Source organism: Ovis aries, chromosome 13 (assembly GCF_016772045.2).
Source record: "Ovis aries strain OAR_USU_Benz2616 breed Rambouillet chromosome 13, ARS-UI_Ramb_v3.0, whole genome shotgun sequence".
Taxonomy (NCBI): domain Eukaryota; kingdom Metazoa; phylum Chordata; class Mammalia; order Artiodactyla; family Bovidae; genus Ovis; species Ovis aries.
The window spans coordinates 42,710,329-42,989,952 of record NC_056066.1 but is presented as its reverse complement, the minus strand read 5'-3'; the positions used below and the strand labels follow the sequence as shown (position 1 = coordinate 42,989,952).

The following is a 279,624-nucleotide window of genomic DNA, read 5'->3' as shown; positions in this document are numbered from 1 at the left end:
GGAATGGAGAAACAGAAGAATGCTACCTTAACTAGGGAATGGAACATACTAACATTCACAGTGTAGGGGTTTCAGAAGCAGAAGAGAGGAGGAAAAGGGCAGAAAATGTATCTGATGAAAATATGGCTAAAATTTTCTTAACCTAGGACTTCCCTGGTGGTCCAGTGGTGAGGACTCTGTGCTTTCACTGCACGGGGCACAGGTTCTGAACCTGGTCGGGAAACTACTTACCAAAGGTGATTAAAATCATGAGATGTGAGATATTCCTGGATTACCTGGATCACTCTGGTATATTCACAGAGTCCTTATACATGGGACCTGGGAGGGCTGTAGTCGAAGAGAAGGTGGGAAGATAGGAGCATTAGATAAGAGAATCAAAGACACTATGGGCTGTCTCTGAAGATGTTGGAAGAGTGTCCAAGACAGAAAATGAAGCATTCTCTTGTATAGTGACATAGTCACGTATGACTCTTTGCACCCGATGGACTATAACACACAAGGATTCCCTGTCCTTCACTATCTCCTGGGGTTTGCTCTAACTCATGTCCATTGAGTCAATGATGCCATCAAACCAGCTCATCCTCTGTTGCACCCTTCTTCTCCTGCCCTCAGTCTTTCTTGCATCAGGGTCTTTTCCAATGAGTCAGCTCTTTGCATTAGGGTGAAAAATATTGGAGCTTCAGCTTCAGCATCAGTCCTTCCAATGAATATTCAAGGTTGTTTTCCTGTAGGATTGACTGCTTTGTTCTCCTTGCCGTTGAGGGACTGAATCTTCTCCAATACCACCATTCAAAAACATCAAATCTTCGGCCTTCTTTATGGTTCAATTCTCACATCCATACTTGACTACTGAAAAAACCATATTTTTTACTAAATGAAACTTGGTGGGCAAAGTGATGTCTCTGCTTAATACGCTGTCTAGGTGTGTCTTGGATTTTTTTTTTTTTTCCAAGGACCAAGTGTCTTAATTTCCTGGCTGCAGTCATGGTTCACAGCGATTTTGGAGCCCAAGAAAATAAGTCTGTCACTGTTTCCATTTTTTTCCCATCTATTTGTCACAAAGTGATGGGACTGGATGGGCTTCCAGGTGGGCCTACTGGTAAAGAACCTGCCAATGCAGGAGACATAAGTGACATGGGTTCTACACCTGGGTCAGGAAGACTCCCTGAAGGAAGGCATGGCAACCCACACCAGTATTCTTGCTCAGAGAATCCCATGGACAGTGGAGCCTGGCCAGCTACAGTCCATAGGGTCGCAAAGAGTCGGACATGACTGAAGCGACTTAGCATGCACTCACGCATGATATGACTGATTGCAATGATCTTATTTTCTTGAATGCTGAAATTTAAGCCAGGTTTTTCGCTCTCCTCTACCACCTTCATCAAGAGGCTCTTTAGTTCCTCTTCACTTTCTGCCCAAAATGTGGAGTAATCTGCATAACTGAAGTTATTGATATTTCTCCCATCAATCTTGATTCCAGCCTGTGATTCATCCAACCCTGCACTTAGCTTGATGTACTCCACATATAAGTCAAATATGCAGGGTGGCAATATACAGCCTTGACATATTCCTTTCCCGATCTTAAACCAGTTCATTGTTCCATGTCTGGTTCTAATTTTTGCTTCTTGACCTGCATACAGGTTTCTCAGGAGGCAGGTAAGGTTTTCTGTTATTCTTATCTCTTTAAGAATTTTCTACAGTTTGTTCTGATCCACACAGTCAAAGACTTTAAAGTAGTCATGGAAGCAGAAGTAGATGTTTTTATGGAATTCCCTTGCTTTTCTATGATCCAAGAGATATTGTCAATTAGATCATTGCTTCCTCCACTTTTTCTAAATCCAACCTATAAACATTCTCAGTTCACATATTGCTAAAGTCTAGCTTGAAGGATTTTGAGCATTACTTTGCTAGCATGTGAAATGAGTGCAACTTGCAACAGTTTGAACATACTTTGGCATTGCCCTTTTTTGTGATTGGAATAAAATCTGACTTTTCCCAGTCCTGTGGTCACTGCTTTGCTTTCCAAATTTGCTGGCATATTGAATGCAGCACTTTAACAGCATCATCTTTTAGGATATGAAATACCTCAGCTAGAATTCCATCATATCCACTAACTTTGTTCATAGTAATGCTTCCTTGGGCTGGCTAGACTTCACACTCCAGGATTCTGGCTAGAGCTAAGTGACCACACCATCGTGGTTATCCAGGTCATTAAGACTTTTTCTGTACAGTTCTTCTGTGTATTCTTGCACCTCTTTTTAATCTCCTCTGCTTTTACTAGGTCCTTACCATTTTTTCCTTTACTGTCCTCATCTTTAATGAAAAGTTTCCTTGGGATCTCTAATTTTCTTGAAGAGACATCTAGTCTTTCCCATTCTATTGTTTTAGTCTATTGCTTTGCATTGTTCACTTAAGAAGGCTTTCTTATCTCTCCTTGCTATTCCTTGGAAATCTGCACTCAGTTGGGTATATCTTTCCCTTACTCATTTCCTTTCCCATTTCCTCTTTCCTCAGCTATTTGCAAGGTCTCCTCAGACAGCCATTTTGCCTTCTTGCATTTCTTTTTCTTCGGGATGGTTTTTTCACCACCTCCTGTACAGTGTTACAAATGTCATCCATAGTTTCAGGCACTCTATCAATTTAATCCCTTGAGTCTATTAATCATTTCTATTATACCATAATAAGGGATTTTATTTAGGTCATATGTGAATGGTCTAGTGATTTTCCTACTAGAGGGAAGGAATACAGGCCCACCCATCAACAGAAAATTGGATAGAAGATTTACTGAGCGTGACCCTGCCTACCAGAGTAAGACTCAGTTTTCCCCACAGTCAGTCCCTCCCATCAGGAAGCTTGAAAATCCATCACATGGCAGACAGAGGAGCAAGAATTTCAATCCTATGGCCCTCAGAATGAAAACCACAATCACAGAAAACTAACCAAAATGATCACATGGGATCACAGTCTTCTGTAACTCATGAAACTATGAGTCATGCCATACAGGGCCACCCAAGATGGGCGAGTCATGGTGGAGAGTTCCAGCAAAATGTGGGTCACTAGAGAAGGCAATGGAAAACCACTTTAGCATTCTTGCTGTGAGAACCCCATGAACAGAATGAAAAGGCCCAAAAGATATGACACTGAAGAATGAACTCCCCAGGCCAGTTAGGTGCCCAGTGTGCTACTAAGGAAGAGGGAGAAATGGCACCAGAAAGAATCAAGAGGCTGTGCCAAAGCAGAATTAATGCCCAGGTGTAGAGGTATCTGTTGGTGAAAGTAAAGTCTGATGCTGTAAAGAATAATATTGCATAGGAACCTGGAGCATTAGGTCTCTAGTCCAGATAAACTGGGTGTGGACAAACAGGAGATTGCAAGAGGAAACACGGACATTGTAGGAATCAGTGAACTAAAATGGACAGAAATGGGCAAATTTAATTCAGATGACCATTATATCTACTTCTGTGGGCAAGAATCCCTTAGAATAAAAGAAGAAGCCCTCATAGTAAAAAAAGATTCCAAAATGCAGTACTTGGGTACAATCTCAAAAATGACAGAATGATCTTGGTTCACTTCCAAGGGAAATCATTCAACATCACAGTAATGGAATTCTATGCCCCAACCACAAATGCTGAAGAAGCTAAAGTTGAAAGGTTCTGTGAAGACCTTCAAGACCTTCTAACCAAAAAAAGATGTCCTTTTCATCATAGGGAGCTGGAATCCAAAAGTAGGAAGTCAAGAGATACCTGGAGTAACAGGCAAGGTTGGCCTTGGAGCACAAACAACCCAGGGCCAAGGCTAACTGAGTTCTGTCACGAGAACACTCTAGTCATAGCACACAACCTCTTCCAACAACACAAGACCTGTTCTCTAGGGGCTGCAAAAGGTGACAAAATAGGTTGCCCCCTACAAGTTCCAGAAAAGAGTGCAGGCCTGCTGGCCTCTGATTTTAGCCCATTGATTTTGAATTTCTGACCTCCACAAATGTAAACTAACAAATTGGTGTGTCAATCCACAAAATTTTTGGCCATTTGTTGGAGCAGCAGAATTAACTAATACAGATGTGATTCAAGTCAACCCACCTCCGTCTGCTGCATCATAGGTTTTCGTCTCTCTGCTAGATCATTGCTCTGACCTCAGAGACAGTTGGTCATCTCCCCCAACTGGGAGCCTTTTCCACTTTCTTCAGCAACTGCTCAATTCTGTGGTCCTCAATACAGCAAAAGTCTTTGAAAACTGTGTATACTCTATCATTGGTCTCTTCATGCCATTTCTTAAACCCACTCTACTCAGGGTTTTCCTTTACCACTCTTATCAAATCTGCACTTGACCTTGCCAGGGTTAACTGCCAAATCCAGTAGTCATTTTTCAGTCTTCTCTTACTTGTCCCTTTGGAAGCATTGGACTCTTCTTTCCTCCACTCATTTACTTCACATGCCTTCTAAGAACAGTCCTTCCCACCTCACTAGCCTAGCCTTTTCAGCCTCTTTTGATGGTTCTTTCACTTTAAAAAAAATACCTAGCTTCCTTTTTTAAAATTAATTTATATAGTTTAATTGGAAACTACTTACTTTACAATATTGTAAAGGTTTTTGCCATACATTGACATGCATCAGCTATGGGTATACATATGTCCCCCTGTCCTGAACCCCCTCCCACCACCCTCCCCATCCCATCCCTCTGGGTTATCCCAATGCACCAGCTTTGAGTGCCCTGTTTCATTCATCAAGCTTGGACTCATCATATATTTCACATAGGGTAATATTCATGTTTCAGTGCTATTCTCTCTAATCCTCTCACCCTCGCCTTCTCCCACAAAGTCCAAAAGTCTGTTCTTTATATCTGTGTCTCTTTTCCTGTCTTGCATATAGAGTCACCATTAGCATCTTTCTAAATTTCATATAGATGCGTTAATATATTGTATTGGTGTTGTTCTTTCTGACTTACTTCACTCTGTATAATAGGCTTCAGTTTCATCCACCTCATTAGAACTGACTCAAATGCATTCTTTTTAATAGCTGAGTAAAGAATCAATGCTTTTGAACTGTGGTGTTGAAGAAGACTCTTGAGAGTCCCTTGGACTGCAAGGAGATCCAATCAGTCCATCCTAAAGGAGATCAGTCCTGGGTGTTCATTGGAAGGACTGATGCTGAAGCAGAAACTCCAATACATTGGCCACCTCATGCGAAGAGTTGACTCATCGGAAAAAACCCTGATGCTGGGAGGGATTGGGGGCAGCAGGAGAAGGGGACAACAGAGGATGAGATGGCTGGATGGCATCCCGGACTCAATGGGCATGAGTTTGGGTGAACTCTGGGAGTTGGTGATGGACGGGGGGCCTGGCGTGCTGTGATTCATGGGGTCATAAACAAATGGAGACATTTTAGTATGTTGAGATACGTTCCTTCTATGCCCATTTTTTGAAGAGTTTTAATCATAAATGGGTGCTGAATTTTGTCAAAGGCTTTTTCTGCATCTACTGAGATGATCATATGCTTTTTATCTTTCAATTTGTTAATATGGTGTATCACATTGATTGACTCGCATATATGTAAGAATGCTTACATCCCTGGAATGAACCAAACTTGATCATGGTGTATGAGCTTTTTAATTTGTTGTTGAATTCTGCTTGCTAAAATTTGGTTGAGGATTTTTGCATCTATGATCAGCAGTGATATTGGCCTGTAGTTTTCTTTTTGTGTGTTGTGTTTGGTTTGGGGATCAGGGTGATGGTGGCCTCATAGAATCAGTTTGGAAGTGTTCCTTCCTCTGCAATTTTTTGAAAGAGTTTTAGAATGATAGGCATTAGCTCTTCTCTAAATATTTGATAGAATTCTCCTTTGAAGACATCAGGTCCTGGGCTTTTATTATTTTGGAGATATTTGATCACAGCTTTGATTTCAGTGCTTGTAATTGTGTTGTTCATAATTTCTGTTTCTTCCTGGTTCAGTCTGGGAAGATTGAACTTCTCTAAGAATCTGTCCATTTCTTCCAGGTTATCTGTTTTATTGCCATATAGTTGTTCATAATAGTCTCTTATAATCCTCTATATTTCTGCACTCTCTGTTGTAACCTTTCCTTTTTCATTTCTAATTTTGTTGATTTGATTTTTCTCTCTTTTTTTCTTGATGAGTCTGGCTAAAGGTTTGTCAATTTTGTTTATCTTCTCGAAGAAACAGCTTTTAGTTTTATTAATCTTTACTATTGACTCTTTTATCTCTTTTTCATTTATTTCTGGTCTGATCTTTATAACTTCTTTCCTTCTACTAATTATTTGGTGAGGGGGGTGGTTCTTCTTTTTCCAGTTGTTCTAGGTGTAAAGTTATGCTGTCTATTCTATGTTTTTCTTGCTTCTTGAGGTAGGAATGTACTTGTTCTAAGCTTCCCTCTTAGAACTGCTTTTGCTGCATCCCATAGGTTTTGAGTTGTCATGTTTTCATTGTCATTTATTTCTTGAAATCTTTTTATTTCCCTTCTGATTTATTCAGTAATCTGTTGGTTATTTAGAAATGTATTATTTAATTTCCATGTGTTTGTGTTTCTTATAGTTTTTACTTGTAATTGATCTCTAATCTCATAGTGTTGTGGTCCAAAAAGATACTTGATACAATTTCAATTTTCTTAAACTTACTGAGACGTGATTTGTGACCCAAGATGTGGTCTATCCTGGAAAATGTTTCATGTGCACTTGAGAAGAAAGTGTATTCTTCTGCATTTGGATGGAATGTCCTGAAGATATCAATGAGGTCCATCTCATCTAATGTATCATTTAAGACTCGTGCTTCCTTATTAATTTTCTGCTTTGATGATCTGTCCATTGGTGTGATTGCAGTGTTAAAGTCTCCTACTATTATTGTGTTACTGTCAATTTCTCCTTTTATGTCTGTTACTGTTTGTCTTATGTACTGAGGTGCTCCTATGCTGGGTGCATAGATATTTACAGTTGTTAGGTCTGCCTCTTGGATCGATCCCTTGATCATTATGTAGTGAAATAATGATATTCTTGAAATATTCTTTAAAGTCCATTTTGTCTAATGTGACGATTGCTACTCCAGCTTTCATTTGCTTTCCATTTGCATGGAATATATTTCTCCATCCTCTCACTTTCAGTCTATATGTGTCTTGAGATCTGAAGTGGGTTTCTTGTAGACAGCATATATATGGGTCTTGTTTTTGTATCCCTTCAGCCAATCTGTATCTTTTGGTGGAGTATTTAATCCATTTACACATAAAGTAATTATTGACATATATGTTCCTATTGCCATTTTCTTAATTGTTAGGGTTTGATTTTGTAGATCTTTTTCTTCTCTTGTATTTCTTGACTATATAAGTCCCTTTAACATTTGTTGTAAAGCTGGTTTGGTGGTACTGAATTCTCTTAACTTTTGCTTGTCTAAAAAGCTTTTGATTTCTCCATCAATTTTGAATGAGATCCTTTCCACGTAGAGTAATCTTGGTTGTAGATTTTTCCCTTTCAGCACTTTTCTTTTTTCACTTTACAATATTGTATTGGTTTTGCCATACATCAACATGAATCTGCCACAGGTGTACACATATTCCCAATCCTGAACCCCTCTCCCACCTCCCTCCCCATACCATCCCTCTGGGTCATCCCAGCGCACCAGCCCCAAGCATCCTGTATCCTGCATCAAACCTAGACTGGTGATTCATTTCTTATATGATATTATACCTTTCAGTACTTTAAAAATGTTCTGCCATTCCCTTCTGGCCTTCAGAGTTTCTGCTGCAAGATCAGCTGTTAAACGTATGGGGTTTCCCTTGTACGTTACTTGTTGCTTTTCCCTTGCTGCTTTTAATATACTTTCTTTGTGTTTGATCTTTGTTAGTTTGATTAGTATGTGTCTTGATGTGTTTCTCCTTGGGTTTATCCTGTGTATGGAACTCTTTGTGCCTCTTGGACTATTTCCTTTCCCATGCTGGGGAAATTTTCAACTATAATCTCTTCAAAAAGTTTCTCATAACCTTTCTTTCTCTCTTCTTCTCGGACCCCTATAATTTGTATGTTGGTGCTTTTTATATTGTCCCAGAGGTTTCTGAGACTATCCTCAGTTCTTTTCATTCTTTTTACTTAATTCTGCTCTTCAAGAGTTATTTCCACCATTTTATCTTCCAGCTCACTGATTAGTTCTTCTGCTTCATATATTCTGCTATTGATTCCTTCTAGAGTATTTTTAATTTCAGTAATTGTGTTGTTTGTCTCCATATGTTTATTCTTTAATTCTTCTAGGTCTTTATTAATTGATTTGAGCATTTTCTCTATTCTGTTTTCAAGGGTTTTTATCATCTTTACTATCATTATTCTGAATTCCTTATTAGGTAGTTTGCCTATTTCCTCTTCATTTATTTGGACTTCTGTGAAAGTTTGTTCCTTCATTTTTGCAGTGTTTATCTGCATTTTTATTCTTTTTTTCTTTAAACTTATTGTGCTTGAGGTTTCATTTTGCCAGGCTTCAAGGTTGAACTCTTTCTTCCTTTTGGTTTCTGCCCACCCCACCCTCCACCGAGGTTGGTGCAGTGATTTGTGTAAGCTTCATATAGGGTGAGATTTATGCTGGTTTTGTTGTTGTTGTTGTTGTTTGTTTGTTTGTTTTTCCTCTGATGGGCAAGGCTGAGTGAGGTGGTAATCCTGTCTGCTGATGACTAGGTTTTTATTTTTGTTTTGTTTGTTGTTTGGATGAGGTGTCCTGCACAGAGTGCTACTGGTGGTTGGGTGATGCCAGGTCTTGTATTCAAGGGGTTTCCTTTGTGGGAGTTCTCACTATTTGATACTCCCTAGGGTTAGTTCTCTGGTAGTCTAGGGTCTTGGATCAGTACTTCCATGCCAAAGGCTCAGGGCTTGATCTCTTGTCAGGAACAAAGATTCCACAAGTGGTTTGTTAGGGCATTAAGTGAGATTAAACACATACCCCAAAATGAGAAACCAAAGATGAACTTCAGACAAATGGGAGTTACAAAATCAGGCAAATAATAATCAAAATGATGGACTATACACATATACATATACATCCATAAGCAAAAGCAAGAGAGTCCAACAAAAATGAAGTATGCTCGATTGACCCAGTGAACAAAGGAAACCAAAAATTATATCTACCAGTTAAAAACAAAACTAACAAAAGCACAAACTGGAAAACTAAACTAAAGCAAGGTGCCAAGTGGGGAATAAAGCAATGAAAACAAAACTAGCAAATATGTTGAGAGGAAAGGAAAGAAAGAAAAGAAAGAATGAATAGATATGCAAAGTTAAATAGATATAGATGAAGAAGATTTATATACATTAAAGATTAACTGCAAGGGGAAAAGAACAGTAGGAAAAGCAAATAAAGGAAAGTTTTAAAAAATTAAAAGAAAAAATAAAAAAGGGAAGAGGAAAGAAAAAAAAAGGAAAACTCAAAAGAACTGCAAAAACCCAATGTAGAGGCAGAGGTTTATAAGAACAATAAAAAGTGAGATTTAAAAAAAAATCAAAATCTTAATTAGATTTCATAGTGCCAATAAAATCAACAACTACAACAGGAATGGAGGGGAGGGGGGAAGAAAGATCCAAAAGAAACCACAGAACAAGCCAAAACATAAGAATAATAATTTTTTTTTTGAGTCACTGCTATCAGGATCCTTTCCTTCACTTCAAGTCACAGTCCACCTCACCTCCCTAGGATGCCAGCCAACACCGTGCTGGTCTCTAGACCTGCTGTGAGGGCAGTTCAGATTCTAATTGGTCCTACTCTTGTGTGTTCTTGCCTCCAATTCCACAGCTATCAGAGCTAGTGTGTTTTCTTTTGTGGGAGCTCTCAATGTCCTTTTATATATTCCATAGACACAGAGTGTGTATAGTTGATTGTGTGGACTTAACCTGCAGCTTATACAGCTGGTGAGAAGGTTTGGGGTTTTTCCTTAGCCACACTGCCCCTGGATTTCAATTGTGATTTTATTTCCACCTCCACATGTGGGTCATCCACTGGCATTTGCTCCTGAGGCTTCCCTGGAGGAATTGGGTTTGTCCCAGGGAAGGCCAGGTATGGATGCAGTGAAGCTGCTTGGTTCACAGGGGTTCTGGCAGCACCACGTACTCAGAAGAGTTAGCAGTTAGGGCATCAGAAAACAGAGTGCTCTAGAAGGGTATGGCAATCAGTATTGGCCAATACACTCCAGTATTCTTGCCTGGAGAACCCCCTGATAGAAAAGCCAGGCAGGCCACAGTCCACAGGGTCACAGAGAGTTGGACACGACCAAAGGGACCCCATATGCATAGACACAAGACTTTTTTTTGCCTGTGACAGCTCTGCCCCAGTGAAGGTTGAGCATGAAGGTGACAGCGCTGCTTGGGTTGTGGGGACCATGGTGGCGTCAAGTGTGCAGGGATACGGACTGCCTCAGCCACTGGAGTATTGGCCCTATCACAGTCCTTTTTCAAGCCTCTGGTACCTGACGATCAGAAGGCCTCTTTCCCTACTCTTTGTTCATAGCTCCGCCCATTCAGGCACTGAGAGGGCTCCCTTGCTAGGGTCCTTCTCTGTTGTTCTATGCATCAGACACATAGAAGCCCCTCTCCCAGTGGCCCCCCTTCCTGCCCTGGGCTGGGGTCCTACTCTGTAGATCAGCAATCAGGCACTTAAAGAGGCACTCTGAGTGGGGTCCTCCTTGATAGTTCCCTGCCTCAGGTGCTTGATGGATCAGCCTCTCTTTTGTTCAGCTGCGCATGCTGGTGTATGGGGAGAGAGGCTATGGTGATGGCTCCAGCCCCTATGCGTGACTCAGCAGTATCTCCTTGATACCATGTCTGCCTGGCTTCCCACCACAGTCGCCTCCCTCACAGCTCATCGGTCTCTCCACAGCAGCCCTTGCCCTGGGATTGCTCCACAATCCCTAAGCTCCAGCTCCCAGCCACTGTGCCTTCTAGGGGACTTGCCTCCCTGTCTGGGGTGTGTATGGCTGTGGCAAGAACTGTCTGATTCTCATTCTATTCAGGCTGCCACAGATCAACTGTTTCACACTCAGCCTTAAATGTTTCTCCTCTGACTCAGACATTTGTCCCGCTGTGGGGATTGGACCCCTGCTTCAGTTCCCCATGTGCTCAGGGCAGGTCCAGTCCTACTAACACTCCAGTTTTTCCCTCTAGTTCCTTTGTCCTACAGAGTTTTGTGTGGTTCCATATATTCTTTTCCGCTGATCCGGTCCTCCTGTCCGCTCTCAGCTGGTGTTCTGTGTGCACTTCCGTGTCTGAAGGTGTATTCCTGATGCATCCGAGGAAAGAGATGTACTCCACGTCCACCTACTCATCTGCCATCTTGTTCCTCTACAGAGTGACTTTTCAAAAAACATCAGCTCATGTAACTACTATGCTCAAAACCCAAAATGTAATTCTCCATTTCCCTCAGAGTAAAGTCCTGTCAAAAATCTACATGACACAGACCTCCGGGCCCCACCAGCTCTCTGGCCTTCTCTTCAAATCCTCTCTCCCCACCTCACGAAACTCCACCCACCATCAGCTGACTTGCTGGCCCTTAAATGTTACATGAATACTCGTACTTCCTTGACTAGTATTTTCTGTTCCAGAGAAATGCAGGGAGCACAATCTCTATGTTTCAAGGCTCTTTCTTGTACAAATGAGAAGTTGTGTGGGATGAAGTGTAGTTGGCTCCTCTGGCCAACAGCTGTACAGAAGTGGGAGAGATGGTGTAGAAATATCTCCTACAGGCACTTGCCCATTTCTAACAGCTAAATACTCCTGATTTTGTTCACAGTTTCAGCCTCCACTGGACAATCAACTCAAGAATTTCTCATTTTAATTAATATCTATTGATAAAACAATTTCTAGGCACACAATTAAGAAATTAAGTGAATAAGATTTGCTGCCTTAGAGTAAGCAAAATATAATGCTGGATTTGTAAATGGTATTTTTATCTTACCAAGATAATTACACTGTTTAAAAATAAGTATACAACCTGTAGATTGAAGATTCCTTCTCTTTGTAAATAAAAAATCACACACATTTGCAGAGAAAAATGCACGGAAGTATTATTAAAATGGTTAACCACAGCTTATTTTTATTTTCAATCCTTTGCCTTCTTTTTCCTAATTTTGTGTAATTTGTATGTATTACTTTAATTATCAGAAAAATAGAAGCATTCTTACTTTGAAGTCTTTATTGTTTCGTAAAGTGTTAAATGTTTTAAAAGGAAAAGCAAGCTTTCAAAATTTCAGACACTTCATTTAAGCACCTTCACATAGTACAAAAATCTTCACTGCCCTAGAAGCAAGACATTCTCAAAGAACCACGGTGAGAGCTGAGAGTCAATATTCTTCAGAGAATGGATATTCTGGGTGACCAACACCACTGAAAGAGAAGAAGGAGGATTCATTTATTAAATCAGCCATGTTGCCATAGAGAACATTGTTCTGTGAATGTGGTCAGGAAGGGCTAAAACTCTAAATCTACAAACACGTCCCTCCTTCTCCCCCGACAAGCACACCTGCAGGTGCCTGCTCCATGTGCACACGGCACCTGCACGTCCAGTCCCAACATTCACGTGTAACATTCACTCCACAGTGACAGGTAGGTTGACTCAGGTTACAATTTATACAACAGCACAAGACATAGGACTAACTGTGGGCATCATTTCAGACACAGGTGGAACTTCTGTCCCTAGATGAGGAGAAGAATCACAGTGAACAAATTAGCTACTCTTTTTCACACATCCATGGATAAGCAGATACTGAGAACCCCCCAAAATTCAGGGTGTCTCCATTAAGGAATTTGTCATCTGATGAAGAGATACCACGTACACCTCAATAATCACACAGCACAAAGTGGGATCATTATTTTCTTACTTTCAATTCAGTTCAGTCACTCAGTCTTGTCCAACTCTTTATGACCCCATGAATTGCAGCACTCAAGGCCTCCCTGTCCATCACCAACTCCCTGCATATTTAACTTATATGCATAGAACATCATGAGAAACGCTAGGCTGGAAGAGGCACAAGCTGGAATCAAGATTGCCGGGAGAAATATCAATAACCTCAAATATGCAGATGACACCACCCTTATGGCAGAGAGTGAAGAAGAGCTAAAAAGCTTCTTGATGAAAGTGAAAGAGGAGAGTGAAAAAGTTGGCTTAAAGCTCAACATTCAGAAAACGAAGATCATGGCATCTGGTCCCATCACTTCATGGGCAATAGACAGGGAAACAGTGGAAACAGTGTCAAACTTTATTTTGGGGGGCTCCAAAATCACTGTAGATGGTGATTGCAGCCATGAAATTAAAAACGCTTACTCTTGGAAGGAAAGTTATGACCAACCTAGATAGCATATTCAAAAGCAGAGACATTACTTTGCCAACAAAGGTCCGTCTAGACAAGGCTATGGTTTTTCCAGTAGTCATGTATGGATGTCAGAGTTGGACTGTGAAGAAAGGTGAGCACCAAAGAATTGATGCTTTTAAACTGTGGTGTTGGAGAAGACTCTTGAGAGTCCCTTGGACTGCAAGGAGATCCAACCAGTCCATTCTAAAGGAGATCAGTCCTGGGAGTCTCTTACTTTATAATATATTAAAACATTCAGCAATTTGTATTACTGCTGTTTTCCTTTTTTCCATGTTTGTACTTTTCATTCTAATGTGTTCTTTTAAATCCAATTTATTATAAAGTGCATTTTTAGCAATTCCATCTTCCAGGAGCTGTGCTATTTAGTTGAGCCCACAAAGATAAGCATTCACAGCCCAGTGAAGGAGAACATAGAATTAAAAAGCCTTAGGGAACTTAAAAGCCTTTGAGTACAGAAGAGGAGCTTTCCATGTTTTTTCCATGTTTCATATCTTTTCTTAGAATCATGACATAGCTTTGCAACAACAGGGGCAGTTTTGAGATCTTTCACTGAAATTAAATCTTCATTTTGCCATTATTTGTATTCTCATTTCTCAAAACTCCCTTCCAAATTTCTATTTTGTCTCTTCAATCCTGATCTCCTTCTTCAGTAATTAGGCAGCTGGAGTTGCATGTTAGTGACTAAGTCAAAATCCAGGTGATAGGGGCTTCCAAAGGGATGTACCCCTGATGGACAGAAACTACAGTGGGGTAAGTGTTAACTCAGAAAACCAAACACCCAGCCGATCTTCCCTGGGCGTGTCCTGCTAAGGACACAGAAGTCATTCAGTGGAGGGTCAGTTAATGACCTACTTGTAATTCAGTTTTTTGAAATTATAAGGATGATGAAATGGGAGTTGGAATATGGAAAACGGCCAATGAAGAGATCAATTTGAAATAAATGGATAATGTCTTGGAGAAGAAATGCCCATTAGGGAGAAAACCCACCAGCCACTTAGGGGAGGGAGTCGAAGTAGGTCCCCCGTGACTTCTGAGCACTGGTGCACATTGGCCTGCCTGGATCCCTCCAGAAAAACATTAACTTGACATTTTATGACTGTACGTAGGCAAACACCAACGCAGGCTTCCCAGGTTGTTCAGTAGTAAAGGACCCCACTGCCCATGCAGGAGACATGGGTTCAACCCCTGGGGTGGGAAGATCCTGGAATGCCTGGGAAATCCCATGGACAAAAGAGCCTGGTAGGCTATAGTCCATGGGGTTGCAAAAGAGTCAGACAGGACTTCGCAGCTGAACAACAACAAAACATGTGTGTAATGCATGATGGAGTCATTCTTATATAGCTGTTATTAATATAGCTATTATTAATATAATAATTTTCCCCTGATACAAAAAGAATTAAAGAAGAAACACATTCACAGGTCCCTGAAAGAATAGTGGGCTGCAGGCACTGTGCCCTTTGTGTATCCTGGGTCCCTCCACCCTCCACCCTGAGAAGAGGCACACTAGTAGTGAAATCACCATGATGTCAAATCTGGGGATTCTACTGATGGACTGTCCTGGGCACAAGTCACATTTCTGTTGGTCAGAGATGGATCCATGGAGGAAACTTCTCATCTGAGTTCTGCAGGAAGCCCCTGGTTTATGCCTACACTGGAAATCAGGACTCTCTTCCCAGAATTAAGCTTTTGAAAAGCTTAGTTCTCCTGCTGACCTGCCTGCTACAGAAAACAGTGTATGTGTGAAATATCTGCAAGTCACTTACAATAGTATCTCATTGTATCTTATATTTCTGTTGATGCCATCGATTGCTTTCATGTCTTCTGGACTCAGCTCAAAGTCAAACACCTAGAAGGAAGGAACAATCGCATTAACCTCTCCCCTAAGGAGACAGCCTCCCCTCTGGAGACTGGAGGATTTTCCAGCTGGATAGAGACACGAGAAGGGGACAGGGAAGCCGTGTTTGTCCTCAGCTTTCAGGAGAACAACCTGGGACCCTCTCCTGAGTTCTCATCTTTCCTTCCCACACCTTCTCCTTCTCTGTCCACTTCACAAACATTATAGTGCATCAGTCCTTTATCTTTCTAAGTGAATCACTTGTGACAGAAAACGAACTAAAATCTTTTTCCAAACACATTGCCTTTGGACACTCCTGACTCAATACGAAATCAGATTGATTATACACTTTGCAGCCAGAGATGGAGAAGCTCTATACAGTCAGCAAAAACAAGACCAGGAGCTGACAGCAACTCAGATCATGAACTCTATTGCCAAATTCAGACTTAAATTGAAGAAAGTAGGAAAAACCACTAGACCATTCAGGTATGACCTAAATCAAATCCCTTATGGTTATACATTGGAAGTGAGAAATAGATTTAAGGAACTATATCTGATAAGCAGTGCTTGATGAACTATGGACGGAGGTTCATGACATTGTACAGGAGACAGGGATCAAGAATATCTCCATGGAAAAGAAATGCAAAAAGCAAAATGGCTGTCTGAGGAGCCCTAAAAATAGCTGTGAAAAGAAGAGAGGTGAAAAGCAAAGGAGAAAAGGAGAGATATAAGCATCTGAATGCAGAGTTCCAAAGAATAGTAAGAAGAGATAAAAAAGCCTTCCTCAGTGATCACTGCAAAGAAATAGAGGGAAATAACAGAATGAGAAAGACTAGAGCTCCCTTCAAGAAAATTAGAGATACCAAGGGAACATTTCATGTAAAGATGGGCTCGATAAAGGACAGAAATAGTATGGACCTAACAGAAGCAGAAGATATTAAGAAGAGGTGGCAAGAATACAAAAACTGTACAAAAAAGATCTTCACGACCCAGATAATCATGATGGTGTGATCACACACCTAGAGCCAGACATCCTAGAATGTGAAGTCAAGTGGGCCTTAGAAAGCACGACTATGAACAAAGCTAGTGGAGGTGATGGAACTCCAGTTGAGCTATTTCAAATTCTGAAAGATGATGCTGTGAAAGTGCTGCACTCAATATGCCAGCAAATTTGGAAAACTCAGCAGGGGCCGCAGGACTGGAAAAGGTCAGTTTTCATTCCAAACCCAAAGAAAGGCAATGCCAAAGAATGCTCAAACTACTGCACAATTGCACTCATCTCACATGCTAGTAAAGTAGTGCTCAAAATTCTCCAAGTCAGGAACCGTGAACTTCCTGATGTTCAAGCTGGCTTTAGAAAAAGAAACAGAGATCAAATTGCCAACACCCACTGGATCATGGAAAAAGCAAGAGAGTTCCAGAAAATTATCTATTTCTGCTTTATTGACTATGCCAAAGCCTTTGACTGTGTGGATCACAATAAACTATGGAAAATTCTGAAAGAGGTGGGAATACCAGACCACCTGACCTGCTTCTGGAGAAATCTGTATGCAGGTCAGGAAGCAACAGTTAGAACTGGACATGGATCAACAGACTGGTTCCAAATAGGAAAAGGAGTACATCAAGGCTGTATATTGTCACCCTGCTTATTTAACTTATATGCAGAGTACATCATAAGAAACTCTAGGCTGGAAGAGGCACAAGTTGAAATCAAGATTGCCGGGAGAAATATCAATAGCCTCAGATATGCAGATGACACCACCCTTATGGCAGAAAGTGAAGAGGAACTAAAAAGCCTCTTGATGAAAGTGAAAGAAGAGAGTGAAAAAGTTGGCTTAAAGCTCAACATTAAGAAAACGAAGATCATGCCATCTGGTCCCATCACTTTATGGGAAATAGATGGGGAAACAGTGGAAACAGTGTCAGACTTTATTTTTCTGGGCTCCCAAATCACTGCAGATGGTGATTGCAGCCATGAAATTAAAAGACACTTACCCCTTGGAAGGAAAGATATGACCAACCTAGATAGCATATTCAAAAGCAGGGATATTACTTTGCCAACAAAGGCCCATCTAGTCAAGGCTATGGTTTTTCCAGTAGTCGTGTATGGATGTCAGAGTTAGACTGTGAAGAAAGGTGAGCACCAAAGAATTGATGCTTTTGAACTGTGGTGTTGGAGAAGACTCTTGAGAGTCCCTTGGACTGCAAGGAGATCCAACCAGCCCATTCTAAAGGAGATCAGGACTGATGCTGAAGCTGAAACTCCAGTACTTTGGCCACCTCATGCGAAGTGTTGACTCACTGGAAAAGACCCTGATGCTGGGAGGGATTGGGGGCAAGAGGAGAAGGGGACAACAGAGGATGAGATGGCTGGACGGCATCACCAACTCAATGGACATGGGTTTGGGTGAACTCTGGGAGTTGGTGATGGACAGGGAGTCCTGGTGTGCTGTGATTCATGGGGTCCCAAAGAGTTGGACATGACTGAGCGACTGAACTAAACTGAACTGAACTGAAAAGTGTATGTATCTATTTTCGTATTATCTTAGATAATCAGTTTCAGCTAGATTACAGAACCAATTTAAATGGAAAAATGGAAACAATTGATCAGGGGACAATTTCCCTTCCCCTTGACTTGGCCTGACCTGTAACCTGTGGCACTGAACAGTGATATTTCCCAGAAGTGCTGAGCCAGATCTGATCTCAGACAGGAAGAGGATTTTTTTCCTAATCACTGACGGGATCACAGCACTGTGCTGAGATGAAGACCAATCAGTTGACAACAGTCTAGCCAAACATATATGAAAAACTATGCAGAGAAGCGTGCATGCTCCTCAAACAAGAGCCACATCCACCTGCTAAAGCAGAACTGCAGAGCTGCTCTGCACTGAACTGTAAATGCATGTGTGAACCCAGCTAAGAGGACAACAGCTTAGCTGAGTGCAGGCTGACTGTCAAACCACAGAATCAAGAGAAGCATAACTGTTCTCTACATTAAATTCTGAAATTGGGGAGTTTTCTGTGCAGCTACACTAAGGGGAAAATGTAGGTCTCCCACACAGAAGTCTAAAAAGAAACAACCTAGCTAAGTGGACAAAGTCTTGAAGAGGAGCTTCTTGAAGGCAGAAACTCATGGAGATTAAATGTATGAACATGCAACCTTGTTAGTATTCAGGGAAATACTCTGTTTTCCCCTCCACCATGTTAAATTACAAGGAGAAGCTTGTGACCTGGAGCAGGGCCCTCAACCAACCACACAAGCCCCCTGACCTCAAGACTCCAGCTTCATAAATGGGAGAAAGAAATTTCATTTTTTCTCAGCCACTCAATCCGTGGTATTTTGTTGGAGCAGTCCAAACAGCCTAAAAAATTCACAGTTTCATCAACTAAGAACAAAGATAATAAGATGCCATTTGCACAAGGCGACAGAATAAATTGCAGAAGTAACACTGGAAATAAATCTCTGTTATCTGTCCAACCTTGGCTCAGATGGCAAAGAATCTGCCTGCAATGCAGGAGACTCCAGTTCAATTCCTGGGTTAGGAACATCCCCTGGAGAAGGAATAAGTTACCAACTCCAGTGTTCTTGGGCTTCCCTGGTGACTCAGACAGTGAAGAATCTGCCCGCAATGTGGGAGACCTGAGTTCAGTCCCTGGGTTGGGAAGATCCCTTGGAGGAGGGCATGGAGACCCACTCTAGTATTCTTGCCTAAAAACCCCCATGGACAGACCAGCCTGGCAGGCTACAGTCCATGGGGTCACAAAGAGCAGACAAGACTGAGCAGCTGATCACACACATCTGTCCAACATTAACCCTCTCCAGCCATGCCACCTTTCCTGTTGCCACATCAGGAGGAGAAAACTACCAGGAACACACACAAGGTATTCATGCATAGGGGAGAACAGGTGTCTTTGTCTTGACTCAAGGAAAGTCTTGAGAGACGGATAAAGAATGACTCTCGTGAAGGATATTCCTTAGAAGCCCTCTACCCACAACCCCACTCATCATCACCTGTATGTTTTCTTTGATCTGCTTCTTGTTGAAACTCTTGATCAGAACCACAACCCCACGTTGTATCTGGTAGAGGAGGGCAACCAGAGCTGGGGTCTGCTTGTTCTTTTTGGCAATGGCACAAAGAACCGGGTCCTCCAAGAGAACGGGGTGGTTCTGGTTCACCCTGGAAGGAAATTCAGAAATGCTGAGGAACTGAGACTAAATTCTCAGTGTCTAAGGAGGCTTCTCAAACAGACCAAGTAGGTCCACTCTAGACCAGTGCTTCTCAAAGTGTGCTCCAGGGACCAGCATCATCAGTATGACCTGGAATCTTGTTAGAAATACAAATTCCATGACTTAGTTGAAGACAAACTGAATCAGAACCTCAACTGAGTCACCTCCCATTCTGTGTTTACAAAGTTCTGCATGTAATTCAGATTCATGATTGAGTTGAGACCAAGACTGCCAAACTCGTGGAATTTTTTCTTTACTTCTCAGTTATTGTTCAGTACTGCATGATTTAAACCATTTCATCAAAAACTGAATTTTAGGTAAACACCGTGTTGTCTTCCTTAGGGTTCATTACCATCCTTTTATTCTTTGGGATCCCAGAGCACTATAGGCAACAAGAACAATATCATGGGACTTGCAGAAATCCAATAGTTTACCCTGATTGAGATAAGGGTGACATTCCACCTGTAGAATGCCAACAGAGAAGAGTGTCAGATTATATGGGAAAGTAATATTAATAAAACAGAGAATTAAAAGTTTAAAAAATGCTAAAGGAAAAACTACAACTTAAATGTAAACTTGAAATATCAACATCAAGATAAAAATAGAGAAAAGTGTACTTAAAAGTTAATTTTATGATAGACTTGGATGAGAGAACCATTCCAAGCTTGAGTAATCACAAGGTGAGCTCTACATATGAGTAAATGTTTCTGAGTAAATATTTTATTGATTGTTAATATCACCATGAGCCGTTAAATTCAGCCTTTCACCTGGATGACTTTCATAGTTTTCAGCACATTTTTGGTACTGAAGACCCAGAAAAGCTGAAACACTAAGACTAAGGATTCAGCCATCCAAACTCCACACAAATTTTAAACCAATATTGTCTGATTTAACTTTCTTTACACTCTATGCCATGTTTCGTGGTCCTCCTTCCCGTCCATAAGCTCCCTCCCAGGCACTTTCAACATCCATTTCTGTACACCCTTTAGGCTCAGGTGAACACCACCTTCCTCTAAGTTCTGGGTGACTAGTCTAACCCTTCTTCACCTCCCTTACCTTTCCTCAGTCTCCACCACAATTTAGCAGGACCCCCCACCGACCCCCCGCCGCCAGCTTTTCCACCCAGACTTTATCAAACAGAGATACCACTGTGGGTTCTATTCATGGTATTCCATCCACACAGAGGCTCTGCCCTCTAGAATATTCTGCCCACAAAGGTCGGATGAACAGGAGGGGAGGACAGACAGACATCAAGCTCCATGGCAAGAGGGAGGTTGTAAAGAGCAGGAGGGAGAGGAGCCGAGCTGCTCGCCTGGTTGCAGACGGGCTTGTACTTGAGCCCCGGCTTGTTCAGGATCTTCTCCAGCTGCTTGTGGTTGAAGCTGGACACCCCGATGGACTTGGTCAGCCCTGCATCCTTACACTTCTCCAGGGCCTAGGGAAGAAGGGGGGGTGCGCAGTCATTTAGAATGGGCAATAGAGCAAAAATAAATGCTGAAAAATTTTCTATCAACAAGGTCACCCATCAAGAATCAATTGCTTATCAAGAGGAAAAAAGAACTTGTGACACAAAAGCAACAATTACCACTTCCTCCTTAGAAAAATCCCTGAGAAGACATATCACACGGAAGGAAAGAGATGCCCGTCTTCCCTGTCCCATATTCTCCTCCTTCGTTCCTCTCTGTGAGCATTCCAGCAATGGTTTCCTCCCCCAAACCCCAGCATCACAACCCTTAGATTCATGAACTGCTGAGTCTGATGGTCCACAGCCCATTCTCACAGGTGGAAGAAATGAAGGAGGTCCCCCCTCTCCTGGCTCCTCCCCTGATTTGCTCCTCCCTAGACTCACCTCCCATGTACGACAGAGATCCACTGAGTCTAATATCATTTTTCCATTTTCATCTTTTGGAAGTAATTCCTCCCCTGGCTGGAATAGAGGTAGTCATTTTAGAGATGTCACAAAGTAATATCTCTACATTTAGCCTGGCTGCTTGGCACCAGGTAGTAAACCTCCATGAGGTAGTTGTTACAATATTCTGGATACTAGTATTTGCATATATGGAGTTGTAAGCAATGTCTTTAGGAGGGAGGCATATTCTAGTCTCTTACACTTAATATATATATTATATATTATATATATATATGTTGTAATAAATATGTTTTTCTAGGTCCTAAAAGGAAATTCCCACAACTTTTGCAGATTTTGTCTGTTCCTTGTACTTGGCTCTTTTGAAATGCTTCTCTTGAGCTGGAAAAGGCAGTAAGTTATGTGACATAATTTCCAGAATAAAAATATCAATCTTGATGTGACTAGATAATCAGACTTCCTTTTCCATCTGAGCATCAGATGCCCTAGGCAGGCATGTGAACCAGCAAGGCTCTGGTTAGGTTGATATGGAATATGGAAGATCCAGACATGCTCTCAAACGTTCGTGACCATGAGCCTTGAGCTGCCCCAAGACCATATTTGCCACCAGTAGAAAATGTCACCAATGTTCAGTAAAAATAAAGCAAATCATGAGTAATGCCATGGTGTGTGTGTTTGCTAAGTTGCTTCAGTCATTTCTGACTCTTTGTGTCCCCATGGACTGTAGCCCACCAGGCTCCTCTGTCTATGGGATTCTCCAGGCAAGAATACTGGAGTGGGTTGCCAGACTCTCCTCCAGGGAATCTTCCCATCCAGAGATCAAACCCACATCTCCTGCAGCTCCTCCATTGCAGGCAGATTCTTTACTGATGAGCCACAGGGAAAGCCTCCAGTGCCATGATAAGAGATAGAAAAAATAGACATTTCTGAAGAGTATAGCAAATTCTTAAATCTATCCATGGCTTGGACTTCCCATCTACATAGTCCTCTAAGCTATTTTGCATAGAATGGCTTGAGTAGATTTCTGTAACTTAAAATCAAGAGTTCTATATAACACAGTTTTTTGTTGTTGTAGTTTCATTGTGGGGTTTGTTTGTTTGTTTTTTCCCTCAGGTTTGTGGGATCTTAATTCCCCAAACATAGATTGAACACCTTCCCTCAACTCAACTTGCCTCAGCAGTGAAAGCATGGAGTCATAACTACTGGACTGCCAGGAAACTCCCATCTACATAATAATACAGCATAATAATACAGTTCTTAAAGTCTAAGTGCAGTCTACAAACTTCATCATGGAGACAAGCAACAGTGTAGGCAAAGTTTCCCAAGTCCCTATGATGTCTGCTAGTTTTAGCACCCAGATGGGGCACCCACCAAATCTGCTCAACTCAAAAGGATGAAAAGGGATAAGAACTCATCACATTCGATGTAAGATAGTGTCATTGTTCATCATGGCTGCACCAAACTCTTGTTTCATGAAATCCCTAGAGTCTCAGGAGTCATATTCAAGACTATGTGCAGAACCTACCTATTTCTATTTCCTCAAATTTTTGAGGTAGACATTGAGAGATTCTTTAACTCCTTTCTCTGGGAGGCCTGTAACAGATTCAAAGAAAATCAGTAAAAAGATGATAGCAAATGATTATTAGGGGGATTCTACTCTAGTGAAACCCTTGCTATAACCTACTAAGACAAATCTTTAATTCAACAATCCATGCAAATTGATACACATTCTGCAAAAAAGAAGTACTATAGCAGTGATTACACAAATTTCCAACCTTCATGGCCACTGGGAAATGAATGCGATAAAGATCAACATAGTCCAGTTGGAGATCTTTCAGTGACTTTTCCAAGGCTGGTCGGCCCAAATCTGGTCAAAGGAAAGTGCACCAAAGCTGCAGAGATTAAAGAATGGAAGCTGTGTTAATAATACTTTAGGAAAATTGTGGGGGTGGGGGGAGGCAGTGGCAGTTGCTTAAAACATGGATTTTGGAGTATTACTTCACTGACCAAAGATTGAATCTGGGCTCATGGCAATAAAGCACTGAGTCTTAACCATTGGACCACCAGGGAATTCTAATACTTTAGGAATGTAACAATAAACATGGGTCACCAAGCAACTCTTTATCAAACAATGATCTTATTATACAATAGTCACCTGGGCACAATCAGTTGCCCACATGTGCACACACACGACACGCACATAGCACTTTTGAAGTATCGAAAATGTCTTCTCTCTTTGCAGTGCCATCTGCAATCTTGCTTCGAATGGCTTGGCCAACCTGCTCTTCATTTTGGTACACACAAGCACAGTCAATATGGTGGAACCCAACCTATAGCAAATTTGGTTGCCTCCAGAGCTTCGCTCTTAGTAACCTACATGAGCAACAAAGGTAATGCATATTCACATGGGTTAAAAGATTGTTAAAGCACAAGCTTTGATCTTCCCAAGATTCAACTTTTCTTTGGGTAGTTCTGTATGTGTGTGATGAACCCATGACAGTTTCCTGAATGTCCCTGGTCAGCAATTAAATGGACACCCAGGAACTCATCAACCTCAGGCAATCAGTGGTTGATCAGAGGACCCGAAGGCTACCTCCAGGTTCAATGATTAGCTGTTAGAACCCATGGATAGGATTTATATTTTGAGATGTCTGAAGCAAAATTGACAAAGGTACGAGATGTATGGTAAAAGCATCAAGAAACAAGGTGAAAACTTCTAAGACTTCTGGCTACCAGTGAAGCCACACAGAATACACCAAAAATATATATATATATATGTATATATATATATAGTCAAGGTATACAAAGTGATATTTTCATAAAAGTGCATGCATGCTAAGGTGCTTCAGTCATGTCCAACTCTTTGCCACCCTATGGCAACCAAAGCCCACCAGGCTCCTCTGTTCAAGGGATTCTCCAGGCAAAAATCCAGGAGTGGATGGCCATGCCCTCCTCCAGCGTTCTTCCCAACCCAGGGATTGAACCCTTAACCTCTTATGTCTCCTGCACTGGCAGCGAGGTTCTTTACAACCAGCACCAGGTGGCACTAGAGGTAAAATACTGTCAGTACTGCTTATAATTACCCACTGTTATTGATGATCGCAGTCAAGCTACCAGGAGATCCATCACCTCACATAGCTATCTTGTGAGGGGGGTTGTGAGAACACTAAAGATCTGCTTTCAAATCTGCAAATCTCAAGATAGAATCCATTGTTATCAACTGGAGTCACCGTCCTGAACATCAGGGGTCAAGACTTATTCATCTCAAACTGAAGGTCTGTCCCTTTGACCAACATCTTTCCCTTTTCTCCCAGCCTTGTCCTCAACTTCTGGTCACCATTTCTCTACTCTCTTCTTCTGTGAGTTCCACTTTTTTAGATTTCACCCATATAGAGATCATGAAGTATTTGTCTTTCTATTTCTGGCTTCTCTCATTTCACTTAATGTTCTCCAGGTTGATCTGTTTGGTTGCAAATGGCAGGATTAACTTTGTTTTTAGTGCTGCATAATACTCCATTTCTTTTTATCGGATTCAGAATCTTTCCTGTTTCAAGGAACTAGATAACTGGTCTAACTTCCCTCTGTTGGGCCCTGGTTTTTCTTAAATACTCAGTTATTTGGGAATGTACCAAGAAATGAACCAGTAAGCTTCAGTATAGCCTGGTCCCTTCCCTCCCCTCATCCCACTTTGCACCACAAGGAAACAAGCCCTGTCTTCTGTCTTGTAAAGGTCTCTGAATATTTCCTTCTGTTTTATAGACAAAGAAGTGAGACACAAGTTAAGGACCAGTCAGCACCTTGTCCAGAGAAGGCGATGGTACCCAACTCCAGTACTCTTGCCTGGAAAATCCCATGGATGGAGGAGCCTGGTAGGCTGCAGTCCATGGGGTCGCTAAGAGTCAGATACAACTGAGTGACTTCACTTTCGCTTTTCACTTTCATGCATTAGAGAAGGAAATGGCAACCCACTCCAGTGTTCTTGCCTGGAGAATCCCAGGGATGGGGGAGCCTGGTGGATTGCCGTCTACGGGGTCACCCAGAGTTGGACACGACTGAAGTGACCTAGCAGTAGCAGTAGCAGCCCCTTGTCACAGCTACCTACTCTAAAGACCAGAGGGACAGAAAACTGTCTGGCTTCCAGTCTAGAAACTTGTCCACTAGCCCCTCATTTCCAAGCAATGAAAACTATACTTTAATAAAGAGACACAACAAAACCCAAAAATACTTTACAAAGCCTGGCCTGTAAGACTGTAGCTTATCCCCTCAAATGACAGTACAATTCCCATTAGAAGAAGTAGTCAAGCAGAAATGGAAGTAGAGTGAAAAACACAACTGCAGCTGCAGTGTGTCTGGCCTGGGACCAAGCAGACACTCGTAGTAGAAAAGCAATTCCCTCCCATTAGTTTTCAGCCATTGCATCTTCAGGACCTTGTACCTCAAATATTTCTCTAGGTCGTGTCTTTTTGGAAGGAGGAAGGAGTTCTGAAACTACTAAAATATACAGAGAAACCTGGCCATTGCAATCCCCCTCAGAGAGAAGCAGCTGACAGTCAATGTTCTGGACAGCAGAGTCTCACTGCTTCTGCTAAGCTGGGAAAGAGATGGAAACTGGAGGGGAACCCAGAGAAATCTGCAGGTGAGCACAGCCTCAGACCCTGATGCAGAGTGAAGATTGGATGCTCTCTCCCCTTTCACAAGGCATGGTTCTAGCCTGGTTAGTGGAACCACGTGACCCTCCCAGAGTCACACAGGAGCTTAGTGCTTGACAATGCAAGTCCTTTCCAATTATGTTACATCTACTACTATTTATATCTCAACCTCAAACCACCTCTGTTACTCTTTAGGTACAGTGATGCCAAATCCCAGGACAGGAATGAAATGGCTATCATTTAGCTTCACTCTCTGGCCTTTGGGATCCATTGCCTGTTTCTAACCTGAATAAGCAGACTGATCTTTTCTTCTGCTTTTACAGGTTATAAATAACAGGACATTAACACCCCAGCTGACTGTCCAGTGTTAGCAGATACATTGGAGGAGGATAAGGATTAAACCAGTGCCCAGAGAGTAAGAAGAGAATTGAATCCAGTACAATTGTTTTTTTTTAATCAGAAAAAACTTAAATTATATAATGATAATATCTGCCAAACAATTATTGACCAAACATTACACAGACACCTCCACATATCAGTCAATTCACTTTTTTAATTATGAAGCCAACTTTTGATCAAACATCAACTGAAACAACTACTTCATAGTACAGAAAGACACACTAGTCACACAATTAAAATATCAGAGAAATGCAAATCAAAACCACAATGAGGTACCATTTCACACCAGTCAGAATGGCTGCGATCCAAAAGTCTACAAGTAATAAATGCTGGAGAGGGTGTGGAGAAAGGGGAACCCTCTTACACTGTTGGTGGAAATGCAAACTAGTACAGCCACTATGGAGAACAGTGTGGAGATTCCTTTAAAAACTGGAAATAGAACTGCCTTATGACCCAGCAATCCCACTTCTGGGCATACACACCAAGGAAACCAGAATTGAAAGAGACACGTGTACCCCAATGTTCATCACAGCACTGTTTATAATAGTCAGGACATGGAAGCAACCTAGATGTCCATCAGCAGATGAAAGGACAAGAAAGCTGTGGTACATATACACAATGGAGTATTACTCAGCCATTAAAAAGAATACATTTGAATCAGTTTTAATGAGGTGAATGAAACTGGGGCCTATTACACAGAGTGAACTAAGCCAGAAAGAAAAACACCAATTCAGTATACTAATGCATATATATGGAATTTAGAAAGATGGTAACAATAACCCTGTATGCGAGACAGCAAAAGAGACACAGATGTATAGAACAGTCTTTTGGACTCTGTGGGAGAGGGAGAGAGTGGGATGATTTGGGAGAATGGCATTGAAACATGTATAATATCATATAAGAAACGAATCGTCAGTCTAGGTTCAAAGCAGGGTACAGGATGCTTGGGGCTGGTGCACCAGGATGACCCGGAGGGATGGTGTCGGGGGTTGGGGGGGGGAGAGTGGGAGGGAGGTTTGGGATTGGGAACACATGTACGCCCATGGCGAATTCATGTTGATGTGTGGCAAAACCAATACAATATTGTAAAGTAAAAAAATAATAATAACAATTAAAAAAGAAATAAATAAAAAAATTTTAAGTGTTAATTATTAAGCATTTTCCAAAATGTAATCTCTTAATAAAGAATCAAAATGTGAAACAAACCAAATTTGCCTTTTTAAGTTTTCTATCAGCAATATTATTTTGTTTTACACACCTATGGTGGTGGAGGTATAATCAGTAAGTCATGTCTGACTCTTTTAAAACTCCATGGACTGTACCCAGCCAGGCTCCACAGTTCATGGAATTTCCTGGTTAGAATACTGGAGTGGGTTGCCATTTCCAACAACACAGTATCTTCCTGATCCAGATATCCAACCCAAGTCTCTTGTGTCACTTACATTGGCAGGAGAATTCATACCACTGGGCCACCTGAGAAACCCTTACAGACCTGACTAGGGTGAAATTCTGAAAAGGATACCAAAACCAGACATTTGGGCAAAGTGTTTATTGGCATTAATCATTAACAATTTGTGGATACCATGTGCAGGTTCAAACAGACCCTTGACTGTTTATACCTTGTACTAAGTTACATAACTTTTTAGAGTACTCTTATTATGTAATCATTACATATTTTACATAGTTTATTATTGTGCTAAGCATTATTCATTAAAAAAAAACTATAAACATCTGAAATTGCAACAAATTTGGGAAGAGTAAGGGAAATCATGATGCACTGGTACAAGGGGATGTTGTGAAGGAAAATTCAATTGAACACATAGAGTGATGTCAGCAAAATAGTGAGCTAGGAGGAGTGACATCTCCCTTGGAAAGGAAAGTATGGAAAGAGAAAGCACCTGAAAAACTTCATAGGAGTTCTGGGAAATAGTCAAACAAACACCTACAGCAACAAAGTGAACACGCAACTAGGGAAGATCCAGAAGACTGCAAGGATATTTCTGTGTGTTTTTCTTTTCACAATCATCTCTCCCCTGACTTGAACAGAGCCACCTTGATCTGTAAAATGTGGCGGCTTAGCACCCTGCTACTTCCCTCAAAGCAGACTCATCGCAGAAATCCTTACCTGCAATATTTTCCCCTACTTGGCACTTGCCTGGAACTGGTGTCCATTTCACTTATTTCTGAGCTTGAACTGAAGAGCAGCTGGAGTGGCTCATTACAGCTACAGGGGAACTAGATATATATGGGGCCAGGGCCAGGGAGTAAGGGTGGAGCCACACACAAGACCATGTAAAACTCTGATAGAACGAGGGTATGGATTTGGGGGATAGTAAGGAATTGTTATGGGCAGAAAGTGAAAAAGAACTAAAGAGCCTCTTGAGGAAAGTGAAAGAAAGTGAAAATGTTGGCTTAAAGCTCAACATTCAGAAAACTAAGATCATGGCATCCAGTCCCACAACTTCATGGCAAATAGATGGGGACACAGTGGCTGATTTTATTTTGGGGGGGGGCTCCAAAATCACTGCAGATAGTGACTGCAGCCATGAAATTAAAAGACGCTTACTACTTGGACTCCTTGAAAAGAAAGTTATGACCAACCCAGACAGCATATTAAAAAGTAGAGACATTACTTTGTCAACAAAGGTCCATCTAGTCAGGGCTATGGTTTTTCTGGTAGTCATGTATGGATGTGAGAGTTGGACTATGAAAAAGCTGAGTGCCAAAGAATTTATGTTTTTGAACTGTGGTGTTTGAGAAGACTTTAGAGTCCCTTGGACTGCAAGGAGATCCAACCAGTCCATCCTAAAGGAGATCAGTACTGGGTGTTCATTGGAAGGACTGATGTAGAAGCTGAAACTCCAGTGCTTTGGCAACCTGATGTGAAGGGCTGGCTCACTGGAAAAGACCATGATGGTAGGAAAGACTGGGAGCAGGAGGAGAAGGGAACGGCAGAGGATGAGATGGTTGGGTGGCATCACCAACTCAATGGACATGAGTTTGGGTAAACTCCAGGAGCTGGTGATGGACAAGATGGCCTGGAGTGCTGCGTTTCATGGGGTCACAAAGAGTCAGACACGACTGAGCAACTGAACTGAACCGAAGGCATTCAAAAACAATCATAAATTCCCCAGAATCAGAAAGGCTCTCATGGGCCAGGTAAGTTGTTGACTCAGAAATGAACTGAGTTTCCCTTAGTTTCCTGTTGGGCTGATCCCATGACCAGGCACATGCCATGCCAGCTAGTGAAGGACAATCAGGATGTGGTATGAATCTGCAAACAGTGGGTATCCTGTTCTTGTCCAAGTACCCAGTCATGAACACACAGAGGGAGAGAGAGAAAAGGCATACAATAAAGAAAGCTGAAACAACAAAGCTTAAAAAAAAAAAAAGGTGAAAAAAATACGAGCCATGAAACAGTTTTGTTATTGTTTATTCGCTAAGTCAGACTATTGCAATGCCATGGAAGGTAACCACACAGGTTGCTCTGTCCATGGGATTCTGCAGCTAAGAATACTGGAGTGGGCTGCCATTTCCTTTTCCAGTGGATTTTCCTGGATCTGAGATCAAACCCGTATCTCCAGCACTGTCAGGCAGATTCTTTACCACTGCCTTACCAGAAAAGCCTGATCCATGTAAGGAAGAAACAAAATCAGCACCGACTCTTCCTAGACAATCACAGGAGCCACACTTAGTGCACAGTGAATGTCAAACACTGTCCTGGGGAGGAGCTCCAGTTGGGCAAGAGGATGTTGAGCTCAGCTCCCCCAGAGGCGCACTAGGGGGTCCCACCTCCTGAAAACACACGACACAAGCAGGAAGACTCCTCCATACCAAGGCTGGATAGAAACATCCCCATGGAGCTGGGTGGGAAGGGAAGAGAAGCCGTTAGATCAGGACTGAGCCCACAGGAGTGCCCCAGACGAGGAGGAGGAACAGGGGTTCAGAGGTTCTCCCTGGAGAGACCCTGGAGACACCACACACTGGGCACTGCAGCCCTGGGATGACCCCGGGAGGTCACAGCCCCGCAGCTGCTGTGAACCCAGGGGGACCCACAGGAGGCCCGGGAACATGACTACTCTCCTGAGACATGCACCAGTTCCTGCTCCTGAAACAGGCTGAGGGAGTCACCAGACACTGCCCAGGACTCAGCCCGTTTACTGGGCAGTCTGTGTGCCCCCTAGCCCACAGATGCCCCCTCAGTGCCTCTGGATCCAGTTCACTCCCCCCGGGGTGAGGGCCACCCATGCTGGGCAGAGTGGGCAGTGAGGGTATAGAGCCGGCTATCTGGATGGGCCAGGGTGGCCATTGGCTATGACGGGGGATTGGGGAGCAGGGTTCTGGAAATATCCTTCTTCATTTTCCTCACAGTAAGTCCTTTGTGAATTGAATCGCCAGTCTATGTCTGACGCAGGATGCAGCATGCTTGGGGCTGGTGCATGGGGATGACCCAGAAAGATGTTATGGGGAGGGAGGTGGGAGGGGGGTTCATGTTTGGGAATGCATGTAAGAATTAAAGATTTTAAAATTTAAAAAATAAAAAATAAATTTTAAAAAAAAAAAAAAAAGCCTATGTGACAAGGACCCTCTGCCCCACCAGCTCTCTGACCTGTCTTCATCTCCTGTCTCCCTACTTCACTAACTTCCACCCACATCAGTCCACTTTCTGGCTCTTAAATGTTCCATGAACACTCTTCCTTCCTGGAATAAGCATTCTCTGTGCCAGAGAAATGCAGGGAGCCACTGTCTCTGTGTTTCAAGGCTGTGTTTTACAAATGAAAAGTTGTGTGAAATGAAGTGTAGTTGATGCTTCTGTCTAACAGAAGTATAGAAATGGGGGAGATTGTGCAGAATTATCTCAACAAGCACTTACCCATTTCTAACAGTTAAATTCTTCTGATTTCATTCACAGTCTCATTCTCCATGAGACTAATGACTCAAGACATTTCTCATTTCACTTATTGACACTTGTTGATATGACAATGTCTTTCTAAAGAATGTCAATAAAGTTTTGCTTGATGACCAGAATAAACTCAATATATGTAAGGATTCATCAAAATGCTGAGCATGGGCAGACAAATAAGAAATTACATAAATGACTAAGATGTGCTGCTTGCTATACAGGAAACAAAATATAATACTGGATTTTTTAAATCATATTTTTAGCTTACCAAGACACTTAGGCTGTTTTAAATGAAGTTGCAATCTGTACACTGAAGTTTATATGTCTTTGTAAACAAACAAACTCACATATGTGTCTAGGAAAATTACAAGCTAAATGCACCAAAGGTAAGTATTATTGAATAGGTAAACACAGCTGATCTTTATTTCCTATCCTGTCCCTTCTCTATCTAAATATTCTGTCATACCTATGTATTATTTCAATGATCAGGAAACAAGAGTATTTTTACTTTTAAGTCTATGCTGTTTCATAAACTGCTTATTTTTAAAAGGAAAGGCATGGTTTCAGAAGTTCCGACACTTTACTTAAACTTCTCCATCAAGAAATCAAAAGCTTTAAAGAAAAGCAAAAGCTGAGAGAATTCAGCACCACCAAACCAGCTCTCCAACAAATGCTAAAGGATGTTCTCTAGGCAGGAAACACAGAAAGGGTGTATAAACTTGAATTCAAAACAACGAAGTGAATGGCAATGGGATCATACTTATCAATAATTACCTCAAATGTAAATGGGTTGAATGCCCCAACCGAAAGACAAAGACTGGCTGAATGCATACAAAAACAAGACTCCTATATGTGTTGTCTACAAGAGACCAGCCTCAATACAAGGGACACATACAGGCTAAAAGTGAAGGGCTGGAAAAAGATATTCCATGCAAACAGAGACCAAAAGAAAATAGAGACCAAAAGAGAGCAATACTCATATCAGATAAAATAGGCTTTAAAATAAAGGGTGTGAAAACAGACAAAGAAGGACACTACATAATGATCAAATGATTAATCCAAGAAGAAGATATAACAATTATGAATATATATCCACCCAACATAGGAGCACCGCAATATGTAAGGCAAATGCTAACAAACATGAAAGGGGAAATTAACAATAACACAATAATAGTGGGCTACTTTAATACACCACTCACACCTATTAAACAGAAAATTAACAAGGAAACACAAACTTTAAATGATACAATAGACCAGTTAGGCCTAATTGATATCTATGGGACATTTCACCCCAAAACAATGAATGTCAACTTTTTCCCAAGTGCACATGGAACCTTCTCCAGGATAGATCGCATCCTGAGCCATAAATCTAGCCTTGGTGAATTCAAAAACCTTGAAATCATTCCAAGCATCTTTTCAGACAACAATGCACTAAGATTAGATCTCAATTACAGGAGAAAAACTATTAAAACTTCCAACATATGGAGGCTGAACAACACACTGCTGAATAACCAACAAATCACAGAAGAAATAAAAAAATAATCAAAATATGCATAGAAACAAATGAAAACGAAAACACAACAACCCAAAACCTATGGGAAACTGTAAAAGCAGTGCTAAGGGGAAGGTTCTTTCTGGAGTTATTTCTCCACTGATCTCCAGTAGCATATTGGGCACCTAATGACCTGGAGAGTTCCTCTTTTGGTATCCTATCATTTTGCCTTTTCATACTGTTCATGGGGTTCTCAAGGCAAGAATACTGAAGTGGCATGCCATTCCCTTCTCCTGTGGACCACATTCTGTCAGACCTCCCCACCATGACCCGCCCATCTTGGGTTACCCCACGGGCATGGCTTAGCTTCATTTAGTTAGACAAGGCTGTGGTCCTAGTGTGATTAGATTGACTAGTTTTCTGTGAGTATGGTTTCAGTGTGTCTGCCCTCTGATGCCCTCTTGCAACGGCTACCATCCTACCTGGGTTTCTGTTACCTTGGGCGTGGGCTATCACTTCAAGGCTGCTCCAGCAAAGTGCAGCCGCTGCTCCTTAACTTGGACGAGATCAGTGGAGAAATAATTCCAGAAAGAATGAAGGGATGGAGCCAAATCAAAAACAATACACAGTTGTGGATGTGAATGGTGATAGAAGCAAGGTCCGATGCTGTAAAGAGCAACATTGCATAGGAACCTGGAACGTCAGGTCCATGAATCAAGGCAAATTGGAAGTGGTCAAACAAGAGATGGCAAGAGTGAACATTGACATTCTAAGAATGAGCGAACTAAAAAGGAATGGAATAGGTGAATTTAACTCAGATGACCATTATATCTACTACTGCGGGCAGGAATCTCTCAGAAGAAATGGAGTAGCCATCATGGTCAACAAAACAGTCTGAAATGCAGTACTTGGATGCAATCTCAAAAACGACAGAATGATCTGTTTGTTTCCAAGGCAAACCATTCAATATCACAGTAATCCAAGTCTATGCCCCAACCAGTAATACTGAAGGAGCTGAAGTTGAACAGTTCTATGAAGACCTACAAGATCTTTTAGAACTAACACCCAAAAAGGTGTCCTTTTCATTATAGGGGACTGGAATGCAAAAGTAGGAAGGCAAGAAACACCTGAAGTAACACGCAAATTTGGCCTTGGAATGTGGAATGAAGCAGGGCAAAGACTAGTAGAGTTTTGCCAAGAAAATGCACTGGTCATAGCAAACACACACTTCCAACAACACAAGAGAAGACTCTACACATGGACATCACCAGATCCTCAACACTGAAATCAGATTGATTATATTCTTTGCAGCCAAAGATGGAGAAGCTCTAAACAGTCAACAAAAACAAGACCAGGAGCTGACTGTGTCTCAGATCATGAACTCCTTATTGCCAAATTCAGACTTAAATTGAAGAAAGTAGGGAAAACCGCTAGACTATCCAGGTATGACCTAAATCAAATTCCTTATGATTATACGGTGGAAGTGAGAAATAGATTTAAGGGCCCAGATCTGATAGATAGAGTGCCTGATGAACTATGGAATGAGGTTCATGACATTGTACAGGAGACAGGGATCAAGATCATCCCCTTGGGAAAGAAATGCAAAAAAGCAAAATGGCTGTCTGGGGAGGCCTTACAAATAGCTGTGAAAAGAAGAGAAGCAAAAAGCAAAGGAGAAAAGGAAAGATAAAAGCATCTGGATGCAGAGTTTCAAAGAATAGCAAGAAGAGATAAGAAAGCCTTCTTCAGTGATCAATGCAAAGAAATAGAGGAAAACAACAGAATGGGAAAGACTAGAGATCTCTTCAAGAAAATTAGGGATACCAAGGGAACATTTCATGTAAAGATGGGCTCAATAAAGGACAGCCATGGTATGGACCTAACAGAAGCATAAGATATTAAGAAGAGGTGACAAGAATACATGGAAGAACTGTACAAAAAAAGATCTTCACTACCCGGATTATCACGATGGTGTGATCACTCATCTAGAGCCAGACATCCTGGAATGTGAAGTCAAATCGGCCTTAGAAAGCACGACTATGAACAAAGCTAGTAGAGGTGATGGAACTCCAGTAGAGCTATTTTAAATTCTGAAAGATGATGCTGTGAAAGTGCTGCAATCAATATGCCAGCAAATTTGGAAAACTCAGCAGTGGCCACAGGACTGGAAAAGGTCAGTTTTCATTCCAATCCCAAAGAAAGGCAATGCCAAAGAATGCTCAAACTACTGCACAATTGCACTCATCTCACATGCTAGTAAAGTAGTGCTCAAAATTCTCCAAGCCAGGCTTCAGCAATATCTGAACCGTGCACTTCCTGATGTTCAAGCTGGTTTTAGAAAAGGAACCAGAGATCAAATTGCCAACACCCACTGGATCATGGAAAAAGCAAGAGAGTTCCAGAAAATTATCTATTTCTGCTTTATTGACTATGCCAAAGCCTTTGACTGTGTGGATCACAATAAACTGTGGAAAATTCTGAAAGAGGTGGGAATACCAGACCACCTGACCTGCCTCTTGAGAAATCTGTATGCAGGTCAGGAAGCAACAGTTAGAACTGGACATGGATCAACAGACTGGTTCCAAATAGGATAAGGAGTACGTCAAGGCTGCTTGTATATTGTCACCCTGCTTATTTAACTTCTATGCAGAGTACATCATGAGAAACGCTGGGCTGGAAGAAGCACAAGCTGGAATCAAGATTGCCAGGAGAAATATCAATAACCTCAGATATGCAGATGACACCACCCTTATGGCAGAAAGTTAAGAGGAACTCAAAAGCCTCTTGATGAGAGTGAAAAAAGAGAGTGAAAAAGTTGGCTTAAAGCTCAACATTGAGAAAACGAAGATCATGGCATCCGGTCCCATCACTTCATGGCAAATACATGGGGAAACAGTGGAAGCAGTGTCAGAATTTACTTGGGGGGGGGCTCCAAAATCACTGCACATGGTGATTGCTGCCATGAAATTAAAAGACGCTTACAGAACTATGTTGAATAGTAGCGGTGAAAGTGGACACCCTTGTCTTGTTCCTGACTTTAGGGGAAATGCTTTCAATTTTCACCATTGAGGATAATGTTTGCTGTGGGTTTGTCATAGATAGCTTTTATTATGTTGAGGTATGTTCCTTCTATTCCTGCTTTCTGGAGAGTTTTTATCATAAATGGATGTTGAATTTTGTCAAAGGCCTTCTCTGCATCTATTGAGATAATCATATGGTTTTTATTTTTCAATTTGTTAATGTGGTGAATTACATTGATTGATTTGCAGATATTGAAGAATCCTTGCATCCCTGGGATAAAGCCCACTTGGTCATGGTGTATGATCTTTTTAATGTGTTGTTGGATTCTGATTGCTAGAATTTTGTTGAGGATTTTTGCATCTATGTTCATCAGAGATATTGGCCTGTAGTTTTCTTTTTTTGTGACATCTTTGTCAGGTTTTGGTATTAGGGTGATGGTGGCCTCATAGAATGAATTTGGAAGTTTACCTTCCTCTGCAATTTTCTGGAAGAGTTTGAGGAGGATAGGTGTTAGCTCTTCTCTAAATTTTGGTAGAATTCAGCTGTGAAGCCATCTGGACCTGGGCTTTTGTTTGCTGGAAGATTTCTGATTACAGTATCAATTTCCGTGCTTGTGATGGGTCTGTTAAGATTTTCTATTTCTTCCTGGTTCAGTTTTGGAAAATTGTACTTTTCTAAGAATTTGTCCATTTCTTCCACGTTGTCCATTTTATTGGCATACAACTGCTGATAGTAGTCTCTTATGATCCTTTGTATTTCTGTGTTGTCTGTTGTGATCTCTCCATTTTCATTTCTAATTTTATTGATTTGATTTTTCTCTCTTTGCTTCTTGATGAGTCTGGCTAATGGTTTGTCAATTTTATTTATCCTTTCAAAGAACCAGCTTTTGGCTTTGTTGATTTTTGCTATGGTCTCTTTTGTTTCTTTTGCATTTATTTCTGCCCTAATTTTTAAGATTTCTTTCCTTCTACTAACTCTGGGGTTCTCCAACTCTTCCTTTTCTAGTTGCTTTAGTTGTAGAGTTAGGTTGTTTATTTGACTTTTTCTTGTTTCTTGAGGTATGCCTGTATTGCTATGAACTTTCCTCTTAGAACTGCTTTTATAGTGTCCCACAGGTTTTGGGTTGTTGTGTTTTCATTTTCATTCGTTTCTATGCATATTTTGATTTCTTTTTGATTTCTTCTGTGATTTGTTGGTTATTCAGAAGTGTGTTGTTCAACCTCCATATGTTGGAATTTTTAATAGTTTTTCTCCTGTAATTGAGATCTAATCTTAATGCATTATGGTCAGAAAAGATGCTTGGAATGATTTCGATTTTTTGAATTTATCAAGTTTAGATTTATGGCCCAGGATGTGATCTATCCTGGAGAAGGTTCCATGAGCACTTGAAAAAAGGTGAAATTCATTGTTTTGGGGTGAAATGTCCTATAGATATCAATTAGGTCTAACTGATCTAATGTATCATTTAAAGTTTGCGTTTGTTTGTTAATTTTCTGTTTAGTTGATCTGTCCATAGGTGTGAGTGGGGTATTAAAGTCTCCCACTATTATTGTGTTATTGTTGATTTCCCCTTTCATACTTGTTAGCATTTGTCTTACATATTGTGGTGCTCCTATATTGGGTGCATATATATTTATAATTGTTATGTCTTCTTCTTGGATTGTTCCTTTGATCATTATGTAGTGGCCTTCTTTGTCTCTTTTCACAGCCTTTGTTTTAAAGTCTATTTTATCGGATATGAGTATTGCCACTCCCGCTTTCTTTTGGTCTCTATTCGCGTGGTATATCTTTTTCCAGCCCTTCACTTTCAGTCTGTATGTGTCCCTTGTTTTGAGGTGGGTCTCTTGTAAGCAGCATATAGAGGGGTCTTGTTTTTGTATCCATTCTGCCAGTCTTTGTCTTTTGGTTGGGGCGTTCAACCCATTTACGTTTAAGGTAATTATTGATAAGTATGATCCCGTTGCCATTTACTTTATTGTTTTGGGTTCGGGTTTTTACACCCTTTTCGTGTTTCCTGTCTAGAGGATATCCTTTAGAATTTGTTGGAGAGCTGGTTTGGTGGTGCTGAATTCTCTCAGCTTTTGCTTGTCTGTAAAGCTTTTGATTTCTCCTTCATATTTGAATGAGATCCTTGCTGGGTACAGTAATCTGGGCTGTAGGTTATTGTCTTTCATCACTTTAAGTATGTCTTGCCATTCTCTCCTGGCCTGAAGAGTTTCTATTGACAGATCAGCTGTTATCCTTATGGGAATCCCCTTGTGTGTTATTTGTTGTTTTTCCCTTTCTGCTTTTAATATTTGTTCTTTGTGTTTGATCTTTGTTAATTTGATTAATATGTGTCTTGGGGTGTTTCGCCTTGGAAGTTTTGGCCACAGCAATCAGAGCAGAAAAAGAAATAAAAGGAATCCAAATTGGAAAAGAAGAAGTAAAACTCTCACTGTTTGCAGATGACATGATCCTCTACATGGAAAACCCTAAAGACTCCACCAGAAAATTACTAGAGCTCATCAATGAATATAGTAAAGTTGCAGGATATAAAATCAACACACAGAAATCCCTTGCATTCCTATACACAAATAATGAGAAAGTAGAAAAAGAAATTAAGGAAACAATTCCATTCACCATTGCAACGAAAAGAATAAAATACTTGGGAATATATCTACCTAAAGAAACTAAAGACCTTTATATAGAAAACTATAAAACACTGATGAAAGAAATCAAAGAGGACACTAATAGATGGAGAAATATACCATGTTCATGGATCGGAAGAATCAATATAGTGAAAATGAGTATACTACCCAAAGCAATTTACAAATTCAATGCAATCCCTATCAAGCTACCAGCCACATTTTCACAGAACTAGAACAAATAATTTCAAGATTTGTATGGAAATACAAAAAACTTCGAATAGCCAAAGCAATCTTGAGAAAGAAGAATGGAACTGGAGGAATCAACTTGCCTGACTTCAGGCTCTACTACAAAGCCACAGTCATCAAGACAGTATGGTACTGGCACAAAGACAGACATATAGATCAATGGAACAAAATAGAAAGCCCAGAGATAAATCCACACACATATGGACAGCATATCTTTGACAAAGGAGGCAAGAATATACAATGGAGTAAAGACAACCTCTTTAACAAGTGGTGCTGGGAAAACTGGTCAACCACTTGTAAAAGAATGAAACTAGATCACTTTCTTACACCGCACACAAAAATAAACTCAAAATGGATTAAAGATCTAAATGTAAGATCAGAAACTATAAAACTCCTAGAGGAGAACATAGGCAAAACACTCTCAGACATAAATCACAGCAGGATCCTCTATGATCCACCTCCCAGAATTCTGGAAATAAAAGCAAAAATAAATGAATGGACCTAGTTAAACTTAAAAGCTTCTGCACAACAAAGGAAAATATAAGCAAGGTGAAAAGACAGCCTTCGGAATGGGAGAAAATAATAGCAAATGAAGCAACTGACAAACAACTCATCTCAAAAATATACAAGCAACTTATGCAGCTCAATTCCAGAAAAATAAATGACCCAATCAAAAAATGGGCCAAAGAACTAAATAGACATTTCTCCAAAGAAGACATACGGATGGCTAACAAACGCATGAAAAGATGCTCAACATCACTCATTATTAGAGAAATGCAAATCAAAACCACAATGAGGTACCACTTCACACCAGTCAGAATGGCTGCGATCCAAAAATCTGCAAGCAATAAATGCTGGAGAGGGTGTGGAGAAAAGGGAACCCTCCTACACTGTTGGTGGGAATGCAAACTAGTACAGCCACTATGGAGAACAGCGTGGAGATTCCTTAAAAGATTGCAAATAGAACTACCTTATGACCCAGCAATCCCACTGCTGGGCATACACACCGAGGAAACCAGAATTGAAAGAGACACATGTACCCCAATGTTCATCGCAGCACTGTTTATAATAGCCAGGACATGGAAACAACCTAGATGTCCATCAGCAGATGAATGGATAAGAAAGCTGTGGTACATATACACAATGGAGTATTACTCAGCCATTAAAAAGAATTCATTTGAATCAGTTCTGATGAGATGGATGAAACTGGAGCCAATTATACAGAGTGAAGTAAGCCAGAAAGAAAAACACCAATACAGTATACTAACACATATATATGGAATTTAGGAAGATGGCAATGACGACCCTGTATGCAAGACAGGGAAAGAGACACAGATGTGTACAACGGACTTTTGGACTCAGAGGGAGAGGGAGAGGGTGGGATGATTTGGGAGAATGACATTCTAACATGTATACTATCATGTGAATTGAATCGCCAGTCTATGTCTGATGGAGGATGCAGCATGCTTGGGGCTGGTGCATGGGGATGACCCAGAAAGATGTTATGGGGAGGGAGGTGGGAGGGGGGTTCATGTTTGGGAATGCATGTAAGAATTAAAGATTTTAAAATTTAAAAAATAAAAAACTAAAAAAAAAAATAAATAAAAATAAAAAATAAAAGATGCTTACTCCTTGTAAGAAAAGTTATGACCAACCTAGATAACATATTCAAAAGCAGAGACATTACTTTGCCTACCAAGGTCCGTCTAGTCAAGGCTATGGTTTTTCCTGTGGTCATGTATGGATGTGAGAGTTGGACTGTGAAGAAGGCTGAGCACCGAAGAATTGATGCTTTTGAACTGTGGTGTTGGAGAAGACTCTTGAGAGTCCCTTGGACTGCAAGGAGATCCAACCAGTCCATTCTAAAGGAGATCAGCCCTGGGATTTCTTTGGAAGGACTGATGCCAAAGCTGAAACTCCAGTACTTTGGCCACCTCATGCGGCGAATTGACTCATTGGAAAAGACTCTGATGCTGGGAGGTATTGGGGGCAGAAGGAAAAGGGGACAACAGAGGATGAGGTGGCTGGATGGCATCACCAACTTCATGGACATGAGTTTGAGTGAACTCCAGGAGTTGGTGATGGACAGCGAGGCCTGGTGTGCTGCGATTCATGGGGTCGCAAAGAGTTGGACACGACTGAGTGACTGAACTGAACTGAACTGAAGGCATTCAAAAACAATCATAAATTTCCCAAAATCAGAAAGCCACTCATGGGCCAGGTAATTTGTTGACTCAGAAATGAACTGAGTTTCCCTTTGTTTCCTGTTGGGCTGATCCCAGGACCAGGCACCTGCCACGTCAGCTAGTGAAGGACAATCAAGATGTGGTATGAACCTGCAAACAGTGGGTGTCCTGTTCTTGTCCAAGTATCCAGTCATGAACACACAGAGGGAGAGAGAGAAAAGGCATACAATAAAGAAAGCTGAAACAGCAAAGCTGAAAAAAAGAGACAAAGAGGAAAAAAGAGAGGAAACATGAGCCATGAAACTTTTTTTGTTAATGTTTAGGCGCTAAGTCAAGACCTCTCATTGTGACACCATGGACCCCACAGGTTTCTCTGTCCATGGTATTCTCCAGGCAAGAATACTGGAGTGGGCCGCCATTTCCTTTTCCAGTGGATCTTCCTGGGTCAGGGATGCAACCTGTATCTCCTGCACTGTCAGGCAGATTCTTTACCACTGCCCTACCAGAAAAGCCTGATCCATGTAAGGAAGAAAAGAAATCGGCATCGACTCTTCCTGAACAATCACAGGAGCCACACTTAGTGCACAGTGAGTATCACACACTGTCCTGGGGAGGAGCTCCAGGTGGGCAAGAGGACGCTGAGCTCACCTCCCCCAGAGGCACATTAGGCGGTCCCACCTCCTGAAAACACACGACACAAGCAGGAAGACTCCTCCATACCAAGGCTGGATAGAACCATCCCCATGGAGCTGGATGAGAAAGGAAGAGAAGCCGTCAGATCAGGACTAGGCCACAGAAGTGCCCCCAGACGAGGAGAAACAGGGGCTCGGAGGTCCTCCCTGGAGAGACCCGGGCACACCACATACTGGGCACCGCAGCCCTGAGATGACCCCGGGAGGTCACAGCCCCGCAGCTGCTGTGAACCCATGGGGACCCACAGGAGGCCGGGGAACCTGACTCCTCTCCTGAGACATGCACCTGCTCCTGCTCCTGGAACAGGCTGAGGAGGCAGCCAGATGTTGTCCAGGACTTGGCCAGTTTACTGGGCAGCCTGTGTGCTCCCCGGCCCACAGACACCACTTCAGTGCCTCTGGATCCAGTTTACTCCCCCCAGGGAGAGGGCCACCCATGCTGGGCAGAGTGGGCAGTGTAGGCAGCTGGCAGAGTCGGCTCAGACAGGCAGCACGTCTGGACAGGCCAGGGTGGCCATCAGCTATCAGAGAGGGGCCCAAGGAGCAGTGTTCTGGAAGTATCCTTCTCCATTTCCCTCACAGTAAAGTCCTTTAAAAGCCTATGTGACAAGGACCCCCTGCCCCACCGGCTCTCTGACTTGTCTTCAGCTCCTGTCTCCCCACCTCACTAAACTCCACCCACATCAGCCAACTTGCTGGCCCTAAAATGTTCCATGAACACTCTTCCTTCCTGGAATAAGCATTTTCTGTTCCAGAGAAATGCAGGAATCACTGTCTCTATCTTCAAGGCTATTTTGTAGAAATGAAAAGTTGTATGGGATCAAGGGTAGTTGGCGTCTCTGCCGAATAGTTGTACAGAAATGCAAGATGTTATGTAGAACTATCTCAACAGACACACCCATTTCTAACAGCTGAATTCTCCTGATATCATTCACAGTCTCATTCTCCATGAGACTAACGACTCAAGAATTTACCTCACTTATTGACATTTGTTGATGAAACAATGTCTTTCTAAAGAATGTTCAATAAAGTTTTGCTGAATGACCAGTGAACGAACTCAAAATATGTAAGGATTCATCAAAATGCTAAGCAGGGGCAGAGTAATGAGTAAAATGAGTAAATGAGTAAAATGTGCTGCTTTACAGGAAGCAAAATACAACACCTGATTTTTTTTAATCATTCTTTTAGCTTACCAAGATATGTATGCTAAGTTTCAAAAGAAGTATACAACCTATCAATTAAAGTTTATTTGTCTTTGTAAGTAAACAAATGCACATATTTATCTAGGAAAATCACAAAGTAAATGTACCAAAGGCAAGTATTTTTAATGGGTAAACACAACTGATCTTTATTTTCTATCTGGTCCCTTCTATTTTCCAAATTTTCTATAATTTGGAGGTATTATTTTAATGATCAGAAACAAGAGTTCTTACTTGAAGTCTTTATTGTTTCATGAACTTTTTATTTTTTAAAAGAGAAAGGCAAGCTTTCCAAAGTTCAGACATGCTGGGGTCCAGTACCGGTGGATCCAGGGAATTCGAAGTGGGGACTGAGTCAGCATCTAGAAAAGAACTATTTAATTAGAGATATAAAGAGAGATTAGGAAAGAATCGTGTAGTAGGAAAATTAGTGGAGAAAAGAGGCTGAATACCTTGGTTTACGCAGAGAACCAATAAAACTCCGAGACAAGAGTTTACACCACCTACGTAGGCCACAGGCGTCTTCCCAGTCTCCCAAAGGAGTGGAGGCACAAAGTGCCTCCCCGTTCAGATCTTAGAAGCCCAGGCAAAATTAGTAGGCTTGGCGAGCCTTCACGCTCCAGATGGGAATTCAGCCAGAAAAGAAGAGAACAAGAAAAGACCACACGCGGGAAACCAGTCTTTCCAGGAATTGGTCCATTTCTTTATTTTCCAGGTTCACTTTTATACTTTTAGTTGTACACAGAGATAAATGTAAGAAACAGAGTCACCCAGGGTCAGCTGCTCCGACCCTTATCTAAAGACAGTGTTCTCAGCATATCTTTGTTCTTACAAGGGTCTTACGTTTGTTTACAATATCTTCTGGAGATCGATTAACATTTTATGGCCCCACCTTTCTTTCTATTGATAAAGGTTAGTCGATCAGAAAACTTGTTTTCCCTTAAGATTACTTAGTCTTAAGACACTGATAAAGTTACATTCTTACATAGCAAGGACACAATGATTTATAACAAAGAAAGAGGAGTACAGTGATCTATAACAAAGAGAAAATTCATTAACTCAAAAGTCTAGTATTGCTAACATCAAAACTACTATATTTCTTTTTCTACATTCCAATTACATTGATTAACATACTCCCAGGTGCCTAAGGATATGGAGGCCTGGCAGCAATCATTAACTCAGTAATGAAACACTTCACCAACATGATTTTTATCTTTAGAAAAACCCTATGCTAACTAAGACTTTCAAAACACTCCAGACCCTCTGTGCTGTTTATGGTTGAGAGATTGTAAACAATCATGTACATAGTAGCAAGAGTGTGGATAATCCTGTCACACAAGCTAGTCTGCCAGCAGAGAGGTTTGACCTGAGACACTCCTTTTATATGCAGGAGATTATTATCTGGAGCTCTAAGTTAATTGTCCAGAGAAAGGTGGTCGGGGATAGCCCCTGTTAATGTCAGAAGACTGTAGTATAACAGACAGATTTTGGTTTCAGGGGTAGATGCTCGAGAATCTCCAGGGGGACCCCTGAGGCTTGATCACGCCTTTGCGTATTGTCAGGCCAACTTCCTCATGACCTTTGCCATGGACGGGATTCCTCACGCTGGCTCCCAGCACAGACACTTCATTTAAGTACCTCCACCAAGTACAAAAATCTTCACCACCCTAGATGCAAGAAATTCTCAAAGAATCTCAGTGAGAGTTGAGAGTCAATATTCTTCAGAGAATGGATACTCAGGGTGACCAACACCACTGAAAGAGAAGGAGGAGGATTCATTTATTAAATCAGTCATGTTGTCATAGAGCATTACTCTATGATGCGGTCAGGATGGGCTAAAACTCCAAATCTACACACACGTCCCTCCTTCTCCCCCAACAAGCACACATGCAGGTGCCTGCTCCATGTGCACACGGCACCTGCACATCCAGTCCCAACATCCACATGTGACATTCACTCCACAGTGACAGGTAGTTTGACTCATTACAATTTATAAGAGACCACAAGATCAGGCAGTAACTGTAACAGTCATTTCAGACGCAGGTGAAACTTCTGCCCCTAGATGATGAAAAGGTGCACAGTGAACAAATTAGTTGCCCTTTTTCATACACCCATGGTGTATGGGTAAGCAAATGACCACTCCAAAAACACAGAGTGCCTGGAACTTGTCATCTACTGAAGAGCTGCCACAAGCACCTGAATAATCGCACAGCTCAAAGTCAGAATATTCCTTTTTTAATTTATAGTGTATTAAAACAATTGTATTAGTATTACTTCTGTTTTCCTTTTTTTGGCCTTTTTACTTTTCTTTCTGAATTTGTCCTTTTCAGTTCATTAAAAAGTGCACTCTGAGCAATTCCAAGTGCCAGGAGCTGTGCTGTTGACCCAAGCCCACAAAGAGGAGTAAGTCTAGGCATTCACAGCCTATGAAGAAGAACATAGAATTATACTTAAGAGCCCCTAAGTACAGAAAAATAACCTTCCACATTTTTTCTTTTATCATGGCTTTTCTCAGAAGCATGATACAGCTTTACAAGCAATAGGGAGAGTTTTGAGATCCTTCATTGGAAACAAAGGCTTCATTTTACCAATAATTTGTATTCCCTTCTCTCTAAACTCCCTTCCAGCTTCTCCCTGTTTGATCAGTCATCTGTCTCTTCAGTCTTGACATCCTCCTGCAGTAATTAGGCAGCTGGAATCCCATGTTAGTGACTAAGTCAAAGTACGGGAAGTAGGGACCCCACAGTGGATGGATCACTGAAGAACAGATACAACACAGGCGTGAGTCTTTACTCAAGAAAGCAGAAGACCCAGATGATCTTACCTGGGTTTGTCCTGCTAAGGACACAGCAGTCACTCACTGGAGGGTCAGTTAAGCTCATGATCTACTGGTAATTCAGCTTTGTGAGATAACAAGGGTGAAGATGTGGGAGTTGTAACAGGGAAAAAAAGGCCAATGGGGAGATCAATTTGAAAGAAATGGATGATGGTTTGGAGAAAAAATGCCCATTAGGGAGAAAATCCACCAGACACTTAGGGGACACAGTGGAAGCAGGCCCCCTGTGACTTCGTAGCACAGATGTACGTTGGATTTCATGGGCCCATCTTCACAAAAAATATCAACAATACATTTTGTAATTTTGTTAGGTGTAATACGAATGCCTTCTTCCCAGGTGGCTCAGTGTTAAGGATCCACCTGCCAAGCAGGAGACCTGGGTTTGATCCCTAGGATCACAAGATCCACTGGAGAAGGAAATGGCAATCCACTCCAGTATTATTGCCAAGGAAATCCCAAGAACAGAGGAGCCTATTGGGCTATAGCGCATGGGATGGCAGAGAGTCATACAGGACTTAGAGATTAAACAAAAACAACAAAACAAGAATGTAATGCATGATGGAGTCATTATTATATAGTTATTATTAATATAATTATTTTCCTGATGTAAAAAGAATTAAAGATGAAACATGTTCACAAGTCCTTGAATGAACACTGGGCTGCAGACACTGTGCCCTCTGTTTCCTGAGTCTCTCAGCCCTGAGAGGAGGTACACCAGGCACAGGGATCAAGGGCACAAAGTAGTGAATTCACTATGTTTGAACTCGGGATTTTATTGATACTCTGTTCTGGGCTCGAATCACATTTTGGTTGGTCCGAGATGAAGCCCTAGGGGAAAGCTCTGGTGTGAGGTCTGCAGGAAGCCCCTGGTTTACTCCTATGCTGGAAATCAGGACTGTCTTCCAAGAATTAAGCTTTAAAAAGCTTAGTTCCCCTACTGAACTGCCTGCTACAGAAAATAACATATGTGTGAAACATGCAAGTCACTTACGGTAAAAATTCATAGTATCTCCTATTTCTGTTGAGGCCATCAATTGCTTTCATGTCTTCTGGACTCAGTTCAAAGTCAAACACCTGGAAGAAAGGAAAAAATCATGTTAAATCCCCCCAAGAACTGGCATCCCCTGGGGACTGGAGGACTTTCCCACTGGATGGAGACAAGAAGAGGGGACAGGGAAGCCATGTCTGTCTTCAGCTTCCAGGTGAACAAGGCTGGGAGCCTCTGCTGAGTTCTCACCTCTCCTTCCCATACCTTCTCCTTCTCTGTCCATCTCACAAATGTTACAATGCATCAGTCCCTTGTCTTTCTAAGTGAATCACTTGAAAAAACAAACAAATCAAAATCTTTTACCAAGTACAGTGGTTGGACACTCCTGACTCGATACTGAACCTGAGCTAACATTAGACTGATTAACTCTCCTCAACATGCCCTAAGGGTGACAGCATTCAGCTGAAGCAGTGTCAGAAGGAGACTCCTCCATGAAAGCCTATTCAAGAATCTGATATCAAACATACTCATTACCTATAATTGAATCTAAAAAACTTTATGTATATGCCTTTGTGGAGAAAGCTATGAAAAGTGTTTTAGACATTCGAGAACACCTAAATAATTAAAAATTCATATCATAATTTTGAAACAGAAAGCTCAGTTTTATCAAGAAATTCATTTTCTCCAAAGTGATGTAGTGTTTCAGTGCAACATGAACCAAAGCCTTAAACACGTATTATTTTGTGGAATTCAATAAAGTGACACTGTTTGAAATTAGAAATAGCTAGTCAAGAGCAGTCAAGATAGCCTTAAAGAAGCAGAATATACCATTCTGAGAAGCAACACTTATTTCATACTTTTCTAACACAGTACAGAAAACTGAATAGTTAAATATAAGGGAGAGGCCAGAAATGTATTTATGAACATTTGATATATAACAGAGTTAGTAGTGAAAATCGGTGGAAAATGTGGACACTTAGATTTCCATTTAAATAAAAAATATATATAGGTAATCATTTTATATCATGTTACAAAATCAGTTCCAGGTGTATTTCAGAGCCAAATTTGAATGCAAACACAAAAACAATTTTTCAGGGGACCATATAATTGACCCTTGACTTGGCCTGAACCATAACTTGCATTGGGCAGTGAAATTTGTCAGAAGAAATGGTGAGTTAGTTCTGAGTCTAGAAATGAAGAGGATTTTTTTCCTACTCCCTAGCTTAGGATCATAATTGGGAAATTAAAAGACACTTGCTCCTTGGAAGAAAAGCTATGACAAACCCTCTGCTGCTGCTATGTCGCTTCAATCATGTCCGACTCTGTGTGACCCCATAGATGGCAGCCCATCAGGCTCCACTGTCCCTGGGATTCTCCAGGCAAGAACACTGGAGTGGGTTGCCATTTCCTTCTCCAATGCATGAAAGTGAAAAGTGAAAGTGAAGTTGCTCAGCCATGTCTGACTCTTAGCAACCCCATGGACTGCAGCCTTCCAGGCTCCTCCATCCACGTGATTTTCCAGGCAAGAGTACTGGAGTGGGGTGCCATTGCCTTCTCCGATGACAAACCTAGACAGCATATTAAAAAGCAGAGACGTCACTTTTCTGATAAAGGTCCATCTAGTCAAAGCTATGGTTTTTTCAGTAGTCATGTATGGATGTGAGAGTTGGACTATAAAGAAAGCTGAGTGCCAAAGAACTGATGCTTTGAACTGTGGTGTTGGAAATGACTCTTGAGAGTCCCTTGGACTGCAAGGAGATAAAACCAGTCAATTGTAAAGGAAATAATTCCTGAACATTCTTTGGAAGGACTGATGCTGAAGCTAAAACTCCAATACTTTGGCCACCTGATGGAAAGAGCTGACTCATTGGATAAGACCCTGATGCTGGGAAAGACTGAAGGCAGGAGGAGAAGGGGAGAACAGAGGATAAGATGGTTGGATGGCATCACCAACTCGATGGACATGAATTTGAGTAAACTCCAGGAGTTGGCAGTGGACAGGAAGCCTGGCATGCTGCGGTGCATGGGGTTGCAAAGAGTCAGACATGACTGAGTAACAAAACTGATTGACTGGCTTGGGATCATAGGGCTGTGCTGAGATAGTTGTCACAGTCTCAGTTCAGTTCAGTCACTCAGTCATGTCTGACTATTTGCGACCCCGTGAATTGCAGCACGCCAGGCCTCCCTGTCCATCACCAGCTCCTGGAGTTCACTCAAACTCACATCCACCAAGTGGGTGATGCCATCCAGCCATCTCATCTTCTGTCATCCCCTTCTCCTCCTGCCCCAATCCCTCCCAGCATCAGAGTTTTTCCCAATGAGTCAACTCTTCGTATCAGGTAGCCAACGTATTGGAGTTTCAGCTTTAGCATCAGTCCTTTCAATGAACACCCAGGACTGATCTCCTTTAGAATAGACTGGTTGGATCTCCTTGTAGTCCAAGGGATTCTCTCTTACATAAATCACAGCAGGATCCTCTATGACCCACCTCCCAGAATATTGGAAATAAAAGCAAAAATAAATGAATGGGACCTAATTAAAATTAACAAAGGAAACTATAAGCAAGGTGAAAAGACAGCCTTCAGAATGGGAGAAAATAATAGCAAATGAAGCAACTGACAAAGAACTAATCTCAAAAATATACAAGCAAATCCTGCAGCTCAATTCCAGAAAAATGAACGACCCAATCAAAAAAATGGGCCAAAGAACTAAACAGACATTTCTCCAAAGACAGACAAATGGCTAACAAACACATAGAATGATGCTCAACATCACTCATTATCAGAGTGCAAATCAAAACCACAATGAGGTACCATTTCATGCCAGTCAGAATGGCTGCTATCCAAAAGTCTACAAACCACATAGGCTGGAGAAGTTGTGGAAAAAAGGGACTCCTCATACACTGTTGGTGGGAATGAAAACTAGTACAGCCACTATGGAGAACAGTGTGGAGATTCTTTAAAAAAACAGAAACAGAACTGCCATATGACCCAGCAATCCCACTGCTGGGCATACACACCAAGGAAACCAGAATTGAAATAGACATGTGTACCCCAATGTTCACTGAAGCACTGTTTACAATAGCTAGAACATAGAAGCAACCTAGATGTCCATCAGCAGAGAACAGATAAGAAAGCTGTGGTACATATACACAATGGAATATTACTCAGCCATTAAAAAGAATGCATTTGAATCATTTACAATGAGGTGGGTGAAACTAGAGCCTATTATACACACTGAAGTAAACCATAAAGAAAAACACCAATACAGTATACTAATGCATACATATGGAATTTATATAGATGGTAATGATGACTGTATATGTGAGAGCGCAAAAGTGACACAGATGTAAAGAACAGTCTTTTGGGCTCTGTGGGAGAATGTGAGGATGGGATGATTTGAGAGAATAGCATTGAAACATGTATATTATCATAAGTGAAATCGATCGCCAGTCCAGGTTCAATGCATAAGACAGGGTGCTCGGGGCTGGTGCACTGGGGTGACCCTGAGGAATGGGATGGGGAGAGATGTGGGAGGGGGGTTCAGGATGGGGTACACATGTACACCCATGGCTGATTCATGTCAATGTATGGCAAAAACCACCACAGTATTGTAAAGTAACTAGCCTCCAATTAAAATAAATCAATTAATTTAATTTTTAAAAGGAAGTTAAATATCACTGCCATAAATGTGTGCCCCAAAATTCACATCTTGATGGTGCTAGAAAAGGAGTTTTTGAGAGGTGATTAGGACATGATTGTGGAGCCCTCATGAATGAGATTTTTTCAATATCATATAATATAAGAGACTTGGGACAGCTCTGTGGCCCCCTCCACCATGTTAAGGTACAAGGAGAAGCCTGTGACCTGGAGGGGGGCCCTCACTTGACCACACGGGCACCCTGACCTCAGACCTCCAGCTTCAGAACTGTGAGAAACAAATTTCACTTTTTTATCAGTCACTCAGGCTGTAGTATTTTGTTAAAACACACAAAAAGGTCTAAAAAAATCACATAATGCAATTTCATCAATTGAGAACAAAGACAATAAGATATCATTTGTACAATGTGACAGAATAAATTGGAGACATAGCACTGGAGTTAAAAATCTCTGTTTTCTGTCCAACCATAACCCTCTCCAGCCATGCTAACTCTCCTGTTGTCACATCAGGTGGAGAAAACCCCCAGGAATACACACAAGCCTTTCATGCATGGGAAAGAGCAGGTAACTCATTTTGACTCAAGGAAAGTCTTGAGAGATGGACACAGAATGCCCCTCATGAAGGATATTCCCTAGAAGCCCTCTGCCCATGGCCCCACTCATCATCACCTGTATGTTCTCTTTGACCCGCTTCTTGTTGAAACTCTTGGTCAGAACCACAACCCCACGTTGTATCTGGTAGCGAAGGGCAACCAGAGCTGGGGTTTGCTTGTGCTTTTGGGCAATGGCACAAAGAACTGGGTCCTCCAAGAGAACGGGGTGGTTCAGGTTCACCCTGGAAGGAAATTCAGAATTGATGAGGAGCTGAGACAAATGAGCTCACTTGTCTTCTCATTTGTCTCAGCTTCTCAAACAGACCAAGAAGGTCCACTGTAGACAGGGCTTCTCAAAGTGTGGTCCATGGACCAACAGCATCAGCATCACTTGGGATCTTGTAAGAAATACAAATTCCATGCCTTAGCTGAAGACAAACTGAATCAGGACCTCAACTGTGTAACCTCCCATTCTGTGTTTACAGGGCTCTGCAGGTGATTCAGATGCATTATTGAGTTGAGACCAGGACTGCCAAACTCACGGATTGTTCTTTAAATCTGAGAGGTTGTTTTTCTTCTATTATCAAGAGCATGAATAGAGAAACAGAAGAAGAAAAAAAAAAACAGGGATCATTTTTAAATTTCACTTTTCTAAGGTACTAATTGAGAAGTCTCAAAATAAGAGACATTTATTTCATCATTATTCTACTATAGATGTTTACAAACATGGTTCATCGAATTTTTTCTAACATGATTGATCTATGAGATACATATTATTATCCTAATTTTAGACATAAGGTAAGAGGCTTGGAACATCTGTTTTTAGAAATGTTTTCCTTGGTTAATAAATAAGTAAATCATGACATAATGCTGTGTCTCTGGTCTCAACTGGGGGACTATATGTAGATTTTAATGCAGACATTTATTACTGATGAGTAGACAAGCTAATTTAATGCGGAAAAACAGCCTGGGTGATGGGATGATAAAAGAGAAGAATTCATTCCATCCCTTCCCGCTCTCCCCCTCCCCGCCCCCCGCCTATGAGAGCTATCTGAGCACTGTACAATGTAAACTATTTCATCAAAAATTGAATTTCAGGGGAAATTCCAGTTTTCTTCAATAGGATTCAGTACCATTCTTTTACACGTTGGGATCCCAGAGCACCAAAGGCAACAAGAATGATACCATGTGACTTGCAGAAATCCAACAGTTTGCTCTGATTGAGATAAGGGTGACATTCCACCTGTAGAATGCCCAAAGAGAAGAGTGTCAGATTATATGCAAAGGTAATAGTAACAGGACAGAGAAAGATTAAAAGGTTAAAAAAAAATGCTGAGGGAAAAACTGTAACACTAACTGAAAAATTGAAATATCAACAGCAAGAGTGAAATAGAGAAAAGTGTGTTTATATAGTTAATTTTATGATGGAAATGGATGGGAGAACAAGCCCAAGATTGAGTAATCAAAATATGGGCTCTACATCTGAGTAAACGTTTCAGAGTAAATATTTTATCTACTGTTAATATTACCATGAACATTTAATTTCACCCTCTAACCTAGACAGTTTTCATCATCCCCAGCACATTTTTTTGTATTGTGCTCCCTGTTGAAGGCCCATACAGGATGAGACCCCCAAGACTAAGGATTTAGCCGTCAAAACTCCACACAATTTCTTTAGCCAGTCCTACATGATTTGTCTTATTTATTTACTTCCCATTCCATCTTTTCATGGTTTTCCTTCCTATACACGGTTTGCTACAAGGCAGTTTTCCATCCAATTTGTGGTCATGATTTCATCTCAGAAAAATGCCTCTGGGTTCTACCCATAGTTTACCTAGAAGCTTTCCCCACCTTTTCCACCCAAATTTATCAGACAAGGATACCATTCTGGGTTCTATTCACACTATCCAGACAGAGGCTCTGCACTCTAGAATCTTCTGTCCACAAAGGTCGGATGAACAGGAGGGGAGGAAAGACAGACATCAGGCTCCAGTGCAAGAAGGAGGTTGTGAAGAGCAGGAGGGAGAGGAGCCAAGCTGCTCACCTGGTTGCAGACGGGCTTGTACTTGAGCCCTGGCTTGTTCAGGATCTTCTCCAGCTGCTTGTGGTTGAAGTTGGACACCCCGATGGACTTGGTCAGCCCTGCATCCTTACACTTCTCCAGGGCCTGGGAGGGAGGGGTGGTGAACAATTACATGCAATGATAGAGCAAGAATAAATGCTGAGAAACATCGGTAATCACTGTCATCCATCAAGAATTAGCATTGATTATCAAGAAGAAAAAAGTGGGGAAAGTCATGACACAGGAAGAATTACTGTCTCCTCCTTAGAAAAAAACCCTGGAGAAGACATATCACATGGAAGGAAAGAGATACCTGTCTGCACTGTCCCATATTCTCCTCCCTTGTTCTTCTCTGTGAACTTTTCAGCAACAGTTTTCTCCCCACAACCTCAACATCACAACCCTTAGATTCATGAACTGCTGAGTCTGATGGGCCACAGCCCATTCTCACAGGTGGAAGAAATGAAGGAGGTTCCCCCTCTCCTGGCTCCTCCCCTGATTCTCTCCTCCCTGGACTCACCTCCCATGTAAGACAGAGATCCACTGAGTCAAATATCAGTTTTCCATTTTCATCTTTTGGAAATAATTCCTCCCCTGGCTGGAACAGAAGCAGGTGTTTTAGAGATGTTACAAAATAATTTCCCAACACTTGTCCAGGGTGAAAGGCATCAGGAATTAAACATCCATGAGATAGGTTTAAACTTTCTAGATGCTAATATCTGCAAAGTGATTTGTTTGTGGAGTTGTAAGCAGTGTCTTTAGGATGAAGGCTTATTCTAATTTCTTATACTTAATATATGTCAGAAGAAATATAATTTTTCTAGGTCCTAAAAGTGACTCACAGTGATTTCTGTGAATTTTGTCTGTTCCTTGTACTTGTCTATTTTGAAATGCCTCTCTTGATCTAGAACTGGTAGTAAGTTATATGGGCTTTATTTCCAGCATAAATATTGCAATCACTTTCTTTTCCCTCTGAGGATCAGATGCCATAGGGCAGGCATATGAACAAGCAAGGCTCAAGTTAGGTGGATATGGAATGTGGAAGATCCAGACAAGCTCTCAAATTCATGACCATGAGCCTTGAACAGCCCCAAGGCCATATTTGCCACCAATGGAAAATGTTCAGTAAACATACAGCATACCATGAGCAAAGCCATGATAAGGGATAGAAATTAGGAGACGTTTCTGAAGAGTACTGAAACTCTTAAAATATGTCTGTGACTGGGACTTGCCATCCACATAGTCCACTAAGCGATTTTGCATCAGAAGACTTGAGTTGATTTCTACAACTTGAAATCAAGAATTCTAAGTAAACTGTTCATATTGGCTAAGTGCAATTTACAAACATCATCCTGAAGACAGGCAAGAGTGTAGGCAAGGTCTTCCAAGTCCCTATAAAGGTATGAGGTTTAGACGCACCCAGAGGGAGCACTACCAAATCTGCTCAACTTAAAAGGATGAAAGACAAGATAAACTCATCATGTTCAATGTAAGGCAGTGTCATGCTCACCACGGCTGCACCAAACTCTTGGTTCATGAAATCCCCAGAGACTCAGGAGTCATAACCAGGACTGTGTGCAGAACTGGCTTATTTCTCAAGCTCTTCAGGCAGAAAAACTCAGATTATTTAATACCTTTCCCTGGGAGTCTTGTAAGGGATTCAAAGAAACTCAGTAAAAAGATGATCACAAAAGATTATTTGGGGGATTCTACTCTAGTGTAATCATCCCTTCAATCTACTAAGAAAAATCTTTATCCAACCATCCAAGCAAGTTGATGCACATTCTAACACAAGATACAAAATGATGTGAGCGCAGAAAGTTCTAACCTTCAGAGCCACTGGAATATGAATAATATAGAGATCAACATAGTCCAGTTGAAGATTTTTCAGTGATTTTTCCAAGGCTGGTCGGACCAACTCTGGTCGAAGGGAAGTTAACCAAAGCTGCAGAGGTTAAAGAATGAAAGTTGTATTAATAACACTTTAGGCAACTTTTTTTCCTTACCACTTGGCTTGTGGGATATTACTACCTTGACCAAGGATACATCTGGGCTCATGGCATTAAAGCACCAACTCTTAACCACTGAACCATGAGGGAACTCTAATACTTCAGGAATGTATGTAAGAATAGTTCACCAAACAATTATTCACCGAAAAATGATCCTATTATATAACTGTCACCTGGGCAAAATCACTTGCACACATCTATACACACTCAACACACAGCACCTTTGAGGTGTAGAATATGTCTTCTCTCTTCACAGTGCCATCTGCGATCTTGCTTCGAATGGCCTGGCCAACTTGCTCTTCATTTTGGTACACATGAGCACAGTCAATATGGCGGAACCCAACCTCGATAGCAAATTTGGTGATTTCCAGAGCTTCCCTCTTAGCAGCCTACATAAGCAATAACGTAGAAGTTTAATATCTACATGATCAAGAGATTGCTAAGGCACAAGATTGATCTTCCTAAGAATCAACATTTCTTTGTGTTTATGGTTCATTCTGCAAGTGTTGTGATGAATTCATGATAGTTTCTCTGAATGTTCCCGGCCAGAGATTAAATGGGTATCAAGGAACACTTCAATCCCAGATGGCCAGTGGTTGATCACAGGCCTCAGAGGACCCCAAGACAACCTCCAGGTTCAGTGGTTTGCTGGAAGACCCAAAGAACTCAGCATAAAGTTGTAGTCATGGATAAGATTTATACTGTGAGATGTTTGAGGCAAAATCAACAAAGGTGTAAAATCCCTGGTAAGAGCATCAAGAATCATGTGAAAGCTTCTAAGACTTCTGTCTACCAATGAAGCCACACAGAATACAAATAAAAAGCATATATATTGAATAAAGTGATGTTTTCATATAAGTATACATTGCTAATGATTACCACAATCAACCTAGGCAACAGATCCATCACCTCACATACTTAAATTTACAGCATGTTTGTAAGAAAATTTAAGGTCTAGTTTCTACAAAATCTCAAGATATAGCCCATTGTCTTTAATTATAATCACCGTGCTATACATCAAGTGTTCAGACATTCATTTTAGTACTGAAAGTCTGTACTATTGACCAACATCTTTTCCTTTTTCCTAGACTTGTCCCCAGCTTCTGGTCACAATACCCTACTCTTTCTCCTATGAGTTCCACTGTTTTAGATTCCACCTGTAAGGAGATCATACAGTAACTGTCTATTTATGGCTTATTACACTTAGCTTAAAGTTAGTTCATCTGTGTGGTTTGAAATGATGGGATTAATTTCATTTTTCATATTGAATAATATTCCATTTCTTTTTATGTGATTCAGACTCATTCCTGTTTCAAGGAAGTAGATAGTTGGTGTAGCTTCTCTCTGTTAGAGTTAGTCCTGGATTTTCTTAAATGCTCAGCCATTTGTGTGTTTACCAGGGAATGAACCCAGTGAGCTTCAGTAACAGCCTGGACTCTTCCCTCCCCTCACACCAATTTGTACTACAAAGTACTGTCTTCTGTCTCCAAATGCATCTAATTAGTTCCATCGGTTTTATAGATGAAAAACATGAGGCTCAACGTTTAAGGACCAGTCCATTGTCACAACTACATACTATAAACACAAGATGGATAGCAAATTTTCTGGCTTACAGCATAGACTTGTCCACTAGCTCCTCTCTTATACCCCAGCACTGAAAACAATATTTAAATAAAAGCACAACACAAAGATGCATTACAAAACCTGGCCTGTAAGATTGCATATTATCACCTCAAATGATACTATAGTTCCCATCAGAAGTTTCCAAGCAGAAACAGAAGCACAGGGCAAAACACAGCTGAAGTTTTTCTGCCCTGGCACCTACCAGGCAGCCCACAGTAGAAAAACAATTTTCTCCCATTATTTTTCTGTCACCTCATCTTCAGGACCTTCCACCTAAAAAGTTTTCTGGGTCATATCTTTTTGGAAGGAGGAAAGAGTTCTTGAAATAATAAAATCTACAGAGAAGCCCCACCATTGCAATCATCCTTAAAGCAAAGCAGCTGACCGTAAGTGTTCTCCACAGCCAAGTCTCACCTCTTCTGCCAAGCTGGGAAAGAGATGGAAATTGGAAGGAAACCCAGAGTAATCTGCAGGTGAGCACAGCTTCAGACCCTGATGCAGAGTGGAGATTCGATGCTCTTTCTCCTTTCACAGGGCATGGTTCTAACCTGGTTAGTGGAACCACGTCACCCTCCCAGAGTCACACAGGAGCTCAGTGCTTGACAACCCAAGTCCCTTTCGCTCATGTCACATCCACTACTATTTATATCTCAACCCCAAACCACTACTGTTACCTCTGGAGGTGCGTAGGTTCCAAATCCCAGGACAGGAATGAAGTGGCCATCATTAAGCTTCACCTTCTGGCTTTTGGGATCCATTGCCTGTTGTTCCTCTGAGTAAGCAGATTGATTTTTTCTTCTGCCTTCAGAGGTTATAAATAACAAGAAGGTAACACCCCATCTGCACTGTCCATTGTTAGCAGATGCATTGCAGGAGAAGTGTGATTAAACTAATGCCCGTGGAGTCAGAGAGTTAACTTGTTTGATTTTTTTATCAGTATAACCTAAAGTTTTATATAAAGTGAGATTGGCTGAGCAATTAATGACCATTAGTTAAACTAGAAATTTCCACACTCCAGTTTTTTATATTTTCTATTATAGGCCCAATCTCAAACATAAACTGAGACAATTGTCTTACAGTACAAACAGCACACATACACATATCACAAAATGTAAAGTGATAACAGCATTTTTGAAAATGTTATCCCTTAATGAAGAATCAAAACTTCAAGTGAAAGTAAATTTTCCTTTTTACATTTCCCACCAGCAAAATTATTTTGCTTTACAGACCTGACTGTGGTGAAATCCTGAACAGGATACCTAAACCAGACATTTTGGAAAAGTATTTATTAGAGGTTAATTATTAATAGCTTTAGGATACCATGTGCAGTGTGCAAAGAGAACGTTGTACTTAGTTATATAACTTTTACAGTATGCTTGCTTTCCAGGTGGCCCTAGTGGTAAAGAACCTGGCTGCCAATGCAGGAGATGTACAGTTTCAATCACTGGGTTCAATCCCTGGGTTGGAAAGATCCCCTGAAGGAGGGCATGGCAACCCACTCCAGTATTCTTGCCTGGGGAATCCCATGAACAGAGGAGTCTGGCGGGCTGCAGTCCATGGGGTTGCAAAGAGTCGGATGGGACTAAAACAGCTTAGCACACACCCAGAGTACTTTCATAATGTAACTGATACATACTTTACATAATTTACTAACTTGTTGAACATTATTCATAAAAGAAAATGCAAGAAACTACATGTATGTTAGTCGCTCAGTTGTGTCCGACTCTTTGCGACCCATGGGGTGTAGCCCACCAGGCTCCTCCAGCCATGGGATTTTCCAGGTAAAAATTCTGGAGTAGTTTGCTATTTCCTTCACCAGGGGATCTTCCTGACCCAGGGATCAAACCCGAGTCTCCTGCATAAGCTACATAAATTATAACAAATTTGGAAAGAGTAAGGGAAATTGTGATGCACTGATACGTGGGGCTGTGGTGAAGTTAAATAAAATTTAACATATATAGTGATGTCAGCAAAATGGTGAAGTAAGATGACTGAATTCTCCCTTGGAAAGGCTAGAAAAGAAAGAGAAAGCAGCTGAAAAACCTAGTAAGATCTCTGGAAAACACTCAAAGATCTACAGCAACAAAGTGAACACACAATTAGGAAAAATCCAGAACAGAATGGTAGGAAATTTCATCGTGTATTACTCACCTGTACCCTCCTCCTGCCTGGGACAGTGCACTCTTGATCAGCCCCCAGTTGCTTCCCTCAATCCAGAGTGATCAAAGAAAACCAACTGTGCAATGTTCCAACCAACTTGGGGGCTGCCTGGGGACTGGTGCCTGTTCCACTTAACTCTAAGCTTAAAATGAAGAGCAGCTGGAATGGCTATTGCTGCTGCAGGGGAACTATATATATATACATACATACACACAGAGCCAAGGACAAAAGAATAAGGGTGGAGCCATAGACTAGACCATGTATTGATAAAACCCTGAGTAGAACTGGGGTGTGGATTTGGGAGCCATAAGTCATTCAAAAACAGTCATAAGTTCACTGGACTCAGAAAGCCACCCATGGGCCAGGCAAGACGCTGACTCAGAAATGAACTGAGTCACCCTTAGCTTTCCTGTTGGGATGAAAGGACAAGGAGAATGCCAGGCAAATAGTGAAAGCCAGTCAGGACAGGGAACAAGATCTACCAAGAGTATTTGCCTGCTGTTTCAGGTAGCCAATTATGAACACACACAAACACACACACACACACACAAACACACACACACACACACAGGAACACACACATATCTGGACAGGGCAGGGAGGCCAGACGGGCCCGAGGAGCAGGGTCTGGGGCTCTGACGGTGTGCCAAGGCTGCAACACAGGCACGGCCGCCCACCTCAGGAGCTGCTCCAGCATGCCTCCCTCCAGCTTGCCACCCTCTGGGGCAAAGGTGCCAGAGTGGGGGAGTGGGGTGCACACTTACAAGAGGTGGAACCAGTGTGGGCCCAACCCTTAGAGTTCTGCTCCAGCATCTTGGGACCCGCCTGGCCCAGTAGGGTGGGGACAGCCACTGAGCACAGGAGAAGCCTTTGCTCACACTGGGCTCTGGCTCTAGTCTTCCCCTCCCCGTCCCACTGAGGTGACAGTTGCCAGCACGCCATGGGAAGGGGTGACCCTGCCCACCTCAGCTCCAGCTCTGCCCCAAAGCCTCTAGGCACACAGACTGCACAGGGACACAGCCACACAAGGACAGCCCAAAAAAACCAGGACAGGTAACTTTTTCACCTAATTTCATAGAGACAGAGGATGTTAAACAAAATGAGAAGACAGAGAAATCTGTTTCAAATGAAACAATGAAAAAAAAAAAAACCTGAAAAAAATCTGCTAATAAGATAGATATTAATAATTTACCAGAATTCAGAACAGTAATAAGAATGTTAGTCTAACTAGGGAATAGAACATACTAACATTCACATGATAGGGGTTCCAGAAAGAGAAGGAAAAGGGGCAGAAAATGCATCTGATGAAAATATGGCTAAAATTTTCTGAACCTGGGACTTCCCTGGTGGTCCAGTGGTGAGGATTCTGTGCTTCCACTGGAGGGGGCACAAGTTCTGAAACTGGTCAGAGAACTACTTAGCAAAGGTGATTAAAATCATAAGATGGGGATGTTCCTGGATTACCTGGTCACCCTGGTGTAATCGCAAAGTCCTTATACGTGGGACCTGGGAGGGTTGTAGTCAAAGAGAAGGTGGGAAGATAGGAGCATTAGATAAGAGACTTGAAGACACTATGTGCTGTCTCTGAGATGGCAGGAGAGTCTACAAGACCAAGAATGGAGTGTTTTGCTGTTCAGTCCCTCAGTGGTGTCCAGCTCTACCACAGCATGGACTGCAGCACGCCAGACACTTCTGCCCTTCACTGTCTCCCAGAGTTTGCTCAAACTCATGTCCAGCGAGTTGGTGATACCATCTAAACACCTCATCCTCCGTCACCGTCTTCTCCTCTTTTTCTTAATCATTCCCCACATCACAGTTTATTCCAATGAGTTGCCTCCTCTGGTCAGATGACCAAAGTATTGGAGCTTCAGCTTCAGCATTAGTCCTTCCAATGAATATTCAGTGTTGATTTCCTTTAGGATTGACTGGTTTGATTCCCTTGCTGACCAAGGAATTCTCAAGAGCCTTCTCTGGGACCACAGTTTGAAAACATCAATTCTTCCGCACTCAGCCTTCTTTATGGGCCAACTCTCACATCCATACATGACTACCGGAAAAACCAGAGCTTTGACTGTACAGAACTGTGTCAGAAAAATGATATCTCTCCTTTTTAATATGCTGCCCAGGTTTGTCATAGTTTTTCTTCCAAGGAGCTTTTAATTTTATGGCTAAGGTCAGCATCCTCAGTGATTTTGGAGCCCAAGAAAATAAAATCTGTCATTGTTTCCATTGTTTCCCCATCTATTTGCCATGAAGTGATGGGACCAGATGCCATGATCTTAGTTTTTTGAATGTTGAGTTTCATGTTGGCTTTTTTACTCTCCTATTTCAACTTATCAAAAGGCTCTTTAGTTCCTCTTCCCTTTCTGCCATAAGGGTGGCATCATCTGCATACATGCTGCTGCTGCTGCTAAGTCACTTCAGTTGTGCCCGACTCTGTGTGACCCCATAGATGGCAGCCCACCAGGCTCCCCCATCCCTCAGATTCTCCAGGCAAGAACACTGGAGTGGGTTGCCATTTCCTTCTCCAATGCATAAAAGTGAAAAGTGAAAGTGAAGTCTCTCAGTCGTGTCCAACTCTTAGCAACCCCATGGACCACAGGGACTTCAGGCTCCTCCGTCCATGGGATTTTCCAGGCAAGTGCATACATGTGGTTATTGATATTTCTCCCCAAATCTTGTTTCCAGCTTGTGATTCATCCAGCTTGGCATTTTGTAGGATGTACTCTGCATGTAATATAGATTGGCATGGTGACAACATATAACCTTGATGTGCCTCTTTCCCAATTTTGAACCACTCTGTCATTCCATATCCAATTCTAACTGTTGCTTCTTGGCCTGCATACAGGTTTCTCAGGAGGCAGGTAAGGTGGTCTGGTATTGCCAACTCTTTAAGATGTATCCACAATTTGTTGTGATCCATACTGTCAAAGGCATGAGCCTAGTCAATAAAGCAGAAAAAGATGTTTTTCAGGAATTCTTTTGCATTTTCTGTGATCAAATTGATGTTGGCAATTTGATCTCTGGTTCCTCTACCTTTTCCAAATCCAACTTGTATATCTGCTATTGAAGATTAACTAGAAGGATCTTTAGCATTACCTTGGTAGCCTGTGAGATGAGCACAATTATGTGGTAGTTTGAATATTGTTTGGCACTGCCCTTCTTTGGGATTAGAAAGAAAACTGACCTTGTCCACTGCTGAGTTTTCCAAATTAGCTGCCATATTGAGTGCAACACTTTAACAACATCATCCCTTAGCATTTGAAATAACTCAGCTGGAAATCTTTCACCTCCAATAACTTTGTTCATAGTAATACTTCCTAAGGCCCACTTGACTTCACACTCCAGGATGTCTGGCTCTAGGTGAGTGAACATACCACCCTGGTTATATAGGTCATTAAAACGTTTTTTGTACAATTTTTCTGTGTATTCTTGCCACTTTTTTCTTAATCTCCTCTGCTTATGTTAGATTTTTTTTAACTTTACAATATTGTATTGCTTTTGCCATACATCAACATGAATCCACCACGGGTGTACACATGTTCCCCATCCTGAACCCCCTCCCACCTCCCTCCCCATACCATCCCTCTGGGTCATCCCAGTGCACCAGCCACAAGCATCCTGTATCCTGCATCGAACCTGGACTGGCGATTCATTTCTTATATGATATTCTACATGATTCAATGCCACTCTCCCAAATCATCCCACCCTCTCCCTCTCCCACAGAGTCCAAAAGCCTGTTCTATACATCTGTGTCTCTTTTTCTCTCTTGCATACAGAAAAGTTATGACCAACCTAGATAACATATTCAAAAGCAGAGACATTACTTTGCCAACAAAAGTCCATCTAGTCACGGTTATGGTTTTTTCAGTGGTCATGTATGGATGTGAAAGTTGGACTGTGAAGAAGGCTGAGCACCGAAGAATTGATGCTTTTGAACTGTGGTGTTGAAGAAGTCTCCTGAGAGTCCCTTGGACTGCAAGGAGATCCAACCAGTCCATTCTGAAGGAGATCAGCCCTGGGATTTCTTTGGAAGGACTGATGCTAAAGCTGAAACTCCAGTACTATGGCCACCTCATGCGAAGAGTTGACTCATTGGAAAAGACTCTGATGCTGGGAGGGATTGGGGGCAGGAGGAGAGGGGGATGACAGAGGATGAGATGGCTGGATGGCATCACTGACTCGATGGACATGAGTCTGAGTGAACTCCGGGAGTTGGTGATGGACAGGGAGGCCTGGTGTGCTGCGATTCATGGGGTCACAAAGAGTCAGACACAACTGAGCAACTGAACTGAACTGAACTGATACAGGGTTATCGTTACCATCTTTCTAAATTCCATATATATTCATTAATATACTGTACTGGTGTTTTACTTTCTGGCTTACTTCACTCTGTATGATAGGCTCCAGTTTCATCCACTTCATTAGAACTGATTCAAATATACTATTTTTAATGGCTGAGTAATACTCCATTGTGTATATGTACCACAGCTTTCTTATCCATTCATCTGCTGATGGACATTCAGGTTGCTTCCATGTCCTGGCTATTATAAACAGTGCTGCAATGAACGTTGGGGTACACATGTCTCTTTCAATTCTGGTTTCCTCCGTGTGTATGCCCAGAAGTGGGATTGCTGGGTCATAAGGCAGTTCACACTGTTCTCCATAGTGGCTGTACTAGTTTGCATTCCTACCAACAGTGTAAGAGGGTTCCCTTTTCTCCACACCCTCTCCAGCATTTATTGCTTGTAGACTTTTGGATCGCAGCCATTCTGACTGGTGTGAAATGATACCTCATTGTGGTTTTGATTTGCATTTCTCTGATAATGAGTGATGTTGAGCATCTTTTCATGTGTTTGTTAGCCATCTGTATGTCTTCTTTGGAGAAATGCCTGTTTAGTTCTTTGGCCCATTTTTTGATTGGGTTGTTTATTTTTCTGGAATTGAGCTGCATGAGTTGCTTGTATATTTTTAGATTAGTTGTTTGTCAGTTGCTTCATTTGCTATTATTTTCTCCCATTCCGAAGGCTGTCTTTTCACCTTGCTTATAGTTTCCTTTGTTGTGCAGAAGATTTTAAGTTTAACTAGGTCCATTCATTTATTTTTGCTTTTATTTCCAATATTCTGGGAGGTGGGTCATAGAGGATCCTGCTGTGATTTATGTCAGAGAGTGTTTTGCCTATGTTCTCCTCTAGGAGTTTTATAGTTTCTGGTCTTACATTTAGATCTTTAATCCATTTTGAGTTTATTTTTGTGTATTGTGTTAGAAAGTATTCTAGTTTCATTCTTTTACAAGTGGTTGACCAGTTTTCCCAGCACCACTTGTTAAAGAGATTGTCTTTTCTCCATTGCATAGTCTTGCTTCCTTTGTCAAAGATAAGGTGTCCATAGGTGCGTGGATTTATCTCTGGGCTTTCTTTTTTGTTCCCTTGATCTATATTTCTGTCTTTGTGCCAGTACCATACAATGGCACCCCACTCCAGTACTCTTGCCTGGAAAATCCCATGGATGGAGGAGCCTGGTAGGCTGCAGTCCATGGGGTCGCTAAGAGTCAGACACAACTGAGCGACTTCACTTTCCCTTTTCACTTTCATGCATTGGAGAATGAAATGGCAACCCACTCCAGTGTTCTTGCCGGGAGAATCCCATGGACGGTGGAGCCTGGTGGGCTGCCATCTATGGGGTTGCACAGAGTCGGACACGACTGAAGCAATTTAGCAGCAGCAGCAGTAGCATACTATCTTGATGACTGTGGCTTTGTAGTATAGCCTAAAGTCAGGCAGGTTGATTCTTCCAGTTCCATTCTTCTTTCTCAAGATTGCTTTGGCTATTAGAGGTTTTTTGTATTTCCATACAAATCTTGAAATTATTTGTTCTAGTTCTGTGAAGAATACCGTTGGTAGCTTGATAGGGATTGCATTGAATCTATAAATAGCTTTGGGTAGTATACTCATTTTCACTATATTGATTCTTCTGATCCATGAACATGGTATATTTCTCCATCTATTAGTGTCCTCTTTGATTTCTTTCACCAGTGTTTTATAGTTTTGTATATATAGGTCTTTAGTTTCTTTAGGTAGATATATTCCTAAATATTTTATTCTTTTTGTTGCAATGGTGAATGGACTTGTTTCCTTAATTTCTCTTTCTATTTTCTCATTATTAGTGTATAGGAATGCAAGTGATTTCTGTGTGTTGATTTTGTGTCCTGCAACTTTACTATATTCATTGATTAGCTCTAGTAATTTTCTGGTGGAGTCTTTAGCGTTTTCTATGTAGAGGATCATGTCATCTGCAAACAGTGAGAGTTTTACTTCTTTTCCAATCTGGATTCCTTTTATTTCTTTCTCTGCTCTGATTACTGTGGCCAAAACTTTGAAAACCATGGTAAACAGTAATGGTGAAAGGGGGCACCCTTGTCTTGATCCTGACTTTAGGGGAAATGCTTTCAGTTTTTCACCATTGAGGATAGTGTTTGCTGTGGGTTTGTCATATATAGCTTTTATTATGTTGAGGTATATTCCTTCTATTCCTGCTTTCTGGAGAGTTTTTATCATAAATGGATGTTGAATTTTGTCAAAGGCTTTCTCTGCATCTACTGAGATAATCATATGGCTTTTACTTTTCAATTTGTTAATGTGGTGTATCACATTGACTGATTTGTGGATATTGAAGAATCCTTGCATCCTTGGGATAAAGCCCACTTGGTCATTGTGTATGATCTTTTTAATGTGTTGTTGGATTCTGATTGCTAGAATTTTGTTGAGGATTTTTGCATCTATGTTCATCAGTGATATTGGTCTGTTACACTTCCAAACTTATTCTATGAGGCCACCATCACCTTAATACCAAAACCTGACAAAGATACCGTGAAAAAAGAAATCTACAGGCCAATATCACTGATGAACATAGATGCAAAAATCCTTATGTTAGATCTTTACAGTTTCTGTCCTTTCTGTGGTCATCTTCACATGAAATGTTCCCTTGGTATCTCTAATTTTCTTGAAGAGATCTCTAGTCTTTCTCATTCTATAGTTTTAATCTATCTCTTTGCATTGTTCACTTATGAAGGTGTTCTTACCTCTCTTTGCTATTCTTCAGAACTCTGCATTCAGTTACCTATATATTTCCTGTTCTCTTTTGCCTTTCACTTCTCTTCTTTTCTCAGGTATTTGTAAGGTCTTCTCAGACAACCATTTTGTCTTCTTGCATTTCTTTTTCTTGGGGATGGTTTCAGTCACTGCCTACTGTACAATATTATGAACCTCTATCCACAGTTCTTCAGGCACTCTTCATCATATCTAATCTCTTGAATCTATTTGTCACTTTCATTGTATAATCATAAGGGATTTGATTTGAGCCATGCTTGAATAGCCTAGTAATTTTCCTACTACAGGGAGGAACCACAGTCCCATCCATTAACAGAAAATTGGGTAAAAGATTTACTGAACATGGCCCTGCCCAACAAAGCAAGACTCAGTTTCCCCCACAGCCAGTCCCTCCCATCAGGTAGCTTCAACAAGCCTCTTATCCTCATCCATCACAAGGCAGACAGAAGGAGCAAGAATTTCAATCCCATGGCCTCCAAAATGAAAACCACAATCACAGAAAAGTAACCAAAATGATCACATGGATCACAGCTTTGCATAACTCATGAAACTATGAGTCATGCCATACATGGCCCCCAAGATGGATGAGTCATGGTGGAGAGTTCCAACAAAACTTGGCTCACTAGAGAAGGGAATAGCAAACCACTTAGAATTCTTGCCTTGAGAACTCCATGAACGGTAGGAAAAAGCAAAAAAAGATACAACCCTGAGAGATGACTCCGCCAGGACAGTAGGTGTCCATTATTTTATATGCTAGGGAAGAGTGGAGAAATACAACCTGAAAGAATGATGAGGCTGATCCAAAACAGAAATGACACCCAGCTCTGGGTGTGTCTGGTGGTAAAAGTAAAGTCTGATGCTTTAAAGAACAGTATTGCCTAGGAACCTGGAACATTAGGTCCATGAATCTAGATAAATTGGATTTGGTCAAACAGAAGATAGCAAGAGTGAATATTGATTTTTTAGGAATCAGTGAACTAAAATAGGTGAGAATGGGCGAATTTAATTCAGATGATGATTATATCAACTACTGTAGGGAAGCATCCCATAGAAGAAATGGGGTAACCCTCACAGTCAACAAGAGTCCAAAATGCAGTACTTAGGTGCAACCTCAAAATGACAGAAGGTACCCGGTCCATTTCCAAGGTAAACCATTCACTATCACAGTAATCTAAGTCTATGCCCCAACCACAAATGCAGGAGAAGCTGAAGTTGAACATTCTATGAGGACCTACAAGACCTTCTAGATCTAACACCAAAAAAAAAGATGTCCTTTTCATCACAGGGGACCAGAATGTACAAGTAGGAAGTCAAGAGATACCTGGAGTAACAGGCAAGTTTGGCCTTGGGGTACAAATGTAGCAGGGCAAAGGATAACAGAGTATTACAAAGAGAACACTGTGGTCTTAGCAAACACATTCTTCCAACAACCCAAGACCTGTTCTCTAGGAGCTGGATAAACCAACAAAGTGGATTTCCCCTACAAACTCCAGAAGAGACCACAAGCCTGCTGGCACTTTGATTTCAGACCTCAGAACTGTATTTTGAATTTCTGACCTCCAGATATGTAAACGAATACCTTGGTGTTGTTTCAAAGCACAAAGTTTTTGGTCATTTGTTATAAGAACAGTGTTAACTAAGACAGATGTGGTTCAAGTCAGCCCCACCTCCATCTGCAGCATCATGAGTTTTACTCTCTGCTGGAATATTCCTCTGACCTCAGAGACAGGTGGTCATCTCCCCAAACACAGGAACCTTGTCTCTTGATTCTACTTTCTTCCTTAGTGACTGACTGATTCCGTGGTCCTCATTACAACAAAGTCTTTGAAAACTGCGTATACTCAATTCCACATTGGTCTCTTCACATCATTTCTTGAACCAACTTTACTTAGGGTTTGCCTTCACTACTCTATCAAAGCTGCACTTGATCCTGCCAAGGTTAACTGCTGAATCCAGTGATCCATTTTCAATCTTCTCTTACTTGACCCATTGAAAGCACTGGATTCTTTTCTCCTGCAAACACTTACTTCACATGCCTTCTAAGAACAGTCCCTCCTACTTCACCCACTGATCCTTTTCAGCCTCTTTTGCTGGTTCCTTCAGTTTTTGTTTGTTTGTTTTAAGGATTTTCTTAATGCTTATTGCTCATGAAGCTTGACTTCCCTGTCCACACCACTCACTGTATAATGTAATATCTCTGACTGGTTAGTTTCATGGCTTTAAGAGACTGTATTTGACAAATTTCAGATATGAATATTTTGTCTAAACCTTTCCTCTAATTGACTTGCATGTCCAACTCTATGCACGCATCTTCACTTGGATACCTAAAGGCATTTGAAAGATGCGTATCTATAACTGAAATCATGATCTTCCCACAAAAATGAGATTCCCCGGATTGTCTCCATCTGAGAAAATGGCATCTGCATTTCCTGTTACTTAAACACAAACACCTGGAGTCAACTTTGATTCCCTTTTACCTTTCACCATATGTCCAACATGTTAGCAGTCTAGTTACCTCTGGCCATCTTTACTGCTCCTTCTGTGGTTCCAGCCAACATTACCTCTCGCCTAAATTCCTGTAGAGTCCTAAAAAAAGGGGCTCTTTCTCCTTTTTCTTCTAAACATAACAACCAGAGTGATTTTTTTGAAAACATGTCAGCTCATGTAACTACTGTGCTCAAAACCAAAATATCATTCTCCACTTCTCTCAGAGTAAAGACCTCTCGAAAACCCACATGACACAGACCCCATGGCCCCACTGGCTCTCTGGCTTGTCTTCAACTCCTCTCTGCTTCCCTCACTAAACTCCATCCACATCAGCCAACTTGCTGGCCCTCAAATGTTACATGAACACTCTTCTTTCCTGGACTTAACGTTTTCTGTTCCAGAGAAAAGCAAGGAGCCACTGTCTCTATGTTTCAAGGCTGTTTCTTGTACAAATGAAAAGTTGTGTGGGATTAAGGGTAGTTGGTGTCTCTGCCTAACAGATGGACAGAAATGTGAGAGATTGTGCAGGATTTTCTCAACAGGCACTTACCCATTTCTAACAGCTAAATTCTCCTGATGACATTCGCTGTCCCATCCTCCACTGGACAATAAACTCAAGGATTTCTCATTTAGTTAATATTTATTGATAAAAGAATGTCTTACTAAAGAATGTTAAATAAAATTTTGCTGAATGAATGAATAAATGACAACCAATGAAGGGATGGTAAAATATGTACATATTTATCAAAATGCTAACCATGGGCAGACAATTAAGAAATTAAATAAATGAATCAAATGTGCTGCTTTACAGAGAGCAAAATATAATACTGGATTTTTTAAATCATATTTTAGCTTACCAAGATGATTATGCTAAGCTGAAAAGTATACAGCCTATAGATTGAAGAGTATTTGTCTTTGTAAATATCATACACACAAATTTGTATAGGATTCTATAAGGAAAATGTACCAAAGTATTATATAATGGTGAATTACAGCTTATCTTTTTTTTCTATCATTTCTCTTTTACTTTCCAAATTTCCTGTAATTTTTTTTAATTATCAGAGAAAAAAAAGAGCATTCTTACTTTGAAGTTTTAATTGTTTCATAAACTGTTTATTTTTTCACACAGAAAGGCATTTTCAAAAGTTGAGACACTTCATTCAAGCACCTTCACCACTTACAAAAATCTTCTTCACAGCCCCAGAAGCAAGAAATTCTTAAAGAACCACAGTGAGACCCGAGAATCAATATTCTTCAAGAAATGGATATTCGGGGTGATTGATACCACTGAAAGAGAAGGAGGAGGATCCATTTATTAATTCTGTCATGTTGTCATAGAAAGCATTACTCTGTGAGTGCAGTCAGGATGGGCTAAAATTCAAAATCTACTAACACATCCCTCCATCTCCCCCAACAAACATACATCAGGTGTCTGCTCCATGTGTACATGGCACCTGCACGTCCAGTCCCAACACTGACATGTATTCGTCACTCCACAGTGACAGGTAGTTTGACTCAGGTTACAATTTTAAGAGGGCGCAAGACCTGGGGCTAACTCTGGAGGTCATTTCAGCCCCTTCATGGAACTTCTGTCCCTAGACAATGAGAAGGATCATAGCGAACAAACTAGCTGCTCTTTTTTCGCACATCCATGGATAAGCAGATACCGAGCATCCCCCAAAATACAGACTGTCTTCATTAAGGAAACTCTACTCTATTGGAGAGATACAACAGTCACCTGAATAATCATACAGCACAAAGTGGCTTTGATATTTTCTTAAATATCAAGGATGTATTTGATGTATTAAAACATTAGCTACCCAGTTATTAGTATAACTATTGTTTTCTTTTTTTCCATGTTTCTACTTTTCTTTCTAAACTTGTCCTTTTCAATTCAATTCATTAAAGAGTGCATTCTGAGCAATTCCAAGGGCCAGGAGCTGTGCTGTTGACCTGAGCCCACAAAGAGGAATAAGTCTAGCCATTCACAGCCTAATGAAGAAGATGGAATTATACTTAAAAGTCTTTAAGGACAGAAAAGTGAGTCTCCACCATTTTTTCATTTATCATGTATTTTATCAGAATTGTGATATAGTTTTACAAACAATAGAGAGAATTTTCAAATCTTTCCCTTCAAACAAAATCTTCGCTGTACCAATAATTTGCATTCTCTCCTCTCTAAACTTCCTTCCAAATTTCTCTTCTGTCTCTTCAATCCTGACATTCTCCTGCAGTGATGAGGCAGCTAGAATTCTATGTTAGTGACTAAGTCAAAGGCAAGCAGGTGGGGGCTCCCCAGGGGATGGACTTCTGCTGGATAAAGGCTAAACTGCAGTGAGTCTTCACTCAAGAAACCAGAGACCCAGATGACTTACCTAAGTGTGTCCTGTTAAGGACACAGCAGTCTTTCACTGGAGGGTCAGTTAAACTCATGATCTACTGGTAATTCAGCTTGGTAAGATAACAAGGATGAGGACATGGGAATTGTAACAGGGAAAAAAGATTAATGAAGGAAGAGATTAATTTGAAAGAAATGGATTGTGTCTTGGAGAAGAAATGCCTGTAAGGGAGAAAATCCACCAGACCCTTAGGAGATTGGGTGGAAGCAGGCCCATGTAACTTCTCAAAACTGTTGAGGGTTGGCCTTTGTAGGACCTTCCTTCATAAAAAGTATCAGCAAGATGATTTATCATTGTGTTAGGAATAACATGAATGGGGGCTTCCCAGGTGGTCAGTGATAAAAGATCCACCTGCCAAGCAGGAGACTTGGGTTCAGTGATTGGCAAGATAATTTGGAGAAGAAAATGGGTACCCCCTCCAGTATTCCTGCCTGGGAAATCCCATGGACCCTGGAGCCTAGCAGGCTACAGTCCGTGGGTCCAAAGAGTTGGACACAACTAAGCAACTAAACAACAACAACAAAACATGAATGGAATCCAGAAAGGATTCATTATTATACAGTTTTTATTAATATAACCATTTTATCCTGATCTAAAAAGAATTAAACACGTTCACAGGTCCCTGTAAGAATAGTGGGCTGCTGGCACTGTGCCCTCTGTGTTTACTGGGTCCCTCGGCCCTGAGAGGAGGTGCACCAGGCACAGAGATTAGGGGCACAAAGTAGTGAAATCACCGCGATGTCAACTCTGAGAATTTTACTGATGGGCTGTCCTAGGTCCCAATCATTTCTGTTGGTCAGACACAGAGCCCAAGAGGAAACCTCTGCCTTGAGGCCTGCAGGAAGACTCTGGTTGGCTCCTATGCTAGAATCAGGACTGTCTTCCTAGAATCAAGTTTTTAAAAGTTTAGTTGCCCTACTGATCTGCCTGCTACAGGAAAAAAAAAATGTGTGTGAAACATCTGCAAGTCACTTACAGTAGAAATTCATAGTATCTTATATTTCTATTGATGCCATCGATTGCTTTCATGTCTTCTGGAGTCAGTTCAAAGTCAAACACCTGGGAGGGAAGAAGAATCACATTACCTTTCCCCCAAGAAGATGGCCTCCCCATGGGGACTGGAGGACTTTCCAGCTGGATGGGGACAAGAAGAGGGGACAGGGGAGTCATGTCCGTCCTCAGCTTCCAAGTGAACAAACCTGGGACCCTCTGCTGAGTTCTCACCTCTCCTTCCCACAACTCCTTCTCTGTCCACTTCACAAACATTACAGTGCCTCAGTCCCTTATCTTCCTAAGTGAATCACTTCAGAAAGAAAAGAAATGTACTAAAATACCCTTTTGTCTTTGGACACTCCTGACTCAATACCTGCACCTGAACAAACATTAGACTGCTTCACACTCCCCAACATGCCCTAAGTGTGACAGCATTGCACTGAAGCTGTGTGGGGAGGAATATTCCTTGCAAAAGCCTATCCAAGAATCTGATATCAAACTCACTCTGTATCTATGAATAAATCTAAAAGAAACTTTATGTTAATGCCTTTGTAGATAAAGTTATGAAAATTTAAACATTAAAGAACACCTAAAATATTAAAAGTTCACATCATAATCATGAAATGAATAGCTCAGTTTTGTAAAGAAATTTGTTTTCTATGAAATGATCTAGTGTTTCAATGCAACATGAATCAAAGACTGACATACACATTCTCCTGTAGAAGTCAGTAAAGTGATACCAAATTTTAAATAAAAGAACTATTAAAAAGCAGCCAAGACATTCTGCAGTTCAGTTCAGTTCAGTCGCTCAGTCGTGTCTGACTCTTTGCGACCCCATGAACTGCAGCACACCAGGCCTCCCCGTCCATCACCAACTCTCGGAGTCCACCCAAACCCATGTCCATTGAGTCAGTGATGCCATCCAACCATCTCATCCTCTGTCCTCCCCTTCTCCTCCTGCCCCCAATCCCTCCCAGCATCAGAGTCTTTTCCAAAGAGTCAACACTTCGCATCAGGTGGCCAAAGTATTGGAGTTTCAGCTTCAGCATCAGTCCTTCCAATGAATATTCAGGACTGATTTCCTTTAGGATGTACTGGTTGAAGAATTTACCATTCTGGAAATAAGACTTACTTTATAATTTAATAACACAATACAGAAAAATGAATAGTTAAATGAAAGAGGCCAGAAATGTACTTAAAGGCTCTCTATATATGACAGAGTTGACAATGAAAATCTGTGGAAAATATGGACATGTTGTTTTTATCCAGTTGCTAAGTCATATCCAACTGTTTGTGACACACTGGACTGTGGCAAGGCAGGCTTCTATGTTCATCATCAACTCACAGAGTTGCTCAAATTCATGTCAATCAAGTTGGTGATACCATCCAACCACCTCATCCTCTGTCTCCCCCTTCTCCTTCTGCCCTCAGTCTTTTCCAGCTTTAGGGTTTTTTCCAATGAGTCAGCTCTTCACATCAGGTAGCCAAAGTATTAGAGCTTCGGCTTCAACATCAGTCCTTCCAATGAATATTCAAGGTTGATTTCCTTTAGGCTAGATTAATTTGGTATCCTTGCTGTCTTAGATTTCCACTTAATAAACATATATGTAACCATTTTCATATTATATTGGAAAACCAACTCTAGGTGTATTGCAGGGCCAAATTAGAATGGAAACACAGAAACAAAATTTTTAGGGGACCATACACTTGACCTTGACTTAGATGGGCCTGTAACATTGGGCAGTGAACTTTACCAGAATTGATGAGTCAGTTCTGAGTCTAGAAATGAAGAACATGTTTTTCTCCATTCACTGACTATGGGTCATAGTACTGTGCTGACGTGATAACCAGGTTAATTGGCCACAGTCTAGCCAAATATACATGTAAAACTACATGGAGAAGTGTGCAGGCTCCTCTGACAAGAGTCATATCCACCTGCTAAAGCAAAACTGCTGAGCTTCTCTGCACTGACCTGCAAATGCATGAGCGGGAGCAGTTAAGAGGACAGCAGCTGAGCTGAGTTCAGGCTGATTGTCAAAACACAGAATCAAGAGACACAGAAATGATCTCTGCATTAAATCCTGAAAATGGGGAGAGTTTCCTGTATAGCTGTGACTAAGGGTACAATAATGGTCTCCTACAAATAAATCAAAAGAGAAACAACCTAGCTAAAGTGGACAAAGTCTTGAAGAGGAGCTTCACAAAGAGAAATTCAAGAAGATCAAATGTGTGAAGATGAAACCCTATAATATTAAAGGAAAAGCAAAATAAAACCATGATGGTTTGGGGGTTAAAGATTGCTGCTATAATTTTTGTGCCCCCAAACTTCCAAATGGGAAAAGGAGTATGTCAAGGCTGTATATTGTCACCTTGCTTATTTAATTTATATACAGAGTACATCATTAGAAATGCTGGGCTGGAAGAAGCACAAGCTGGAATCAAGATTGCCGGGAGAAATATCAATAACCTCAGATATGCAGGTGACACCACCCTTATGGCAGAAAGTGAAAAAGAATTAAAGAGCCTCTTTATGAAAGAGGAGAGTCCAAAAGTTGACTTAAAGCTCAACATTCAGAAAACTAAGATTATGGCATCTAGTCTCATCACTCCATGGCAAATAGATGGGGAAACAGTGGAAACAGTGGCTGACTTTATTTCTTGGGCCCCAAAATCACTGCAGACGGTGACTGCAGCCATGAAATTAAAAGACACTTACTCCTTGGAAGGAAAGTTATAACCAACCTAGACAGCATATTAAAAAGCAAAGACATTACTTTGCCAACAAAGGTCTGTCTCATCAAGGCTGTGGTTTTTCTAGTGGTCATGTATGGATGTGAGAGTTGGACTATAAAGAAAACTGAGCGCCGAAGAATTGATGCTTTTGAACTGTGGTACTGGAAAACTCTTGAGACTCCCTTGGACTGCAAGGAGATCCAACCAGTCCATCCTAAAGGAGATCACTCTTGGGTGTTCATTGGAAGGACTGATGTTGAAGCTGAAACTGCAATCCTTTGGCCACCTGATGCAAAGAGCTGACTCATTTGAAAAGACCCTGATGCTGGGAAAGATTGAGGGCAGGAAGAGAAGAGGACGACAGAGGATGAGATAGTTGGATGGTATCACCGACTCAATGGACATCAATTTGGGTAAACTCTGGGAGTTGGTGATGGACAGGGAGGTATGGCATGCTGTGGTCCATGGGGTCACAAAGAGTCAGACATGACTAAGCGATTGAACTGAACTCAACTGAAATTTACATTTTGATGTTGTTAGAAATGGAGTCATTGAAAGGTCATGATAGTGGAGCTCTCACGAATGAGATTTTAAAATAGCATATTCATATAAGAGACTTGGGAGAGCTCTGTTGCCCCCTCCATGATATTAAGATGCAAAGAGAAACCTGTGACCTGGATGAGGGCCCTCACCTGACCACACAGGAACCCTGACTCAGATCTCCAGCTTCAAAACTGTGAGAAATAAATTTCAATTTTCCTCAGCCACCCAATCTGTGATATTTTGTTAGAGCAGTTCAAATAGTCTAAAAAAAATCACGTATTGCAATTTCATCAACTGAGAACAAAGAAAATAAGATGTCATTTGCACAAGATGACAGAATAAATGCTGACATAACTCCGAAACCAAAATCTCTGTTTTCTGTCCAACCTGAACCCTCTCCAGCCATGCCATGTCTCCTGTTGCCACATCAACACACACAACACATTCATGCATGGGGAAGAACTGGTAACTTGTCTTGATTCAAGGAAAGTCTTGAGAGACAGACAAAGAATGATCCTCGTGAAGGATGTTCCTTAGGACCCAACTCATCACCTGTATGTTCTCTTTGATCCGCTTCTTGTTGTAACTTTTGGCCAGAACCACAACACCACGTTGTATCTGGTAGCGAAGGGCAACCAGACCTGGGGTTTGCTTGTGCTTTTTGGCAATGGCACAAAGAACCGGGTCCTCCAAGAGAACGGGCAGGTCCAGGTTCACCCTGGAAGGAAATTCAGAAATGCTGAGGAGCTGAGACTAAGTATTCAGTTTGTGAGTAGTTTCACCAAACAGACCAAGTATGTCCACTCTATACCAGTGCTTCTCAAACTGTGATCCATGTACTAAGAACATCAGCATTACTGGGGATCTTGTTAGAAATACAAATTCCCAGCTTAAATGCAGACACACTGAATCAGAACCTCAATGGTGGCACCTCCTATTCTGTGTTTACAAAGTTCTCCCAGTCATTTGGGTGTATGTTTGAGTGAGACCAGTACTGCCAAACTCGTGGATTTTATTTTCCTTTTTTAATTCTCATTTGTTATGTCTCTCCATTCATAGCTCTAAAGCTTGTACAATGGCATGAAAAGAAATAGTGATGGAAACAGACTGGGAAATTTTTTTTAATTGTCACATTTCACAGGTATTGATACAAGTTGAATAGTCCAAAATATAGAACTATTCATTTCATCATTATTTATATTATGCAATTTTCTATATATGTTTACAAAAATGGCTCATATTGAAATTTGTTATCATGATAAACCTGGAAGTTACATATTATTATCCCAATTTTAGATAAAAGATATGTGAGGTTTAGACATGTATTTTTAGAAATATGTTCTTTGTTGAATAAATAAGTAAATCATGATATGAGCTTGTGTCTCTGTTTTCAACTAAGGGATTCTATATAGATTTTAATGCAGACATTTGTTATTTATGGGTCAACAGTCTAATACAATGTAGAAAAATTGGCTGGGTGATGGGAAGATAAAAGAGAAGGATTCATTCCATCCCTCCCTGCTTATCCCCTCTGCCTATGAGTTATCTGAGTAATATATGATTTACACTATTTTATCAAAAATTGAATTTTACATAAACTCCTTGTTGTCTTCATGAGGGTTCAATACCATTCTTTTAGTCGTTGCGATCCCAGAGCAGCATAGGCAACAAGAACGATATCATGTGACTTGCAGAAATCCAACAGTTTCCTCTGGTTGAGATAAGGGTGACATTCCACCTGTAGAATGTCAACAGAGAAGAGTGTCAGATCATATGGAAAGGTATTAATGTGACAGAAAAAGATGTAAGCTGGGAATATCAACACCAAGAGAGAAATAGACAAAAGTGTGTGTGTACAGTTAATTTATGATAGACATGGATGGGAAAACCAGTCTAAGACTGAATAATCAAAACGTGGGCTCTACATTCCAGTAAATGCTTCTGAGTAAATATTTCATGTAATGTTAGCATCACCATGAGCCTTTAAATTAACCCTGTAACCTGGATGATTTCCATCATCTCCAGCACATTTTTCTGTTCTGTGCTCCCTGTTGAGACTCATAAATGCTGAGCCACCAAGATTTTGGATACAGCCAACAGAACCGCACACGAACGCTTAACACCCAGCTCAGCTGATTTGTCTCTTTATTACTTCCCATTCCAGTTTTTTTTTTTGCTTTATCTTTATTTTTTAATTTTTTTTACTTTACAATATTGTATTGGTTTTTTTATTAATTTATTTTTTACTGAAGAATGATTGCTTTACAGAATTTTGCTGGTTTCTGTCAAACCTCAACATGAATCCATTCCAGGTTTTCATGGTCTTCCTTCTTGCTTGCAGTTCGCTCCAAGCCACTTTCACCCTCTGTTTGGTCATCCCTCCATCTCAGGGAAATGCCTCCTTCCTCTAGCTCTGGATTCTACCTACAATTTACCAGGAAGCCCTCCACACCTATCAACCCAGACTTTATCAGAGATATCATTATGGATTTCATTCAGAAAGTCCAGACAGAGGCTCTGCTCTCTAGAATCCTCTGACCCACAAAGGTCAGATGAACAGGAGGAGAGGACAGACAATCAGGCTCCAAGGCAAGAAGGAGGTTGTGAAGAGCAGGAGGGAGAGGAGCCGAGCTGCTCACCTGGTTGCAGACGGGCTTGTACTTGAGCCCTGGCTTGTTCAGGATCTTCTCCAGCTGCTTGTGGTTGAAGTTGGACACCCCGATGGACTTGGTCAGCCCTGCATCCTTACACTTCTCCAGGGCCTGGGGACAGATGGGTGCTGAAAAATCACTTGGAATGGGCAATAGGACAAGAATAAAAGCTGAAAAAACACCTGTAAAAAGTGTCATCCAGAAAGAATTAGCATTGATTATCAAGAAGGAAAGAGGGGAAGAATGACATGACACAAAAAGGAGAATTGCCATCTCCTCCTTGGAAAACCCTGGAGAGCACATGTCACATGGAAGGAAATAGATATCTGTCTCACTGTCCCAGATTCTCCTCCTCTGTTCCTCTCTGTGACCATTTCAGCAATGGTTTCCTCCCCGCAACCCCAGCATCACATCCCTTAGAGTTCATGACCTGCTGAGTCTGATGGCCCACAGCCCATCTCACAGGCAGAAGAACTGATGGAGGTTTCCCCTCTCCTGGCTCCTCCTTTAACTCCCTACTCTTGGAACTTACCTCCCATGTGTGACAGAGATCCACTGAGTCAGCTATCAGTTTTCCATTTTCATCTTTTGGAAATAATTCCTCCCCTGGCTGGAATAGAAGCAGTCATTTTAGACATGTCACAAAACCATTTCTCCACATTTAGCAAGGCTTCCAGGCACCTGGGATTAAACCTACATGAGGTAGGTTTACAACTTTCTAGATACTAATATTTGCAAAGTGATTGCATATGGAGAGGTAAGCAAGGTCTTTAGTAGGGAGGCTTATTCTTTTTTACACTCAAAACATGTTGTAATAAGTACAATTTTTCTAGGTCCTAAAAAGGACTTCAAGTGACTTCTGTGAATTTTGTCTGTTCTTGTACTGCCCTCTTTTGAAATATCTCTGATCTGAGAATGGCAGTAAGTTACACTGCTTTATTTCCAGAATAAAAATTGCAACCTTGACCTGGGCTAGATAATCAGATTTCCTTTTCCCTCTGAGCATCAGATGCCCTAGGGCAGGCACATGAACCAGCAAGACTCTCCTTAAGTTCGTATGGATTGTGGAAGATCAGGGTCTCAAAGATCAATGGTCTTTGAGACCATTGTGGAAGATCAAGGGTCTCAAATGTTCATGGCCATGAACCTTGAGCTGCCCCAAGGTCATATTTCCCATCAGTGGAAAATTTTCAGTAAAAAATAAGCAAAGCATGAGTAACATCCTGATAAGGCATAGAAATTAGTAGAAATTAGGAGACGTTTCTGAAGAGTACTGCGAATCCCCAGTCTGTCTGTGGCTATAACTTGTCATCTACATAGTCCACTAAGCTATTGTGCATCAGATGGTTTGAGCTGCTTTTTGTAACTTGAAATCAAGAGTTCTCAGTAAACCATTCTTAACAGCTAAGTGCAGTCTACAAACCTCATGAAGTCAGGCAAGAGAGGAGGCAATCTCTCCCAAGTCCTTATAAAGGAACAAAGTTTAGACGCACCCAGAGGGAGCACCACCAAATATGCTCAACTTGAAAGGGTGAAAGACAAGAGAAACTCATCATGTTCAATGTAGGAGAGTGTCATGCTCATCACAGCTGCACCAAACTCTTCATGAAATCCCCAGGGACCCAGGAGTCATATTCAGGACTGTGTGCAGAACTGGCCTGCTTCTACTTCCTAGAGTTTTTCTGGCAGAGACTCAGATTATTAACTCCTTTCTCTGGGAGGCATGTAAGGGATTCAAAGAAGCTCAGTAAAAAGATGATCACAAATTATTGTTTGGGAGATTCTACTCCAGTGTAATTGTCCCTTCAACCTACTAAGACAAATCTTAATTCAACCATCCATGCAAGCTGACGCATATTCTAACACAAGAAACAAAACTGATGTGATCACACATATTTCCAACCTTCACAGCCAGTGGAAAATGAATAATATAGAGATCAACATAGCCCAGTTGAAGAGTTTTCAGTGACTTTTCCAAGGCTGGTCGGACCAACTCTTGTCGAAGGGAAGTTAACCAAAGCTGTAGAGATTAAAGAATGGAAGTTTTATTAATAATACTTCAGGTTTCTTTGGGGTTTGTTTGTTTTTTTTGTTTGTTTGTTTATTGTTTTTTTTTTTTTTTTGCCTTACTGTGAGGCTTGTGGGATATTACTTCTCTGACCAAGGATCAAATCTGGGCTCATGGCATTAAAGCACCAAGTCTTAACCACTGAACCACCAGGGAATTCTAATACTTTAGGAATTTACCAATAAGCATAGATCCCCCCAAAATTGATCCTATTATATAATTGCCACCTTGGCACAATCACTTGCATACATGTTCACACACAACATGCACAGCACCTTTGAAGTGTAGAATATGTCTTCTCTCTTCACAGTGCCATCTGCAATCTTGCTTCGAATGGCCTGGCCAACTTGCTCCTCATTTTGGTACACATGAGCACAGTCAATATGGCGGAACCCAACCTCTATAGCAAATTGGGTGACTTCCTGAGCTTCACTCTTAGCAGTCTACATAAACAAAAATGTTGAATATCCACATGATTAAGAGATTGCAAAGGCACAAGCTTTGATCTTCCCAAGGATTGACTTCTCTCTGTGACTTTGGTTAGCTCTACATGTGGGTGAGGAACCCATGACAGTTTCCCTGAACATTCCTGGTGAGTTATTCCATGGACACCCAGGAACCCTTCAACCCCAGGCAACCAGTGGTTGATTGCTGACCTCAGAGGACCCAAGAACACCTCCAGGTTCAGTGGTTTGCTGTTAGAAGCCAAAAGACTCAGATTAAGTTGTAGTCATGGGTAGCATTTATGCTGTGAGATGTATACTTATATACAAAGATGTAAGGTGCCTGGTAAAAGCAGCAGGAAACCAAGTGAAAGCATTTGAGACCTCTGTCTGCCAGTGAAACTACACAGAATACACCAAATAAAACTGTATCTATTCAAGGTGTACAAAGTGATGTTCTCATATAAGAATCCATAGTTAATAATCATCACAATCAAGCTAGGTAACAGATTCATCACCTCCCATAGCTAACTATTAAGGTTGTTTGTAAGACTTTTAAAATCTAATCTAACAAAATCTTAAGTTATAGCACATTATCTTTAACTATAGTCACTGTGCTATACATCAGTTGTTCAGGCTTATTCATCCTATAACTGAAGATCTATACCATTGACCAACATCTTTCCATTTTTCCCAGCCTTGACACCAGCTTCTGGTCACTATTTCTCTATTATCTGCTTATACAAGTTCCACTTTTAGAGAATGCACCTATAAAGATATCATGTAGTATTTCTCTTTCGATTTCTGGCTATTTAACTTAGCTTAATGTTCTCCCAGTTCATCTGTGTGGTTACAAACGACAGGATTATTTTGTTTATAATGCTAAATAAATGTTCCATTTCTTTTTTTTTTAGAAATTATTGCTTTATTTGAGAAACTTACTTCCAAATTACTTTTATGTGGTTTTTTTTACTTTATTTTACTTTTCAATACTGTATTGGTTTTGCCATACATCACCATGAATCCACCATAGGTGTACATGAGTTCCCAATAAAAAGTCATAAAGAGCATCCAAGAGAAAAACATATAGTTTCCATAGGAATAAGGACCAAAAAATGGGGTTGATGACTACCCCAAACAATATTTCCTAAAGGAAAACAATGTAATATTTAACTTCTCTTTTTTTGAGGCAGGGTAAGTGAACTACACACATCATAAATAAAATTTTCTTATTTACAAGGAGGAAGGACTATGATCCTGTTTTTGATGCATATTAAATACAAAAATTCACTGTTCTGATCAAGATGAGGGAAAAAACATCATTCTTCAAAACTTCATTCATTTCATGCAATGAAATCCAAAGGTCTGTTGAATCCACCTTATTGATTCATGTACTGCCTATACTTTCTCTTCTGAGATACATGTATGGCATAGGCATTTACAGAGCCATCCACCTTTTTCCCTTTTGTGGAGTCAAAGGAGGCAAATCCCATTAACTTCATCATTTCTATTTCTTCCTCTGTTTTGCCCTCTAAGTCTTTCTCAGTTATCTGACGTTCTTTGCTCTTTGTCTCTTTCTTCTCCTCATCTCTTCTTTCTTTCAGTCGAGAAGGGAAGACGTGGATCTATGTCGTCTTGGGGACCTGGAACGCCTTCTGTGTGGGGAGCAAGAGCGGCTTCTTCTCCGATCTCGCTCCCAGGACAGGGACCTTTCTCGGGGCCTGTGTTCTTTCCCGGGATGTGGACCAGGACGGCCTAGGCTCCCCCCGTGGGGAGCGGCTGCGGCTGTGACCCATTTGGAATCCTTCTCCAGTACAGGTCCTCCATTTCTTTTTATGTGATTGAGAATCTTTCCTACTTCAAGGAGAGATTAGATTAGACGGAAGTTAGATTCGGTCTAACTTCCCTCTGTTGTGTCTGCTCCTGGTTTTTCTTAAATGCTCAGACATTTGGGGATGTACTCAGCCATGAACCAGTGAATTTCACTGACAGCCTGGACCCTTCCTTGCCCTGACCCCCTGAGTACTACAAAGTCCTGTCTTCTGTTTCCAAAATGTCTCTGGATATTTCTATCTGTTTTATAAATGAAAAAGGTGAGACTCAAAGTTTAAGAACCAGTCCCTTGTGACAATTACATGCTCTAAAGACAAGACAGACAGCCAACTTTCTGCCTTCCAGTCTAAAGACTTGTCCACTAGCCCCACTTATGCCCAAGCACTTCAGACTATACTTTAATAAAAACACACAATGAAACCCAAGAATACATTGCAAAACCTGGCTTGTAAGACTGTAGTTTATCCCCTCAGTGATATATCCCCTCAGTTTTATCCTCCTCCCCACTCAAATGATACTATAGTTCCCATCAGAAGAAGTTTCCGAGCAGAAAGAGAAGTACAGGGGAAAACAGCTGGAGTGTTTCTGCCCTGGCACTGAGCAGGTATCCCACAGTAGAAAAGCAATTCTCTCCCATTATTTTTCAGTCACCTCATCTTCAGGACCTTCCACCTCAAGTGCTTCTCTGGATCATGTCTTTTTGAAAGAAAGAAAGTGTTCTGTAATGAAATAAAGAGAAACCCTATCATTGCAATCCCCCTCAAAACAAAGCAGCTGACAGTCAGTGATCTTGATGGCCAGGTCTCACCTCTTCTGCCAAACTGGGAAAGAGATGGAAACTAGAGGGGAACCCAGAGTAATCTTCAGGTGAGCACAACCTCAGACCTTGATGCAGAGTGGAAACTGGATGCTCTCTCCTCTTTCATAAGACATGGTTCTAGCCTGGTTAATGAGCCAAATGACTCTCCTCGTGTCACATGGGGAATCAAGACTTGAGACCCCACATCCCTTTCACTCATGTTACATCCACTATTTTTTATATCTCAACCCCAAACCACTACTCTTACCTCTGGAGGTGCATAGGTTCCAAATCCCAGGACAGGAATGAAGTGGCCATCATTAAGCTTCACTTGCCTTTTGGGATCCATTGCCTGTTTCTCCTCTGAGTAAGCAGACTGATTTTTTTTTCTTCTTCCCTCACAGTTATAAATAACAGGAAAGTAACACCCAGCTGCAGGATCCAAATGTTAGCTGATATGTTGTAGGAGCAGCATGACTAAACCAGTGCCCATAGAGTAAGAAGAGAATTGAAATCAGTTAACTTGTTTGATTTTTTAACCAATATAACCTTAAGTATCAAATAATGATGAGATGTGCTGAACAATTATTAATCATTAGTTACACAAGAAACTCTGCACAGTAATCTTTTTTATTTTTCTATTATGAAGCCACTCTCAATCAAACATCAATTGAAACAACTACCTTACAGTACAAACACACTCACATGCAAAAGTGTTTAATAAAGAGTTTTCAAAATGCTATCCCTTGTTTGGGAATGCATGTAAGAATTAAAGATTTTAAAATTTAAAAAATAAATAAATAAAATAAAATGTTAATACTCATAAAAAAAAATAAAGAAAGAATTAAAACTTCAAAAGAACATAAATTTCCTTTTTCACATTTCCTACCAGCAAAATTATTTTGCTTTACATATCTTACAGTGGTGAAATCTTGAACAGGATACCAAAACATTTGGCTAAGTCCTTGTTGGAGGTTAACTCTTAATAGCTTTAGGACACCACATGCAAAGTGCAAACAGACTTTGAGTGCTTATACCTTGTCCTTAGTTATATAACATTTAGAGTACTCTCATAATACACCTGATACATATTTCACATGTTTCACTTAACTTACTATCTTACAGCATTACTCATAAAAGAATAACCTATAAACAACTTAGATTATAACAAATTCAGGAAGAGTAAGGGAAATTATCATGCAATGCTACATGGTCATACTGTGAAGTCAAAAGTTTAATATGTACTATGATGCCAGCAAAATGGTGAGCTAGGAAGACTAAATTCTCCCAAGGAAAGATGAAAACAGAGAGAGAAAGCAGCTGAAAAACCTCATAGGAGTTCTGGAAAACAGTCAAACAAAGATCAACAGCAACAAAGTAAACAGGCAATTAGGAAAAATTCAGAACAGAGTGTGGCAAGGAATTTCACTGTGCATCACTCACCTGTACCCTCCTCCTGTCTGTCTGGAGCGGTGCAGTCTTGATCAGCTCCCAGTTGCCTCCCTCAAACCAAAGTGATCACAGAAAACCTGTGTGCAATGTTCCAACCTACTTGGGGGCTGTTTGGAGATTGTTGTCTGTTCCACTTAACTCTAAACTTAAACTGAAGAGCAGTTAGAGGGGCTATTACAGCTGTGGGGAGACCATATATATATATGGAGTGAGTGTTAGTTGCTCAGTCGTGTCTGACTCTTTGCGACCCTATGTGCAATAGCCCACCAGGCTCCTCTGTCCATGGAATTTTCCAGGCAAGAATGCTGGAGTGGGTTGCCAGTCCCTTCTCCAGGGGATCCTCCAGACCCAGAGATTGAACCCAGGTTTCCTGCAATATAGGCAGATTCTCTACCATCTAAGCCACCGGGGAAGCCCATATATATATTTATGGGGCCAAGGACAAAGGAATAAGGGGGAAACATAGACTAGACCAAGTATTAATAAAACCCTGAGTAGAACTGGGGTGTGGATTTGGGGGGGGGGAGGGAACATAGAGCATTCAAAAAGAGTCATAAATACACCAGAATCAGAAATCCACCCATGGGCCAGGCAAGATGCTGACTCAAAAATGAACTGAGACCCCTCAGTTTTCCTGTCGGGCTAAAACCAGGACTAGGAAAGACCCTGATTCTGGGAGGGATTGGGGGAAGGAGGAGAAGGAGATGACAGAGGATAAGATGGCTGGATGGCATCACCAGCTCGATGGACATGAGTGTGGGTGACCTCCAGGAATTGGTGTTGGACAGGGAGGCCTGGCGTGCTGCGATTCATGGGGTTGGAAAGAGTTGGACACAACTGAGTGACTGAACTGAATTGAACTGAACTGAACTGAGGAGCATACCAAGCAAACTAATGAAGGAAAAAATTTACCAAGAGTATTTGCCTTGTTTGTTAAACAAATTGTTTAAAGTACCCAACTATGAACACCTTCACAAAGGAACACACACAGGAACACACTCACGTAAGGATGGGGCAGGGCAACCATCAGAGAGGGGCCAGAGAAGCAGGGTCTGGAGCTCTGACAAGTGTGCCAGGGTTGCACCACATGCACAGCCATCCATGCCAGGGGCTGCTCCAGCACGCCTTCCTCCAGCTCTGCTCCCCTCTGGGGCAAAAGTGCCAGTGTCAGGGATGGGGAGGAGGGTGCACACTTACAAGGGGTGGAATTAAGTTGAGGCCAATCTCCATGGCTTCTGCTCCAGCCACTTGGGACCTGCCTGGCCCAGTAAGGTTGGAACAATCACAGGGCTCTGGTTCTTGCCTCCCCCACCTCCTCCCACCGAGGTGACAGTTGCCAGCACGCCCTTGGAATGGATGACCCTGCCCACCTCAGCTCCAGCTCTGCCCCAAAGCCTCTGGGCACACAGATTGCACAAGGATGCATCCACACAAGGACACACCCCTGTAAGAACAGATCAGGAAATTTTTTCACCTCATTTCATAGAGACAGAGAAAGTAAAGCAAAATGAGAAGACAGAGGAATTTGTCTCAAATGAAACAATAAGAAAAACACCTGAAAAAATCTGCTAAAGAGATAACATAAATAATTTACCAAAATAATTCATTTACCAGCATTCAGAATAGTAATTAAGAATGCTTCTCTAACTAGGGAATAGAACATAAAAACATTCACATGATAGAGGTTCCAGAAGGAGAGGAGAAAAGAAAAGGGGTGCAAAATGTATGTGGTGAAATTATGGGTAAAAACTTTCTGAACCCAGAACATCCCTGGTGGTCGAGTGGTGAGGACTCTGTGCTTCCACTGCAGGGGACACGGGTTTTTGAACCTGGTCAGGGAACTACTTAGCAAAGGTGATTAAAACCATGCGACTGGAGATGTTCCTGGATTACCTGGGTCACCCTAGAGTAATCACGAAGTCCTGGGACCTGGGAGGGCTATAGTTGAAAAGAAGGTGGGAAGATAGGAGCATTAGAAAAGAGACTCCAAGATGTGATGTGCTGTCTCTGAAGATGGCAGAAGAGTCTACAAGACAATAAATGAGGTGTTCAGTCACTCAGTTGTGTCTAACTCTTTGCCACCCTATGGACTGCAGCACACCAGTCTCTTCTGTCCTTCACTACTTCCCAGAGTTTGCCCAAATTCATTTCCGTTGAGTCAATGATGTCCTCCAACCATCTCATCCTCTGTTGGCCCTTTTCCTCCTGCCTTCAATCTTGCCCAAAATCAGGGTCTTCTCTAATGAGTCAGCTATTCACATCAGGTGGCCAAAGTATTGGAGCATCAGTCCTTTCAATAAATATCAGGGTTGGAACTAGGATTTCCCTTAGGGTTGACTGGTTTGATCTTCTTTCAGTCCAAGGGACTCCCAAGAGTCTTCTCCAGCACCACAGTTCAGAAGCATCAATTCTTAGGTGCTCAACTTTCTTTATGGTCCTACTCTCACATCCTTACCTGACTACAGGAAAAGCCAAAGCTTTGACACTATGGACCTTTGTCAGAAAAGTGATGTCTCTGCTTTTCAATATGCTGTCTAGGCTTTTCATAGCTTTTCTTCCAAGGTGCAAGTGTCTTTAATTTCACGGCTGTGGCCACAGTCTGTATTGATTTTTAGCCCAAGAATATGAAGTCTGTCACTGTTTCCATTTTTCCCCTATCTATTTCCCATAAACGTATGGGACCAGATGCCATAATCTCAGTTTTTGAATGTTGAGTTTTAAGCCAACTTTTTCACTCTACTCCTTCACCTTCATCAAGCAAGAGGCTCTTTAGTTCCTCCTCACTTTCTGCCAGAAGGGTAGTGTTACGCAAATTCTTTGAAGACTTTGTATACTCTGCTTCTCACTGGTTTCTTGCACCATTTCTTGAACCTATTCTCCTCACAGTTTGCCTTCACCACTCTATCAAAGTTTCACTTGACCTTGCCAAGGTTAACTGCCCAATCCAGTGGTCAGTTTCAGTCCTCCCTGACTTGTCCCCTTGTTAGCATTGGTCTCTTTTTTCTCCAAACATCTGCTTCACATGCCTTGTAAGCCTCTTTTGCAGCTTCCTCCATATTTTTTTTAAATCACCTTCTTAATGCTGGGTTCTCATGAAGCTTAACTTCCCTATCTCATTGTATAACATAATATCTCTGATTATGCAGTCTCATGGCTTTAAGAGGCAACTAAAATTAACAAACCACAAATTAAATATTTTACCTAAACCTTTTCTCTCATAGAATTCCATGTCCAACTGTATGCATGCATCTTCACTTGGGTACCTAAAGACATCTCAAGGATACGTGTCTGTAACTGAACTCCTAATCTTCCCACAAATGTGTACTCCCCCACATCATCTCCATCTGAGAAAATGGCATCTCCATCTCCTGTTCCTTAGCCACAGACACCTGGAGTCAACTTTGATTCCCCTTTTCCTTTAACTGTATGTCCAACGTGTTAGACAGTCTAATTCATGCTGCCCTTAAAATAAATCTGCTCTAACCATATTTACGGCTCCTTCTGTGGTCCAAGCCAACATCATCTCTCTCCTAAATTCCTGTAGAGTCCTAAACAGGGGCTCTTTTTTCTCTTTTATTCTCAACATAACAACCAGGTTGATTTTTTTAAAACTCATGTCTGTTCATGTAACTACTCTGCACAAAACACAAAATATCATTCTCCGTTTCTCTCACAGTAAAGTCCTTTTATATGCCTACGTGACACAGATCCACTGGCCCCACTGCCCCACGGGCTCTCTGGTTTGTCTCAACTCCTGTCTTCTTTCCTCACTAAACTCCACCCACGTAAGCTGACTTGCGGGCCCTTAAATGTTACGTGAACACTCTTCCTTCCTGAATTTAGTGTTTTGTGTTGCAGAGAAATGAAGAGAGCCACGATCTCTCTGTCAAGGCTGTTTCTTGTACAATTGAAACGTTGTGTGGGATGTAGAGTAGTTGGTGTCTCTGCCTAACAGATGTACAGAAATGCAAGACATTGTGCAGAATTTTCTCAACAGGCACTTACCCATTTCTAACAGCTAAATTCTCCTGACTTCATTTACTGTCTCATCCTCCACTAGACTATAAACTCAAGAATTTCTCATTTTAATTAACATTTATTGATAAAACAATGTATTACTAAAGAACATTCAGTAAAGTTTTGCTGAATGAGAGTGAATGGCAACCAATGAAATACTAGCAGAATATATAAGAACTCAAAATGCTAAGCATGGGCAGACAATTAAGAAATTAAATAAATGAATAACATGTGCTGCTTTACAATAAACAAAATATAATACTGGATTTTTAAATCATATTTTTAGCTTACTAAGATAATTATGCTAAGTTAAAATATAAATATCCAACCTGTAGATTGAAGGTTATTTGTCTTTGTATATAAACACACATACACCGTTGCATAGGATTCATAAAGGAAATGCACCAAAGTTAAGTATTAATAAATGGTTTAATCATGGCTTATTTTTATTTCCTATCCTTTCCCTTCTGTTTTCCAAATTTTCTGCAATTTGCATGGTTTTTCAAATATCATAAATAAAGACTATTCTTATTTTGAAGTCTTTATTGTTTCATAAACTTTTCTTTTTATTTTTAAGGAAAGGCAAGCTTTCAAACATTCAGACACTTCATTTAAGCACCTCCACCAAGTACAAAAGTCCTCTTCCCTAGAAGCAAGAAATTCTTGAAGATCCAGAAGGAGGACTAAGAGTCAATATTCTTCAGAAAATGGAAACTCAGGGTGACCAATACCCCTGAAAGAGAAGGAAGAGGATTAATTTATTATATTGTCAGAGAGAGCATTACTCTGTGGAGGCAGTCAGGATGGGCTAAAACTCTAAATCTACAAACATATCCCTCCTTCTCCCCACCCTCCCTTACAAGCACACATGCAGGTGTCTGCTCCATGTACACACGGCAGCTCGTCCAGTCCCAACATTCACGTGTAATATTCACTCCACAGTGATATGTAGTTTGACTCAGGTTACCATTTCCAAGAGGGCACAAGACCTGGGTCTAACTACGGAGATCATTTCAGACACAAGTGGAGCTTCTGTCCCTAGATGATGAGAAGGGTCGCAGTGAACAAATTGGCTCCTCTTTTCCACAAATCCATTAATAAGCTGATATTGAGCACCCCCAAAACAGAGTGTCCCCATTAAGGAAGTTCTCGTCTATTGGAGAGATACCTTGTGCACCTGAATAATCATAGAGCACAGAGTGGGATTACTTTTTTCTTAATTTATACTGTACTGTATTAAAACACTAGTTATTCAGCAAGTAGTATTACTGCTGTTTTCCTTTTTTGCCATGTTTCTACTTTTCTTTTTGAAAATGTCCTTTTCAATTCAATTCATTAAATAGTGAATTCTGAATGATTCCAAGTGCCAGGAGCTGTGCTGCTGACCCAAGCCCACAAAGATGTGTAAGTCTAGGCATTCACAGCCTAATGAAAGAGAATATACATTTATACTTAAAAGTCTTTAAGTATATAAATGCAACTATGCACTTTTTTTGCAATTATCATGTCTTTTATCAGAACATAATAGTTGCTCAGCTGGTAAAGAATCTGCCTGCAATGCGGGAGACCTGGATCAATCCCTGGGTTGGGAAGATCCCCTGGAGAAGGGAAAGGTTACCCACTCCAGTATCCTGGCCTGAAAAATTCCATGGATTGTATAGTCCATGGGGTCCCAAAGAGTCAAACATGACTGAGTGACTTCTACACTTATCAGAATCATGATATAGCTTTACAAACAACAGGGAGAGCCTTGGAATCTCATTTGAAGCAAAATCTTTGTTAACCAATCATTTCTATTCCCTTCTCTCTAAACTTCCTTCCAAATTTCTCTTCTGTCTCCTCAGTCCCGATATTCTCCTATAGTAATTAAGCAGCCGGAAACCAAGTCAAAGTCAAGGAGATGGGGGCTCCCCAGGGGATGGACTTCTAAAGTGTGCTTAGTTGCTCAGTCACGTCTGACTGTTTATGACACCATGGACTGTAACCCACAAGGTTCCTCTGTCCATGGGATTTTTCAGGCAAGAGTACTGGAGTGGGCTGCCATGCCCTCCTCCAGGGGATTTTCCCACACAAGAATTGAACCCAGGTCTCCCCCACTGCAGGTAGATTCTTTACCATCTGAGCCACCAAGGACTTCTGACGGATGAAAGCTAAACTGGGGTGAGTCTTCACTCAAGAAACCAGAGACCCAGATGATCCTATCTGGGTGTGTCCTGCTAAAGACACAGAAGTCATTCACTGGAGGGTCAGTTAAGCTCATGATCTACTGGTAATTCAACTTTGTAAGATAACAAGAATGAGGACATGGGAGTCATAATAGGGAAAAAAGATCAATGAAGAGATTAATTTGAAAGAAATGGATGGTGTCGCGGAAAAGAAATGCCCATTAATGACAATATCCACCAGACATATAGGAGCAGGCCTGTGTGACTTCACAGCACTGTTGCACATTGGCCTTCATGAGACCCTCCTCAGTAAAAATGTCAACAATACATTTTATAATTGTGTTCACAGGATTAACATGAATGCCGGCTTCCCAGGCGGCTCAGTGGTAAAGGATCCACTTGCCAAGCAGGAGACATGAGTTTGATCCCTTGATCCCCAAGGTTCCCTGGAGAAGGAAATAGCAACCCACTCCAGTATTCCTGCCTGGGGAATCCCATGGATTGAGGAGCCTGTTGGGGTTCATTCCACAAGGTCCCAAGATTTGGGCATGAATAAGCGACTAAACAGAACAAAACAAGAAAGTAATCTTTATGGATTCGTTAATACATCAGTCAGTTCAGTTCAGTTCAGTCTCTCAGTAGTGTCCGACTCTTTGCTACCCCATGAATCACAGCATGCCAGGCCCCCCTGTCCATCACCAACTCCCGGAGTTCACTCAAACTCATGTCCATCAAGTCAGTGATGCCATCCAGCCATCTCATCCTCTGTCGTCCCCTTCTCTTCCTGCCCCCAATCCCTCCCAGCATCAGGGTCTTTTCCAATGAGTCAACTGTTCGCATAATACATAGTTATTATTAATATAATCATTTTCCCCTAATGTAAAAAGAAATAAAGATTAAACATGTTCACAGATCGCTAAAAGAATAGTTGGCTGCAGGCACCATGTCTTTTGTGTTCCCTGGGTGCCCGGCACTGAGAGGAGGTGCACCAGGCACAGGGAATAGGGGCACAAAGTAGTGAATTCATCATGATGCCAACTCTGGGGATTTTACTGATGAGTTGTCCAGGGCCCATCACACTGCTGTTGGTGAAAGAAGGAACCCTGGAGGAAATCTCTGGTATGAGGTCTGCACAAAGCCCCCGGTTACTCCTAAGCAGGAAATCAGCACTGTCTTTCTAGAATTATCCTTTTGAAAAGCTTAGTTCCCCTGCTGACCCGCCTGCTAGAGAAAACAGTGTGTGAGTGAAACATCTGCAAGTCACTTACAGTTGAAAATCACAATATCTTATGTTGCTGTCGAGGCCATCGATTGCTTTCATGTCTTCTGGAGTCAGTTCAAAGTCAAACACCTGGAAGGAAGGAACAATCACATTACCTCTCCCTCAAGGAACCAGTCTCTCCCTGGGGACTGGAGGAGTTTCCAGCTGAATGGAGGCAAGAAGAGGGGGCAGGGAAGCCGTGTCTGTCCTCAGCTTTCAGGAGAACAAGCCTGGGAACCTCTGCTGAATTCTCACCTCAGCTTCCCACACCTACTCCTTCTCTGTCCACCTCACAAACATTACAGCACATCAGTCCCTTATCTTTCTAAGTGAGTCACTTCAGATAGAAAACAAACTAAAATCATTCTTTTCCAATCACACCGCCTTCAGGTACTCCTAACTCAATAACTGCAATTGAGCAAACAGACTGATTAACTCTTCCCAAAATGCTGTAAGGGTGACAGTGATCAGCTAAAGTAGTGTAGGGAGGAGGCTCCCCTTTTAAAGCCTGTTCAGGAATCTGATATCAAACTTACTCATTATCTATGAATAAATCTAACAAAAACTTTATGTATATGCCTTAGTGGAGAAAGTTATGAAAAGTGTTTTAACATTAAAGAACACCTAAGTAATTAAAAATTCATATCATAATCATGAAATGAAAAGCTCAGTTTTGTAAAAAAAATTCATTTTCTCCAAAGTGATCTAGTGTTTCAATGCAACTTGAGCCAAAGACTTGAGCATGTATTCTTTCCTGGAAGTTGGTTAAGTGATACTAAATGTTAAATAAAAGAGAGCCAATCAAAAGTAGCCAAGACAGCTTTAAAAAATAAAAAATTACCATTCTGAAAAGCAAGACTTATTTTCCACTTTAATAACATGGTGCAGAAAACTGAATAGTTAAATAGAAAAGAGATAACAGAAATGTACTTATGGACATTTGATATATGACTGAGTTGACAATGAAAATCTTTGAGGAACTATGAAACCTTAGATTTACATTTAAATATACTTAAACATACATGCATCCATTTTCATATTATCTTAGATAAACAGTTCCAGCTAGATTACAGAACCAACTTTAAATGGAAACACAGAAACAATTGATCAGGGGACAATTTCCATTCCCCTTACTTGGCCTGACCTGTAACCTGCATTGAACAGTGATATTTCCCAGAAGAAGAGATGACCCAGATCTTAGTCCAGACAGGAAGAGGACAATTTCCCTAATAACTGACTTGGGATCATACCACTGTGCTGAGATGAAGACCAGGTTAGTTGTCCCAGTCTAGTCAACTATTCATAAAAACTATACAGAGAAGGGTAAAGGCTCCTCCTACAAAAGCCTCGTCCACCTGCTAAAACAGAACTTTCCAGCTGCTCCCCACTGAACTGCAAAAGCACAGGAAAGCCCAGACCAGAGGACGACAGCTTAGCTGAGTGCAGGTTGGTTGTCAAACCACAGAATACAAGAGACGCATAAATCATCTCTGCATTAAATCCTGAAACTGGGGAGTTTCCATACAGTTATGGCTAAAGGTACAATAATGGTCTCCTACACAGAAAACAAAGTATAGACAACCTAGCAAAAATGGACAAAGTCTTGAAGAGGACTTCACAAAGACAGAAACTCAAGAAGATTAAATGTATAAAGATGAAATCTTATTAGTATTCAGGGAAAGGCAAAATAAAAACACAATGGTTTGGAAGTTAAAGATCACTGCCATAAATTTTCTGTCCTCATATTCACAGGTTGATGCTGTTAGAAATGAATCCTTTGAGAGGTGATTATGTCATGATGGTGGAGCCCTCATGAATGAGATTTAAACAACATCATATTCACATAAGAGAACTGGGGGAGTTCTTTGCCCCCTCCACCATGTTAAGATACAAGGAGTAACCTGTGACTTGGAGGAGCAGCCTCACCTGACCACACAGGCACTCTGATCTCAGATCTCCAGCTTCAGAACTGTGAGAAACAAATTCCAGTTTTTTTTCTCAGCCACTCAACCTATGGTGTTTGATTATACAGTTCAAGCAGTATAAGAAAGAAAATCACATAATGCAATTGCATAATTGAGAATGAAGAAAATAAGATGTAATTTGCACAAAGTGACAGAATACATTGCCCCAATGTAATGCTCAAGCGAAAATCTCCATTTTCTGTCCAACCGTAACCCTCTCCAGCCATAATGCTTCTCCTGTTGCCACAGCAGAAGGAGAAAACTACCAGGCATTCACACACAGGGAAAGATCAGGTAACTCGTTTTGGCCCAAAGATAGTCTGAGAGCCCTCGTGAAGGATATTCCTGAGGAGCCCTCTGCCCACAGCCCCACTCATCATCACCTGCATGTTCTCTTTGATCCACTTCTTGTTGTTACCCTTGGCCAGAACCACAACCCCACGTTGTATCTGGTAGCGAAGGGCAACCAGAGCTGCCGTTTTCTTGTGCTTTTGAGCAATGGCAGAGAGAACTGGGTCCTCCAGGAGAACGGGGTGGTTTGGGTTCACCCTGGAAGGAAATTCAAAAATGCTGAGGAGCTGAGACTAAATACTCAGTTTCTGAATATTTTTCCAAATAGAACAAGAGGTTCACTCTAGACCAGAGCTTCGCAAAGTATAGTTCATTGACCAGCATCATCACTATCAACTGGGATCTTGTAAGAAATACAAATTCCATGGCAGATCTGAAAACAAACTGAATCAGAACGTCAACTGTGTCACCTCCTATTCTGTGTTTACAAAACTCTGCAGGTAACTCAGAGGCATTATTGAGTTGAGACCAGGACTGCCAAACTCATGGATTTTTTTGTCCTTTAATTTTCAAGGGTGTTTTTTCTTATATAATCAAGGGCATGAGTAGAGAAGCAAAAGGAAAGACCAAGAATTGTTTGTAAATTTCACTTTTTCTAAAGTATTGATAAAAATCGCGAGGTCTCAAAATAAGAGACATTTATTTCATCATTATTCTACTATAGATGCTTACCAAAATGGTTCAAATTGAAATTTTTTTCTATCATGATAGAAACCTAGGAGTTAAATACTACTATCTCAACTGTAGACATAAGGTAAGTGAACCTTGGAACGCCTATTTTTTAAAATGTGCTCATTAGTTAATAAGTAAATCATGACATAAGCTTGTGTCTCTGGTCTCAACTGGGAGATTACATATAGATTTTAATGTAGGCATTTCTTATTCGTGAGTTGAAAAGCTAATACAATCTAGAAAAATTGGCTGGGTGATGGGAAGATAAAAGAAAAGAATTCATTCCATTACTTTTCTCTCTCCCCTCGGCCTATGAGAGTTATCTGAGTATTGTATGATTTAAACTATCTCATCAAAAATTGAATTTTACATAAACTCCCTATTGCTTTCATTAGAGTTCAGTACCATCCTTTTACTCTTTGGGATCCCAGAGCACTATAGGCAACAAGAACAATATCATGTGACTTGCAGAAATCCAACAGTTTCCTCTGATTGAGATAAGGGTGACATTCCACCTGTAGAAAACCAATAGAGAAGAGTGTCACGTATTATGGAAATGTAATATTAAATGACAGAGAAAGGCAAAAAGTTTAAAGAATGATAAAGGAAAAACCATAACATTAAATGTAAATTGGAAATATTAATATCAACAGAGAAATAGAGAAAAATTTGTTTATACACTTAATTTATGATGGACATAGATGGGAAAACCAGTCTGAGACTGACTAACCAAAAGATGGACTCTACATTTGAGTAGATATTCATGAGTAAAATTCATAGAGTGTTAGCGTCACAATGAGCCTTTAACTTCACCCTCTAACCTGAATGATTTTCATCATCTCCAACACAGTTTTCTCAACTGTGCTCCCTGTTAAAGACTTATAAACACTGCAACACCAAGACTAAGGATTCAGCCATCAGAACCCCACACAAACCCTTAACACCCATCTCAGCTGATTTGCCTCTATATCAATTTATTTCCCATTCCACATTTTCATGGTTTTCCTTCCTGTACAAATTTCACTCCAGGGCACTTTCACCCTGTGACTTGGCCATCCTTTCATCTCAGGGAAATACCTCCTTCCTTTACTTCTGCATTCTACCAGGAAGATCTCTGCACTTTTCCACCCATATTCACAGACAGAGATACCATTTTGGATTTTATACACACCATGCAGACAGGAACTCAGCTGTTTAGAATCTCCTGTCCACAGTGGTCAGATGAACAGGAGAGGAGGACAGACAGACATCAGACTCCAGGGCAAAAAGAAGGTTCCGAAGGGCAGGAGGGAGAGAAGCTGAGCTGCTCACCTGGTTGCAGACGGGCTTGTACTTGAGCCCCGGCTTGTTCAGGATCTTCTCCAGCTGCTTGTGGTTGAAGTTGGACACCCCAATGGATTTGGCCAGCCCTGCATCCTTGCACTTCTCCAGGGCCTGGGAGGGAGGGGTGATGAACAATTACATGGAAAGACAGAGCAAGAATAAATGCTGGAAAACATCGGTAATCACCATCATCCATCAAGAATTAGCATCAATTATCAAAAAGGAAAGAGGGGAAGAAGACATGATATAAAAAGAAATATTGTTTGCTCCTTGAACCCTGGAGAAGACACATCATATGGAAGGAAAGAGATGCCTGTCTGCACTGCCCCATATTCTCCTCCTCCATTCCTCTCTGTAAACATTACAGCAATGGCTTCCTCCCCACAAACCCAGCATCCCAGCCCTTAGATTCATGAACTGCTGAGTCTGATGGTCCACGGCGCATTCTCACAGGTGGAAGAAATGAAGGGAGTTCCCACTCTCCTGGCTCCTCCCCAGTCTCTCTGCTCCTCATACTCACCTCCCATGTGCGACAGAGATCCACTGAGTCAGCTATCAGTTTTCCATTTTCATCTTTTGGATATAATTCTTCTCCTGGCTAGAATAGAAGCAGTCATTTTAGAGATGTCACAAATAATTTCCCCACATTTAGCCAGCCTGCCTGGCACCAGGGATTAAACCTCCATGAGTTAGGTTTAAAACTTTCTAGATACTAGATAATATTTGCAAAGTGATTTGTGTATATAAGCAATGTCTTTAGGAGGGAGACTTATTCTAATCTCTTACATTAAATATATGTTGTAATAAGTACAATTTTTCTAGGTCCTAAAAGGAACTTCCTGTGACTTCTGTGAATTTTGTCTGTTCTTGTACTTGCCTGTTTCCAAATGCCTCTATGAGCTGGGAATGGCAGTAAGTTACATGACTTCATTTCCAGAATAAAATTTGCTATCTTGACCTGGTCTAGATAATCAGACTCTCTTTTCCCTTTGAGCTTCAGGTGCCCTAGGACAGGCACATGAACCAGCAGGGATCTCATTAGGTTGATATGGAATGTGGAAGACCCAGACATGTTCTCATATGTTCATGACCATGAGCCTTGAGCTACCCCAAGGTCAAATTTCCCACCGATGGAAAATGTTCAGTAAAAATAAAGTAAACCATGAGTAGTGCCTTTATAAGGGATAGGAAAAGGAGACACATCTGTAGAGTACTGCAACCATCATTTCTGTCTGTGGCTGGAACTTGCCATCTATGTAGACCACTAAGCTATTTTGCACTGGATGGTTTGAATTCATTTCTGTGACTTGACATCAAGTGTTCTAAGTAAACCTTTCTTAATGGATAAGTGCAGTCTACAAACCTCATCTGAAGACTAGGGAGAGTGCAGGAAAGTTATCCCAAGTCCCTGCATAGGTACAAAGTTTAGACGCACTCAGAAGGAGCACCACCAAATATGCTCAACTTGAAAGGATGAAAGACAAGAGAAACTCATCGTGCTCATGCTCACCACAGCTGCACTAAACTCTTGGTTCGTGAAATCCCCAGACACTCAGGAGTTATAACAAGGACTGTGTGCAGAACTCACCTAGTTCTATTTCCTCAAGTTTTTCTGGCAGAGAATCTCAGAATATTAACTCCTTTCTCTGGAAGGTATATAAGGGATTCAGAGAAACTCAGTAAAAAGATGATCACAAATGATTGTGGAGGATTCTACTCTAGTATAATCATCCCTTCAACCTACTAAGAAAAATCTTAATTTAACCATCCATGCAAGTTGATGCACATTCTAACACAAGATGTAACACTGATGTGATCACACAAATTTCTAACCTTCAGAGCCAGTGGATAATGCATAATATAGAGATCGACATAGTCCAGTTGAAGACTTTTCAGTGACTTTTCCAAGGCTGGTTGGACCAACTCTGGTCGAAAGGATGTGCACCAAAGCTGCAGAGGTTAAAGAATAAAAGTTGTATTAAGAATACTTTAGGTAACTTATTTTGGCCTTACTGCAAGGCTTGTCTGATATTACTTCCCCAACCAAGGATCAAATCAGGGCACATGGCATTAAAGTGCCAAGTCTTAAGCACTGAACCACCAGGGAACTCTAATACTTTAGGAATTTATCAATAAGCATAGTTCACCAAGCAACTCTTCATCAAAGGATCCTATTATATAATTGTCACCTGGGCATAATCATTTGCACATATGTGCACACACACAACACACACAGTACCTTCGAAGTGCAGAATATGTCTTCTCTCTTCACAGTGCCATCTGCAATCTTGCTTCGAATGGCCTGGCCTATCTGCTCTTCATTTTGGTAAGCATGAGCACAGTCAATATGGCGGAACCCAACATCTATAGCAAATGGGGTGAATTCCAGAGCATCCCTCTTAGCAACCTACATAAGCAACAAAGGTAGAAGTTGAATATCCAGATGATTAAGAGATTGCTAGGCACAAGCTTTCATCTTCCCAACATCAACTTTCCTTTGTGCCTTTGGTTAGTTCTGTATGTGTGGTGATGAATGCTTGATGATTTCCCTGAATGTTCCTGGTCAGTGATTAACTGGACACCCAGGAACCACTCATCCTGAGGTGATCATGGTTGATTATGGGCGTCAGAGACCTCAAGACCACCTGCAGTTTCATTGAGTTGCTGGTAGAACCCAAAATACTCAGGATAACATTGCAGTCAGAATAGGATTTATACTGTGAGATCTTTGAAGATAATTCAACAAAGGTGTAAGGTGCCTGGTAAAAGCATCAAGAAACAAGGTAATTGCTTCTAAGACCTCTGTCTACCAGTGAGGCCACAAAGAACACACCACATAAAAACTGTATGTAATCAAGGTATACAAAGAGATGTTCTCATATAAGTCACTGTTTTTGTTCCATCACTCAGTCCTGTTCAATTCCTTCTGATCCCATGGACTGCAGCACTCCAGGTTACCCTGTATTTCATTGCCTCCTGCAGCTTGCTCAAACTCATGTCCATTGTATCAGTGATGCCACCCAACTATCTCACCCTCTGTTGCCCCCTTCTCCTCATGCCTTCAGTCTTTTCCAGAATCAGGGTCTTTTCCAATGAGTTGGCTCTTCGTATTGCGTGGCCAAAGTATTGGAGCTTCAACTTCAGCATCAGTTCTTCCAAGGAATACTCAGGGTTGATTTCCTTTAGGTGATGACTGGCTTGATCTCTTTGCTGCCCAAGGCATTCTCAAGAGTCTTCTCCAACACCACAGCTCAAAAGCATCGATTCTTCCCCGCATAGCCTTTTATGGTCCAACTCTCACATCCATACATAACGACTGGAAAAACCATGGCTTTGACTATATGGACTTTGTCCACAAGCCAATGTCTCTGCTTTTTAAGATGATGTCTAGGTTTCACGTAGCTTTTCTTCTGAGGAGCAATCATCTTTTAATTTCCTGGCTACAGTCACCGTCCACAATGATTTGGAGTCCAAGAAAATAAAGTCTGCCACTGTTTCCATTTCTCCCCCATTTACTTACCATGAAGTGATGGGACTGAATGACATAATCTTAGGTTTTTGAATGTTTAATTTTAAATCAGCTTTTCACTCCCTCTTTCACCTTCATCAAGAGGTTCTCTAGTTCCTCTTCCTTTCTGCCATTAGGGTGGTGTCATCTCCATTCTGAGGTCATTGATCTTTCTCCCGGCTTAAGTTTGATTCAAGCTTGAGCTTCAACCAGTGCGCCATTTCCCATGATTATTCTTACCAATGGAAGTATCCACTCTTAATGAATTACCAAAATCAACCTAGGTAACAGTTCCATCACCTCACACACCTAACTTTTTTGGGTGTTCGTAAGAAGACATAAGATCTAGTCTACAAAATTGAAGATATATCCCATTATTTTTAACTATAGTCACAGTGTTTTACATCAGGTCTCCATGATTATTCATCTTATAATTGATGGTCTGTGCCCTTGACCAACAACTTACCATTTTTCCCAGGCTTGACACCAGCTGCTGATCACCACACCTCTATTCTCTGCTTCTATGAGTTCTACTTTTTAAGATTCTAGCTACAAGGAGATTATGCAGTATTTGTCTTTCTATTTCTAGCTTGTTTCACTTGCCTTAATGTTCTTACCATCCATCTGTGCAGTTGCAAATGGCAGGATTAATGTCATTTTAATGCTGAATAATATTCCATTTCTTTTTATATGATTGAGAATCTTTTCCATTTCAAAGTGTTAAAGTGTTAGTCATTCAGTCATGTCCAACTCTTTGTGACCACATGGACTGTAACCCGTCAGGCTCCTCTGTCCACGGGATTCTCCACAAGAATACTGGAGTGGGTTGCCATTTCCTTCTTCAAGGGATCTTCCCAGGGATCGAACTCAGATCCCCTGCATTGCAGGCAGATTCTTTAACATTTGAACTACCCGGGGAAGCCCAAGAAAACATTACAAAACCTGGCCTGTAGGGTAGTAACTTTTACCCTCAAATGACAGTATTATTTTCTCTGAGAATAAATTTCCAAGCAGAAACAAAAATATGAGGCAAAACACAGTTGGAGTGTTTCTTGCCTGCCATCTAGCAGGCACTCCACAGTATAAAAGCAATTCATTCCCATTATTTTTCATTCAACTCATCTACGGGACCTCCCACCTCAAATACTTCTCAGTGTCATGGCTTTTTGGAAAGAGGAAAGAGTTCTGGAATTAATTAACTATACAGATAAACCTCACCATTGCAATCACCTTCAAAGCAAAGCAGCTGACAGTATTCTTGACAGCTGAGTCTCACCTCTTCTGCCAATCTGGGAAAGAGATGGAAACTGGAAGGAAACCCAGAGTAATCTGCAAGTGAACACAGCTTCAGACCATGATGCAGAGTGAAGCCTGAATGCTTTATCCTCTTTCAGAGGAAATGGTTCTAGCCTGGTTGGTGGAACCACATGACCCTCACAGAGTCATACAGGAGCTCAGTGCTTGACAACCCAAGTCCCTTCTGCTCATGTCACATCCACTACTATTTATGTCTCAACCCCAAACCAGTACTGTTACCTCTGGAGGTGCATAGGTTCCAAATCCCAGGACAGGAATGAAGTGGCCATCATTAAGCTTCACCTTCTGGCCTTTGGGATCCATTGTCTGTTGCTCCTCTGAGTAAGCAGACTGGGATTTTTTTCTTCTCCCTTCAAATGTTATAAATAACAAGAACATAACACCCAGCTGCACTGTCCACTGTTAGCAGAGACATTGTAGGAGAAGCATAATTAAACTAGTACCCATGGAGTCAGAGATGATTGAACACTGCTAACTTATCTGATTATTTTTACCAACATAACCTCATGTATTATATAATGATGAGACTGAGTGAGCAATTATTGACTACTTGTTAGACTAGAAACTTCCAACAACAATCTTTTTTAATTTTCTATTATGAAGCCCAATGTCAATCAAACATCGATTGAAAAAACTACCTTACAGTACAAACACACACACATACACAAATCACACAATCCAAAAGTGTTTAATAGCATTTTTCAAAATGTTACCCCTTAATAAAGAATCAAACCTTCAAATGAAAATAAATTTCCCCTTTTACATTTCCCACAGCAAAATTATTATGCTTTACAGACCTGACTGGTGAAATCCTGAACAGAAAACAGAAATGAGACATTTTGGCAAAGTGCTTATTGGAAGTTAATTATTAATAGCCTTAGAATACCATGTACAGTGTTCAAAGAGACTTTGAGTGTTGATCCCTTCTAGCTAGTTATATAACTTTCAGGGTACCCTTATAATGTCACTTATACATATTTTACATAATTTACTAACTGCTCCACATCATTCATAAATGAAAAACCTATAAACAAATTAAAATGCAACAAATTTGGAAAGAGTAACAGAAATTGTGATGCACTGATACACGAGAATGTTGTGAAGACAAAATTTAACATGTACAGTGATGTCAGCAAAATGGTGAGGTGGGAGGACTGAACTCTCCCATGGAAAGACAAGAAAAGAAAGACAAATCAGCTTAAAAACTTCATAGGAGTTCTGGAAAACAGACAAACACAGATTAACAGCAACAAAGTGAACAGGCAATTAGGAAAAATCCAGAACAGGGTGGAAGGAAATTTCACCGTGTGTTACTCACCTGTACCCTCCTCCTGCCTGCGGCAGTGCAATCTTGATGAGCTCCCAGTTGCTCCCTCAATCCAGAGTGACAACAGAAAACCTCATGTGCAGTATTCCAACCTACTTGGGGGCTGTCTGGGGACTAGTGTCTGTTCCACTTAACTCTAAGCTTAAACTGAAGAGCACTTGGAATGCCTATTGCAGCTTCAGGGGAACTATATATACATGTTTGTGTGTGTGTGTGTGTGTGTGTGTATACATACATACAGAGCCAAGGACAAAGGAATAAGGGTGGAGACATGGACGAGACCATGTATTAAAAGGCCCTGAATAGAATGGGGGTGTGGCTTTGGGGGATATAGTGCATTCAGAAACAGTCATAAATTCACCAGAATCAGATAGCCAATCTCAGCCAGGTAAGATGCTGACTCAGAAATGAACTGAACCACCTGTAGCTTTCCTGTTGGGCTGATCCCAGGGCTAGGAGCATGATGAGCTAACTAGTAAAAGTCATGACAGGGAACAAATCTACCAAGAGTGAGACTTTCCCTGTTATTTGAAGTACCAAACTGAATGCACATACACAGAAGCACACAGAGGAACACACATACAGAAACACACACACAGGAACACACATCCAGGAACACATACACACAGGAACACACATCCAGGAACATGCACACACACAGGAACACACATCTAGGAACACACACACACAAGAATACACACACACAAAGGGACACACATATAGGAACATATACACACATCCAGGAACACACACACACAGGAACACACATCCAGGAACACACACACACACAGGAACACACATCCAGGAACATGCACACACACAGGAACACACATCCAGGAACATGCACACACACAGGAACACACATCCAGGAACACACACACAGAAACACACATCCAGGAACACACACACACACAGGAACACACATCCAGGAACACACACACAGGAACACACATCCAGGAACACACACACACACAGGAACACACATCCAGGAACATGCACACACACAGGAACACACATCCAGGAACACACACACACAGGAATACACACATACAAAGGGACACACATATAGGAACATATACACACACAGGAACACACACACATAGGAACACACATCCAGGAACACACACACACACAGGAACACACATCCAGGAACACACACACACACACAGGAACACACATCCAGGAACATGCACACATACAGGAACACACATCCAGGAACATGCACACACACAGGAATACACACACACAAAGGGACACACATATAGGAACATATACACACACAGGAACACACACACACAGGAACACACATCCAGGAACACACACACACAGGAACACACATCCAGGAACACATACACACACAGGAATACACATCCAGGAACACATACACACACAGGAATACACACACACAAAGGGACACACATGTAGGAACACATACACACACAGGAACACGCACACATCTGGACGGGGCAGGGCAGCCATCACAGAGGGCCCCGAGGAGCAGGGTCTGGGGCTCTGATGGTATGTAGGGCTGCACCACATGCACGGCTGCCCACACCAGGGGCTGCTCCTGCACACCTTCCTCCAGCTCTGCCACCCTCTGGGGCAAAGGTGCAGTGCAGGGGACACGGGTGCACACTTACAAGGGGTGCACACTTACAAGGAGTGGAACTAGTCTGGACCCAACCCTCAGAGTTCTGCTCCAGCGTCTTGGGACTCACCTGGCCCAGTAGGGTGGGGACAGCCACTGAGCACAAGAGAAGCCTTTGCTCACACTGGGCTCTGGCTCTAGCCTGCCCCTCCTCCTCCCACTGAGGTGACAGTTGCCAGCACGCCCTGGGAAGGGATGACCTCTGACCAGCTCAGCTCCAGCTCTGCCCTAAAGCCTTGTGCACACATACTGCACAGAGTCGGGTCCACACAAGGACAGCCCCACAAAACCAGGACAGATAACTTTTTCACCTAACTTAATAGAAAAGGAGGAAGCTAAGCAAAATGAGAAGAGAGAGGAATTTGTGTCAAATGAAACAATTTAAAAAAACTTGAAAAGATCAGATATTGAGATAGAGATTAATAATTTACCAAAATAATTTACCAGAATACAGAATCATAATAAAAATGCTACATTAACTAGGGAAGAGTACATACTAACATTCACAGTGTAGGAGTTTCAGAAGCAGAAGAGACGGAGAAGAGAGCCGAAAATGTAGGTATGATGAAATTGTGGCTAAAAATGTCCTTTAACCTGGGACTTTCCTGGTGGTCCAGTGGTGAGGACTCTGTGCCTCCACTGCAGGGGGCATGGTTCTGAACCTGGTCTGGGAACGATCTTGTAAAGCTGATTAAAATCTTGAGAGGCAAGATATTCTTGGTTTACCTGGTAACCCTAGTATAATGGCAAAGTCCTTACATGTGTGACCTGGGAGGGTTGTATTCAAAGAGAAGGTGGGGAGATAGGAGCATTAGATAAAAGATTCTAAGATGCTATAGTCTGTCTCTGAAGACCTCGGTAGAGTCTACAAGATGAAGACGGAAGAGTTCTCTTGTTCAGTTTCTTGGTTGTATCCAATTCTTTGTCACCCCATGGACTGCAACACAGCAGTCTTCTCTGTCCTTCACTATCTCCCAGAGTTTGCTCAACTCATGTCCATTGAGTCAGTGATGCCATCCAACCATCTCATCCTCTGTCCTCCCCTTCTCCTCTTGCCCTCACTCTTTCCCAGCATCAGGATCTTTTTCAATGAGCTGGTTCTTCACATCAGGTGGCCAAAATATTGGTGTTTCAGCTTCAGCATCAGTCCTTCCAATGAATATTCAGGATTGATTTCCTTCAGGATTGACTAGTTTGATCTGGCTGTCCAAGGTCTCAAGCATCTTCTCCAGAACCACAGTTTGAAAGCATCAGTTCTTCAGGGCTCAGCCTTCTTTACAGTCCAACTCTCACATTCATACATGACTACTGGAAATGCCATAGCTTTGACCCTACAGACCTTTGTCAGCAAAGTGATGGCTCTACTTTTAAACAGGTTATCTAGATTTGTCATAGTTTATCTTCCAAGAAGTAAGCATCTTAATTTAACAGCTACAGTCACCATCTGCAGTGATTTTGGAGGCCAAGAAAATAAACTGTCACTGTTTCCCTTTTTTCTCCATCTATTTGCTGTGAAGGGATGGAACCAGATTCCATGACCTTAATTTTTCAAATATTTAGATTTAAGTCAGTTATTTCTCTCTCCTCTTTCACCTCCATCAAGAGACTCTTTAGTTCCTCTTTGCTTTCTGCCATTAAAACAAAGAAAGAAAGTGAAGTCGCTCAATCATGTCCAACACTTTGTGACCCCATAGATTGTAGCCTGCCATGCTCCTCCACCCATGGGATTTTCCAGGCAAGAGTACTGGAGTGGGTTGCCATTTCCTTCTCCAGAGGATCTTCCCAACCCAGAGATCGAACCTGGGTCTCCTGCATTGTAGGCAGACGCTTTACCGTCTGAGCCACCAGGGAAGACTTTTCTGCCATTAAGGTGATGTCATCTGCATATCTGAGGTTACTGATATTTCTCCCAGCAATCTTCAAAGCACCTTGTGATTCATCCAGCTCAGCATTCCACATAATGTGCTCTGCATATAAAGTAAATAAGCAGGGTGAAAATATACAGCTTTGATGTACTCCTCTCACAATTTGGAACCAGTCCATTGTTTCATGTCCAGTTCTAACTATTGCTTCTTAGCCTGCATACAGGTTTCTCAGGAGGCAGGTAAAGTGGTCTGGTATTTCCATCTCTTTAAGAATTTTCCACAGTTTGTTGTGATCCACAGAGTCAAAGGCTTTAGCATAGTCAATGAAACAGAAGTAGATTTTTTTGTGGAATTCTCTTGCTTTTTTGATGATCCAGTGGATGTTGGCAATTTGATCTCTGGTTCCTCTGGCTTTTCTAAATCCAGCTTGAACATCTGGAAGTTCTTGGTTCACATACCATTGAAGCCTAGCATCAAAGATTTTCAGCATTACCTTGCTACTATGTGAAATGAGTGCAATTGAGCAGCAGTTTGAACATTCTTTGGCATTGCCCTTCTTTGGGATTGGAATGAAAACTGACTTCTTCCAGTCCTGGGGCCACTGCTGAGTTTCCCAAATTTGCTGGGCTATTGAGTGCAGCACTTTCACAGCATCATCTTTTAGGATTTAGAATAGCTCAGCTGGAACTCCATCACCTCCACTAGTTTCATTCATAGTGATTCTTCCTAACGCCCACTTGACTTCACATTCCATGATGTCTGGCTCTATGTGAGTGATCACACCTAATGGTTATCCCGAGCATTAAGGCCATTTTTTTGTATAGTTCTCTGTATTCTTGCCACCTGTTCCTAATCTGTTCTGCTTATCTTAGGTCATACAATTTCTGTCCTTTATTGTCATCATCTTTGCATGAAGTATTCCTTTAATATCTCTAATTTTCTTGAAGTGATCTCTAGTGTTTCTCATTGTACTGTTTTCCTCAATTTCTTTGCACTGATCACTTAAGACTTCCTTACCTCTCCTAGCTATTCCTTGGAACTCTGCATTCAGATGAGTAAATCTTTCCCTTCCTCTTTTGCCTTTTGGTTTTCCTCTTTTCTCAGCTATTTGTAAGGTCTCCTCAAACAACCATTTTGCCTTGTTGCATTTCTTTTCTTGGTGATGGTTTGGTCACTGCCTCCTGTACAGTGTTACAAATCTCCACCCATAGTTCCTCAGGCACTCTGTCTATCATATCTAATCCCTTGAATCTTTCTGTCACTTCCACTGTATAATCATAAGGAATTTCATTTAGGTCATACCAGAATGGCCTAGTGGTTTTCCCTTGTACTGGAGGGCGCACAGTCCCACTTTTACCAAAAGGGCATTTGCGGGGATAGCTGCTCTTCACTTCAAAGCCAATAATCAGGCCAGGTTGGTGGAAAGGAAAGTTTGTTTGATTTCAGATTCCAGCAACTGGGCTGTTGGGGTTACAGACATCGACCCAAAGGCTGACCCCCCTCCACTTCAACCAGTGGGGCAAGAGCCCTTATAGACAGAAGTGATAGTGTTGCCATATGCAGAAACACTACAGTCTGCTCTGAGAGTCATCTTCAAATTGGTCATCAGTGGTCTGACCTGTGTCATCTTGATGTTCTATGTACATTAGTCTTCAGTCCCAGGACCCATTTGTTTGCATTTCTTGAGTTCAGTACTCAGAATTGTGGCAGCTTATGTCATGGATATATTCTGGCCATCATGTGGTTAACTTCTCCACCTGGTGTTCTAGGATCTATACAGCAGCTCACAGGATATGGTTCAGAATATTATCTCTAGTCCTTGAGAAATAGCGGGAAGTCCTTGATTATGCTTAATGACCACATGGTTATTATTTAGTCTCCTTTGACCCTTTTCCTTTGTGTCTAGTTTCTCAGTTCTCTGATTAAATGTATTCTTTGAAGTTTTCCACAAAGAGCTGGGAAAGGACATGGTACCGGGGCAAGGATAAAAGGATTCTGCTCATTTCACCACCCACCAGCAGAAAATTGGGTTAAAGATTTACTAAGCATTGCCCTGCCCACCAGAGAAATACAGTCAGTACCTCACATCAGGAAACTTGCACAAGCCTCTTGAAAACTGCAATCACAGAAAACTAAACAATGTGATCACATGGATCACAACCTTGTATAACTCATGAAACTATCAGTCATGCCATGCAGGGCCACCCAAGATGGACAAGTCATGATGGAGAGATCTGATGATGGAGAAGGAATGGCGAGCCACTTCAACATTCCTGCCTTGAGAACCCCATGAACAGTATGAAAAGGCAAAAGTATATCATACTGAAGGATGAGATACACGGGTTGGTAGGTGTCCAATGTGCTACTAGAAAAGAGTGGATAGATAGCTCTAAAAGGAATGAAGAGGCAGAGCCAAAGCAGAAACAACACCCAACTGTGGATGTCTCTAGTGGTGGAAGTAAAATCTGATGCTGTAAAGAATAATATTGCATAGGAACCTGGAAAGTTAGGTCTCTGAAACCAGGTAAATTGGATGTGGTCCAACAGGAGATGGCAGGAGTAAACATGGATATTTTGGAAATCAGTGAACTAAAATGGACGGGAACGGCTGAAATTAATTCTGATGACCATTATATCTACTACTGCGAGCAAGAATCCCTTAGAAGAAAGGGAGTAGCCCTCATAGTCAACAAAAGAGTCTGAAATACTATATACTAGGGTACAATCTCAAAGGTGACAGAATGATCTCGGTTCAGTTCCATGGCAAAGCATTCAACATTGCCATAATTCAAGTCCATGTCCCAAACACAAAGGCCAGAGAAGCTGCAGTTGACTGGTTCTCTGAAGGCCTAAGAGACCTTCTGAATCTGACACCAGAACATAATGTCCTTTTCATGAGGGGACTGGAATCTGAAAGTAGAAAGTCAAGAGCTACCTGAACTAACAGGTATCTCTGTTAGTTTGTATTAACAGACTTTGTACTCCAAGTTTGGCCTTGGAGTACAAATGAAGCAGGGCAAAAGCTAACAGAATTTTGTCAAGAGAAGGCTCTGGTCTTAGCAAACACCCTCTTCCAACAACACAAGACCTGTTCTCTAGGAGTTGGAAAAGGCAACAAAATTGATTTCCCCCTAAAACCTCCAGAAAAGAATGCAGGCCTGCTGGCACTTTAATTAGCCCACTGAACCGGATTTTGAATTTCTGACCTCAGGGTATGTAAACTAGTACATTGGTGTTGTTTCAAGGCACAAAGTGTTTGGTCATTTGGTGTAGCAGCAGCAGTAACTAATACGGATATGGTTCAAACCAGCCCATTTCCGTCCGCAGCATCATGGGATTTCCTCTCTCTGCTGGACTGTTCCTCTGACCTCAGAGGCTGGCGATACTCTTCAGGGTACCCCAACAGTGTACTTGTCTCTTAATTCCACTTCCTTCTTCAACAACTGCCCAATTCCGTGGTCTGCATTACAGCAAAGTCTTTGAAAGCTGTGTCTACTCTGTTTCTCACTGACCTCTTAACACGACTTCTTGAACCCACTCTACGCAGAGTTTGCCTTCACCACTCTGTCAGAGCTGCCCTTGACCCAGGGTTACCTGCCAAATCCAATGGTCAGGTTCAGTCTTCTCTTACTTGTCCCCTTGCAAGAACTGGATTCTTTTCTCCTCCAATCATTTACTTCATGTGCCTTCTAAAAACAGTCCCTCCTACTTCACTAGCCTCTTCTTCTCTGCCTCTTCTGCTGGTTCCTCCACATTTTTTTTTTTTTAAGAAAAAACTAACTTCTCAATGCTAGGTTCTCATGAAGCGTGATGTCCCAGACTACACTCACTCAAGTATACCGTATTATCTCTGATTTTCTAGTTTCATGGCTTTAAGTGGCAACTAAATTTGAGAAGCCACAAATATAAATATTTTACCTAACCTTTTCTCTAATAGACTTAATGTCCAACTGTGTGCATGCATCTTCACTTGGGTACCTAAAGGCATCTCAAAGATCCATGTCTGTAACTGAACTCATAATCTTCCCACAAAAAAAAGTCCTCCCCCACATCATCTCCATCTGAGAAAAGGGCATCTCCTTTTCCTATCCCTTAAGCACAGACGTTGGGAGTCAGCTTTGATTCCCCTCTTCCTTTCACTTTACATCCAATATGTCAGACAATCTAGTTGATGGAGCCCTTTAAATGTATCCCTATTCTAACAACTTTGACCACACTTACTGTTCCTTCTGTGGTCCAAGCCAACATCATCTCTCACCTAGATTGCTGTAAAGTCCTAAAAGAGGGCTCTTTTTTCTCTTTTTCATCTCAAAATAGCAACAAGGGTAACTTTTTTTTGAAGCATGTCTATTTATGTAACTATTCTGCTCAGAACCCAAAATATCATTCTCCATTTCCCTCAGAGTAAAGTCCTTTCAAAACCCCTTGTGACACAAACCCTATGGTGCCACTATCTCTCTGGCATATCTTCAGCTTCTGTCTCTGCACCTCACTAAGCTTCACCCAAATCAGCCAACTTCAGTTCAGTTCAGTTGTTCAGTCGTGTCCAACTCTTTGCAACCCCATGGACTACATCACTCCAGGCTTCCCTGTACATCACCAACTCCCTGAGTTTACTCAAACTCATGTCCATTGAGTTGGTGATTCCATCCAACCATCTCATCCTCTGTCATCCCCTTCTCCTCTCACCTTCAATCTTTCCCAGCATCAGGGTCTTTTCAAATGAGTCAGTTCTTCACATCAGGTGTCCAAAGTATTGGAGTTTCAGCTTCAGCATTAGTCCTTCCAATGAATATTATGGACTAATTTCCTTTAAGATTGACTGATTGGGTTTCCTCGCAGTCCAAGGGACTCTCAAGAGTCTTCTCCAACACCACAATTAAAAAGCATCAATTCTTCAGTGTTCAGCTTTCTTTATAGTCCACCTCTCACATCCATACATGACTACTGGAAAAACCATAACTTTGACTAGATGGACCTTTGTTATTAATGTCAGCCAACTTGCCGTCCCTTAAATGTTACATAACACTCGGCCTTCTTGAACTTAGTATTTTCTGTTCCGGAATAATGAATGGAGCCACTGTCTCTATGTTGCAAGGCTGTTTCTTGTACAAATGAAAAGTTGTGTGGGATGAAGGGTAGTTGGTGTCTCTGCCTAACAGATGTACAGAAATGAGAGAGATTGTGCAGAATTATCTCCTACAGGCACTTACTCATTTCTAACAGCTAAGTCCTCCTGATTTCATTCACAGTCTTATCCTCCAGTAGGCTATAGACTCAAGAATTTCTCATTTTAATTGATATTTATTGATAATAAATGTGTTACTAAAGAATATTCAATAAAGTTTTGCTGAATTAATGAGTGAATGACAACAAATGAATCAATGGCAAAATATATAAAAATTCATCAAAATGCTAAGCATGGGCAAAAAATTAAGAAATTAAATAAAAGAATATGATATGCTGCTTTATAGTAAGCAAAATATAATACTGGATTTTTAAGTCATATTTTTATTTTACCGAGATAATTATGCTAAGTTAAAAATGAGTAGAAAACCTATAATCGAAAATCTTTTCCCTTTGTAAATGAAAACACACACATTTCTACAGTAAAATCATAAGGAAGAGGCACCAAATTAAAATATTATTAAATGGGTTAGTCATAGCTTATCTTTATTCTCTATCGTTTTCTTTCAACTTTCCAAACTTTCTGTAATTTGCATTTTTTAACTATCACAAAAAAGTATTCTAACTTTGAAGCCTTTATTGTTTCATGAACTGTTTACTTTTTTAAAGGAAAGGCAAACTTTCAAACATTCAGACATTTAAGCACCTCCACCAAGTACAAAAATCATCTTCATAGTCCTAGAAGCAAGTAGTTCTCAAAGAACCACAGTGAGAGCTGAGAGTCAATATTCTTCAGAGAATGGAAACTCAGGATGATCGACACAACTGAAAGAGAAGAATGATTCATTTATTAAATCAGCCATGTTGTCATAGAGAACATTATTCTGTGAATGTGGTCAGGATGGGCTAAAACTCTAAATCTATAAACACGTCCCTCGTTCTCCCCCAACAAGCACACCTGCAGGTGCCTGCTCCGTGTGCACACGGCACCTGCACGTCCAGTCCCAACATCCACATGTGATCTCCACTCCACAGTGACAGGCAGTTGGACTCAGGTTACAATTTATATGAGAGCACAAGACCTAGGGCTCACTGTGGAGGCCACTTCACACACAGGGAGAACTTCTTCGGTCCCTAGTTGATGAAAAGGTGCACAAATTAGCTGCCCTTTTCCACACATCCATGGATAAGCAAATACTGAGCACCCCAAAAATACAGAGCACCTCCATTAAGGAACTTGTCGTCTATAGGAGAGCTAGCATGTGCACCTGAATAATCACACAGTTCAAAGCGGGATTATTACCTCTTTAATTTAGTCAAACATTGGTTATGCAGTAATTACTATTACTGCTTTTTTTCATTTTTCCTATGTTTCTACTTTTCTTTCAGAATTTGTCTTTTTAAATTTGATTGATTAAAGAGTGCATTCTGAGCAATTCCAAGTACCAGGAGCCTGGCTCAGGTCATTACCTGAGCCCACAACAGAGTACAGAAAAGTAAGTATCCACCTTTTTTTCAATTATCATGTCTTTTATCAGAAGCATGATAGCTGCTATAAAAACAATAGGGAGAGTTTTGAAATCTTTCACTGGAAACAAAATCTTCATTTCACCAATAATTGGTATTCCCTTCTCTCTAAATTCCCTTCCAACATCTCGTGTTTGATTAGCCCTCTGTCCCTTCAATCCTGACATCTTCCTGCAGTAATTGGGCAGCTGGAATTCAATGTTAGTGACTAATTCAAAGTCAAGAGGGTAGGGGCTCCCCAGGGACCTCTGATGGACAAATGCAACACTGGTGTGAGTCTTGACTCAAGAAACCACAGAGACCCAGATAATCTTACCTGAGTATGTCCTGCTAAGCAGTGACTCACTGGAGGGTCAGTTAAGCTCAAGATCTACTTGTAATTCAGTTTTGTGAGACAACAAGGATGAAGACATGGGAGTTGTAATAGGGAAGAAAGGGCAGTGAAGAGATCAATTTGTAGGAAATAGATGGTGTCTTGGTGAAGAAATGCCCATAAGGGAGAATGTCCACCAGACCCTTACGGGACAGGGTGGAGGCAGGCCCATATGACATCGTAGCACTGATGGATGTTGGCCTTTCTAGGACGCTCCTCCATAAAAAAACATCTACAATACATTTTATAGTTGTGTTGGGGTTAACATGATTGCAGGCTTCCTAGGTGGCTCAGTGGTAAAAGATCCACCTGCAAAGTGGGAGACATGGGTTTGATCCCTGAGTCAGCAAGATCCCCTGGAGAAGGAAATGGCAACTCACTTCAGTATTCTTGCCTGGGAAATCCCAGGGACAGAGGAGCCTTGCAGGCTACAGTCCATGGAAGACCAAGAGTTGGAAATGACTGAGTGACTAAATAACAACAACAAAACTTGAATGCAATTCATGATGGATTCATTATTATACAAAATATTGTTAATATAATAATTTTCCACTGATGTAGAAAGAAATAGAGATTAAACATGTTCACAGGACCCTGAAAGAATACAGGGCTGCAGGCACCTTGCCCTCTGTGTTTCCTGGGTCCCTCAGCCTTGAGAGGAGATACACCAGGCACAGGGATTAGGGGCACAAAGTAGTGAATTCACCATGATGTCAACTCAGTGATTTTATTGATGGGCTGGCCTGGGCCCCATCACATTCCTCTTGGTCAGAGACAGAGCCCTGGAGGAAACCTCTGGTCTGGGGTCTGCAGGAAGCCCCTGGTTTACTCCTACTCTAGAAATCAGCACTGTTTTCCTAGATTTAAGCTTTTAAAAAGCTAAGCTCTCCTGCTGACCTGCCTACTACAGAAAACAGTATTTGTGGGAAACATAGGCAAGTCACTTACAGGTGAAGATCATAGTATCTTATATTACGATTGAGGCCATCGATTGCTTTCATGTCTTCTGGAGTCAGTTCAAAGTCAAACACCTGGAAGGAAAGAAGAATCACATTGACCTCTCCCCCAAGGAGCCAGCCTCCCCCTGGGGACTGGAGGACTTTCCAGCTGGATGAGGACAAGAAGAGGGGATAGGGAAGCATGTCTGTTCTCAGTTTCCAGATGAATAAGCTTAGGACCCTCTGCTGAGTTCTAACCTCTCCCTTCCCACACCGTCTCCTTCTCTGTTAACCTCACAAACATTACAGCGCATCAGTCGCTCATCTTTCCAAGTGAATTACTTGAGACAAAAAAAGAAGAAATCTAAAATCATTTTTTTCTAAACACACTGCTTTTAGACACTCCTGACTTGATACTTGAACCTGAGTTGACATTAGACTGATTGCCTCTCCCCAACATACCCTAAGGGCAACAGCATTTGGCTGAAGCAATATGGGAAGGAGGCTCCCCTGAGAAAGCCTGTTCAGCAATCTGATATCAAACTACTCATTATCTATGATTGGATCTAAAAAAAAAAAAAAAACCTTTATGTACATACATTCCTGGAGAAAGTTATGAGAAGGGTTTAAACATTAAGGAACAACAAATTATTAAAAATTCACGTCATAACAAATGGAAATGGAAAGCTCAATTTTGTAAAGAAATTCATTTTCTCCGAAGTGATCTCTTGTTTCAATGCAACATGAACCAAAGACTTAAACACATATTCTGTTGTGGAAGTTGGTATAGTGATACTGAATTTTAAATAAGAGAAGAGCTAGTCAAAAGCAGTCAAGACATCCTTAAAATAGAAGAACGTACCATACTAAAAAGCAAAACATTTTTTACTTCAGTAACACAGTACAGAAATAGTTAAATAGACAAGAGTGGGCAGAATTGTACTTATGGACACTTGATATGTGGCAGAGTTGACAAGGAAAACGTGGAAATGGACAGTTGTTTTTGTTATTCAGTCATTTAGTATGTCTGACTCTTTGTGACCCCAAAGGAAGAGGTTTTTCTCCCCACTCACTGACTGAGAATCATATCACTGTGCTGAAAAGAAGACTAGGTTAGTTGCCTTATTCTAGCCAATAAAAACTATACAAAGGAGTCTTCAGGCTCCTCTGACAAGAGCCACATCCACCTGCTAAAGCAGAACTCCCGAGTGCTCAGCACTGAACTGCAAATGCACAAAAGAGCCCAGCCTAGAGGACAACAGCTGAGCTGAGTGCAGGCTCATTTTCAAACCACAGATTCAGATACATAAATGAACTCCGCATTAAATCCTGAAACTGGGGAGAGTTTCCTGTACAGCTAAGGGCAGAATAATGGTCTCCTACAAATAAATCAAAAGAGAAACAACCTAGCTAAAGTGGACAGACAAAGTCATTAAGAGGAACTTCACAAAGACAGAAACTCAAAAAGATTAAATGTATGAAGATGAAAGCCTATTAGTATTCAGGGAAATAGTAATAAAACCACAAGGCTTTGGAAGTTAAAGAAAATTTTTGTGCCCCCAAATTCACATGTTATGGTGTTAAAAATGGAGCCTTTGAGGGAGGAGTAGGTCATGATGGCAGAGCCCTCACAAATGAGATTTCAAGAATATCATATTCATATAAGAGACTTGGGAGAGCTGTTTCCCCTCCAACATGTAAAGATACAAGGAGAAGCCTGTGACCTGGAGGAGAGCCCTCACCCAACCACCCGGATCCTGATCTCAGATCTACAGCTTCACAACTGTGAGAAACAAATTTAAATTTTTTCACAGCCACTCAGCCTGTAGTGTTTTGTTAGAGCAGTTCAAACAGTCTAAGAAAAATCACATGATGCAATTTTATCAATTGAGAACAGAGAAACTAAGATATTTTCCGTAGGAGCCCTCTGCCCACAGCCCTGCTCGTCACCTGTATGTTCTCTTTGATCCACTTCTTGTTGTTACCCTTGGCCAGAACCACAACCCCACGTTGTATCTGGTAGCGAAGGGCAACCAGAGCTGCCGTTTTCTTGTGCTTTTGAGCAATGGCAGAGAGAACCGGGTCCTCCAGGAGAACAGGGTGGTTTGGGTTCACCCTGGAAGGAATTTCAGAAATGTTGAGGAGCTGAGACTACGCAGTTTCTAAGGAGGCTTCTCAAACAGACCAAGTAGGTCCACTCCAGACCAGTGCTTCCCAAAGTCTGGTCCAGGGACCGGCAGCATCAGTTATCACTTAGGATCTTATTAGAAATACAAATTCCATGGCTGAGCTGAAGACAAACTGAATCAGAACCTCAACTGAGACACTTCCCATTTTTTGTTTACAGAGCTCTGCAGGTGATTCAGATGCATTATTGAGTTGAGACCAGAATGCCAAATTGTGGATTATTTTCTTTAATTCTCAGGGGTTTTCTTTGGCAATAAAGGGCATGAATAGAGAAACAGTAGGAGGAGCCCAGGAATTGTTTTTAAATTTCACTTTTTAAGGTATTGATAAAAATTGAGTAGTCTCAAAAATAAGACACGTTTATTTCATCATTATTTTTCTAGGATGTTCACAGAAATGCTTCAAATTGAAATGTTTTCTATCGTGATATACCGAGTAGTTACATATTATCCAAATTTTAGATATGGGCTAAGTGAGGCTTGCAACATCTGTTTTTACAAATGTGTTCATTAGTTAATAAGTAAATCATGACATCACCTTGTGTCTCTGGTCGCAACTGGGGGATTCTATATAGATTTCAGTGCAGACATTTGTTATTGATGACTCTACAAGCTAATACAATGTAGAAAACTTGTCTGGGTGATGGGAAGATAAAAGGATTAATTTCATCCCACCCCTCTCTCCCCTCTGCCTATGAGAGATTTCCCAGTACTGTGCTATTTAAATGTTTCATCAAATATTGAATTTCAGGGAAACTCCAGATGTCTTCATTAGGATTCAATACCATTCTTTTACTCGTTGGGATCCCAGAGCAGCATAGGCAACAAGAACGATTTCATGTGACTTGCAGAAATCCAACAGTTTCCTCTGGTTGAGATAAGGGTGACATTCCACCTGTAGAATGCCCAAAGAGAAGAGTGGCAGATTATATGCAAAGGCAATATTAATATGACAGAGAAAGACTAAAAGTTTTCAAAGGCTAAAGGAAAGACTAAAACATTAAATGAAAACTGGAAATGTCAACATTTACAAGAAACAGAGAAAAGTGTATCTATACAGTTAATTTTATGATAGACATGGATGGGAGAACCAGTCCAATACTGATACAGCAATCAAAAGCTGTGCTCTACATTTGAGTAGATGTTCTTGAGTAACTATTTCATAAATTACTAGTATCACCTTGAGCCTTTAACTTCACCCTCTAACCTGGATGATTTTCATCACCTCCAACACATTTTTCTGAACTATGCTCCCTGTTTAAGACTCATAAATGCTGAGACAACTAGACCAAGAATTCAGACATCAGAACCCCACACAAACCCTTAAAATCCACCTCAGCTATTTTGACTCTTCATTAATTTACTTCTGATTCCATGTTTTTATCATCTTCCTTCCTGTATGCAGTTCTCTTCAGGGCACATTTCCCTCATCTGTTCATCCTTCCATCTCAGAGAAATGCCTCCTTCCTCTAGTTCTGAGTTCTACCCACAGTTTAGAAGAAAGGCACTCACCTTTTCCAGCCAGATGTTTGTAAACAGAGACAATGTTATGGATTCTATTCACACCATCCAGAGAGGCTCTGCTCTCTAGAATCCTCTGACCCACAAAGGTCAGATGAACAGCAGGGGAGGACAGACAGACATCTGGCTCCTGGGCAAGAAGGAGGTTCTGAAGAGCAGGAGGGAGAGGAGCCGAGCTGCTCACCTGGTTGCAGACGGGCTTGTACTTGAGCCCCGGCTTGTTCAGGATCTTCTCCATCTGCTTGTGGTTGAAGTTGGACACCCCGATGGACTTGGTCAGCCCTGCATCCTTACACTTCTCCAGGGCCTGGGAGGGAGGAGTGGTGAATAGTCATGAACAGTCACTTGGAATGGGCAATAGAATAAGAATAAATGCTGAAAAACATCAGTAATCACATTCGTCCATCAAGAATTACCCTTGACTATCAAGAAGGTCATGATTTCCCCACCTTAGAAAAACTCCAGAGAAGATATATCACATGGAAGGAAAAAGATACCTGTCTACACTGCCCCAAATTCTCTTCCTCCATTCCTCTCTGTGAACATTTCAGCAGTGATTTCCTCTCCACAACCCCAGCATTCATGCCCTTAGATTCATGAACTGCTGAGTCTGATGGTCCACAGCCCATTCTCACAGGTGGAAGAAATGAAGGAGGTTCCCCCTCTTCTGGCTGGTTCTCTCCTCCATGGACTCACCTCCCACGTGCGACAGAAATCCACTGAGTCAAATATCAGTTTTCCATTTTCATCTTTGGGGTATAATTCCTCCCCTGGCTGGAACAGAAGCACTCATTTTAGACATGTCACAAAATAAATTTCTCTGCATTTACAGGCTGCCAGGCACCAGGGAGTAAACCTCCATCAGGTAGCTTCACAAATTTCTAAATATTAATATTTGCAAAGTGATTTGCACATATGGAGTTGTCAGCAATACCTTTAGGAAGGAGGACTATTCCAATCTCTTACACTCAATATATGTTGTAATAAATACAATTTTTCTAGGTCCTAAAAGGGACTCACAGTGACTTCTCTGAATTTTGTCTGCTCCTTGTACTTGCCAATTTTGAAATGCCCTTTTGGGCTGGGAATGGCAGTAAGTTACATGACATAATTTCTGGAATAAACTTTGCAGTCTTCATATGGCTAGATATCAGACTTCCTTTTTCATCTGAGCATCAGGTGCCCTAGGGCAGGCATGTGAACCAGCAAGGCTATCTTTAGGTGGATATGGAGTGTGGACGATCCACACATTTTCTCAAATATTCATGACCATGAGCCTTGAACTGCCCCCAAGGTCATATTTGCCTCCAGTGGAAAATGTTCAGTAAAAAATAAAGTAAATCATGAGTAGTGTCTGATAAGGGATAGAAGAAAGGAGACATTTCTGAACACTGCTGCAAATCCTCAAAACTCTCTGTGTCTGGGACTTGCTATCTACATAGTCCACTAAGCAATTTTGCATTACATAGCTTGAGTTTATTTCTATAACTTGAAACCAAGAGTTCTAAGTAAACCATCATTCTTAATGGCTAAGTGCAGTCTACAAACCTCATCGTGAAGACAGGCAAGAGTGTAAGCCATGTCTCCCAACTTCCTATACAGTTAAGAGATTTGACTCACCCAGAGGAAGCACCACCAAATCTCCTCAACTTGAAAGAGTAGAAGACAAGATTAACTCATCATGTTCGACGTAAGGCAGTGTCATGCTCACCACAGCTGCACCAAACTCTTGGTTCATGAAATCCCCAGACACTCAGGAGTCATAACAAGGACTGTGTGCAGAACTGGCTGATTTCTATTTCCTTTAATTTTTCAGGCAGAGCCTCAGATTATTAACCCCTTTCAAAAAACTCAGTAAAAATAATCACAAAGGATTATTTGGGGGATTCTACTCTAGTGTAATCATCCTTTCAACCTACTAAGAAAAATCTTTCTTCAACCATCCATGCAAGTTGATACGCATTCTAACACAAGATATAACATTGACGTGATCACACAAATTTCTAACCTTCAGAGCCAGCGGATAATGCATAATATAGAGATCGACATAGTCCAGTTGAAGATTTTTCAGTGACTTTTCCAAGGCTGGTCGGACCAACTCTGGTCGAAGGGAAGTTAACCAAAGCTGCAGAAGTTAAAGAATGAAAGTTGCATTAATAATACACGAGGTAATTTTTTTTTTGAGGCTTGTAGGATATTACTTCACCAAGGATGGAATCCCGGCTCCTGGCAGTAAAGCACCAAGCCTTAAACGCTGAACCACCAGGGAACTCTAATACTTTAGGAATATACCAATAAGCATAGTTCCCCAAACAACCCCACCAAAGGATCCTATTATGTAATTGTCATCTGGGCACAATCACTTGCACACGTGCACACACACAACACACAGTACCTTTGAAGTGCAGAATATGTCTTCTCTCTTCACAGTGCCATCTGCAATCTTGCTTCGAATGGCCTGGCCAACCTCCTCTTCGTTTTGGTAGGCATGAGCACAGTCAATGTGGCGGAACCCAATCTCTATAGCGAATGGGGTGAATTCCAGAGCATCTCTCTTAGCAACCTACATAAGCAACAAAGGTGCAAGTTGAATACCCACATAAGATATTGCTAGGCACAAGCTTTGATCTTCCCAAGAGTCAACTTTTTTCTATGTCTTTGGTTAGTTCTGTATGTATAGTGATGAACCCATGACAGTTTCCCTTAACATTCCTAATAAGTAATTAAGGAACCCTTCAACTTCAGGTGATCAGTGGCTGATTGCTGGTATCAGAGGACGGCAAAACCACCTTTAGGTTCAGGGATTTGATGAAAGAACCCAAATGACTCAACAAAACGTTGTAGTCATGAATATGATTTATAATGGGAGGTGTTTGAAGCAAAATGAGCAAAGTTACAAGGTGCCTGGTAAAAGTACCAAGAACCAAGGTGAAAGCTTCTGAGACTTCTACCTACCAGTGAAGCCACACAGAATACACCCAAAAACATACCAAAAAAAAAAAAAAAGCTGTATCTTTTCAAGGTGTACAATGTGATATTCTCATATAAGTTATTCTTGTTATTCACTTGCTCAGTGGTGTCTGACTCTTTGCAACCCCATGGACTGCAGCACTCCAGGTTTCCCTGTTCTTCACCATCTCCCAGAGTTTGCTCAGACTCATGTCCTTTGAGCCAATGATGCCATCAAACCATCTCATCCTCTGTCCCCTCCTTCTCCTCTTGCTCTAAATCTTTCCCAGATTCAGGGTGTTTTCCCATGAGTTGTCACTAGCATTAAGTAGCCAAAGTGTTGGAGCTTCAGCTTTAGCATCAGTCATTCCAAGGAATATTCAGGGTTGATTTCCTTTAGGATTGACTAGTTTGATCTGCTGGCTGTCCAAAGGACTCTCAAGAGTCTTCTCCAACATCACTGATCAAATGCATCAATTCTTTGGTGCACAGCCTTCTTTATGGTCCAGCACTTACATCCATACACGAACATGACTACTGGAAAAACCATAGCTTTGACAATATGTACCTCTGTGGGCAAAGTAATGTCTCTGCTTTTTAATACACTGTCCAAGTTTGTTATAGCTTTTCTTCCAAGGAACAAGTGTCTTTTAATTTTCTGGCTACACACCATTCACAGTAATTTTGGAGACAAAAAAAAAAAATAGTCTGTCACTGTTTCCATTGTTTCCCCATCTATTTGCCATAAAGTTATGGGACAGGATGCCATGATCATAGTTTTTCAAATGTGGAGTTGTAAGCCAGGTTTTTCACTCTCCACTTTCACCTTCATCAAGAGGCTGTTTAATTCCTCTTCACTTTCTGCCATTATGGTGGTGTCGTTTGCATATCTGTGGTTACTGATATTTCTCACAGCAATCTTGATGCCAGCCTGAACTTCATCCAGCTTAGCATTTCTCAGGATTATACTCATATAAGTATCCATTGTTAATAATTACCACAAGCAAGCTAGTTAACACCATCACCTCACATAGCTACCTTTTAGAAGTGCTTGTAAGAAGATATAGATCTAGTCTCTACAAAATCTCAAGATATAGCCCATTATTTTTAACTATAGTCAACTTGCTGTACATCAGGTCTCCAGAATAATGCATCTTATAACAGAAGGTTATACCTTGACCAACATCTTTCCATTTTTCCCAGGCTTGTCATCAGCTTCTGGTCACCATACCTCTACTCTCTCTTCTATGAGTATCACTATTTTAGATTCCACCTACAAAGAGATCATGCAGTATTTGTCTTTCTATTTCTGGCTTACTTCACTTTGCTTAATGTCCTCCCAGTTCTTCTGTGTGATTGCAAATGGATTAACTTTGTCTTCAATGCTCAATACTATTCCATTTCTTTTTATGTGATTCAAAATCTTTCCCATTTCAAGGAGGTAGATAATTGGGGTAACAGAGTTCTGCTGGGTCTAGTTCTGGTTTTTCTTAAATGCCCGGACATGTGGGGATGGGCTTCCCTGGTGGCTCAGATGGTATAGAATCTGCCTGCAATTCAGGAGACCTGGGTTCGATCCCTGGGATAGGAAGATTCCCTGGAGAAGGGAAAGGCTACCCACGCCAGTACTCTCGCCTGGAGAATTCCATGGACTGTACAGTCCATGGGATCGCAAAGAGTCAGACACGACTGAGTGATGTTCACTTTCAGGGATGTACCTGGGAATGAGCCTATGAGCTTCAGTAACAGCCCTGTCCCTTTCCTCTCCTCAACCCAATGTGCTCTATGAAGTAAACAAGTTCTGTCTTCTATCTGCAAAGTGTCTCTTAATAATTTTTCCACTTTATAAATTAGAATAGTGAACCTCAAAGTATAAGTCCAGTCCCTGTCACATCTACTCTAAAGACAAGATAGACAGCAAACTTTCTGGCCTGCAGTCTAGAGACTTGTCCACTAACCCCTCTTATGACCAAGCACTGCAGACCATACTTTAATAAAAACACATTACAAAACCCCAGGATACATTACAAAACCTGGCCTGTAAGATTGTGTCTTATCCCCTCAAGTGATACTAAGGTTCCCATCAGAAGAAGTTTCCAAGCAGAAATAGAAGTAAAGTAAAGTCGCTCAGTCGTGCCCGACTCTTTGCGACCCATGGACTGTAGCCCACCAAGTTCCTCTGTCCATGGGATTCTCCAGGCAAGAATACTGGAGTGGGTTGCCATTTCCTTCTCCAGGGGATTTTCCTGACCCAGGGATCGAACCCAGGTCTCCTGCATTGCAGGCAGATGCTTTAACCTCTGTGCCACCAGGGAAGCCCAAGCAGAAACAGAAGCACAAGGCAAAAAGCAGCTGGAGTGTTCCTTGCCTGGCACCAAGCAGGTATCCCACAGTAGAAAAGCAATTCTCTCCCATTAGTTTTAAGTCACCTCATCTTCAGGACCTTCCACCTCAAATACTTCTCTGGGTCATGTATTATTGGAAGCAGGAAAGAGCTCTTAAACTAATAAAATGTACAGAGAAAGCTTGCAACTGCAGTCACCCACAAAGGAAAGCAGCTGACAGTGATCTTGACAGCCAAGTCTCACCTCTTCTGCCAAGCTGGAAAAGAGACGGAAACTGGAGGGGAGCCCAGACCCAGTGTAATCTACAGGTGAGCACAGTTTCACACCCTGAGGCAGAGTGAAGACTGAATGCTCTCTCCTCTTTCATAGGGCATGGTTCTGGCCAGGTTAGTGGAACGATGTGACCCTCCCAGAGTCACACAGGAGCTCAGTGCTTGACAATCCAAGTCCCTTTCACTCATGTTACATCCACTACTATTTATATCTTGACCTACAACTGCTACTGTTACCTCTGGAGGTGCATAGGTTCCAAATCCCAGGACAGGAATGAAGTGGCCGTCATTAAGTTTCACTCTCTGGCTTTTGGGATCCATTGCCTATTTCTCCTTGGAGTAAACAGACTGAGGATTTTCTTATTTCTTCACAGGTTAGGAATAACAGGAAGGTAACACCCCAGCTGCACCATCCAATGTTAGCAGATATATTGTAAGAAGAGCATGATTAAACCAGTTTCCATTGAGTAAGAACAGGATTAAAATCAGTTAGCTTGTTTGCTCTTTTTTTAGCCATAAAACACTATTATATAATGATGACATGTGCTGAATAATTATTGACTATATTTTAGACTAGACACTTCCACAGAAGCAATAGTTTTTATTTTTCTATTACAAAGCCAATCTCGATCAAACATCAGTTGAAACAACAGTCTTACAGTACAAACACACACAAATATACAAATCACACAATCCAAAAGTGTTTAATAAGCATTTTTTAAAATGTTAACCTTTAATGAAGAATCAAAACTTCAAATGAAAATAAATTTGCCTTTTTACATTTTCCACCAGCAAAATTATTATGCTTTACAGACCTGACTGGTGAAATCCTGAACATGATATGGAAACCAGACTTTGGCCAAAGTGCTTATTGGAGGTTAATTATTAATAGTTTTAAGATATCATATGCAGTGTGCAAACTCTGAGTGTTCGTACCTTGTACTTAGTTATATAACTCTAATAGTACTCTCATATGTAACTGACACATATTTTACATAATTTATTAACTGTCCCACATTATTCATAAAGAAAAACCTATAAACAAATTGAAATACAACAAATTTGGAAAGAGTAATGGAAATTGTAATGCACTTATAGACAGGGATATTGTGAAGACAAATAAAATTTAACATGTGCAGTGATGTCAGCAAAATGGTGAGATGGGAGGATGGAAATCTCCCATGGAAAGACAAGAAAGAGAAGGCAGCTGAAAAACCTCATAGGAGCTCTGGAAAACAGTCACACAAAGATCTATAGCCAAAAAAAAGTGAACAGACAGCTAGGAAAAATCCAGAACAAAATTACAGAAAATTTCATCATATATTACTCACCTGTACCATCCTCCTGCCTGGGGCAGTACAGTCTTGATCAGTTCCAGTTGCCTCCCTCAAACCAGAATGATCAGAAAAAACCGTATGTGCAATGTTCCAACCTACCTGGGGACTGCCTGGAGACTGTTGTCTGTTCCACTTAACTCTAAACTGAAGAGCAGCTGGAGAGGCTATTACAGCTACAGGAGGAATATATGGATATATATATACATACATACATACATACAGGTACTCAAGGACAAAGGAATAAAGGTGGAGACATAGATTAGACCATGTATTAATAGAATCCTGAATAGGACTGGGGTGTGGCTTTGGGGGACATAGGGCATTCAAAAAACAGTCATAAATTTACCAGAATCAGAAAGCAATTCTTGGGCCAGGCATGATGATGACTCAAAAATGACTGAGACCCCCTTAGCTTTCTTGCTGGGCTGATCCCAGGACTAGGAGCATGATGAGCAAACTAATGAAGAAGTCATGACAAGAAACAAATCTACCAAGAGCAAATTTTTACCTGCTGCTTCAAGTACCCAATGATGAACACAAACAACACAGGAACACAGACAGGAATACACACACACACACACACACACAGCAACACACACAGGAACATACACACACACATCTGGATGGGGTAGTGCACACTTATAAGGGATGGAATGATTTTGGACCCACCATCAGAGTTCTGCTCCAGCACCTTGGGACCTACACCATCCAGTAGGGTGGGGACACCCAGTGAGCACAGAAGCCTCTGCTCACACTTGGCTCTGGTGTAACTTCTCTCTCCCTTCCCACCAAGCTGCCAGCATGCCCTGGGGAAGGGGTGACCTGCCAACATCAGCTCCAGCTCTGCCCCCAGATCCTCCAGGCGCAAAGACTGCACAGGGATCTGTCCACACATGGAACACCCCTGCAAGACCAGAACAGGTAAGTTTTTCACCTAGTTTCATAGGGATGCTTCCTTGGTGGCTCAGCTGGTAAAGACTCTGCCTGCAGTGTGGGAGACCTGGGATCGATCTCTGGCTTGGGAAGATCCCCTGGAGAAGGAACAGCTACCCACTCCAGTATTCTGGCCTGGAGAATTCCATGGACTGTACAGTCCATGCGGTCACAAAGAGTCAGACCCGATTGAGCAGCTTTCACTTCACAGGGAGAGAGGAAGTTAATGAGAAGAGAGAGGAATTTGTGTCAAATGAAACATTAAGAATAAACACCTGAAAAAAAATCAGCTATGAGATAGACATTGATAGTTTACCAATATAATTGACCGGAATGGAAAAACATAAGAAGAATGCTACCTTAACTAGGGAATGGAACATACTAACATTCACAGTGTAGGGGTTCCAGAAGCAGAAGAGAGGAGGAAAAGGGCAGAAAATGTATCTGATGAAAGTATGGCTAAAATTTTCTTAACCTAGGACTTCCCTGGTGGTCCAGTGGTGAGGACTCTGTGCTTTCACTGCACGGGGCACAGGTTCTGAACCTGGTCGGGAAACTACTTACCAAAGGTGATTAAAATCATGAGATGCGAGATATTCCTGGATTACCTGGATCACTCTGGTATATTCACAGAGTCCTTATTCATGGGACCTGGGAGGGCTGTAGTGGAAGAGAAGGTGGGAAGATAGGAGCATTAGATAAGAGAATTGAAGACCCTATGGGCTGTCTCTGAAGATGTTGGAAGAGTGTCCAAGATAGAAAACAAAGCGTTCTCTTGTTGTACAGTGACATATTGCATATAACTCTTTGCATCCCATGGACTATAACACACAAGGATTCCCTGTCCTTCACTATCTCCTGGGGTTTGCTCTAACTCATGTCCATTGAGTCAATGATGCCATCAAACCAGCTCATCCTCTGTCGCACCCTTCTCCTCCTGCCCTCAGTCTTTCTAGCATCAGGGTCTTTTCCAATGAGTCAGCTCTTTGCATTAGGGTGAAAAATATTGGAGCTTCAGCTTCAGCATCAGTCCTTCCAATGAATATTCAAGGTTGTTTTCCTGTAGGGTTGATTGCTTTGTTCTCCTTGCTGTTGAGGGACTGAATCTTCTCCAACACCACCATTCAAAAACATCAAATCTTCAGCCTTCTTTACAGTCCAACTCTCACATCTACATGACTACTAAAAAAACCATAATTTTGACTATATGAAACTTGGTGGGCAAAGTGATGTCTCTGCTTAATACGCTGTCTAGGTGTGTCTTGGATTTTTTTTTCCAAGGACCAAGTGTCTTAATTTCCTGGCTGCAGTCATGGTTCACAGCAATTTTGGAGCCCAAGAAAATGAAGTCTTTCACTGTTTCCATTTTTTCCCCATCTATTTGTCACAAAGTGATGGGACTGGATGGGTTTCCAGATGGCACTACTAGTAAAGAACCTGTCAATGCAGGAGACAGTGACATGGGTTCTACACCTGGGTCAGGAAGATCCCCTGAAGGAGGGCATGCAACCCACACCAGGATTCTTGCTCAGGGAATCCCATGGACACTGGAGCCTGGTCAGTTACAGTCCATAGAGTTGCAAAGAGTCAGACATAACTGAAGCGTCTTAGCATGCACTCACTCATGATGTGACTGATTGCAATGATCTTATTTTCTTGAATGCTAAAACTTAAGCCAGGTTTTTTATTCTCCTCTCCCACCTTCATCAAGAGGCTCTTTAGTTCCTCTTCACTTTCTGCCCAAAATGTGGAGTTATCTACATAACTGAAGTTACTGATATTTCGCCCATCAATCTTGATTCCAGCCTGTGATTCATTCACCCCTGCACTTAGCTTGATGTAAACCACATATAAGTCAAATATGCATGGTGGCAATATACAGCCTTGACGTACTCCTTTCCCAATCTTAAACCAGTTCATTGTTCCATGTCTGGTTCTAACTCTTGCTTCTTGACCTGCATACAGGTTTCTCAGGAGGCAGGTAAGGTTTTCTGTTATTCCTATCTCTTTAAGAATTTTTTGTTCTGATCCACACAGTCAAAGACTTTAAAGCAGTCATGAAAGCAGAAGTAGATGTTTTTATGGAATCCCGTTGCTTTTCTATGATCCAAGAGATATTGGCAATTTGATCATTGCTTCCTCCACTTTTTCTAAATCCAACTTGTAAAAGTTCTCGGTTCACATATTGCTAAAGTCTAGCTTGAAGGATTTTGAGCATTACTTTGCTAGCATGTGAAATGAGTGCAACTTGCAGTAGTGTGAACATACTTTGGCATTGCCCTTCTTTGTGATTGGAATAAAAACTGACTTTTTCCAGTCCTGTGGTCACTGCTTTGCTTTCCAAATTTGCTGGCATATTGAGTGCAGCACTTTAACAGCATCACCTTTTAGGATTTGAAATAGCTCAGCTAGAATTCCACCATGTCCATTAACTTTGCTCATAGTAATGCTTCCTTGGACTGACTAGACTTCACACTCCAGGATTCTGGCTAGAGCTAAGTGACCACACCATCGTGGTTATCCAGGTCATTAAGACTTTTTCTGTACAGTTCTTCTGTGTATACTTGCACCTCTTTTTAATCTCCTCTGCTTTTATTAGGTCCTTATGATTTCTTTCCTTTATTGTCCTCATCTTTAATGAAAAGTTTCCTTGGTATCTCTAATTTTATTGAAGAGACATCTAGTCTTTCCCATTCTATTGTTAAAACAATAGAATATTTCTTTGCATTGTTCACTTAAGAAGGCTTTCTTATCTCTCCTCGCTATTCCTTGGAACTCTGCACTCAGTTGGGTATATCTTTCCCCTACTTCTTTGCCTTTCCCATTTCCTCTTTCCTCAGCTATTTGCAAGGTCTCCTCAGACAGCCATTTTGCCTTCTTGCATTTCTTTTTCTTTGGGATGATTTGGTCAGCACTTCCTATACAGTGTTACAAATGTCATCCATAGTTTCAGGCACTCTATCAATTTAATCCCTTGAGTCAATTAATCATTTTTATTATATCATCATAAGGGATTTTATTTAGGTCATATGTGAATGGTCTAGTGATTTTCCTACTACAGGGAAGGAATACAGGCCCACCCATCAACAGAAAATTGGATAAAAGATTTACTGAGCATGACCCTGCCTACCAGAGTTAAGACTCAGTTTTCCCCACAGTCAGTCCCTCCCACCAGGAAGCTTGAAAATCCATCACATGGCAGACAGAGGAGCAAGAATTTCAATCCTATGGCCCTCAGAATGAAAATCACAACGGAAAACTAACCAAAATGATCACATGGGATCAGTCTTCTGTAACTCATGAAACTATGAGTCATGCCATACAGGGCCACCCAAGATGGGCAAGTCATGGTGGAGAGTTCCGGCAACATGTGGTTCACTAGAGAAGGCAATGGAAAACCACTTTAGCATTCTTGCTGTGAGAACCCCATGGACAGAACGAAAAGGCCAAAAAGATATAACACTGAAGAATGAACTCCCCAGGTCAGTTAGGTGCCCAATGTGCTACTAGGGAAGAGGGAGAAATGGCACCAGAAAGAATCAAGGGGCTGTGCAAAGCAGAATTAATGCCCAGGTGTAGAGGTATCTGTTGGTGAAAGTAAAGTCTGATGCTCTAAAGAATAATATTGCATAGGAACCTGGAGCGTTAGGTCTCTAATCCAGATAAACTGGATGTGGACAAACAGGAGATTGCAAGAGGAAACACGGACATTGTAGGAATCAGTGAACTAAAATGGACAGAAATGGGCAAATTTAATTCAGATGACCATTATATCTACTACTGTGGGCAAGAATCCTTTAGAATAAAAGGAGAAGCCTTCATAGTCAAAAAAGATTCCAAAATGCAGTACTTGGGTACAATCTCAAAAATGACAGAATGATCTTAGTTCACTTCCAAGGAAAATCATTCAACATCACAGTAATGGAATTCTATGCCCCAACCGCATATGCTGAAGAAGCTAAAGCTGAAAGGTTCTGTGAAGACCTACAAGACCTTCTAGAACTAACCAAAAAAAGATGTCCTTTTCATCATAGGGAGCTGGAATCCAAAAGTAGGAAGTCAAGAGATACCTGGAGTAACAGGCAAGGTTGGCCTTGGAGCACAAACAACGCAGGGCCAAGGCTAACCGAGTTCTGTCACGAGAACACTCTAGTCATAGCACACACCCTCTTCCAACAACACAAGACCTGTTCTCTAGGGGCTGCAAAAGGTGACAAAATAGGTTTCTCCCTACAAGTTCCAGAAAAGAATGCAGGCCTGCTGGCCTTTGATTTCAGCCCATTGATTTTGAATTTCTGACCTCCATAATGTAAACTAACAAATTGGTGTGTCAAGCCACAAATTTTTCGGCCATTTGTTGGAGCAGCAGAATTAACTAATACAGATGTGATTCAAGTCAACCCATCTCCACCTGCTGCATCATAGGTTTCCGTCTCTCTGCTGGATCGCTCCTCTGACCTCAGAGCCAGGTGGTCATCTCCCCCAGCTGGGAGCCTTTTCCACTTTTTTCAGCAACTGCCCAGTTCCGTGGTCCTCAATACAGCAATGTCTTTGAAAACTGTGTATACTCTGTCTGTCATTGGTCTCTTCATGCCATTTCTTAAACCCACTTTACTCAGGGTTTGTCTGAGTATGTGTATGGCAACCAGTATTGTTCAATACACTCTGGTATTCTTGCCTGGAGAACCCCCTGATAGAAAAGCCTGGCAGGCCACAGTCCACAGGGTCACAGAAAGTTGGACATGATCAAAGGGACCCCATGTGTGTAGACACAAGACTATTTTTTTGCCTGTGACAGCTCTGCCCCAGTGAAGGCGGCAGCGCTGCTTGGGTTGTGGGGACCATGGTGGCACCAAGTGTGCAGGGATATGGACTGCCTCAGCCACTGGAGTATTGGCCCTATCAGAGTCCTTTTTCAAGCCTCTGGTACCTGACGATCAGAAGGCCTCTTCGGCTAGTCTTTGTCCGTAGCTCCGCCCATTCAGGCACTTAGAGGGCTCCCTTGCCTGGGGCCCTTTTCTGTTGTTCCATGCATCAGGCACATACAAGGTCCCCATCCCAGTGGCCCCCCTTCCTGCCCTGGGCTGGGGCCCTACTCTGTAGATCAGCAATCAGGCACTTAAAGAGGCACTCTGGGTGGGGTCCTCCTCAGTAGTTCCCTGCCTCAGGTGCTTGATGGGTCAGCCTCTCTATTATTCAGCTATGCATGCTGGTGTGTGGGGAGAGAGGTTATGGTGATGGCTCCATCTCCTATGCATGACTCAGCAGTATCGCCTTGCTTCCATGTCTGCGTGGCTTTCCTCCACAGGCATTTTCCACCACAGTCTCCTCCCTCACAGCTCATCTGACTCTCCACAGCAGCCCTTGACCTGGAATAGCTCCGCAATCCCTAAACTCCAGCTCCCAGCCACGGCGCCTTCTAGGAGACTTGCATCCCTGTCTGGGGTGTGTATGGCTGCGGCAAGAACTGCCTGATTCTCATTCTATTCAGGCTGCCACAGATCAACTGTTTCACACTCAGCCTTAAATGTTTCTCCTCTGACTCAGACAACTGCCCCGCTGTGGGGACTGGACCCCTGCTTCGTTCCCCCACACGCTGAGGGCAGGACCAGTCCTACTAACACTCCAGTTTTTCCCTCTAGTTCCTTTGTCCTACAGAGTTTTGTGTGGTTCCATATATTCTTTTCTGCTGGTCAGGTCCTCCTGTCCGCTCTCAGCTGGTGTTCTGTATGCACTTCCGTGTCTGAAGGTGTATTCCTGATGTATCCGAGGAGAGTGATGTACTCCACGTCCACCTACTCATCCGCCATCTTGTTCCTCTACAGAGTGACTTTTTTTAAAAAAATCAGCTCATGTAACTACTATGTTCAAAACCCAAAATGTAATTCTCCATTTCTCTCAGAGTAAAGTCCTGTCAAAAATCTACATGGCACAGACCCCCTGGCCCCACTGGCTCTCTGGTCTTCTCTTCAACTCCTCTCTCCCCACCTCACAAAACTCCACCCACATCAGCAGACTTGCTGGCCCTTAAATGTTACATGAATACTCCTATTTCCTTGACTAGCATTTTCTGTTCCAGAGAACTATCACTATGTTTCAAGACCCTTTCTTGTACAAATGAGAAGTTGGGTGGGATGAAGTGTAGCTGGCTCTTCTGGCCAACAGATGTACAGAAATGGGAGAGATTGTGTAGAAATATCTCCTACAGGCACTTGCCCATTTCTAACAGCTAAATACTCCTGATTCTGTTCACAGTTTCAGCCTCCACTGGACTATCAACTCAAGAATTTCTCATTTTTATTAATATCTATTGATAAAACAATTTCTAGGCAGACAATGAAGAAATTAAGTGAATAAGATTTGTAGCCTTATAGTAAGCAAAATATAATGCTGATTTGTAAATGGTATTTTTAGCTTACCAATATAATTATGCTAAGCTAAAAAATAAGTATACATTCTGTAAATTGAAGATTCTTTCCCTTTGTAAATAAAAACCCACATTTGTATAGGAAAGTGCACAAACGTATTATTAAAATGGTTAACCACAGCTTATTTTTATTTTCAATCCTTTGCCTTCTATTTCCTAATTTTCTATAATTTGTATGTATTACCTTAATTATCAGAAAAATATAAGTATTCTTACTTTGAAGTTTTTATTGTCTCATAAAGTGTTAAATGTTTTAAAAAGAAAAGCAAGCTCTCAAAATTTCAGACACTTCATTTAAGCACCTTAACAATTACAAAAATCTTCACTGCCCTAGAAGCAAGACATTCTCAAAGAACCACGGTGAGAGCTGAGAGTCAATATTCTTCAGAGAATGGATATTCTGGGTGACCAACACCACTGAAAGAGAAGAAGGAGGATTCATTTATTAAATCAGCCATGTTGTCATAGAGAACATTGTTCTGTGAATGTGGTCAGGATAGGCTTAAACTCTAAATCTACAAACACGTCCCTCCTTCTCCCCCGACAAGCACACCTGCAGGTGCCTGCTCCATGTGCACACGGCACCTGCACGTCCAGTCCCAACATCCACATGTAACATTCACTCCACAGTGACAGGTAGGGTGACTCAGGTTACAATTTATACAACAGCACAAGACATAGGACTAACTGTGGGCATCATTTCAGACACAGGTGGAACTTCTGTCCCTAGATGAGGAGAAGAATCACAGTGAACAAATTAGCTACTCCTTTTCACACATCCATGGATAAGCAGATACTGAGAACCCCCCAAAATTCAGGGTGTCTCTGTTAAGGAATTTCTCATCTGTTGAAGAGATACCACGTACACCTCAATAAATACACAGCACAAAGTGGGATCATTCTCTTACTTTATAATATATTAAAACACTGGTTATTCAGCAATTAGTATTACTGCTGTTTTCCTTTTTTCCATGATTGTACTCTTCATTCTAACACATCCTTTTAAATTCAATTTATTATAAAGTGCATTTTCAGCAATTCCATCTTCCAGGAGCTGTGCTATTTAGTTGACCCCACAAAGATAGGCATTCACAGCCCAGTGAAGGAGAACATAGAATTAAAAAGCCCTTGAGATCTTAAAAGCCTTTGAGTTCAGAAGAGGAGCTTTCCATGTTTTTCCCATGTATCATATCTTTTCTTAGAATCATGATATAGCTCTGCAACAACAGAGGCAGTTTTGAGACCTTTCACTGAAATTAAATGTTCATTTTGCCACTATTTGTATTCTCATTTCTCAAAACTCCCTTCCAAATTTTTATTTTGTCTCTTCAATCCTGATCTCCTTCTTCAGTAATTAGGCAGCTGGAGTCACATGTTAGTGACTAAGTCAAAGTCCAGGTGATAGGGGCTCCAAAGGGATGTACCCCTGATGGACAGAAGCAACAGTGGGGTAAGTGTTGACTCAGGAAACCAAACACCCAGCCGATCTTCCCTAGGTGTGTCCTGCTAAGGACACAGAAGTCATTCAGTGGAGGGTCAGTTAATTCAGTTCTGTGAAATTATAAGGATGAGGAAATGGGAGTTGGAAGAGGGAAAAAGGCCAACGAAGAGATCAATTTGAACTAAATGGATAATGTCTTGGAGAAGAAATGCCCATTAGGGAGAAAACCCACCAGCCACTTAGGGGAGGGGGTCGAAGTAGCCCCCCTGTGACTTCTGAGCACTGATGCACATTGGCCTGCTTGGATCCCCTCCAGAAAAACATTAACATGACATTTGATGACTCTATGTGGACAAACATCAACACGGGCTTCCCAGGTTGTTCAGTAGTAAAGGACCCCACTGCCCATGCAGGAGACATCGGTTTAACCCCTGAGTCGGGAAGATCCCTCGGAGAGGGAAATGCCTGGGAAATCCCATGGACAAAAGAGCCTGGTAGGCTATAGTCCATGGGGTTGCAAAAGAGTCAGACAACAAAACTGTTGTTCGCAGCTGAACAACAACAAAACATGTGTGTAATGCATGATGGATTCATTCTTATATAGCTGTTATTAATATAATCATTTTCCCCTGATCCAAAAAGAATTAAATATGAAACATGTTCACAGGTCCCTGAAAGAACAGTGGGCTGCAGGCAGTGTGCCCTTTTTGTTTCCTGGGTCCCTCCACCCTGAGAGGAGGCATACTAGGCATAGGGATTAGGGACACAAAGTAGTGGAATCACCATGATGTCAAATCTGAGGATTCTACTGATGGGCTGTCCTGGGCCCAAGTCACATTTCTGTTGGTCAGAGATGGAGCCTTGGAGGAAACCTCTCATCTGAGTTCTGCAGGAAGCCCCTGGTTTACTTCTACACTGGAATTCAGGACTCTTTTCCTAGAATTAAGCTTTTGAAATGCTTAGTTCTCCTGCTGACCTGCCTGCCACAGAAAACAGTGTATGTGTGAAATATCTGCAAGTCACTTACAATAGCATCTCGCTATATCTTATATTTCTGTTGAGGCCATCGATTGCTTTCATGTCTTCTGGACTCAGCTCAAAGTCAAACACCTGGAAGGAAGGAACAATCACATTAACATCTCCCCCAAGGAGATAGCCTCCCCCCTGGGGACTGGAGGATTTTCCAGCTGGATAGAGACACAAGGAGGGGACAGGGAAGCCGTGCCTGTCCTCAGCTTCCAGGAGAACAACCTGGGACCCTCTTGAGTTCTCACCGCTCCTTCCCACACCTTCTCCTTCTCTGTCCACCTCACAAACATTACAGTGCATCAGTCCCTTATCTTTCTAAGTGAATCACTTGTGACAGAAAATGAACTAAAATCTTCTTTTTCCAAACACATTGCCTTTGGACACCCCTGACTCAATACAAAATCAGGCGGATTATATTCTTTGCAGCCAAAGATGGAGAAGCACTATACAGTCAGCAAAAACAAGACCGGGAGCTGACTGTGGCTCAGATCATGAACTCCTTATTGCCAAATTCAGACTTAAATTGAAGAAAGTAGGAATAACCACTAGACAATTGAGCTATAACCTAAATCAAATCCCTTATGATTATACAGTGGAAGTGAGAAATAGATTTAAGGGACTAGATCTGATAGAGTACCTGATGAAATATGGAAGGAGGTTCGTGACATTGTACAGGAGACAGAGATCAAGATCATCCTCATGGAAAAGAAATGCGAAAAAGCAAAATGGCTATCTGAGGAGCCCTTACAAATAGCTGTGAAAACAAGAGAAATGAAAAGCCAAGGAGAAAAGGAAAGATATGACCATCTGAATGCAGAGTTCAAAAGAATAGCAAGGAGAGATAAGAAAGCCTTCCTCAGTGATCAATGCAAAGAAATAGAGGAAAACAAAAGAATGGGAAAGACTAGAGCTCTCTTCAAGAAAATTAGAGATACCAAGGGAACATTTCATGCAAAGATGGGCTCGATAAAGGACAGAAATGGTATAGACCTAACAGAAGCAGAAGATATAAAAAAGAGGTGGCAAGAACACACAGAAGAACTGTACAAAAAAGATCTTCATGACCCAGATAATCATGATGGTGTGATCACTCACCTAGAGGCAGACATCCTGGAATGTGAAGTCAAGTGGGCCTTAGAAGGCATGACTATGAACAAAGCTAGTGGAGGTGATGGAATTCCAGTTGAGCTATTTCAAATCCTAAAAGATGATGCTGTGAAAGTGCTGCACTCAATATGCCAGCAAATTTGGAAAATTCAGCAGTGGCCACAGGACTGGAAAAGGTCGGTTTTCATTCCAATTCCAAAGAAAGGCAATGCCAAAGAATGCTCAAGTTCAGTTCAGTTCAGTCATTCAGTCATGTCCAACTCTTTGCCACCCCATGAATCGCAGCACGCCAGGCCTCCCTGTCCATCACCATCTCCCAGAGTTCACTCAGACTCACGTCCATCGAGCCCGTGATGCCACCTAGCCATCTCATCCTCAGTCGTCCCCTTCTCCTCCTGCCCCCAATCCCTCCCAGCATCAAAGTCTTTTCCAATGAGTCAACTCTTCCCATGAGGTGGCCAAAGTACTGGAGCTTCAGCTTAACATCATTCCTTCCAAATAAATCCCAGGGTTGATCTCCTTCAGAATGGACTGGTTGGATCTCCTTGCAGTCCAAGGGACTCTCAAGAGTCTTCTCCAACACCACAGTTCAAAAGCATCAATTCTTTGGTGCTCAGCCTTCTTCACAGTCCAACTCTCACATCCATACATGACCACAGGAAAAACCATAGCCTTGACTAGACGGACCTTAGTCGGCAAAGTAATGTCTCTGCTTTTGAATATGCTGTCTAGGTTGGTCATAACTTTTCTTCCAAGGAGTAAGCGTCTTTTAATTTCATGGCTGCAGTCACCATCTGCAGTGATTTTGGAGCCCAAAAATATAGTCTGACCCTGTTTCTACTGTTTCCTCATCTATTTCCCATGAAGTGATGGGACCAGATGCCATGATCTTCGTTTTCTGAATGTTGAGCTTTAAGCCAATTTTTTCGCTCTCCCATCAAGAGGCTTTTTAGCTCCTCTTCACTTTCTGCCATAAGGGTGGTATCATCTGCATATCTTAGGTTATTGATATTTCTCCCAGCAATCTTGATTCCAGCTTGTGCTTCTTCCAGCCTAGTGTTGCTTCCTGACCTACAGATAGGTTTCTCAAGAGGCAGGTCAGGTGGTCTGGTATTCCCATCGCACTCATCTCACATGCTAGTAAAGTAATGCTCAAAATTCTCCAAGCCAGGCTTTAGCAATACGTGAACCATGAACTTCCAGATGTTCAAGCTGGCTTTAGAAAAGGCAGAGGAACCAGAGATCAAATTGCCAACATCTGCTGCATCATCAAAAAAGCAAGAGTATTCCAGAAAAGCATCTATCTCTGCTTTATTGGCTATGCTAAAGTCTTTGACTGTGTGGATCCAATAAACTGCAGAAAATTCTGAGAGATGGGAATGCCAGACCACCTGACCTGCCTCTTGAGAAACCTATCTGTAGGTCAGGAAGCAACAGTTAGAACTGGACATGGAACAACAGACTGGTTCCAAATAGGAAAAGGAGTACATCAAGGCTGTATATTGTCACCCTGCTTATTTAACTTATATGCAGAGTACATCATGAGAAACACTAGGCTGGAAGAAGCACAAGCTGGAATCAAGATTGCTGGGAGAAATATATCAATAACCTCAGATATGCAGATGACACCACCCTTATGGCAGAAAGTGAAGAGGAACTGAAAAGCCTCTTGATGAAAGTGAAAGAGGAGAGTGAAAAAGTTGGCTTAAAGCTCAACATTCAGTTCTATTTGCAATTTTTCAAGGAATCTCCACACTGTTTTCCATAGTGCCTGTACTAGTTTGCCCAGCAATCCCACTGCTGGGCATACACACCGAGGAAACCAGAATTGAAAGAGACACATGTACCCCAATGTTCATCACAGCACTGTTTATAATAGCCAGGACATGGAAACAACCTAGATGTCCATCAGCAGATGAATGGATAAGAAAGCTGTGGTACATTACACAATGGAGTATTACTCAGCTGTTAAAAAGAATACATTTGAATCAGTTCTGTTGAGATGGATGAAACTGGAGCCAATTATACAGAGTGAAGTAAGCCAAAAAGAAAAACACCGATACAGTATACTAACACATATATATGGAATTTAGAAAGATGGCAATGATGACCCTGTATGCAAGACAGCCAAAAAGACACAGATGTGTATAGCGGACTTTTGGACTCAGAGGGAGAGGGAGAGGGTGGGATGATTTGGGAGAATGGCATTGAAACATGTATACTATCATGTAAGAATCGAATCACCAGTCTATGTCCGATGCAGGATACAGCATGCTTGGTGCTGGTGCACGGGGATGACCCAGAGGGATGTTGTGGGGAGGGAGGTGGGAGGGGGGTTCATGTTTGGGATCGCATGTACACCCGTGGTGGATTCATGTCAATGTATGGCAAAACCAATACAGTATTGTAAAGTAAAATAAAGTAAAAATAAAAAAATAAAGCTCAACATTCAGAAAACAAAGATCATGGCATCTGGTCCCATCACTTCATGGGAAATAGATGACGAAACAGTGTCAGACTTTATTTGCGGAGGGGGGAGGGGCTCCAAACACTGCAGATGGTGATTGAAGCTATGAAATTAAAAGACGCTTACTCCTTGGAAGGAAATTTATGAGCAACCTAGATAGCATATTCAAAAGCAGAGACATTATTTTGCTGACTAAGATCCATCTATTCAAGGCTATGGTTTTTCCAGTGGCCATGTACTGATGTGAGAGTTGGACTGTGAAGAAATCTGAGTACCAAAGAACTGATGCTTTTGAACTGTGGTGTTGGAGAAGATTCTTGAGAGTCCCTTGGACTACAAGGAGATCCAACCAGTCCATCCTAAAGATCAGTCCTGGGTGTTCATTGATTGGAAGGACTGATGCTGAGGCTGAAACTCCAGTACTTTGGCCACCTCGTGCAAAGAGTTGACTCATTGGAAAGACCTTGATGCTGGGAAAGATTGAAGGCAGGAGGAGAAGGGGACGACAGAGGATGAGATGGCTGGATGGCATCTCCAATTCGCTGTACATGAGTCTGGGTAAACTCCGGTAGTTGGTGATGGACAGGGAGGCCTGGCGTGCTGCGATTCATGGGGTCGCAAAGAGTCGGACACAACTGAGCAACTGAACTGAACTGAACTGAACTGACTCAATACCTAAACCTGAGCTAACATTAAACTGATTAACTCTCCCCAACATGCCCAAGGGTGACAACATTCCGCTGAAGCACTGCGGAAAGGAGGCTTCCTGTGAAAGCCTATTCAAGACTCTGATATCAAACTATTCATTATCTATGACTGAATCTAACAAAAACTTTATGTAAATTTGTTTGTGGAGAAAGTTATGAAAAAATGTTTAACATTAAAGAAACCTAGATAATTAAAAATTCATATCATATTCATGAAATGGAAAGCTCAATTTTGAAAAGAAATTCATTTACTCCAAATGATCTAGTGTTTCAATATAACATGAACCAAAGACTTGAGCATGTATTCTTCCCTGGAAGTTGGTAAAGTGATACTAAATTTGCAATAAAAGAGAGCTAAATAAAAGCAATCAGGATATTCTTAAAAAATAAAAAATTATCATTTTGAAAAGCATACTTATTTTCACTTTAATATCAGAGTGCAGAAAACAGAATAGTTAAATAGAAGAGAGACATCATAAATGTACTTCTGGACAATTGATATATGACAGAGTTGACAATGAAAATCTGTGAGGAAATATGGAACTTTTGGTTTAAATTTAAATATACGTAAAGGCGTATGTATCTATTTTCATATAATCTTAGATAATCAGTTCCAGCTAAATTACAGAACCAAATTTAAATGGAAAAATGGAAACAATTGATCAGGGGACAATTTCCCTTCCCCTTGACTTGGCCTGACCTGTAACCTGTGGCACTGAACAGTGATATTTCCCAGAAGTGCTGAGCCAGATCTGAGCCCTGACAGGAAGAGGATTTTTTCCCTAATCACTGACTTGGGATCACAGCACTGTGCTGAGATGAAGACCAAGTCAGTTGACAGCAGTCTAGCCAAACATATATGAAAAACTATGCAGAGAAGCGTGCATGCTCCTCTAACAAGAGCCACATCCACCTGCTAAAGCAGAACTGCAGAGCTGTTCTGCACTGAACTGCAAATGCATGAGAGAGCCCAGCTAAGAGGACAACAGCTTAGCTGAGTGCAGGCTGACTGTCAAACCACAGAATCAAGAGAAGCATAGCTGTTCTCTACATTAAATTCTGAAATTGGGGAGTTTTCTGTGCAGCTACACTAAGGGGAAAATGTAGGTCTCCCACACAGAAGTCTAAAAAACAACTTAGCTAAAGTGGACAAAGTCTTGAAGAGGAGCTTCTCAAAGGCAGAAACTCATGGAGATTAAATGTATGAACATGCAACCTTGTTAGTATTCAGGGAAATACTCTGTTTTCCCCTTCACCATGTTAAATTACAAGGAGAAGCTTATGACCTGGAGGAGGGCCCTCAACCAACCACACAAGCCCCCTGACCTCAAGACTCCAGCTTCATAAATGTGAGAAGGAAATTTCAATTTTTCTCAGCCACTCAATCCATGGTAGTTTGTTGGAGCAGTCCAAACAGCCTAAAAAATTCACAATTTCATCAACTGAGAACAAAGAAAATAAGATGCCATTTGCACAAGGTGACAGAATAAATTGCAGAAGTAACACTGGAAATAAATCTCTGTTATCTGTCCAACCTTGGCTCAGATGGTAAAGAATCTGCCTGCAATGCAGGAGACTCCAGTTCAATTCCTGGGTTAGGAAGATCCCCTGGAGAAGGAATAAGTTACCAACTCCAGTGTTCTTGGGCTTCCCTGGTGACCCAGACAGTGAAGAATCTGCCTGCAATGTGGGAGACCTGAGTTCAATCGCTGGGTTGGGAAGATCCCTTGGAGGAGGGCATGGAGACCCACTCCAGTATTCTTGCCTAAAGAACCCCCATGGACAGACCAGCCTGGCAGGCTACAGTCCATGGGGTCACAAAGAGTCAGACAAGACTGAGCAACTGAGCACACACATCTGTCCAACATTAACCCTCTCCAGCCATGCCACCTTTCCTGTTGCCACATCAGGAGGAGAAAACTACCAGGAACACACACAAGGCATTCATGCACAGGGGAGAACAGGTAACTTGTCTTGACTCAAGGAAAGTCTTGAGAGACGGACAAAGAATGACCCTCGTGAAGGATATTCCTTAGGAGCCCGCTGCCCACAGCCCCATTCATCATTACCTGTATGTTCTCTTTGATCCGCTTCTTGTTGTAACTCTTGGCCAGAACCACAACCCCACGTTGTATCTGGTAGCGAAGGGCAACTAGAGCTGGGGTTTGCTTGTGTTTTTTGGCAATGGCACAAAGAACCGGGTCCTCCAAGAGAACGGGGTGGTTCAGGTTCACCCTGGAAGGAAATTCAGAAATGCTGAGGAGCTGAGACTAAATCCTCAGTTTCTAAGGAGGCTTCTCAAACACACCAAGTAGGTTCACTCCAGACCAATGCTTCTCAAAGTGTGCTCCAGGGACCAGCATCATCAGTATCATCAGGGATCTTGTTAGAAATACAAATTCCATGACTCAGTTGAAGACAAACTGAGTCAGAACCTCAACTGGGTCACCTCCCATTCTGTGTTCAGATTCATGATTGAGTTGAGACCAGGACTGCCAAACGTGTGGAATTTTTTCTTTACTTCTCAGTTATTGTTTTTCTTTGATAATCAAGACCATGAGTAGAGAAGGGGAAGAAAAATACCAGGAAATTTTTTAATGTCACTTTTCTAGGCTTTGATAAAAACTGAGTAGTCCCAGAATGACAGTCATTTATTTCATCATTATTCTCCTAGAGATGTTTACATAATTGGTTCAAATTGAAACTTTATTTCTAGCATGATAGACCTAGGAGTTACATATCATTGTCCCAATTTTAGACATAAGGTAAGTGAAGTTTGGAACATCTCTTTTTAGAAATGTATTCATTAGTTAATAAGCAAGATCATGATATAAGGTTGGGTTTCTGGTCTCAACTGGGAGATTATGCAGAGATTTTAATGTAATTGATGAATATACAAGCAGCAGACCTGGCTTGGCTCTTGAGCCAGAAAGACCCCTGGGGAAGGGAATGGCTACCCACTTCAGTATTCTTGCCTGGAAAATCCATGGACAGAGGAGTTTGGTGGGCTACAGACCATGAGGTCGCAAAGAGTCAGACACAACAAGCAACTAAATCTTTCACACAAGCTAATACAGTGTAGAGAAACTGTCTGGGTGATGAGAAGATAAAAGAGAAGAAATCAGTCCATCCTTCCCCTTTATTCCCCCTGCCTGTGAGAGTTATCTTCAGAACACTGGTTACTGTATGATTTAAACCATTTCATCAAAAACTGAATTTTAGGTAAACATCGTGTTGTCTTCCTTAGGGTTCATTACCATCCTTTTATTCTTTGGGATCCCAGAGCACTATAGGCAACAAGAACAATATCATGGGACTTGCAGAAATCCAATAGTTTACTCTGGTTGAGATAAGGGTGACATTCCACCTGTAGAATGCCAACAGAGAAGAGTGTCAGATTATATGGGAAAGTAATATTAATAAAACAGAGAATATTAAAAGTTTAAAAAATGCTAAAGGAAAAACTACAACTTAAATGTAAACTTGAAATATCAACATCAAGATAAAAATTGAGAGAAGTGTGCTTAAAAGTTAATTTTATGATAGACTTGGATGAGAGAACCATTCCAAGCTTGAGTAATCACAAGGTGAGCTCTACATATGAGTAAATGTTTCTGAGTAAATATTTTATTGATTGTTAATATCACCATGAGCCGTTAAATTCAGCCTTTCACCTGGATGACTTTCATAGTTTTCAGCACATTTTTGGTACTGAAGACCCAGAAAAGCTGAAACACTAAGACTAAGGATTCAGCCATCCAAACTCCACACAAATTTTAAACCAATATTGTCCGATTTAACTTTCTTTACACTCTATGCCATGTTTCGTGGTCCTCCTTCCCGTCCATAAGTTCCCTCCCAGGCACTTTCAACATCCATTTCTGGACACCCTTTAGGCTCAGGTGAACACCACCTTCCTCTAAGTTCTGGGTGACTAGTCTAACCCTTCTTCACCTCCCTTACCTTTCCTCAGTCTCCACCACAATTTAGCAGGACCCCCTCCCCAGCTTTTCCACCCAGACTTTATCAAACAGAGGTACCACTGTGGGTTCTATTCATGGTATTCCATCCACACAGAGGCTCTGCCCTCTAGAACATTCTGTCCACAAAGGCCAGATGAACAGGAGGGGAGAACAGACAGACATCAGGCTCCATGGCAAGAGGGAGGTTGTGAAGAGCAGGAAGGAGAGGAGCCGAGCTGCTTGCCTGGTTGCAGACGGGCTTGTACTTGAGCCCCGGCTTGTTCAGGATCTTCTCCAGCTGCTTGTGGTTGAAGTTGGACACCCCGATGGACTTGGTCAGCCCTGCGTCCTTACACTTCTCCAGGGCCTGGGGAAGAAGTGGGGGTGCGCAGTCATTTAGAATGGGCAATAGAGCAAAAATAAATGCTGAAAAATTAACTGTCAACAGGGTCACCCATCAAGAATTAGCATTGCTTATCAAGAGGAAGAAAGAAGTTGTGACACAAAAACAACAATTACCACTTCCTCCTTAGAAAACTCCTTGAGAAGACATAGCATATGGAAGGAAAGAGATGCCCGTCTTCCCTGTCCCATATTCTCCTCCTTCGTTCCTCTCTGTGCGCATTCCAGCAATGGTTTCCTCCCCAAAACCCCAGCATCACAACCCTTAGATTCATGAACTGCTGAGTCTGATGGTCCACAGCCCATTCTCACAGGTGGAAGAAATGAAGGAGGTCCCCCCTCTCCTGGCTCCTCCCCTGATTTGCTCCTCCCTAGACTCACCTCCCATGTACGACAGAGATCCACTGAGTCTAATATCATTTTTCCATTTTCATCTTTTGGAAGTAATTCCTCCCCTGGCTGGAATAGAGGTAGTCATTTTAGAGATGTCACAAAGTAATATCTCTACATTTAGCCTGGCTGCTTGGCACCAGGTAGTAAACCTCCATGAGGTAGGTGTTACAATATTCTGGATACTAGTATTTGAATATAGGGAGTTGTAAGCAATGTCTTTAGGAGGGAGGCATATTCTAGTCTCTTATACTTAATATATATATGTTGTAATAAATATGTTTTTCTAGGTCCTAAATGGGAATTCCCATGACTTTTGTGGATTTTGTCTGTTCCTTGTACTTGTCTCTTTTGAAATGCTTCTCTTGAGCTGGAAAAGGCAGTAAGTTACATGACATAATTTCCAAAATAAAAATTTTAACCTTGATATGACTAGATAATCAGACTTCCTTTTCCATCTGAGCATCAGATGCCCTAGGGCAGGCATGTGAACCAGCAAGGCTCTGGTTAGGTTGATGGAATGTGGAAGATCCAGACATGCTCTCAAACATTCATGACCATGAGCTGCCCCAAGACCATATTTGCCACCAGTCGAAAATGTCACCAATGTTCAGTAAAAATAAAGCAAATCATGAGTAATGCCATAATGTGTGTGTTTGCTAAGTTGCTTCAGTCATTTCTGACTCTTTGTGTCCCCATGGACTGTAGCCCACCAGGCTCCTCTGTCTATGGGATTCTCCAGGCAAGAATACTGGAGTGGGTTGCCACTCTTTCCTTCAGGGGATCTTCCCAATCCAGAGATCAAACCTACATCTCCTGCAGCTCCTGTATTGCAGGCAGATTCTGTACTGATGAATCCTCCAATGTCATGATGAGAGATAGAAAAAACAGACATTTCTGAAGAGTACAGCAAATCCTTAAATCTATCCATGACTTGGACTTCCCATCTACATAGTCCTCTAAGCTATTTTGCATAGGATGGCTTGAGTAGATTTCTGTAACTTAAAATCAAGAGTTCTATATAACACAGTTTTTTGTTGTTGTAGTTTCATTGTGGGTTTGTTTTTGGTTTTTGTTTGTTTGTTTGTTTTTCGTCTCAGGTTTATGGGATCTTAGTTCCCCAAACATGGATTGCACTCCTTCCCTCAAGTCAACTTGCCTCAGCAGTGAAAGCATGGAGTCGTAACTACTGGACTGCCAGGAAACTCCCGTCTACATAATAATACAGCATAATAATACAGTTCTTAAAGTCTAAGTGCAGTCTATAACTTCATCATGAAGACAAGCAACAGTGTAGGCAAGGTTTCCCTATGATGTCTGCCAGTTTTACATCCATCCAGATGGAGCACCACCAAATATGCTCAACTCGAAAGAGGAGAAGAACTCATCACATTCGATGTAAGATTGCGTCATTGCTCATCATGGCTGCACCAAACTCTTGTTTCATGAAATCCCTAGAGACTCAGGAGTCGTATTCAGGACTGAGTGCAGAACTCACCTATTTCTATTTCCTCAAGTTTTTAAAGCAGACACTGAGAGATTCTTTAACTCCTTTCTCCAGGAGGTGAGTCAAAAAAAAATCAGTAAAAAGATGATCATGAATGATTATTAGGGGGATTCTACTCTAGTGAAACCATCCCTACAATCTATTAAGACAAATCTTAATTCAAGCATCCATGTAAGTTGATACACATTCTAAAAAAAGAAGTAAAATAGAAGCGATCACACAAATTTCCAACCTTCATGGCCACTGGGAAATGAATGAGATAGAGATCAACATAATCCAGTTGAAGATCTTTCAGTGACTTTTCTAAGGCTGGTTGGACCAAATCTGGTCGAAAGAAAGTGCACCAAAGCTGTAGAGATTAAAGAATGGAAGCTGTGTTAATAATACTTCAGGAAATTGGGGGGGGAGGGGCTTACCACATGGCTTTTGGGGTATTACTTCACTGACCAAGGATTGAACCTGGGCTCATGGCAATAAAGCACCGAGTCTTAATATTGGACCACCAGGGAATTCCAATACTTTAGGAATGTAATAATAAACATGGGTCACCAAACAACTCTTCACCAAACAATGATCCTATTATACAATAATCACCTGGACACAATCAGTTGCCCACATGTGCACACACACAACACACACACAGCACCTTTGAAGTGTAGAATATGTCTTCTCTCTTCACAGTGCCGTCTGCAATCTTGCTTCGAATGGCTTGGCCAACCTGCTCTTCATTTCGGTACACATGAGCACAGTCCAGGTGGCGGAACCCAACCTCTATAGCAAATTTGGTGACCTCCAGAGCTTCGCTCTTAGAAACCTACATGAGCAACAAAGGTAGTACTTACATATTCACATAGGTTAAAAGATTGTTAAAGCACAAGCTTTGATCTTCCCAAGATTCAACTTTTCTTTGGGTAGTTCTGTATACATGTGATGAACCCATGACAGTTTGCTGGAATTTCCTGGTCAGTAATTAAATGGACACCCAGGAACTCATCGATTAGAGGTTTATCACAGGTATCAGAGGATCCAAAGGCCACCTCCAGGTTCAGTGATTTGATATTAGATCCCAAAGGAGTAAACATAAAATTGTAGTCATGGATAGGATTTATACTGTGAGGAGTTTGAAGTGAAACTGACAAAGGTATAAGATGTATGGTAAAAGCATCAAGAAACAAGCTGGAAGCTTCTAAGACTTCTGGCTACCACTGAAGCCACACAGAATACACCCCAAAAAAAAAACTGTATCTATTCAAGGTATACAAAATGATATTTACACATAAGTGCATGCAAGCTAAGTTGCTTCAGTCATGTCCATTCTTTGCCACCCTATGGCAACCAAAGCCCACCAGGCTCCTCTGTTCAAGGGATTCTCCAGGCAAAAATCCAGGAGTGGATGGCCATGCCCTCCTCCAGCGTTCTTCCCAACCCAGGGATTGAACCCTTAACCTCTTGTCTCCTGCACTGGCAGCAAGGTTCTTTACAACCAGCACCAGGTGGCACTAGAGGTAAAATACTGTCAGTATTGCTTATAATTACCCACTGTTATTGATGATCACAATCAAGCTACCAGGAGATCCATCACCTCACATAGCTAACTTGTGAGGGGAGTTGTGAGAACACTGAAAATCTGCTCTGTTAGCAAATCTCAAGATAGAATCCATTATTATCAACTGGAGTCACCGTGCTGAACATCAGGGGTCAAGACTTATTCATCTCAAACTGAAGGTCTGTCCCTTTGACCAACATCTTTCCCTTTTTCCCAGCCTTGTCCTCAACTTCTGATCACTATTCCTCTACTCTCTTCTTCTGTGAGTTCCACTTTTTTAGATTTCACCCATGTAGAGATCATGAAGTATTTGTCTTTCTATTTCTGTCTTCTCTCATTTCACTTAATGTTCTCCAGGTTGATCTGTGTGGTTGCAAATGGCAGGATTAACTTTGTTTTTAATGCTGCATAATACTCCATTTCTTTTTATGTGATTCAGAATCTTTCCTGTTTCAAGGAACTAAATCGTTTGTCTAACTTCCCTCTGTGGGGTCTAGTCCTGGTTTTTCTTAAATACTCAGGTATTTGGGACTGTACCAAGGAATACTTCAGTATAGCCTGGTCCCTTCCCTCCCCTCATCCCACTTTGCACTCCAAGGAAATAAGCCCTGTCTTTGTCTTGAAAGGGTCTCTGAATATTTCCTTCTGTTTTATAGATGAAGAAGTGAGACACAAAGTTTAAGGACCAGTCAGCCCCTTGTCACAGCTACATACTCTAAAGACCAGATGGACAGCAAACTTTCTGGTTTCCAGTCTAGACACTTGTCCACTAGCCACTCATGTCCAAGCACTGAAAACTATACTTTAATAAAGAGACACTGCAAAACCCAAGAATACATTAAAAAGCCTGGCCTGTAAGACTGTAGCATATCCCCCCAAATGACACTGTAATTTCCATTAGAAGAAGTAGTCAAGCAGAAACTGAAGTAAAGGGTAAAACACAGCTGGAATGTGTCTGGCCTGGGACCAAGCACACACCCCACAGTAGGAAAGCAATTATCTCCCATTAGTTTTCAGCCATTTCATCTTCAGGGCCTTTTACTTCAAATATTTCTCTGGGTCATGTCTTTGTGGAAGGAGGAAGGAGTTCTGGAACTAATAAAATACACAGAGAAACCTGACCATTGCAATCCCCCTCAGAGCAAAGCAGCTGACAGTCAGTGTTCTCAACAGCCGAGTCTCACCTCTTCTGCCAAGCTGGGAAAGAGACGGAAACTGGAGGGGAACCCAGAGTAATCTGCAGGTGAGCACAGCCTCAGACCCTGATGCAGAGTGGAGACTGGATGTTCTCTCCCCTTTCACAGGGTATGGTTCTAGCCTGGTTAGTGGAACCACAAGATCCTCCCAGAGTCACACAGGAACTCAGTGCTTGACAACCCAAGTCCCCTTCCTCTCATGTTACATCCACTACTATTTATATCTCAACCCCAAACCACTACTCTTACCTCCCCAGGTGCAGCAGTGCCAAATCCCAGGACAGGAATGAAGTGGCCATCATTAAGCTTCACCTTCTGGCTTTTGAGATCCATTGCCTGTTGCTCCTCCAACTAAGCAAAGAGATTTTTTTCTTCAACCTTCACAAGTTATAAATAGCAGAAAGGTAACATACCAGCTGCACTGTCTAATGTTAGCACATATATTATAGAAGAAGTAAGATTAAACCCGTACATATGGAGTAAGAAGAGGATTGAAGTGAGTTAAACAACTTGTTCCCTTTTTTATAACCTTAAGCATTGTGTAATGATGAGATTGGCTGTATAATTATTGACCATATGCCAAACTTCCACACAGCAACTGTTTTTCACTTTTCTATTATGAAGCCCAATCTCAATCAAAAATCAATTGAAACAGCTATCTTTCAGAACAAAAATACACACATACACAAATCACACAAACTAAAAGTGTTTAATAAGCATTTTTTAAATGTTACCCCTTAATAAAGAATCAAAACTTCAAATGAAACTAAATTTGCCTTTTTACATTTCCCACCAGCAAAATTATTTGCTTTACAGATCTGACAGTGGTGAAATCCTGAACAGGATATGGAAACCAGACATTTTTGCAAAATACTTTTTGGAGATTAATTATTAATAGCTTTAGGATACCATGTGTAGTGTACAAACAGACTCTTGAGTGTTTATACCTTGTACCTAGCTATATATTTTACATAATTTACTATCTTGTACAACATTATTCATAAAAGAAAAACCTATTAAAAATTGACAAATTTGGGACAGAGAAGGAAACTATGATGCACTGATACTTGGGGATGTTGTGAAGACAAATAAAATTTAACACGTACAGTGGTAACAGCAAAATGGTGAGCTAGGAGGACCAATTTTTCCCTTGGAAAGGCAAGAAAAGAAAGAGAAGGCAGCTGAAAAACCTCACAGGAGTTCTGGGAAACAGTCACAGATCTACAGCAACAAAGTGAACATGCAACTAGGAAAAATCCAGACTAGAATGGTAGGAAACGTCATCATGCATTTACTCACACGTACTCTCCTCCTGCAGTCCTGATCCCAGTTGCCTCCCTCAAACCAGAGTGATCACAGAAAACCTTATCTGCCACCTACTTTGGGGCTGCCTGGAGACTGGTGCCTGTTTTACTGAGCTTAAACTGAACAGCAGCTGGAATGGGTATTATAGCTGCGGGGAGAAGGTGGGGTATATATGGGGCCAGGGACAAAGGAATAAGGGTGGAGACATAGACTATATCATGTATTAATAAAATCTTGAGTAGAACTGGGGTGTGGATTTGGGGAGATAGTAAGGCATTCAAAAACAGTCGTAAGTACACCGGATTCAAAAAGCCACCCAGATGCTGATTCAGAAATGAACTGAATTGCCCTAAATTTTCCTGTTGGGCTGATACAAGGACTAAGAGCATGCCAAGCAAACTCGTGAAAGCCAATCAGGACAAGGAATCAGATCTACCAAGAGTGAGTATTTGCCCATTGTTTCAAGTACCCAGCTATGAACACACACACACACACACACAGGAACACACACACAAACAGAGACACACACACAAGAACACACATACACAAACACACAAACACACACAGGAACGCATGCACACAGGAACGCATGCACACAGGAACACACACAGAAACAGTCATATAGGAACACGCACACAGGAACACACACACAGGAACACACACAGAAACAGTCATATAGGAACACACACACAGGAACACACGCACACAGGAACATACACACACAGGAACACACACACAAAGGAACACACGCACACAGGAACACTCATACAGGAACACACACATATATGGATGGGGCAGGGCGGCCATCACAGAGGAGCCCGAGGAGCAGGGTCTGGGGCTCTGATGGTGTGCCAGGGTTTCACCACGTGCACAGCCACCCGGACCAGGGGCTGCTCCAGCACACCTTCCTCCAGCTCTGCCACCCTCTGGGGCAAAGGAGCCAGTGCTAGGAGTGGGGGAGGAGAGGGGTGCATACTTACAAGGGGTGGAACCAACTTAAGGCCAACGGTCAGGGCTTCTGTTCCAGCACCTTGGAACCTGCCCAGCCGAGTAGGGTGGGGACAGCACTGGTTTCTCCAGTGCTCACACTGGGCTCTGGCCCTAGCCTCCACTTCCCCCTCCTACCAACTTAAAAGTTGCCAGCAGGCCCTGGGAAGGGGTGACCTCTGACCAGCTCAGCTCCAGCTCTGCCCCAAAGCCTGTGGGCACACAGACTGCATAGAGACACATCTGCACAAGGACACCACTACAAGACTAGAACAGGAAACTTTTTCAACTAATTTCATAGAGACAGAGGAAGTTCAGCAAAATGAGAAAACAGAGGAATTTGTTTCAAGTGAAACAGTAAGAAAAACACATGAAAAAATCTGCTAATGATACAGAGATTAATACTTTACCAAAATAATCATTTATCAGAATTCAGAACAGTAATAAGAATGCTTCCCTAACTAGCAAATAGAACACAGTAACAATCACAGGATAAGGGTTTCAGGAGGAGAGAGAGAGGAAAAGGGACAGAAATGGATGTGATGAAATTATGGCTAAAAACTTTCTGAACCTGGAACTATCCTGTTGGTCCAGTAATGAGGACTCTGTCCTTCCACTGCATGGGAAGTGGTTCTGAATCTGGTCAGGGAACTACTTAACAAAAGTGATTAAAACCATGAGATGGCAGATGTTCCTGGAGCACCTGGATCACTCTGGTGTAATCACAAAGTCCTTATACATCGGACCTGGGAGGGTTGTAGTTGAAGAGGAGGTGGAATATAGGAGGATTAGATAAGAGAATCAAAGATTTGATGCGCTATCTCTGAGATGGCAGGAGTGTCTCCAAGATGGAGAATGAAGTGTTCTCTAGGAGCTGGAAGAGGCAACAAAGTGGATTTTCCCCTGAAACCTCCAGAAAAGAATGCAGGCCTGCTGGCACTTTGATTTTAGCCCATTGAACCAGCTTTTGCATTTCTGACCTCCATAAATGTAAACTAATACATTGGTGGTGTTTCAGGTTACAAAGGTTTTGGTCATTTGCTGGAGCAGCAACAGTAACTAACACAGATGTGATTCAAGTCATCCCACCTCCATCTGCTTCATCATAGGTTTTCCTCTCTCTGGGGACTGTTCCTCTGATCTCAGAGGCAGGTGGTCAACTCCCCCAATAGGGAACCTCATCTCTTGATTCCATTTTCATCTTCAGCGACTGCCAAATTCCTTTTCCTCATTACAGAAAAGCCTTTGAAAACTTGGCACCATTTCTTGAAACCACCCCACTCAGGGTTTGCCTTCACCACTCTATCAAAGCTGCACTTGACCTCGCCAAGGTTAACTGCCCAATCCAGTGGTCAGTTTCAGTCTTCTCTTACCTGTCCCCTTGGAAGCATTGAACTCTTTTTTCCTTCAAACTTCTACTTCACGTGCCTTCTTAGAACAACCCCTCCTAACTCGTTCACCTCTTCTTCTCTGCCTCATCTGCTGATTCCTCCACTTAAAACAAAAAATGCCTTCTTAATGCTGGGTCTTCACGAAGCTTGACTTCCCTGTCTACACCACTCACTGTTTAATATATCTCTGATTGTCTACTTTCATGACATTGCTGCTGCTGCTGCTAAGTCACATCAATCGTGTCCGATTCTGTGCGGCCCCATAGATGGCTGCCTGCCAGACTCCTCCATCCCTGGGATTCTCCAGGCAAGAACACTGGAGTGGGTTGCCATTTCCTTCTCCAATGCATGAAAGTGAAAAATGAAAGTGAAGTTGCTCAGTCGTGTCCGACTCTTGGAGACCTCATGGACTGCAGCCTACCAGGCTCCTCAGTCCATGGGATTTTCCAGGCAAGAGTACTGGAGTGGGTTCATGACATTAGGTGGCAACTAAATTTGATAAGTCACAAATATAAATATTGTCTGAAATTTTCCTCTAATAGACTTCTATTTCCAACTGTATGCATGCATCTTCACTTGGGTACCTAAAGGCATCTCAAAGATACATGTCTATAATTGAACTCCTAATCTTCCCACAAAAGTGTGCTCCCCCACATCGTCTCCACCTGAGAAAATGGCATCTCCATCTCCTGCCCCTTAGCCACAAACACCTGGAGTCAACTTTGATTCCTCTTTACCTCTCACTGTATGTCTAACATGTTCAACAGTCTAGTTAATGCTGCCCCTAAAATATATCCCTATTCTAAAACCTCTGACCCATTCACTGCTCCTTCTATGGTCCAAGCCAACGTCATCTCTCACCTAGATTCCTGTAGCCATAAAAGAGGGCTCTTTTTCCTCTTTTGCTTCTCAACAACCAGAGTCATCCTTTCAAAAGCATGTCGGTCAGCTCATGCAACTTATGCTCAAAACCCAAAATATCGTTCTCCATTTCCCTCACAGTAAAGTCCTTTGAAAAGCCTACATGATACAGACCCCTTAGACCCACCGGTTATCTGGCCTTATCTTCAACTCCTGTCTCCCCACCTCACTAAACTCCACCCTCATCAGCCGACTTGCTGTTACTTCCATGTTACATGAATACTCTTTCTTCCTGGACTTAGCATTTTCTATTCCAGAGAATGCAGGGAGCCACTGTCTCTATGTTTCAAGGCTGTTTCTTATACAGATGAAAACTGTGGGATGAAGAGTAACTGATGGCTCCGCCTAACAAATGTACAGAAACGGGAGAGACTGTGCACAATTATCTCAACAGGCCCTTACCCATTTCTAACAGCTAAATTTTCCTGACGTCATTCAGTTCATTCTCCACTAGACTAATGATTCAAGACATTTCTCATTTTACTTATTGATATTTATTGATAAAACAATGTCTTACTAAAGAATGTTCAATCAAGTGTTGATGAATGAACAGCGAAATATGTAAGGACTCATCAAAATGCTGAACATGGGCAGACAAATAAGAAACTACATAAATGAGTAAGATGTGCTGCTTTACAGGAAGCAAAATACAACACTGCATTTTTAAAATCCTATTTTTAGCTTAACAAGATACTTATGCTAAGTAAAAGAATATGTATACAACCCATGAATTGAAGATTATCTCTATTTGTAAATAAACACACACACATACACATTTATCTAAGAAAAGCATAAGGAAACTGCACCAAAGTTTTGTTGTTGTTCAGTCACTCAGTTGTGTCCGGCTCTTTGCACCCCCATGGACTGCAGCATGCCAGGCTTCCCCGTCCTTCACCATCTCCCATAGTTTGCACTAAAGTTAAGTATTATTACATGGATTAATCACAGCTTATCTTCATTTTCTATCCTTTCCCTTCTACTTTCCAAATTTTCATAATTTACCTGTATTATTTTAATCATCAGAAAAAAATGAATATTTTTACTTTGAAGTCTTTTATTTCATAAAATGTTTTTTTTAATAAGAAAGGCAAGCTTCCAGAAGTTCAGACACTTCATTTAAGCACTTCCTCTATATACAAAAACCCTCTTCACAGCCCTAGAAACCAGAATTTTTGAAGAACCAAGTGAGAGCTGAGTCAATATTCTTCAGAGAATCAGTACTCAGGGTGACCGACGGCACTGGAAGAGAAAGAGGTGGATTCATTTATTAACTCTGTTATGTTGTCGAAGACAGGCTTTATCTGGATGCAGTAGGAACAGGCTAAAAACTCTAAATTTACAACCATGTCCTGCCATCTCCCCTGACAAGCACACATGCAGGTATCTGCTCCATGTGCACACGGCACCTACATGTCCAGTCCCAACATTCTACGTAATATTAACTCCACAGTGACAGATAGTTTGACTCAGGTTACAATAGATAAGAAGGTGCAAGACCTAGGGCTAACTGGAAATCGTTTCAGCCCCAAGTAGAAGTTTTGACCCTAGATGATGAGAGGGATCACAGTTACGGAATTTGCTGCTCTTTTTCATGCATCCATTCAAAAAATATATATATTCAGCACCCCTAAAATACAGGGTGTCTCCAGTAAGGAACTTCTAATCTATTGAAGAGATACCACATACACTTGAATTATCATACAACATAAATGGGATTATTATTTTCTTAATTTATAGTTTAGTAAAACACTGGTTATTCAGTAATCTGCATTACTAAAATGAAGATTTAGATTGCAAACTAAATCATTTTATTACTAATTCTTGTTCCCTCTTCTCTGAATATGTTTTCTGCAGGCAGTTTAAAGTCAAACACCTGAAAGGAAGAAAGAATCATATTAACCTCTCCCCCAAGGAGCCGGCCTCCCCCTGGGGACTGAAGAACTTTCCAGCTGGATGGGGACAAGAGGAGAGGACAGGGAAGCCGTATCTGTCCTCAGGTTCCAGCTGAACCAGCCTGGAACCCTCTGCTGAGTTCTCACCTCTCCTTCCCACACCTTCTCCTTCTCTGTCCACATAAGCAAAGAAAGGCTTGCCATGCGTCAATCCCAAACATTTCTAAGGGAATTGCTTTAGACAGAAAAATTCTTGTTTTCCAGATAAAGAGATAGTTGGACCATCTGGACAGTCTACCTGCACTTGATCAAACTTTACACAGGTTTTTCCTTCCACACGTCCCTCTAGAATTTGGCACAGCCTTGAACTTAAGCAAGTTGGTGGGGAGAGCAACCTCCCTGTCAGGCCCCTCCAATGCTCTGCTGACCTCAGGAAAGAGCTCTCCCTGATCAGTCACAGCCCCTGCTTCTCCCACCCCCACACCCTTCCCCTCCTAGTTGTGTTCACCCTTCCCTAGAAAAGTCTTTCCATTGATCTCTGAGATGCCTCTGTCTCAGCTATCACCTCCTCCTAGAAGAACCTGCTCTATTCCTACCTGGTTTCCATCAGCACTGTGAATACTTATCCCTAAAAGCATGAGCTCCAGCCCATATTCTTTACAATGCCTATAACCTTGCCAGGTGAGGTTAATCACTTTCTCTTGTGGGCCCTCATATTATTATAGCCCCTATTAATGCAGGTCAAAAATCCCCGTAAGTGAAAATATACTTATAAGGAGCTTGTGCTAGATAAAACCGCTAAGGACTGTTGCTTCATGTTACAATCATATCATGCTTCCCGACCCAGTATTTGTACAGTTTGACATCTTAGAGCAAACCACAGAACATAACACTGCATTTATCTTATTATTATCAACCCATCCCTCTAGGTGGTTAAGGTCAGAATTCTGCCTTGATTCTGTTATCCCATATAGTTAGTATTTATTCCAACCCTCTGCTGTCACTGCTGCTGCTGCTGCTGCTAAGTCGCTTCAGTCGTGTTTGACTCTCTGCGACCCCATAGACAGCAGCCCACCAGGTTCCCCAGTCCCTGGGATTCTCCAGGCAAGAACACTGGAGTGGGTGGCCATTTCCTTCTCCAGTGCATGAAAGTGAAAAGTCAAAGTCAAGTAGCTCATTCGTGTCTGACTCTTCATGACCCCATGGACTGCAGCCTACCAGGCTCCTCAGCCCATGGGATTTTCCAGGCAAGAGTACTGGAGTGGGGTGCCATTGCCTTCTCTGTCCAAACCTCTATCAGCTCTAAATTTGATGAGTATGCCCTTTACATTTCCACTGTTAAAAATTAGGAGTAAGTTCTGTGTCAGGTCATGAGAAAATTCTCTCCATCAGTGTTGATAGCCTTGAGTACATCACATTTGTTTAGGACCCCTTGCAAAGTTTATCTGAATTTTGACCTAAATGCTTTGTTGAAAGCAGAGGTACAGTTTCTTCCTGCCTTCCTGATTCACTAGCTGAGGGACATTGTCAGTAAAAGAGAATAAATTAGCCTCTTGCCTGGTAAAGTCACATCAGGCTCTCATGTTCCCTGCCTCTTTTGAAAGGTCTCACAAAACTTGCATTTAAACAGTATCCTGAAATACATATGGAGATTACTATCACACCTATGGCTAACAGTTTTCAGCAGCCATCTTCCCTTTGTAATTGAGAAGAAATGTACCTTTTCTTCATACATATCTCTCCTCTAAAGTTTCTCAAAGGCCGCCACTGAGACGGATGCTCTCAAGCAACTCCTGGTCCACAGGAGGGGTACTGGGCACACAGGGAGACACCCGCTATGATACCCAATTTCATTGACTGATAGTCATGACTTTGTGAAATACCCTCTCCTTGAGGATGGGTAGTACTTATGACTTGCTTCTAACCAATAGAATGTTATAAGGAAAAGGAATATGATTGCCATTATCAGGTTTTACAAGACTGTGTCCTCCACCTCAACAGCAAACTCTAGTGTCCTCCCAGTTTGCAAACTTCAATAAAATAAGTGGCCAAGTTGAAGAACTTGCAAAAGACACGGAGCTGGTTTTCCTCAACAACACAGGGAATTCTGGGTGGGTGGACGCCCTTGTGGAAGTCACAGGAAGGCACTGGGTGGTAAAAAGTTTGAAAGAATCAAACTCTACCTGAATGAACAAAAGTTTTATTTTACCACAAATAAAACTGTCTTTAAAGGAAAGTCTTCTTTATCTCATCTTCACTCTGAGTGTTTCTCAAAGACTCTCATATTCTGGTGCTTGTTATGGTGGAAAGGGGCTTCCCCAGTGGTTCAGATGGTAAAGAACCCACCTGCCAATGCAGGAGATGCAGGTTTGATCCCTGGGTCGGGAAAATCCCCTGGAGAAGGGAATGGCTACCCACTCCAGTATAGTTGCCTGGAAAATCCCATGGACAGGAGAGCCTGGCAGTTTACAGTCCATGGGGTTGCAAAGAGACATGACTGAGCAACCAACACTTTCATTTTTCAAGGTGGAAAGTCTCAGTTCAGTGCAGGAGTTTCAGCTCGGTGGATCGATGGCCCCTGAGCACAGCAACCAGTCGCTTTCCTGCAGGAGGTCTCAATGTTGACATCTGTGGGACAGTGAACCCAGCCCTCAGGAGGATGAGGTGGACCCTGACTGAATGTCCTTTTAAGGGACCATCACACATTTCCAACTGTAGGGCCTCAGAAGTGTTATACTTATTAAAAAAAAAAAAACACAATGCTTATACACAGAAATATATTTGCACAAGGACGATTCTTAACTCTTTCTCTCTCTCTCTCTCTCTCTCTCTCTCTCTCTCTCTCACACACACACACACACACACACACACACAATTTCCAATCTGTGCTCCCTAACCAGCCCTTACTATGGCCATAGGTCTTTGCCTCTGTGCACAGCTGGGGGAGGGAAAGATGATGAAGGATCTACCCTTTCTGACCCTCAACTATCTAAATACATATATACAGGTGGTGCACCCCTCCTTCGTGTCATTTTTGGGGTAATATGTGCTACTTCAAGGACTGAAATTTGTTAACTGCCTTTATTTCATCTGGTTCTCATGCTAAATGCAGACACACTTTATGATAAACCTTAAAAACCTAAGTGCAAGAGAGACCCTTGGTCAGTGGCCCCACCCCTGCCTTCTGGGAAGCTGGACACTGGTTGTGAAAACACTGCAAGAGAGATCCAAGAAATAGAATGATTTTTAAAATAATAGTCCTCATTTTGTGAGCTTGTTTCCATCTAGTGGGACCAGATGAGAAACTGTTGGCTCAGAGCCTGTACAGACATCCCAGAACTGTGCTTCCATCACTTCTACTGAGCTCTAAAAATCTTTGTTCACTGTGAGTCAGCAATATTTTTGAAAGAGGGTGGGGTGATATTTTTGGCAGCAAGGAGGCAGAAATTTCAAAGTACTAAAAAACACAGGCAAGTCCAAGTTCCACTCTTCTGTTTTCTCAGAATGCAATGCCAGGTATTAACTGAAAATGTCCATGAACATTGCCTCTCGATAGGAAGGTGGGGTTCCTCAACTGCCCAGTGCTTCTGGGGTCCAAGGCTGGCATTACTCCCTTAGTGAGATGAACACAGGAAGGAGAGAAGAGTTCCCATGCCCATGTCAGCAGGCATAACTGGACAGCGCCCACCCTAGGGAGGACTCAGGAAGGAGATGGTTCTGTGTCCTTTATTATTTCACCAAAGGTGGAAATTCTGAGCCCATAGTGATATCCAATGGCAATCTTCTCTTACCTCTCATGGAACACTGATAGTCAAACTTCTCCACAGTCATGTTTGAGGGAAAGTTATAAAGAAAATCTCAGACTAACCCAGGAAATTCCTCTCCACATATGTAGAAAAGAAATGGTTTTGTTATTGAGTATGCATTAAACCAAGCTGCAGTGACCACTAAAATAATTTGCTAATGAGATTATAAAGACAGGATAGAATCTCTTCCTTTTATATATTCAGACATATATTCTGAAATATTCTGATATATATTTTATATATTCAGCAGATGCGGTCTCAAGATACATGATAACTTTGTCCTCAGATGAGATAATGCAACATTTGGGATGCCTTATTTCATAGTTTAATCCTAAACTGACCGGTCATTGGGGCAGCCATCTGAGCTAGTTAATTGCCTTTATCCCAAGGAAAAATGAAGCCTCTGTGGCAACAGGCAATTATTGTTTGGATCAAGGTACCCAAAGAAATAGGAACTTCTTTTCTCTGATGTTTATATTTCAAAGATAATGCTCGAGTACTTTAAGAAAAATTTGCAAAACTGACAAAACTTTATCTTGGCTAACCAATAAAAAGAGGGCCAGCAGGGTAACATCGATCAGCTGAGCTCGTCCTGGTTCAGGGCCCAAAATTTGGTATTGATGAAATATAGCCCTCCTCTGTGCTCCACTCAGTAAAGCCAGGACACAGGGTTATGTGAACTTGACAGTGACCAATACTTTGGCCATCTGATGCAAAGAACTGACTCACCGGAAAAGACCCTGATGCTGGGGAAGATTAAAGGCAAGAGGAACAGGGGACGACAGAGAATGAGATGGTTGGATAGCATCACCATCTCGATGGACATGAGTTTGAGCAAGCTCCGGGAGTTGGTGATGGACAGGGAGGCCTAGCATGTGGCAGTCCATGGGGTCACAAAGAGTCGGACACAACTGAGTGACTGAACTGAAGACAGTGACCAGAGTAGGAGAACTAGGCTGTGGTAAAAGTTGCTCCTGGGGAAATGCAAGACTTCTTCAGCATTCACAGTATTCAGGTCACCTTTGCCAAACGTTGGGATTAGCAACATTTCTGTGGCTTAAGTATCCTCACTAGAATTCAGTTAGGTAAACAATGAAACTGTCTTAACAGCAAACACCCTTGCTATTTTTTTCCCCAGGTTGTGCACACAAGAACAAGCCTAATAGTTTTGAAATTTGCTTTTGCAGGGCTATATTCTCAGATCTTGCCCTGGCACTTGACAACCATCTTCTCTGAAAGAAGGACATAGATTTTGTTTGGTTTTTTGTTTTTGTTCAGTCACTAAGTCGTGTCCAACTCTTTGCAACCCCATGGACGGCAGCACACCAGGCTTCCCTCTCCTTCACTATCTCCTGGAGTTTCCTCAAACTCAAGTCCATTGAGTCAGTGATATCATTCATTGGTGCCAAACAGTGGTGATGCCCCTGTTTGTTTTAACTGGAGGGTAATTTCTTTACAATCTTGTGTTGGTTTCTACTATACCATGAATCGGGATGTGTATACATATGTCCCCTCCCTCTTCAGCCTCCCCACTCCCACGCCCCACCATCCAGGACCTAGATTTTGAAGTGCTGTGGGAGGGCAACTCTGTAACCCCCACTCTCTTGCACCTTGGGGACGTTGGAAGGAAAAACCTACAGGAAGAAGAGACTGGGAGCACAAGCTTGTCCTCTCCATTGGCAGGAACCCGCAATGCAGGATTAAATGGTACAGAGTGACCTCCACAGACTTGCTGCCAAATCCAGGAGAAAAACCTCCATGCCAGAGGCCAGCCTGGGGAACAGCCTCGGGGGAGACGCATAAGTAAGGAGACAGGGGAGAAGGGCATGCGCATGAATCAGAACCTGGAAAAGAGGCCAAGCAGGTTCTCCCCCACAACAGGAGGAATTCTAGGTGGGTGGACGGCCTGGCGAATGTCATGGAAGGGGCTGGGTAGTGACAAGGTTGAAGGAACCAGCCTTTACCTGAGTGAACCAAAGCTTTGTTTTACCACAAAATCTGTTTCTTCTTTACTCTGAGTGTTTCTCAGAGTCTCTCGTAACCTGGTGCTTGTTATGGTGAAAAGTTTCAGTTCAGTGCAAGCATTTGAGCCAGGTAGACCAACGGCCCCTGAGCACAGGAGCTGGGTGGTTTCCTGCAGGAGGCCTCACCGCTGGCATCAGTGGGACAGTGAGCTCAGCCCTCAGGAGGACAACAAGGTGGAACCTGACTGAACATTCCTATAGGGGACCACCACGCACTTCCAGCTGTAGGCTCTCAGAGGCCTTATAGTTATTTGAAAAAAAAGTTTATACACAGGAATATATTTGCACAAGGAAAGATTCTGCTGAACACAACTCTTAACTCACACACACACACACACACACACACACACACACACACACACACACACACAGAGGCATACACAATTTCTAATCTGCTCTCCCTAAACAACCCTTACTATGGCCATAGGTCTCTGCCTCTGTGGGCAGCTGAGGGAGGGAGGGAAGATGAAAGATCTACGCTTTCTGACCCTCAATTATCTAAATACATTATTTACAGGCAATGTACCCCTCCCTCCTGCCATTTTCGGGGTAATATTTGCTACTTCTAGGACTGCAATTTGTTAATTGCCTTTATCTCATCTGGTTTCTACACCAAGTACAGACACACCTTATGATAAATCTTAAAAACCTAAGTGCACCAAGAGACCCTTGGTCAGTGGCCCCACTCCTCCCTCCTAGGAAAACACATACTGGTCATGGAAACAGTGGAAGAGAGATGCAAGAAATAGAATAATTTTTTAAGTAACAGCCCTAATTTTGGGAGCTCCTTTCCATCCAGTGGGACCAAAAGAGGGAGCCTATTGGCTCAGAGTCTGTGCAGCCATCCAGGGCTGTGCTTCCATCCCTCTATACTGCTCTAAAAATCTTTGTTCACCGTGAGTCAGCAGTACTTTTGAAAGAGGGTGGGGTGCTATTATTGATAGCAAGGAGGCAGAAATCTCAAGACACTAAAAAATGCAAGCAGATCCAAGTTTCATTCTTCTGTTTTCTCAGAAAGCAATGCCAGGTTCTAATCAAAACTGTCCATGGACTCTGGCTCTCAATAAGAAGGTGGGGTTCCTCAACTGCCCAGAGGTTCTGGGGGCCAAGATAGTGCCCTCAACAGTCCTATTGTGCTGTCCAAGAGCTTTGTTCACTGTGAGTCAGCAATATTTTTAAAAGAGGGAGATTAGAAAGCTAAATTAGGTACAGAAACGCTTTTGGATGATCACGCTTGGTAAACATGAACGCTTTAATGAGGACTGGTGTGGAGAAACCTCTGCAGGATGTGTTTTCATGGGAGCCTCTTTAAGCAACTTTAATGTTTTATGTAAACATTACCTGTTGGTCTTCTTTTGTATTCCATGCAAATAGAACAGAACACTGGATTATGTAAGAAGGTGAACTGAATGCATCACTAGGTAGTTAAAGCTTGCTCCTGAGAAAATGCAAAAATGCTTTTAGCACTGAACCTTGACATTAGCACAGATGGGGCTGCAGAAGATGTTGAAACTGTAATTCAGTTAGGCAAATATTTATTGAGTCTCTCCTACGTCCAAAACACTGTTCATAATTTTTTTTGGTCATGCACATAAACAAGCCTAAGAGTTTTGCAATTTATAGGATTATACCCTTGAATCTTGCCCTGGATCTAAAAACTTTCTTTGCAAAAAAAAAACATAGGAATAATTGTTGCTGGATCTTGAAGCCCCTGTGTTTTGTGCTGTCCTTAGTCGCTTAGTGATGTCCAACTCTTTGTGACCCCATGGACTGTAGCCCACCAGGCTCCTCTGTCCACGGGATTCTCCAGGCAAGAATACTGAAGTGGGTTGCCATGCCCTCCTTCCAGGGGATTTTCCCAATCCAGAGACCCAACAACCCTTGTCTCTTCCATCTCCTGCACTGGCAAGTGGGTTCTTTACCACTAGTGCTATCTTAGAAGCCCAATACTGAATATATCTACTCTGAAGAGTCTCTTCTTGCAAAACAACCACTGTCACTTTAGAAATTCTTTATACTAAACTTTTAATACTTTCATGATTCACATTGACTTTTTCTAGGCTATGCTGCATTTCATTAGCTGCACACTCCTTCACATAAAATAAAACCAAAGTGTATCTTAAAATTGATAGTATGCCATTGTCTAATGAACAGAATTTTTTCTTTCTTAGGTAGAATGTCTTAGTGCATCATACAACTGTCTATATCTTAGATTTGAGGAATGACAGTACACAAGGCAGAGCATCAGTAACCTCTGCAACATCCAGCTTTGCAGGGCATTCATCGTGGAGCTATTTAATATCATCAGTCATGACTATAAATCTGTCTTCTTACATAAAAATGCATATGAATTCTTCAGAGAGAACTTTCCTGGTGACCTGGGTCAGGAAGATCCTCTGGAGAAGGAAATGGCAACCCACTCCAGTATTCTTGCCTGGGAAATCCATGGATAGGGAAGCTTGATGGGCTATAGTCCATGAGGTTTGTGAAAAAGGTGAAGACTAAGACTTCACCTTCCAGTTCAGGGGATGTAACAAATTCAATGAAAAGTTTGAAAAATGGATGAAATTTTTAAAAAAAAAAAAAAAAACTTGGGAAAAAAAGTCTTCATAGAGGACATAACACAGAGCTCCATGCTGAAAAGTGAAGAGGTCTTAGAGTGGATTGAATGGGTGGCCCCAAAAGATACGCCCACCCTACAAATGGCATATTTCGGGAAAAGGTCTCTGCAGGTGTAATTAAGTTAAGGATCTTGAGATGAGATCGTCCTTCATTATCCAGGTGATCCACAAATCTAAGGATATGTTTTAATCACTCAATCCTGTCCAACTTTTTTTCAGTCCCATGGACGATAGCCCACCAGGCTTCCCTGTCCTTGGATTTCCCAGGCAAGAATACTGGAGTGGGCAGCCATTTCTTTCTCCAGGGGCTCTCCCCAACCCAGGGATCGAACCCAGGTCTCCTGTGTTGCAAGCAGATTCCTTACCGACTGAGCCCCCAGGGAAGCCCTAGGTGTCCTTCTAAGGGACAGAAAAGAAGATACAGAGAGAAGAGGAGGCTGCAAGAAGATGTGGGCAGAGACCAGAGTGATGCAGCAAGAGGCAGTCCCTGGGGATCAGGGATCCAGGCCCAAGAACCCCTGGACCCAGCAGAAGCTGCAAGAGGTAGGAGGGATTCTCCCCCCGGAGCTTGTAGGATGAGCGTGCCCTTCGTGCCCTACAAGTGAAGACAACAGATATTTCCAAACCTTTGAGCTCTTCCAGTGGATATGCATGATTCTAAGTATTCCTTAATGAGACCCCCTCATCTATCGTGCACTACCTTAGATTCATGGTCAGAATCCCTATTCACAAACTGTCGCTCCATAGTCACAGGCAGAACTCAGAGCATCCTGGGAGGAAAGAAGAGTTTGAGTAAATTGAAGATGCTCATCCTGTAATAAACAAAGATGATGCATTGACAGCAGATCACTTTAAATGTTGGAGGTTTTCTTACACGGTCTCCTGTTACTCGTTCCCACTTGAGACAAGATCAGAAGAGCTTATTTCAGGCAGAAGGAGTTGAATCAGACACAAGGAAAGTGATCCTGCCCTACTTTGCAAAGAAAAGTTCTGCATCGTCCCTTCTAGGGTTAAAAGGTTGGTGAAAGCCCCCTCTCCGCCTCACCCCCATCTCCGCCTGTCCTCCAACTCACGTGCCCCTCTGCGAAGGTTAAGGGAGACTCCAGTCCAAACAAACTATGACATTAAGCAACTCTCATACTCTAAAGAGATAAACAGCCTTCACTCTGCTGCGATCCTCATCACCAATATTTGCTCAAACAAACCAAAATAAACTTGCCACCTAGAGTCTAGCCAATGTGGACTTCTCAACACTTTAGCCAATGCTTCCCCCTGGTGTGTGGTCGAGATATTGCATGAGCCCAGGATTGTGACCATAAATAGCAGACAAGCGTTTGAGGAAAACAGAGACACTTTCAAACTCCTGTCAACCAGCTTATTCCACAGACAAGGAAACTGACAAGACCTGGGTTTCCCCGTGGGCCCCACAGGCAAGGCTGGCAGAGGTGATGGGACTTCAGGATGCCCATCCGTCCCATCTTTGCTGCCTGGTCAGATAACAGCCGGGGAGGGCTGGCCAGTTAACAGTGATCCACTCAGACCGCCCGGCTCCCCATTAGGCTTTGGGAAATTCCACAAACCATCAAGCACAGTATTCTTCTCTGCCCCTCAGGAATATGTCACTGAAAACAGAGAATATGATGACAAATCTCAGGGTGGCTCAGTCCATAAAGAACCTGCCTGCCAATGCAGGAGACACAGATTCAATCCTTGGATTGGAAATTCCTTCTCCCTGGAAAAGGAAATGGCAACCCACTACACTACTCTTGCCTTGGACAGAGGAGACTGATGGACTACACTCCATGGGGTTTTAAAGAGTCAGACATGTCTTAGTGACTAAACAACAACAAAGACGCCTGTGGATTATGAGATAATGAAGATACTTTGTTAACTACTAAGGAGACACAGGGCTTCCATGATAGCTCAGTTGGTAAAGAATCCACCTGCAATAAGAAAATGGCCTCTCCAAAATGTCCACTTCCTCATCCCAGAAACCTACAAGATGTTTCCTCATATACGTTAAAAAAAAAAAAAAAGGACTTGGAAGGGACTTCCCTGGGGGGTCCAGTGGTTAAGACTTCACCTTTCAATGCAGGGGGTGCAGGTTTGATCCCTGGTCAGGGAGCTAAGATCCCACATGCCTCAGGACCAAAAAACCAAAATGTAAAACAGAAGCAGTATTGTAACAAATTCAATAAAGACTTTAAATATGGCCCAGAGTTAAATAATTTTTTTAAAGGGAGCGTGAGAGGGGGATTCCCTGATGGTCCAGTGGTTAAGACTCCACGCTCTCAGTGCAGGCGATCTGGGTTCAATCCCTGATCAGAGAACTAGGTTCTGCATGCCACAACTAAGACCTGGTGCAGCCAAATAAAGAAATAAAATAAAATTTTTAACAAAAGACTTTGGAGGTGTAAGCTAAGGATCTTGCGATGGGAAGATTGTCCTGGATTATTCAGGTGGTCCCCATATAATCACGAGCCTCCTCATCAGAGGACAACAGAGAGCAGAACCAGAGGGGCCATGTGACAACAAAGATGGAAGCAAAGATGGAAGCAGGGGAACTGCCGGCTTTCAAGACAGAGGAAGGAGCCAGGAGCCCCGGAGGGCAGGCGACTTCCAACAACTAGAAACATCTAGGGAACGTTCTCCCCTAGGAGCTCCAGAAAAGTTGCAGCCTTGCTGGGTGTCTGTCCTCCCCAACGCTGAGATAAATCTGTGTTGTTCTAAGCCGTCGAGTTCATGTTAATTGGTTACAGCAGCAACAAGAAACCAATAGAACTGAGTTTCAATAGTGTTTGTCTTCTGCAGTCCTGTGTATTTTTACTTTATTTTCTGGATTTAAAAACATTACCAAGATAAGGGGACTCCCCAGGTGGCACAGTGATAAAGAACCCACCTCCCCATGCAGAAGATGCAAGCATTCAATCCCTGGGCTACCCACTCCAGTATTCTTGCCTGAAGAATCCCGTGGACAGAAGAGCCTTGTGGGCTACAGTCCATGGGGTCGGGAAGAGTCACACATGACTGAGCAACTGAGTACACACATAATGAGGGCCTATGGGCCTCACTCAACTTGCCATATATCCTGAGGTGTGTATTAATGTTGGTATACTTGCCAGGGATCAGTGGTTAGGGCCAGACTGGCGACTCAGACTCGAGAACTGGAAAAGGCTCACCTTTGCATAACACTGTTGGAAGAGGCAGTAGGCCCTGGCCAGGGTGTCCTGCACCCTCTCGCCAAATGTACTGGTGGTCTCACCGCTCTTTCCCAAGACCGTTTCTCTGGCTGTAATCACAGCAAGCCATCTTCAGGGTGGACTAACGTCTCTCCACAAACAGCAGGCTGATTCCTCTTGCTGCCAAGGTGGTGAATCCTCCAAGCTCAGTGCACACCCCCTGTGTGTGGGAAGTCCCTCCAGGCCCTCAGAAGGTAAAAGGAGCTGACAGTCAAGCCAAACAGGAGAGAGAACGGACCACATGATCTGACAGCATGGAGGTCCCTTGAGAAGAAGGATTTCATGGGGTTAAGGAGGAGAAAGCTCCACGGGAGTGGATTTAAAAGAAGATGGAAAGGGAGTAAAGATATTGGATCTTGGATATTTCCTGTTGTTGTTTCTAGCCATACCACTCAACACGCAGGATCTTAGTTCCCCAACCAGGGATTGAACTCATGCCCCCTGCAGTGGGAGTGCAAAGTCTTACCTGCTGGACCACTAGAGTGGTCCCAATACTGGATATTTTTTAGCACTTTTGCCAAAAAGAGAAATGAGAAAATGAGAAACTCTCCTGCTTGCTCTAAGCAAACCTGCTCTTAATAACAGTTTCTCTATTAAGAGTTATATAACCCCACACCTGTGGGGAAAACTCATGCATACCACCTTGGAATGTTACCCATAAGATATGTACCTCTTGAGGGAAAACAAGGTCTCAGGCCAAAGCTAGGCCACAGGCCCCTGAGAAGGATGCCACACTGCCATCACTGGCCAAGCTGGTGGCTAAACTGCATTCCACGGCCAGCACGTGGAGATCTTTTTTTGATTGCCCCTTAAAGGAAATTCTAAGCGTGGTACAAAGACTTAGAGTAGCAGATGCTAATCAGTTAACATTCCCCAACACCAGGAAGAAATCAAAACAGCAGCAATTAACTGTCTTGACCTTGGAGAGGCTGTTAAATGGTATCAAGTTCCCTATTAGTTCTCACAGCTCATGAGAGAATAACACTTACCAACCTGCCTTCTTATGCTTGCTGGACCCACAGGGTTTCTTTGCTGATCAAGGTGCTCATACCAGTAATAAGCATATTTAAAGAGTCGGCACCAGTGGCAAACCAACTGATCACCTCATCCTGAAAGGAAGTAGACATTGAAGTTTTCTTTGCACCAGGAAACTATCCTTTCTCCCCAAATACCACCAGTGTTCTATAGGCTTTCCAAGTGTCTCAGATGGTAAATCTGCCTACAATGTAGAGACCAGGGTTCAATCCCTGGGTCAGGAAGATTCCCTGGAGAAGGGAATGGTTACCCACTCTAGTATTCTTGCCTGGAGAATTCCATGGACTAAAGAGTCTGGCAGGCTACAGGGGTCTCAAAGAGCTGGACATGACTGAGCAACTAACACTTTCATTTTCACTTTTCTATGTCAAGAATGAGAAGATGGGATGGGAGAAGACAATTGAACTGGTGGGGGGAAGAAAAGGGATTTTAGAATCCCCCAGCCAGTGGGAATCTCCAAGACAAGCTGCCTTGTTTCACTAAGGCCCAAGGGAGCTGGGTGATTCTCTGGAGCTCACCCAGAAAGTACAGAGCAGAACTGAGATTATAACCCAGGTGACCTGGTGCGCTTTGAAAAATATTACACTATCCAGAAGGCCAGGCTAGTGGTAAGAACCCGCCTGGCAATGCAGGAGGCGTAAGAAATGCAGGTTCGATCCCTAGGTCAGGGAGATCCCCTGCAGGAGAGCATGGCAACCCACTCCAGTATTCTCACCTGGAGAATCCCATGGACAGAGGAGCCTGGCGGTCTACAGTCCGTGGGGCCCCAGAGAGTTGGACACGACTAAGGTGACTTGGCACACCCAGAATGATGGAGCCATCAAGGGTCCCCCAGAAAGTGGACTGCAGAGCCTGGCTGTTGGGCTCAATGCCCAGCCCTGACTCGCGGTCACCTCGGGCAACCTCCTGAAACTTTCCTCCACCTGCGGTAAACGGGGCAAGTTAGGTATCCTCCCTGGGCAGCACACCCTAGAGGTGTTGGGATGTATATAGCCTAAATCTTAGCTTATCATACCAACAGCACTCAGAATATGTTAATTTATTACTTATCGTCTCCCTGGGACATTCCAATCCAAGCATTGGACAACAATTGTACCAGAAAAGAGCCCGAGTGAGGGAAGGAACAAAAAGTCTAGCAAAAAGTGGAATGCCTTGTGACCATGGAGAAGGTCAACAGAAGTTGCAAAATCCCAGGAATGATTACTCTTCGCTTCTAGGCCAGCTTCCTGGCCTTGGAGATGTCATGAGCTCACCACAAACTGGTTCTTCAAGCAGCCCCTGAGGGTGGCCTCAAGGTTGAGAGAAGAAAGTTCAGTTCAGTTCAGTCACTCCATCCTGTCTGACTCTTTGTAACCCCATGGACTGCAGCACACCAGGCCTCCCTGTCCATCACCAACTCCCAGAGTTTACTCAAACTCATCTCCATTGAGTCAGTGATGCCATCCATCCATCTCATGTATGTCATCCCCTTCTCCTCCTGCCTTCAATCTTTCCCATCATCAGGGTCTTTTCAAATGAGTCAGCTCTTCGCATCAGGTGGCCAAAGGATTGGAGTTTCAGCTTCAGCATCAATCCTTCCAATGAACACTCAGGACTGATCTCCTTTAGGATGGACTGGTTGGATCTCCTTGCAGTCCAAGGGACTCTCAAGAGTCTTATTCAACATCACAGTTCAAAGGCATCAATTCTTCAGCATAAAGCCTTCTTTATAGTCCAACTCACATCCATACATGACCACTAGAAAAACCATAGCCTTGATGAGACAGACCTTTGCTGGCAAAGTAATGTCTCAGATTTGTAATACGCTGTCTAGGTTGGTCCAAGGAGTAAGCATTCTCCAAGGAGTGCTTTCTTCCAAGGAGTAAGCATCTTTTAATTTCATGGCTGCAATCACCATCTGCAGTGATTTTGGAGCCCAAAAAAATAAAGTCGGCCACTGTTTCCACTGTTCCCCATCTATTTGCCATGAAGTGATGGGACCAGATGCCATGATCTTAGTTTTCTGAATGTTGAGTTTTAAGACAATTTTTCACTCTCCTCTTTCACTTTCATCAAGAGGCTCTTTAGTTCTTCACTTTCTGCCATAAGGGTGGTGTCAACTGCATATCTGAGGGTATTGATATTTCTCTCAGCAATCTGGATTCCAGCTTGTACTTCATCCAGCCCAGCGTTTCTCATGATGTACTCTGAAATAAGCAAGGTGACAATATACAGCCTTGACGTACTCCTTTTCCTGTTTGGAACCAGTCTGTTGTTTCATGTCCAGTTCTAACTATTCCTTCCTGACCGGCATACAGATTTCTTAAGAGGAGAAAAGCTGAGTGCAAAGTCCCTGGATGATGTCCCACAGCCAGCAGACCCAGCCAGCGGGAGGGATGCCAGGGAGTGATCAGACCTGAGCCAGAAGCTCAAGGCCAGTGTCAACAGAGCACAGGGCTGAGGAGGGTGCAGGGGGATGGCATGAAGACACAACTCAATCAAGAACAGCCCTGACCTGGCTGTGGGTCCCAGGGAGAGTCAGCAAGGAGCTGGGAACAACAGCCCACTTCAGGTCACAGGCTCACAGCACTTGGTCCCCACTGCCCACCTGCCAAATCTGAAGTCGTTTTGCTGAAAAGATAATAACCATGCCCAACAGGCAATATAGTAAAAATTGTACTCTCTTGACACACTCCCTCCCCCAGAGTTCTTTGCCATGCTTTCTCAGGAATTGCCTTTAAAGGGATTTTTTTTATCCATTTTTCTTGGTTTTTTTTTTTCATGTGCCCAAACATAATTCCAAACATCTCCATCCACCATGCTTTGTTTTCAATCACTCATTCCATGAGCACTGCACGAGCGCTCTCAGTCAGACACCACATAAAGGAAGTAGAGACATGGGAGCAACTAACCCCACGGAGGGTGCTGGTACCCAGGCTGATGATGCAGCATGTGTTTCCTCGGCGTGTCTGAAGTCAGGGTCCCCAGACAGACCCTGAGACAGACAGCTGCATGCAGAAGGTTCGGGCAAATGCTCTTGGAGACACGCCTGTGAGGAGATAAGGATGGTGAGACTGCCAAGGGAGAAGCTTACCCGCAAGCAGTGGCAGCTGAGGCTCCACCAGGCTGGGGATGCTCTTGGCAAGTTGTTGAATTTTGGCAGAGGCCATGCCCTTGTGTACATATGGGCACCAGTGATCAGTGGCAGGGAATTATCCCAATAGGACATCCGACCTTTGATTGAAACTGTTTCTTGCTTCTGGGGTCAATCTCCAAGTCCACCAACACAGTAGATGAAGAAGATGTGGTGTGTGTGTGTATATATAAGGAAATGGCAACCCACTCCAGTATTCTTGCCCTGGAGAATCCCATGGACAGAGGAGCCTGGTAGGCTACTGTCCATGGGGTTGCAAGAGTCGGACATGACTTAGTGACTAAACTACTACTACTACTATGTATGTATATACAATGGAATATTGTTCAGCGTAAAAAGAATGAAACAATGCCATTTGTAGCAACATGATGGGGTAGGAAATGGCAATCCACTGCACTGTGGTTGCCTAGAAAATTCCATGGACAGAGGAGCCTGGCAGGCTACAGTCCATGGAGTTGCAAAGACTCAGACATGACTGAGCGATGGAGCAAGTAGCAACATGGATGGACTTGGAGGGCATTATGTTCAGTGAAATAAGAGAGACAAAGACAGATACCGTATGCTATCCCTTATATGAGGAATCTTAAAAAAAAAATACAACAAACCAGTGAACGTAATAAAAAAGAAGATTCACAGATATAGAGAACAAACTAGTGGTTACCAGTGGGGAGAGTGAGGGAGAGGCAACAGAGGGGTGGGAGAATGGGAGACACACGCTAGGCACGTAAGATGGGCTACAAGGATGTGTCACACAGCACAGCAAGCATAGCCAGTATTTTGTAGTAACTGAATGTGGAATATAATCTTTTAAAACTGTATATAAAATGTTAAACTTTTTAAAATTTTCAGAGGTGAAATTATAACACCACAGCGGCCACACACACCCCTCCTCAAATGTCTGGAGAACTTACGTCGCTGCCCAGGTGAAGGGACCACAAATTCCCCCAGGATAGTAGAACACTCACGGGAGCAGGTGGCCCACTAGCATTCCCTCCAGACAAACGAGGTTGTAGACAGCCTGAGCTGATGCTTCACCTTCACTGAGAGTTGAATTACCCAGAAGAGCATCTATTGCCTCATTAACTCTCTAACTGTGACCACTGCATTTTGAGATGCAAACACAGCAACCGGCCAAGGCAAACACAGCCCTGCCAGTTTGCAAGGTTGAGGATGGAAGCCTTGCTGCCAACAGGCAGTGATCACGTGGGCAGCGAGCTGTCAGCTAATCCTCCCCAGGTGAGCTGGGCAGGGAGGCCCTCTGTGTTTTCAAGCAGAGCTCAGAGAAAGGGAGCTGGAGCAGCCCATTGGGAGAGTTCAGCCTCCCCCACGGCAACCCCCAGAAGCCCCCTTTCTTTGTTCTACTGAGAAGCAGCCTGGAAATATGGAGTCCAAGCACCTTGTCATCACACATCTTCCCATCCCTGGAGGGAAGGCAGGTGCAGGCAGGGGACAGAGGTGGGAATGGGAGGCTGCAGAGAAAGAAATGGGGGCTTTGCTATGTCCTATGTTGATGAGCAGAGCTGAGTCGCATGGAAGAAATGAGCTGTTCTATGGAAAAAGACCAGAACTAGTCTCATCCACTCCCTCATTTTATAGAAAAGGACACTAAAACCCAGAGAGGAGGCATCACTTGCCTGAAGCCACACGCCTCACTAGAGACAGAACTCACGTTAAAACTCAGATTCCTTGACTTCCCCTGCAGGCTTCTGTTCACCTCCTCAAAGAAAACGGAGGCAAATGAGAAATGTGGGTGACAAAGGAAACAAAGCGATAAAGAGAGGGGTAAAAATAGAAAAGGGTGAAAAATCCAGCTGGGAAGGGAATGGAAACAAGCAAAGAACATCAAAATCAATGCTGATGCTAAAATTGCTGCGCACAGAAAGAGCCAAGGAAGTGTTGGTAAAGAGCAGGATATGCAGCCAGTCCTAAGATTGCAAATATCCTGGACTTACTGTGATTCAGCGTTACCAGACAGGAGTCAACAAATACATCAAAGGAACAGAATATGCAGCCTAGACACAAAGCAAAGTAGACATGGAATTTAGTAACACGCTGAACACACCATTTCACAGGAGGGTCACGGGATGGGGGAGGGTGAAGAAGCAGTCCTGATGGGCAATAGCACCACATGCTGTTTGTTTCGGAGGGAATTAAGTTAAATCACCATTTCACAATATTTCCCCAAAAAAGAGAAAGACCTCAGTTAAAATGACAATTAAGCAGCATCTTAAAAATACTACAAGAAAAATATGGGAGACTCTCTCCAGGAGGATGAGAAACCTTCATAAATAAGGCGCAAGAACGCAAAAGCCAAAAGGGAAAAGACTGATCAATTTGACATCAGAATTTAAAATGCTTGCTTCCTAATAAGAGACCACATGGAAAATTAAAATCAAGGGACAGACCCAGAGAAATATCAGATATCTAGCAAAGGACTTAAAGCCATAAAAGGGAAAGCATTCCTAAAATCAAGACAAAAGGACAATAGAAATAGAAAACTTGGGCGGAGAACATAAGCAAATGATTCAAAGAAGCAGCAGCAAAATTGTCCAATCAGCGTATAAGAAGGTGGTCAACTCATAACTAGGGAAATGCAGATGAAAGCAAAGTGAGCTATTTCTTCATCAGCCTGGGGAACATGTGCCTGCTTGATGACATGGAGGAGCATGTGGAACTTGTACATTCACACCCAGCTGATGGAAGGACACTGAGTGTAACTACATTGAAGGGCAAATTAGTTAAATCTATTGACGCTAAAGAAGGCTGAACTGTGGGTGCTGTGAGAAGACTCTTGAGAGGTCCTTGGACTGTGAAGAGATCAAACAAGTCAACCGTAAAGGAAATCAATCTTGCATATTCCTTGGAAGGATTGATGCTGAAGCTGAAGCGCCAACACTTTGGCCCCCTGCTGCGAAGAGCCCACTCATTAGAAAAGACCCTGATGCTGGGAAAGATTGAAGGCAGGAACAAAAGGGGACGACAGAGGATGAGATGGTTGGATGGCATTACCAACTTGATGGACATGAGTTTGAGCAAGCTCCAGGAGACAGTGAAGGACAGGGAAGCCTGGTGTGCTACAGTCCATGGGGTCGCAAAGAGTTGGGCGCTACTGAGCGACTGAACAACAACAAGCTTGACACTAAATCCCCTGGTTTTTTCTTCTATGTTTAAGCAAATGAACACATTACTTGCCATTCTTGGAGTAAAGAGAGTCACTCGGACCATAAATTAGAGACCAAATGTCATCAGGCTGGGAGCCTGGATAGGGGAGGATGTCTGCAAACCTTGGCATTTCAGACCCCAGGAGGGGCCAGGTTGGAGCTGACAGAGCCAGTACCTGAGCAGGAAGGGCAGGGGCCCAACCTGGGGATCAGCACTTCATCACTCCACAACCTTCAACACCCTGGTTCCCTGGCTGCCCCAAACAGAGGAGACAGCTTTGCCATCAGGTTATCTCATTTTCCAAACTCAGCAGTGAATCTATTTACAATTACATTTCTGAGGGGCGGGTCACTTGGGGCTAAATGGAAAACTTGACTCTGCCAGCAAGAGAGACTCACGTCATTCATCACACCCACAGGAGAGTTCCGGGTCCACCTCCCTCCCTTGGGCTGACTCCTTCTCCATCTTCTTTCTCTGTGGCCAGAGATGGTGCCTGGGGCCACAAGGGAAGGTAAGTCATTTAAGTACCAGTCACCCAGGAAATTGACAATCTACCATGACAGTACTAGGGCACAGAGAGTGAATTGATTTCCTTCAGCGTCTGGACCCTGACATGTCTGGGGGATCATGTCAGAACCAGGGCAGGGAACCAGCACAGCTGAACAGGCAGGAGTTGAGAGCAAAGTCGGGAGCAGTGGAAGGCAGATGGGGCATCCCACAGAGTCAAGTGTTCAAGGCCCTAGATCACCTGCATCCCTCGGGAACCTGTCTCCTTTCTAGATTGTTCCAACCTTAACACCCGAATCCTGGGTCTCCCCATTCATGCCAACTGCCTCTCACTGTCTTTGGCTCAATGCCCCTCGGCATCCCTGACTCTACTTTCCCTCTGTGTCCCAGGAGTACCGACCCTGCTTCTGGCCCAGAGAGAGTAATAACAATTGTTCAGTCCAGACGATCAGGCTCTCTCATGATGCCAGTGAATGACCACAGACCCCAGGGCCTGCCTCCTCTGGGCAGTGGTGGCTGGTGAACCATCTTCCCGAGGACCTTTGCCAAAACATACCTGCCAGGACCCCACAAGAGCTTCTGAAATAAGAGTCTGTAGTGGGTGAAACCTAGAAGTTCTCCAGATGGTCGTAAGGATGACTCCTATTTCAGAGCTACCCTGGGCTCTGAGCACACCTTGATCTGACTGATCCCACCACACCACGGCTTCCCAGGTGGCACTAGTGGTAAAGACCCTGCCTGCCAATGCAGGAGATGAGGCTTTGATTTCTGGGTCAGGAAGAACGCCTGGAGAAGGGCACGGCAACCCACTCCAGTATTCTTGCCTGGAAAACCCCATGGACAGAGGAGCCTGGTGGGCTACAGTCCATAGGATTGCAAAGAGTCAGACATGACTGAAGCGACTCTGCATGCTGGCACACACCACACCAGGAAGAAACCGAACTCCTTCCCCTGCTATTGGAGGATCCCCGCTGGAGCCTCCATCAGGGTACCTGGCCTATCTGGCTTCCTCCTCAGATCTCCCAAAGGCAGCGTTCCCAAGTTTTTTAAACATCCTTGGGGGTTAAGTGTTGGTTCAGATAATCTACGTCTCTTCTCTCTCTTTTAGACAGTGCTCAGAAACTCCTTCCGCAGGTACCAACAAATCCCGAAGAGAACTCTTGGGAATGAGAGTTTGAGTAAACCCATTACTCAAATAGTCTTCAAAATAAAAAACACTGGTGGCAACCAAAAATAGGATAGTTCCTCCCCCAACCTTCCTGGTAATAAGGAGACAGTCTGTGAATCAGCTTCTCTAAAGGGCAGGGAGCCCCGGCAGGGATCCATCACCTGAGGACACCTCCCAACTGCCAGTCTGTTCCCGCATTAAATAGGAAACTAATTAATACTGATGATAATAATAGCTGGGCTATTGTGCTGGGAAGAATGGAGGAGAGATGAGGAGGTGTGCCCTTGACCCCGAGCACTGGGAGAATATAAAGGATGTTTCTAAATGGGGAAGCTGTCCCCCAGCAAACTGTGAAGGGGGAGCGGAGGAGGGAAGTAAGTCCTGTCTTATCCAAAGTGGATGGAGGACAAAGCGAGTCAAAGCCTCAGAGGCAGACAGACCTGAACTCAGATCCTGTGTCTCCACTTCCAACCTGTGTGATGACAGGGAAGATACGGCTCCTTCATCCCTAGGTGGGAAGAGTTCCTATACCTTCGTCACAGGGCAGGTGCTATATGTTAATAACCACACAACATGGCTTTGGAAGAACTTTAATGAAAAAACAGAGACCTATATTCAGTATCTTGTAATAACCTATAATGGAAAAGAATCTGAATACATATATTTACATATATAAATATATATGTAACTGAATCACTTTGCTGTACTCCTGAAACTAACACAGTACTGTAAATCAGTTATGCTTCAATAAAAATAAATAAATGAATAAATATGTAGGAAATGTTTATCTCAGTGCCTAGCGCTGAGTGAGAGTTCAACAGATGGTTGACAATTGCTGTGACAGCATAGATGTCCCCCCGGACTTCCGCATCTGATCCCCGATGCAAGCTCGGCAGGGACTTCATGACTCAGAGCTTCATTCTTTATACACACACACACACACACACACACACACACACACACACACACACACACACAGGATGTAAATAACCTCTGACCCCAGTCCTCCTTAAATCTTTAGTTTCCCAAAGGGCAGGATCCAGGGAAATGACATTATTGATCTTTGGTCGTAAAAAGAGGGAGCTCTTGCCACTTGAGACAACACAGGTGAACCTGGAGAACATTGTGCTAAGTGAGATAAGACAAAGATGAATACTGCATGATCTCGGGTGTGTGTGGAATCTAGAATAGGTGAACTTATAGAAGCAAAGAGCAGAAGGGTGGGTGCCTAGGGGTGGTCAAGGAGTACAAAGCTCAGGGTACAAGATGGGTACTTTCTGGAGACCTGATGTAAGGCATAGTGACAAAGTAAAAACTGTATTGTGTACTTAAATTTTACCAAGAGGGTAGAGCTCGTGTCCTCTATACACCCTTTGTGACCCCTTGGACTGTAGCCCACCAGTCTCCTCTGTCCATGGGATTCTTCAGGCAAGAATACTGGAGTGGGTAGCCATTCCCTTCTCCAGGGGATCTTCCCAACCTAGGGATCAAACCCAGGTCTCCTGCATTGCAGGCAGAGTCTTTACCATCTGAGTCACCAGGGAAGCCCCCCTATATATCCTAGCCATATATTTATAAGTGAAATTTAATTCATAATTTAAAATCTTATTACCCTGACACCAAACCACAAAAAGATATCACCAAAAAATGAAAGTGCAGTGTTATATCCCTCGTGAACATACGTATAAAAATCCTCAACAAAATAAGCAAACCCAACAATAGGTTAAGGAGGATAACACAGTACAATCAAATGGTATTAGGTCCCAGAAATGGATAGAGAAAAAGAAATTTTTGGATACCGTTGATTCTCATTATTTATAGCAATGATGTTTGAAAGAGTTGCTGTGAACACTGAATCAGTGAATCACAGCCATCTTCTCTGGAGTGGTTAACAATCCCCTCTTCCCCAGCAAGCTTAGAGGAAATCCTGGAGGCAGTGCCATGCCTCTTGGCTATTCAAAGCAGAGGAGGGAAGGATGGCTCCCGGTTACTGGTTTCCTACCAGGCAGAAGTCACTTGCATATATACAACCTCATTAAATCCTCACCAAAATCTTGCCAAATAAATACAGTGTTCTCCATTATACACATGAAGAAACAAAAGCTTTGAGAAGGTAACTCACTAAAGGCAAGCTGGTAAATGAGAGAACTAGGATTTGAACTGTCAACTGAAAAAGATGTACAACGTGAGAGTTGGTAGTTAAGTTCTACTGGGGGCAAAATGAGGACTGCAGCTCTGAGAAACTGCTCGAAAGAGGCAGAGGGGAAGGTCAGTATATATGTGGTTTTGGTGAAGGGGGAGTACAATCAAGCACGTTTTTTCAGATGATTTCTACTGGTTTTATTAAGTGTTGCTAGTCACGAGGAGCAGTCTTCACCAGGAAGGATTTTAGTGCTTTTCTAGATATGAGGAGATACAAGTTAGGTTCATAAAACTGGCTCCTGAAAATACCTATCTGAAGACCCGTTCTGCCAGTTTTCCCCAAGCACAGAGCACCTCATTTCTGCTCTTCCCCCTGAGCGCCTTTCAGGGGGTGTTGGAAGTCAGCTGCTGAAGCAGCACATTATATAATCCTTGCAGAAGCACAAGGCAAGTGCTAGTTTGTAGTTGACAGAGCTCAGGTCTGTTTACTTTCAAAATCTTTGCTTATAGGGTAAGGAAATGAGACTCAGAGGCAACAACAGACAGTAAGCGGCCAATAGCTTCACTTTGGAAGACCGGCAGTTTCTCACCAAACTAAACATATCCTGATGCAATCACACTCCTACTCCTAGGTATTGGCTAATATGAACTGAAAATGTTTGTCCATGCAAAAACCTACACCGGGACGTACAGTGGCTCTATTTGCAAATGCCAGAACCAGAAGCAACCGTGATGTCCTTCAGAGGGTGAATGGACAAATAGACCGTGGTCCATCCAGACAAAAGAAATATGATTCACAACTAAAAATAAATTAGCTATCAAGCTGTGAAAGACATTGAGGAAGCTTAAATGTGCACTCCTAAGTGAAAGGTCAATCTGAGAAAGCTACAGCCTGTGATTCCAATTACATAACATCCTAGAAAAGGTAAAACTACAGAGACTGTAAAATGATCTGTCGATGCCAGGGGCGGGGGGGGGGGAGGTTTGAGAAAGGGAGGGATGAACAGGTGAAAGAGAAGATTATTAGAGCAGCGATCTAGTTACATTTGCTATTGTAATGATGGATAGATGTCAGTATACATTTGTCCAAACCCACAGAATACTGCTCACAGGATAAGAGCAAGGCCTAATGTAAACTCTGGATTTTAGGTGGTGATGTGTCAACCTAGGTTCATTGATTGCAACAATGTACCGTCTGGTGGGGGATATTGATAGTGGGGGAGGCTGTGCACATTGAGGGGTAGAGGCAGAGTGGAAAATCTCTGTATCTTCCCCTCAATTTTGTTGTGAACCTAAAGCTGCTCCTTAAAAGTGTGTTTTCAGAAGGAAAATAATGAATTTTTTTTAAATTTAAACTCTACTCATTCCAAAGACCTAGTCATATAAAGTTAGATAAATGATCAGATAAAACAACCAAGAATTTTATATCTCTTCACTTTTTCATTTGGAGCTTGACTCTAAACAGACAAACAAACAAGCAAAGACTATGACTGGTTTTTGAAAAGAGGTGACTGAATTTCAAGTCACTTTAGAGTCATCTAATGGCTGGATGGCATCACTGACTCGATGGACGTGAGTCTGAGTGAACTCCGGGAGTTGGTGATGGACAGGGAGGCTTGGCGTGCTGCGATTCATGGGGTCGCAGAGTCGGACACAACTGAGTGACCAAACTGAACTGAACTGAAGGCTCTCCTAAACAGAGATGGAGCATTTAAAAAAAAAAATAAGCTTAGATTTTTTTAAAAATATCATTTCCTAACATTGGTGAGTATAAAATCCATCTAAAATGGATGAAAGGAGAATGTGAACTCTGCTTCTTTAAACATTTATGGGGTGTTTGTGAAAGAGACACTCATGGAGAAGGTGATAGAGTTGGAAGGTCCAGGGGTTGTTTGAATTCCCAGGGGGGCCAGGGTTCTGCTACCATCTGAGCTGCCTTGTGGAGTTAATGAAGGGGAAGTTTGCCCCACTGTGAATGAAGCAGCCTGTTTCATGTACGTTTTCTGTATTAAAGTTCTAAGTAAATTTGTACTTGTTCAAATCACTGTACTGCTTTAAACAAAAACAATTTTTTAAAAAAGGAAAGAGAGAAATTGAAAATCACTTACAAAGGAACCACCTTTTCTTCTGAAACTGAAATGTTGATTTCTTTTTTAAGAACAAAGCAAAAGAAGCATTGCTTTACACGGTGGGCAGCCAATCTTTGGAAATTGCTTCCCTTGGAGGTGTTACAGGTTGAAAAATAGGGCGGTTCACACATCTTGCTCACCAATTTATTGTCCGTGCCAGGGCTACAGTGCCAACAAGATAGGTGTGGTTTCTCCTGCATGGACTTTATGTGTGTGTATTTTAAGAATTTTTGATGTGGACCACTTTTAAACTCCTTTATTGAATTTGTTACAATATCACTTCTGTTTCATGCCTTGGTTTTTTGGCCACAAGTCATGTGGGACCTTAGCTGCCTGAATAGGAATTGAACTCACATCCCCTGCATTGGAAGATGAAGTCTTAACCACTGGACTGCCAGGGAAATCTCAAGTTTATATTATTTTAATAGCATTAAAAGAAAATCATGAAGTAAGTTTCAACATTAGCAAAGAAAAGAAGGGGATTTCTTCGAAGTCTTAGAATGTGAGCTTCCATAGACCAGAGGCTCCAACAGCCCAGCTTATTCTTCTCACTTCCCTAACACACCAACTTCAGAAGGAAATTACCCCAGCAGTGTTTGGAATTAGAGCCACCACAGGACGAGGTTGTGAAGCTGGTCTGGTTTGTCTTGAGTTCACTCTTAGCTCCTCTTCTTTCTCCCCTAAATGGCTTTTTCCCATCACCTCCTTGTTTAGCTTTTCAAGACTCCCCCTTCCAGTGATGGTTGGAGGAATTACTCATTCCATGGCATTTGCATCTAAGACTGACAAGTCTTAGGGCTGCTGCTGCTGTTGCTAAGTCGCTTCAGTCATGTCCGACTCTGTGCGACCCCATAGACGGCAGCCCACCAGGCTCCCCCATCCCTGGGATTCTCCAGGCAAGAACACTGGAGTGGGTTGCCATTTCCTTCTTCGATGCATGAAAGTGAAAAGTAAAAGTGAAGTCGCTCAGTAGTGTCCGACTCTTCGTGACCCCGTGGACTGCAGACCACCAGGCTCCTCCGTCCATGGGATTTTCCAGGCAAGAGTACTGGAGTGGGGTGCCATTGCCTTCTCCGAGTCTTAGGGCAGGAGATATCTAATGGCTTGATTATGGATGCAACGATCAGACAGTGGGGAAATAATTCTGAGCTCAGCTCCTAAAGTGACACCCTGCCTGCTCTCAGGGCTCCAAGGATGAGGACAGAGAATAGACACACAGGTCCTCGCCAGGAGGAAGCACAGCACTGCTCATGAACCTCGCACGGGTGGAGAGATGTGTGGAGAAATGCTGCCCCAGGCAGCATCCCTGCTCTGTTTTAACCTCTCTTATCCATCCTCCCGACAGAAGCCCTGTCCCTTCTCTGGGTGCGTAGGACCAGTACCACCTCCTTTCCCCAAGGAAAGTGATAGAACTGCCCAGCACAGCCCATGACTTAAATGAGTTTCTCTGTTCCTCAGTGATCAGATTTGATCCTGATTGTATTTCCAGATGCAGAGAACACAGATCAGTCACAATGCTGGGCTTAATACAATTGAAGTCCCACTCTCCCGTCCACATCCTGACAGGAGAGAAGGGAGGGAGCAGAGAAAACTTGAAGTATAAGTCTGTCCAGTCACCCCAGTTGGAGAATGAGACCTATCAGTTCAGTTCAGTGGCTCAGTCATGTCCGACTCCCCGAGACCCCATGAATTGCAGCACGCCAGGCCTGCACTCTCCTCTTTCACTTTCATCAAGAGGCTCTTTAGTTCCTCTTTGCTTTCTGCTATAAGGGTAGTGTCATCTGCATATCTGAGGTTATTGATATTTCTCCCAGCAATCTTGATTCCAGCTTGTGCTTCTTCCAATTACTCCCTTACACATCCCTAAAATATGCTGAGCACAAAGAGCACCCCAGAATCATACCCCTGAGCTCAATTCCTGCTGATGAGTTCAGAGACCTATCAGGACCTGCCTTATTCCTGCCTTCATTAGACATCACAGCCCCACCTGGGGATGGTGCCTGCCTTCCACAGATAGCGACGCTGAGATGGATGGATTTTTGGTTGGCAGAGCTTCTCAAAGTTTCCTGCGGGCAGGGCCCCCTGCTCCCAACCCCTCTCAGCTCTAGCACATCTCCTGACCCCTCTGGCTGAGGTTTCAGCCTCCTACCAGTTTATGTACATAACTGAGTCACTCCGCTGTATGGAAGAAATTAACACAGCATTGCAGATGAACTCTATACTTCAATAAGAATTTTTAATGTTATGCTTTGAGCCACTGAACTGAATCTTGGGGCTTTATTCCCAAGCCAATACTTCAGAAATAAGAGTGGGGGGAAGCTATCTAACTAAAGGTATTGTGTACCAAGGCAGTCACAAGAGAGAGAAAAAAATCTTTAAATACAAAATACTTACAAATTGAGGAGAGACAAAATATAGCAACTTCAGGAAATATTCTTCAGCCATTTTTTTAAGATACATGAAGACAAATACAGAGCAAGATGCTTATCATGTAATATTGGATGTGTGCTCAGTCACTCAATCATGTCCCACTCTTCACAACCCCATGGACTGTAGCCTGCCAGGCTCCTTTGTCTATGGGATTCTCCAGGCATGAATACTGGAGTGGGGTGCCATTTCCTCCTCCAGGGGATCTTCTCGACCCAAGGATCAAAAACCTGTGTGTCTTGCGTCTCCTGCTTTGGCAGGTAGGTTCTTTACCATTAGTGCCACCTGGGAAGTCCTATCATACAGTATTAAGCAAAGTGAAATGTGCCCTAAAATTATAGCAAAAGTATTCATTTATGTCAGAAGATATTATGAGGATACCTACTTGAAAGTAGCTCTACATGAGTTTGAGACAAATATTTAATCTTCTAAAATGTCATCACGGTTTAAAGGTGATGTAATAATAGCCATTTTTTGAATTTAAAATAATGAGTTATGCAGAAGAGTTGAGATAATGAAGGTGGAAATTTTTAGTGAAATTGATCTGGACAGCTCCATGTTCATATTTTTGAGTGCTCCATAACCATATTGGATTGTGCTTCACGCTTCCCACCTCTGTGCCTTTCCTTTTAATTACTTCTGTCACCTACAATTGCTCCCTTCAGTTCAGTTCAGTTCAGTCATTCAGTCATGCCTGACTCTTTGCGACCCCATGAACCACAGCATGTCAGGCCTCCCTGTCCATCACCAACCCCCAGAGTTCACCCAAACTCATGTCCATTGAGTCGGTGATCCCATCCAGCCATCTCATCCTCTGTCGTCCCCTTCTCCTCCTGCCCCTAATCCCTCCCAGCATCAGAGTCTCTTCCAATGAGTCAGTTCTTCGCATGAGGTGGCCAAAGTGCTAGAGTTTCAGCTTCAGCATCATTCCTTCCAAAGAACACCCAGGACTGATCTCCTTTAGAATAGACTGGTTGGATCTCCTTGCAGTCCAGGGGACTCTCAAGAGTCTTCTCCAACACCACAGTTCAAAAGCATCAATTCTTCAGTGCTCAGCTTTCTTCACAGTCCAACTCTCACATTCATACATGACCACAGGAAAAACCATAGCCTTGACTAGATGGACCTTTGTTGGTAAAGTAATGTCTCTGCTTTTGAATATGCTATCTTACACATCCCTAAAATATGCTGAGCACAAAGAGCACCCCAGAACCATACCCCTGAGCTCAGTTCCTACTGATGAGTTCAGAGGCCCTGGTCCCAACATTCTACTGCTTTTTTTTATCTTCCTGTGAATTTATAGGATTTGATTTAGAGCTTTACAATTTAGACCTTTAGGATCCTCCTTGCCATTAAATGCACTTGTATAAGTCTACAATTTTGTGCCCACAATATAAACCTATACATGAAATGGTTAACAATAACAAATTCACTCAACAAATATGTATTAAATAGCAGGCACCATAAGCTAGATCCTAACATTTTATTTTTCTCTCAACAAGGCTAGGACTCCTGTACCTTAAAGCCCAGGTGTAGCCAAGCAGGACTTCATATGGCCTTCCCAGGACAGGCCTCCCCACAACAGGCCTCCCCCCACCTCCATCCTTTGCTTTAGCTCTTCTATAAAGTACCTAGATAATAGTATTTAATGCACTTTTCCTGAGTTGTTTTGCAGATTTAAAAACCTCCCCATCTCCAACAATGGAAGATATTAACTACTAGAGGACCATAAGCACATAGCCCCAGGACTCCAGGAGTGCTCGTTCTCTTCAGTCCTGTCTGACCCTGCAACCTCACGGACTGTAGCCCTCCAGGCACCACTGTCCATAGAATTTTCCAGACAGGAACACTGGAGTGGGTTGCATTTCCTGTTCCAGGGGATTTTCCCTGTTCCAAGGGATCTTCCCTACTCCACGGGATCTTCCCCTCCCAGGGATCAAACCCATTTTTCTTGCGTCTCCTGAATTGGCAGTCAGATTCTTCACCCACTGAGCCACCTGTTGGGACCTAGTTCCCCGACCAGGGATCGAACCAGGGCCCCTACTCCTTGCAACCATACCTCAGTTTATGCTAATAAGGTGACTTTTGGAAAAAGCCCTCAGGTGGGCTGGTTGCCAGGGGAACCAGTCACTGATTAGAGGGTTGAAACTTTCAGCCCAAATCAGAGTTCAGTTCTGTACAAGTGAAGCGTGAGATGCAGAAAAGACACTGAAAAGGACTGTGGACAATTGAATTAGAAGACAGGTACTGCCAAAGATATGACTATACATATGTGGGAATCATAAGCATTGTAGGAAACAGCCAAATAAAACATGCTTAAGAACACACATCTACAAGAGTAAATAGATCTCAACGTTACACGCACTTAGGACAAAGTGCATGTCTCTCATTTAGGGCAAAGTGCATGTACAGACAGATTGTCTATCATGTCTGCTCTCCAGCAGAGGCTTTTGCTCTGGACTTGAGTGATACTCCTCATCAGGCATGTAAGTTTTTTCTGGTAGTAGTTATTTTGTCTGAAAGGCTGCCTGCAAGGGTCTTTTGTTTTGTGAAATACAATGGAAATTTTGCTACTTGGCAAGCAAAGCTTGAAACATCACACCCACACAAATGTGTCAATTCTACACTATGTAAATTTAAACAAAAATATGTATTTTAATGCTTCAGCCTCACAGATTCTGCCTTTGAAGTTTTCCAAAGGAATTAATCAGCTAAAGAGAAGAAATGACCTCTTCAGGCAAGATGGTGGTTGTTGTTTAGTCGCTAAGTTGTGTCATGTCCGTCTCTTTGCAACCCCACGGACTGCAGCACACCAGGGTCCTCTGTCCTTCACTATCTCCTGGAGCTTGCTCAAACTCATGTCCATTGAGTTAAAGATGCCATTCAACCCCACCTCATCCTCAGTCATCCCCTTCTCCCCCTGCCCTCAATCTTTCCCAGGGTCTTTTCCAATGAGTTGGATCTTCATGTCAGGTGGTCAAAGTATCGGAGCTTCAGCTTCAGCATGAGTCCTTCCAAAGAAATTCAGGGTTGACTTCCTTTAGGATTGACTGGTTTGATTTCCTTTCAGTCCAGAGTACTCAAGTAAGATGGAAGTGCAGGTATTTATAAAGTGGGGTGCCTGTGACAGGGGTCTTTTATTATTTGGGGTCTAACTGAACCAAAGTCCCTTGCTGTATAGGTTCATGGATCTAATTTTACAGCATTCAAACTGGAGGCTAAAGGCAGGCTTCGGAGATGGCACAGTCACCTAGTCATCCATCATTGTGCTGCCTCTAAGTAACACTAAGATCATGGCATCCAGTCCCATCACTTCATGGCAAATAGATGGGGAAACAGTGGCTAACTTTATTTTTTTGGGCTCCAAAATCACTGCAGATGGTGATTGCAGCCATGAAATTAAAAGACACTTACTCCTTGAAAGGAGTTATGACCAACCTAGACAGCATATTAAAAAGCAGAGACATTACTTTGTCAACAAAGGTCTGTCTCATTAAGGCTATGGTTTTTCCAGTGGTCATGTATGGATGTGAGAGTTGGACTATAAAGAAAGCTGAGCGCCAATGAATTGATGCTTTTGAACTGTGGTGTTGGAGAAGACTCTTGAGAGTCCCTTGGACTGCAAGAAGATCCAACCAGTCCATCCTAAAGGAGATCAGTCTTGGGTGTTCATTGGTAGGACTGATGTTGAAGCTGAAACTGCAATACTTTGGCCACCTGATGCAAAGAGCTGACTCATTGGAAAAGACCCTGATACTGGGAAAGATTCAGGACAGGAGGAGAAGGGGACGACAGAGGATGAGATGGTTGGATGGCATCACCAACTCAATGGACATGGGTTTGGGTGAACTCCAGGAGTTGGTGATGGACAGGGAGGCCTGGCGTGCTGCAGTTCATGAGGTTGCAAAGAGTCAGACATGACTGAGCGACTGAACTGAACTAAGTAACACATAAAGCCACCCTAGACTGAAAGGCCTTAATTGTCTCATAGAATTATAACAAGAATTGCATGAGAGAGTCAATGGCTAAGGATAGAGTTAAGAGATTTACAAGTGGAAATTTTCCCCTTTTTTCCCTTTCCGTGTGAATCCAAGCTTACCAATCATTTCTATCAAAATCATAAAGTTATCAAGAATTAACGTACCTCTTTAACATTTAGCATCAGGATTTCTTTACTGTATTTACCATAGCCCAGAAATGTTGGCTTCAGCATCACTTTGTTTCCTTTCCAAAACTTGGCAAATTTATTGAACTCCTGTTGAGATTACTCTCTGACTCCCACATCCTCCTCCTGCTCATCCTATCCCTGACTAATGTGTGACCTTTTTGTTGGAATTATTGAAATTCATTAATGGTCTTATTGTCTCTGATTGGCAGCATTTGCCAATTGTGCCGTGGCATTCATCAAGCTCTCATTAGCCCCAACAAGGATCACTTCCAGCACTGACCGAACTTCAGAAACTAATTTTCCTTAACCGCATCAGCTCAGCTTCAACAGCCCTGGCTAATAAGCTACTAATGAGTTTGCTGTTGAGTTTGTAACAAAAAGAAATAGAATTAGTGAGTATTCAGCAAAGTTAAAAGATACTGAACTTTCAGGAAAGGATGCCATTTGTCTAGAGCACTGTTCTATAGAACGCCTTCCTATGGAAGGGTATTGGGACGGCAGGAAATGGCTTTACCCCTGGCAGGGGCGGGGGGGCGGGGAGGGCGTGACAGTCCATATCCCCCTTCCTTTGGCCCTAACAATGTGATGTGTCTACATCTAAGATGACTTCTGATCATCCCAGAGCCCAGAAAAGAAAGGCATTTACGTCAATGTGAAACAGTCGGGACGCTGACTCACTCCTCGAAGGAACCTCAAGTGATCTCTTTATTGCTCAAGTAGCTTCTGAGAGTTTGATAAAACGAATCTTGCCTTCAAAGTCATAAGGTTTGGGTTCTTACTAGCCATTGGGCAAATGATTTAGCCTCTTAACCTTGGGCCCAGGTACATCTTCAGTAAAATAAGGATAACAAAACCTCATCTGTTCCCAAGAACAAAATTTGGTCAGATGAATTCTGCCCAATGTCTCCTCAAAGATGGAACGGTGGGTACCCCACAGATTTTGTTTGTTGCTGTCCTCCAACACTCACCTCCTTCCTCATTTTCACACCAAGAAGGTCAAAAGTTTCCTTCCACTATGGCTGGAGGAATTTGGCTGCATTGTGGCGAAAAGCATAGTTTTCATGGACAATCTGCCAAGCTCCTCTAGTTTTGAAAGGGAATGAACTCTGTGGTAAATACCAAGCTGAAAACCCTCCAAGGTTTACTTGTTGTATGTCTCAGGGAACTCAAACAGGGACTCTGTATCAACCTAGAGGAGTGGGATGGGGAGGAAGATGGGAAAGAGTTTCAAAAGGGAGGGAACATATGTACATCTATGGCTGATTCATGTTGAGGTTTGACAGAAAACAATAAAATTCTGAAAAGCAATTATCCTTCAATTAAAAAACAAATTAATTAAAATTTAAAAGAAAAAAAAACCCTCCAAGGTTTGAACAAAAAAAGTGGTGGATAGGAGAAGCTCTAGGATGGGAAGGAGAAGGTGCACTCAACAAGCAGGGAATCTTGACATTTCCCACCACGGTCTGCCCTCCTCCACAAGGCTTCTGTCACTCTGATCCTGGTCCCTGTTGGTGAAAGTTGGTTCCCCAAAATGGTGTGCTCCTTCTAACAGCTCATCCTCCTTCAGTCAGCTTCAACTCCTTAGTTCTCGGCTTTGGGGTAAAAGTCCTCCATTAAACAGGGCACAGTCCTTGACCTTGGGAAACTCACAAGATAATAGAGGCAGAAGCTGGGGAAAGAGACAGTAATGGTGACGTGAGATAAGTGGTCTCATGAGAGGACATACGAGGTGACACAGCAGCATCAAGAAGGAAAAGACCAGCCTGCAGAAAACTTTCATAGAGGAAGTTAGTTTTCCACCATATACAGTTGACATCGCAAAGAGTCAGACATGACTGAGTGACTGAACTGAACTAAATAGTTGACACCTGAGAAGAAGGACCCCTGTATGACCTGGCTTAGCCTCCTGAGATTAATCCCTTAGTACAGCATCCACCCGTCTGCCCACTGCAGCCTGTGAGTGAGGGGTTGAGCTGCTGGCCTCGCCCAGGTGACTGCGGGCTGGGAGCTGATGCTACCACCTGTGCTTGCCTTTAGCATCAGCAGATAGCTCCTGAAGCTACTTGGAAACAACATTGCTTGGAAAGTATTGACATATATTAGTATAATTTCTAGAAGAATTAGTAGAACCATATTATACATCAGAGTATTTATAGTCAGGGTTCACTCAGTGGAAATAGGCACAATTTCTTCCTTGGGAATCCTAAAACCAAGTAACCCACAGGATGCTCATCTTAAAAATCATAACGCCATCCACTCCCAAAGCCACTGCCCTAGTTAAGACTCTCATTACCTTTAATGAAATTCTTAGGGCACATTCCTAACTGCTTCCTGCACTCCTGGATTCCAATATTAATCCTGACAGTCCTCCTCAGAGTACAGCTAAGACCATAGTCGTTAATGTCCCCTACATTGCAGCTGTCATCACCAAAATGTTCTATCCAGGCTTATCTCTCACCGCACCCCACCACAGCACAGTCCATCAGTCTCGCTGTTCCATGAACACCCTCGGCTTTTGCTCAAATATTGCCTCCACCAAGAATCCATCCCCCCCCCCAATCAACCACAGTCTTTGCCTTTCAAAGTTTTTCCCTGATGTCTAAGCCTTGCAAAGACATCCTCCCTGATGAAGCTCTTGACATTTTCTTATTCAGATGTGATTATTTCCTCCTCTGAGCCCCCCCTCTCACTTAGCTAGGAATTCTCCTGTGACCCATCACTTATTAGCACATGACCCTGGGAAAATCATAAGGGATTTGATTTATGTCATACCTGGATGCTCTAGTGGTTTTCCCTACTTTCTTCAATTTAAGTCTGAATTTGGCAATAAGGAGTTCATGATCTGAGCCACAGTCGTCTCCTGGTCTTGTTTTTGCTGATGGTATAGAGCTTTTCCATCTTTGGCTGCAAAGAATATAATCAATCTGATTTTGGTATTGACCATCTGATGATGTTCATGTACAGAGTGTTCTCTTGTGTTGCTGGAAAAGAGTGTTTGCTATGACTGGTGCATTCTCTTCGCAAAACTCTATTAGCCTTTGCCTTGTTTCATTCATTCTAAATATCTGTTACTCAAGATATTTCTTGACTTCATACTTTTACATTCCAGTCCCCTATAATGAAAAGGACATCTTTTGGGGGTGTTAGTTCTAGAAGATCTTGTAGGTCTTCATGGAACCGTTCAATTTCACCTTCTTCAGCATTACTGATTGGGGCATAGACTTGGATTACTGTCATAATGAATGGTTTCCCTTGGAAATAAACAGAGATCATTCTGTCATTTTTGAGACTGCATCCAAGTACTGCATTTCAGACTCTTTCATTGACTGTGATGGCTACTCCATTTCTTCTAAGGGATTCTTGGCCACAGTAGTAGATATAATGGTTATCTAAGTTAAATTCAACCATTCCTGTTCATTTTAGTTCATTGATTCCTAAAATGTCGATGTTCACTCTTGCCATCTCCTCTTCGACCACTTCTAATTTGCCTTGATTCATGGACCTAACATTCCAGGTTCGTATGCAATATTGCTCTTTACAGCATCAGACTTTATTTCCATCAGCAGTCACATCCACAACTGGGTGTTGTTTTTGCTTTGGCTCCATCTCTTCATTCTTTCTGGAGTAATTTTCCACTGATCTCCAGTAGCATATTGGATACCTACCAACCTGGGGAGTTCATCTTACACTGTCCCATCTTTTTGCCTTTTCATACTGTTCATGGGGTTCTCAAGGCAAGAATACTGAAGTGGTTTGCCATTCTGTTCTCCAGTGGACCGTGTTTTGTCATATTAGATCTGATAGACAGAGTGCCTGAAGAACTATGGATGGAGGTTCATGACACTGAACAGGGGGCACTGATCAAGACTATCCCCAAGAAAAAGAAATGCAAAAAGGCAAAACAGTTGTCTGACGAGGTCTTACAAATAGCTGAGAAAAGAAGCGAAAGGCAAAGGAGAAAAGGAAAGACATACCCATTCGAATTCAGAGCTCCAAAGAATAGCAAGGAGAGATAAGAAAGCCTTCCTCAGTGATCAGTGTAAAGAAATAGAGGAAAACAATAGAATGAGAAAGACTACAGATCTCTTCAAGAAAATTAGAGATACCAAGGGAACATTAACATGCAAAGATGGGCACAAAAAGGACAGAAATGGTATGGACCTAACAAAAGCAGAATATATTAAAAAGAGGTGTCAAGAATACATAGAAGAACTTTACAAGAAAGATCTTCATGACCCAGATAACCACAATGGTGTGATCACTCACCTAGAGCCAGACATCCTAGAATGTGAAGTCAAGTGGGCCTTAGAAAGCATCAGTATGAACAAAGCTAGTGGAGGTGATGAAATTCCAGTTGAGCTATTTCAAATCCTAAAAGATGATGCTGTGAAAGTGCTGCACTCAATATGCCAGCAAATTTGGAAAACTCAGAAGTGTCCACGGGACTGGAAAATGTCAGTTTTCATTCCAATCCCAAAGAAAGGCAATGCCAAATAATGCTCAAACTACTGCACAATCGCACTCATCTCACAAGCTAGCAAAGTAATATTCAAAATTCTCCAAGCCAGGTTTCAACAGTACATGAACTGTGAACTTCCAGATGTTCAACCTGGATTTAGATAAGGCAGAGGAACCAGAGATCAAGTGGCCAATGTGATTGGATCATCAAAAAAGCAAGAGAGTTCCAGAAAAACATCTAATTCTGCTTTATTGACTATACCAGATACTGTGGAAAATTCTTAAAGAGATGGGAATACCAGACCACCTGACCTATCTCCTGAGAAACCTGTATGCAGGTCAAGAAGCAACAGTTAGAACTGGTCATGGAACAACAGACTGGTTCCAAACAGGAAAAGGACTACATCAAGGCTGTATATTGTCACCCTGCTTATTTAACTTATATGCAGAGTATACTGTGATAAATTCTGGACAGGATGAAGCACAAGCTGGAATCAAGATTGCCAGGAGAAATATCAATAACCTCAGATATGCAGATGACACCACTCTTATGGCAGAATGTAAGAACTAAAGAGCCTCTTGAAAGTGAAAGAGGAAAGCGGAAAAAATTGGCTTAAAACTCAACATTCAGAAAACTAAGATCATGGCATCTGGTCCCATCACTTCATGGCAAATAGATGGGGAAACCATGGAAACTGTGACAGACCTTATTTTGGGGGGCTCCAAAATCACTGCAGATGGTGACTGCAGTCATGCAATTAAAAGACATTTGCTCTTTGGAAGGAAAGTTATGACCAACCTAGACAGCATATTAAAATGCAGAGACATTACTTTGCCAACAAAGTCTAGTCAAAGCTATGGTTTTTCCAGTAGTCATGTACAGTTGTGAGAGTTGGACTATAAAGAAAGCTGAGCACTGAAGAACTGATGCTTTTTAACTGTGGTATTGAAGAAGACTCTTGACAGTCCCTTGGACAGCAAGGAGATCCAACCAGTCCATCCTAAAGGAAATCAGTCCTGAATATTCATTAGAAGGATTGATGCTGAAGCTGAAACTCCAATATTTGGCCACCTGACATGAAGAACTGACTCACTGGAAAAAACCCTGATGCTGGGAAAGATTAAAGGCGGGAGGAGAAGGGGACAACAGAGGATGAGATGGTTGGATGGCATCACCAACTCAAAGGACATATATGTTTGAGTAAACTCTGGGAGTTGATGATGGACCGGGAGGCCTAGTATGCTGCAGTCCATGGGGTCGCAAAGAGTTGGACACAACTGAGCAACTGAACTGAACTGGGAAAATCACTTAACCATAAATAGAGAATCATACCTACTTTACATGGTTGTTGAAAGGATTAAATGAGATTAAAAATAACTTGGAGGGACTTACCTGGTGATTCAGTAGTTAAAACTCTGAGCTCCCAATGCAGAGGGCATGGATTCAGTGTCTGGTCTGGGAACTACGATTCCACATGCCATGCAACCAGTCTAAAAAATAAATAGAAAATATAAATAAATAAATGGAAATAACTGTGAGTAGTGCTGGGCAGATGAAGTACTCAATCTATGGTAGCTTTTCTGGTAGTTATTTTTGTTTGTTTGTTTCTAATCACACACACACACACACACACATACACTGTGAGCCCTGAGGATAAGTCCCAGTGCTGTTCATTTTTATGTCCCTTGCAGGACCTCTCATGTGGTTTGTCCTCAAAAAGCGTTGATCAAATTGGAAATGCCAGCCTCCCAACTAAAACAGTAATTCTTAACATCCAGGGAAAAAGCTCTAAGAAGAGGAATAACTCACACCCTTTGTCACTACATGCAGGCTTCATCAATATATCTCTTTTACCTCCCTGGGTCATTTGTTGTCGACAGACTAGGTATTGTCTTACCTAATAAGGACACTGACATATATCCAACTCATATCATAACTACTTGATTTCTATAGCATCTCAAGAATGTAAAGGTTTGTCTCCCAGACTGAATTGTGTGATTTCTATTTCCTCGATTTGTGTAGGGGTCACAGAGAAGGGTGGAGTGACTCTCCTCTGTTTTAGTAGTGAGGACCCAAAAACAGACCTCAGTACAGAACCATGTTCCAGAAAATACTCCCTAGATATTGTTGAGCCAGACTCTCATTCATATTTCTTCTTTTCAAGTTGAACAAGCTGATGGATATTCATGCACATTTCTTAGTGAAGCTGCTAAGGAAGACATAGATCAGTCTGGGGCAGCGGGGACCCAGCTGAGCCTGCCAGGTCTCTCTCCCCTCAGCCTTGTCCTTACTTCATTGTCCTCGGGACAGCTTGCTCATATTTCCTCCTGCACAGGCCAGACAGGGGTAAAGGTTCTCAGATGTGCTAAGGCTATCAGGGCTGCGATACCATTTGGAGTTAAGTCTTGATGGAGTGTACTAAGAAACTGTCTTGTTATGTTGGTGTTCTCAAAGCTTTTCTGCCCTCCTGTTCATTCTATCAGAAGTTTATCTGAGGGGAGGATATTAAACCATCCATCAAAGGTCTTTGCTTGAGGGAAACAATCATAAAGAACGTATTTGTTTAAAGTGTTTTGTTGTTTAATTGGAAGAAGAATAGGTACTTGCGTTGGGGCTTTCCAGGTGATAAAGTATCTGGCTGCCAATGTAGGAGACACAAGAGATGCAGGTTCTATCCCTGGGTCGGGATCCCCTGGAAAACCCACTGGAGGAGGGCATGGCAACCCACCCCAATATTCTTGCCTGGAGAATCCCATGGACAGAGGAGCCTGGCAGGCTACAGTCCATGGGGTTGCAGAATCAGACACAATTCAGCATCAGAGCACAGAGCACACAGAGGCACACGTGTTTGTATAATGAATAAACGAATGTATAAATATATAAATGAATCACTTTGCTGTACACCTGAAACTATCACAACATGGTTAATCAATTATACTCCAGTATGAAATGAAAAGTTTTAATAAACATACTTTCTTTTTAAGTGCATGATCAAGAAAAGGGAAGAAAAACAACCATCCCTTCATGTATGCAGAGAGACAGGAAATCTTATCTTCATCTGAGATTTAGAGAGAGAAATGTTAGAGACTGAACAAGACAGCAACATCCCCCAGAGAAATGGTGAGCTTATTTCCTACTGGAAATAGATGAGTCCTGTTCATCCTCACCTCTTACACTAAGTGTGAACTTTGATGTCTGAGTCTTTTGGTGGCCCCCAAGATTGGACGTGGATGTCCTTAATGTACCCTGGTCTTTCCCTCTTATAGCAATGGGTCATCCCACTGGTCCAGCCACTTCCTCTTTATCCATCTTCAGCTTACTCCAGCCTACCTGGCAGGTGCTTCAGATTCAAGAGACCTGAGTTGCATTCTGATATATTGCTATTAAGACTGAAAATTGCTACTTATCGCTATAGAGGACAATTGGCGTTATTTGTCTAATCTTATCATATCTTTTGGGCTTCCCTGCTGGCTTTAAAAATTATAAAAGAACAGTCTTTGATCTGCCAGTTCTTACACATCTAACCGAACACTTAATCTTCCAAGTGAAGGGGGAACAGGAATGATGCTCTCTCAAAAGGAAATGAGTTCATCATTTGTTCTGAAAGATGCTGTTTTGAAGGCAAGAATCGTGACTGTCCTGCTCCCTCTTCAATCTTCAGAAGTCAAGACTGTCCCTAACACCCGTAGGCACTCAATAAATATTTAAGTGAACAAATGACCTTGACAAACATTCAAATTTCCTTCATTGTGTAAAACCTATTTTTATAAACTCAGGGGGCTCCTCTTCCAAAAGGGACAGTTAACTAGTCCTATTGTTTTGAAAGGGCAAAACAGGGCGTCTCTGAAGCTCTTCCTGAGTTGAAAACTGAAACATTTATTACTGACATTTAAGTGTTGCTCCCACCTACTCCCCCTTTGCAAATATTTCTGAAGAAAATTCATTTCCAGATGGATATATCCTCATTTACATCTAATTCTCTGCGTATTACACTCAGTGGAGGAGGGCCAGCAAAGGTTAGGGCATCGGAGAAAGGTGACAACCAGAGACTCGAGTGAATGCCGAGCTCTAATTGGCAATTAGTCAGAATGAAGTAAGAGATCGTGGAACTGGGTGCCTGTTCTAATACGCAGCAAAGAACTCTGCATTGTGACCTCATTACAAAGGACACAGAAGATATCTTTCTGTTTTATCTAAGTCAATGTACTTAAGGGCAGAGAGGTGTTTGTCACAGTCATTACTGTCCTGAAGGGTCAGTAATGAAGTCCCTCTTGGATTCCTGATATCAGTAATTTGGGTCTTCTCTCTTTTATTCATGGTCTAGCTGGAGGTTTATCAATTCTGTTGCTCTTTGAAAAATACCAGCTTTTGTTTTCATTGTTCCTCTCATTTTCTAGTCTCTATTTCATATATATATGTATATATACACAATGATATATATCACACTGTGTGTATATATATATATATTATATATATATATATATATATATTCTAAGATATATATATACTCTGAAGCTGAAACTCCAATACTTTGGCCACCTGATGCGAAGAACTGACTCACTGGAAAAGACCCTGATGCTGGAACAGATTGAAGGCAGAAGGGGGTGACAGAGAATGAAAGGGTTGGATGGCATCACCAACTTAATGGACATGAGTTTGAGCAAGCTCTAGGAGTTGGTGATGGACAGGGAAGCCTGGCATGCCGCAGTCCATGGGGTCACAAAGAACTGGACACGACGGAGTGACTGAACAGAACTGACTCATATCTTTACTACTTAAATTCCTTGCTTTGGACTTAATTTATTTTTCTTTTTCTAGGTGAAAGCTTAGATAACTGGTTTCAGACCTTTCTTCTCTTCCCATATAAGCATTTAAAGCTATAAATTTCCTCTGTATGCTGCTTTGAATACATGCCACAATTCTTAATATATTGAAGGAGCAATTCAAATTTCAAGGGGTATGCAAGTCAAGCTGCGTTCCTCAAAGATTTTAAAAGCTGATCATTTCCTCATACAACACCCCCACACACACATACACAACCACAATGTTGATATTTGGTTAATTTAGATAAGGAGTATACCTTTGTTCATCACACTCATTTCTACTTTCCTGGAAACTTTTTGAAAAACAATTGGGGTTTAAAGAGTGCACAGAAAGTTATTGGGGCAACGGCCTTGTTTTACAGGGCTTCCCAGGTAGTGCAGTGGTAAAGAACCCGCCTACTAATGCACGAGACATAGGTTCATCCCTGGGTCCAGAAGATCCTATGGAGGAGGAAATGGCAAGCCACTCCGGTATTCTTGCCTACAAAATTTCAAGAACAGAAGAGACTGGCAGGCTACAGTCCATGGGATCGCAAAGAGTCAGATACGACTGAGCACAAATGCTTGTTTTACAAGGGGAACAGTGGGTTTGCAATCATGGTAAGGCACTAAGAAGCCGCCATCTTCAAAAACAAGGTTTGGATGGTTGAAAACAACCTAGGAGAGAAGGATCAGCTGGTGGGAATGAACAACGGACTGTCTTGAGGGAGGATCTCATTTTCACCTCTGAGCTGCTGCAGGGAGACTCCAGGGCACGGCGATGTTCTCATTAGCAGCTCAGGTTCAGCCCAGGCTTCTCTACCATCTACATCACGTAACATCAGTGCTATTTCCTGCAGACCCCAGGACTTCAGCAGGCACCCGCTGCTCACCAAGATGACTGTGGAGACATCCCTTCTCGCGTGGGAACATGAGCAATCCTGAGAGCTGTCCACCATCCAGAGTGTGACATGAAGGAACAGATGTCATCAGCCCCGGGACAGAGAGTGGGTGAAAAGCAAGTCTGCGATGAACAGAGAGAAATGCAGATTTTTTAATGTTCACAAATGCAGGGAGAGAGGGAAAAAGGGTAGAATATAAAATAACACCCACAGTATGGCTACAAATTCACGCACCCATGTTTTCTCAGGTTACCAGTTCAGTTTCTCATGCCTTGGTCTGATGACGTGGGACCTGCAGTCCACACCACCTCCAAGGCCCAACAAACTATTTCTGGGAGTGTCTTACTGAACACTACTTTTAATTTCATCCACTTTTGGCCTCTCACCATGGTAAAAAGGTGTCCTTCCCAAAGTTACAGGCTCTAATGGGACCAAAGTGATACTGGGCTTTCACCAGGAAGTAAAGTCAAGCAATGTTCCACAAAGGATTAAAAAGCTGATAGTGTCTGGGCTTCCCCAGTGGTTCAGTGGTAAACAATCTGCCTGCCAGCGCAGGAAACCCAGGTTTGATTTCTGGTCCAGGATGATCCCACATAGCCGCCCAAGAGCAGCTAAGCCCATGAGCCACAACTACTGAGTCTGCACCCTAGAGCTGCAACTACTGAGCCCACAACCACACAACTGAGCTCCTGCACCTAGAGCTCATGCCCTGAGATGCACCGCAATGCGAAGCCCACACCCCACAACTACAGAGGAGCCCCCACTCGCTGCAGCTAGAGGAAAAGCCTAAGCGGCAACAAAGTCCCAGCACAGCCGAAAATAAATAGAATTATTTTAAAAAACAAATTAAAAGCTTATCATTTCTAATCTTCTTGTGAGGCTCTCTTCCCATTTAACTACCTGATTCCTCAAACTTGTCTACAAAAATACTCCTATGATACAGCCTTTGGTTAGCGCTTCCAAAGCCTGTTCTTCTCACCTGAGGCTCTTATTAAAAGGAAGAGTTTGATTCATTAGGTCTGAGGCGAGAGCTGAGATTCTGCATCTCTAAAAGCTCCCAGGGATGCTGAGGTTGAAGGTCCATGGACCACACTTTGAGCAGATGTCTTCTATAGTTCTTCAGTTCAGTTCAGTCACTCAGTTGTGTCCGACTCTTTGCGACTCCATGAATCGCAGCACACCAGGCCTCCCTGACCATCACCAACCCCCAGAGTTGATTCAGAGTCGCGTCCATTGAGTCAGTGATGCCATCCAGCCATCTCATCCTCGGTCGTCCCCTTCTCCTCTTGCCCCCAATCCCTCCCAGCATCAAAGTCTTCTCCAATGAGTCAACTCTTCGCATGAGGTGGCCAAAGTACTGGAGTTTCAGCTTTAGCATCATTCCTTCCAAAGAAATCCCAGGGCTGATCTCCTTTAGAATGGACTGGTTGGATCTCCTTGCAGTCCAAGGGACTCTCAAGAGTCTTCTCCAACACCACAGTTCAAAAGCATCAATTCTTTGGTGCTCAGCCTTCTTCACAGTCCAACTCTCACATCCATACATGACCACTAGAAAAACCATAGCCTTGACTAGACGGACTTTAGTCGGCAAAGTAATGTCTCTGCTTTTGAATATGCTATCTAGGTTGGTCATAACTTTCCTTCCAAGGAGTAAGCATCTTTTAATTTCATGGCTGCAGTCACCATCTGCAGTGATTTTGGAGCCCAAAAAAATAAAGTCTGACACTGTTTCTCCATCTATTTCCCATGGAGTGATAGGACCAGATGCCATGATCTTCATTTTCTGAATGTTGAGCTTTAAGCCAACTTTTTCGCTCTCCTCTTTCACTTTCAGCAAGATGCTTTTTAGTTCCTCTTCACTTTCTGCCATAAGGGTGGTGTCATCTGCATATCTGAGGTCATTGTTATTTCTCCCGGAAATCTTGATTCTAGCTTGTGTTTCTTCCAGTCCAGCATTTCTCCTGATGTACTCTGTATATAAGTTAAATAAGCAGGGTGACAATATACAGCCTTGACGTACTCCTTTTCCTATTTGGAACCAGTCTGTTGATCCATGTCCAGTTCTAACTGTTGCTTCTTGGCCTGCATACAGATTTCTCAAGAGGCAGGTTAGGTGGTCTGGTATTCCCATCTTTTTCAGAATTTTTCACACTTTTTTGTGATCCACACAGTCAAAGGCTTTGGCATAGTCAATAAAGAAGAAATAGATGTTTTTCTGGAACTCTCTTGCTTTTTCCATGATCAAGAGGATGTTGGCAATTTGATCTCTGGTTCCTCCGCCTTTTCTAAAACCAGCTTGAACATCAGGGAGTTCACGGTTCATGTATTGCTGAAGCCTGGCTTGGAGAATTTTGAGCATTACTTTACTAGCATGTGAGATGAGTGCAATTGTGCAGTAGTTTGAGCATTCTTTGGCATTGCCTTTCTTTGGGATTGGAATGAAAACTGACCTTTTCCAGTCCTGTGGCCACTGCTGAGTTTTCCAAATTTGCTGGCATATTGAGTGCAGCACTTTCACAGCATCATCTTTCAGGATCTGAAATAGCTCTACTGGAATTCCATCACCTCCACTAGCTTGGTTCATAGTGATGTGTTCTAAGGCCGACTTGACTTCACATTCCAGGATGTCTGGCTTTAGATGAGTGATCACACCATCGTGATTATCCAGGTCGTGAAGATCCTTTTTGTACAGTTCTTCTGTGTATTCTTGCCGTCTCTTCTTAATATCTTCTGCTTCTGTTAGGTCCAGACCATTTCTGTCCTTTATCGAGCCCATCTTTGCATGAAATCTTCCCTTGGTATCTCTAATTTTCTTGAAGAGATCTCTAGTCTTTCCCATTCTGTTGTTTTCCTCTATTTCTTTGCATTGATTGCTGAAGAAGGCTTTCTTATCTCTCCTTGCTATTCTTTGAAACTCTGCATTCAGATGCTTATATCTTTCCTTTTCTCCTTGGCTTTTCACTTCTCTTCTTTTCACAGCTATTTGTAAGGCCTCCCCAGACAGCCATTTTTCTTTTTTGCATTTCTTTTCCATGGGGATGGTCTTGATCCCTGTCTCCTGTACAATGTCATGAACCTCTGTCCATAGTTCATCAGGCACTCTATCTATCAGATCTAGGCCCTTAAATCTATTTCTCACTTCCACTGTATACTCATAAGGGATTTGATTTAGGTCATACCTGAATGGTCTAGCGGTTTTCCCTGTTTTCTTCAATTTCAGTCTGATTTTGGTAATAAGGAGTTCATGATCTGAGCCACAGTCAACTCCTGGTCTTGTTTAGTACTTACTATAGTCCTTGGTATTAAATATTTAGCACCTGTGTTTCTTGTCCTTAGTAGGTCTACAATAAACCTGACTTGGAGGGGTGGCTTTTTTATTGAAGTATAGTTGATTTACAATGCTGTGCTAGATTCTGATGCTGCTGCTGTTGTTGTTCAGTCACTAAGTTCAACTCTTTGTGACCCTATGGACTGCAGCTCACCAGGCTCCTCTGTTCTCCACTATCTCCCGGAGTTTGCTCAAATTCATGTCCATTGAGTCGATGATGCTATCCAACCATCTCATCCTCTGCCACCCCTTATTCCTTTTGCCTTCAATCTTTTCCACAGTCAGGATCTTTTCCAAAGAGTCAACTCTTCACACCAGGGGGCCAAAGTATTGGAGCTTTTAGTTTCTGCTGCACAGCAAAGTGAATCAGCTATGTGTATACATATACCCCTCTTTTTTGGATTTCCTTCCCATTTAGGTCACCACAGGGCATTGAGGAAAGTTCCCTGTGCTATACAGCAGGTTCTCATTGGTTATCTGTTTTATACACAGTATCAATAGTGTATATATATATCAATCCAAACTCCTAATTCATCCCATGGAGCTATGATTGAATTATTAAACATTTCTACAATAGTAGAATAAAGAGGGAAAGCTTTACCAAGACATCAGTCTTTCATCCGACTCACATTCCCTCTCTTTTCTTGGAGTTAAGGAAGCCAGGGCATAATTGGGTGGAGGCAGACTTGGCAAAGTGGTGTTTCTTTTCTGGCTTATGGAGCAAAACAAGAAAGGTTGGAGGTGGAGTCAGTGGTGGAGGTCTCTGCCCATGTGCCCAGTGATCCAGCATCATGGGATGAACCTGCTTTTCCTGTTCGTAGCAGCTCTCCTCCCTAACTTCATGATAATTACTGGCCAAAATTGCAGAATTGTCTGTTTTTTACTCTCCCCTTACTGTCTCTGTCTTGTACACCTGTATACACACGAGTGTACTCCCTGAAAGTTGAATTGCTCCTTCTGCCTCTATAATGGAAACTGTAGGATTTTATACTCTTGAAAGCCAACTATAGTGATGACATCACCGTCTTCTAACCCAGCCTCATTCTGTGGAGACCTGCACACACATACTTCACCCTCCCTTGATTATTAGAGATGAAATGGAATCTCAATGCAATTTGAGTCCCCGTAACTTGTCTTTTTGAATAAGTCTCTAATAATCTCTTTTTAATTTCATTTCAATACTATTATCTTCAATTATGGGCTCCGTGTCTGCAACAATCCCTCACTCTCAAGGCCAAGTTCTGTTCTCTCCTTGTAGTTGGAGATGCAGACTTATCCAGCTTTGCAAAAGAGATCATCCTTGAGGATGTTCATGTCGGGGGCCTGAGTTCTGAGGTTCACCTGTGTGTGACCCCAGCTAAGTGACTGAACTAGAGCATGAACTCTCTTTTAGGCCAAGCATTCTGTGATTCTGGAAGAGTTCATGCAAATAAAAGCATTTAAAATACTAAAGAATGTCTATTGGGACTTCCCTGGTAGTCCAGTGGCTAAGACTCCATGCTCCCTATGCAGGGGGCCCAGGTTCTATCCCTAGTCAGGGAACTAGATCCCACATGCCACAGCTAAGGCTCAATGCAGCCAAATACATTTTTTTAAGTATATATTATCTGTTTGGGTATATGTGATGGGTTACAATTGTATATGCATATACTCGGAGCTACTGAATAAGGAGAATCAACCTCACTTGTTGAGTCTCTACTAAACAGCAAGTGTGTTCATGGTGCTTTTCCTGGCATAGACTTCAGTCTCAAGCTGCTTATAGACAAACAGACACAGTCAGGAGTGGATCACAGCCAGTCTCAAAGCCTAGACTTGCCAAGGGAAACAGATTAAAATTCACAGTAGATAGGAACATGCTGGTTTATTTCTGATTGATTGATTGGTGAACTGATTAAGCATAGTCCCTGATTAGCTGGCAGGCATACTTTGGCCACCTGATGCGAAGAGTTGACTCATTAGAAAAGACCCCGATGCGGGAAAGATTGAAGGCAGGAGGAGAAGGGGATAACAGAGCATCACCAACTTGATGGACATGAGGTTGAGCAAGCTCCAGGAGCTGGTGATGGACAGGGAAGCCTGGTGTGCTGCAGTCCATGGGGTCGCAAAAAGTCAGACACGACTGAACAACTGAACTAAACTGAATAATAACATAGTGTGCTATGTACTGGGCTTCCCCTCAATAGCTCAGTGGTAAAGTACCTGCCAGCAATGCAGGAGACGTAAGAGATGTGGGTTCAATCCCTGGGTCAGGAAAAGCTCCTGGAGGAGGCCATGGCAACTCACTCCAGTAGTCCTGCCTGGAAAATTCCATGGACAGAGAAGCCTGGTAGGCTACAGACCACAGGGCTGCAAAGAGTGGGACATGACTGAGCAACTAAACAACATGTAGATAAGAGATTCTGAAACATGTTCGGGGTGGGGGTGGCAGAGTGAGTGTATTACCCTTGGAAGAACGTGGGCTGCTTGGTTACCATTACTACTGACTTTGCCCATAAGCAGAACCACAGGTGAATTCGCCATCCTGGCCCCATCTGGGAGCACACTGCCCAGTGCACTGCTTTGTAAGCTGTTCAGAAGAGTTTCCAATTCCCTTGTCACTAGAGAAAATATGTCCCCTAAGTGTATCTGTTGGTGTTGATCCCCTTGTCTACAGGTCAGGTAAACAGGGCACTGTGATTGTGCCCACGTGTGGAAAAGTGGCTATGGGGCAGTGTGCAAGTTTGCTCAAGAAGCCAACATTCTCCCCTTCCCCTGGAGGGAGACAGAAAGCTTTTTATTTTTAAGGTTATTACTTTACTATTTATTTATTTGGCCATGCAACGTGAGGGATCTTAGTTCACTGACCAGGGATCAAACCCACACCCCCTGCAAGGCCAGCATGGAATCTTAACCACTAGACCATCAGGGAAGTAAGTCCCAGACAGAAAGCTCTGATGCTGTTTTGCTAGGCCCCAAGGGAGGCAGCTGCCTCTAGCCTGTGGCTCCAAGGAGCTTTGCTCCAGGAATCAATCAGCCACTAAAAATCCATCAGAGAGGATAATAAAATGTCTGTAATTCACCACGGCACCTGGACACAGAGACAGGCTGGAAATGTCCCCACCTTTTCCACCGCTGCTGGTTTTGAGGGGGATGCAAAGTCCAATGAGATTGATTCCTGATAGGTGGATAGGAGACAGCGCTAGAGAACCCATATCAGAAAGGACTGGACGTTGATGCAGGATCATGGATGTGATGTTATTATAGAAGTACAGTTACTAATAACTAAATCAGTCCTGCCTGTTGGGAGAAACAAGAGTCAAGGCAAGGGTCTCCCCTTACCTCACAGACCAGAGAAATTTCACCAGGTTACAGGGGGCTCTGTTCATCCGTGAGGTGTAGTGAATCAGTGCCCAGAGCAAGAACTGTAGTTTTTGCATGCTCACTTGCTCAGTGGTGTCCGACACTGTGCGACCCCATGGACTGTAGCCCACTAGACTCCTCTGTCCTTGGGATTCTCCAGGCAAGAATACTGGAGAAGGCTGTCATTTCCTCCTCCAGGGGATCTTCCCAACCCAGGGATCAAACGAGAGTCTCATGCAGCTCCTGCATTGGTAAGATGGTTCTTTACCACTGAGCCACCAGGGAAGCCCCAATTGTAGCTTTAAATGCTTATATACAAACTAATAGCAGGGAAAATGAAATGAAAAATTAATCAATGTAGAAGGACACAGACAAGGAAAAACAGAAATAAACAGAAACAGGGGAAAAGCAGACCAAATAGGAAGTGTTTTACAACGTGAAACAGCAGAAAATAATCCAAAAACATCAGTAATCATTATTCATACAAATGTGTCATGTCAGTGATCACTATTAGTACAAACTAATACAGAGGCCTGTATCAAGGCCTTGTTAATACAGAGATGGTTGATTAGATTTTTTTAATTTCGGTATATACCCTTTACAAAAGAACTTTGACACAAAAAACTGGAAAAAATGCACCAAGCCAATGTCAACCAAAGGAAAACTGGAATAGCTGTTTCAATATCAGACAAAGCAGACTATAAGACAAAAAGTGTTATTTGACTTGAAAGGGTTTATAGTCAAATTATTAAAGGGGTTATTTGCATTGAGCTGGCCAAAAAGTTCATTTGGAATGTAGCTAGGCTGTTCAATAAAGGTCGTGGTGAAATTGAAAACTGTGCCTAAGCCCACACACTGCAGCTACTGAGCCCATGTGCCACAAATGGAGAAACCTGCACGCTGCAGTGAAGACCCAGAACAGCCAAAATAATAATAAGTAAATGTTGCCATTGCTCAGTAGCTAAGTCATGTCTGACTCTTTTTTGACCCCATGGACTACAGCACTCCAGGATTCCCTGTCCTTCATAACCTCCAGGAGTTTGCTCAAACACTTGTCCATTGAGTCAGTGATGCCAAAAAAATTAAAATTAAAAAAAAAAAAAAAAACAAGAAAAAAATGAATCACAGGACAGCAGACAAATTTTCTTCTCTACTTTCAAGCAGGTGTTGGCTCCAGGAAGAAGGGTAGAGAGACTGAAGTTAGTAAGAATGAAGATGAGTAATAAAACTCTTCAAAGAAGCTGCTTCTCAATTCAACAGAGTGTGTTTTTTTCTTTTTATCAATGAAGCCAGTTGCTAGGGCAGGAAGGGCAGTGGGGGGTGGGGGCGGTGATGGGAGGTCTGGGAGAGAAGGTGGGTAGGAGCGGTCAGAGATGCTGACAGCTTGTCGTCTCCGTGACGTGCACAGCTGCATGGGTTGTATTTTAAACGGGATCACATCCCAGGGTAGACACCGCGTCTGGATTTATGATCCACCTCGTGATCTGTCACTTTTATGTATATACACACACACGAGGGAGAGGAGTGGTTTCCATAGAGAGGAAAGATCACGGCCCACTTACCAATAATTCAAGAAAAGGAGCCGGCGACCCCAGAGAAGACAGAAGTTCGGGGGGATGTTCCCGGGGCAGACCTCTCGGTTCTGAAGCTGCCTGCCCGCCTCACTGAGCATTTGCACTCCAGAGGGAAGTCTGCTCACAGGTAAGGCTCTGGTCGGGGACTTCCCTATGAAGGATAACTTGATTTGCCCTTAATTATGCAGGAGGTGCTGTGGACTGGATGGGGTGAGCGATAAGAGTTGCAAGCACCCCTGGGGGCACTGTGCTGAATCGTCAAGATCTGTGTTTTAAATGGGGAGAAGGCAGCCCCAAAGGGATCAGGGGAAAGTTTCTCAGGGGGGCAAAAGCACCCTCCCCCCATTAGTAGAGAGGCCCGCTTTGCAAAATGTAATAGTCCAGAAGCAGGATGGGTTCTCACAAATGTGTTTTTCTGAACAGAGTCCAGCTGTGAACATGAAAATCATGTTTCCAGATGGGGTAGATGGGGAAGATGGGGGTGGAAACCGGGGTACCATTCCCCACTGCCTGACCGATCAGGAAGATGCTTGCATTTCCTGGTTGCTAAGGCATCTCCTTTCGTTCTCTCCATACACCTGTGAGGCAGGTAACGTCTACTTTTTAAGATGTGGTGACTGAGAGGTTAAGTGACTGATGGAAGGCATTTGAGGGTGAGGGAGGTTCGCAGCCCGGGTTCTCTGCCCTCACAGCCTGGAGTCCTTTCCCCCTGGCCACTGGGGACACTGGAGGAAGGGAACAGATGTCTGTAACAATTAGGTGCCCCCCTTGAAGGGGAGAGGCCATAAAGATGGATGTTTGATGTCTCCATTTGATGTCCAAGTGTTCCGAGAAATCCTGTCTGCAGGGTTCTCCTGTAACACAGCAATCTAGCCAGCATTCCCACTTCTGAGGATGAATGGAGTCAGAAAAGCAACACAAAAGCTGCCAGTAACAAGTGTTCTCTAGATCTTGTCAACTTTCTCCTGGCTTTTCTCCCTCTTGGGGGGAAAGGCCTTTCATGAATGAACCCCCTCTGCTCGCTCAAGTGTGAATTGCTAAGAAGTGTGTGTGTGACACATAAATGCTTCCATGAGTCTGCAGCTCATTACTATAATACCTTTCAAAATGCTTAAAGGGTCCCTGGGTTCAGCAGTGACTGTTTTATAAAGTGTTTTTTTAATTCAACTTCTTACCCGTGTTTGCAGACTGCGAACTATCTCTGCCTTCCCCAATGCTGGAAAATGGGGCTGCCTCTGGGCAAAGCCCGTGGTGTCCTGTGTTTGCCTCCAGCATCACTTTTTTCCTTCAGGGACACTCTCTCTCACAGGTGCTCTGAATTTCAGACCAGCTGAATCCCTCGCTGCCTGTCATTCTGGGCGTGATGTGACTGTCACAGCTCTTAAAAGCAAGTGTCTGTCTCCAGAGAAGCACTGCCCTAATAATCCCCAAAGAACGGCTGAGTGTCAGGTACCCAAGTGAGAAAAATGAAGATGAAGAACTTTTCCCTGTAAATCTAACTAGATGGGACCACGTGTTTTCAGAGCAGGTAGCAGGGAAATCTTAAAACCTTTGTACTCTTGCACTATGGTAAAGGCAAAGGAATCCAAAGAATGTAAGAGGAGAAACTTGCTTAGGAATCAGGCCTGAGGAAGGAGGAAAGGATGTTTCTTTTCTTTGACAGTCCTCTCTGTTCCTGGGATTGGCTCCAGGACCGCCACAGATCCACAGATGCTCAAGTCCCTTATATAAAATAATGTATTGTTTGCACATAACCTACAAACATCCTCCCATGCAGGGGTGAGTGCTAAGTCGCTTCAGTCGTGTCCAATCCTTTGCGACCCTGTGGACTATAGCCCGCCAGGCTCCTCTGTCCATGGGATTCTCCAGGCATGAATACTGGAGTGGGTTGCCATGTTCTTCTCCAGGAGATCTTCCCCCCTTGGGATTGAACCTGTCTCTCCTGTATTGGCAGGCAGATTCTTTACCACTAGTGCCACCTGGAAAGCCCCACAATCTCCCATGGTTTTGCACAAATGCTAAACAAAGCTAAACTGGAGAGAGAGGAACAAAAGGAGAGAGAGAGGAGAGCCTGGAGCTCAATCCCCTAATATCACAGATGGGAACACAGGGACCCGGGGCATTTAGTCACTGAGCCAGTTAGTGGGGGGTAGGGCCGAGCCTGACCCATGAAAAGAGCAGGGGACCAAGGGAGAGAGTGACAGTGACAGAGAGAGACAGACCCCCACCCCACCCCGTTATTAACCCTTTCTCTATGCATTGGTTTTTGGTTTTTTTAATCTTTTCAGGCTTAACAAGCCCTTTGAGAGTGCCCCCAAGTTTTAAGATGCCTTCAAGGCAAAAGGCAGCTAAAGCCACAATTCATGGATGTTTATGCAAAACAACTAAGGACAGCCTCAATGAATGAGGAAACCAGAAGTCTGGGTATTGAGCACAATATCAAGAGAAAGATAAGCCCATTCTTCCACAGTCAACAGAGCCCTGTAAAATGTTCTCCAGGAACAGGGCACAGAGTTCTAAGGACCTCGAGATGGATGGGAACACTGAGAAAGTGGTTCGCAAAGCGTGGTCCCTGAACCCACAGCATCAGCATCCTCTAGGGATGTGTTAGGGATGCAGATTATCAGGCCTTGCCCCAAATGTACTGATTCAGAAATGCTGGGGATGGGGCCCAGCAGCTGGTGTTTGAACAGTCCATTCACGTGATTCTGAACACTCTGAAGCATGAGAACCGCTGACTTAGAGCTCAAGGCACGATGAGCCTACCTGGGTAAGAGTGGAGCAAACAGACAAAAAAGAAAAGCCAGAAACACAACACAACAAAGATAATGGTCTGCAGGATGAAGTTACCTGGCATACTATACATCTATATTTATATTCATATGATTTATATTCATTAGTTATATAATGTACAGTACATTTACAAATACACAGATACAGACAGATCACTTCTGAGATGGCTGCCTGTGTACTGAATCTTATCCTAATAGCCCCTGGGGATTATTACATGTAAACAGTCATGAACCAACATGCTTCGTTAAGTATTTGGTTAGACAGGGAGCTTTTCCATTTTAATTTAACCTTTATGAGGTAGTACCTCTTATCCCCCATTATTATTATTATCATTATTATTATCAGATGAGGAAATTGATGTTCTCAGAGGTTAAGTAATCTGCCCTCCACCCTCAAGCAAACAAGGACCCAGTTGGAATTTGAACCTACCTCTGTCTAACTCCAGAGCCTGTGTTGCTTTCCACGTGCTAGGTAGCTAGTTCCTACATCTGGACCATTCCTACATCTGGCAACGATCCATCATCATCAGGCTTGTTAACATGCAGATTGCTGGCCCCAGAGTTTTTGATTGACCAGCTCTGGAGAAAGACCCAAGAATTCTCTGCATTGCTAACAAATTTCCATGAGACACGGCCTGCAGGTCCAGAGAATACGCTTTCAAAACCCGGCAAAGCAGAACGTGCACAAAGCCTGGTAGATCTGCCCCATCTCCCCCGAGCCCTAAGACCCTCTCACACCTATCGCTCTTTTCCGCTGCAGGGAGAGATGCTCGTGCCGGCCCCCTTCCTGCTGGTCTTGCTACTGCTCCTCGGGGCCCCCCAGGCGGGCCTCTCCCAGAGGTCCCCTATAGCCGGTTCCAGCCTCAGCTGCCTCCACACAGCCCTGCGTGAGGCCGAGAAGAGTCAGCGGAAGGACACGTCGGGGCTGATCAAGCGGACCTTCCCTGCCCTGCCCCGCAGAGACCCAGAGGACCAGGAGGGGCAGGAGGATGAGGACGCAAAGAAAAGGACCTTCCCTGGATCGGTGGGCGGCGGCGGTGGCGGCGGGGCCGGCAGCACCCGGTACAAGTACCCGTCCCAGGCACAGTTCCAGGGGCGGCCATCCCAGGAAAAGGCCAAGAGTGACCGGCGCACCAAGGTCACTCTGTCCCTGGACGTCCCCACTAACATTATGAACATCCTCTTCAATATCGCCAAGGCCAAGAACCTGCGAGCCAAGGCCGCCGCCAATGCCCACCTCATGGCCCAGATTGGTCGGAAGAAGTAGAGGAGGCTGGGGACCCCCTGGGACAAGGACGGAGGTTGGAGGCTGGACAGGGAGGGTTGGCCCTTCCCGCCGGTTTGTATCGGAGGGATCGGCCCTGGTTTCCAGGCTGTCCACCCCTCTGCGCCTTCCCGCCTCCGGCCGGGTGCCCCCGCCCTCTATACCTACACACACCAGTGCCCTGTTGTCCCAGATCCGCAGAAGGAGGCCACGGTACTGATATGAGACACTGAGGTCTACCCTACATGTCTCCTCTCTCCCTCCCCTCAAGGAGAGGCAAAGGTCATGTCCTCCTGCCCTCCACTCCGCTCTCTGACCCCAAGAAGAGGGGTACAGGGAGGCCCTCCCCTCCCCACACCAACACCAGCCCAGGCAGGAAGGCGAGGGCACTGAGCACCCCACTCCCAGACCCACATTAAAACCCCTCTCACTCACATTAAAACCCATGGCTTCTTGAACCCCTGACTGGTTTCAATTCCTCTTCCTTCAGCTGGCTGCCTTCAGGCCTCCGAGCTTGAAAGGGGCAGCTAGTAAGACAGGGTACAGGTGAGTCCATTCCTGACCCTCCCAGGACGGTCCCTGGAGGTCTTGGGAGGCATCAAGAGCTTGGCAAAGGCCAAGTTGGCAGGACCCTGTTGGCTATCACTGGATCTGAAGCTGGCTATGTGGCCAGGTCCCACCAGAGGCACAGCCTGGGGTCTGCTACAGAGTGGGCCCCTGGGTAGAACGAGAGACACCCCCAGCTCCTCCCTGGCTTGCTAGGGCCTGGGCCACTAAGTCTGTCATAGGTGCTTCTTGAATCAAGAGTCACTGTCCAGCCCAGTGCTGGGCCGGGTTGGGATACTGACGTGGGAGACACCAAGGCCCTTGCTGTCCATGAGTCAACAGTCGTAAGTGAACAGACAAAAACAAAATGTGAAAAGAAGCAATTTCGCTAGGGAGTATATAAGTGATGAACTGCAAGGTGATAGCAATTAGTGTAAAAAATATGAGACAATCAGAGCAAGATGAGAAGGCTTAATATGAGAAGCAGTTCACTAAAAATGGACATCAGCAAGCACCCTGATGGCCTCTGGCAGCAGAGCTTTCTGCATGGTGACAAGTCATGAATACATACAAAGAACGTCTTCATGTGAAATAAACCTCATATGCACGCACCACCACCATCAGACACAAAGTCAAGAGACAAACAGACAACAAATTTGGAAAAATTGTTTGCCACACAGGCAAAAGACAAGCATCTTACTGATCAAATATATAAAGAGCTAATAACTTCCCAGGTGGCACTACTGGTAAAGAACCTGCCTGCCATTGCAGGAAACATTCGATCCCTGGGTTGGGAAGATCCCCTGGAGAAGGCACAGTAATCCACTCCAGTGTTCTTGCCTGGAGAATCCCATGGAGAGAGGAGCCTAGCGGGCTACAGTCCATAGGGTTGCAAAGAGTCGGACATGACTGTAATGACTTAACACACACAAACACGCACACAAAATAACTGAAAAAAAAATCTCCCTCAAAAAAATAAGCAAGAACATATATATCACACACATACAAATACAAGTGATCCTTAAATGTACAAACAGATGCTAAACTTCACTGCTAAAAAAGCAAAACTGAAGTCTTACAGAATTTGTCTCACATCAGACTGGCAAAATCTGACAATAGGCTCACACTATGACTGACAGGTGCAAAGCCTCCTTCTTTCACTGATGGTTGGTGGGAATGTGAATTCTGAGAGGCAATCTGGAAAATCCGTATCAAAATCAAAAATTCACTTTACCTTTAACTCAACAACCCTGATTCTGGTGGACATTATTGGAAAAAGCAAAACTGTGCAGTTTTTAAAATGTTAAGCTAACTTGGAAATGAAAAATACCCCATCTCTAAACAGAACCAATGCTCAAAAAGCTGAAATGCAACTGTTTTTCCCATCCTGGGTCGGGGGAAAAAACCCTCGTGACACAGCAGAAAGAATCCTGCTGAGACTCAGAATACCTATGTGAGTCTGGGTTCCTCCTCTTCTGTGTCTCTGAGCAAATCCTTTAACTTCCCTCAGCACTGGTGTGCCAGGAACCCTCTTTAGGAACGAGACCTCACGGAGTTCTCACAAGTATATTTAACATTTGTTTTTGTTCTAACAGTGCATGCGACATTCTGCTCACACCAAAGGTGCAAAGGACAGGAAATGGGGGGGGGTGGATTAGCTTAGTTAAAGAAAACTCAAGCAGGTATGACATTTCCGTGAACAACCAAAAACACTAGGAGAACTTTCAAGTTGGGGCTGGTACCTGCCAGCACACCCAAGTTCACAGCTATCTCTTCTTAGGGCCTTTGGCTAGGTGAACAAAGCCTTGAAGACAGCAGCCGCTAGTGGACTTAGATAAGTGGCTTTAAAAAGTTTTGTTTCGCTTTTTTTGTGTGTTGGAGTATAGTTGCTTTACAATGTTGTATCATTTTCTGCTGCACAGCAAAGTGAATCAGCTATATGGGTACATATATCCCCTCTTCCTTGGATTTCCTTCCCTTTTATCATCACAGTCATCATGGACAGTCATCACAGTCCACTGAGTAGAGTTCTCTGTACTATAACATTGGTTCTCATATTTTGCTTTATTTTAAATCATGGTTCCTGCATCACAAAAGCTCCAATCAAGAGGGTGATTAAAAATAAAAAAGAAGATGCAGATCATTGCAAATGCCAGAATCACACGCCTTGCAGCCAAAAAAACCCTGAAACATAAAACAGAAGCAATATTGTAACAGATCCAATAAAAACTTCAAAGATGGTTCACACCAAAAAAAAAAAAAAACGCATGGAGGAGACTGCCACATCCAGAAACCACTACCACTGCCTTCTCCCTTGAGTTCACCTCGCAAAACTAAGATTCTCTTGATTTCACTTTGTAAAATCATTGATGGGGCAGGGGAGTAGGGGAGAACTGTGCTGGTTTGAGTTCCCTTGAAAAAACTGTTTTAAGCTCTCTTTTTAAAATAAAAAAGTGTTCGGGGGGCTTCCCTGGTGGCTCAGAGAGTAAAAGAATCTGCCTACAATACAGGACACTCAAGTTTGATCCCTGGGTCGGGAAGATCCCCTGGAGAAGGGCATGGCAACCCATTCCAGTATTGGAATTCCATTCTTGCTTGGAGAATCCCATGAACAGAGGAGCCTGGGGGGCTACAGTTCATGGGGTCGCAAAGAGTCAGACATGACTGAGCAACTTTTACTTAAAACAAGGCTCAAATGCCAAGTGAACCTTCTCCAAAGAGACCAGGGCCTAGAAGACAGGATCTCTAAATGTTCTGCCCAACAAGAAACCCTGAAAACAAATACTAAAAACCAAAAATGGTTCCTGTTTCCTGATAGCAGAATAATTCTGGAAGCTGTAACAAAATAATCAGCAAGAGCCAAATGATACCCAGAATTCAATCAGCTACTTTATATAATTCCAAGAAATGGGAGGTACCTGTGCTTCAAGGTATGTAATATTAAACTAAAAGACATTGATAGATAGAGCTGAAGAAAAGCAAAATCATCAAATGGTGTAGCTAGCTACTTCTGTAAGAATTACAGATGGAATCAGACTTGAAAAACTAAACATGTGACTCAAATCTAAGTGAGCTATGAGACACTTCATTCTTTTTAAAATTTATTATTATTGAGGTATAATCGACATACACCATTGCGCTAGTCCCAGGTATACAACACAAAGATCCCACATCATCCTTTAATTAATGAAGTCCCTGTTACAGACAGTTGCTAGGGTTCAGCATGTCCATTAGAGCCACAAAGATCCTGTCACAGCCTGGCCATCATCACTTAGGAGCTGCAGCAAGCTGAGAAGGTTATCTTGGGAAGATAACCCAAGCCTAAGGGATGACACAGTGCGTTTCTCTTTTGTTTTCTTGGCCATGCCTCGAGGCACGTGGGATCTTAGTTCCCTGACCAGGGACTGAAACGGCACCCCCTGCAGTGGAAGCATAGAGTCTTAACTGGACGGCCATGGAAGTCCCAGACTCAGTGTTTTCTTAAGGAGTGAGCATCTTTACATACTCAGGAAATAGACCCCCAACTTCACTATCATATAAACCATAAGGGCAGGAATTTTTTTTTTTTTTTTTTTGGTTCACTGTTTATCCTCAGTGGTCAGAATAATTAGGAATACATGACAGGTGTTCAGAAAATAACTGGTGAATGAGTGAATTGACTACGGATCATTAAAGTTCTTATGACATAGGAATCTATGCATATTTAGCATTTCAAGTGCAATGTGTATAATATTTGAGAGTATTTGGCCTAATAGAATTATAGTCAGCCTTATAATTCCAATTTTAAATACATATTTTGAGTAAAGGATTTACACATGTGATCTTAAATAAAAATCTTATTAATTAATAGTTTGGAGAACGTAAGAATAGCAATCACCACATTTATGGTTTAGTTTATTTGATTTTAAAAGAACTAGAGCTCTTGGGAAGGTTTGTCACATAATTAAAATTCTTAAAATAAATTAAAATGAATATAAGGCACAGTATTTAAGCATTTATCTAAGATTGCAAAGGGGACCAAAATTCATACATATTTAAAATGATTATTTAAATTTTGCTAAACTTAGAAACAAGATTTACAAGCTGAATATCACGCGAGTGTATGTTCCTTGATTCTTTGTCTGGTCACAACAAAGATTTTGGCTGACGGACGTTAAAGTCCCCTTGGCATGTCTCAGCTCTCAGGTCTTGGATAGACCGTGTTATAGCTCTCACGTCTCTAATGGACCATGTTATAGCTCTTAGACAAATCAGTGTTACAGCTCTATTTTATTTAGAAGATAGCAGGAAAATCCATCTTCGAGGCATGAGGGCACGTCAATCCAAAGACCCGAGGAGAAGAGCGCCCCAGCACGCGGGAGAAAGAGAGAGAGCGCTGGCTTTGGCTCCTCTATTTATACGTTTATCTCTCCCTGGGCCTGTCCTATGTAAATTGGGCCAGCCAGGAGTGTTGTTTGTTTTACCTGAGGTCCTCACTCCAGTCCTCGGACCTTCTTTTGTTCTATTTTCGCGGGCTTTTCCCTTCCTTGTCTTGTAGCCACTGCCATTTTGGACTCCTTTTCCCTGTTCTACCTACCTAACACTGAACTTAAAATTTTAAGAAATTAGGATTTTAATCTTAATTTTAGTAGATTACTAATTTGAAAGAAACAAAAGGAAACGTCTATTCTTTTCTGAGAAAAGAGAAACTTCTTTTCTGAGTTTTCTAAATGTCTTTTCACACATGCATATACATACATACAGAGATACAAATGCCCTTCAGTTCAGTTCAGTCACTCAGTGGTGTCGGACTCTGCGACCCCGTGGACTGCAGTATGCCGTCCTGCAGTCATAAAGGAAATCAGTCCTGAATATTCCCTATAAATCGAGCAATTATGTAAGCATTTCCCTAGCGCCCTCTAGTGTCAAAAGAGAGAAATAGCACAGGTAAACAAAATATTTTCACGTGGTAAAAGCCTCCAGTTCAGTTCAGTCGCTCTGTCCTGTCTGACTCTTTGTAACGCCATGGACTACAGCACACCAGGCCTCCCTGTCCATCACCAACTCCCGGAGCTTGCTCAAACTCACATCCATTGAGTCGGTGATGCCATCCAACCATCTCATCCTCTGTCATCCCCTTCTTGTCCTGCCTTCAATATTTCCCAGCATCAGGTTCTTTTCAAATGAGTTAGTTCTTCACATCAGGTGGCCAAAGTACTGGAGCTTCAGCTTCAGCATCAGTTTTTCCAATGAATATTCAGGACTGATTTCTTTTACGATTGACTGGCTTGATCTCCTGGCAGTCCAAGGGACTCTCAAGAGTCTTCTCCAACACCACAGTTCAAAAGCATCAATTCTTCAGTGCTCAGCTTTCTTTATAGTCCAACTCTCACATTTATACATGACCACTGGAAAAACCATAGCCTTGACTAGATGGGCCTTTGTTGGCAAAGTAATGTCTCTGCTTTTTTAACATGCTGTCTAGGTTGGTCATAGCTTTTCTTCCAAGGAGCAAGCATCTTTAAATTTCATGTCTGCAGTCACCATCTGCAGTGATTTTGGAGCCCAAGAAAATAAAGTCTGACACTGTTTCCCCATATATTTCCCATGAGGTGATGGGACTGGATGCCAGGATCTTAGTTTTCTGAATGTTGAGTTTTAAGCCAACTTTTTCACTCTCCTCTTTCACTTTCATCAAGAGGCTCTTTAGTTTTTCTTCACTTTCTTCCATAAGGGTGGTGTCATCTGCATATCTGAGGATATTGATATTTCTCCCGGCAATCTTGATTCCAGCTTGTGCTTCATGCAGGCCAGGATTTCACATGATGTACTCTGCATATAAGTTAAATAAGCAGGGTGACAGTATACAGCCTTGACGTACTCCTTTCCCAAATTGGAAACAGCCTAATAAAAGTTCAAATTACTATATAAGATATTTACATGAAAAGACATATTTTATCAGTGAGTATTTTCAATACAGTGAGAAACTTCACAGTGTACCTTCACTCTCCGTGTATTCTGGGTGAAAGTAAGTGAATTCCAAAGAGGCTACACGCAATAGGTGACACCTGAACTGGGTCCGAAGTTGGAATTATACCCCACAGTCATAGAAGGAAAGAAAAGAGAAAGCAGTGAGAAAAAAGAATGAGAGAGGAGAGAGAGAAACCGAGAGAGAGAAGCAGTCAAGAGAGAGAAAAACATGGGCAGGGGCAAGCTGTCTAGCTTGATTGGAGTGCGTGAGAACATGGTGAAAAGTATGTGTTTATACACATCATTTCTACCAAACTGCAGTCACTGTTCTCTGTGGCAACAACAGTGTGAGCTGAAAACAGGCAAAGTGGTACATTGTTGGTATTTTATTTGTTTAATTATTTATTTTCCGCGACATGTGGGATCTTCCCAGATCAGGGATCAAACCCATGTCCCCTGCATTGGCTGGCAGATTCTTAACCACTGGGCAACCAGGGAAGTCCAGGCTTACTGTTAATGTTGACCCCCATTTGACTGAGCATGGAACTTGGGGTCTTGCTTGACTTAATTTCCTTTTTCTTCTCATCGATGAAACTCTAGCCTTGAAACATAAAGTGTGACTCTTCAACTTGGTGTTTATTGTCACCAGTCAGATCTGCGTCAGAGACTTCTCCCCATTTCCTCATAATCCTTCTCCAGGACCGCCAAGTCCTCCCTGGCCTCTGCGAACTCACCTTCCTCCATGCCCTCCCTGATGTACCAGTGCAGAAACGCCCTCTTAGCAAACATGAGATCAAATTTGTGGCCCAGACGGGCCCAGGCCTCTGCGACCGCCGTGCTGTTGCTCAGCATACAGACTGCCCGCTGGACCTCGGCCAGGTCCCCTCCTGGCACCTCCCGGGGAGGTCGATCAGTGATGCCCACCTTGAATCCAGTCGGACACCAGTCTACAAACTGAACAGAGTTCCTCGACTTTGTGGCCGCAATCGCTGCATTCACCTCCTTGGGGACCACATCCCCTCTGTAGAGCAGGCAGCAGGCCACATACTTCCCCAGGCGAGGGTCACACCTGACTAGCTGGTGGGAGGGCTCAAAGCATGCAACTGTGATGTCCGACACAGAGGGCTCCTTGTGGTGGGTGCTGTCGGCAGACAGGATGGGGGCGAAGCTGGTCACTGGGAAGTGTATCCGCGGGTAAGGCACCAGGTTGGTCTGGAATTCGATCAGGTCCACATTCAGGATGCCTTCAAACCGGAGGGAGGCAGTGATGGAAGATGCTGCCTGGCTGATCAGCCTGTTGATGCTGGCATAAGAGGGGCATTCAAGGTCAAGTTTGCCATGACAGATGTTGTAGATGGCCTCATTGTCAACCAGGAAGGTACAGTCCACGTGCTCTATGGTGGGGTGGGTGGTGAGGATGGAGTTGTAAGGCTCCACTACAGCGGTTGAGATCCTAGGGGCTGGGTAGACGGAGAACTCCAATTTAGTCTTCCCACTGTATTCTGCGGAGAGCTGCTCCAACAAGAGAGACGTAAATCCCGATCCAGTGCCTCCTCCAAAGCTTCGAAAGATCAGAAACCCCTGAAGCCCACTGCAGTGTTCCGCCTGGGGAAAGTATTCATAAATGAGAAATGAGAATTCAGCCAAATAAACCCAGAAGCAGTGGTAACTGTGGGACACAGCCAGTACCCAAAAACAGAAAGTTCTGGTTTACCGTTGTTATCACCATCACAAACATGTTTACTTTGAAACACACTTGAGCAGTTACTTCGAAGTGGGGAAAATGCTTTAGAGTTTTGCTATAAGCTGGGCATAAACATTCAACTGTCTTTTGCTACCCTCTATGAATGTACGTGTATACGAGCTAAAGTATATGTATATGAGTATATAAATGTATACGTGAGCTAAAGTAAGGTGTTTATCAATAATGAAGAAAATGACAAGCAAAATATTGAAGCAATATAGCTCCCCACCACCACCCCTCAGTAGATGAAATATCTATCACTTTTGTACCCAATCTACTGTGCTGGTGTAAAAAAAGCACCATATTCCCTAATGATGATGCCAAACACCAAAATATTTACTAGACAGAGGATTCTCCAGACAGGATTTTAAAGAAGAATTCACTGTCAGTAAATAGAGGAACTGATCTCCAGGGAGGATGTGCCTCCTGTTAACTTTACAACTCTTGGTCACTATTGGAAAATGACAAGTTTTAGAGGGAAGTCTCTGATAACCAGACAAGTCATGAGTCAGCAAAAGCAAGAGTAGACGGGGGCTAGCAGCAGCAGCAGTCATTTAAAAGAGGGAAATCCTGCCATTTGCAACAGCGTGGATGGACCTCAGGGGCAATTAAGCAAAGTGAAATAAGTCAGACAGAAAAAGACAAATATTGAATCATCTCACTGACATGTGGAATCAAAAAAGGCAAAACTCATAGAAACAGAGAGTAGAATAGTAGTTGCTGGGGCGGGGGGCGGGGGTGGGGGGATGTGGGAGGAGGGTGAGGGGGGCGGGTGTGTGGAGAAATGGGAGATGCCGGTGGTCAGAGGGTATAAACTTCCAGTTATAAGATTAATAAGTTCTGGGGGTTTAATGTACAGCATAGTGACTGTAGTTAACAGCACTGTATAGTATACCTGAAAGCTACTAAGAGAATAGGTCTTTTCTTTTAAAGGTTTTCATTTAATGTGAACCATTTTTAAGTCTTTATTGAATTTGTTACAATATTACTTCCATTTTATGTTTTGGGTTTTTGTGGCTGAGAGGCATGTGAGATCTTAGCTCCCTGAGGAGGGATCAAACCCCATCCCCTGCATTGGAAGGCAATGTCCAGTGGTTACACTGAACTGGGAGGGAAGCGGGAATAGATCTTAGATGCTGTCACCACACACAAAAAAGGTAATTATGTGAGGGATGAATGTCTTAACTATCCTGATGGTGGTGATCATTTGATAATATATATGTATATTCAATAATATGAATTAGATTATCTTGTTGTACACCTTAAATTTACACAGTGTTTCCCTGGTGGCTCAGATGGTAAAGAATCTGCCTGCAATGTGGGAGACCTGGGTTCAATCCCTGGGTTGGGAAGATCCCCCGGAGAAGGGAATGGCAACTCACTCTAGTGTTCTTGCCTGGAGAATTCCATGGACAGAAGAGCCTGGTGGGCTACAGTCCATGGGGTTGCAAAGAGTCAGACATGACTGAGCAGCTAACACACTCTACTCCATATGTCAATTACATCTCAATAAAACGGGGGAGGGGAGGAATGAAATAAAACATTTCTTCATGCGTGGGAAAAGGAAAAAGAAACAAAGGAGCTGACCGGGCCCGTGGGGTAAGTGTGAGGCTTCTCCCCTCCCTAGTAAGGAAGGTTGGCAGTACCAGTATAAGGACCAGCCCAGCTCTGAGCATGCGCATGTGCAGGAGGCTTCAGGGTAGAAGCTGGGTGATGGAGGGGAGGGAGAAAGTGCTGGTGCTGGCTAGGTGGGTCCCCAGGGACCCCGGGCACTCTGAATGGCCCTGGAAGGAGAAGGGAGCCACTTGCCAGCTTGCGGATCCTCTCCAGCACCAAGTCAAGGACCTCCGGCCCCACAGAGTAGCGACCTCGGGCATAGTTGTTTGCAGCATCTTCTTTTCCACTGACGAGCTGCTCAGAGTGGAAGAGTGAGCGGTAGCTGCCTGCACGCATCCTGTCTGCAGAGGGGAAGGAGGTCAGTGCAACCCACACCATCCCACCCCTAACTCTTGCCCAGCCCCCTTTCTCTCCACCAATATCATAGAAAGAAATGCATTTAAAATGCCCAATTGGCTTTTTTAGTCTAGGGAAAGGTGTAATTATTCCCACGTGCACATTTTTCCATCATCCCACCCTTTATTAGTTCATTGGGGCTGCCCTAACAAATTACAACAAACTTGGTGGCTTAGAACAGGGGAAGTTGGGCTTCTCTGGTGGTGCAGTGGACAAGAATCCTCCTGCCAATGCAGGAGACACAGGTTCGATCCCTGGTCCAGGAGGACTCCACGTGTCCCAGAGCGACTGAGCCCGCACCACAGCTAGAGAGTAGCCCCCGCTCACCGCAACGAGAGAAAACCTGAGCACAGCAACAAAGACCCAGCACAGCCAAAAATAAAATACATTAATTTACAAACAAAACCAAGGGAGGCTTATGGTCTCATAGCTCAGGAGGCTAGAAGTTCAACGTCCAGGCATTGGCGGGGTTGGCTCCTTCTGGAGGTTCTGATGGAGAAACTGCCCCCTGCCTCTCTCCCAGCTCCTGGTGACTGTGGACAGTTCTTGGAGTTCCCAGGCCCACAGCTAGTCATGCCAGTCTCTGGGCTTGTTTGTTTGGGTTGTGGACCCAGTTAAGCACACTGGAATGTACATTACCTATGACAGTAGGCTCCAGGTCCATGAAGAGTGCTCTGGGCACATACTTCCCAGCTCTGGTCTCACAAAAGAAGGAATCGAAAGATGCACCCATGGGCTCTGTTTTAGCAGGTGCCAGCGGATCCTGACCACCATCGAGAACAACACCATCTGGCTGGATTCCATGTTCCAGGCAATAGAGCTCCCAACAAGCACCCCCAATCTGGACACCGGCTTGGCCAATGTGGATAGACAGGCACTCCCTCTGAAATGAGCCATAGTAAGAAGTTACAACTGTGTGCGTCTTCCTAACATGACAACATGAACTATATCACTCACCAGGTCTGCTCCTGACTGACAGAAACCAGGCTAGCCTATGCCAACAAGAGAACTTGATGATAAGGCTAATGAAAGCTGTGTCATGGAAACCAAAAACCAGGGTACAGGTAAGCTTCAAGAATGACTGAACTGGACTTCCCTGGCAGTCCAGAGGTTAAGACTCCACACTGCCCTTGCAGGGGGCGTGGGTTCTATCCCTGGTTAGGGAACTAAGATCCTACATGCTGTGTGATGCAGCCAAAAAGAAAAAGAAAAGGAACAAGTGAATCAAGGACTCCAGTTCAAGGAACATAAATTAAGCACCTATTGTGTGATGAGCTAAGAATGAGTTAAGACATACTATATATGAATAAAATCAAGCTTACTCACCCAGAAAAAAAATTTGTTATTAGAAAGGAATAAAACCTAATTGATGTATAGCCTGATACATATTAAAACCCACTGCAGTAAATTAAAGATGTTATCATTTCATATCTTGAGATTTCACTTTTCTTATGTGATCTAAATAAGAAAAGATGTTCTAAGCTTAAAAGTAGAGCAAATTTCACCAAGGAAACAGGCTAGAGATTTAACAACCCAAAAATACAAAAACTTCATATCATAATAGGCAAAAATGTTGATGTATCTAAAAAGGATTTATGTATAACCCTTTATATATAAGAGCTATGTATAAGACAATTTTATATACATCATTTTTAAAATACTTGAGATGTCTCTTAGAAAAATGGGCAAATGACATAAGCGAATGAATTACAAAAGAAAGAAGCCAAAATGGAAAGATTTAGGCAGAGTGGCATTCACAGCATCATTATTTGCAAGGGTAAAAACCAAGAACCAACATAGTTAACCATTCACTTTTTGGTGCCATTTAAAGGAAAATAATACAATGGCATGTTATGCAAACTTTTATATTTACCCCCCCAGAAAAAACCTATATGACATAGGACATGCTTATGTTAAAATATTGAATGAAAGCATATGTTATATAATTTATATAAAGTATGATGTCAGATACATTTAAAAATGAGCTTACTCAGACGTAAAAAAAGAATGAAATTATGCCATGTGCAACAACATGGATGGACCTGGAGATGATCATATGAAGTGAAGTAAGTCAGAGAAAGACAAATATCATATGATATCACTTATATGTGAATCTAAAATGTGATAAAAATGAACTTATTTACAAAATGGAAACAGGTCACAGACATACAGAACAAACCTACGGTTACCAAAGAGAAAGTGGGGAGGGATAAATTAGCACTTTGGGATGAAAATACACACACTACTATATATAAAACAGATAAACAACAAGGTCCTATTGTATGGCACAAGGAACTATATTCAATGTGCTGTGCTTAGTCACTCAGTCATGTCCAGCTCTTTGCAACCCCATGGACGATAGCCCACCAGGCTCCTCCATCCATGAGGATTCTCCTGGCAAGAACACTAGAATGGGTTGCCATGCCCTCCTCCAGGGGATCTTTCCAACCCAGCAATTGAACCCAGGTTTCCTGCACTGCAGGCAGATTCTTTATCATCTGAGCCTGTAATAAACCATAATAGAAAAGAATATGAAAGAGTATATACATATATATATACTTCAATAAAAATAAATAAGTGAAGTAAAATAAAAATAAGCATAGAAAAAAGTCTTAAAATGCATCAAAACATTAACTCTAGTTATATCTGGGGTGAATTTTTTTTCCTCTTTAAACTTACCTATTTCCTTCATTTCCACTGGGCTCCCCCTCCTCTCCCACTTTTAAATCACCATTCACTTCTCTTTTTTTAAGGCAAACAACCTTTTTTTGTAATTTAAGTATCTACTCATCTAAGAGCCAGGAGAAAAAGTTAAATCCTAAAAATCTAAAAGAACAGCAATTGCTGGCTTTAGCATCCTTGTGTTCTGATTGCCAATTGTCATGAAACAAGTCTGTGCAGAAGGGTAAGAGGTCTATTTGCTGCAATATCAGGACCCTTCAGGCTGTCTGTCTGATCCACTAATAGGCAACTCTGCCCTTGTCTGTCCGTCCATGGCTGCACTTTCCCAAGGTCTGAGTTATGGTTCAGTCCAACTCTTTGTGACTCCATCGGCTGCAGCACGCCAGGCTTCCCTGTCCTTCACTATCTCCCAGAATTTGCTCAGATTCATGTCCGTTGAGTCAGTGATGCTATCCAACCATTTCATCCTCTGCCATCCCCTTCTCCTCCTGCCTTCAATCTTTGCCAGCATGGGGGGTCTTTTCTAATGAGTCAACTCATCGCATCAGGTGGCCAAAGTATTGGAGCATCAGCATCAGTCCATCAATGAATATTCAGGACTGATTTCCTTTATGATTGACTGGTTTGATCTCTTTGCAGTTCAGGGGACTCTCAAGAGTCTTCTCCAGCACCACAGTTCAAAAGCACAGTTCAGTTCTTCGGTGCTCAGCCTTCTTTACAGTCCAACTCTCACATCTGTACAGGATGACTGGAACAACCATAGTTTTGACTCTACAAACTTTTGCCAGCGAAGTGATGTCTTTGCTTTTTAATACACTGTCTGGGTTTGTCATAGCTCTCCTTCCAAGGAGCAAGAATCTTTTAATTTCATGGCTGCTGCCACTATCCAAAGTGACTGAGACTGGACCACAGAAAGACACCAGCTGGAGGTTGGGGGTAGTTTCTCTGGCTGGTCACACCCCCATCATCTGACCTGAACTCTGTTCCTGCTTAGCTGCACAAACCCTGTACTTTGCCTCTCTGAGTCATGTGGCCTAACAGTGCTTTATCAGGAATTCAAGTGCACAAATCAAGTAGAACTTCCCTCTTATTGTTTTTCTGTGCCACCATGTCTCTCACGACAAAAACAGTGAACTTCACTTAGTATCAACCAATTTTTCCAATCTCTTTCTGGCACAGGAAAGCCTAAACAGCACATTCCATCAGCAACCTTCTCACACCCCATCTGCAAAGCACAGCTTTCTCCTCTCCCCTCAGGAAGGACTCAAGATGATCTCAGTACATCAGCTACTGTAATCAGAACAAAACTTACCTACAAACTTGAAAGCGGTACAAACTTGAAAGCGGTGGGGGTGGGGCGGAGGTTTGTTGTTTCTACATCATTAAACTCATTTACATGTGGACTTGTTTCACAACATCCTCCCCTGGCTGTTTTCTACCCAGTCCACCAGTCCACAGGGCACTTGCTCTTAATTATTCACAGTAAAAATAAACACCAACATGGAAAAAAATTGCTGCTCTGCATGGGGACTATTCCCCTGTGTGATGCAGACATTGGAGTGAAACTGAGCCTTTTGAACTTAGCAAGAATGCTTGGCCCAGGAAGGACAAATCTTGCCCATACTAGTTGCAGAAGCAGCCGAGTTTATCTCATAACTATGTCCCTAGGGACAGAAGGCTGTCTCCACCTTATTCTTCTCTTAGCCTCTTCCTCCTTTCCAAACTATCTGTTAAAATAATCACACTATTTAAACAACAACAACAAAAAAAGATGCCCACACGACATCAGTAGTGATGTCCCAGCACTAATAAATGCGGCTTTAAAGCTTACTGGAATTATTAGGACAGCACGATTTTCTAATTACTTTTTATTTTGAGATAAATATGAATTGTAGATTCATGGATCACTCATCCATTTTTCTACACTGGAAATATTTTGCAGGGTCACACCCAGAATATCAAAATTGATACTGTAAAAACACAGTGGGTTTCCAACACTGCAAGCACTCCTCATGTAGAAAGGCATAATTTTTCAGATCAAAACAATATAAAACAAACATCCTTAAATTTGGAGAGAGTATCCAACAGGAAGAGACGATAAAAGATGAAAAAAAAAGCAGTTTGAATGCTTGCTTCCATTGAATTAAAAAATTCTAAGATACTAAAATTTACTGTGACTGGAACAGAAGAGATTACACTATTGGTAGGAACATAAATTCGTCCATCCACTGTGTAAAACTAAAAATAGAACTACCACTTAACCCGCAGTTTGACTCCTTGTGTTCCAAAAAAACAAAAACACTGATTCGAAAAGACACACGCACCTCAGTGTTCATAGCACCACTATTAACAACAGCCAAAAAATGAAAGCAAACTAAATGTCCATTGACAGATGACTGTACAAAGAAGCGGTATGGTACAGTGGAATATTATTCAGCTATTAAAAAGAACAAATTTTTGCAATTTGCAGTAAACTGGATGGACCTGAAGTGTATTATAAAGTCAAAGACAAAGACTGCATGTTATCACTTATATATGGAATCTTAAAAAAATAAGCAAATGAATATAATAACAGAAACAGACTCACAAAGAGAACAAACTACTGGTTACTAGTGGGAAAAGGGATGGAAGGAGGTTCAAGACAGGGATGGAGATTAAGAAGTACAAACTATTATGTACAAAGAATAAACTGCAAGGATATAGTACATAATACAGAATATAGCCAATACGTCATAGTAATTATACATGGAGTATGACCTTTGAAAATTATGAATCACTATACTATATACCTGTAACATATAATATTGTAAGCAACTATATGTCAACTAAAAAAAGAGAGAATGAAAGGAAAGTGGATCTTAAAAGGTGGTCTCCAAACAGAATTATTGTAAGTGTGTATTAATTATTGTCCACAAAGAACTACACTCAAGAGAGAATAAGACAGAGGTCCTTGTACTTCACCCAGCCACGCATTTGTGAGCTTAGCAAGAGCAACCTAGGTCTGAAGTCCCCAGAAACTCTGAAAGTGTAACTAAAAGCGAAGCTACTGATTCCTACAGAAAGATCAGCACACTCACTCTAAAGCAAATGTAAAAACTAAAGAAAGAAGATCTTGGCTCAGTGCTTCCACTGAAGGCAAATCAATGAAGCTTTTCTCAAAAGTAGCAGAATTCTAGATGAACAGGTGAAATTCAGAGTAGATTTAAATCAGATCCAAACACAGATATTGAAAGAAACAAATGTCTCCTTAAATATTTTGTCTCTTGTATGAAGAATCTATGAAGAATTGTTTGGTGGGGAAAAGAAAGACACAGGATGAGTAAAATTTGCTATAATTATTGACAGCAGCACTTACCATGCTGATCTGAAGGTGCCCCACTGCCTGTGGTAATGACAGGAGGCGCCAGCCCAGGTAAGCTTTATCACAGGGCAGGAAATGACCCACCTGAGGGTTATACACTTAAAGCCACACAGCCTCTTTTCAGTTTTTCACTTTTCTGGGGTCAAAGGAGGTGTGACAGGATTGCCTGACTCCCCTGGGATAAAATCTGTGCACAACCACTGATGGATTTGCTAAAGTTTATCCAAATCTGCTTTAAACATACACCTAGGTTGAAAATAACAAATGTCTTAAAAAAAAAAATCCTCCTTTGTATGACAACCAATGAATGTTTCACTTGGTAAGTAGTTTTACAAAAACACTGTTTGATTTTTTTTTTCCTCTTTACTCCTTCACTTTCTATTTCATTACATTTTGTGTGTATCTGTTACTGCCTCTTTGAATCCTGTTTTTGAATTTTTAATTGAAGGGTAATAGCTTTACAATGTTGTGTTAGTTTTAGAATGATTGATTTACACATTAATTTATATTAGTATACTAGTTGTTGAACATATATACTATCAACCTACACAGTGATCAATGTAATTACATACAGCTGAAGATTCTGGAAATAATCTAGAAGGAAATCCCCCTAAACAGTATTTGTAAATTTATTGTTGTAAATCCAGGCTTAAAGGAATTTGGGTGACATTTAGGTCCAATGGCACCCCACTCCAGTACTCTTGCCTGGAAAATCCCATGGATGGAAGAGCCTGGTAGGCTGCATTCCATGGGGTCACTAAGAGTCGGACACAACTGAGTGACTTGACTTTCACATTTCACTTTCATGCACTGGAGAAGGAAATGGCAGCCCACTCCAGTGTTCTTGCCTGGAGAATCCCAGGGACGGCAGAGCCAGGTGGGCTGCCATCTATGGGGTCGCACAGAGTCGGACACGACTGAAGTGACTTAGCAGCAAGGTAACAGGAACGTCTTCTCTAGGAGGGAAATCTAGAGTCTGATTATTACAAGAAAAATAATGAGAGAAAGAGGATTCAGGGAATGTTTGTCAGGTACTCAGCACTGTCCTAGGCAGAGTAAGACATTCCATTTGGGAATGGGATTTAGCAACAGAAAGTTGATCTTTTGTAGGATCAAGATGATTCACCAGACTTTTCACATCTTTGAGTAGCCAGCCCTCATACTAATCCACTATCCTCTGCTCTGTTTCTGCAGTACCTAGTAAAATTTGTCTCCTATTCATCACTTCCCTAGTGTGTAGCCAGGGCATCTTATAGTAGGAATTCAATAAATACTTGTGAGTAACTGAACAAAATAGTAGGTTACCAAGTATCTAAAAATAGGACAGTATTCTGCTTACTGATAAGAAACCCCTCCCCACTGAGAATCCCAGTCGACATCCTGGATTACCTGTCGCTGTGGGAACTGATGATCACAAATCCCAAAGGACTATTTCCTTTTACACCATCAAAGAGCTAAGGACAGATTCTAACTTCAGAAAATCTCAACCAAGTGCTAGGTTGAAAGGGTGAAATTGTTGTTTCTCTAAGTAAAAAGATCAAATGTCAGTAATTTCTTAGGTACCATTGACATCCCTGCATGTTCTAAAGCCCTGTCTGGGTGGGGACCAGCTCCCTAGATGACATTTCTGTACTGCTTTACTCAAACTGCTCCAAAGTGGTATAAAGATGATTCGTAGCTATCAGCTTCTTACTCTTTAACTTCTCGTTCTTTCTAAAACTGAAAACTATTTCAACATTTTGTACTAACCTATAAGGGAAAAGAATCTAAAACGAAACATATAAAATATATACGGTATATATTCCTTTACCTGAATCACTCCTGTCCATTAACACGATATTGAAAATCAACTAAACTTTAATTAAAAAAAAAAAAACTTTTTCCCTGTGTCATGATTCTAGTGCAAGTTCAGTTGCTCAGTCATGTCTGACTCTTTGCAACCTCATCGACTGCAGTATGCCAGGGTTCCCTGGCCATCACCAACTCCTGGAGTCTGCTCAAACTCATGTCCATTGAGTTGGTGATGCCATCCAACCATCTCATCCTCTGACATCCCCTTCTCCTCCTGCTTTCAATCTTTCCCAGCATCAGGGTCTTTTCAAATGAGTCAGTTCTTCACATCAGGTGGCCAAAGTACTAGAGCTTCAGCTTCAGCATCAGTTCTTCCAATGAATATTCAGGACTGATTTCCTTTCCGATTGACTGGTTTGATCTCCTTGCAGTCCGAGGGACTCTCAAGAGTCTTCAACATAACAGTTCAAAAGCATCAATTATTCAGTGCTCAGCTTTCTTTATAGTTCAACTCTCACATCCATACATGACTATGGGAAAAACCATAGCTTTGACTAGATGGATCTTTGTTGGCAGAATAATGTTTCTGCTTTTTAATATACTGTCTAGGTTGGTCATAGCTTTTCTTCCAAGGAGCAAGTAAAAGTGAAATTCTCTCTGTCGTGTCTGACTCTTTGTGACCCCATGAACTATACAGTCCATGGAATTCTCCAGGCCAGAATACTGGAGTGGGTAGCCTTTCCCTTCTCCAGGGGATCTTCCCAACCAAGGGATCGAACCCAGGTCTCCCCCATTGCAGATGGCTTCTTTACCAGCTAAGACACAAGGAAAGCCCAAGAATACTAGAGTGGGTAGTCTATCCCTTCTCTGGCAGATCTTCCTGACCCGGGAATCAAACCAGGGTCTCTTGCATTGCAGGCACATTCTTTACAAACTGAGCTATCCAGGAATCCCCATCCAAGGAGCAATGATCTTTTAATTTCATGGCTACAGTCACCATCTGCTATGATTTTGGAGCCCAAGAAAATAAAGTCTCTCACTTTTTCCACTGTTTCCCCATCTATTTGCCATGAAGTGATGAAAGTGGATGCCATGATCTTGGTTTTCTGAATGTTGAGTTTTAAGCCAACATTTTACTTTCCACTTTCACTTTCATCAAAAGGCTGTTTAGTTCTTCACTTTCTGCCATAAGGGTGATGTCACCTGCATATCTGAGGTTATTGATATTTCTCCCAGCAATCTTGATTCCAGCTTGTGCTTCATACAGCCTGGCATTTCACATGATTTATGCTGCATATAAGTTAAATAAGCAGAGTGACAGTATGCAGCCTTGACGTACTCCTTTCCTGATTTGGAACCAATCTGTTGTTCCATCTCCAGTTCTAACCATTGATTCTTGACCTGCATACAGATTTCTCAGGAGGCAGGTCAGGGGCTCTGGTATTCCAATCACTTGAAAAATTTTCCACAGTTTCCTGTGATCCACACAATCGAAGGCTTTGGCATAGTCAATAAAGCAGAAGTAGATGTTTTTCTGGAACTCTTTTGCTTTTTCAACCATCCAATGGATGTTGGATATTTGATCTCTTGTTCCTCTACCTTTTCTAAATCCAGTTTGAACATCTGGGAGTTCATGGTTCATGTACTGTTGAAGCTGGGCTGGGAGAATTTTGAGCATTACTTTGCTAGCGTGTGAGATGAGTGCAATTGTGCAGTAGTTTGAGCATTCTTTGGCATTGCCTTTCTTTGGGATTGGAATGAAAACTGACCTTTTCCAGTCCTGTGGCCACCGCTGAGTTTTCTCAGTTTGCTGGCATATTGAGTGCAGCACTTTCACAGCATCATCTTTTGGGATTTGAAATAGCTCAATTGGGATTCCATCACCTCCACTAGCTTTGTTGGTAATGAGGCTTCCTAAGGCCCACTTGACTTCGCATTCCAGGATGTCTGGCTCTAAGTGAGTGATCACACCATTGCGATTATCTGGCTCATGAAGATCTTTCTTGTATAGTTCTTCTGTGTATTCTTGCCACCTCTTCTTAATATCTTCTGCTTCTCTTAGGTCCATACCATTTCCGTCCTTTATTGTGCCCATCTTTGCATGAAATGTTCCCTCGGTATCTCTAATTTTCTTGAAGAGATCTCTAGTCTTTCCCATTCTATTGTTTTCCTCTATTTCTTTGCATTGATCACTGAGGAAGGCTTTCTTATCTTTCCCTGCTATTCTTTGGAGTTCTGCATTCAAATGGGTATATCTTTCCTTTTCTCCTTTGCCTTTCACCCTCTTAGGGTATCCAGTAGACATGAGAATATAAAAGACAGAAGATGGATTAACAGGAGAAAAGCAAACAGACTTTGACATGTACAGAGGAGCCTCCATAAGAAAACAAAGATGAAAAAAGGCAGCAAATCCTCAGTGCTTACACATGAGGTGGGACAATGAGAGGGAATTATGGAAAAGTAGCTAAAATACACAGGCCACCAAAAGAAGATAGGAGCTATTTAAACAAAGTCTGTTTGCACACAGTTCTCTGTCTCTTGGCTCTGCTCACCTCTGGTGATAAGTTTGCATCTTTCCCCCTGGTGTCGGAAGGGCCCCTCTCACAAGAAAGGTTTATTTCCCGCTTTTAGGAAGAAAGGAGAGGTCAGAAGGTACTTCTGGCATCTGTTGTTCTTCAGCTCAAAGGAATCCTGATGCCAAAGTGGCATATTTGGGGCAGCACATTCTGCTGCCCTTCAATGTGTATATAATTTCATTTCTTGTGATAGATTCCCTTTCTGGTGCGAAAGGAGAGGCTATTTTTAAAAGCTTTGAACACCAACAAAGCTGTATTTTAAACCAAAGAATGTACTATATAACAATTGTTAAATTGTCTTTTTTATTTAAGAAGGTCCTTTAGGTGATGTGGTCCTTTCTTATAATTAGAGGATAAAGCGCTTTCACTCTCTTTTGCTAAGGAGATGCTGTCCCCTCTGCACTGGGAGGCAGGAGGTCTCAAAATCAAATTTACTGTTTCCTAGAGACAACCTGAGAACTCATCTCCAGTACCTTTGGCAACTGGGGATTTATTGCACATGAATAATTCATTTTAGCTCATGACTTTCAACCTCTCTTCTCTCCAAAGCTTAAGAAAGATCTAAAAGTTGAACAGTCCCATGAAGACCTACAAGACCTTCTAGAACTAACACCAAAAATAGATGTCCTTTTCATTATAGGGGACTGGAATGCAAAAGTAGGTAGTCAAGAAATACCTGGAGTAACTGGCAAATTTGGCCTTGAAGTACAGGATGAAGCAGGGTAAAGGCTAACAGAGTTTTGCCAAGAGAATGCATTGGTCATAGCAAACACCCTCTTCCAACAACACAAGAGAAGACTCTACACATGGACATCACCAGATGGTCAAAACCGAAATTGATTATATTCTTTGCAGCCAAAGATGGAAAAGCTCTATACAGTCAGCAAAAACAAGACTGGGAGCTGACTGTGGCTCAGATCAGAAACTCCTTATTGCCAAATTCTGTCTTAAATTGAAGAAAATAGGAAAAACCACCAGACCATTCAGGTCTGACCTAAATCAAATCCCTTACAACTATACAGTGGAAGTGACAAACAGATGCAAAGGATTAGATCTGATAGCGTGCCCAAAGAACTATGAATGCAGCTTCGTGACATTGTACAGGAGGCAGTGATCAAGACCATCCCCAGGGAAAAGAAATGCAAAAAAGCAAAATGGTTGTCTGAGGAGGTCTTAGAAACAGCTTTGAAAAGAAGAAAAGTGAAAAGCAAAGGAGAAAAGGAAACCATTTGAATGCAGAGTTCCAAAGAATAGCAGGAAAAGATAAGAAAGCCTTTCTCAGTGATCAATGCAAAGAAATAGAGGAAAACAATAGAATGGGAAAGACTAGAGATCTCTTCAAGAAAATTAGAGATACCGAGGGAACATTTCATGCAAAGATGGGCACAATAAAGGACAGAAATGGTATGGACCTAAGAGAAGCAGAAGATATTAAGAGGTGGCAAGAATACACAGAAGAACTATATAAGAAAGATCTTCATGAGCCAGATAATCGCAATGGTGTGATCACTCACCTAGAGCCAGACATCCTGGAATGTGAAGTCAAGTGCTTCCACTGAAGGCCAATCAATGAAGCTTTCCCCAAAAGTAGCAGAATTATAGATGAACAGGTAAAATTCAGAGTGTATTTAAATCAGATCCAAACACAAATATTGAAAGAAACAAATGTCTCTTTAAATATTTTGTCTCTTGTATAAAGAATCTATGAAGAATTGTTTGGTGGGGAAAAGAAAGACACAGGATGAGTAAAATTTGCTATAACTATTGACAGCATCACTCACCATGCTGATCTGAAGGTGCCCCACTGCCCCTGGTAATGACAGGAGGCGCCAGCCCAGGTAAGCTTTATCACAGGGCAGGAAATGACCCCACCTGAGGGTTATACACTTAAAGCAGCACAGCCTGTTTTCAGTTTTTCACTTTTCTGGGGTCAAAGGAGGTGTGACAGGCCTGCCTGAGACCCCTGAGCTAAAATCTGTGCACAACCACTGATGAATTTGCTTAAGTTTATCCAAATCTGCTTTGACTATACCAAAGCCTTCAACTGTGTGGATCACAAGAAACTGCAGAAAATTCTTCAAGAGATGGGCATACCAGAGCACCTGACCTGCCTCCTGAGAAATCTGTATGCAGGTCAAGAATCAATGGTTAGAAATGGACATGGAACAACAGACTGGTTCCAAATCGGGAAAGGAGTACGTCAAGGCTGCATACTGTCACCCTGCTTATTTAACTTATATGCAGCATAAATCATGTGAAATGCCAGGCTATATGAATCACAAGCTGGAATCAAGATTGCCAGGAGAAATATCAATAACCTCAGATATGCAGATGACACCACCCTTATGGCAGAAAGCGAAGAAGAGCTAAAGAGCCTCTTGATGAAAGTGAAAGAGGAGAGTGAAAAAGTTGGCTTAAAATTCAACATTCAGAAAATAAGATCATGGCATCCACTTTCATCACTTCATGGCAAATAGATGAGGAAACAGTGGAAACAGTGAGAGACTTTATTTTCCTGGGCTCCAAAATCATAGCAGATGGTGACTGCAGCCATGAAATTAAAAGACACTTGCTCCATGAAAGAAAAGCTATGACCAAACTAGACAGCATGTTAAAAAGCAGAGACATTACTTTGCAAACTAAGGTCCGTCTTGTCAAGGCTATGGTTTTTCCAGTAGTCATGTATGGATGTGACAGCTGGACTGTAAAGAAAGCTGAGCAATGAAGAATTGTGCTTCTAAACTTTGATTTCAGAGAAGACTCTTGAGAGTCCTTTGGACTGTAAGGAGATCCATCCAGTCCATCCTAAAGGAAATAGGTCCTGAATATTCATTGGAAGGGCTGATGCTGAAGCTGAAATTCCAACGCTTGGCCACTCGATGCAAAGAACTGACTCATCGGAAAAGACCTTGATGCTGGGAAAGATTGAAGGCAGGAGGAGAAGAGGACGACAGAGGATGAGATAGTTGGATGGCATCACCAACTCAATGGACATGAGTTTGAGTAAACTCTGGGAGATAGTGAAGGACAGGGAAGCCTGGCGTGCTGCAGTCCATGGGGTCACGAAGAGTAGGACAGGTCTGAGCGACTGAACTGAGCTGAAAATGCTTCCCAGTTTCCCTTGACTTGTGGTGAAAGTCCTAATGAACTGTACACTAGTAATCGGGCCTTGGCGATTTAGGAACTAGACCCCAGGCCTCTGGCTCATCAGCCGGGCGACCCTGTGGACCACGCTCCCCCTCACAGCTTCCGAACAGTTTAGCGCCTTAAGGAAGGAGAGGGGCGGGACTCCACGATCCTAGCAACCGCGCCGCGTCCCCTGATTGGCTGGTGTCCGCACGGCCGCCATTTTCAAACCCCGGAAGATGGCGGCGGCGGAGGTGGCGGCGCCGTCCTGACAGGAACCCGTCTTCGGGCCGCAGAGGCCGGGCGCCGTGCCGCTCCCAGCGGGCCTCCCGGGCACCCAGCCACCGCGCCGCCCCCTCCGCGCCATGGAGCCCGAGCTGGAGGCCCAGGAGCAGAGCCGGCCGCGGAGGCGAAGCCGCCGGGCCTCGGGGCTCAACGCCGGCGGCGCCGCGGAGCCAGCGGCCGACACCCCCGGGCCCGGCCCGGACGGCAGGTGAGCGCGGGGTGAACGGCGCCTGGGGACTCGGGTTGTGGGGCCCGAGGCTGGGGAGGGGGTGGCGGGCAGGGAAGGAGCCGGGGGTAGGGGAGAGCAGGGCTGCCTGCTCTCCTCTGCTTCCTCCTCTCTCCCCTCGTCCCCCTCTTCCGATCGCCTGACCCTCCTTTATTTTTACCTCCCGTTCCTCTCCTTCCTCCCTCTCGTCTCCCCTCCCCGCTCAGGGGGTGGAGGTCCTCTCTGCACACCCAGCAGGTTTCGGGCTGGATTTGGGGGTGGCGGGGGCGGTTCCTAAATGCCCACCGAGAGCTGCTGGCTAAGAGGACTGGAATCGTTCCTGGAGCCGGAGAGTTTCTTTTGTTCAGTCGCTCGGTCGTGTCCGACCCCTTACGACCCCATGGACCGCAGACCGCCAGGCTCCTCTTGTCCAAGGATTCCCCAGACAAGAATCCTGGGATTCTTGTGATCCATTCTCTTCTCCGGGGGATCCTCCCAGCCCAGGCATCAAGCCAGCATCTCCTGCATTGACAGGCGGATTCTTTTACCATTGTGCCACCAGGGAAGCCCCCGAGGACTTCTACCAGACACCAAACTTTTAGCCTAAAAGCAAGCATTAAAATGAAGAGTTTCGCCGAGGTCACAGTCCCTCCTTTCGAGCCTCTGACCAAGTCGGTGATCAGGGCGCAGCTCAGGACCCCAGCCTCCCGGGTAAAGAGGACGCAGAGGCCCATCTTGGACTTTTTAGCTATTGACACATTTCATTCTGTCCTGTGCGTCTGCGAAGGGAGGACACCGGCCGAGGGTGTCAGAGGCGGTGTCTGCGAGGCGAGCGGTGAACGAGGGCTGGGGGCATTGCTTTCCCGTCAGGATGCTGCAGGCCCTGGGTTCCTGTGACCAGCCGTTGGACCTTTCATCTCTAAGGTTGGGTCCTCATCTGTCATATAGGGTTGAAATAGTATCCACTTCCTCCAAGTTGTGCAATTCAGTGAGGTCATTGTGTGAGCCTGTATGCAAGGAGTTAGAAACAAACTGTTATTTGCTGATTTTTATCAGTAATTCCACATCTGCTTCTCTTTTCAGAAGTCCCTGTGGTCCACTACTTATTCTTAAACTACAGTTCCTTACTGAAGTTACATTCCAGTCATGCTTGGATGTGCCAGTCATTTTTTCAGAGAAAGGAAAACACCTTAATTTCATGGACAGAGCATTTGTAAACTCACAGTTAATAAGTCATCGTGCAGAGAATTAGACTTTTTCATTAGATATTGATTTTTTATTTTGAAGATTAGGATAATCCTTGCCTGAAACCTTTATACTGATTACAACTTATATTTAAGAGGTAGTGAAAAAGCAGAAAGACGTCATCATCCCAGAGACTGAGAAATAGGAGAATCAGGACCATGTAGTGAAGGGAAGAAGAACAGTGATAAATTCATTCTGTGTTCATTCAATAAAGCTTTTGAGCATTTGCCTGGAAAGATCCCCAGAGGAGGGCATGGCAACCCACTCCAGTATTCCTGCCTGGAGAATCACATGGACAGAGGAGCCTGGAGGGCTACAGTCTGTGGGGGTCACAGAGAGTCGGACACGACTGAGCAACTAACACTTGCACTTTCCTAGATCTTCACAGTGTTGCAGATATTAAGAGATTTTGGTGAACAGATGAAGTCTCTGCTCTCATAAAGCTTACATTCTGGTTAGGAATGAAAGACGATAATGAAATACCAGGTGGTCATCTTGTGAGGAGAATTAAGGTATGGTAAGGGCAGGCATCGGAGAAGGCAGTGGCACCCCACTCCAGTGCTCTTGCCTGGAAAATCCCATGGACGGAGGAGCCTGGTGGGCTGCAGTCCATGGGGTTGCTGGGAGTTGGACACGAGTGAGCGACTTCATTTTCACTTTTCACTTTCATGCATTGGAGAAGGAAATGGCAACCCACTCCAGTGTTCTTGCCTGGAGAATCCCAGGGACGGGAGAGTCTGTTGGGCTGCCGTCTGGGGTCACACAGAGTCGGACATGACTGAAGCAACTTAGCAGCAGCAGCAGCAGCAGGACAGGCAGAGATAAGGAGAGGGGCAGTTTTGCCTTTTTTTTTTTTTTTTCACTTTATTTTACTTTACAATACTGTATTGGTTCAGTTTTGCTATTTTTAAAAGATCAAACAGTTCTCCTCCATGGTAATGATGCCATTTAAGCAGAGATGTGAAGGAATTAAGGAACTCCACCATGTGAAGATGTGGGGAGAAAGGCAGTAAGTACAGGGCTTCAAAGTAGAATCCTGTTCGGTGTGTTCAAGGACTGTAGAGAAGCCACGGTAACTGGAGTGGAGCAAATTAAAGTGAGAAAGGTGGACAGCGAGGTCACAGAGATGCCTGGGTCAGATCGGGTAGTACATGGCCAACCACCAGAAAGATTTCAAATTTGAATCTATGGTTGGGAGACAATAGAAAATTCTGTGATGTGTAGTTTAAAAGGATTGGTCTGTTACGTGGCAGGGAGAAAATCAGGGAGACTAATGAAGAGGTTACTGCAGTTTGAGACATCTGAGTGGTAAACATGGTGGAAAGTACTCCTATTTGGGATGTATTTTTAAAGTAGCACTGACAGGATTTGCACATGGATTCAGTGTGGAGTTAAGAGAGACAGAGGAATGGAGAATGATTCCGAGGTTTTTAATCTGAGCACCAGAAGACCAGGTTTCCGTGTTCCTGGAGAGAAGTTTGCTTTGGGATGCGTTAAAAGGCTCCTATTAAGGAATGCATCACAACAATTTTTTCCCCCTTTTCTCTTTTTTGGCTTTTTTCTCTTGAAAAAAAAAAAAAAAACTTTCATTGAAGTTTAACAGTCAAATGAAAGAATGCATGAATCATAAGTGTTTTGCCCAGTGAAATGTCACAAAGTAAACACATCTGTGTAACCAAATATAAATTGAGGGCTTATCAGCAAATAGACTTGAAATCACAGCACTGGGCAGTCATCCTGATAGTCTGAATAGAGGAGAGTTTGGGGCCCCAACCCTGAGACAATCCCCACATGCAAAGGTCCGGGAGATGAATAAGCTCGGAGGAGCCACAGCTGTGAGGAACCAGGTGAGATCAGTGTCCAGGAGGCCAAGAGGCAAAAGGGTTTTGAGAAAGGACATGGGAAAGTATGTCAAGTGTTACTCGTAAGGAAGGAATGAACAGTTTAATGAGATGAGGAATGAGTGATCATTGAATCTGGTCATGAGAAGAGCATATTGACCTCCAGTAGTTTCCGTAAAATAGTTAAACTATTAAGAATGTTTGTAGTGGGTTGAGAAGAGAATGAGGTGTGGTTTATTCCAGAAATGTGTGAGTGTCAGACACTATAAATATGGAGATGCAAAATACTGTCCTTACTCTGGGAGTGTTGCCGAGATCCCAGCCTCTGTTCTCTGGTGCCGGATAGAAACACAGACAAGAGTTTTGGGTGAAGTTGAAAAGAGTAGCTTTTATTGTTTTGCCGGCCATAGGTGGCCACAGTAGGCTAGCGCCCTCAAGACTGCTCTCCTTTGGGAAAAATAGGAAGAGATCTTAAAGTTCAGGACAGGAAGGGAGTGCTGTATAGATAAGGAGTAGGGCAGAAGCAAGCTTGCATTCTTTCCTTTTGGAAAATCTACATGGTCTAAGTCAGTGTCAGGCTCTCTTGGGAAGAATACAGAAGTCCTTGAGGCTATCGCACTGTGATTTTGTAGAATAAAGAATGCTAACAAAAGAAGGGAGTGTTAGGAAGTGCTTCCTCAGAGAAGCAAACACCATATGTATTGTACACAGCTCTGATTAGAAAGTAATCGTTTTCAAAATGTAAGTAAGCAAGAGAAGCTTTTCTTAGAAAATGGCTTAGTGGACTTAAAAGAATAAGGCCTAGCATGTTGGAAGCAGCCTTAACCAACGTCTGCTCTTACAGAAGAACTTACAATGGTATAGGGAGGAGTAATCATAATCGTGTATGATGACAATTACTATTGCGTTAGGCATGTGATGCCATAGATGCAAATTAAAGAAATTCTAGTTGAAAAGGACAGGAAATGATTCCCTGTTGTAGCCCTTGAGTCTCAGAGGGCCAGTTTAGAGAATGGATGTGCATGGGTGATATCATGTAGGGGGAAGCATTTGAATGTTAAAAGGCCCTTTACACAAATGAGCGTGAAGAGTTTTAGGTATGACAATGACTCTATAGGGAGAAGACTGAGGGATAGAGAGGAGGTAGTGATTAGAGATGATACTGAAGAAGTAAGAGCCACATCACTGAAGGGAGCTTTGTATGCCATGATAGTAAATCTGATGAAAACTAGCCCGCAAACAAGTGCTCATACACACAAAATTCCAAATTTGTGGACCCTTGCAGCCCAACTGTGGAACCAAATTAAAAGTCGCATGTGAATTCATCATTGGCGGGAAGTCATTTTGCAGTTGCCTGGATGAGTGTTTGAATCTAGTGGCTGGCAGTGAGGTTGGAGAACTTGAAACACTGGGTTACACTTTCAGGGAGTCTCACTGCAACCCGAGGGCAAGAAAGAATAATGGAGGCAACACCAGCTTGTGAGGTGGATTCTGAAGAAGGGGTAAACTTGATATGGGACAGATGAGGGAATAAGCAAGTACAGAGAGAGGTTGAAGAGACAGGAAAGAAGAAAGGTGATAAGCAACCAGAAAGAGAAGGATGGACTCCTAAGTGTAAAGGTAGAGCATCCAGCCTGTCTGAGAGCTGTGGACAGTAGCCTTTGGGGTAAGTTTGGGGAATGTGGGATGTTACGAGCAGGAATTTGGGGGCTTTCCCACCAGGGTTCTGTTTTTTAGGTGAGGTTGTAAATTATGTCAGCTGAGAAAAGGGTGGTGACAAAGGCTTCCCTGGTGGCTCTGTGGTAAAGAATCTGTCTATAATTCAGGAGACACAGGAGACATGGGTTTGATCCCGGGGTCAGCAAGATCCCCTGGAGAAGGAAATGGCAACCCACTCCAGTATTCTTGCCTGGGAAATCCCATGGACAGAGGAGCCTGGCAGGCTACAGTCCCTGGGGTCACAAGATTCCAACATGATTAAACCACCACCATAGGCAGCGTTAGGAGAGTAATGAAGTTGTCCTACTTCATTACTCTTCTTTTTTTGAAGGACAAAAAAAAAGAAAATGAAAGTATCACCTTTTCATGAAACAGTGTTCACATACTATACAGTGTTACCCACTTGCAGTGTACAATTCACTGTTTTCCTTTAGATTCAGGACATGTGAATGTCCTCTAGACATGTGTAACCATCACCAGGCAATTTTTGAACATTTTCTTCACCTCAAAATGAAAGCCCATACCTCTCTCCCTATTGCCTTTCTCTTCTTTTACCGCAAACTCTAACCTGCTTCCTGTCTCTATGAATTTCCCTGTTCCGGACATTTCACATGAATGAAATCATATGTGGCCATTTTTCAGAGGCATCCTTTGCCCATTTTAAAAATTGGGTTATTTATATTTTTTATTACTAAGATATAAGAACTCTACTCTTGATAACAAGCCCCTGCATGGTCTGCAGATATGTTCCCCTATTCTGTGGGCTGTCTTTTTTTTAACTGAAGTCCAGTTGATTTACAGATTGTGTTAGTTTCTAGTGTACAGCAAAGTGATCCAGCACGTGTGTGTTTGTACACATATTTGCATGCAAACTGCTGTTTATAGGCCTGCCATTTAATCAGCCTGTCCACATGGTTGGAGCTCATTTTCAGCCACATCTTTGCTAATTGTTAATCCTAGCCATCCAGATGAGAAACGAGTAGACTTGAGAATGAGCTCAGGAGTTGGAATGGCTAATACATGCAGAACCTGAGAGAGAGGTCCTACTGTACCAAGTTAAATCATGACGCTGATCTGCTTCTGCTAAAGACTGATCCTGGGCATTGCTTCACACAGAGGTAGAAAAAATTTTTGAACACAACGTGAATGCTGACTACCACAGGACATGGCTGGGGCAAGATAATTAGGGAGAAAAAGCGAGAAGAGACAGCTGGAATCCATTAGGGGTCTAAGCTTGCTCTGCGGCAATGGCTCTCAGCTGCTTTCTCCTCCTCCTCGTCCCTCTCTGTTCTGGTTAGTAATAGTCCAGTTTCTTGTCCACAGGCGGCCCTGGGCCCCACTACACGGCTCAGAACTCAGAAAGCAGTGTGCTTCTCTGGCCTAGTTTTCCTGACACTGAGTCTCCTCTAGCCCTGCCTTTGATTCAGTTAATTACTCTCTCTGGGAATGGACATTCTTTTAGACTGAGATCCAAAGCTGAATAAAACATTAGTGTTTAAAGAGTTTAGGCTTTACAGTCAGACTCCTTGGGTTTAAATTCTGGCTCTTGAGGATTTAATCTCTTTAAACCTCATTTCATACTTTCTAGCTCATTAGTAGTATCTGTCTCATCAGGCTGTGATTAATCTCTTTTAAATCTCACTTTATAGTATCTGTCTCATAAGGCGGTGGAAATTATAAGAGGTAATTCATGTAAAACATGAGAACAGTACCTAGATATATCAAATGCTCCATATATCTTAGGTATCATTGTTTTCATTTTCTGCAGGAAACACTAAAAGCTATAACTTACCCTCTATCAAGGAGTATTTAGCAGTTATCTCTTATCAGTTTTGTAGAGGTGGATCTCTGACTAGATGGTAAATCTTTGACTTTTGTTTTTCTAGTGAAACTGATGGATTTGTAGAGTGGACATCCAGAGTTAAATGTATATTCTTAAACCAAGTTCTGTTAATTTTGAGCTAAGGGTTTCTGTTCCCTTTAAGGGAATTTAACTTCCTGGATGGACTGTTTTTTCAAAACATTTTAAAAACCAAATTAAACAGAAATTGAGCCAGTCCCTGATAACCCAGGATTGTCATCATTATTACTATTTATATTAATAGTTGCTGAAAATAAAAGGATGCCCCCACTAGCTCCTAAGGCTGTTTCCTCCCACATCGAAATGACTGTACTGTTTAACAGTTTTATTGATAGATAATTTGTATGTCATAACATTCACCCGTTGTAAGTGTGCAATTCAGTAATTATTAGTAAGTGTATAGACACAGTCACCATTAGAACATTCATCGTCCCAAATACTCCCTCAAGTTTGTTTGCAGTCAGTCCTCCTCCTACCCCCAGGCCTAGGCAGCCACTAGTCTGCTTTCCATGTCTGTAAATTTCTATTTCTGGATAGCCATATAAATAGAACCACACAATATAATCTTTCACATTTGCATGTTTTGTAGTTCGTCTATATTAATTATGTGCCATGATAGAGGAGGGCAATGACATAAGTCATAATCTCTGAAAAAATATGGCTTGAGAATGAAATAACAGGTGATTTTTTGTGGAACATCAACTGTACCATTTTATTTATGTTTTGTTTAGACTAAATCTAGTTGCGTGTAAAAATAATTTATATAGTTTGAAAATACATCAAATGACACAAAAAGAAGTATGTAAAGATCAAGGAGTAATCAGTGGGGCTAATAGGAAACACAGTTTAATATATCAAGCTAGTGCCTTTGGGTATTTATTTTATGCCTTAAATGTTAGTAATTAATTGGATATATGAAAAAAGATTGGACAAAAATTCTTAAAAAGATGGACTGTCACTTCTTATTTCGGCCTTTGAGCTCTTTTTAAATGGACTGTACTGCATATCTTTTAAAGGTCACTTTTAATGTTTTATGAAATAAAAAATTTTCCCACAAGGATTTAAAATAGCTGCTACATTTTGAGTGTGACCCCTATGAAAAAATGACTATATATCTTTCCAAGTTTTTTGAAAGCTGGCACTGACTCACATACTTTCAGGGCACAGTTTGTTTTTTGGGTTCTTATTTTCCATGAGTTCTCAAAATAAATAGGTACTTGCTTTTGAAATAGGAAAAAAATAGCATTACTATAAAGCTGATTACAGCTGGTGCTGGAAACAATCTTGCCATCCAGTTGGAAATATTTTTCCAGTTTGCAGTGTGTTTAAAATTCCTAACAGCTAATTCTTTCCAGCTTTTAAACATCAAATTCATTCTGAGGTCAGAATGAACAATTCTAGGGAATAAAGAAATGAATATCTTTGGTTTTATGTTCTCCTTGTCTTATATCTGAAAGGAAGTGCTCAGTGAATATTTTAAGTGCCACAATGATTACTACTTTGTAATGAATATTTGTATTACTTTTAAAATAATCTTCCGAGAGGTCATAATTTTTGCTTCTCAACCCAGTCTCCACTGGTGGCTCTTTGTGTAGTACATGATACCTAGAACAGTGTTTTTAAAAAGTGATCATAACTTGAAGGTTCTATTTGCCCTGTAATCCTTTGGCATTTGACTATAGTACTATATCTCTGTATACTCTTATCTATGTATTCTTTAGTCATATGAATTATAATTTATTGCTGATATCTTATTGTTTTATCAGAAATTGTGTAATCTTCATTGTTACTTGACTTTTCTATAGTGGCAAGAAATCACCAGTTTCTTAGTTTATTTTGCTCCAGTAGAGAGGCCCTCAAAACAGTTTTTGAGCTACAAATAGTTATTTAGGGAGCATTTGCTTTAAATATCTTCAGATCTTTTGTATCTCTTTCTAATTATTATTAGTGGCATCCTATTTCACTGTGTCAGGACCCTTCCCAGGAACTGAACAGGCCTTGGGAGGAAGGGAGAGTTCTCCAGCCAGACCTTGAGCCCTCTCTAGTCACCACCCCACTCTGCCATTGCTGCTGTCCCTCTGCCTCTCGCCATCTGTTGTCAGCAGTATCAGAACTGCCTCTTAACCAGCCTCCTGACCAGTGCTGCCTTCTTCCAACTCAGCCTTCTTGTTCCTTAGAACTCAGTTGCTGACAGCTGCCATACGTATGCAAGATCAAGTTCATATTTTTAAGGACTGTACATGAGGCCTTTTATCATGATCGAGCCCTGTTTTATTTCTTTTGATGCTCAAACATAAAGAGCTACTTGCAGTTTCCTGTATATAATTCATTTCACCCCTCCTTCACATGTGCCTTTCCCTTTCCCCACAGAGCCTGCCTGGCTCTTACATGCTTTGCTGATTGCGATTTCTCTTTGCTTCAGTTTTACGGTTCAGAGAAGGCAATGGCAACCCACTCCAGTACTCTTGCCTGGAGAATCCCAGGGACGGGAGGGCCTGGTGGGCTGACTGTCTGTGGGGTCACACAGAGTCGGACACGACTGAAGCGACTTAGCAGCAGTAGCAGCAGTATTAATTCTTCTGCGAAGCCATTTTGCTGTCCTCTTTCTCCTTGTAGCCATTTTCACTTGTGCTCCTTGTCAAAATATAAACAAACTTCTGCTTTATATTTAGCTTAGAAAACTACAAAAGCCTGTGTTTTATTTAAGCTTGTAAATGTTTGTAGAAATAACCACCATCTGTGGTGTTTCTGTAACTTACGGTGACTATGAGAATGAAGGTGAAAGAGTACACAAGTGGACAGTGGCCTGACAGTGCAGAAGCTAAGCAATAACTTCTATAATAATTGGCCCCAAATGGCCAAGACTTGATCAGCAACAGCCAGCTTCCCCAGTTTTTGTCTTTGGTTCCAAATTAAGAATCTCCCTCCAGTGCAGGACACCTGGGTTTGATCCCTGAGTCGGGAAGATCCCCTGGAGAAGGGAATGGCAAGCCACTCCAGTTATTCTTGCCTGGGAAATCCCATGGACAGAGGATCCTGGCAGGCTATAGTCCATGGGGCCGCAAAGAGTCAGACATGACTGAGCGACTAACACTTCACTTCCAACTTAAAACTAACTCGAGCAAATCCTACCTGCACCCAGTAAATCACACAGGAGCCCCAGTGCCACTTAGCTTGCCTGCACCTTCCCACTGCTGACAGCCTCCAGTCAGAACACACCTGAAGCCTTCCCTTGTTCTTCATTCCCCAGCCTGCCTTTCAGTCTCCCTAAACACCAGTGATGGTGGCCAGCTCCCTTGCTATAGCAAGCTCTGAATTAACAACCTTTGCTTTTCTCATAAGTATAGTTTATAAGGGCTTCCCAGGTGATGCAGTGGTAAAGAGCAGGAGATTCGGGTTCAATCCCTGTGTTGGGAAGATCCCCTGGAGGAGGATATAGCAACCCACTCCAGTATTCTTGCCTGAAAAATCCCATGGATAGAGGAGCCTGGCAGGCTACAGTCCACAGGGTCATAAAGAGTCAGTCAGACACAACTTGGGTGACTGAACACATGTACCTAGTTTATAAACATTTCTGCACTACCTATGCTTTGTGATTTTCTACGTTTGACAGACCTGCTGCTGCTGCTAAGTCACTTCAGTCGTGTCCGACTCTGTGCGACCCCACAGACGGCAGCCCACCAGGCTCCCCCATCCCTGGGATTCTCCAGGCAAGAACACTGGAGTGGGTTGCCATTTCCTTCTCCAATGCGTGAAAGTGAAGTCGCTCAGTCGTGTCCGACTCCTAGCGACCCCATGGACCGCAGCCTACCAGGCTCCTCCGTCCATGGGATTTTCCAGGCAAGAGTACTAGAGTGGGGTACCATTGCCTTCTCCATTGACAAACCTAGACAGCGCATTAAAAAGCAGAGACATTACTTTGCCAACAAAGGTCCGTCTAGTCAAAGCTATGGTTTTTCCTATAGTCATGTAAAGATGTGAGAGTTGCCGAAGAATTGATGCTTTAAAACTGTGGTGTTGGAGAAGACTCTTGAGAGTCCCTTGGACTGCAAGGAGAACAAACCAGTAATCCTAAAGAAAATCAATCCTGAATATTCATTCATTGGAAGGACTGAAGCTGAAGCTCCAATACTTTGGCCACCTAATGTGAAGAGGTGACTCATAAGAAAAGATCCTGATGCTAGGAAAGATTGAAGGCAGGATGGGTCAGTCGCTAAGTTGTGTCCACCTCATGGACTGAACCTACCAGGCTCCTCTGTCCAGGGAAGCCCGTGTCACTTAGTAGTAAAGAACAAAATCCTAGCCAAATTTTAACCTTACTTGAGAACTTTGTCTCAGATATAGTTATTCAAAGCTTTTTATTTGATTTATTAAGTCATAACACTAAAAAGAAAAATCAGTACATGGAAGAGATTTACACATAAAATACAAAATAAATTCATTTAACTTTTGTTTATGATGTTGAGTTTTTTTTACTATTATTTTAAAAATATTAAACATGAATGCTGAATTTTATCAAGTAATTTGTTGCATCATTTACTGTGTTCTTACTTAACCTATTAGTGAAATATATAAAATATATTTCATATCATTGAGCCATGTATATGTTTCTAAAATAAACTCTGCTTGTTTTGGTGAATTAGTTTTAATCTACTAGTTTTATAAAGGCTTTTTCACTTTTGTAATGTTTCTGAAAATTTCCAAAAGTGACTGGAACCTATACCCTGATTTTTTGGATTTCAGTTTTTGTGGGTTGTTTTGTTTTGGTTTTAAATACTCTCCCTCTTATTTCTACAACTGAATGATTCATTAGGCTACTTTGAAGAGTTTTGAAACTATGAAAAAGATAGCTTTTTACCTGTTAGTGCTTAATTTTACTGAAGTTACTCTCAATGTATTTGTTTGAATTTTCTGTTAACAGATACTCCCTTCGGAGAGGTAGCTCCTTCACATTTTTAACACCTGGCCCTCATTGGGATTTCACTTTGGTGAGTAGACACCTGCGTTTTTATTTCATAACATTAAATAGAAATATTCCTGGCTGTTCTTCAGTCTAGTTGTCTGTGCATCTCTGAAAATCTTAAGATACAGAGTTTCTATCATTGTCTTTGGTAGCCTAATTTAACTCTTCTCTGCTAACAGACTGAAATCTTTGTTTCAAGCTAAATGTAACAATGTTTTGAAAAGTATTGGATCTATTCATCTTTATTCAATTCTTTCTCTTATTTCTATCAGTGTTAAAATTAATATATTATGAAACATGAATATATTAATATTTTTATGTACATACTCTGACAGGTTTCTCCTTTGTTGAAAAATATAAAAATGATTGTAGGTAGTACATATAATGAATGAATTATTTCTGTTATTAATAATCTTAGTATAGAGGGACTGCTTCATTATTTTTAGGAGACTTCCAGAGGCATCCAACCTTATGGAAACTAACACCAGAAAATTGGAGTTTTTTAATAATTAAAAACTAATTTAAATAGTTAAAACTGGGGAGGGGGGTTCATGTTTGGGAACACATGTAAGAATTAAAGATTTGAAAATTAAAAAATAGTTAAAACCTCATTGCTACATAATACTCATAAATAAAATATGTACAAAGAGAGCATGATTCTTATGCTTTTCTTATTTGGGGGAAATAGCAAAAATGATTCTGCTTCTAGTATGCCAAACTTTACCTGTGTGCATGTATTATGATGTGCTGATGGTCCAACAATACATGCTTCATTTGTATTCTATTCTCTTGTATTTAATTTAATGTTTTCGTGTATCAAAACACAATACTCAGGGTGGGGTTAATGAGAGCGGGCATAAATGTATATTTCAGATAGCCAGAATAATTTCACAGTTGGGGACTGCTAAATTGGATCTGATTAGATTATCATTGTCTAACTCACATTGGAAAATGTGGGTGATGATGAGCTTGTCATCTGTATATTAAATTTTAGTAGCTCACTTGAAGGAGTAAGAAATACATAGAAATGAAGTTCTAATATTTTACTCCTGTACTCCAGGAAAAATATCTTGCATTTTCTCTGAGATAGGTGCATCTCACTTGTGAAAACACTTCTGTAGAGGTCTCCATGACAAAAGAAATATCTCATGGTTCATGTATTAACACTGTTGGAATATGATTAAGGAAACTTAAGAGGGAGATTGATTACTTTTTAAATACATAGTTGAAGAAAGGAAAAGAACAAAACTTAAGCATCTAACTCAAGGGGTGAGGAGAAGAACAATATCGTGAACTGAAGAAAAGAGGAGGAGAAGAGTGGAGAAGTAAAGTCAGCACCTAATCATGGTAAAAGTCTTGGCAAACCAAGGTTAGAATATAGACTAGAACATCGTACTTAGCCTGAGACCTACCACAAGCAACATACATGATGATAAAGTGCTAGCTATGTTCCCTTCCATGTATTTCCCCCACTTCTACCTGGACTATATCTTTCCTTTTCTCAGTTGTCCCCATCTTGCACAGTGTAGATTCTATTCTCCCAGTTCCTCTTCTGTAGGGGGGCCAGGTCCTGAGAGTTCACAGGAGCTGGGCTGTGTCATATTTAATCAGAATATTATTCTGAGATACAGAAGAAATGTTACTTAAGGATTCTTTTTCAGTATTGACTTTGTGTTGTTCAGTCGCTAAGTCATGTCTGACTCTGTGACCCCATGGACTCCCTGTTGTTGCTGCATTGCTTCAGTCGTGTCTGACTCTGCAACCCAATAGACTGCAGCCCACCAGGCTCCGCCGTCCCTGGGATTCTCCAGACAAGAACACTAGAGTGGGTTGCCATTTCCTTCTCCAGTGCATGAAAGTGAAAAGTGAAAGTGAAGTCACTCAGTCGTGTCCGACTCTTAGCAACCCCATGGACTGCAGCCTACCAGGCTCCTCCATCCATGGGATTTTCCAGGCAAGTGTACTGGTAAGGTGCCATTGCCTTCTCCGCACGGACTCCCTATTCCTCATCATCTCCCAGAGTTAGCCCAAGTTCATGTCCATTGAGTCGGTGATACCATCCAACCATCTCATCCTCTGCCTCCCTCTTCTTTTGCTTTCAGTCTTTCCCAGCAATATTGACTAAGGACTAGAAGTTAGAGCTATATACACAGTTTGGTCACTGCTGGCACTTGCAGGGCTGAAGGAAGGTGGTAATGATTACTGGCATGTTCTCTAGGTACCTTCCACTGAAAAGTCCTGCTTCGGGCAACAAACCTTAATTACTTGGACCAGGAGAAAAGGGTATTTCTTTCCTAGTGAAATCACCCCCTCATAGAATGAGTAAAATGTGTTCCTTTTTAAAAATACTTCTGCCTGTATATATAAAATATATTTTACTTTTTCTCTAACAAGTATAGGCTTGACTTGCATAAGAGTTCTGTTCTGGAATGGAATCACTTCACACTAGATAATTCAATCTGAGGGAACTTTTTGAAAGTATATAGTATGTGCTAGTGATAAATTATCGGAGAAGGCAATGGCACCCCATGGATGGAGGAGCCTGTTAGGCTGCCGTCCATGGGGTCGCTAGGAGTCGGACACGACTGAGCGACTTCACTTTCACTTTTCACTTTCATGTGTTGGAGAAGGAAATGGCAACCCGCTCCAGTGTGCTTGCCTGGAGAATCCCAGGGATGGGGCAGCCTGGTGGGCTGCCGTCTATAGGGTTGCACAGAGTCAGACACGACTGAAGCGACTTAGCAGCAGTGATAAATTATGAGTATCCCTCATAAAAATAACTTTCTTATGAATACAACCTAAGGCTTCACTTTTTAAAAGTGATTTTCCTTCTATATAAGAATGAAATCTTTGCCTTTTTTTATAGAAAAGAAAACGAAGAGAGAAAGAGGATGATGTCATAAGCCTTAGCAGCCTTGATCTGAAGGTAAGCCTTATGCTGTGGCAAAGAAAAGCTTTTAAGCATATGCAGATAGCACTTTATTTCTGTGCTATAAAAATAGCGAATGCTGAGTTTTTTGCATTTTGCATTTTCTAAGTGCAGAACTGAGTAGCATTGGCTCTTACAGGTATCCTCCTTTTTCTGTTCTACTTCTCTGTGAAGAATGAGCAGAAAATGTCACTCAAAACAGTAGTGACCACAAGCTCCTGTACCTGAGGAGAACAGGCCTGTCATCTGTGCAGAGGAATGGGGGTTGCTGATGGATGGGAGAGCACGTGTCCCTCCTCTGAGAGGCAGCTTCTCCTGTGTCCTAGTCCCAAATCTGGGGTTTTGTATGAAATCCTAAATTTTAAATGTTGCATCAGATTTTTTCTAACAACTGTGCAAGCCAAATAACTTATCTGCAAGCCAGATGTGGCCCAGGGGTTTCCAGTGTGTGATGTATGATCAACCAGAGCTCAGTACACACTTAGAAACAATTACGTCTCCTATTCTGTAAAATTTTACTTTGAAGTCCAAAACTACTGTTTTGGAATTACTTATTTCTCTGTTGTCACTTGGTAGTTTTACAGAACCACTTTGGTTATAAGGAACCTTGTTTTAAAAGATTGTTATGAAAAAATTATGCATTTTTTAAGTGAGGTTTTTTAAAATATGTTTGCCATCATGTTTAATGATGGGAGCTGCTACTTTTTTAAGACAGCTATTTTCTAAAAATTAGATTTTTACAGGTCTGCCCCTCAACATTTTAGCAAATCTGTTTAATTTGCTTGATTATCAAAGATTAATTGTCATTGCCTAGATTCATTTATTCATTGACGTTGCAGAATAGTTCTGTTGTGCCTTTATCAGCTCTTTATTAACTGGAACACTTCTATAAAGAGAAAATTCCTCTCATCAACCTTGGTTACTCAGAGTACTGTTTTATAATAAAGGCTGGACAAGTGTTTAATTCCTTTCCTGTATCAGTTTTCAAAAATAATGAGTTTTAGTCATTAAAATCCTCTAAAAGTAACTAGTGATGTTTTATTTTTAATAGTACTATGAACTCATGGATGTGAACACGTTTGTTGTGTTTTGATCCATTTTAGCTGTTACTCTTACTGGGCTCACATTGTCCCATCTTTGGCTTCCGGATGCTGCCTCAGGATGGCTCCTATGTCCTTTTCCCCCAGTTCTAGTAAGATATAATTGACGTACAACATTGTGTAAATTTAATGTGTACAGCAGGTTGATTGCCCATGTCCTTTTGATATCCTCACCTCACAGCCAGAGGCTAAATGGCCTCCTTTTCTTCCTGGACGACAAGATATTCCAAGCCTTTGCAGGTCATATGGTCTTTGCCTCATGTTACTTTGTCCCCAGTCTGGTGAAAGGGAAATTCAGCTTTCTTCTAAACCTGATGTCATTTTAGCAGTTTTTATTGACATTGAATTTATGGGAATTATTTGAATTACTGTAATTTTGAGGGTAAATATCATATTATGAACTAATATTCACCAACTAGCCAAAGACAGGCTTCTGTTGCCCTTCAGAATTTATTAATAGTACATTTTAGGGCAGGAGTTGTATATTTGTACATACTGTTGTTAACTTCCTTTAAACTGAGGAACTGTATTCAAGAAGGAAATCCTTATAAAATTTTCGTTGCATTAAATACATGCCCACCTGCAAAGAGAATAATGCAGTGATATGCAGTCTCCATTTGTTCCAAAGCCAAGGATTCGTGTACAGCTATAGTATCGAAAGAATGAATTTGAAATAATTATTTATTGAACACATCTTTGTATACCCAGACTTCACTGAGGTCTGATCTAAATTCTTTCTTTTATTCTTTTCTTTAAAAAAAAAAAAAAAATGCCACAGACATTTAGAGTACCCGCAATACTTCAAATACTACACTGGACTTTAGAGAGAAGACTGTATACAAACAGGAAACAAGAACCTCTGACAGCATCATACCTGCATAGATTACAGTAGACTGTAGAAGTACCAATTGGTATTAAGAGGAGTTATGACCGTAACAGAAGATACTGTGGAGGTCTTGGTTTGGAGTTGGGTGTTTGGGAAAGCAAACGTCAACTTGGGAAAACCAGCCCAGATAGAGAAGGAGCATCTACAAGTACCAATAGTTAAGATCAGTTATGTTAACATAATGATGAACAAATGATTTGAAAAGAGTCCAATAATATATGAAGAAGAACTAAGAGATGAAGCACAGAGGGCTAATTGACCACTTAGTTGAAGGCTATAAATGATAGGCTGAAGAATTTATTGATCTCCCATGAAAAACAACAGAAGCAACATTCTGAATTCTTGAAATGATTTTCTGAAATATAATCCTTCTGTTTATGTAGCAAGTCTAGGTTAGTAGTGGTCTGGGACAGTCTAGTCTAAACTGCTGTGTGATCTAAAATACTTCTGTCTGTTTTTTCATTGTGAAAGTAACACACAAATGTATTGTCCTTGTATAAAATTAAAACTTTTGCAAGTCTCCAGTTTTCACCTCCATCCTCTGCAGTAATTTGTTATTATTTTGTGTGTTCTAGGCCCTTTTTATTTACCTATTTTCACACAGTGTGTATAATGGTGACATATATGAGTATACTGTACATATGCTATAGCTTGCTTTTTTATAAATTTGTTACCAATATAAATAGGGCTACCTCATGCTTTTTTATAGTATTTCGTAGTATTAAAGTACCAATTGCCTGTCATAGTCATTAAAGAATAAAATACATAATTTAGTATTAGGTGTAATCTAAAATTGTAGAGTATATCATTATACTCTACAAATTGGTATACAGTTTGAGTATACCAGTACTCAAAATGTAACCCTTCAAGGCACTATTAACTTTTAAGAAAATGAGATCCCCAAATCTGAACCTTCAGAGAAAGAACCACCACCTTCTTGCAGGAGGCTTAACAGAGAAACAGTAGAGATCACCGCTCTTGCTTGCTCCAAATTTGATGGCTGTCTCTGCATTTTCTCTCGGTGTGCAATATTGCTTCAGTCTCTTACCTTGGCTCAGGGGAAGGGGGTTAAATTTCAGGGGCTCCCACTTTACCCTTCCCTCTGTAATGACTGAGAACATGAAGATGATCATCATCTTTTTCAGTCTCTTAAAGTAATTAACAGAAGCCAGGCAACTCTGTAGTCCTTACAGTTTGTTGCCCCCATGTCACCCCTGCTACTTACACTATTGCTTCACCGCTCCATCTGTACCAGTCCATACCTGTGGTCCTTGTCACCACTTCATCCATGAGTGACCAGTTTCAGACTCCCATCCCAAGTGTCTGGTCTCTAGGGCCAGTCTCCGTGTTGGTGTGTCAGCCCTTGGTCCCTCCAGAAATCCAAGCCTGAGGCATGAGGTAGTGGACAGGTAGTCGGGTTCCAGGTATGGCGCCAAGGAACACGGAGGTGGCTACTGCAAGTGTCTAATTATGGGACTTTCTAAAGAGCCACATAAAATACACCACACAGTTGTCTTCTCAGGGGACTCATGGGGGAGCTTTTACCCACCAGCTTCTGTGCTCCATTAGTCAGTGGGTGTTCTAAGGGATGTTAATCCCTCACACTTCCAGGCAACCATGTGTAAATGCCTCTCTCCGCCTCTGAGAAGCCCAGGGTGAGAACGTGACCCAGCTGGGGACAGGGGCTGTCTGAGGCTGAGCCATTGCTGCAGCAGCAGCTGGAGTGAGATGTGGGCTGAGAACACAGGACTGGCTCAGAACAGTGCAGTTGGTCTTTGGGTTTGGGCCTTAGCTGATTTTCAGAGGAAAAATTTGGGAAATCCCACTCAACATTATGATATTAATACATAAGCACAGGCCATCTTACATGATGCAAGGAATGTTATCCTGTACACTTGAGATAAAAAGTCATCACTAACAGCAGCAGTATCTGATTCTGTTTGATGCTTGGGTTATCATTGCAAAGAGAACTGTGTTTTTGATAATACCAAGTTTCTTAGCCTGTCAGCTATTCTGGTCATAGTCTTTCTCATAGTACTAACTGATCTGAGTTGATCTTTTCCCAAAATAAATTCTTAGTAAAGCTTGGACATACTACTCAAATTTTAATCCAAATGTTTTACAATTTCAGATCCACATATAGTTTCATTGCTGACTTCTTTCATACCCATCTTGCCCAAATGTGAATGCCTTTTTTGGTGGTGTTTTTAACTCATTACTAGATATTGTGGAACACTCATTCCTCAGAAGTACCACTTTGTTAATATTTCAATCAGCATTTCCTTTTTTAGTAAGATTTGAAATTCTATTTTTAACTCACGTTTTTTTGGTGAAGTACAGTAGTTTTTGTAATCTTGAACTCTTTTTAAAGTTGAACATACATTTTTATATTTATAAAAAGTTCTGAAAATATATCTTATAAACTTTGCAATCTCTTTATATACTTGTACAATTTTAAAATATGTTTAGCAATATAAAACATGAGCGCTATACAAGGGCTAAAGATAAAAATTTTACTGTCCTCAATATAAGATTCTTAAAAGTTGAAGAAAAGCAGGTTGGCAGTTGCATTTCACACTATCCCTTGTAGAGGGCAGCAGAGAGCTTAGATTTTGTTTTCTTCTTTACCTTTAAGAAGGGTTTCCTAGCTTAATTTCCAATTGCTTGTTACTGTTCCAGACAAAAGTAAATAAGAACAAATAGTATCTAGACCCAAAAAAAGTAATGATTATCTTCAGCTCTAATTTATTTCTAAATTCCAGAATTCTTATTTCACATTAAAAGGAGAAAAAAGGTAAATTGGCTAATAGTCCTTTTCTATAGAGAAGGAAAACATCTTTCTCTTCACAGTATTCAAATTTTAGGGAAGTAAGCATTGAAGGCACCATGCAAACAGATGAACATAGGCTGTCATACACTTGGTTTTTGGAAAACAGTAATTTTACCAAAAACTTGATTTTTTTTTTTTTAAACAAAGCTGCATTACTATTTTTAGATAATGCAGTTTTGTTTTTGTGTTGATAAATTCTAGATTTTATACACAGACAAGACACTTAACCAATTTGTGTTCCAATTACGCTAGTTGTTGAAAGTCAAATTGCTGTTAATAATATCATTAAACTAAACTTAATTAAAATAGGATTTTTTTCTAAAACTTAAGCAGCTGGAACTGCTTAATAATAATAACTGCTTAATAATAATTTCATTATTATCTTATTTACCTGCCTATAATACAAATAATCTTTCTACTATGGTTTATATGGTTTGCTTTCCTGTAAACTGTTGGCAGTTATTTAGCAAAACTAGCCTGGGACTAAGAGATTGGGTTTTTAACTTCAGCTCTGCTCCTAACTCACAGAATGACAACTAGCCATGCCTGAGCACTGAGCTGAAGGTGCTACACAGACTGTCTCGTGGCGAAGGGACACTGCAGCAGCAGTTGAGCAGACCAGATTGGAACCTGTCTAGCCACTGACGACCCCTGAAACTTGGGACAGGTTTCTCAAACCTTCTGAGGCCTGATTTCCTTCATCTGTAAGATGAAGGTAATACATACCTCATAAAGTCGGGTGAATAAGATAATATGATAAAGCTCCCAGCACAAAATAAGGACTCACATTTCCCTTTTCTTTTCCCCATTGTCCATTTTCCTCTTAAGTTTTCTTAGGAGGATGAGTTTAGCAGTCACAAGGGACCTTTTTCAGCCATTGGATTTTAATAGAGCATTGTTAGAGTCAAGAGTCCCTCAGACTCATCACTCAGAGTGCTCACTGAACTGAATCCCAGGGTCAGTGTTGCTTTTATAGATGTTCTCTACAATTGTCTAAATTAGATTTAGACCACAAACCTGGACATCCCAAGTGAAGCTAGATTTTAGGTTTGATGAGCTGAGATTTTTTTCCACTGGGACTATCACTATACCTCCTTGGCTTTCATGGCTGTTTCTACCTTTATCCCTTACATCTTACTGAAGGAGAGAAGTGAGAGAGAATCGTTTCCCCCCAGTTACCTTGACCTTACCTCTATCAGAACTAAATAGAAAAACAGAGCCTTGAGAAACACGTCAGGTAAGAGACCATAAAAACACCCTAGCAGCTTTTTTCCTCACTCCCTCTCTGCATAAGTCCTTTATTCCCTATGAAACTAAGTAGCCACAAGGTATTGGCCTTTCTTGCAACTATTTTTTAACAGATGAAACTAATTGAACCAGGTTACTGGACCCTATGAGTTCCGAGGGCTTAAGCAGATCAGTGTTCTCACCTGTAAAATAAGGGGACAAGATTCCAGGATCTCTAAGGTGCTTCCACTTTAATGCTATGTAGTAGAGAACTGTCTACTACAAACAGCCTCTCTTAAGGCCCCGTGCATCACATTTGTTGCCCAGGTGTGACTTGGTAATAAAGATTAGTTGAAGTATATAGCCAGGTGCCATTACTCTTTCCAGGTCTCAAAGCAGACAGATTATTAACACCATCCTAAATGCAAAACACATTGGTGTTTATGGAAGGACAGCATTCTTCCTCCCTGCAAGAAGGAACACTGTGCTGCAAATCTTAGTAAATTGTTTTTTATAGATTATTTGTCATTATAGTCTTTGCCCACTGTTGTTCTGCTTGATTCACTCTTCAACTTTTGTGGTTCTCTTCTGTCTTTATTCTGCTGAACTAGCACACTTGAGGTCTTCATTATACCTATAATCAGTAAATCCATGAATCTTTTCTTCCTTCGTAACTTTTTTGCCATAATTAACACCTTTTTTTCCTTTGGCATCCTGTTTTGTTTCCTTCCTTTTGACTGTTCCTTTTACAAAATTCTTTTTCCCTTGGCATTTCTCCAAAGTTAGATCCTTGGGCCTCTTTTCTTTTTGTCCAGCTTTTCTCCCCCAGGCGTCTCATTCGTTCCCAGAGCTTCAACTCTGATCCCTGTGTCTCTGACTGCCCAGTCTAAATCCACTCTCTGACCTTTTCATGAGTCTTTGTCCAACATTTCCAACTACTAACTCAGTAGTTTTATTTGCATGTTTTTCCACCACCTGAGACTCAGTATATCTGAAATGAAACTCAGAATGTCCTTTCAAAGCTGATTCTTCTTTATTTGCATTAACAGTTACCTCCTAACTTAACAGTCGTTGGAATCTCTAACTTCTTGCACATGTTGTCTCACATCTGTCCTTTGCTTTTCCCACTGGCCTACCTTAGGCAAAGTTCTTGATACCTGGCTATGATTTTTGCCATCTTTTAAACCATCATAAACCCCACCTTACAACACACCTCTTATTATCTCTCTCACCTGCTCAGTAAAATCCTGTGCTCATCTGTGCCTGTGACCTCATGCTGTGTTTGTTCCCTGTGATCCTTTGGGAAGGCCTTGCACTTTTCCCTTGCTCAGACCTACACAACATGACCTTCCAGGCCCTGAAACAATGTCTTACAGCCCCACCCCCAATGTCTTTCCCACCTTCCTCTCAGCTGGGAAGACTCTGGAAGTGGTCTCTTTTCCTGAACACCTCATTAGCCATACAGCTTATTTGGGACTTGTAAGAAGCTGTCTTGCATCACTTACCTCTTTGTGTGGCCATGCTTTACACAATGATCTGGTAGCACTTCAGGAGTGGATGTGGAACCTATTGTTTTCTATCACCTGCATCATCTAGAATAGTGCCTTTACAGAGATGCCTCAGATTTCTCTGATCCTAATAAACTGAAGGCAGGAGGAGCAGGGGATGACAGAGGATGAGATGGTTGGATGGCATTGCCGACTCAATGGACATGAGTTTGAGCAAGCTCCAGGAGGAGTTAGTAATGGACAGGGAAGCCTGGTATGCTATAGTCCCTGGCTTCACAAAGAGTTGGACACGACTGAGCTACTGAACTGAACTGAATAAATCCTAAGAATTGTTTTCATAAATTACCAGCATCCTGTCATTCATAGCTCATATGTGCTTAGTCACTCAGTCATGTCCAACTCTTGCGACCCCATGGACCATAGCGCTCTAGGCTCTTCTGTCCATGGGATTCTCCAGGTAAGAATACTGGCATGGGTTGCCATGCCCTTCTTCAGGGGATCTTCCCAACCCAGGGATCAAACCCATGTCTTTTGAGTCTCCTGCATTGGCAGGCTCATGCTGCTGCTGCTGCTAAGTTGCTTCAGTCGTGTTTGACTCTGCAACCCCACAGACAACAGCCCACCAGGCTCCCCTGTCCCTGGGATTCTCCAGGCAAAAACACTGGAGTAGGTTGCCATTTCCTTCTCCAGTGCATGAAAGTGAAAAGTGAAAGTGAAGTCGCTCAGTCTTGTCTGACTCTTAGTGACCCCATGGACTGCATGCAGCCCACCAGGCTCCTCCATCCATGGGATTTTCCAGGCAAGAGTACTGGAGTGGGGTGCCATTGCCGTCTCCTGGCAGGCTCATAGTACCATATAATTAAGAGAAAATTCTTCTTTTCAAAATGGAATACAGTACTTATTGTCTAAGAAGAAAACCTGCTTGGTTGTAGGCCTGCCAAACCAACAGAAGTAGGGTTGCTTCATAGAGGTAAGGTTTTGGACTAGAAATTGCACTTCTGTAAAATAAAAGCAAGGCCCCTGGACAATTACACTTGTCTTCAGTATCCACCGGGCTTCCCTGGTGCCTCAGACAGTAAAGTGTCTGCCTGCAGTTCAGGAGATCTGGGTTCTATCCCTGGGTTGGGAAGATCCCCTGGAGAAGGAAATGGCAACCCACTCCAGTACTCTTGCCTGGAAAATTTCATGGACTGAGGAGCCTGGTGGGCTATAGTCCATGGGGTCACAAAGAGTCAGACTCGACTGAGGGACTGAACTGAACGTTGTCAAATAGTCCATAATTTATTATTTAGGTAACAGGGTTTTATAGAAAAAGTATCCATGTCTGCAGCTAAGTACTAAAAAGGTAACCTGGATAAGCAGTTCGCTGGTCTCTGGGAATGCTTTTTAAATGAGGAAGAGCCTTACATTAACCCAGTTTCCTTTTCCCCTCTGGCCTCACTGTAGAAATTCCAAAACCCCTGATAGCTTTCTCTGGCAGGGAAAGCGAAGAGGCCTAGGTGCGCCCGGCTGTCAGTTAAGGCGGTCACGTGTCCCCGGGGCCCCGCCCCCAGACCCTGGAGGCTGCGAGCCAGGCGGGCGCCCGCAGAAGCTGCGGCCGCGCCGAGACTGGCTGATGGCTGCGCGGGCCGGTTGAGCACCCCGCCGGGAGGAGCCGGGGAATTCGGGCTGGGGACGTGGGGGCGTTTGGGAAGCATGGTGGCACACGATGAGGTCGGAGGTCTCCTGCCCATTAAAAGGACCATACGAGTCCTCGACGTGAACAACCAGTCCTTCCGAGAACAAGAGGTAAGACTGGAGGAGAACAGCCCAGAGAAGGTTTACGCCACGAAACTTCCCTCTTGAACAGCGTATTAACAGTATGACGTTAAACTGAACGTTTGCTCTTACTGAGCATTAAAGTGGCCTTGGATTCACATGCAGGTTTGAAATGTGTTTATGCGTAGCGTTACTTAAGTGTACACAAACTTTTATACAAAAGAAAAAGATTTTAAATGTTGAATTGGTTTGGTTGAATCGGTCACATTTCTGATGTTTAATACAGTTTTTTGTTTGGTTAGGTTTTGTTTTTGGGGGTTTTTTTGTCTTGCATTTATTTCTGTTATCTAGTCAGTCTTAGGAATTGGGTTGTGGAGTAAGCAGAAAGTAGGAATACCTTACTTAGAAGTTAATGCTAGTGAACAAAATGCCAGCGTTCAGTTTTAACTTTCTTTCCACATCTAATAAGTTCGTTGTGTGTGGCTTTGTCCTTCAGAAAGAAAAATATGTCATTTAAGCCAGTGAACCATTATTTAGGTACTTGTGCCGTCCTTGCTTTAATTACCTAAAGTTATTGTACATTTTTAAGGTCTTTGTGAACATTTATCAAAATAAGTGACTTTTATGCTGCTTATTTAATTTTAATAGTTAATGCTGTGTGCTCATTCTATATATATAGCACACGGCAATAGATATACTCTGTGGTGTGTACTTCATCATTGCTGATGGGATAGAAATATCATTCCTGTATTCAGTTAACTATATGCCGCTGCTTTGAGGTGATGGCTTTGTGGCCATGTAGGTATATCAAAACTTACGTAATTATACATTTTAAATATATGCAGTGTATTGTATGTCTCAGCAAAGCTGTGTGTCTTACACACACACACCTTCGGTAGTTAAAATAGCTGCCGTCTTCAAAAGACATGATTTGGCTTTGGTTTTCGTTTTTCTGTTTGGTTTTGGCTTTTGTGTTTCAGTTTTCGCAAAAGTGGTCATCATGTAAATACTAAAGCGGAACTAGTCTTGTTTGGTATCAGACACTGACCCTGTTTACAGCATACCTTTATTCCAAAGATTAAAAACACCAAGAATGTCATCAGGCTTTTAACAGCATAGCCTTAAATAAATAACTGTATTTGACTATTTAGTACTAAGAGAAAAGGGAGGAAATCCTATGTGATCATAACTCACTTTTATCTTTTTTAAATAACTTTTTCTTTTCATTCTTGTTAAAGCTTTTGCCAGATAGAAGAGAAAATTATTTATCCAGTAACTCAAATGAGTAAACCCAGACACATACTTGGTTTTTTGTGTCTTGATTTGGTTGACTCTAGAAAAGACGACCCCCTCAAAAAAAATATATCCTCTATGTGACATCCTGAGGAGAAAAAAAAAACTTTTTACAAAAAGCAGGGTTCACCTTAGAACTTTTCCATGTTGTTGCTTTTATGCGCAAGGTACATTCCAGTAAAAGACTTTAAATTGTTTCTAAGAATTTTCTGTTTGTAGCTATCCAGAAAATATTTTAAGGCATAAAATCTCAGTACAACTGGGTTAGTGAAATAAATAGGTTGATTAAATACTAGGTCTCAAGTCAGATTCCCTATAACAATATATGTTGATTGCCTGGCGAACCTAGATAGTCTGGTTAAAAGCTAACCTAAATAAACAACATAAATTTATATTAGAGGGTGTTGGGTTTTTTCCCTCTAAGTGAACTTTAGCCCTAGTGAAAGGTTGCCGACAGTAGAAAGTTCCTTGAACATGTGAAACTTGTTCGTGTTCTTTATTGTTCCCCTGGGGTTTCAGATCATCTTTGAAGGAGGGTGTACAGTCTCACTATCTGTATGCATTCTTTAAGCTTCTTATATTTACCATAATGTTGCTAACAACACTTCAGAAATAACACAACACTAAAACCAGGAAGAAAGCCTTATTTGGGTACTGGTAAGACAGGTAAACTCCTACCCTCTGTTCCTTCACCTGCAGAGGGACAGACATGGGTGGATTCCACAGCACTCCCCACAAAAAACCAGAGTAGGTTAGATGGCGCATCTCAACCTCTAAAGAAACGCTGCTCTTGGTTGTAGCTCACACAGACCGAATTCTAACCCATAACAGACAATCTGTTGTCCCTACCTTATAGGTGACCTGGTCTGTAACACTTTTCCACAACAGTTGTCTCTAATTTTTTTCAAATGTATTTATCCTGAGATTAGTGAGCCATATTCAGTATTATATCTTTGCCTTTCAATCACACTTTTTGAATTATTCATTAAAATTCTCTGTAGTTTTGTAATAAATATATATGCTAAAATTTTGTGTTGCATCTTACAAGCATTCTTCACATGTGAACGTTTAGTAAGGCATGAAAATTACTTTCAAATCCCAAAAGCCAGTGCGGAAAGTACGAAGATGTCCTCTCACTCCAGGCCCTCCGTGTACTCCTGATTCAGCACTACTATGGTACAGACTTAAGAGTATCTTGCTCTGTGACAGAGCTAGCCGGATGCTCCTCCCAGACGTTTTAGATTAGATACACTCCTGAGACTAGCATCTCCGTTGTGAAGCAGTGAGATTATGGGTGGGCTTCTGAAGGGCTGGGAACATATTTAACACTATTCATATACTGCCTGGCATAATACCCCATCACCCTGAGAGAGAGCATCCACATTTCAGTTTTAGTTTCAGAAAGATACTTTAAATATCTTTACATTTAATTATCTAAATTAAATTCAGTAGTTTTCATTTTAAATATCACAGTTTTACATTACCAGGAAATTAGTAGTTGTACTGACTGATCCAAAGATAAGAATTTTTTATTTTATGTGTTAAAATAGATAGCAGAAATTCCTTTCCTTCCAGCTAAACTTAACTTTTCCTTTCAAATTCACTGGGAAGAGCACCTTTCCAAAGATTTTTCAATTGAAATTAAATATTTTATGATTTACCAGGAAGTCAAATTGGTTATGCTCTAAACAAGGATGAGGAATTAACCTCTCCTTCCAATCGGTGGGCAGATCTTTCTGACAACTGCTCTGTTTCTCCTTGGCACTGGCATATCTTACTTTGTGAGGTAATTCTATCTCCGTTCACACAGAAGCGTCTTTGTCCTGCCTTTACTAAATAGAAAGGAATGCCTTCTGCCTGCCTTCTGCCCGCGCATGTGTCCCTTCAGTCTTGCACAGATGGGTCTGGTAAAGGCATTCACACATGTCCTCAGCCACACAGTGCGTCATTTTAGTAGATATCTCGGGAGGTTTCTTTTTCAGTTCATTTAGCATTCACACACTTGTGGCTTTATAGTCGCGGTTTCACTTCGGAGTCAGTTATTTGGGGTGGGGGTGGGGCTGGCCTGCCACGCTGCCTCTGCAGGACTGACCCAGGGGCCTGGACTGTGTCTGCAGAGCCTCCTGGCCATGGTCGGCTGTGTCCACAGCTTCGGAGCCTAGATAAGTCTCATTGCTTGTTTGGATATTCCATCATTTAAGTTCTTTCTGGAGGATTTTAACCCTTTCTGCCACTTTACTCTCAAATTATTCTTGGGATTATTTTTACTCATTTTCCTCTTTTTCATGACTTGGGTCATATCAAAGATTTTTTAGAAAAAAATTGCATCTGTCATTTTTAAGTAGTGAGTTTTGTATAATTTTTCATCATGTACCCTTCTGTAGCCTCATTAAAATTTTGTCAAATATGCCACAAGTTGCCAAAGGCACCAAAAATTACAAACAAATAATTATGCGCCATAGACATTATAAAGGGTAGGACTGTTTTATGATCTAACCTTCATTACCTACGCAGCTGTGTGAGTCACCTGGTGGAGTGCCTCCACTCTCCTAGCTGTAAAGTTAAAGAAATGCAGTTTGTAAGGTTTTGGAATCTTTGGTAAATGATGTGTTTGCTATACTATTATTGTTTTAAAAACAATATATGTAAAATAATTAAATCTTCCCAATCTGTATATATTTTTCCTTGATAATTAAATGTATGAGAGGATCTAATTTTTTATAAATACCAATATTTGCATAGTAAGTGGAAATATTCCTGAGAAAGGATGTCAGTAATAGCTAAAACTCAGTATGTGCCGAGAACTATTCTAAACCCTTTAAACATCTTATTTAATCTTCATATCACCTTTATAAGAGAAGTTCTCGTGTTAACCCCATTTTACAGATGAGAACATTGGGACCCAGGATGTTTCCTGTCAAGTGTCCGAACCAGGATTTGGGCCAGTTGGTCTGAGTCCAGAGGCTCAGCCTCCTCTTAACCACTGTTCTACCTATGCTTGAACACCTCCCACCACAAGGACGTGGCTACCTTGGAGCTGACTCATCCCAATGTCAGATGCCTTCATTTAAAGGCTGTTTTTTAAGTGAAGTATTTAAGAGTGAAATGATAGAAGGTTTGGCAATTGCTGTAAAATATTTCAGTATGGGCACAGATGAAACCTGTTGTTAGACCAAGATCCATTATGCAATTCTCCCGTTTTGTGTATGCTTGATTTTTCATAATAATAAGGTGGGTTTTTTTAGTTACTCTCTATATTAAACTAAAAGTTTCTGTAGGACTTTAGAATCTAATTCTTTTGTTTTAATTTTGGATTTTTTGTTGTTGTTGTTTAATGATAGTATGTTATGTTCTCAGTGATGTTCAGATATTTGACCTTTCTTCTACCATTTATTTTTTAATTTTCCGTTACTCATTAGTGTTCTTATTTTAACAATGAGAAACAACATTCACTTTCAGAGTTCTATGTTTCTTGTATATACTGTACAAATATCTGACTTTTGAGAGATCTTAACGTTTTGTACAAACTTGCTTGAAATAGTTATACCTAAACACATGTTTAAGTATAACTTGTTCTTGTTTTCACAGGAGCCAAGCAATAAAAGAGTGCGACCTCTAGCTCGGGTCACATCCTTGGCAAATCTAATCTCTCCTGTAAGAAATGGAGCCGTCAGGCGCTTTGGTCAAACAATACAGGTAGGAGCATGTATGCGGTGAGGCAACATTTATAGGAGCCCAAAATTTGCATTTTCTGTGAGCTGTACAGACAGGTTTATACTGTTATACTTAAATATAATTTTCCTCTTTTGGAATATGCTGTTAAGGAATATTGTTATCAAAACAATATTTACATAACCTCATTATATTAGTTTACATCTTAGAGCAAAGCAAGGACTTGGATAGTTTTTATTCCCAGAAAGTAATTTTGACTGACAAATATTTTATCATACTGTCAGATTGAAGCTGGCATAAATGAATTTTATGCATAAAGAAACTGTCAGAACCTTTTAATTTGTCTTTTTTTTTTTTTTTTTTTTTTTTGAGGAAAAAATAGTTTCTGTATCCTCCAAAGCTTTTTCTTATTCACTTTTTTTTCTTTTCTTTTAAGTCATTTACCCTTCGTGGTGACAGCAGATCCCCAGCTTCAGCCCAAAAGTTTTCCAGCAGGTCGACAGTCCCAGTGCCTGCCAAGAGGAGAAGCAGCACCCTGTGGTCGGAGACGTTAGACGGCAGCATGAAGCAGTCTCTAACCTCCAGGGAGATCAGACGTCAAGAGGTGTGTGCCCCACAGCAAGACTTTGTGTGCACTAGCATAAAATGAAACATAGACTCTGGTTGTTAAACATGTGTTTAGTTGGAAGAATAGCAAACTAACACCTCCGGCAAGATAGACTTGCATTTTTACATTTGAGTCGCCGTTTTCAGCGCTTGCAGAGGGTGTTGGTCATTTGGTTTAACACCCTGATGGGTAGAATATGAAACATAAGGCATCCTCTTATTAGAGTTTCCATTCTGAATTATAGTGTTCAGACTGAATCACTTTGAAAAGCACTGTTCAAACATCAGTTAAATAATGGTAACTATCCATTGTATGTAATTTTCCTTTCTGAAAGGAAGGAGTGACCTGTGATGTTTGCTGGATTTTTTTAGGCAATCTATGAAATGTCCAGAGGGGAACAGGACTTAATTGAGGACCTCAAACTTGCAAGAAAGGTCAGTAAAGAACTTTCTTTCCTGTGCCATAGGTTTTAAGAATTTTATTCCACAAATTCTAAAGGGTGTTACCTTTAGAAGTTGAAAAGTAGAGAATATCTACTGGTGTATACTAATTTTAGATGAGGTTTATTAGAGGCATTTCTTCAAATATGAATATGAGGAAGAGTTTTTCAAGACTAACATGTACTTTAATTTCTGTTATGTATAAAATAATATCCATGCTGGTTTTTACATAGTCAGGCTTGATTCACATGCAGACCTCTCTTCGTGTTTTATTTGCTTGATCTGTGTGTGATGTACTTCTCCCCTCCAACAGGCCTACCACGACCCCATGTTAAAGCTGTCTATTATGTCAGAAGAGGAGCTCACACATATATTTGGTGATTTGGATGCTTACATACCTCTGCATGAAGGTAAGATGTGCTCCCTAATTTTCGTAAGATTCTGAACAGCAACAACAAGTAATTTTAAATCTAAACTTCTAATTTAGTTCAGGTTATTTTTGTAATTTTTATTGACATAGATTTGATTTACAAAATTAGTTTCAGGTGTACAACATAGTGATTAATATTTTTAAATATTATACTCCATTTAAAGTTACGGCTACATTTCCTGTGCTGTGCGGTGTGTCTTTGTAGCTTATTTATATCATACTTAGTAGTTTCCACCTCTTAACCCCCTACCACTGTCTTGCTCCTCCCTTAATTATTTTTAAATAAACTTGTTCTTGGAATTTCTGCTTTCTTACACTTCAGATTTGTTGAAGAGAATAGGAAAAGCCACCAAGCCTGGCGGGACAGTGGAGCACATTGGCCACATTCTCGTGAACTGGGTATGTAGCAGGTTTATGCAGACAGGGCAGGCTTGTCACTTGTGATCAGGATCACACTGATTTGACCCAGTTAGTGGATTCTAAAATCGGATAAATGGGGCACTAAAACTGAACAAATATACATAGAAGTTATTGTCACTGTTTAAGAAAAACATATCATGAATGACACTTTCGTTTGTTTTAAGAATATGTTCCTCCTTGGGTAGAATTTCCACATTACATCTGTTAATTACCTGTCTTACTCTCTCAGTTAATATCTGAGTGCCTGCCGATGCCAAGCCCTGTTCTAGGAGGGATGGCTGGGGTTCGGTGATGAAAGACAGCCTTTGCATATACAGTCAAGTGAGAGAACAGTCACCCATTATCACCTGCAGGAGAATCTTCACAGCTTGTTAAAAGCTTTCACGAATAGCTCTGTTTCACGTCTTAGAAACTTAGACATGTTGCAGTCTCACTAATGGACTGTTCTTTGATTTCTTTTACTGCTCTTTAGTTGCCAGGCTTGAATGCCTACAAAGGCTACTGCAGTAACCAGCTGGCAGCCAAGGCTCTTCTGGATCAGAAGAAACAGGACCCAAGAGTCCAGGACTTCCTCCAGCGTTGTCTGGAGTCTCCTTTCAGCCGAAAACTGGATCTCTGGAGCTTCCTTGATATTCCTCGAAGCCGCCTTGTCAAATACCCTTTACTGTTGAAAGAGATTCTTAGACATACTCCCAAAGACCACCCGGATGTTCAGCTGCTGGAGGAGGCTGTAAGTAGCCCAAGAAGTGGTTCCTGTGCTTTGCCTGTTTGCATGTTAGCTTGCCTGAGAAAGATACACAGTGATCCCCTCACAGCTTCTGCATACTGAATGAGTACATGAACTTTCAGTTCTCGTGTGTTAGCACGCTATGCACTAGTAAAGAGGTGTAACAGATATTTTATGTTTCAGTCAGAAGATTGGGTTCTAATCTGACTTCTTTCATTAGCTAGCTGTGTGACTTAAGGCAGATAACCAGTGTGGCTGACACTGTAAAATGAAGGGACTGACTGAATTATCTGATTCCTGGGGTCCCTTCAAGTTGTAAAATCTTACATTTTAATGCAACATTTTAGTCCTGTAGGAAAATGGGGATACATTAATATGCTGAAAATGCACCATTGATTTTTTTTGTATATATATAATTTTTTTTTAGATACTAATAATACAAGGAGTTCTCTCTGATATCAACGTGAAGAAAGGTGAATCAGAATGCCAGTATTACATTGACAAGCTGGAGTATCTGGATGAAAAGCAGAAGGACCCTAGAATTGAAGCAAGCAAAATGTTGCTCTGCCATGGGGAACTGAAAAATAAAAACGGACATGTAAGTGCATTTAACACTAATGTGAAGTGAGCAGTTCCTGCCCTCTTCCCATTATTTAGTTTTTTCCATATGAATTATGAAGCAGGTTTATAAAATAAACTCATCACATACTGAAAGTAACTGGATTTTATGTTATCAGCTTTGATAAAGCAAATAGTTGGTTTCTGTCATTACAGAGTGACTTAAATGTCTTGGTGGAGAATCAGTAATAATTTATTTTTTAGTTTTGAAGCATAAGTCAACTTGTTTGGCCAGAGGTTCCATTCTAAATAAATTATGTAATAATAAGTAATTATGTAAAAATAAGTTTTATGGTGTTTAATAAAAAAGCATATCCTTCAGAATAATTTTTGAAGAGTTTATAGTAGTAGAAGTTTTTAGCACTATGAAACAAACTTTTACAGCAGATAGAATGAGAACAGACTTCTTTTTTCAATCTTAGTTACAAAGGTATCTCCTCGAACTAAGTATACAAGTGGAATGGTTTTTTAATTTCATCATGTGCTTTTCAGAAGCCATTGGCTTTTCAGAAGCCAATTCATAAGTTGAGGTTCTGTTTGGAAAGAGTTAGTCTTCCATCTCTGATTTCTCTTATAAGGCTTCATTGTTCTATAAAAGCTTAGGTTTGTCTTTGTTTAGACAAAACAGAACCATTAACATTTTTACCAGCTTACATTTTTAAGTTCTTGCCCTGTTAGAAGACTGTAGTGTACAGTCCTGGCATTTCCAGTCACGTCACCACCGACAGGTCTTTGAGGTGCGTGGCGTTTGCTCAGCTGCTGCTGATCTAATGTTACACATGGACAGAAAAGTTGTATATAGTCTACAGTGAGAAAAGCTCTCCAAGGAGAATGTGCATCGCTTTTAAAGCACCATCTTTATGAAGTCATTTGTGAAGAGATCTTAGTAAATCAATTTGATAAAATTAAGATCCAGTCACATTTTTTTAACAATGGATTTCACTCAGTTAAAGTCACAAAGTTCTCCATTTAAGAAGTATTTGTTTCTCACTTCTCCAGAAACTGTACATTTTCCTGTTTCAAGACATCTTGGTGTTGACTCGGCCTGTTACTCGAAACGAGCGTCACTCCTACCAGGTTTACCGGCAGCCCATCCCTGTCCAGGAGCTGGTCTTGGAAGACCTGCAGGATGGAGACGTGAGGATGGGAGGGTCCTTCCGAGGGGCTTTTGGCAACTCAGATAAAGGTACCAGTCACACTTTAAAATGGTTTCAATGATCATAAACTCAGAACCTAAATGATCTCAGCTTTAATAATTAAGAATCTGTCCCCAGACAACACACTAAACATGAAACGGGTCCTGTCATCCTGACCTGGTCCACTCGCTGAGTTGTCAGGTGCTGTGGTGCTCTGACTCCAGCATGTGTACCTGATATACATGGGCACTGCCTCATACATGGTTAATGCATAGGGCACTGCCTCCTCGGTGTGCCTGCTGTGGGGAGACCAGCACCCAGACTCATGTAGTCTGACCACATGTAGGATAAGCTTTCTAAGTCTATTTCCTTTTGTCAATGTTTATTTTTCTAGCTAAAAACATCTTCCGAGTTCGCTTCCAAGACCCCTCTCCGGGCCAGTCCCACACTCTCCAAGCCAACGACGTGTTCCACAAGCAGCAGTGGTTCAGCTGCATCCGCACCGCCATCGCCCCTTTCCGCCAGGCCACCAGCCCCTCCGAGCTCCACGAGGAGTGCAGGGAGAACCCCACCACCACCAGCAACGCCAGGGCCCAGAGACGGGCATCCACCACTTCTAGCATGACTCAGGGCGAAGCTGATGGAGACACTGCCGAGTGTTGGGCCCCGGTGCACACAGCAGACCACACGACGGGCGTGAAAGCACCCCGAGCCCAGACCAGCCTCCGCAAAGCCAGGGACAGAGCCCAGGTTGGTGGCAAGCGGAAGGAGACCCTAGTATAAAGGAAGCTCTGAGCAGCAGCTGGGAGAGACTTTATTTATGACCTTGTACAGTTTTTCTTTCTGTCCTGTGAGCACGGCAGCATTGCTCAGTACCCGTCTCATGTCTTCTGTGTGGTTGGTTGGTTTTGGTGGTGGTTCTTTTATTTTTTTAATGGCAGCTAAAGATACATTATACAGATTACTGTTAAACTGCAGGGTTTTTTTTCTTCTTCTCAGATCATTTAGAATATGCAAACCTGGTATTTTTAATCAAATGAAATACTTAACAGATATTCTCATTCTGCATTCATCATGACTTTTTAATACCAATTGTGATATTTACAGTATTTTCCAAAACTTAAAATTTTATGAATACCAGGATTTTACCAGTGTTTCTTTGATGAACTTTGCATGCAAAATTTGAAATTGTAACGTTGGCATCTAAGATCTACTTGGAATACTTACAATATTTCAAAATTTACATTGAAACATAACTTCCTTGGAAAACAAAACTTAATAGGTTTTCCATTCTGCCAACTGGAATGCTTTTTATTAGTTTGTTTTTCACTCTACATTCCTCATTTTTCATTGATTTAACCTGCCGATTATTTAATTTTTTTTATTGTAAAGTAGTTTTTAGTATTTCCTTTTATTTTTTTACTTTGATCCCTTTTCAAATTGGCACGTCTTTAAAGTATTTTTCTCCCTTGATTAAAAATGTGTGTGTGTGTGTGTATGTTTTTAAATCATATTAACTTTACCAAGTGAAATCAAGCCATACTGTTTTTGAGCCAATTAAGAAAATTGTGATTTTTAAAGTGTAGTGTTTCAGGGTGGTGGACACACATGAAATGACTCAGTGTGTTCTGAACTACTGAAAGAGAACCATCTTAAGGATTTCATGGAAAGTTAATATTCTCTGAAAAGCAAGAGAGAAGGCAATTGACTGGTAATAAGTATTTTTTTAAAACAGAGGGAAAAAGAGTGTAGTTTTGTCTTAAAGTAAAAATGTCTGATTGTGTCAGACATTTCTGAGAAGAGATAGTAAAAGCTGAAGTCGAGAGTATGTAGTAAGTCGTAGAAGGCTTGGGGGATGTGAACAGTGTTTGCCTTGATTTACAGTACTTGCAAATAAGGGGTTTGAAAAGAAAAGGAAATGTGTTGAAAATTTGACCATTTTAGATCCATTCTGGCAGATTTATTCGTAAGAGGGGAAAGGAGACTGGTGAGTGTTTTACTCTGAAATGTTTCTGTTCAAATGCAATCATTGTCTTGGACGGGAGAGGACTGAAAACCCATGTCGTGGAAGATTTGTCATGGTGACTGTTCCAGTAAACGTAGACTGTTATGTGAACTGTATCCGGCCAGTGGAAATGAAAACTGAAAAAGACTGTAAATAATTAATTCCAAATGATTTCTCTGTATAAATGAATTATACAATTAAAAAAAAAGTCACACCCATAATCACCCTAAAGGTTTCCTGACTGGTGGATGTTTGCTGGACCTCTGCCAGAACATGCTGCTACAGCCAAGGAAGTGATGACAAGCCTCACAGAGGTTTTAAAAGGTCACAAACACGCCTTCGAAATGCATCAAAAAGAGATTAGGTCAAGTTTTTTGAATCTTATTAAACCAATTAGAAGACACTCTAATCAGAAACAGCAGTTGAATTGAAGACAGCTGAACACCTGGCCACTTTCTGGATACAGTAGTCAAGCTATTAACAAAGGACCTTCATTAATCTAATTTCAGATTTTAATTTAGGTAACTCAGGTTTCTACCTCTGCAAATTCAAACCCAATAGTGCAGATTACACCAGTGGTTGTGATCGGAAATCAGCAAGATATCTAATCATTCCTAGAGATGTTGTAAGATAGTTTCTTCCAGAGTTACCTTGATAAGCTTCCTAAGTTGTAGAAACAGTGATAGTTCAGATGTTCTTAATCAAAAGATGTTTTATTGGAAACTATATAGCTTTCCTGGGATTACTCTAGGGAAGAAATAAGACCCAGAAACTTAGTAATTGTGTAGAATGAACACCCTTCAGAAATTGCATCTGTATTTGAAAATCTCTGATTATTCCAGTAGTTCTCAAGCCTGTTTGGGCATGAGTCATGAGGGGTACTTTGAAAAAAAAGATAAGCGGGCCTCACCCCCAGCTCCCCTCCCCCAGTTTCCACACCTGTTTCACTGAATCAGTGGGAAGGGGTGGGGTACAGGGGTCATAATTTATATTTGTCAACACTCCCCCTGGTAATTCTGATACAGAGAATTTTAGGAGTCAGCTCTTAGTCATCACTGATCCAGCAGGTAGCCATTATGCAAATGATACGTAGGAAGTACTGACGTATATCTACCTGCTTCTCAGTTTGCCTTTAAACTCTTCACAGAGTCTGAAGTGAATATATACAAGCAGAATACTCAAAACACTGTGTTTGTCTGTTTTGAGCAGAGTGGTCTTTCTGAACCCAGGGCTCAGTCTGGCTGTGTGCACAGAGGTGGGAGGGGAGGCACGGGCGCCTGGATGAATCATCAGCCAATAGGGCACCAGTGTCAACCAAGTTGCCTTGGAATCAATTTAAGACTGGCGTCTCCTTGGCTGATCCAGGTCACTCCTATGCTGACTTAGCTCTCCTATACATTTAGTGCTTGAGCGAACGTGCACACCTGGCACAGTGCTTGGTTTTCTGTACATATGCCTAACGCTAATGTGACTGAGTTCATTTTACAACCATCAACAGACGCCTGGCCTGGGCTGCCGTTATTCAGTCTTGGTGACTGAGATGCAGACCCGCGTGGGCACCTCTCTGGTTCTCTTCCTCATCAGAACTGCCAGTCCCTCGTGGAGACACTCACTGGTGGATGAGTGGTATTGTCTGTTAGGGTTACACGTCCTGGAGGTGAAAGTAGCTGATAACATCCTGCAGACTTGGGCTTTTCTTAATCAGCGTTAAAGAACACTCTAGAAAGAATCGCATCCCTTTGTCCAGTGAAGCCAGTTCCCGTGAGAGGAGTATCCTAGCAAAGAAAATCTCCCTCAATCCTAGATCAGAGACCTTCCCAGATCAGAGGGGCTTGGGGTTTTGCCTGCATAAGTGAGGAATTCCAGAACAAACTGCAAGTCTTCTGACTTACCAGGTACAGTTGTTTCCTCAGATCCAGTGTCCATATTTCTATTTATCATGAGGCTTTGAGACAATGGACACGTTCACTAAGATAATGAGTGTTTAAACCCAGAGCTGCCAAGTGATTCCGTAAGAAAACACCACTTTTTAAACGCCCTTTGGAGTATCTCAGGAAACCCAACTCCTTTGAAAACTGATAATCACTTATTCTGCCCTTTCCTCCACAAACCATATCTCAGGGTAAATAGCTGAGGAAGGGAATATTTTCTTTAGAGCAGTGGCCCAGCTAATCAGTGAAGAAGACATGATAGAATATCACCATTTTGTAAGCCCTCATGACCTGATGGATCTAGATGTCAACGATTAATAAAGACCACCATACTTCCTGACAGGGCGCCCACCCACCACCTGAGTAATCTTGCCAAGAAAGTCAGCCTGAGTTCAGTCTGCAAGAAGTTAAGACAAATGAGTTTCTTCAGCAAAGTAAAATTAATTCAAAGAGAAAGATGGAGGAATCCTACACTTAAAAGATATATCAAACCATTGCGGTGTATGTATGGACTTACTTGGATCCTAAATCGAACAAATCGTTTTTTAAATAAGACAATCCAAAATATCCAGAATTGACTGGGTAAAGTGCACAAGATATGGTTATATTTTTATGTTTAACAGAAGTACTATGATTGCAGTCTCCCTAGGGAGACACACTGAAATCTTTATGGATAAAAAATCACATGAGGTCTGAGATTTCCTTCAAAATTATAGGGCAAGAGCATAGCTAGGGATAAAAAGGAAACCACGTAAGTTGAGAATTGCTGAAGTAAGATGAGGCATCATGAGGATTTATACTCTGCATATCTCTTTGAAGAGATGTTTGAAATTTTTCATTAAAAATGCAAAAGTTGAATGAAATTCCAGGATTGTATCCAAGTCCTTAATCTCTTAACCCCCTCTGAATCCCCAGGCTTCACTTTTCATAATAAAGGCAGAATGTTCATCAAATACAGATGATCTACTCTCTGCCTTCTCACAGACACACAAACCTGCCTCAACACCTCGACATCCATGTCCTCTGTTACAGTTTGACAACGGGATCAGAAAAATCTGGATTCTGGTTTAATCCACACAGCCTTTTCCTCTCTTTCTCTCTCTTCCCCTGTTTGTTTTTCCTTTCCCTCTTCATCAGTGGCTTCCTTCGCCTGCCCTCTTTCCCAGACACACGGACATGGGTTCCCCCCGGAGCTAAGCCAGTGAGAAACCAGGTGTTTCCAGGTCCCCCAGGGAAGCTTCTCCATGCAGCCCAACCCTGAGACCTTCCAGCAAGGGGGTTTAATCACCAAGCCGTGTCTGACTGTTGTGACCCCATGGGATGTAGCCTGCCAGACTTCTCTGTCCATGAGATTCTCCAGGCAAGAATACTGGAGTAGGTTGCCATTTCCTTCTCCAGGGAATCTTCCCAACCGAGGGATCAAACACTGGTCTCCTGTACTGGGAGGCAGGCAGATTCTTTACCAACTGAGCTACAGGAGAAGCCTCCAGCAAGAACCAGACAGTAAACCACCTCCCTGCCTCTTAAGAGGCTCATGTCCATACAAAAACTTGCACATGGGTGCTTTTTCACAGTGACTTTATTCATAATTGCCAAAACTTGAAAACAACCAAGGTGTCCTTCAGTAGGTGATGGATAAATGAACTACAGAGCATCCAGATGGGAATATTATTACATGCTAAAATAAGCGAGCTGTCAAGTCATGAAGACATGGAGGAAACAAAGGCTACATGCTATATGATAGCAACTAGTTTGATGTCACGGAAAAGGCAAGACTATGCCAATGATGATAAGGTCTGATTTTGAGGGATTGTGGAGAGGGAGGGATGAACAGGTGGAGAACAGAGGGTTTTTAGGGCAGTGAAACTTCTCTGTATGATACTGTATTGATGTATAATATACGTGTGTCATTATATGTTTGGCCAAACCCACAGGACATACAACACCTACAGTAACCCCTGATGTCAACTGTGGACTCTGGGTGATAATGACATGTCCATGTGGGGTCATCAGTTGTAACACAAGTACCAACCAGTGGAGATGCTGACAGGGAGGCCATGGGTGTGAGGGAGGAGGAATATTGAAATGTCACACTTTCCACCTAGTTTAGCTGTCAACCTAAAGCTGCTCTTAGAAGTCTATCTTTTAAGAGAAAGAAAAAAAAATTACCCAGACCCAGTGTGCTGTTAGAAGCACACATCTTTCAAGGACGGTCTGCAGAGATCAGAACACGAGTAACAGTGTGCATGCTCTACAAACATGGCCAGCAGGTGCCCAACACAGTGACCCAGACACCAGGCCTCAGGCTTTCATCCCAGCCCCAACCCACCCAGGGCAGCCACTCCTGAAGAGTCAGCATCTAAGACAGGCATGCGTCCTGGGCCTGCCCCACAGTCTGGGTGCGAGGGACCCCGAACTGCCTTCTGTCCACCCTCGTGGAGTCAGCTGGAAACGCCTGTGTTTCAGCTGAGCTGGGGTGGACTAGCCCCGGGCAGAGACCCCTGCCTCTTTCCCATCTTCTCTGCGCTCGAGGATGAAGGACCATGGGGGGCTCCCACTCTGGCCCCTCCCCAGCGGGGCTCTGTGATGGGATCAGGAAACAGCAGGCCTCCCCCCCTGGTTGGAGTAGCTCTCTCCCCTCTGGCTTCTCAGGCTACAGCTGTTGGTTGAACGTGACTGGAGAAGCTGGAAACTGCCCCAGGGCTGGAAAAGAGGCTGTTATCTGCCAGCATGCGGCTTTGCCAACATGAGCTCGTCTTCTCCCTGCCAGGCTCCATCCAGGTGTGATGCTCAGCCCTCAGCTTCTCACCCACCTGCCAGAGAAAGACATGGAAGTTGTGATGACTGGGGGAGAGTCAGGGAGCAGATGGGCAAGAGGCACCCCCAAGGTCGACTATGCAGATTTGGGGGCACCCTCACCCCCACTTTCTTCCCACTCCACCACCGTGTTTTCAGGGCCCTGCTGCGCCTCAGGACAGGAGGGGGCTGCCCAGAATCTCTGCCCAGAGGAACATGTGGCCTAAGACAAGAGGGCGTGGAGCCCACATGGGACAAACCTTACAAACCACAGGGGTCAATGAATAGCCAGCGGTGACTTTTTCATAGCATCAGAGGTGCCCGCATCTCACGGGGAGTAGCACAGCTTTGGGAGCACAGCAGGCCTGGGTCAGGCAAGTCCTCTCAGACTGTGTGGCTGATCCCACCAGGCAGCGTGCTTTTCCAAAACAAGGGAAAGTGACCCACAGGCGTGTCAGTACACACTCCGGGACCGCGTCTAAGCGACTGGGCAGAGTCCCTGAAACGTGAGGTGCTGCGTGCCTGCAGGGCAGGGACGTGAGGCGATCTTTTCCACAAGTGGAAACTATTTCAGCAGCGATGCTCCAGCGCTAACACAGCCAGGTCCTCCAGGGCGGGAGCTCCTGAGAACTTTTCAGTCACTTTCTTTGTCGTAGGAACAGACTAGCAAGGGCAGCTGTTGGCATCTGCCTGCTGATCAGCACGGGTCCATGAGGTTCTTCAGTCAGAGCCATGGAAAGTGACACCCTGACGTGCAATGCCCCACACCCTGAGCAGCCAGGCAGGCTCCCCAACCTGGGAGAGTGCTCCTCCCTCTTTCCCCCTCCCCCCCTCCCCTCCATCCCCCTCTTCCCTCTTTGTCCTCCCTCTACTTCCACACTTCCCCCTCCTCTCCCCCTCCCCCTCTTTCCCCTTCCCCCTCCCCCTTCCCCTCTCCCTTTCCCCCTTTCCTCCTGCTCCTGCCTCCCCCTCCCCTCCCCTCCTCCCCTTCCCCCTACCCCCTCCCCTCCCCTCTCTCTTCCTCCCCCTCCCTCTCCATTCCCCCCTTCCTTCCTTCTCCCTCCACTTCCACACATTCCCCCTCCCCCTCTTTCCCCCTCCCTCTCCCTCCTACCCATCCTCAACCAGGCTCCTCTTTACCTGGGTGCACAGCAACCCAAAACACTGAGACACCAAGGTCTGCAGCAAAGAGGGTCCATCAGCAGGGCCGCCAAGCAAGGAGATGGGAAAACAAACCCCAAATCCGGTTCCCCTCAGGCAAGGGGCTTGTGTGTTTATGGGATGAAGACTGAAGAAGCAGGTCGTCTTAGACACAGGGACCATGGGGAAAGGTGATGGAAAAGGGTGTCCCTGTCGTCGCTTTGCGCAGGCATAGCTCAGCAACAGGCCTATGCACGTTCGCACACTCAGTTGAAAGGTCAGTGGTCCCAGCCAGTCTCAACCAGCTCAGCTCAAACTGGACACCGCTGACTCTTGCTCAGCTGAACTAGACACAGCTGACTCCAGCTTTCTGGAAAACAACCAGAGCAAGCGTCTTATTGCTTAGGCGCCTTGCAGCCTGGAGGACGAGCCAGACATCTGCAGCAACAATTAAAAGCACCTTGATGAGTAAAGGCAGGTGTGATGGGTTTAACTAATCCTTGGTTTCAATCCCTCAGACCCAGCCAGGCCTCACCTGTTCCAGGCTGCGCCTCTGAGGCCCCATTGACCCATCCCCCCGGTAGTCCCCCCAGGGATCTATTGCTGCCCCCGCAACACTGAGCACTTGCCACCGTCAGCATCACCTTCTCTACTGGTCTGTAAGGTTACTGTCCTTTGCGTCCTAACCACCAGTTCTCCTGACACAGAAAAAGTGTTCAGACATATCTGCTGAATCAACCAGAAAGGCCACGATAGCTCAGCCCAGCCTTAGCAAGAGTCAAGGTACCAAACAGAAGCTGGTCCATGCAGACCCTCAGTGCTATGAGGGCCCTATAGTAGCCAGGCCTGCCATGAGCCGCCGTCCTGGAGTTCAGACCTTCCCCCATGCCCTCCTGGAGTGCCTCAGCGCTGGCCTGCATGACAAACAGAGTAAGAAGGAGCTGACAGCTCGTGACTCTGAAGCCGCTTCTGCCTTGCTCAGTCCTGGAGGGAGCCAGACACCAGGCTGTAAGGGCACTCACGCTGGTGTGTGAACAGGCCCCCAGGCAGAGGAACTGAGTCCTCGCACCCACAACAAGCACCAGCTTGCCCAGAGCGTGAGGGGCCCACTGAGCAGGGGAGGAAACCTTGAGCCCCACGCCAAGCCTTCAGATGCTGTAACCTCAGCCACCACCTTCTTTTTAAATTGTTATTTATTTTGCTGCACTGGGTCTTAGTTTCGGCGTGTGGAATCTAGTTCCCTGACTGGGGATTGATTGAACCCAGGCCCTCTTGCATTGGGAGCGTGGAGTCTTAGCCACTGGACCACCAGGGACGTCTCAGCCACTGGCAACCTCATCAAAGACACTGGGCCAGAACTAGCTACTAGCTGCTTTGCTCCTGGAGAAACTGAAATTAGGGCTTCACAGGTGGCGCTGGTGGTAAAGAACCTGCCTGCCAGTGCTGGAGATGTAAGAGGTGCGGGTTCACTCCCTGAGTTGGGAAGATCCCCTGGGAGAGGGCATGGCAACCCACTCCAGTATTCTTGCCTGCAGAATCCCATGGACTGAAGAGAATTAGCATGCATGTGCTCATGTTTACTAAGGTTTTGAAACCAAAGGAAATTGTTAAATCCATTACACCTATGCCTGTCCTCATTTAGCAAGCTTGCTTTCACTGCCGTCACAAAAGGCTTGCGTGTCCTCCACACGTCACCGAGCACAAACAATAAGATGTTTGCCCAAGTTGTTTTCTAAGAATTTGGAGTCAGTTGTGTCTGGTTCAGGCTCCAGCCAGTTAAGGCTGGTTGGGACCATCAAGCCTCCCACTGGGCATGCACGAGTGTCCACCTGGTGACCTTTGAGACATCGGGGCCCAAAAGGCCACCTTCAGAACCTGCTAACTGCTCCGTCTACTGAACAGGCGTCCTATGGAAAACCCACAGCTTAGTCAAGGCCTGCTCAGAACAACAGTGAAACTCACCTTTTATTTCCCATCACCTTTCCCTTCTCCCCATGCCTCAGACCACGCTGCGTCCTTACCCTGTGAATACCCCAGCCCTTCACATTTGGGGAGGTAGAGTTCAGGCAGGGTTCTCCCTTTTCATGTCCTGGGGCTTGGACCAAAGCAAAGGGAGCAAAAAGTAAACCTCAGGGAGAGAAACCAAGGCCACTCTCCCAGGGCAGCAAACAGGGGAGTAGGTCACAAACATGGACTGTGGCCTGAGGCCTACCGCCCTCTGCCCCTGAATCCTGTGTCCCACTTGCCCAGGCCCACAAGCTGACCTTGAACAGCCCACTCTTACTCAATCTCTTGACTTTACAGCGGAGGATAGACTTGTCCTTGGAGCTGGGTGGAAACCTACATGTCACAAGGCAGAAAGTGGTTCACGGTGCTTGTGCAGATGAGCCAAAACAGAAGTTTTGAGACCTCCACAAGTTTCTGAAAAACTGAAAAGAATCAGAAGTTTTGGAAGCTGCGTTTTTAAAGGGTGCCCCTGTGGCCGTGGCCAGATATTGGCCTCCGGCTTGAGTCCCGAGCTCCCGCGGGGCTTGAGAACGGGGCAGGCCGTGACCATGCTGAGGCCCTCCCCAGGGAGAGAGAGCCTGCCCCTGCGGAGCGGCGAGGTCCGGGGTCCTCTGCCCTCAGCCGTTCCGCTGGGGGAGTTTTTGACCTCTCCTCCTACTTCATCACTGTTTCTATCCCCGGTCTCTCTCATTCTCCAGGGCACGAATGCCCCATCTTTCCCTCCTGGGGAAGGAGGTCAAGCCCACCTCTCCTGTGGCCTCTGCCAGTCTTCAGTACAATGAAAGGCTTGGGCACATGGATATCTCCAGAGGCCGGGTCATTTAGAACCACCGTCACAATTCTCTGTTTTGTTTTTGGTTTTTGTACCGTTCACTACCGGCTGTTCTTTACTCCACACATTCTGCACTCAGTAAATGTATTTTAAAGGCCATGACTCTAAGTGGAAAACCAGCTTTCCTCACTATAAATAGAAGGAAACAGTAACAATCAGCATCCTGAAAACAAACCACCAGGAGTTAAGTCCTGCCCAGGACACTGCCCCTCGGAGGGGGAGGCCGGCTCTCTCCTCGGCTGTCTCTGTCAGATTAAGTCCTCACACCACCTCGGGCACCATCAGGCCCAAACTTTGGTCAGCAATGGACTTCCTTTCAGAGCTACCGGCTTAGGACTCCCCCGGAGGTTCAGGGGTTAAGACTCCTTGCTTCCACTGCAGGGGACACCGGTTCAACCCCTGGTTGGGGAACTAAGATCCTGAACGTGGAGCAGCCAAAAAATTAAAAAACAAAAACAGATTTACTGGTTTAATTATTTTTCTGTTTCTTTCTCCCCTCTCTTTCCCCCATAAAACTCATAATGAACATGTAAGTACAATCCTCTGGTCTGAAAGTATGTGCTGAAAAAGTCTATTTTTTTTCTTTTTTCGCCAGCACCAACCCACAGGGCAAGATACCAGCATTGTCTGGGGAGCAATAATGGCTGTGTTTCCAGCATCCCTGCCCACTGGCCCTGACAGATACCACAGTGGTTCCTGCCAGGAAATTCCCTGCCGCGTGGAAAACCCAGAGAAGGAAGCGGAGCCCCGTGGACCTCTCAGGCTCCACCCAGAGCTGCAGGAGTAAAACAAGCCCATCATCTCGGGCCTGGGGATCCACAGGGACCTGGGAGCCTGTGACAAGACACACACACCACCCGGCCTCAGGCGGCTGCCTCTGTGCCTATTCTACCATGTCCGAGGTGGTTTGGCTCCTGTGTACCACTTGATAGAGCCCTCAGGGGAAAAATATTGCCACCTGCATTTTGCAAACAAGAAAACCAGGGCCAAGATCTAACTTGAGGTCAGCACCAAGGTCAGCTTCACTCCTTCCAAGGCCGCTGGTAAAGTGAGCCTGGGCATCTGGGGGGAGATCCTGGTACCCCCAGCCCACCCTCCCGTCCACAGTCTTCCCTGGGCTCTTCTCCTGTTGATCAGCTGCCTCGTCCAGCCTTCTTTCCCCTCAAGGACCGTGACCCCCATCATCGACCGGGCCACTGCCCCAGAGAGCAGCTGAGCCCTGGCTACAGGGCTGGGTCCTCATGTCAAGGATCACCTGCTGCCCAAACCCCTGCTGGGGCAGACGGGGGCTCAGCAGCAGGGGGTGAGGGATGGGTGAAGATCCCCCAGACTTGGGCAGGGTCTCCACTGTGCTCTTTCCCAGCCTTCTCCAAGACCAGGTGGACTCAGGACAACTGGCCCATCGTCCTTACAAGCAGCAGTCAGAGCGAGTGAGGCTCAGGTCAGAACCTGAGTCCTGCCCGACCCCTGGCTTTCACCCCCAGGGCCTGGGACCCTCCTCCTTCCTCCCCCGCTGGCCTTGCAGTAGAAGGTTTTGGAGAACCTCCCATCAATGCTTCCCAACTCTTCTCCCCCCAGGACCCCTGTTATTCCCCAAATGGTGTTCTCAGCGAACAAACCACAAGTACTGCGTCATCTGTTTTCCACATGTGGTCAGGGATGGGCGGCGACTCGGACGCACGCCCAGGCAGCGGGAGAACCTCCCTGACTCCGCCCTCAGGAGCTTGGGGGCCTCGACATACATTTGTGAGCAACGGCTGGAAACTCACAATGCCCACCACCCACATGGTCTTCGAAGCCCCCAACACTGAGAGACCCACTGAAACGTCCTGTCCAGCCATCTCTGCCCCTGGCAGGATGAATCCCCCATCTCTGGGGGTGGGGAGTGCTCCAGTGGGCAGCCCCCTCTTCCAGCTTTCATCTGTGCCCGGGTTTGTCCCCAGCACAGGAAGCTTTCAAAGTGGGCACTCTCTTGCGTCACCAGGGCTGGACAGCACTCTGCCCGGAAATATGTTGAAGGGAGGGAAGGATGGGAAGATGAGGGAAGAAAGGAATCTGAGCTTCAGCAAGAGCCCGGCTCTCCGGGGGAGAACTGTTTGTACACTCGGGGCAGCTCCGTCTCCTCCTGGGGCTCCTGTGACCGCCCCCTCCCGTCCTCAGACCCATGGCAGGTGTACGGCTCAAGGAAACGCTGTGAAAGGAATGAATGAGCAGGTAAGCATCACTGGCACCCACGTGGGTACCCACGGCTCTGGATGCAGGAAAACTCAGTTTGCCGAGAGCACCTGCAACCCCCTCCCCAGATCTGACTCCCATCTGGGTCCCAGGTCAGCCAGGCAGAAAGACCAGGGTTCCAGGCTTGGCTCTGGGGGGCAAAGCAGGCGTGGGCCATGCTCACCACCTCGATTCTCCCAGCGCACCGCCCCCTGACCAGTGAAGCAGAGAAGGCCCAGGTCAGGGGCATCAGGCAGAACCATGGCTTTGGGGGCAGATAAGTGCTTCATTCTCTTCTCGCCTTCTCACCTCGCCCACCAAGCACCTGGGAGCATGAAGCAGAGGGCCAAGCCAGGGACCCCAGAACATCAAGGACCCCCGGACAAACTGTGGGTTCAGAACATTGAGGGGGGCCACATGTGACCTTTTCCGAAGCTCTCCAGGTACTTTAATTGGCAGCCAGCACTCAGAATCATGGCTTATAGTACACTCTGCTATATTTAAGATGGATAACCAGCAAGGACCTGCTGTACAGCACAGGGAACTCTGCTCAGTGTTAGGCAGCAGCCTGGATGGGAGGGCAGTTTGGGGGAGAATAGATACATGTGTATGTATGGCTGAGTCCCTCTCTGTTCACCTGAAACTATCACAGCATTGTTAACTGGCTATTCTGCAATACAAAATAAAAAGGTTAATTTTTTTTTTTTTTTTTTTTTAAGTAAAAGGAATCATGGCTTATAGCAAAGGCGGGTTCAGGCTGGACCGGCAGGGATGATGTGGAAAGTTCCTGCCGTGCCCTGGGGCGGGGCCATCTAGGCGGGAAAGAGACCCAAGTGCCAGAGATAGCAAACAGATCCAAGTGAGCAAGAAGGAGCTTGCAGAGGCATGGGCCCTTTCCCAGGCTGCGGTAATGTGAAGCGGAGCATGGGAGGAGCGGATGAGGCCATCTATGCTGGGTGATGCCAGGAGGGAGGAGGCAGGCCCTGGCTTCTCAGATGCAGGGCTGTGTCCTCTGGACTGTGACCACCTAGCAAATCTAGGTGAGGGGACCATGTTCATGACCTCAAAGCTCAGAACCTGGGCGGGGTGACACAGCAAATGGGGCTGGATAATTAATCTAGAGGGTTCATGAGGACCTGGAGCACAGCTGAATCTGTTGAGAACCTGCTCTTCCCAACTTTGCGGGGGAAGAGAGGAGCGTCGATCTGAAGTCTTATCGGCTGGAACCAGTGGCCTGACGTCTAGATCATCATCTGACCTGCCCTGGAATTGCCTACTTCCCTCCTCCACTGAGTGATGGTTAATTCTGTGTGTCATCTTGGCGGGGCTAAGAGATGCCCCAAGAGCTGGAGGAGCCGTGTTTCTGGGTGCAGGCGGGAGGGTGTGTACAGCAGTGATGGGAATTCGACCTGGTTCAGCAGATTTCCCTCCCCAGTGCCAGTGGGTGAGGGCGGGGGGCATCG

The 279,624-nt window shown here is 42.5% G+C and overlaps 8 protein-coding genes, 3 long non-coding RNA genes and 2 pseudogenes across 26 annotated transcripts; 3 read left to right on the top strand and 10 right to left on the bottom strand.

Moving 5' to 3' along the window:
- Positions 1 to 12,033: 12,033 nt before the first annotated feature.
- Positions 12,034 to 26,192, bottom strand: LOC114117584 (dihydrodiol dehydrogenase 3-like; annotated as a pseudogene).
- A 17,173-nt stretch (positions 26,193 to 43,365) lies between these two features.
- Positions 43,366 to 58,791, bottom strand: LOC114108656 (prostaglandin F synthase 1-like). Of its 2 annotated transcripts, XM_027976788.3 has the most exons (10): positions 58,606 to 58,791; positions 57,129 to 57,256; positions 55,053 to 55,220; positions 54,651 to 54,767; positions 53,343 to 53,420; positions 52,805 to 52,927; positions 51,894 to 52,003; positions 50,837 to 51,002; positions 46,512 to 46,594; positions 43,366 to 44,438 (listed from the first exon to the last, which is right to left on the bottom strand). In XM_027976788.3, exons 2-10 carry the CDS (start codon positions 57,210 to 57,212, stop codon positions 44,396 to 44,398), a joined length of 972 nt encoding a protein of 323 aa, XP_027832589.1. In that variant the 5' UTR covers positions 57,213 to 57,256; positions 58,606 to 58,791; the 3' UTR covers positions 43,366 to 44,395. The 2 variants fall into 2 exon arrangements, with proteins under 2 accessions (XP_027832589.1, XP_042085609.1); XM_042229675.2 differs by lacking the exon at positions 55,053 to 55,220.
- A 10,510-nt stretch (positions 58,792 to 69,301) lies between these two features.
- On the bottom strand, positions 69,302 to 83,050 carry LOC101107541 (dihydrodiol dehydrogenase 3-like). Of its 5 annotated transcripts, XM_004014318.5 has the most exons (9): positions 82,941 to 83,050; positions 79,873 to 80,040; positions 79,433 to 79,549; positions 78,062 to 78,139; positions 77,518 to 77,640; positions 76,507 to 76,616; positions 75,431 to 75,596; positions 71,586 to 71,668; positions 69,302 to 69,497 (listed from the first exon to the last, which is right to left on the bottom strand). In XM_004014318.5, the coding sequence occupies exons 1-9, from the start codon at positions 83,019 to 83,021 to the stop codon at positions 69,455 to 69,457; spliced, it is 969 nt and encodes a 322-aa protein (XP_004014367.1). In that variant the 5' UTR covers positions 83,022 to 83,050; the 3' UTR covers positions 69,302 to 69,454. The 5 variants fall into 5 exon arrangements, 3 of the variants coding, with proteins under 3 accessions (XP_004014367.1, XP_012044013.1, XP_012044014.1); XR_009596084.1 differs by having other exon boundaries at positions 69,302 to 72,420; positions 74,822 to 75,596; XM_012188623.4 differs by lacking the exon at positions 79,433 to 79,549.
- LOC105609038 (U4/U6.U5 small nuclear ribonucleoprotein 27 kDa protein-like) lies at positions 80,058 to 82,771 on the bottom strand (annotated as a pseudogene).
- A 5,616-nt stretch (positions 83,051 to 88,666) lies between the features above and the next one.
- On the bottom strand, positions 88,667 to 103,803 carry LOC101106610 (dihydrodiol dehydrogenase 3-like). 4 transcript variants are annotated; one of them, XM_060397556.1, is made up of 11 exons: positions 102,021 to 103,803; positions 100,599 to 101,052; positions 100,003 to 100,293; positions 98,117 to 98,284; positions 97,711 to 97,827; positions 96,398 to 96,475; positions 95,866 to 95,988; positions 94,960 to 95,069; positions 93,915 to 94,080; positions 91,575 to 91,657; positions 88,667 to 88,874 (listed from the first exon to the last, which is right to left on the bottom strand). In XM_060397556.1, the coding sequence occupies exons 3-11, from the start codon at positions 100,003 to 100,005 to the stop codon at positions 88,832 to 88,834; spliced, it is 891 nt and encodes a 296-aa protein (XP_060253539.1). In that variant the 5' UTR covers positions 100,006 to 100,293; positions 100,599 to 101,052; positions 102,021 to 103,803; the 3' UTR covers positions 88,667 to 88,831. The 4 variants fall into 4 exon arrangements, with proteins under 4 accessions (XP_060253539.1, XP_042085608.1, XP_042085607.1 ...); XM_042229674.2 differs by having other exon boundaries at positions 100,003 to 101,052; XM_042229673.2 differs by lacking the exon at positions 100,003 to 100,293 and having other exon boundaries at positions 100,922 to 101,052.
- Positions 103,804 to 103,931: 128 nt separating this feature from the next.
- Positions 103,932 to 132,755, top strand: LOC132657635 (uncharacterized). The gene is made up of 3 exons (XR_009596086.1): positions 103,932 to 104,236; positions 112,059 to 112,165; positions 124,911 to 132,755. It is a non-coding gene; the product is annotated as an uncharacterized LOC132657635 (long non-coding RNA).
- LOC101107809 (dihydrodiol dehydrogenase 3-like) lies at positions 111,185 to 124,868 on the bottom strand. Of its 4 annotated transcripts, none has more exons than XM_027976789.2 (10): positions 124,112 to 124,288; positions 123,018 to 123,184; positions 119,610 to 119,777; positions 119,223 to 119,339; positions 117,911 to 117,988; positions 117,399 to 117,521; positions 116,479 to 116,588; positions 115,458 to 115,623; positions 113,518 to 113,600; positions 111,185 to 111,494 (listed from the first exon to the last, which is right to left on the bottom strand). In XM_027976789.2, exons 2-10 carry the CDS (start codon positions 123,099 to 123,101, stop codon positions 111,452 to 111,454), a joined length of 972 nt encoding a protein of 323 aa, XP_027832590.2. In that variant the 5' UTR covers positions 123,102 to 123,184; positions 124,112 to 124,288; the 3' UTR covers positions 111,185 to 111,451. The 4 variants fall into 4 exon arrangements, with proteins under 4 accessions (XP_027832590.2, XP_027832592.2, XP_042085605.1 ...); XM_027976791.2 differs by having other exon boundaries at positions 124,217 to 124,288; XM_042229671.1 differs by lacking the exon at positions 123,018 to 123,184 and having other exon boundaries at positions 124,217 to 124,868.
- Positions 131,685 to 148,652, bottom strand: LOC101107119 (dihydrodiol dehydrogenase 3-like). Of its 2 annotated transcripts, none has more exons than XM_012188618.5 (10): positions 148,531 to 148,652; positions 147,481 to 147,582; positions 145,136 to 145,303; positions 144,722 to 144,838; positions 142,974 to 143,051; positions 142,435 to 142,557; positions 141,486 to 141,595; positions 140,298 to 140,463; positions 133,946 to 134,028; positions 131,685 to 131,894 (listed from the first exon to the last, which is right to left on the bottom strand). In XM_012188618.5, exons 2-10 carry the CDS (start codon positions 147,562 to 147,564, stop codon positions 131,852 to 131,854), a joined length of 972 nt encoding a protein of 323 aa, XP_012044008.3. In that variant the 5' UTR covers positions 147,565 to 147,582; positions 148,531 to 148,652; the 3' UTR covers positions 131,685 to 131,851. The 2 variants fall into 2 exon arrangements, with proteins under 2 accessions (XP_012044008.3, XP_012044012.3); XM_012188622.5 differs by having other exon boundaries at positions 148,537 to 148,652.
- Positions 148,653 to 166,410: 17,758 nt separating this feature from the next.
- LOC132657634 (uncharacterized) lies at positions 166,411 to 195,674 on the bottom strand. The gene is made up of 3 exons (XR_009596082.1): positions 195,443 to 195,674; positions 191,140 to 191,237; positions 166,411 to 166,526 (listed from the first exon to the last, which is right to left on the bottom strand). It is a non-coding gene; the product is annotated as an uncharacterized LOC132657634 (long non-coding RNA).
- Positions 195,675 to 203,523: 7,849 nt separating this feature from the next.
- On the top strand, positions 203,524 to 208,178 carry UCN3 (urocortin 3). Its single transcript, XM_015099518.4, has 2 exons — positions 203,524 to 203,819; positions 207,245 to 208,178. Exon 2 carries the CDS (start codon positions 207,251 to 207,253, stop codon positions 207,749 to 207,751), a length of 501 nt encoding a protein of 166 aa, XP_014955004.2. The 5' UTR covers positions 203,524 to 203,819; positions 207,245 to 207,250; the 3' UTR covers positions 207,752 to 208,178.
- A 3,204-nt stretch (positions 208,179 to 211,382) lies between these two features.
- Positions 211,383 to 224,077, bottom strand: TUBAL3 (tubulin alpha like 3). 2 transcript variants are annotated; one of them, XM_012188597.5, is made up of 4 exons: positions 224,038 to 224,077; positions 218,640 to 218,883; positions 217,797 to 217,945; positions 211,383 to 215,848 (listed from the first exon to the last, which is right to left on the bottom strand). In XM_012188597.5, exons 1-4 carry the CDS (start codon positions 224,038 to 224,040, stop codon positions 214,904 to 214,906), a joined length of 1,341 nt encoding a protein of 446 aa, XP_012043987.2. In that variant the 5' UTR covers positions 224,041 to 224,077; the 3' UTR covers positions 211,383 to 214,903. The 2 variants fall into 2 exon arrangements, with proteins under 2 accessions (XP_012043987.2, XP_042085603.1); XM_042229669.2 differs by lacking the exon at positions 224,038 to 224,077 and having other exon boundaries at positions 217,797 to 217,941; positions 218,640 to 218,750.
- Positions 224,078 to 231,769: 7,692 nt separating this feature from the next.
- Positions 231,770 to 267,462, top strand: NET1 (neuroepithelial cell transforming 1). Of its 3 annotated transcripts, XM_060397554.1 has the most exons (13): positions 231,902 to 232,029; positions 232,814 to 232,950; positions 243,614 to 243,680; positions 246,522 to 246,581; positions 260,775 to 260,882; positions 261,295 to 261,462; positions 261,837 to 261,899; positions 262,219 to 262,315; positions 262,658 to 262,734; positions 263,228 to 263,485; positions 263,910 to 264,080; positions 265,100 to 265,286; positions 265,631 to 267,462. In XM_060397554.1, exons 2-13 carry the CDS (start codon positions 232,898 to 232,900, stop codon positions 266,017 to 266,019), a joined length of 1,698 nt encoding a protein of 565 aa, XP_060253537.1. In that variant the 5' UTR covers positions 231,902 to 232,029; positions 232,814 to 232,897; the 3' UTR covers positions 266,020 to 267,462. The 3 variants fall into 3 exon arrangements, with proteins under 3 accessions (XP_027832586.1, XP_060253537.1, XP_004014361.1); XM_027976785.2 differs by lacking the exon at positions 232,814 to 232,950 and having other exon boundaries at positions 231,770 to 232,029; XM_004014312.5 differs by lacking the exons at positions 231,902 to 232,029; positions 232,814 to 232,950; positions 243,614 to 243,680; positions 246,522 to 246,581 and adding an exon at positions 255,722 to 255,923.
- A 3,949-nt stretch (positions 267,463 to 271,411) lies between these two features.
- Positions 271,412 to 273,535, bottom strand: LOC121816267 (uncharacterized). Its single transcript, XR_006055787.2, has 2 exons — positions 273,109 to 273,535; positions 271,412 to 271,985 (listed from the first exon to the last, which is right to left on the bottom strand). It is a non-coding gene; the product is annotated as an uncharacterized LOC121816267 (long non-coding RNA).
- Between the last annotated feature and the right edge of the window lie 6,089 nt (positions 273,536 to 279,624).

Coding starts and splice junctions, on each gene's coding strand:
- LOC114108656 (XM_027976788.3), bottom strand. CDS start 57,212: ATGGATCCCAAAAGCCAGAAGGTGAAGCTTAATGATGGCCACTTCATT. Junction 55,221..57,128: donor GAACCTACGCACCTCCAGAG/GTAACAGTAGTG, acceptor TTGCTTATGTAG/GCTGCTAAGAGGGAAGCTCT. Junction 46,595..50,836: donor GGGTCAAAGAGAACATACAG/GTGATGATGAGT, acceptor CCTTTCTTCCAG/GTGTTTGACTTTGAACTGAG.
- LOC101107541 (XM_004014318.5), bottom strand. CDS start 83,021: ATGGATCCCAAAAGGCAAGTGAAGCTTAATGATGGCCACTTCATTCCT. Junction 77,641..78,061: donor ATCTCTGTCACACATGGGAG/GTAAGTTCCAAG, acceptor ATCTGTCCCCAG/GCCCTGGAGAAGTGTAAGGA. Junction 76,617..77,517: donor ACAAGCCCGTCTGCAACCAG/GTGAGCAGCTCG, acceptor GACATTCTACAG/GTGGAATGTCACCCTTATCT.
- LOC101106610 (XM_042229672.2), bottom strand. CDS start 101,080: ATGTTCTTGTTATTTATAACATTTGAAGGGAGAAGAAAAAAATCCCAG. Junction 97,828..98,116: donor ACATATTCTGCACTTCGAAG/GTACTGTGTGTG, acceptor TAACCTCTGCAG/CTTTGGTGCACATCCTTTCG. Junction 96,476..97,710: donor ATTATCCACTGGCTCTGAAG/GTTAGAAATTTG, acceptor CTTCTATTCTAG/CCAGGAGAAGAATTATATCC.
- LOC101107809 (XM_042229671.1), bottom strand. CDS start 124,327: ATGTATGTATATATATATCCATATATTCCTCCTGTAGCTGTAATAGCC. Junction 119,340..119,609: donor ACATATTCTGCACTTCAAAG/GTACTGTGTGTT, acceptor TAACTTCTGCAG/CTTTGGTTAACTTCCCTTCG. Junction 113,601..115,457: donor GGATCAAAGAGAACATACAG/GTGACGAGCAGG, acceptor CTTTCCTTCCAG/GTGTTTGACTTTGAACTGAC.
- LOC101107119 (XM_012188618.5), bottom strand. CDS start 147,564: ATGGATCTCAAAAGCCAGAAGGTGAAGCTTAATGATGGCCACTTCATT. Junction 142,558..142,973: donor ATCTCTGTCGTACATGGGAG/GTGAGTCTAGGG, acceptor CTTCTTCCCCAG/GCCCTGGAGAAGTGTAAGGA. Junction 141,596..142,434: donor ACAAGCCCGTCTGCAACCAG/GCAAGCAGCTCG, acceptor GGCATTCTACAG/GTGGAATGTCACCCTTATCT.
- UCN3 (XM_015099518.4), top strand. CDS start 207,251: ATGCTCGTGCCGGCCCCCTTCCTGCTGGTCTTGCTACTGCTCCTCGGG.
- TUBAL3 (XM_012188597.5), bottom strand. Junction 217,946..218,639: donor CCTGGAGCCTACTGTCATAG/GTAATGTACATT, acceptor TCCCCTCTGCAG/ACAGGATGCGTGCAGGCAGC. Junction 215,849..217,796: donor TGGAGAGGATCCGCAAGCTG/GCAAGTGGCTCC, acceptor TACTTTCCCCAG/GCGGAACACTGCAGTGGGCT.
- NET1 (XM_027976785.2), top strand. CDS start 231,902: ATGGAGCCCGAGCTGGAGGCCCAGGAGCAGAGCCGGCCGCGGAGGCGA. Junction 261,900..262,218: donor ACCTCAAACTTGCAAGAAAG/GTCAGTAAAGAA, acceptor CCCCTCCAACAG/GCCTACCACGACCCCATGTT. Junction 262,316..262,657: donor TTACATACCTCTGCATGAAG/GTAAGATGTGCT, acceptor CTTACACTTCAG/ATTTGTTGAAGAGAATAGGA.